Below are 288,358 nucleotides of genomic sequence, written 5' to 3' on the forward strand. Positions count from 1 at the left end.
AAATGCTCTCATCAGTACAGCAAAATCCATAGTGGAGCCAGAATGCTGTTTCACCAATGAGCACAAACAGTGACCTAGATTATCTAACCTTACACCCGGACTCGTCCAACGCTTTTATCTGTGATCTTGCAGTAATGTGGGAACATGACCTACTTCTGCTTAATAAGATGAAACATTGAAGCATCTTGTTGTTCACTGCTCCCTTTCATGTAAATTTTATGGGATCTCACTCCACTTCTCATCTCACTGCAAATTCCTCTAAAGAACAGAGCAGAGGGCTGAGATACAGGGTGCTGCCTGGTACAGGGGTCTCAGTAGATCACCTTCAATTAGTGCATTGTATTAGTGTATTAGAGCACAAAGGGGCCCTGGCCATTAAACTTTCTGGATATATTGCTGTATGTAAATTTAAAAAAAATATGGATACTCTTTAGGATTAATTTTCTAAATAAAACTATATAAAATAGTACAATGTTGGCTGGTACAGTATGAACATGGACAGAGCATTGTTAGTATGTGACAACTGTCATTTAGTATTTGAAGCCACTGTACAGATGTGTCTGAGATGTGTAAGAAAGTTACTGTGGGTCTACTTACAGTTGGCACCTTCAGAGAATCCTTTCACCTGACAGGAGTCAATTCTTTGCTGGAGGAAGAGAAATGCAGATGCACACTCCTAGCACTAAGAACAGTGATAGTAAAAATAATTTAAATAAACCCTCACAATTAACATTGAGTATAATTGAAGTTCTTAGCACACATTTGCGACATATGCGGGATCATGTACCGCGGCCAGGTGACTTCATCACATGGGTCCCTAACATTCCTAATACAATGATATTCTATAAATTTATCCAGGACTTACCTATAAATAGGGCCTTATCAATGTGTGATCTGAAATACAGGAACCTTGCTAATTAAAACACCTGAGGGTAAATGGGAGGAGTGCCAATACCAGAGGAAGGAAGCCTTGCCTTCCAGTGTACAATATATAAACATATAGAGGAAAAAGTGTGTGTGTGTGTGTGTGTGTGTGTGTGTGTGTGTGTGGGGGGGGGGGGGGGGGGGGGTCTATCTCAACTGTTGTGTGTACTTTTTATTAAAGAAACATATTAGCTATATAGGCGTCTATTGATAAAGAAAATGAAAAACTAATTGTTACTTATCACTACACATCGCATTGGTTCAATGCAATGTATAGCTGGGATGAGTAGCAGTTCACATATACTCACCTCTCCGCAAAGTGATGCGGTGTCCAGGGCTCCAGCGATGCTGTCTCCTCCAGCAGTCCCCTTCTGCGATGTCCGGAGCCAGCTGGTGGGTCCCTCTGCGCATGTACCGCCTGTTGACCTCCCGGAAGGCCACAGGGGCTGCTGGGAGGTCAGGGGGTGGAGCTAGCACCTGGTGACAGGCAGACAGCAGGGAAGCATTGAACTTCCCTGCAGTTATAGCACCGCAGTTTAGGTTGCACCATCCTGAGATGGGGAACCTGAACTCCTTGGAGAAGCTTTCCGCTACTCCATGAATCGCACTCACCATACTAGAGTATGGTGATGCAATTCAGGCACAGAGCTGGGGGCCGCTGGAGAAGTCAGGGACTTCTCCATGGTAACACGCTCTGTGAATTGCGGTAAGCAGAGAAAAGCCCTGTTTAACGCAAAACAGGGCTTTTCTTTGCTTTAGGAATAGACCCCATAGAGTTTTAAAGGCGTGATGCAATGACGCTGCCAGTGCATATCAGTAGAGACTGGTGGAATTGACTTGAAAGGCTACACATCACCATTTAGGGTAAGTTAGCCCACTATATGATATTGCGTGGCAGTGAAGGGTCGATTTGTGAGAAGGTTTTAAAAAATAGAGGGTTCAATTGTATTGGTAGGGGCCCCCGCAAATGAAATGGACTTGGCCCCTAAAGACATTAATCTGGCCCTGCATGCCGATGCTGTAGGAGCACTTGTGACTGACTCTATAGCATTGTACACTAGGCACATTGGGCAATAAAGTTCAATTCATGGTCAGTATGTGCTGTATCATAATTTTGATGTAGTTCTTAAAGGTTTTACTTCACATTCTATAATTTGTTTTCATACTGAAGTTTCACTTTAACAATATGAAACTATGGAGATGTATATACATTTAGGCTGTGCATATGATACTGTATTTTAAAGATATAATTAAAATTTTGTTAGTTGTTTATGTTACTACTATTGCCATTATATTCAGTGATATTGTATATGGGAATTACTGATTATGAGTAACATTAGTACAAACCACATTACTAAGGATTCTGTATGGTCTGATACAGGAGGAGATCCGTGGTGGGGTTACACCATGAGTTACCGCGCTGGGTGACACCAACCCTAGTAACGCCACTGCAAATGTTTGCCCACTGTACTGTACATGGTATAAGTTAATTGAGGAGAAGATTCATTTAAAAAAATGGAATAAGATAAAGTGGAAAGATATAAACTACCAAGTTCCTGTCATTTTTCAAACACAGCCTGTAAAATGACAGGAGCGGATTGGTTGTTACTTTATCTCTCTCAACTTTATCACTTTCCAAGCTTTCATGAATCTCCCATTTAGTGTTAATTTGAGGCAGCTGCTCACATGAGGTTCTTGAGCAGAAGTTTTTAAATCTTGGAAATACAGTTCAAACTAATAGCTAAATGTTGCAAATCTTTACACACATGTAAGATCGTAACATCTGTGTGTAATAGTTGTGTGTAGCTAAGCCGCTGTATTAGGTCAACATTTAAATAAGCTAATAAGAGTAATCACACCTGAGGCTGCATCTTATGGTATTCGCTGTGGTCCAATTATTGATGTTTCATACAATCAGTCATCATTAGTATAATGATCTGAGCAGTGCCGGCGCTAGCCGCTCAGCAAAGGGATGCAGTGCAGGGAGGCGCCAAACTGAAGAGGCGCTCAGCCTCTACCTGCTCTGCATCCCTGCTGCTGCCAGCTGCCGCTGCGCCTGTCACACTGCATGACAGGTAGCGGCGCAGAGAGTGTATACATTGGGGGTCATTCCGAGTTGTTCGCTCTGTAAATTTCTTCGCATCGCAGCGATTTTCCGCTTAGTGCGCATGCGCAATGTTCGCACTGCGACTGCGCCAAGTAAATTTGCTATACAGTTAGGTATTTTACTCACGGCTTTTTCTTCGTTCAGGCGATCGGAGTGTGATTGACAGGAAGTGGGTGTTTCTGGGCGGAAACTGGCCGTTTTATGGGAGTGTGTGAAAAAACGCTACCGTTTCTGGGAAAAACGCGGGAGTGGCTGGAGAAACGGAGGAGTGTCTGGGCGAACGCTGGGTGTGTTTGTGACGTCAAACCAGGAACGACAAGCACTGAACTGATCGCACTGGCAGAGTAAGTCTCGAGCTACTCAGAAACTGCACAGAGATGTCTTTTCGCAATATTGCGAATCTTTCGTTCGCAATTTTAAGAAGCTAAGATACACTCCCAGTAGGCGGCGGCTTAGCGTGTGCAATGCTGCTAAAATCGCCTTGCGAACGAACAACTCGGAATGACCCCCAGTGTGCGGCCTCAGTCCTCACACAGCGCCGCTAACATTCCCGACCTGCTTAGAAAGTTGTGGGCGTGGCCTAATCGCGGGAGCCGTGACCACGCCCCTTTTGGGGTTTTTTTTATGTCTTTGTTTGCAGCACAGAGCAGGGTGGGTGCAGTGCCTGATCCCTGAGCCCCCAGCCCTCATCACCTCAGCCAGGGTCAATTCAAGGGGGGAGTGTGATCACAGTCCCCCCACCCACCCATACAGGAACACACAGTGGATTAGCAGTAGCAGCAGCCTCTGCCCCACTGCAGCACAGCACACTGCAGCATGTGCTGTGCTGCCAAGATGAGAGCTGCTGCTGCCCAGTAAGGTGGTAGTGTAGCAGAGCAGGGCCACCTCCGGGCCCTCCATCAGTCACAGGCCCTAGTAATTAGTACCGCTCCCTCCCCCTCATCACTGACATCATAAAGAGCCACTGGAGTAACAGAGCCTGCGAGAAACCGGAGAAGAAGGGAGAGGAGGAGCAGCGCCCGAGCCGAGACCTCCTGCAGGTAACGGGGCCACACTGTGGAGGGAATGAAGGCTGTACCTGGCATAGGGGGTCATTCAGAGATGAACGCAGATCGCTGTATACGCAGCCGGATCTGCGTTCATCTCTGCACATGCTCAGGGCCGCCCAGCACAAAGCAAGGCTGCCCAGCATGTGTAGCGCCGCCTCCCGATGCATCCGCAATTACATTGCCGACGCATCTGATGTAAGGTTGACCCCTGGATGCGCTGTCAGCAGCCTTTTTTTTTTCCAGACACTACTGTACAGTGTAATGTGACTGACGGACACTACTGTGCGGTGTAATGTGACTGACGGACACTACTGTGCGGTGTAATGTGACTGACGGACAAATGTGACTGACGGACACTACTGTGCAGTGTAATGTGACTAACGGACAAATGTGACTGATGGACACTACTGTGCAGTGTAATGTGACAAACGGATACTAATGTGCAGTGTAATGTGACTAATGGACACTATTGTACAGTGTAATGTGACTGACGGACACTACTGTGCAGTGTAATGTGACTAACGAACAAATGTGACTGACGGACACTACTGTGCGGTGTAATGTGACTAGTGAACACTACTGTGCAGTGTAATGTGTCTAAAGGACATACTATGTGGCGTAATGTGACTAGCGAACACTACTGTGCGGTGTAATGTGACTAGCGAACACTACTGTGCGGTGTAATGTGACTAGCGAACACTACTGTGCGGTGTAATGTGATTAGCGAACACTACTGTGCACTGTAATGTGACTAATGGACACTACTATGAGGTGTAATGTGACTAGCGGACACCGCTGTGAGGTGTAATGTGACTAATGGACACTACTATGAGGTGTAATGTGACTAATGGAAACTACTATGAGGTGTAATGTGACTAGCGGACACCGCTGTGAGATGTAATGTGACTAATGGACACTACTATGAGGTGTAATGTGACTAGCGAACACTACAGTGCGGTGTAATGTGACTAGCGAACACTACTGTGCGGTGTAATGTGACTAGCGAACACTACTGTGCAGTGTAATGTGAACTGGTACTATTCTGTGGCCCCTATATTTTTGGCGCTTCCCCCTGCTGGGGGAAGTGGCATGTGCAAAAGGGTGCTCTACCTTGCGCAAAGTGTATAAGGGTGCTCTACCTGGAATAATGTGTGACTGGATCTACCTGGTGCAATATGTAAAAGGGGGCTGTATCTGGCGTAATGTATATAAGGGGCACTACCTGGCGTAATGTATATAAGTGGTGGTACTGGGTGGCATAATTTTTAATAATGTTGACTACTGTGCGTAATAATTATTTCTCTGACGTCCTAGTGGATGCTGGGGACTCCGTAAGGACCATGGGGAATAGCGGGCTCCGCAGGAGACTGGGCACAACTAAGAAAGAAATAGGACTACCTGGTGTGCACTGGCTCCTCTCTCTATGCCCCTCCTCCAGACCTCAGTTAGAATTTTGTGCCCGGCCGAGCTGGATGCACACTAGGGGCTCTCCTGAGCTCCTAGAAAAGAAAGTATATTTTAGGTTTTTCATTTTCAGTGAGATCTGCTGGCAACAGACTCACTGCTACGTGGGACTAAGGGGAGAGAAGCGAACCTACCTGCTTGCAGCTAGCTTGGGCTTCTAGGCTACTGGACACCATTAGCTCCAGAGGGATCGAACACAGGCCCAGCCTCGGTCGTCCGGTCCCGGAGCCGCGCCGCCGTCCCCCTTACATAGCCAGAAGCAAGAAGACGTTCCTGGAAATCGGCGGCAGAAGACTTCGGTCTTCATCAAGGTAGCGCACAGCACTGCAGCTGTGCGCCATTGCTCCCCATGCACACCACATACTCCGGTCACTGATGGGTGCAGGGCGCTGGGGGGGGGGGGGGCGCCCTGGGCTGCAATAAGAGTACCTTGCTGGCAAATACCACATAATATAGTCATAAAGACTATATATGTGTGTAAAATACCCCTGCCAAATATACATTTAAAAAGCGGGAGAAGTCCGCCGGAAAAGGGGCGGGGCTATCTCCCTCAGCACACTGGCGCCATTTTCCCTCACAGCTCCGCTGGAAGGACGCTCCCAAGGCTCTCCCCTGCAGTTTCCAGACTACATAGGGTAAAAAAGAGAGGGGGGGCACTAAATTTAGGCGCATATAATATATATATATAGCTGCTATAGGGAAAAATCACTTGTGTAGTGTGTATCCCTGCATTATATAGCGCTCTGGTGTGTGCTGGCATACTCTCTCTCTGTCTCCCCAAAGGACTTTGTGGGGTCCTGTCCTCGTTCAGAGCATTCCCTGTGTGTGTGCGGTGTGTCGGTACGGCTGTGTCAACATGTTTAATGAGGAGGCTTATGTGGAGGCGGAGCAGGTGCCGATAAATGTGATGTCACCCCCTGCAGGGTCGACACCTGAATGGATGGACATGTGGAAGGAATTACGCGACAGTGTCAAATCCTTACATGAAAAATGTGTTGCACATTTCTGATATTACCCCAGGTACCACAAAAAAGGGTATTATGTTTGGGGAGAAAAAGCTACCAGTGGTTTTTCCCCCATCTGATGAATTAAACGAAGTGTGTGAAGAAGCGTGGGCTTCCCCCGATAAGAAACTGGTAATTTCTAAAAAGTTACTAATGGCGTACCCTTTCCCGCCAGAGGACAAGTCACGTTGGGAGACATCCCCTAGGGTGGATAAAGCACTCACACGTCTGTCAAAAAAGGTGGCACTACCGTCTCCGGACACGGCCGCCCTAAAGGAGCCTGCGGATAGAAAGCAGGAGGCTATCCTGAAGTCTGTATATACACACTCAGGAATTATACTGAGACCGGCTATTGCTTCAGCATGGATGTGCAGTGCTGCAGCTGCGTGGTCAGATTCCCTGTCGGAAAACATTGATACCCTAGACAGGGACACTATATTGCTAACCGTAGAGCATATTAAAGACGCAGTCTTATACATGAGAGATGCACAGAGGGATATTTGCCGGCTGGCATCTAAAATAAACGCAATGTCCATTTCTGCCTGGAGAGGGTTGTGAACTCGGCAGTGGACAGGAGATATAGATTCTAAAAGGCACATGGAAGTTTTGCCTTACAAGGGTGAGGAGTTGTTTGGGGATGGTCTCTCGGACCTCGTTTCCACAGCGACAGCTGGGAAGTCAGCATTTTTACCCCATGTTCCCTCACAGCCAAAGAAAGCACCGTATTATCAGGTACAGTCCTTTCGGCCCCAGAAAGGCAAGCGGGTTAAAGGCACGTCCTTTCTGCCCAGAGGCAGAGGTAGAGGGAAAAAGCTGCAGCATACAGCCAGTTCCCAGGAACAAAAGTCCTCTCCCGCTTCCTCTAAGTCCACCGCATGACGCTGGGGCTCCACAGGCGGAGCCAGGTACGGTGGGGACCGTCTCAAGAACTTCAGCGACCAGTGGGTTCGCTCACGGATGGATCCCTGGATTCTACAAGTAGTGTCTCAGGGGTACAAGCTGGAATTCGAGACGTCTTCCCCTCGCCGTTTCCTCAAATCTGCCTTGCCGACAGCTCCCCCGGACAGGGAGGCAGTGCTGGAGGCAATTCACAAGCTGTATTCGCAGCAGGTGATAGTCAAGGTACCCCTCCTTCAACAGGGACGGGGTTACTATTCCACAATGTTTGTGGTACCGAAACCGGACGGTTCGGTGAGACCCATTTTAAATTTAAAATCCTTGAACACTTATATAAGAAGGTTCAAGTTCAAGATGGAATCGCTCAGGGCGGTGATTGCAAGCCTGGACGAGGGGGATTACATGGTATCACTGGACATCAAGGATGCTTACCTGCATGTCCCCATTTACCCTCCTTACCAGGAGTACCTCAGATTTGTGGTACAGGACTGTCATTACCAATTCCAGATGTTGCCGTTTGGTCTGTCCACGGCACCGAGGGTATTTACCAAGGTAATGGCCGAAATGATGATACTCCTTCGGAAAAAGGGAGTTTTAAATATCCCGTACTTGGACGATCTCCTTATAAAGGCTAGGTCCAGGGAACAGTTGTTGATCGGAGTAGCACTAGCTCGGGAAGTGCTACAACAGCACGGCTGGATCCTGAATATTCCAAAGTCGCAGCTGGTTCCTACAAAGCGTCTACTGTTCCTGGGGATGGATCTGGACACAAAACAGAAAAAAGTGTTCCTCCCGAAGGAGAAGGCCAAGGAGTTGTCATCTCTAGTCAGAGACCTCCTAAAACCACTGCACGCGAGTCCTGGGAAAGATGGTGGCTTCTTACGAAGCAATTCCATTCGGAAGGTTCCATGCAAGGATCTTTCAATGGGATCTGTTGGACAAGTGGTCCGGATCGCATCTTCAGATGCATCGGCTGATAACCCTGTCTCCAAGGGCCAGGGTGTCGCTGTTGTGGTGGCTGCAGAGTGCTCATCTTCTAGAGGGCCGCAGATTCAGCATACAGGACTGGATCCTGGTGACCACGGATGCCAGCCTTCGAGGCTGGGGGGCAGTCACACAGGGAAGAAACTTCCAAGGACTATGGTCAAGCCAGGAGACTTCCCTACACATAAATATTCTGGAACTAAGGGCCATTTACAATGCCCTAAGTCAGGCAAGACCCCTGCTTCAAAACCAGCCGGTACTGATCCAGTCAGACAACATCACGGCGGTCGCCCATGTAAACCGACAGGGCGGCACAAGAAGCAGGATGGCGATGGCAGAAGCCACAAGGATTCTCCGATGGGCGGAGAATCACGTGTTAGCACTGTCAGCAGTGTTCATTCCGGGAGTGGACAACTGGGAAGCAGACTTCCTCAGCAGGCACGACCTCCACCCGGGAGAGTGGGGACTTCATCCAGAAGTCTTCAAAATGATTGTAAACCGTTGGGAAAGGCCACAGATGGACATGATGGCGTCCCGCCTCAACAAAAAGCTAAAAAGATATTGCGCCAGGTCAAGGGACTCTCAGGCGATAGCTGTGGAAGCCCTAGTGACACCGTGGGTGTACCAGTCGGTTTATGTGTTCCCTCCTCTTCCTCTCATACCCAAGGTACTGAGGATAATAAGAAGGAGAAGAGTAAGAACTATACTCGTTGTTCCGGATTGGCCAAGAAGAGCTTGGTACCCAGAACTTCAAGAAATGATCTCAGAGGACCCATGGCCTCTGCCGCTCAGACAGGACCTGCTGCAGCAGGGGCCCTGTCTGTTCCAAGACTTACCGCGGCTGCGTTTGACGGCATGGCGGTTGAACGCCGGATCCTAAAGGAAAAGGGCATTCCGGAGGAAGTCATCCCTACGCTGATTAAAGCTAGGAAGGAGGTGACCGCAAACCATTATCACCGCATATGGCGAAAATATGTTGCGTGGTGTGAGGCCGGGAAGGCCCCAACAGAGGAATTTCAACTGGGTCGATTTCTGCACTTCCTACAGTCAGGGGTGACTATGGGCCTCAAATTGGGTTCCATTAAGGTCCAGATTTCGGCTCTGTCGATTTTCTTCCAAAAAGAACTGGCTTCACTGCCTGAAGTTCAGACATTTGTTAAAGGAGTGCTGCATATTCAGCCCCCTTTTGTGCCTCCAGTGGCACCTTGGGATCTCAACGTGGTGTTGGATTTCCTAAAGTCGCATTGGTTTGAGCCACTTAAAACCGTGGAACTTAAATATCTCACGTGGAAAGTGGTCATGCTGTTGGCCTTGGCTTCGGCCAGGCGCGTGTCAGAATTGGCGGCTTTGTCATGTAAAAGCCCTTATCTGATTTTCCATATGGATAGGGCGGAATTGAGGACTCGTCCCCAATTTCTTCCTAAGGTGGTTTCAGCTTTTCATGTGAACCAACCTATTGTGGTGCCTGCGGCTACTCGGGACTTGGAGGATTCCAAGTTACTGGACGTAGTCAGGGCCCTGAAAATATATGTTTCCAGGGCGGCTGGAGTCAGGAAAACTGACTCGCTATTTATCCTGTATGCACCCAACAAGCTGGGTGCTCCTGCTTCTAAGCAGACTATTGCTCGCTGGATCTGTAGCACGATTCAACTTGCACATTCTGCGGCTGGACTGCCGCATCCTAAATCTGTAAAAGCCCATTCCACGAGGAAAGTGGGCTCTTCTTGGGCGGCTGCCCGAGGGGTCTCGGCTTTACAACTTTGCCGAGCGGCTACTTGGTCGGGTTCAAACACATTTGCAAAATTCTACAAGTTTGATACCCTGGCTGAGGAGGACCTTGAGTTTGCTCATTCGGTGCTGCAGAGTCATCCGCACTCTCCCGCCCGTTTGGGAGCTTTGGTATAATCCCCATGGTCCTTACGGAGTCCTCAGCATCCACTAGGACGTCAGAGAAAATAAGAATTTACTCACCGGTAATTCTATTTCTCGTAGTCCGTAGTGGATGCTGGGCGCCCATCCCAAGTGCGGATTGTCTGCAAAACTTGTTATTGCGTAACTAAAAGGGTTATTGTTATGAGCCATCTGTTCGTGAGGCTCAGTTGTTATTCATACTGTTAACTAGATATTGTATCACGAGTTGTACGGTGTGATTGGTGTGGCTGGTATGAGTCTTACCCGGGATTTCAAATCCTTCCTTATTGTGTCAGCTCTTCCGGGCACAGTTTCCTAACTGAGGTCTGGAGGAGGGGCATAGAGGGAGGAGCCAGTGCACACCAGGCAGTCCTATTTCTTTCTTAGTTGTGCCCAGTCTCCTGCGGAGCCCGCTATTCCCCATGGTCCTTACGGAGTCCCCAGCATCCACTACGGACTACGAGAAATAGAATTACCGGTGAGTAAATTCTTATTTTTACGCCCCTATATTTTATGTAATTTTTTTATGACCCTATATTTATGGATCTTGAGCGGGGGCACCAAAATGGCTAGTTACAGCTCTGAGGATGAGATCGGTCACATTTGTATTTGTAGAAAGGCGCAAAATTGACAGTTTGCAGGAGGGCGCCGAACACCCTAGCACCGGCCCTGGATCTGAGCTAGCCCTGAGCTACTCACGTGAAGTGTCTCAGATGGCCACAAGTAAGAATGTATGCACTGTATGTTAATGCAGAATTCCCATATACACACACAGATGATTCGTCCAAATTTTCAGATCTTGCGTCCACCACCAGGGCTCACGCCCATCACATGCCCACATTTGTCAAGCTTATGTTCAGTTCTGTGCAACGGTTTGAGTGAACGCAATGATATCCATAATGCATTGCACTCTGTTTATCGCGAGCGCAGCAAGGATTTCTTCTCAGCTGCACATGTGCAGTTTACTGATTATCACTCGTAACTATTCTCTCAGCTGCGCCCAACTCCGAATCAGGCTCTCTGTTTTATCATTGCAGTGATAATTTAAGTCAAACCCTGAATAAGAGGGTGTCACTGAACAACAATGCCATGGCTAGTGAAGTTAAGTGTCTTGCTGGCATGTCCTATGCTTGCCAACTATAAAAATACCCCCCCCCCCCCCCGAGTACAGATAGCCATCATAGGGGGTCATTCTGAGTTGATCGCTCTCGCTAGCTAGTTTTAGCAGCCGTGCAAGCGCTATGCCGCCGCCCGCTGGGGAGTGTATTTTAGCTTAGCAGAAGTGCGAATGCATGTGCAGCCAAGCTCTGCATAAACAGTTTGTGCAGTTTCTGAGTAGCTCTAAACCTACTCAGTGCTTGCGATCACTTCAGCCCATTCGTGTCCGGATTTGACGTCATACACCCGCCCAGCGACTTCAGCCTATTCGTGTCCGGATTTGACGTCATACACCCGCCCAGCGAACTCCCAGCCACTGCGTTTTTTCAGACACACCTGTGTTTTTGCAAACACTCCCTGAAAACGGTCAACTGACACCCAGAAACGCCCCCTTCCTGTCAAACCTTCTTGCAGCCGCCAGTGCGACTGAAAACTTTGCTACAACCTGTGCATAACCACAATGGGCTTTGTACCCGTACGTTGCGCGTGCACATTGCGGAGAATATGCATGCACAGAAATGCCGATTATTAGCCTGATCGCTGCGCTGCGAACAACGGCAGCTAACGATCAACTCGGAATGACCCCCATAATGCATACACTTTTCCACCTATGCCACTAGTTTTTCAATTCAATTACCTGATAGCAAAGGTTAGCACCATCACTCGCTCCCATTCCGATGGGTTTAACCAATGTTTTGACTGTCTTGTAATGTTATTTATTGACAGTGCCTATTTCAGCATGTGCAAACTATTATTTCTCCTTCACCCATGTGCTTAAGTGAACCATTGATGGCTAAACCACTTAATTATTTACAATGATGGTCATGTGCCATCTCAAGGCATGTATAATACAATGGTAACAATTTGTTGCTCCCTTCAAATGGCTCATCTTTATGGAAGAGGGGAGATTCTTGCCCCATGTTCTGATTGTCCCATGGGCAAGTCAGTGAAAAAACAGGGATGACCATCGGTCATAGAAACCATTGATGCTCATCCACTGCACAGTTGGCAGCCATCAATAGTTACTTGTCATATCATCATCAATGGTAACCATTGATGGCAATCACACCGATGGCCAACCCTAGGAAAGATGCAGCTGATCACTGGGAGTCGGGTGCTGTAAGGAGTGATACAAAAATATAAGTTTCACTATTATCAATCTCATCAAGTTCATGCTCTCATGTGTTTTTAGCACCAAATACAAAGAACAGAATGAGTAAACATTCTGAAGATAGTACTTGTTACCCATTACATGCCAGGTTGCATACTGGCTATATACAAATCATGTTCTAAACTTCATTGGATTATTATAGGAGTGCTTTATGTTATATCTTTAGAATGGTGGTTGGTGTTTGTTATGAATATAATACGGTGTTTTTAATAGTACAAGAAGGGGGAAATATATATATATATTTAATACAAGGGAAATATAGATATATATATTTATTACAAACTATGTTCTGTGTGTGTCAGTATTCCTGACACAGGTATATTTTACAAGCAAGGGCAATGTCCATTGTCTGGTTATATGAGACAGACAAAAACAAGACAAGTGTTTGGAGTTGGACATATGTCAACCTTGTAATGTTTGCGTCTTCATATTAAGACAATGGTGTTTTCACCTTGTGTGTTAATCTATATAATCCATGTTACACATTGATATTTTTATGTTATTTCTAACACTCAAAATTGAGGCGTCTGTGCCCCCTACTGTTTCTTAGCATTTATGTATATGTCATCATATGAACTTTGGACACATGAAATACCCTTACTCATGAGTTCTTCAGCCTATATAAGATAGAAATTTGCAATGTTAAAGTAGCCTAGATAGCCTGGATGAACCAGGATGATCTGAAAATAACTCAGCCTCTAGACGAAGAGGGCGAGGCTCCTGAGTATGATGATGTGATTGCTGTATCGAACTGGATCTACTGAATTCATCAATAACTTTAGCTAAGTATACAATAAATTCATATTTATATATTCAAGTTATTTTGTTGAAGTACTTTTCTGGGAATCCACCCATCTGGGTCTCCTCGAACTTAACCCACCTGTAACAGGTGCTTTATGCCATTAGACCCCACCCTCTTGAGGCATAAAGTTGCAATTTGTGGGTCTGTGAAGAGGTGGAAGAACAAAAGTAATTCTCTGAGAATTGCACCATGTCCCCACTCTGACAATGCTACTAGGAAGTGGGTAGATTGTGGGAGGGTGACTTACTCTCCTGGGAGTCGTGGACGTGGAGAACAGTAAACAAGTGCTGTATGGCATGGTTGCATTTCTGTGGTGAAAGTGCCAGCAGGTTAATTCAACTTTGATAGCTGGGCTTGTGAAGGGGACTGAACATACTCTGAGATAAAGTGCTGCTACTCTGAGATACTGAGTGCTGGTACTCTGAGATAAAGTACTAACAGAAGGCAAAATAAAGTCTGGCACTCTAAAAGAAATAGTAACTATGTATAAGCATGTACATCTGTAGGAAATTTTGTGCACAAGATAGCCGGACTGGGTAAGCTGGTCAGCCAAAGTCGTGACAGCTGCTTTAGGTTTGTTACTAGCTTCTGTAACAAAATGTGTTGGCAGGATGACTTAGTACAGACCTTCCTGAGTCTCCATGTATAAAGTGTACAGTAACCATGAAGAGAGACAGCTGACTCCCAAAACAATTTGCTGGGTATCAGTAATCCCATCTGAAGATGGTTTACCTAGCAGGGAGAAGATAGGCTCTTCACCGCTTCATAAACTGAGTTAAATTGCGGTATCCTTAGTGGGCTAAGGTAAAGTAAAGTAGGGCAAACCCGGGGAAATCTCTAATTTCCCTCTGTTAGATATGGAGAAGCAGTCATAAAGCATTTTGACTGCGTTTAACCTAGAAATATGGCTCTTCGCCGCCTGATAAGTGGATCCTTAGGAGAGACAGTAATGAGAGATGAAAGCGGCTGTATCTCTTCCATATCTTTCACTACCTCAGGCTCCATGAAGCCCCAGGAACTGCATGCTGAATCAGCTTTTTCCAAGGCTTCTGCGCCGCCATAATGCAGATGCCAGCAAAATACGATGCTGTGCTTGTAAACTAGAGTGGTCTGACTGCAAAGCCATTTTAAAGTGGTGAGCAAAAAAAATTAAAAATTGTCGATGTTGATATGTTTTCAGTACAGAAACAGAGGAACCCTGGGAAAAAACTATTTCATTTCAGTATGTGATTCCACTAAGGGGAAGCAGCAGGCATCAAAAAATGGGATTCTTGCATCAATGAGCAAACATTATTGTACTTGTTTTGTACCTCTTTTTAGTCATTCTCATATGACAGTTCAGTTTGATTTGGTATACCTCTTAACCGTCTTGACTTAGGGATAACAGTGCTAACTTTAGAGCCCCGTCCTGCTGCACAGAAAGCTGTACACAGGGCCAGTGCTAGGGTGTTCGGCGCCCTCCGGCAAACAATAAATTTGTGCCCTCCCATACTTTACAAAGGGACAGCGCAGATAACACCACCTGTAGCAGGGACACATATACACATAATGCTCCCTGTGGTAGTGCCGCTTACACACGTAACACCCCCTGTATCAGTGACGCTTACACACGTAGCACCCCCTGTACCAGTGATGCTTACATATGTAACGCCCCTGTACCAGTGACTCTTACACACATAATGCCCCCCTGTATCAGTGACTCTTACACACATAACGCCCCCCTGTACCAGTGACTCTTACACACATAATGCCCCCCCTGTATCAGTGATGCTTACACATGTAACGCCCACTTTACCAATGACGTAACGCCTACACACATAACGCCACCCTGTACCAGTGACGCTTACACATGTAAAGCCCCCCTGTACCAGTGATGCTTACACACGTAACGCCCCAGTACCAGTACTGCTTACACACGTAAAGCCCCCTGTAGTAGTGACGCTTACACATGCAAAGCCCCCCGTATTAGTGACGCTTACACATGTAATGCAGCGTACACACGTAACTCCCCTTGTACCAGTGACGCTTACACGCGTAATGACCCCTGTACCAGTGACACTTACACACGTAATGCCCCCTGTACCAGTAATGCTTACACATGTAACGCCCCCTGTACCAGTGACGCTTACACACGCAACACCCCCTGTAGCAGTGACGCTGACAAACGCGCAACGCCCCCTTTACCAGTGACGCTTACATACAATATGCCGCACAGTCACACACACACAGATACACACACACACATACTGTACATACATTACACACATACACAGTCAAACATATATTACACATACATACACATACACACACACACACACACACACACACACACTTTCACTCACTCACTCTCTTTCAATCCTCTTACCTAAGGAAGTCTGGCAGGCCGGAGCTGGAGCAGATCATCCTGCTGTTCAGCCTGGTCCCATGTAGCTCCGCCCCCTTTTAGGTCAGCACACTGCACTGACACAGGGGAGGGGAGAGGAGGCTTCATGCTGCTGGCGCTGGCCCTGCTGCCTGTCATAGAGTGTGACAGGCGCAGTAGCAACCTGCGGCAGCAACAGTAGCAGCAAGGGGACATCAGCTCAGTACAGGAATGCAGAGCAGGGAGAGCGCCTCTCCATTCCTGGCGCCTTCCTGCACTGCATCCCTTTGCTGAGCGGCTTGCGCCGGCTCTGGCTGTGCATTATCTCCCATTCACTGCTATTCTAGTGCATGCAGCAATTATTGAATGTTTACAGGGGAGTACAGGACAGCCACAACCTGATTCATGGACCTGAAATATTAGGAGGTATGGCTTTAGGACATTGCCCAGCAAGAGTATGTTATACCCAGGGCCAGCCCAAGCATTATGCCTGGTATGTGACTGTGAAGAGCGCCACACCATGAAGGGGGCCTTCAAAATGCAGTCGAACAGCAGCGGCTCTTTCCCTGCATGACCCTTCTTTGTGAGACCTCACCACTTTTTGCGGTCTCTTTATAAAGTATGGGAGGGGTATCTAAATCTATATTCGCTTACCAAAATAATTAAGATTGAGTCAGCCCTGGTTATTCCATTGCGGTGGCGCATGCCGGGAAGGGGGGGGGGGGGGGGGGCTGAGTTTCTGAGTACCCAGAAAATCCCCATGTCTTCTGAATCTTTTCTTTTTTTCAGAGATGGAGACAACCGTGTCTCCACCTTATATACAAAACGTGACCGCTACCACGATTGCGAACGTAGCTACTGCTGCAGGGAGTTCTGGCCTGCAGAGCAGTAATTAGAGTTACTGGTGCCCTGTGCGAGAAAGAGATTTGGTTCCCCCCGACCCTATTTTTCACATGGGGACATGAGGCGCATTTCCTTGTGGGGAAGGGGCATGACAAAACTGATGCCAGAGAAAACCCATACTATGCTCCCATACTATGCTATGATGTTCCTTCCCACCTTACATATACAGTTGAACCTGGTTAAGTGGGATCTCAAGGACGCCACGTTTACTCTCACTGGGGACCAGATTTATCAAACCTTGGAAAATGATAAATTGCATGGTGATAAAGTACCAACACACTAGCTCCTAACTGCCATGTTAAGACAGTGTTTGAAAAATGAAAGTTAGGAGCTGATTGGTTGGTACTTTATCACTCTCCAATGTTTGATAAATCTGGGCCTCAGAGGGACATTTACTATGCAGTGATAAAAGTGGAGAAGTGAGTCAGTGGAGAAGTTGCCAATGTCAACCAATCATCTGCTCTGTATACGGTTATAGTATGCAAATTATAAATGTTATGTCAGTGATGATTGACTACCATGGGAAAATTCTCCACTGGCTCACTTCTCTACTTTTATCACTGCTTAGTAAATGTCTACCAAAAAGAGGTCTCTCACTTATCCGTTTTCTCACTTATCCAGGTTCACAAATTGTTTGTCTCACTTATAGAGGTTCTCACAGGTTCAAACAGGTAACCATGTAAGTCCAGGTACAGGGTACTTTAATGGGGAATCACACAGAAACTTGTCAACATCTGCACTAATCCCAGCTACAGAGGATCTAAAGGTGGTCATCTCATTTATAAAGGTTATTAACCTGCACTGATCTAATTTAAAGAAGTCCTAAAAGCAATCAACTCAGTTATAGAGGTGATTATTCCTAAGAATCGAGAAAAACCTGTCTCAGTTAAAGAGGTTTGAGAGTCTCACAGGTTTTTGGTGCAAAAACTGCAGAGACCTCACAGTTAGTCCCAGTAATAGAGGTTTCCCACTTATCCAGGTTCAAATATATATACGGTTAGTCGAGATCCGAATCCCCCCGAACTTCACGTGGTTTATACGGGTCCCAGGCAGCCTCGGTTCTACCCGCCTAACACGCAAAACCCGAACGAGGGAAAACGTCATCATCCCGCTGTCGGATTCTCGCGAGATTCGGATTCCATATAAAGAGCCGCGCGTCGCCACCATTTTCACTCGTGCATTGTCGATTGAGCGGAGAGGACGTGGCTATGTTCTCTGCCTGAAAAGCTCAATATCTGTGCTCAGTGTGCTGCATTGTGGTGACCACCAGTACTATATAGTAGTACAGTACAGTAGGCCATTGCTGTATCTTGCAGCTCCGTGTCAGACTCAGTTCTAGTATCCTGATCAGTGCTCAATATCTGTGCTGCATTGTGGTGACCAGTATATAGTAGTACAGTACAGTAGGCCATTGCTGTATCTTGCTGCTCTGTGTCACTTCTATTCTCCTGATCAGTGCTAAATACCTGTGCTGCATTGTGGTGACCAGTATATAGTAGTACAGTGTTGCATTGTGGTGACCACCAGTATATAGTAGTACAGTACAGTAGTCTATTGCTGTATCTTGCAGCTCTGTGTCAGACTCAGTTCTACTATCCTGATCAGTGCTCAATATCTGTGTTGCATTGTGGTGACCAGTATATAGTAGTACAGTGCTGCATTGTGATGACCACCAGTATATAGTAGTACAGTACAGTAGGCCATTGCTGTATCTTGCTGCTCTGTGTCACTTCTATTCTCCTGATCAGTGCTCAATATCTGTGCTGCATTGTGGTGACCAGTATATAGTAGTACAGTGCTGCATTGTGGTAACCACCAGTATATACTAGTACAGTACAGTAGTCCATTGCTGTATCTTGCAGCTCTGTGTCACTTCTAGTATCCTGAACAGTGTATAATATCTGTGCTCAGTGTCAGTGCTGCATTGTGGTGACTAAAAGTCCAGTGTCTTGTGCTGCATCTTGCTGCTGTAGGGTGCTGTGGTAGTGTCCTGTCACTGTGCATAGGTCATCATCATTCCAGTCACAGTGGTATCTGGTATCTATCTAGTGGTATCTAATTCCAGACATTACTGCCGTCTAATTCCAGATATATTACTGGCATATAATTCCACACATTTAAAAATGGAGAACAAAAATGTGGAGGGTAAAATAGGGAAAGATCAAGATCCACTTCCACCTAGTGCTGAAGCTGCTGCCACTAGTCATGGCAGAGACGATGAAATGCCATCAACGTCGTCTGCCAAGGCCGATGCCCAATGTCATAGTAGAGAGCATGTAAAATCCCAAAAAACAAAAGTTCAGTAAAATGACCCAAAAATCTAAATTAAAAGCGTCTGAGGAGAAGCGTAATCTTGCCAATATGCCATTTACGACACGGAGTGGCAAGGAACGGCTAAGGCCCTCTCCTATGTTCCTCATGACTAGTGGATCAGCTTCACATGAGGATGGAAGCACTCATCCTCCCGCTAGAAAAATGAAAAAAGTTAAACTGGCAAAAGCACAGCAAAAAACTGTGCGTTCTTCTAAATCACAAATCCCCAAGGAGAGTCCAATTGTGTCGGTTGCGATGCCTGACCTTCCCAACACTGGATGGGAAGAGGTGGCTGCTTCATTTTCTCCCGCCACTGGAGCTGCCAGGAAAAGGATAACATTTCCAAAACCACCCACTGGCGGTGATGCAGGGCAGTCAGGAGCGATAGCTGACATCTGGTCCGGACTGTAGGACCTGCCAACGATTACTGACATGTCATCTACTGTCACTGCATATGATTCTGTCACCATTGAAAGAATGGTGGAGGATTATATGAGTGACAGCATCACTGTAAGCATGTCAGACAGTCCGTACGTATACTGGCAGGAAAAAGAGGCAATTTGGAGGCCCTTGCACAAACTGGCTTTATTTTACCTAAATTGCCCCCCCAGTGTGTACTCCGAAAGAGTGTTTAGTGCAGCTGGTAACCTTGTCAGCGATCGGTGTAGGAGGTTACTTCCAGAAAATGAGGAGAAGATGATGTTCATCAAAATGAATTATAATCAATTCCTCCGTGGAGACACTTACGAGCAATTGCCTCCAGAAAGTACACAGGGACCTGTGATGGTGGATCCCAGTGGGGACGAATTAATAATCTGTGAGGAGGGGGATGTACACAGTGAAAGGGGTGAGGAATCGGACGATGAGGAGGAGGTGGACATCTTGCCTCTGTAAAGCCAGTTTGTGCAAGGAGAGATTGATTGCTTCTTTTTTGGTGGGGGCCCAAACCAACCAGTCATTTCAGCCACAGTCGTGTGGCAGACCCTGTCGCTGAAATTATGGGTTTGTTAAAGTGTGCATGTCCTGTTTATACAACATAAGGGTGGGTGGGAGGGCCCAAGGAGAATTCCATCTTGCACCTCGTCTTTTTTTTTATTTATTTATCTTTGCATCATGTGATGTTTGGGGCCAATTTTTTTAAGTGCCATCCTGTCTGACACTGCAGTGCCACTCCTAGATGGGCCAGGTGTTTGTGCCGGCCACTTGGGTCGCTTAGCTTAGTCATCCAGCGACCTCGGTGCAAATTTTAGGACTAAAAATAATATTGTGAGGCGCGAGGTGTTCAGAATAAACTGGAAATTAGTGGAAATTATGGTTATTGAGGTTAATGGGATCAAAATTACCCCCAAATTCCTTGATTTAAGATGTTTTTGAGGGTTTTTTTTTTTTAAAAACCCTGAATCCAAAACACACCCGAATCCGACAAAAAATTTTAAGGGAGGTTTTGCCAAAAGGCGTCCGAATCCAAAACGCGGCCGCGGAACCGAATCCAAAACACAAAACCCGAAAAATGTCCGGTGCACATCACTTATATATATTATGCACACACATTTCTAGAACAGCAAAAGAAATTGGATTTGGACACAATTCCTCTTTATGCCACATTCATGCTCTTGAGAGTTCTTTGTCATTTAGTTGCAATACCATTTATTGAATAACAGATTTCAATATACATGTGTCTTCCTACATTCCGTGACTCAGTATTGCCATTTCAGCCATTTGCAGTGTCCACGCGCCCCTTTTGCGTCATGCATGCCCCCTTTCACGTGGGAGAACGTGCCTTTGGCGCACGCGTACACATAGATGCCAGACCCGAAAAGAGATCCCAGTCCGTCCCTGCTTACATCAGTAGTAGGGAAAGTAATGGAAACAAGATTAAAAGAAAGTGCTGTGGAATATCTTAAATCAAACAATTTACAGGATTCCAAACAGCATGGATTTAGTGTGGGGAGATCATGACAAACAAATCATATTGAATTTTTGACTTGATTACTAAAAATAAGAATTTACTTACCGATAATTCTATTTCTCATAGTCCGTAGTGGATGCTGGGGACTCCGAAAGGACCATGGGGAATAGCGGCTCCGCAGGAGACTGAGCACAAAAGTAAAAGCTTTAAGACTACCTGGTGTGCACTGGCTCCTCCCCCTATGACCCTCCTCCAAGCCTCAGTTAGGATACTGTGCCCGGACGAGCGTACACAATAAGGAAGGATTTTGAATCCCGGGTAAGACTCATACCAGCCACACCAATCACACCGTACAACTTGTGATCTGAACCCAGTTAACAGCATGATAACAGAGGAGCCTCTGAAAAGATGGCTCACAACAATAATAACCCGATTTTTTGTAACAATAACTATGTACAAGTATTGCAGACAATCCGCACTTGGGATGGGCGCCCAGCATCCACTACGGACTATGAGAAATAGAATTATCGGTAAGTAAATTCTTATTTTCTCTGACGTCCTAGTGGATGCTGGGGACTCCGAAAGGACCATGGGGATTATACCAAAGCTCCCAAACGGGCGGGAGAGTGCGGATGACTCTGCAGCACCGAATGAGAGAACTCCAGGTCCTCCTCAGCCAGGGTATCAAATTTGTAGAATTTAGCAAACGTGTTTGCCCCTGACCAAGTAGCTGCTCGGCAAAGTTGTAAAGCCGAGACCCCTCGGGCAGCCGCCCAAGATGAGCCCACTTTCCGTGTGGAATGGGCTTTTACAGATTTTGGCTGTGGCAGGCCTGCCACAGAATGTGCAAGCTGAATTGTACTACAAATCCAACGAGCAATAGTCTGCTTAGAAGCAGGAGCACCCAGCTTGTTGGGTGCATACAGGATAAACAGCGAGTCAGATTTTCTGACTCCAGCCGTCCTGGAAACATATATTTTCAGGGCCCTGACTACGTCCAGCAACTTGGAATCCTCCAAGTCCCTAGTAGCCGCAGGCACCACAATAGGCTGGTTTAAGTGAAATGCTGAAACCACCTTAGGGAGAAATTGAGGACGAGTCCTCAATTCTGCCCTGTCCGTATGAAAAATTAGGTAAGGGCTTTTATAGGATAAAGCCGCCAATTCTGAGACACGCCTGGCTGAGGCCAGGGCTAACAGCATTACCACTTTCCATGTGAGATATTTTAAGTCCACAGTGGTGAGTGGTTCAAACCAATGTGATTTTAGGAACCCCAAAACTACATTGAGATCCCAAGGTGCCACTGGAGGCACAAAAGGAGGCTGTATATGCAGTACCCCCTTGACAAACGTCTGAACTTCAGGAACTGAAGCTAGTTCTTTTTGGAAGAATATTGACAGGGCCGAAATTTGAACCTTAATGGACCCTAATTTTAGGCCCATAGACAGTCCTGTTTGCAGGAAATGCAGGAAACGACCCAGTTGAAATTCCTCTGTAGGGGCCTTCCTGGCCTCACACCACGCAACATATTTACACCAAATACGGTGATAATGTTGCACAGTTACATCCTTCCTGGCTTTGATCAGGGTAGGGATGACTTCATCCGGAATGCCTTTTTCCTTCAGGATCCGGCGTTCAACCGCCATGCCGTCAAACGCAGCCGCGGTAAGTCTTGGAACAGACATGGTCCCTGCTGGAGCAGGTCCTTTCTTAGAGGTAGAGGCCACGGGTCTTCCGTGAGCATCTCTTGAAGTTCCGGGTACCAAGTCCTTTTTGGCCAATCCGGAGCCACGAGTATAGTCCTTACTCCTCTCCTTCTTATGATTCTCAGTACCTTGGGTATGAGAGGCAGAGGAGGGAACACATACACTGACTGGTACACCCACGGTGTTACCAGAGCGTCCACAGCTATTGCCTGAGGGTCCCTTGACCTGGCGCAATATCTGTCCAGTTTTTTGTTGAGGCGGGACGCCATCATGTCCACCTTTGGTTTTTCCCAACGGTTCACAATCATGTGGAAGACTTCTGGGTGAAGTCCCCACTCCCCCGGGTGGAGATCGTGTCTGCTGAGGAAGTCTGCTTCCCAGTTGTCCACTCCCGGAATGAACACTGCTGACAGTGCTATCACATGATTTTCCGCCCAGCGAAGAATCCTTGCAACTTCCGTCATTGCCCTCCTGCTTCTTGTGCCGCCCTGTCTGTTTACGTGGGCGACTGCCGTGATGTTGTCCGACTGGATCAGCACCGGCTGACCCTGAAGCAGAGGCCTTGCCTGACTTAGGGCATTGTAAATGGCCCTTAGTTCCAGGATATTTATGTGAAGTGACGTTTCCATGCTTGACCACAAGCCCTGGAAATTTCTTCCCTGTGTGACTGCTCCCCAGCCTCTCAGGCTGGCATCCGTGGTCACCAGGACCCAGTCCTGAATGCCGAATCTGCGGCCCTCTAGAAGATGAGCACTCTGCAACCACCACCACCACAGGAGAGACACCCTTGTCCTTGGAGACAGGGTTATCCGCTGATGCATTTGAAGATGCGATCCAGACCATTTGTCCAGCAGATCCCACTGAAAAGTTCTTGCGTGGAATCTGCCGAATGGAATCGCTTCGTAAGAAGCCACCATTTTTCCCAGGACCCTTGTGCATTGATGCACTGACACTTGGCCTGGTTTTAGGAGGTTCCTGACTAGGTCGGATAACTCCCTGGCTTTCTCCTCCGGGAGAAACACCTTTTTCTGTACTGTGTCCAGAATCATCCCTAGGAACAGCAGACGTGTCGTCGGAATCAGCTGCGATTTTGGAATATTTAGAATCCATCCGTGCTGTCGTAGTACTACTTGAGATAGTGCTACTCCGACCTCTAACTGTTCTCTGGACCTTGCCCTTATCAGGAGATCGTCCAAGTAAGGGATAATGAAGACGCCTTTTCTTCGAAGAAGAATCATCATTTCGGCCATTACCTTGGTAAAGACCCGGGGTGCCGTGGACAATCCAAACGGCAGCGTCTGAAACTGATAGTGACAGTTCTGTACCACAAACCTGAGGTACCCTTGGTGAGAAGGGTAAATTGGGACATGGAGGTAAGCATCCTTGATGTCCAGAGACACCATATAGTCCCCTTCTTCCAGGTTCGCTATCACTGCTCTGAGTGATTCCATCTTGAATTTGAACCTTTGTATGTAAGTGTTCAAGGATTTCAGATTTAAAATAGGTCTCACCGAGCCGTCCGGCTTCGGTACCACAAACAGCGTGGAATAATACCCCTTTCCCTGTTGTAGGAGGGGTACCTTGATTATCACCTGCTGGGAATACAGCTTGTGAATGGCTTCCAATACCGCCTCCCTGTCGGGGGGAGACGTTGGTAAAGCAGACTTCAGGAACCGGCGAGGGGGAGACGTCTCGAATTCCAATTTGTACCCCTGAGATACTACCTGCAGGATCCAGGGGTCCACTTGCGAGTGAGCCCACTGCGCGCTGAAATTCTTGAGACGGGCCCCCACCGTGCCTGAGTCCGCTTGTAAGGCCCCAGCGTCATGCTGAGGACTTGGCAGAAGCGGGGGAGGGCTTCTGTTCCTGGGAAGAGGCTGTCTGCTGCAGTCTTTTTCCCCTTCCTCTGCCCCGGGGCAGATACGAGTGGCCTTTTGCCCGCTTGCCCTTATGGGGACGAAAGGACTGAGCCTGAAAAGACGGTGTCTTTTTCTGCTGAGAGGTGACCTGGGGTAAAAAGGTGGATTTCCCAGCCGTTGCCGTGGCCACCAGGTCCGATAGACCGACCCCAAATAACTCCTCCCCTTTATACGGCAATACTTCCATATGCCGTTTGGAATCCGCATCACCTGACCACTGTCGCGTCCATAACCCTCTTCTGGCAGAAATGGACAGCGCACTTACTCTTGATGCCAGAGTGCAAATATCCCTCTGTGCATCTCTCATATATAGAAATGCATCCTTTAAATGCTCTATAGTCAATAATATATTGTCCCTGTCCAGGGTATCAATATTTTCAGTCAGGGAATCCGACCAAGCCACCCCAGCACTGCACATCCAGGCTGAGGCGATTGCTGGTCGCAGTATAATACCAGTATGTGTGTATATACTTTTTAGGATATTTTCCAGCTTCCTATCAGCTGGTTCCTTGAGGGCGGCCGTATCAGGAGACGGTAACGCCACTTGTTTTGATAAGCGTGTGAGTGCCTTATCTACCCTAGGGGGTGTTTCCCAACGCGCCCTAACCTCTGGCGGGAAAGGGTATAATGCCAATAATTTTTTAGAAATTAGCAGTTTTTTATCGGGGGAAACCCACGCTTCATCACACACCTCATTTAATTCATCTGATTCAGGAATAACTACGGGTAGTTTTTTCACACCCCACATAATACCCTTTTTTGTGGTACTTGTAGTATCAGAAATGTTCAAAACCTCCTTCATTGCCGTGATCATGTAACGTGTGGCCCTACTGGAAAATACGTTTGTTTCCTCACCGTCGACACTGGAGTCAGTGTCCGTGTCTGGGTCTGTGTCGACCACCTGAGGTAACGGGCGCTTTAGAGCCCCTGACGGTGTTTGAGACGCCTGTACAGGTATTAACTGATTTGCCGGCTGTCTCATGTCGTCAACAGTCTTTTGTAAAGTGCTGACACTATCACGTAATTCCTTCCATAAGACCATCCAGTCAGGTGTCGACTCCCTAGGGGGTGACATCACTAATACAGGCAATTGCTCCGCCTCCATACCATTTTCCTCCTCATACATGTCGACACAACGTACCGACACACAGCACACACACAGGGAATGCTCTGATAGAGGACAGGACCCCACTAGCCCTTTGGGGAGACAGAGGGAGAGTTTGCCAGCACACACCAGAGCGCTATATATATATATACAGGGATAACCTTATATAAGTGTTTTTCCCTTATATAGCTGCTGTATAGATTTATCTGCCAAATTAGTGCCCCCCCTCTCTTGTTTTACCCTGTTTCTGTAGTGCAGGACTGCAGGGGAGAGTCAGGGAGCTTCCCTCCAACGGAGCTGTGAGGAAAAATGACGCCAGTGTGCTGAGGAGATAGGCTCCGCCCCCTTCTCGGCGCCGTTCTCCCGCTTTTTTATGGAAAAACAGGCATGAGTTAAATGCATCCATATAGCCCAGGAGCTATATGTGATGCATTTTTTGCCCCCTAAGGTGTTTATATTGCGTCTCAGGGCGCCCCCACCCAGCGCCCTGCACCCTCAGTGACCGGAGTGTGAAGTGTGCTGAGAGCAATGGCGCACAGCTGCGGTGCTGTGCGCTACCTTATTGAAGACAGGACGTCTTCTGCCGCCGATTTTTCCGGACCTCTTCTGCTCTTCTGGCTCTGTAAGGGGGACGGCGGCGCGGCTCTGGGACCCATCCATGGCTGGGCCTATGATCGTCCCCCTGGAGCTAATGTCCAGTAGCCTAAGAAGCCCAATCCACTCTGCACGCAGGTGAGTTCGCTTCTTCTCCCCTTAGTCCCTCGATGCAGTGAGCCTGTTGCCAGCAGGTCTCACTGAAAATAAAAAACCTAAAACTAAACTTTTTTCTAAGCAGCTCAGGAGAGCCACCTAGACTGCACCCTTCTCGTTCGGGCACAAAAATCTAACTGAGGCTTGGAGGAGGGTCATAGGGGGAGGAGCCAGTGCACACCAGGTAGTCTTAAAGCTTTTACTTTTGTGCCCAGTCTCCTGCGGAGCCGCTATTCCCCATGGTCCTTTCGGAGTCCCCAGCATCCACTAGGACGTCAGAGAAATAATAGATCAAGGTGGGGATGAGGGGGAGGGCCACAGATGTAGCATATCTAGTCTTTAGTAAGGCATTTGACACTGTCCCACATTGCAGACTACTAAATAAACTCAAAAGTGTGGGATTGGATTATAAACAGGGCCTGATCAACCAATAGGCTGATCAGGCTGCAGCCTGGCGCGCTCTGTCCTAGGGGGGATGCAACGACGGCACAATAGATTAATTAGGTTTCTTCTTTCTTCTTTTTTTACTGTGTGATCCTGCATCAGTGCGGCTGCACCTAACGCTGGCACCGTAATTGTCTGTGCCACTCATTCATTCTCTGCTGCAGACAGTCTGCAGTGCAGCGATGACTGATTCAGTCATCATCGCTGATGAGCACTGTCTGACACTTCCGCATCTGGCCCCTCCTCACTCCGTCCTGCTTATGCTGCTGCGTGATGACAGCGAATCTGACATGTGCAGGAGGCATTCCACTCCATGACGCTTAAAGGGCCATCAGGGTGCCATGTTCAGCAGCAGAGCACGGTGGCTCACAGGGCCTGATCAACCAATAGGCTGACTGCCTGTCGGACCTGGTGTGTCTGTCCCGAGATGTGTGAGTCAAACGTGTACAACAAAGATGTGAGAAGGAAAAAGAAAAAAACAGCTAAAAGTTCCATTTGAAGAAAGTATTGATGAGAACACAGAATTTGATGGAAGGCAGTCGTTTATTGTATAGACATATTATGTTGCAATACATGTACTTCAATCAATTTAGAGAAAAGAAGAGAAATTTATACAAACCTACTTAGTCTGTTTGAATTTTTGTGGCAATTAAGTGATAAGCAGAATGCGAGACAAAGCAGACCAACTTTTACAAAACTACAAATCGGATTTGGACAACGTATTTTCTGAAGAGTGTGTCCATTTAGCCTCTTTTGTGAAAGGTCATAAAAGCGACAAGGAAGAAACTATTGAAAATAAATCAGAAGCCTCAAGACTCTTGACATTGTTCAAAAACTGTAATGTAGAATCAATGTTCCCAAATGTTGAAATAGCACTGTGCCTCTTTTTAAGTATAGCAGTCTCTAACTGTAGTGGCGAAAAATCTTTTTTCTGCTTTAAAGACGGTAAAAAAACTACTTGCGGTCAACTTTACAGCAAGAAAAACTCACAGCTCTTGCACTGTTATTCATTGAAAGTGACTTCCTGCAGAACTTGAAGTTTGATGATATAACCAAAAAGTTTGCAGCTTCTAAAGCAAGAAAAAAAGAGCTTGATGTACTGTAAATGGTGAGTTTGACGACTATATTTTATGTATCATTTCATAGTATTGTCATTAGTCTATGTTGAAAAAATTGGTGGGGGGGGGGGGGGCGCGCCCATTTCTGTATTAGCCTAGGGCGGCTGGAACCCTTAATCAGGCCCTGATTATAAAACAGTTAAATGGATGAGAAGCTGGTTCCAGGATAGGAAACAGATAGTTGTAGTAAATGGAGTGCATTCTATGGAGGGAAATGTTACCAGTGGAGTACCCCAGGCAGCTGTACTTGGACCAGTGCTCTTTAATATCTTTGTTGGTGACTTTGCAAATGGTATTGAAGGGAAATCATGCCTTTTTGCAGATGATATAAATATTTGTAACAGGGTAGTCACAGCGGGAGGGGTGAAACAAATCATTGATGATCTAGGTAAACTTGAGGACTGGTCAAGCACGTTACAGTGTAATGCCAAAATAATGCAAAATTATGCACTTGGGTCTCAAAACCCCAAAGGCTAAATATAGTATCAAGGGTACTATAATGGAAACTACTGAGAAGTAAAGGGATTTAGGAGTCACTATTTCAAGTTACTTAAAGGCAGGGAAACAATGCAACAAAGCAATGAGAAAGGCAAGTCAGATGCTTGGTTGCATAGGGAGAGGAATCAGTAGCAGGACAAATGAAGTAATGATGCCACTGTATAGGTCATTGGTACGGCCTCATGTGGAATAGTGTCAAGTTCTGGAGGCCATATCTCCAGAAGGATATAAATACATTAGAGAGTGTACAAAGAAGGGCAACTTGGTGTTTACCTCCTTTGATCATTTGGCCATTGTGGTCAGGGTACTATATCTTTACATTTACTGAGGTGTAGTCGTGGTGTACAGGGCAGAGTGTGATTCCTGATTAGTAAAAAAAAACAAAACAAAAAAACACTGAGCAACATCCCCAAACAGGTAATTTCAACTTTAAACTTGTCATTTATTTTGTACTGTCTGGACATGGCTACTAATAACAAATGCACAGACAAAATTCTTAAAGCTATGTGTGCAAATGCTAGGAGCTTAGGAGACAAAATTCCAGAGCTAATTGCAATAATGACAAGGGATAACCTGGATTTTATGGCAACTACAGAGTCATGGTGAAATGAGAATCATGACTGGGACATAGCTATACCAGGATACAATTTATTTAGGAAGGATAGATTAGGAAGAATAGGAGGAGGGGTAGCAATGTATGTGAAAAAAGCATAAATGCTACTTTAATACAAAATATTGAAGACAAAACTGAGGCCCTTTGGGTCACCATAGAAACCGCAGAGAAGAACATTATTCGCATTGGGGTGATCTATAGACCACCATGCCAGGGGCAGGATTTGGACAGGAACCTATTGTTGGACATCACTAAAATGGTTTTAAAGGGAGAAGTCATAATCATGGGAGACTTTAATTTACCTGATGTAAATTGGGAGGGGTCTTTTGCAAGTTCAGCTACAAGTGGCAAATTTCTACATTCCTTACAGGGAGCATCTCTCAAGCAATTGGTGAGGGAGCCCACTCGCAAAGACTCAATATTAGATTTAATTCTTACAAATGGTGATAGGATATCCGACACATATGTGGGTGAGCACCTGGGATCCAGTGATCATCAAGCAGTATGGTTTAGTATAAAGACAGGATCCAACTTCTGTCACACAAAAACAAAGGTGTTGGATTTTAGAAATGCTGACTTTGCAAAAATGGGGAGATGTTTAAGTGATTCACTGGCGGACTGGAGGAACTTGGAAGGAGTGCAGGAGAGGTGGGAAAAACTGAAAAGTGCAATACTAAGTGCAACAGACCTTTGTATCAAAAGGGTTAGGAAAAGGAAACCAGTGTGGTTCACAAAAGAAGTATAAACTAGTGTGAAAGCAAAAAAGATGGCTTTTAGGAAATACAGACTCAAAATAATAACGACAAAGAGGTGTATCTGGACAGACGGAAGGATGCTATGAAAGTGAAAAGACATGGAAAGGCAGAAGCTGAGGAGAAAATGGCCCAGTCAGTTGATAAAGGGGGCAAAACTTTTTTTAAGTATATAAGTGAAAGGAGAAAATCAAATGGAGGAATAATAAGACTTAAGACAGACAGCGAGCATTTGGTGGAGGGAGACAAGGCAATAGCAGATCGCCTAAATAATTATTTTTGCTCAGTATTTACTACAGAAGAAGGGATGGGGCCACAGTTAAGTTGCAAGGACATTCATAAAAATTTGGTAGATGAAAGTACATTTACAGAGGAGAAGGTTCTAGCAGAACTTTCAAAACTAAAAGTGGATAAATCAATGGGACCAGATGGGATACACCCAAGGATACTCGAAGAGCTAATAGATGTGCTGGTTACACCTTTAACAGAATAATTTAACCAGTCTCTAAGTACAGGTGCCATTCCAGAGGGCTGGAAAAGAGCAAATGTAGTTCCACTGCACAAGAGTGGAAGCAGGGAAGAAGGTGCCATTCCAGAGGGCTGGAAAAGAGCAAATGTAGTTCCACTGCACAAGAGTGGAAGCAGGGAAGAAGCAGGTAACTACAGACCATTAAGCTTTACATCAGTAGTGGGAAAAGTAATGGAAAAACTATTAAAAGAAAGAGTTGTGGAATATCTTAAATCAAACAACTTACAGGATCCAAAACAGCATGGATTTACTGGTGGGAGATCATGCCAAACAAATCTTATTGACTTTTTTGACTCTGTGACGAAAATAATAGATCAAGGGGGAGCTATAGCTGTAGCATATCTAGACTTTAGTAAGGCATTTGACACTGTCCCACATCGCAGACTGCTAAATAAACTTGAAAGCGTGGGGGTGGATTATAAAACAGTTAAATGGATAAGAAACTGGTTGCAGCATAGGAAACAGACAGTTGTAGTTAATGGAGTGCAATCTATGGAGGGAAATGTTACCAGTGGAGTACCCCAGGGATCTGTACTTGGTCCAGTTCTCTTTAATATCTTTGTCGGTGACATTGCATATGGTATTGAAGGGAAGGTATGCCTTTTTGCAGATGATACAAAGATATGCAACAGGGTAGACACACCAGGAGGGGTAAAACAAATGATTGATGACCTAGGTAGGCTTGAGAAATGGTCAAGAACGTGGCAACTACAGTTTAATGCTAAAAAATGCAAAATCATGCACTTGGGTCTCAAAAACCCAAAGGCTACATATAGTATCAAGGGTACTATAATGGAAACTACTGAGGAAGAAAGGGATTTAGGAGTCACTATTTCAAGTGACTTGAAGGCAGGAAAGCAACGCAACAAAGCAATAAGAAAGGCAAGTCAGATGCTTGGTTGCATAGGGAGAGGAATCAGTAGCAGGAAAAAAGAAGTGATAATGCCACTGTATAGATCATTGGTACGGCCCCATCTGGAATACTGTGTCCAGTTCTGGAGACCATATCTCCAGAAGGATATAAATACATTAGAGAGTGTACAAAGAAGGGCAACTAAAATGGTGCATGGCCTACATCACAAAACTTACCCGGAAAGGCTAAAAGATCTTAACATGTATAGTTTGGAGGAGAGAGGGAAAGGAGGGACATGATAGAAACTTTCAAATATATCAAGGGTCTTAACAAAGTTCAGGAGGGAAACATTCTTCAAAGGAAGAGAAGTATTAGAACTCGAGGACATACATTGAGACTGGAGGGGGGGAGGTTCAGGGGACATTTAAGGAAAAATTACTTCACAGAAAGGGTAGTGGATAAGTGGAATAGCCTCCCATCAGAGGTGGTAGAGGCTAAGACTGTAGAGCAATTTAAACATGCTTGGGATAGGCATATGAATATGCTTACAAAGAATTAGGTTCAAAAAGGGTTGAGATTGCCTAAAGGATAAAAAAAAAAGGGCAGACTAGATGGGCCAAGTGGTTCTTATCTGCCGTCAAATTCTATGTTTCTATGTAAAATGGTGCATGGCCTACATCACAAAACTTATCCAGAAAGACTAAAAGATTTTAACATGTATAGTTTGGAGCAGAGAAGGGAAAGGGGGAACATGATAGAAAGTTTTAAATATGCCTAGGGATTTAACAAAGTACAGGAGGGAAACATTCTTCAAAGGAAAATAAGTATTAGAACTCAAGGATATACACTGAAACGGGAGGGAGGTTCAGGGAAAAATATGAAGAAAGATTACTTCACAGAAGGGGTAGTGGATAAGTAGAATAGCCTCCCGTCATAGGTGGTAGAGGCTAATACAGTAGAGCAATTAAAACTTGCTTAGGATAGGCATATGAATATCCTTTCAAAGAACTATGGATCAAAAATGGTTGAGATTACCTAAACTTTAGGTCCTAAAGGATAAAAAAAGGGGCAAACTAGATGGCCAAGTGGTTCTTATCTGCCATCAATTCTATGTTCCTATTTACTGATAGATTTCCTCACTACACTAAATGACTTAAGTCTGGTGTGCATGTCCAAGCTTGTTTCAAATTTGTCATGTAATTGGCCTTTTATCAATAAACAAATGTGTATACAGAAAAAGCATATACAAATGAACTAAAATGATGTCTTTCATTTTACAGCTCATTCAAAGGAGAATAAACCTCATTGGAGTAGGATAAAAATATAGGATTAGTTTTAACATATTTCTTAGATAATACCTAAACATCAGCCTTCTTTCTGCTGCCTGAATCTGTCACAGAAAATCAAATTAAGAGTGTCAATTCTGCGAGAATTCTAGACATGTGCATGTTTAATTTCCCTGAGGATTTACATAATGAGGATTTGTCTCTATTTTCTTAACAAACATGAGAAGTTTATGGCTTACACCTCTGCGCAAGAATTCATCTGCATGATATTCACAGCCATTGTAACATTCAAAGCAGTTTCCCAACTCACTGATGTGTGAAGGATTGCAGATAGAACCGTGACACCATGTTCTCCTGAATTGTCTCTAGAGATCAATTCTAACATACCATTAAAGGAGTTTTCATTTTTCCTGTTTTAGTTATGGTTGGCTTTGGCTCTGCAGGTATGTAGTACAGTCTATAGAAATGACTTGAGACTACCATTGCCATTTCCTCATTTTAACTGCAGCAGAATTTTTTCTGTGAATCCTAGTTTACAAAATAATACCCACTTGCCCTGACAATAATGGCCCAAAGCAGTAATGGTTAACGTACCACTTCCCCAGCCCAGTGTCTGCAGATTTGCGTAAGCCGGTTGACTTACATAGCAATGATATTACAAGCAGATAGTCTTAGTTAGGTGTATTCTAGCTACTGTATAAGGTGTAGTTTTGTACTTTGTTAAAACCATGTATTGAGGGGTAGAGGAGATTTAAAATGTGTAAGTGTATAACACATGCAAAAGCAGGCACTATATTCCCTACATACAAAAAATAGCATTGGACCCCATAAAGCACAAAAAATGGTTTGCCTAAGTGCAAAATTGACTTTAAAAAGTTCTCATCTGCTGTATCTGTGCTCCTACAGAGAATATGGGTTGTTTAGGAAACTGAGCGCATTACCAGTATTTTGCGTAGTACCTCCCAGGTCTTTTTCCAGATATTGTAACCCTTATATAGTTGCACAAACTTGCCTGTTCCTGATATGAAACATGTATTGTAATAGTGTCCTTAGGGTTTTGCTTCCATTGGCAGAGGAGGATAATGTGGAGCAGCATTAGCACAAAGAAAACCAAAATCATGAAACATCTGCTCCTTAAACATAAATGATTTAATACATATGTATGTATACGCCTTCCCTTCCTATTCCATGCTATTCTGTCGTCCTGTTATTAGCATTCAGGATCTGTATCTATCAATAAAAAGAAAGATTACAAAACTGCTATATCTGTGCCTACCATACCAATTAATGTCCCATAACTGTACATTCTGTGCTATAATAAGAAAATGTTTATGTATTTTTTCCTGTAACATATGCTGTAGGCATTACTGGTAAAAATAAAGACAGTCTGTTAATGTCCGAATTGAAAAGCTTAATCAGATTTATTTGCATTCTGCCTCCTGATATATATGTAGCCACCATATGTTCTGGTGATGTATATTTATAGTGCAAGAAAACATTCTATATAATCTCCTTTGATCTTTCATCAGTTCTGCTACAGTTGACGTCTTTCTGCTGTAAATATTTAGCTTGAAGATTACAGACTTTGTTCATTTTGTAATTTTCCTATGATTCCCACAGGGGGACCATTACTCTGCATTGCTGAAACACTCATTCTCCTCTGTAAAAGCTTTTTGGTGACTACTGGTTGATACATTTTCTTTACGTTTTGAGGTTTAATATATATTTCTTTTAAGTCCTATAAATGCAAAGAGCTAAATGAAACATGGATAATGGTAATTTAATAATAACCTTCTGACTCTTCTAAAAACAATATTTATCACTATAGTTTGACGAATGTGGTAAGGCCAATTTTCCCTCTAACATGAGCCATCCAGGAAAGCGTTAAATAGTTTCCATTTTAAATGGTGATTACAACATTCAGGATTTCCTAGCACCTTCCATTTCCCATCTGCTAATCTTAGAATGAACAAGGGGTGAGGTTGGGACCCGTTGTCCCACCAATTTTGATTAATTGTACATTTCATCCTGTACAGGTTATTTTTTTCACCTTTTAAATGTGTCGCATTATTACACATAATTCTAAAATTGTTGCAAATGAACACATATGATTGTTGCAAATGTGTCATCTAATTAACTGAAATGGGCAAGACCACATTTCTCTGCACTCCAGAGGGCTCCCCTAATCAGCTGACCACGCCCAACACCGTTAGTTACTCTTTTTGTGGCAACAGAACTGTCCAGTGGCAAATAATCAGATGTCAACGAAAAGGAGAAAGAAACTCTCAAAAACTTTACAAACATCCCAACTAACCAATGAAGTGCTTTACCTGTGTTTATCATATTTGTAATTATCTGTAAACAAAGTGATGGTGAAGACCCACAAAATATAATTTAATTTGCACAAATCTTTGCTGAAATACAGGAGACCCTCAGGGCTGGAACACACGCTCCGGTTTTCCCCGGATGGCAAAAAGCCGGATAAACTTTGTCCGGCTTTTTGCCATTTGGGAGGGTATTTCACACACAACGGCTTTGAGCCATGTGTAATGCTGTGCGCAAGCACAGCAGCAGCATCGGCGGCTAAAAAAAAAAACGTGTGTGAAAGCTTCACTTCACACACACGGTTCACTGTCTCCCAAGACGGCATGGTCCCGACCCAGCAGCCGGACCTTCCAGTGGATAGTTCCGGCTGCAACACGGCAGCCGTGCTGGGGCCGTGCCGTGTGAATGGACACATTGCGCTGCATGTGTCTCTGCAGCACGGCAGCGTTAAAAAGCCATCCGGGATTTAGCCGGCCGGCGGGAGCCGGCGTGTGTGTTACAGCCCTCTGGGATCAGTACTTTATAAATACATATATTTCAATAATAGGGACCATAGCAGCCATATTGCACTTTGGGCCTAATTCAGAGTTGATCGCAGCAGCAAATTTGTTAGCAGTTGGGCAAAACCATGTGCACTGCAGGTGGAGAGTTGATCGCAGCAGCAAATGTGTTAGCAGTTGGGCAAAACCATGTGCACTGCAGGTGGAGCAGATATACATTTGCAGGAAGAGTTAGATTTGGGTGGGTTATATTGTTTCTGTGCAGGCAGGGCTGGTGCTAGGGTGTTCGGCGCCCTCCCATATTCAACAAAGGGTCAGCGCGCACCTTTTGTGCACGCCGGGAAAAGGGATATGATCTCACAAGTAAGGGGCATGGCCACACAATAGTACCCCCATTTAAAATTACGCCACACAGTAGCACAATCTTATTCATCTTATACGTAATGTCCCACCCGTAGTAGTAGCGTCCTTATATGTAATGCACCCCAGTAGTAGTAGCATCCTTATACATAATGCACCCACAGTAGTAGTAGCCTCCTTATATGTAGTGCGACCCCAGTAGTAGAAGCGTCCTTATACGTAATGCCCCCACCAGTAGTAGTAGCAGCAGCAGCGTCCTAATACGTAGTGCACCCCCAGTAGCAGAAGCGTCCTTATAAGTAATTCCCCCCTAGTAGTAGTAGCATCCTTATACGTAATGCCCCCCCAGTAGTAGTAGCGTCCTTATACGTAATGCCCCCACGTAGTAGTAGCTTCCTTATACGTAATGCCCCCCCCCCAGTAATAGTAGCGTCCTTATACGTAATGCCCCCCCAGTAGTAGTAGCATCCTTATACGTAATGCCCACCAGTAGTAGCGTCCTTATACGTAGTGCACCCCAGTAGCAGAAGCGTCCTTATAAGTAATTCCCCCCTAGTATAGTAGCGTAATTATATGTAATGCCTCCCCAGTAGTAGTAGCGTCCTTATACGTAATGCCCCCAAGTAGTAGTAGCTTCCTTATACGTAATGCCCCCAAGTAGTAGTAGCTTCCTTATACGTAATGCCTCCCCAGTAGTAGTAGTGTCCTTATACGTAATGCCCACAAGTAGTAGTAGCTTCCTTATACGTAATGCCCCCAAGTAGTAGTAGCTTCCTTATACGTAATGCCTCCCCAGTAGTAGTAGTGTCCTTATACGTAATGCCCACAAGTAGTAGTAGCTTCCTTATACGTAATGCCCCCGAGTAGTAGTAGCTTCTTTATACGTAATGCCCCCTCCCAGTAGTAGTAGCATCGTTATACGTAATGCCCCCCCCCCAGCAGTAGTAGCGTCCTTACATGTAATGGCCCCCTCAGTAGTAGCGTCCTTATACGTAATGCCCCCCCAGTAGTAGTAGCGTCCTTATACGTAATGCCCCCAGTAGTAGCGACCTTATACATAATGCCCCCTCCCACAGTAGTAGCGTCCTTATACGTAATGCCCCCCCAGTAGTAGTAGCGTACTTACATGTAATGCCCCCCCAGTAGTAGCGTCGTTATACATAATCCCCCCCCCCTGTAGTAGTAGCATCCGTACATGTAATGGCCCCCCTGTAGTAGCGTCCATAATGCGTGCGCACACAGACATACCTCACACACACACAATTCACACATATATACATACACCCCCACCATATACACACACACACACACACACACACACACACACACCATACATTTCTCTCTCACCCTCCACTTACCTAAGTCTGGCTGTCCCTCTCTCTACAGCAGCCTGGTCAGTTTATCTCCGCCCCCTTCCATCCTGTGTAGCTCCGCCCCCTCCTCTGATCCTACACAGCCGCTGTCACAGGTGATTGGGGGGGGGGGGGAGGAGGAGGCTTTTCATGCTGCCAGCCCTGCTACTTGTCATACAGTGACAGGCACAGCAGCTGCCAGCAGCAGCAGGGGGACAGGACGGCGCAGCAGGGAAGGGATGCAGAGCAGGGGGAGCGTCTCTCCATCCCAGCGCCTCCCTGCACTGCATCCCTTCGCTGAGCGGGTAGCGCCGGGCCGGTGTGCAGGGTAAATACTGGCTGCTTTATTTTTACACTGCAATTTAGATTTCAGATTGAACACACCCCACCCAAATCTAACTCTCTTTGCACATGTTATATCTGCCACATCTGCAGTGCACATAGGGGGTCATTCAGAGTTGTTCACTCGCTAGCAGATTTTAGCAGCATTGCACACGCTAGGCCGCCGCCCTCCGGGAGTGTATCTTAGTTTAGCAGAATTGCGAACGAAAGATTAGCAGAATTGCGAATAGAAAATTCTTAGCAGTTTCTGAGTAGCTCGAGACTTACTCCTACACTGCGATCAGCTCAGCCCGTTTCGTTCCTGGTTTGACGTCACAAACTCCCTGCGTCCGGCCAGCCACTCCCCCGTTTCTCCAGACACTCCCGCATTTTATCCTGGCACGCCTGCGTTTTTCCGCACACTCCCAGAAAACGGGTAGTTTCCGCCCAGAAACACCCACTTCCTGTCAATCACACTCTGCTCACTTCAACGATGGAAATTCTTCGGTCAGACGTGAGTAAATCTACTAAGTTTTCAGCTAAAATACTTAGCGCATGCACACTGAGTACCATGCACATGTGCATTTTCGCCTTAATCGCTCCATTGCGAAAATTAGCAACGAGCGAACAACTCGGAATGACCCCATGATTTTGCCCAACTGCTAACAAATTTGCTGCTGCGATCAACTCTTAATACCCCCTTTGTGTGCTCCGGTGCCACCCATCACAAATTACCCAAATATACTCACACATCCCTGCTTAAGAAAATTTGTCTTTTAAAAAAAAAAAACCCATTAAAAAATGAATACAATGTTTTTTAAATGTTGGCTGTTATTTTTCTCTAAGAAGAGAGAAAATAATTACATTACGGAAGATATCTAATTTAGCATTTTCTCTACTAGAAAAAATGTAGTAAAAAGACCTTGGTGGTCATTCCGAGTTGTTCGCTCGGTAATTTTTTTCGCATCGCAGCGATTTTCCGCTTATTGTGCATGCGCAATGTTCGCACTGCGACTGCGCCAAGTAAATTTGCTATGAAGATTGGTATTTTACTCACGGCATTACGAGGTTTTTTTCTTCGTTCTGGTGATCGTAATGTGATTGACAGGAAGTGGGTGTTTCTGGGCGGAAACTGGCCGTTTTATGGGAGTGTGTGAAAAAACGCTACCGTTTCTGGGAAAAACGCGGGAGTGGCTGGAGAAACGGAGGAGTGTCTGGGCGAATGCTGGGTGTGTTTGTGACGTCAAACTAGGAACAAGTTGGGAAAAAAGTTTTCAAAATACAGTGCGCAATAAAAACAGAAGTGCAGCTACACAATATACACAAGTGTGCATCCAAAAACACACTATAGGATAAACAGAAGAAAAAGAAATGTATATTGATAGTGGCACTCTCCAGTAACCATGTTAGATGTCACCCATGTATGAGTCATAACATGAAAGTTGATTCACCGTGTAATGAAGAAACAGGGAATCCTTTTGCCTTCTTGTCACATAAAACCAAGTGGTCACAATGAAATCATTCCTTTTTCAGGGAACTCAGTGGTCAGTCCAGCTTAGAATCTACGGAACAAAAAATATAAGTACCTCCTAATCCTTTGGCAAGGATAATTAATGGAGGTACTTATAATACAAAATATAGTGTAGCAAGCCTTTTTAAAAGGGGGTCACATTTATTGGGTACAAAATGCACGTACAAGAAAACAATTTAAAATGGCATATCAATCTCCATAAAGCACATCACCATCGTTGGAATCTATCCAGGGGATTCAAATGGCGTCAGATGTCCAGTGAAAAAGTGAATGAGCTCCGGATGCCCACCACCACAACCATGCAGAATTCACCCTGTAGCAGATCGATGAGAGCAGGAGTCCAAGTAAAATACAGCCACGCTTAACGCGTTTCGGACGGGATCCGTCCTTCGTCAGAAGCATGGCTGTAAGGTGTAAGCTTCACTATTTAAACCCTCTTAACGAGGGACATCAGCTGTGGACAATTACAGCACAGAACAAACCACTCCCGCATCGGGGAACAGTCTCGCCGGAAATGGAAGTTCGTAATGCTTGTCACCGCTGTCTGCAACTTCCGGTGTTTGCGTTCCAGATGCGGTTCACAGTCTTTCGGAAGTTCCTGTATTTGCGTTCCATAGCCGCGAACTTGAAACAGGAGGCATAATTCCGGACACTTAACATCATAAGATGTCTTCATAATTCCAATATAGGCATGTCCCAAAGGTTATAGTCCACATGGTATTCCTCCCAATAACCATATAAAATAAAACAAATAAAAACAGATATTACCATATGAAATAAATAAGCTAAATTCCCATATTGGTAGACATAGTAGGGGGAGGCGATTTAGATCAGGAAACATTTTAATTCGAATTCACCGTTTAAGCCCCTTGGTGTCAGGGTATTCAAACGGTGAATCCATCTATTCTCTGCTTGTGAGAGCCTCTTCTGCACATCTCTAGTTCTCCATTTTGGGAGGATCATTTGAATACCACAAAATGATTTTAAACAACATTCTTTTGACTCATGAATTTTTTTAAAGTGGAATGAGACTGTGTGGGTATCAAGACCCTTACGGATGTTGTAGATGTGCTCGGCCCATCTGACCTTAACACACCTCCCCGTTTTGCCAACATAAAAGAGTCCACATGTACACTTCATAATGTAAATCACATTTTTGGAGTGACATGTTATGAACTCTTTTATTGGGTATGTTTGACCATGTACTGTAAATTCAGTTACCTTTCGTAGAGGTGTTTTCACTGTCCTACCTATTAAACATTCGCCGCAGCGGTGGAAACCCTTAGTCCTAATAATTTGTCTGGGATTATTTTCCATACCGCTTTTTACCAGCTGATCTTTAAGTGTGGGTGCCCTCCTATAGATAAAGAGTGGTTTCTCAGGTAACATCGGACCCAAAACTGCATCTTGTTTTAATATGTTCCAGTTCCCCCTAAAAACTCGTTCTATATTTTTAAAGGATCTATTATACTGGCTGATAAATGCCCACTAAAAACGTTCATCCTTAGGTTTGGGACTGGTACTACCTTTAAATACCCTCCCACATCAAAATGTAGAGACTTTAGAACCAATCCCTGTAGAGGATAATAGTCTTACAGAGGGAAGAATTTTCAACCTGTCTAAAAAAACTCTAAATGCTCATGAAATAAGTGTTTTACGTAAGGGTTTAAAGTTTTCCCACTCAAGTATGGCCAATTCTTTTGACATTTTTCTAGATGTCCAAAAGTTCATCCGTAAATTGACGATCAAACGTTTCTTTCAGATTAAAGAGGATAAGGGGAATGAATGTCACCAAGAAATTGGTGAATGTGAGGCCACAACTTCACATTTCAAACCCCCTTCCACTTTTTATCCTACACAGGCAAGGGGAAACTGTTTAGAGGTATTTAATAAAGTGGTATGCGATGAAATAGAAAGGACTGTGTTCAAAGATAGGAATAAAAATAAGAATGTAAAACTAAATTTAACCCAAAAGGAATATGAGGCTGTTCGATCTTTGAAAAGTGATACAGAATTGGTCATTAAACCTGCGGATAAGGGTGGAGGGGTAGTCCTTATGAGTAAGGAGATGTACATGCAGGAAATATATAGACAACTTAATGATGGGAAAACGTATTTAAAATTAAAGTCCGATCCCACTAATAGAATAGCCAAAGCGCTACGAGATTTAAGTATGAAAGCTTTGGAAGGTAATGTCATAACCAAGAAAGAGTTCGATTATTTAAATATATCTGAGCCATCCATTCCTACCATGTACATTCTCCCGAAGATTCATAAGGATCCCCTCCACCCTCCAGGGAGGCCGATAGTTTCAGGCTGTAATAGCCTAACGAGTAATTTATCTGCCATGGTTGATTACCATTTACAACCTCTTGTGCAAAAAACAAGGGCATTCCTGAAAGATACAGGAGATACACTTAGAAGGATTAATCAATATAAGTGGGAGGAGGGTGATTTTTTGTGCACAGCGGACGTGTGTACGCTGTACACAATTATCGATTTGGAAAAGGGATTATTGTCAGTTTCCTATTTTTTGAACACTAGTACCCTCAGTACTCCACTAAAGGCGTTCATTCTAGACAGTATAAAATTTATCCTGTTGAACAATTATTTTGTCTTCGATGGTACCTTCTATTTACAGAGGGTGGGCACTGCCATGGGCACCAGGTTCGCCCCCAGCTACGCTAATCTGTTCATGGCCTACTGGGAAGAACATCAGGTATGGCGTGATGGCGGGCTGGTGGCGGGCCTGGTGTCCTGGCAGCGCTACATCGATGATATTTTGTTTATATGGCATGGTGGTGAAGAGTCACTGAACATCTTTTGTGAAAACCTGAATCACAATGATATGGCTATACAATTAGTATTTAACAGAAGTCAGAAGGAAGTTGCCTTCTTAGACTTGAGTATTTATATCTCTGAGGGCCAGGTCAACACCAAAACCTTTAGAAAGACCACGGACTCCAACAGTTTTATTGAGAGAACAAGTCAGCACCATGCCAATTGGCTGGATGGGATTCCATTCAGCCAATTTGCCCGTATAAAAAGAAACTGCACAGATGAACGCATGTGCGATCAACAACTTAATGAAATGTCTGTGCTGTTTGCAAAGAAGGGTTATTCTGCTGAACTTTTGGACACGGCAAGATCTAAAGTGGCCACAATAGAAAGGGAGAAACTCTTAAAAGGTAGTACCAGTCCCAAACCTAAGGATGAACGTTTTCAGTGGGCATTTATCAGCCAGTATAATAGATCCTTTAAAAATATAGAACGAGTTTTTAGGGGGAACTGGAACATATTAAAACAAGATGCAGTTTTGGGTCCGATGTTACCTGAGAAACCACTCTTTATCTATAGGAGGGCACCCACACTTAAAGATCAGCTGGTAAAAAGCGGTATGGAAAATAATCCCAGACAAAGTATTAGGACTAAGGGTTTCCACCGCTGCGGCGAATGTTTAATGTGTAGGACAGTGAAAACACCTCTACGAAAGGTAACTGAATTTACAGTACATGGTCAAACATACCCAATAAAAGAGTTCATAACATGTCACTCCAAAAATGTGATTTACATTATGAAGTGTACATGTGGACTCTTTTGTTGGCAAAACGGGGAGGTGTGTTAAGGTCAGATGGGCCGAGCACATCTACAACATCCGTAAGGGTCTTGATACCCACACAGTCTCATTCCACTTTAAAAAAAATTCATGAGTCAAAAGAATGTTGTTTAAAATCATTTTGTGGTATTCAAATGATCCTCCCAAAATGGAGAACTAGAGATGTGCAGAAGAGGCTCTCACAAGCAGAGAATAGATGGATTCACCGTTTGAATACCCTGACACCAAGGGGCTTAAACGGTGAATTCGAATTAAAATGTTTCCTGATCTAAATCGCCTCCCCCTACTATGTCTACCAATATGGGAATTTAGCTTATTTATTTCATATGGTAATATCTGTTTTTATTTGTTTTATTTTATATGGTTATTGGGAGGAATACCACGTGGACTATAACCTTTGGGACATGCCTATATTGGAATTATGAAGACATCTTATGATGTTAAGAGTCCGGAATTATGCCTCCTGTTTCAAGTTCGCGGCTATGGAACGCAAATACAGGAACTTCCGGAAGACTGTGAACCACATCTGGAACGCAAACACCGGAAGTTGCAGACAGCGGTGACAAGCATTACGAACTTCCATTTCCGGCGAGACTGTTCCCCGATGCGGGAGTGGTTTGTTCTGTGCTGTAATTGTCCACAGCTGATGTCCCTCGTTAAGAGGGTTTAAATAGTGAAGCTTACACCTTACAGCCATGCTTCTGACGAAGGACGGATCCCGTCCGAAACGCGTCAAGCGTGGCTGTATTTTACTTGGACTCCTGCTCTCATCGATCTGCTACAGGGTGAATTCTGCATGGTTGTGGTGGTGGGCATCCGGAGCTCATTCACTTTTTCACTGGACATCTGACGCCATTTGAATCCCCTGGATAGATTCCAACGATGGTGATGTGCTTTATGGAGATTGATATGCCATTTTAAATTGTTTTCTTGTACGTGCATTTTGTACCCAATAAATGTGACCCCCTTTTAAAAAGGCTTGCTACACTATATTTTGTATTATAAGTACCTCCATTAATTATCCTTGCCAAAGGATTAGGAGGTGCTTATATTTTTTGTTCCGTAGATTCTAAGCTGGACTGACCACTGAGTTCCCTGAAAAAGGAATGATTTCATTGTGACCACTTGGTTTTATGTGACAAGCAGGCAAAAGGATTCCCTGTTTCTTCATTACACGGTGAATCAACTTTCATGTTATGACTCTTATACATGGGTGACATCTAACATGGTTACTTGAGAGCGCCACTATCAATATACATTTCTTTTTCTTACGTCAAACCAGGAACGACAAGCACTGAACTGATCGCACTGGAAGAGTAAGTCTCGAGCTACTCAGAAACCTCAAAGAAATTTCTATTCGCAATTTTGAGAACCTTTCGTTCGCAATTTTGATAAGCTAAGATTCACTCCCAGTAGGCGGCGGCTTAGCGTGTGCAATGCTGCTAAAAGCAGCTTGCAAGCGAACAACTGGGAATGAGGGCCCTTATCTCAGCTGATGTAGCTCAGTGCAGTATATCTCAGCATATGTAGCCCAGTACAGTGCATCTCAGTTGATGCAACCCAGTACAGTGCATCTCAGCTGCTGTAGCCCAGTACAGTGCATCTCAGTTGATGCAACCCAGTACAGTGCATCTCAGCTGCTGTAGCCCAGTACAGTGCATCTCAGTTGATGCAACCCAGTACAGTGCATCTCAGCTGATGTAGCCCAGTGCGGTGCACCTCAGCTTATGTAGCCCAGTGCCGTGCCTCTCAGGTGATGTAACCCAGTGCCGTGCATCTTGGCTGATGTAGCCCCGCCGGTACAGTGCATCTCAGCTGATGTAGCCCAGTGCGGTGCACCTCAGCTGATGTAGCCCAGTGCCGTGCCTCTCAGGTGATGTAGCCCAGTGCCGTGCATCTTGGTAGATGTAGCCCGGTACAGTGCATCTCAGCTGATGTAGCCCAGTGCGGTGCACCTCAGCTGATGTAGCCCAGTGCCGTGCATCTCAGCAGATATAGCACAACACAGTGAATCTCAGGCTGGTGTAGCCCAGTACCTTGCATCTCACGTGATGTAGCCCAGTGTGGTGCATCCTAGGTAATATAGTCCAGTGCTGTGCATCTCAGCTGATGTAGCCCAGTGCGGTGCACCTCAGCTGATGTAGCCCAGTGCCGTGCATCTCAGCAGATATAGCCCAGCACAGTGAATCTCAGGCTGATGTAGCCCAGTGTGGTGCATCCTAGGTGATGTAGTCCAGTGCTGTGCATCTCAGCTGATGTAGCCCAGTGCGGTGCACCTCAGCTGATGTAGCCCAGTGCCGTGCATCTCAGCAGATATAGCCCAGCACAGTGAATCTCAGGCTGATGTAGCCCAGTGTGGTGCATCCTAGGTGATGTAGTCCAGTGCTGTGCATCACAGCTGATGTAGTCCAGTGCGGTGCACCTCAGCTGATGTAGCCCAGTGCAGTGCATCTCAGCTGATGTAGCCCAGCACAGTGAATCTTAGGCTGATGTAGCCCAGTACCTTGCATCTCACGTGATGTAGCCCAGTGTGGTGCATCCTAGGTGATGTAGTCCAGTGCTGTGCATCTCAGCTGATGTAGCCCAGTGCAGAGCTGAATGCTGTATCTTACATGCCACAATTTTCAGAAATACATCTTTAGTTTTCACAGCTTTCATCTTAAATCTTTGAACAGATGATTTCTGCTTCCCGACACTTGGCACAATGTCATGCAAATGTTTCTGCTGACAGCATCTGATTTTACTAAGTAATCATATTTATGGAAGTTACATTAATTAACAGAGTCATTTTAGAAAGCTAAAATTAAGTATGTCTGTTAACCCGCTTTTTTAATCATTGTTATTATTATTATTATTATTATTATTATTATTTAAGTGAAGTAGAACAAGACCCAAACTACAGGGCCTTAGATTGGGTCCAATTAGCTAGTGTTTGAAACTCTATTATGTACAGCAAACAAATTAAATGTCAGTTTTATATAATATCATTTATTTTTCAGCATCAAGTTTTCTGAGCTTTTATTTATTAAAATACAATACTTAATTTGTACACAGTCAAATAAAACATTATTAAAAGGCAATACATTTATTTAATAATGACCCATGATCACCAAACTGTTTAACAGACCTAGTTGGTGATTTACTAAAGACTTAACCTGTTCATAAAAACAGCAGAACAAAAACTTTTAAGTGCACTGGCAAACAGTTATATGTTTAGTAAACCCCTACCCTTAATCTGGGCGCTAGCACAAACTGAATTAGAATTTACATTATTTCAGTGCTACTGTTCCTATATTCCACATACCTACAAAACTACCCTAAATCTCAGTCCTGGCTACTAATTCCACCCACCTGCAGGGAATTAAATTCAATGTGTGAAGATTAAAGTTCCGCTCATTTCAGATCTGACTATAGAATGTACTTTTATGTAAAATATGTTCAGACAGCATTGATTATATATGTTTTTCAGTAGATTTTAGTAAAAATTCCAAAGCATCCTACCATCTTCTGCTTGCATATACTATTTCTGTGGCTGTACGCATTAAGAACAGGAAGTGTGTGTGTTTTCTCCTTGCCACTCCTCTCACACTATTGTAGCATCTCACACTTTCCTCTCACCAATATGGTGGCAAACTTGGCAGAGTGGGGGGATAGGCTGCATGAAGGTTTTTCTATTTGTGCACTATCCAATGCAATTACACCTACTGCAGGTTTAAGGTTCAGGTGTAGCCAGGGTAACATTAAAGATCTCAAGGTAAAGTAAGAACTCTATTGACCCAGTTATATTCAGATAGTTGTATAAAGACTACAGTATCTTTGCAGTATTTATGTGTGCACACACCGATTTTATAGAACCGTATGAACAATTTGCTAAATTAGCATTGAAACACTAACCTGAATGCTTCAGTTATCAGAGCAATCTCAAATTTTAATTTACACTTTTGGGTTAACGACTCATCTATATCAGCAAGTGTTTTGAGAGACTATTCTACAATTACAACTGTTCCTCCAGGCTTCTCTATATAGAGGCACTGGGGATTACACGCCACAAGGGATTAACATTACCACTCACGGTACAATAACTAGAACACTGGATCTTCTGACATTGTGCACAAGAAATTCAGCTTCCCTTATGTCCCTGAATTCTAGATACATTGATATTTACTCTTCTAACAGATATATAATAACATAACTACATAGTGTTGGCCACATAGCCTACCACTTTATTCAATGTTGTCCACCAAAACTAGCCAGACACTACTCAGCTGAAGTCATAAATATGGCACAAGGGCAAAGCAAACTTCAGGCTGTAACCATGTTTTGACGCGACTATGAGAATGTGTCCAACCTCCCTAGAGACCATGTGATATAAGCAGCACATTTCTCATTATACCTTTATGCAATATGTTGTTTTGAAGAAAATATGGATTCATACTGTAATCAGCGGAGTTGTACTGTACATTGAATGTTATGTCATGTCAGGTCTTCTGGTTACGTTATAGACCATACACTGTACAAAACTGGTTCGTCTAACCTATTGTGGAACACATGAACTGCCAAGACCCTCACCGCACATTATATGAGAGTAAATCTCTGCTAGGTGTTTGTTGAGATCAGGCATTAGCGATAAGGAGCACGATGAGTGGGCTATAGAACATATTTTGAATGTTGGCATGTCCTGCAGAACACTGATACAGTTTTAAACGGTTGCCAATGTCATTTTTCAACATGGTGACGAGGACATTTGGTCATAGTCAGGGCATTTGAGGAGGGCCGGGTAGTTGGAGTTCATCTGCAAAGAGGCCTCACTAGAGATGTCTGAAGGACTGCGTCCTCTCACCCAGGCTTCGGGGTGCAGGAATTGGCCAGAATAGTCAGAACAGTTGCTAAGACGTGGTCGGTAGAATCCTGGGTGTGGCCTATATGCATCTTCTGCCGTGTATCTCTTCATGAAAAGATAAACGGACATTACACCGGCGCTCTATAGAAGACAAAGGAGTATTTAACAATCTGAACTCAAGAGATCACTTTAGTGGATTTGTAATATCTGTTATACTCTAATAGCAGTTATAATTAGAAATTAGCGGGTTCGGTTTTACTCGGATTTACTCGGTTCTCAAAACGGCATCTTATTGTCTCACGGATGTCACGTGTTTTGTATAGCCAATAAAAATTTTGGATAGAACCGAACTGGCTCATTTCTAGTTATAATATGTGTTTGTTAGAATTCTAGAACAGTCTATAATATTTCACTTCTGTGTATTTAATGTCTACATGTTGGCAAAATAAAAGACTATTATATCTTCACTACTGTAAACTGTGAAAAAACTGACCAAATAACCAACTTTAGAACGCTTTCTAACTATTTACCAACTATCGGTTATTTTACATAAACATTAATCCAAATCGCAGATGTACAAAGCATCGGTTTGCAGACTGACCAAAAAGGGCCAAAGAAAGGTCGACAGCCAAAAGGTCGGCAGGGTCAAAATGTTGACACACCAAAAAATTGTGTTTTTACTCAAATTTTGTTGAAATGCGTCCCCTTGCAGACTTGCTTAGCTCGCCACGCTTCGGGCTCGGTTACTACAGGTAATAGTTTGTGACATGGATAGTAGATGAGGCAAAAGTTGTAAAAGCATGAAAAAAACATAAAAACGTGTCAACCCTGTAGAACGTTTGACTGTCGACCTTTTGACCCTGTCGACCATATAGTGTCGACCTAATGACTGTCTACCTTTTAACCATCTATACATTGGAACCCGTTGTAATCCCAGTTTAGGCTCAAAGGCTCAGACTGGTTTTTGATTTGGGGGTGGGGTGAACCACGCATTTTTTTTTTTTTCATTTTAACTCGTAATACACTTTTTATTCTAAAGAAGGCAAGGCAAGAGCTTTGTTGACCCAGTTAAGTTTGAACAGCATGGTTGGTGTAGTAGTTAGTATTATTGCTACCTCGCAGTCCTGAGGTCATGAGTTCAATTCCTGACCATTTAACTAATTGTATGGAGTTTGTATGTTCTCTTCATACTTGTGTGGGTTACTCCGGTTGGTTAATTGGTTTCTGACAAGAAATTAGTATGTACAGATGTAGCCACTGTCACCTGGGTGTGATTCGTATGCATGGGCATACGCTTTGCGGCATGCGGCTATATGCAGCACGGGATGTATAGTCGCAGCATTCATTTCTTATGGCCATGTGCATGCATACGCACACATGCAGCCGTTCATGGGCACAGTAGTTGTGATCGCTTTGCCGTGATGCGCAAAGATGAGAGTGGCTACATCTGCCCTGTATACTACATAGGTTCTCAACGCCGTTGGACTCTCAGCCCTGGCATGTGTGTGCGTGCCGAGGGGCCGCGTGCGCCGCGAAAGGGGTGCGCGAACACTAGCTACAGGGGCATGCCACGAGTCAAGGGGGCGTGGCAACACAGCACCCCCTATTTCCTTTGGGTTATTTAGGAGGGCCATCTCAGGTCCGCAGCCGAGGTTATTAAATGACACTGACCTCAGCACTGACACAAAACAGAAGTGACACACCTCCATTTTGTGGAACGGGTCTGGTCACCGCCTCTTTCCCGCCCCCAAATGCACTTAGCCTGTCAATCATGCTGGAGCCCAGGGGGCACTGCCTGCAAGGACACAGGACCATGCGCAACATACCCACCATCGGACTTGTACATTAACCATCAGGTTAGCGTACAAGGCTGAATTAGGCCCTATATCCATGTGATAGGGAATATGGATTGTAAGCTCCACTGGGGCAGGGTATTTTTAAAATACTGTATAATATGTGTGCGCTATATAAATGGCTGTTAATAAATACATATGATAAAGAAAAGGCAAATCCTATAGACCAAATTACCTCTGTGAGTAGAAATGATATGGCTGCAAAAGCGAAGGACCACCCATACTTGTAGCTGAAATAGGTTTCCGAGTCTTTAGTTCTGTTCAGAATCTCATCATTAATGCTAGATATGTACAGGACTAGACCCACCACTAAGGACAGACCTGTGGAGTGATAAAAACAAGCAAAATCAATGATATACTATATTCAAATTGTAAACATCAACTGACCAGTACTATCGGGGAGATGTATGAAATCTTCTAAAGAAGACAGGTAGGAGAAGTTGCCCACAGCAACCAATTAGATGTTACTGTACCTATCATTTTATTAAATGTACTAGATCAAGGATAGCTAGACGATGACAGGTTGTTATTGGCAACTTCTCCATTTGTGCTTTTTAGAGGATTTTATACATCTCTCCTCTCTGCGCCTAAAATTAATAGTAAAACATTGCTTTGCAATAACCATGTTATTACTGTTCCTTATGTCACACTGTAAAATAATATAGCAATGTATCACAAATGCAATAGTCCCTATAGCCCTATAGTGATAGATAGATAGATAGATAGATAGATAGATAGATAGATAGATAGAAAGAAATTAACAGAATATTGGGCATAGGACCCAGAAGAAAACAGAACCCTTGTGGCGCCATATAAATAAAGGATAATAATAATAATAATAATAATAATAATAATAATAATAATAATAATAATATTTCACTAAGGATCTCCTGCAGTCTAGCTGCATATTAATTTATTCAGGCATTAGTTTGGCAGTTAATGAGTATAGGAGGAATCGGTAGCAGGTGCAGAGGTGGGTCTGTAGCACAGTGCAAAAGTAAAATCGGGGATCCACGCTAACTGCCACTCCGTCTAAATGCTGCCAAACATCGCTGGCCGGAACTCACTGGCAGTTGGTGTGGCTTCCCTGTTTGAATTTTGGACTGTGCTGCAGCCCCACCTCTGGAGCTACCACTGGAAGGAAGGTTTATATAAGGCCTGATTCTGCTATGGTTGGTATTGAACAGACGCAGGGAATCGTCTGTGCATTACTGTACAATAAATATTCTAATGCTGCAGGGGGCGTCTGTAGGCTCCTGGCAGGATCTGCTACCTGAGTGCTGCGTCCGAAAACGCAGCAGCGGATCACCACAGACTGGGTCGCAGCCCTCAGCTAGTCTGCGTAAGCCAAAACGTACTCAGACTAGCCTTCAGAACGCCTCTGCCAGGTCAAGGAAGACTGCATCCGATGACACATACCTTGGGCTTGGCATGCCTACAAAAGTGGGGCAATACCCCCCAGTTTTGTAGAACGGTCCAGGTTGCTGCCCCCCAAATGCTGTAGCATGTCAGTTATGTTGCAGCAAAGGGGTGACTGTAAGCGACCATGCAGGATCCAATCCGCACACGCACAGATTCAAAACCGCTGAATTTGTACATAAACAATCGGGTTTACATACAAATACAAATCAGCCCATAATCTAGACAGCTGCATCAGATTGGTATTTTTGTGTCCTCACGTTCTGCCCACCGCAGTGTGATGGTCAGAAAATAATCACATCTTGGTGGCTGCAGTAAGACAAAGTGAATCGTGATAATCACCAGTTTTCTCGCATCAATGAGATTTCCAGAGCGTTTTGGGAGACTGAGGGGTACATTTACTAAAATGGGAGTACTATTTAAAATGGGATGTTGCCCATAGCAACCAATCAGATTCCAGGTATTATCTTCCAGAAGGTGCTAGATAAATGAGAAGTAAAATCTGATTGGACATATTGTGGAGTAAAAGACAATGTATATAGTTCATCAGTGTCCGATTGTTAAGGGTGTAATTAGTGAGTAGCATTACTGTAGGTTTTACTTGGGATTAACTTGCATGGTCTATATTTTCTCTTTTCTGTGTGGGGGGGGAGGGGGGCAGATGTGGATAGTGAGGATAAAAATATATTACTACAGTTCACCCTCCTCTGTCAGTCTGGTAAATATTTAGGGGGGTGTTTACTAAGCCCTGGAAAGAGATAAAGTGGGGGGAGATAAAGTACCAGTCAATCAGCCCCAAACTGCCATGTTACTGGCTGTGTTTCACATATGACAGTTAGGAGCTGGTTGGTTGGTACTTGATCTCTCTCCACTTTATCTTTCTCCAAGGCTTAGCAAATATACCCCATATGTGGCATTACTACTGCTACGCAGCTGGTACCATATACAATATGAGTAAACCGAGCATGGCCTGATGTATTTTATATATTAGGGAGATGTTGGATATGTTTCAATAATGTCCAGTAATCGTAAAATATGGAAATCACAAATATTTTTTGGGCAAATTCATTCTGCACAATGTGATCAGGAGCGGTTTAAGACAGGAGGAAGCCAGTCTCCATGCAGACCCCCTCTTCTCTCGCGGAAGTAAACACTGGCACTGTGGGGTCTATTTACTAAGCCTTGGATGAAGATAAAGTCAACGAGATAAAGTACCAGACAATTGGCTTCTAACTGCCATGCCACAGGCTGGTACTTTATATCCATCCACTTTATCTCCATCCAATGCTTCGTAAATAGACCCCTGTGTCTACTTGGCATGCACAGGTCTCCAGGAAAATGGCCACCGTACAATATGCCTGGTGATTTGTGCAGCACTGGCACAGGACTCCACAGAGGTGAGTGTAATATACGAGAGAGCAGGGTGTGTGATATGGGCCACCCTTAAACCTGGAGACCATGGGGGTCATTCCGACCCGTTCGCTCGCTGTGTTTTAACGTAGCAGAACTAATGGGTCCCTGCTGCGCATGCGCCGGCGCCATAGTGCGCCTGCGCATGCTGGATGGCCGAAGGCCGTAGCAGGACAGCGATCCCCTCTGCCTGATTGACAGGCAGAGGCGATCGATGGGCAGAAGGGGGTGAAACAGCGGCGTTTGGCCGCCGCTTCGTAGGCGCGGTCCAGCCAACGCAGGCGTGGCCGGACAGAACAGGGGGCGGGCCGCAGCGGCTGCGTGACGTCATACGCAGCCGCTGCAGGCCGGGGAGCGAGGGGTAGTTCCTGGCCAGCACGCTACAGCTGCGCTGGCCGGGGGCTACTCCTGAAGTGCAAAGGCATCGCCGCCGTGCGATGCCTTTGCACTTCTGCGGAGGGGGGGGGGATGGGTTGGCGGCACTGACATGCGGGGCGGGCTAGCCCTGTGCTGGGCGTCCCCCCGCATGTCAGGGAACATGATCGTAGCTGTGCTAAATTTAGCACAGCTACGATCAACTCAGAATGACCCCCTATGTGCATCCATAGATACTGTATGCCAGTGCGTGTGCTGCCATGACATTTGGCTACACACATGAGATTACATTAGTATATCTTATCATTGCTAATTTTCCTGCTCACCTTTATGGAGTGCGAGGGGACATGAACGGTGTTATTGGCGAAAAAGTGTCTTTGTTGATTGTTCCTGACACACTTTGCAGCCAATGTGTTGAATTGAATTCCCCAATTCAGGTGGTAGATACTGTACTTACTAGTAATTTTTCCTCAAGGTACAATGATTCAGTGTACTGTATATAGATTTGTTTGTCTTTAAATGTTCCCAGCATGCGTGAAGTATAATTTGTATGATGTTTATGAAAATCACAATTGTGCTAATCCTAGCTTTACTGTGGGGATTGAGAGATTTGCAGAAAGATAAGAAAAAAGGGCCAGTGTGACAGGAAGTATTGGATTACAAAAAGATTGTTCATGGAAAATACGTGGAAATTGGAAGGGATAGACCAGTCACGACAGATAAAAGATTAAGTTACATAAGGAAACATTGTATGAAACAGTGATAAACATGGGGTTCAGGGAACGGAGGGTGACAGGAAAACAACATGCACTACAGCATCACTGAAGAAGGGACAGGGAAGTTGATGGAGAAGAGAAACATTCCACAAAGAGACAGTGCAGTTACATTTTCAGTTTGATGAGGATAAATTATGGAAAACACTCATTGCAGTTACAATGAACAGAAGAGGACAAAAACAATGTTACAATGTGCATCCCACCTCCTGTATACAGGCTTTTCTTAAACTGGTCACCAAGTCATACTTGAGTAATATAGAGTGATAAATGGGGATTGTATTCTGCTTAATAACAGTTCTACAAATACAGCTTGGAAGGTCATGCAGTTTCGCAGACTCTATATACTGCTTCTGGCTGGCATTATTTATTTCTCCTATTTAATGTGGAATACTGTATTCCCATTGCATAGTCTGAGTTATCAATAATGTAGGTAACGGCAGAGAAACAATCTAAATAATTGGGGTATGTTTCTAAGATGGGAGCAAAGCAAAAAATAACAAGTAATTGCACCTCGGCAATTACATACTCATAATGGACTGCAGGTGGGGCAGATGTATACAACTCATGATGCTAAAAGACTCACCCCCCAGACAGAGGATATTTCACAGGACTGGTACATTTTGTCTAGATACAGTATTACAGATTATTCGGACACTGTATACAAATAAGAGGGAGGATTCAGACACACAGGTAACAACAAGAAAGTGGCTACTGACAAAGTAGCATAGAAAACTAACTATAAGGTGATTACAGTTTTTATACAGTATACAAAGTTCTGATGTCCTATGAAACATAAACTTACCAGAGAGAATGAAGAAAATCCCAGAAACAAAAGCCAGGATGGTCCGATGAGGGCGGATGTGCCCGACGTTATTCAGTATAAACCCAATGAACATGAAGAAGAGGCTGACCAGGGGGAATGGAGTAGCTGACCGAATCATTTCTAGATGCAGAAGAGATTGTGTCAGATATGATTATATTTGTAGTGTATGGAACTGTTTTTTATTTATTTCAAAATGTAGGTATTCGGCTGAGAGGAACAGTATACAGGTTGAGTCTCCCTTATCCAGAACGCTTGGGACCAGTAGTAATCTGGATATCGGATTTTTCCATATATTGGAATAATTGCATACCATAATGAGATATCATGGCGATGGGACCCAAGTCTAAGCACAGGATACATTTATGCTTCATATACACCTTATACACACAGCCTGAAGGGCATTTTATACAATATTTTGAATCATTTTGTGCATGGAACAAAGTTTGTCTATATAAACAAAATTCATTTATGTTTCATATAAACCACAGTCTGAAGGTCATTTTATACAATATTTTTAATTAATGTGTGTATTAAACAAAGTTTGTGTGCATTGAACCATTAGAAATCAAAGGTGTCAGAATCTCAATCACGCTCACAAAAATCTGTATATCTGAATTCAGGTTATGGGAGACTCAACCTGTGTATATGATAATATTTAAATATAAATATAAAACAGGAGTGGTGTGAATATAAACCACTACATAAGATGTACTTTTCTTTGGTGTCCAGTGGTGTCAGAGGGTAACAAAAATAACCACATATTTCACTAGTGTCCATTTTAAAACTTCATCCATACTATATTGACAAAAGTAACAATATATTTCACACATGCAGTGGTGCAGGTATGGTGGTACGGCCCGGCTATCTTGCATCCACTATTAATTTCTACTTCACCGCCGAGCACTGTACTTGGTGGCACAGAAGCTTCTAGCATTACCCAGGGGCCCGGGCTGGTGGGAGCACAATGTCACATCATGGGTCGGCCCCTCCCTGTACTGCGGCTGCCGTGAAGAGGAGCCTGCTTCCTGCAGCGGCGCCTGCAGCTTCAACGTCTGCCTCATATACAGAAAGCAGAGGTCAGAATGGCTGAGTGAAGGGAGAACAGGCCTGAAAGACACAATGAATGGGGCAGCAGGCTGAGAGATACAGTGAGGGGGGGGGGAAGAGGGGGGGGGGGGAGGCAGAATAAATGGTGTGGCAGGCTGAGAGACACAGAGTGAAGGGGGCAGGCTAAGGGACAGAATGAATGGTGGGGCAGACTGAGAGACACAGAGTGAAAGGGGGCAGGCTGAGGGACAGCATGAATAGTGGGGCAGGCTGAAACACACAGAGTGAATGGGGCAGGCTAAGAGACAGAATGAATAGTGGGGCAGGCTGAGAGACACAGAGTGAAGGGGGCAGGCTGAGAGACAGAATGAATGGTGGGGCAGGCTGAGAGACACAGAGTGAAGGGGGCAGGCTGAGAGACAGAATGAATGGTGGGGCAGGCTGAGAGACACAGAGTGAAGGGGGGAAGGCTGAGGGACAGCATGAATAGTGGGGCGGGCTGAGAGACACAGAGTGAAAGGGGGCAGGCTGAGGGACAGCATGAATAGTGGGGCAGGCTGAAACACACAAAGTGAATGGGGCAGGCTAAGAGACAGAATAAATAGTGGGGCAGGCTGAGACACAGAGTGAAGGGGGCAGGCTGAGAGACAGAATGAATGGTGGGGCAGACTGAGAGACACTGAGTGAAGGGGGCAGGCTGAGAGACAGAATGAATGGTGGGGCAGGCTGAGAGACACAGAGTGAAGGGGGCAGGCTGAGGGACAGAATGAATGGTGGGGCAGACTGAGAGACACTGAGTGAAGGGGGCAGGCTGAGAGACAGAATGAATGGTGGGGCAGGTTGAGAGACACAGGGTGAAAGGGGGCAGGCTGAGGGACAGCATGAATAGTGGGGCAGGCTGAGAGACACAAAGTGAAAGGGGGCAGGCTGAGGGACAGCATGAATAGTGGGGCAGGCTGAGAGACACAGAGTGAAAGGGGGCAGGCTGAGGGACAGCATGAATAGTGGGGCAGGCTGAAACACACAGAGTGAAGGGGGCAGGCTGAGAGACAGAATGAATAGTGGGGCAGGCTGAGAGACACAGAGTGAAGGGGGCAGGCTGAGAGACAGAATGAATGGTGGGGCAGGCTGAGAGACACAGAGTGAAAGGGGGCAGGCTGAGGGACAGCATGAATAGTGGGCAGGCTGAGAGACACAGAGTGAAAGGGGGCAGGCTGAGGGACAGCATGAATAGTGGGGCAGGCTGAGAGACACAGGGGTATATTCAATTAAGGTCGAAACTGCCGTCTTTTTGAAAATACTGCAGTTTTCGACTTTTTCAGGTCAGAAGGGGTTCCGATCTATTTAGTCCCCAGTATTTTTATTCGACAAGTCGGGGAATTCGTCTTGTCGAATAGTACGTGAATTGGCAGTATAGCTGCCGATTCACGTGCTTCTTAGGTAAACGGGGCCAAATTCGACAGGTTTTGGCCCCGTTTCCGACAATCTCAGTTCGACTTGAAAAAAAGTCGAACTGAGATGAGGGACCTGAGAGGAGGAGAGGGGGGAGAGCCACGGGCATACGGGGGACAGCAGCGCTACAGCACAACGCTGTAGGAGGATGTGTCATAGCCACCGCTCAGGGCAGCATCTACCCGGCTCCAGCAAGTGAGGTCCCGCTTGCTGGAGCCGGGTGGACGCTGCCGTGAGGTCTGGCGGCTGAGCCACATCCTCCTGCAGCGCTGCTGTCCCCCTTCTGCCCGCGGCTCTCCCCCTCTCCGGTCCCTCATCTCAATTCAACTTTTTTAAAGTCAAATTGAGATGGGCATTGAATAGCCCTTGTCGGATCCATTCCGACAAATGCATGTCTGAATGCATCCGACCTCAATTGAATATATCCCACAGAGTGAATGGGGGCAGGCACAAGGGGGGTACTCACGGAGCGATAATCTAAGCAATCTGACTAGATTGCTTAGATTTTAAGTATGATCCCTCCGTGTGTACCCCCTACAGCGATAGTGATGCGCAGCCCCGTGCATCGCTGGTGCTAGATTGGCCTGCATGCAGGCTCAATCTAGCAGGTCGCTCATTTCACCCGCTGGGTGAAATGACCACCCGCTCCCCCCGCACGCTCAACACACATAGCGCTGTGCTGAGCGGGGGGAGAGATGTGTGCTGAGCGGTTCGCTCAGCACACATCTCTCCCTAGATCTGCCTGTGAATACGGGCCTTAAGAGACAAAATGAATGGGGGCAGGCTGAGAGACAGCATGAATAGTGGGGCAGGCTGAGAGACACAGAGTAAATGGGGGGCAGGCTAAGAGACAAAATAAATGGTTGGGCAGGCTGAGAGACACAGAGTGATGGGGAACAGGCTAAAAGACAAAATGAATAGTGGGACAGGCTGAGAGACACAGAGTGAAGGGGGGCAGGCTGAGAGACAGAATGAATGGTGAGGCAGGCTGAGAGACACAGAGTGATGGGGAACAGGCTAAAAGACAAAATGAATAGTGGGACAGGCTGAGAGACACAGAGTGAAGGGGGGCAGGCTGAGAGACAGAATGAATGGTGAGGCAGGCTGAGAGACACAGAGTGATTGGGAACAGGCTAAAAGACAAAATGAATGGTGGGACAGGCTGAGAGACACAGAGTGAAGGGGGGCAGGCTGAGAGACAGAATGAATGGTGGGGCAGGCTGAGAGACACAGAGTGATGGGGGACAGGCTAAAAGATAAAATGAATGGTGGGACAGGCTGAGAGGCACAGAGTGAAGGGGGGCAGGCTGAGAGACAGAATGAATGGTGGGGCAGGCTGAGAGACACAGAGTGATGGGGGACAGGCTAAAAGATAAAATGAATGGTGGGACAGGCTGAGAGACACAGAGTGAAGGGGGGCAGGCTGAGAGACAGAATGAATGGTGGGGCAGGCTGAGAGACATAGCGTGTGCTGGAAGGGGATGGGGGGGGGGGGGGGAGTGGTGGCGGACTCGGCCCCCACTGGCCACCTCCAGTAGGATGCAGATGGGGAGCTTTAGCACACAGAGCATGTGCTAATTTACGCTTTTTTGTGTCCTTCCTATTCTGAGTGGCATGGAACATGGGCGGATCAAGGGCTGGACTGGCTATCTGGCAATTGCCAGAAGGGCTGATGGGCTGGTCCGCACTAGAATTCCTGGGCCGTTTCAGGCCCTATGTCCATTCCTGGCAGGATCTGTCTTTCAGTGAAATTGGCTGTTTTGGGGCAGCAATCTGGTGGCAACAACACAGATATGTCCTCATACATCTAGCCTCAATACACCATGCAACACGAGATGCCTGGTGTGAGTCAGACGGGCAATTCTGCTAACGGGTGTAGTTTTTTGTTGAAAAAGCAACATATTCGTGACTAGGATGCACAAGCAACTTATGCTAATTAAAATGATGGGGGTAATTCCAAGTAGATCGCAGCAGGAAAATTTTTTAGCAGTTGGGTAAAACCATGTGCACTGCAGGGGTGGCAGATATAACATGTGCAGAGAGAGTTAGATTTGGGTGGGGTGAGTTCAATCTGCAATCTAAATTGCAGTGTAAAAATAAAGCAGCCAGTATTTACCCTGCACAGAAACAAAATAACCCACCCAAATCTAACTCTCTCTGTAAATGTTATATCTGCCCCCCTGCAGTGCACATGGTTTTGCCCAACGGCTAAAAAATATCCTGCTGCGATCAACTTGGAATTACCCCCAATATGCGGCATGCCTATATTCTGTGTGAGTCTGTGGCTGTATCTGCATACAAAATGCTACATTACACTGATTTCCTGGAAAACACTGGAACGTAGCATTTCATATGCAGATACAGCCACATTCACACACAGAATATAGGCATGCTGCATATAATTTTAATCAGCATAAGCTGCTCGTGTGTCCTATTTGCATAGCAATGCGACTTAGACACATTTAAACAGAAAACTCGCACAAAAAGATGCTCGGTGCTACTGAGTCACGACATGACATGGTGGGACTAGAAGTTTTGTTTAACGTGACTGCAGCAAGGATGTAGAAGGACACATCTGTACAATAGTATGGAACCGCCCTGTCTTGTGAGAGTGCCATGGGAGTGTTGTGGGCATGTATGTAAAGCTCTGTGCAATTCTGAGTTGTGCTTATGGGGAAGGAATGCCTGTTTCTTGATGCACCTAATGATGCATGGCATGAGGAATCACAAGGATCACTCATATCGATCCTCAGATTTTTGCCTTTTTACCCAGATTGTGTACTTTTTCTTGAAATTTGCATCTTAATTCACTTATAGTGTATTAAGGAGGGTTATTCAGAGTTGATTGTAGATTTTGCTAATGCTTCAAAATCTGCGAACACTGAAATCACATGCTGGGGGCCGCCCAGCACATGGCAAGGATGTGTGGTGCTGCCCCGCCATCACAAATTCAATTGCGATCACATCAAATAGAGGTTGACCCCTGCCTATGCAGAATGGCTGCGTATGCAGGCAGTCCGGCGCCTTGTTTCCTATAGAGGGAAACACAGGAAACGTTATCGGCTTGTCCTATAAACATCCATGACATGCCTGCATTTTCTGCTCTCCTCCCTCCCAACTCCGCGCTGCCGCCCATGGACGCCCGTCGCCCTGTCAATCACTCTGCGATCGCATCCTTCTGTGCATGTGCACTGTAGCTTCTGCACGTGTGTAGACCCTTTGGATGCGGCCATGCGTGCAAACGCAGCAGCTGCGTCCAACTCTGAATAAGGCTCTAAGTACTATACTTAGGATTAGTATTTATGTAGCAAAGGAATTGGTAGAACGTTGCAAAATAAGACACATTGCATGTGTTTTCTAGTTATACAGAGACTTTCTACAGCATTTTGATATGAATGACTGCAATTAATTAGTTAATAATTATGCCCACGATCTATATACAGAGAGCTAGATTTCATTTAATGGTGACATTTGATAGATGAATGATAGCAGATAATGGCTGACACATGCTCCCTCATGTAACACCACTGTTGGACGCAACAGCTTTTACGTTCAGTAGCTGGTGTTGCTAAGCAATCGATTAGTGTCATTGAGGGGATCTCCATAGCAAAGTAAGAAAAAGCACAGGGCCAAGACTTGCATCATGCATTTTCCATTACTTATCTCCTCGCTCCTGTAGCCCCCTTTCTCTGATACTGCTCAAAGAAATCATGTACATTCAGCTATGGACTTAAACCTTAGGAAAGTTAGGGATACGCCTGATGATGTCATCTGGCTGTGGTAGGTCGGCATATATTTATTGCCCAAAATTATGTTAAGAACCTCAATTTTACTCCATGTTAAATTGTAGAGTTTATTATAATTGTTCTGATTACCAGCATTTTGAATCCTTAGAGTGTGCACCTGCATTTCTTCTTTTTTTTGTGTGTGTTATATTGTTACAAGGCAAATAAACCAATCTTTCTCTTCTGTATACTGGCAAATAAACTGTAAAGCTGCACTACTTAGAGGCTACATCATCAGGCAATCATGCTGTTCTGTGTGATCCTGTATGAGTGACTACCACATGACACCCACAGGCGATATAAGGAGAAAAGGAAGTGTGACATCCCCATACAGCGCAAACTAATTAAATAAGAAATCTGTGGGCTTGGATTACGAGCTTTATCATGATTGTATCTTCTATAAATACTAAAGGTCCGTACAGACTGGGAGATGTGGAGGGAGATGTGTACTGAGCGGTCTAGCACCGGCGATAGCGATGTGTGGGACTGCGCATCGCTGTCACCTGCACCCCTACACACGGAGCGATCTAGTCAGATTGCTTAGAAAATAGGTGAACATCACTCCGTGTGTACCCCCCATACAGTAAGTCAATTCCATATCCAACAACAAACTAAAAAGGGAACATTAGTACAAAAGAATATTTCTCTACCAAAAAAACAATTGAACTATCCAATTTATATCATTAACATTAGGTTTGTTTTTTTTCCTCCTACAAGCCCCTGTGGCATCCTGAAAGTCATGCATTGCCTTTACTGTCTGGTAACAAGCCTGTGTATGTGGGATGATGTAAGGCCAGGTCTAGAGGGCAAAACGCATTCATTGTTTTTTTCTCCTATGTATGCCTGCCAGCATAAACATAAATAGAATTGTGATTACTGGTGCAACACATTTTTATCTGACATTGGTGAGGGTACAGTATAGAACCACTTATTTTTCATATTGCAAACATGACATCTGATGAAAAGGTAACCAATCCAACCTGGAGATCTTATAGTGTCAGGGTCATGCCACTTTTTATAGGAACATTTGACCTTATACCCAAGTTGCTATTGGGACAGACAAACCACAGCTGGGTGAACTTTATCAAGAAGAGGACAAGTCTGAAAATCTCTGAATTTCCATAACTCTTTTACTAACAGATTTACGAAAACTCCTTGGAATATACTGTGAGTATGACTGATATTTATGCTATTCAGTGTGACCCTTAATACTGGATATGATAAGCACTAGCACCCCTATGTTACCTACACTGGAAACGTGCATGTGACAGAGGGTGACTGTAAACATCAAGAGTAATTGTGAATGAACAGACAATATGATACACACTTTTATGTTGCTGTCATTGCTTGCTAACAGCTACATTTCTGTCTATCTATCTATCTATCTATATATATATATATATATATACTAGGTGCTTCATCGCGCCCTACGGGCGCTCTTCACACCGTCGTGGGGGGCTACGCCCCCTTGACCCCTGCACGCCTTTGTGTGGTTGAATATATGTATATGGAGTATTACCTGCATTCCTACTGTTGTTAGTGGTAAAAAATTGCGCAATGTAAGGGCAGCCGATGGTGAAGGGAGCGTTGCCTCTCGCGACGGCGTGAACAGCGCCTGCAGGGCACAATGTAGAGAATGTAGCGGGTGTGGGGGGGACCGTGGATGGGGGAGGATGTCTGTAGATGCTGCAGGTGGAGGGGTGTATGGGCGAGGGGGTTGAGAGGTGCTGCGGGTGGGGATGGGCGCGGAAGTGGGGCCTGGAGGTGCTATGGGTGGGGGTAGGGCGGGGGTGGTGCGGGTGGGGGAAGGGCAGTTGTGGTTTTCTGGGGAGCTGCGGGTGGGGGAGGGGCCGGTGTGGGAGGGGGGGAGGGTGTGTGTAGATGCTGCGGGTGGAGGGGGGGCGGATGGGGGAGGTGCGGGGGTTGCTGCGGATGGGGGAGGGTGTCTGTAGATGCTATGGGTGGAGGGGGTGGATGGGGGGCACGGATGGGTGAGGAGGGTCAGGAGGTGCTGCGGGCGGGGGAGGGGGCGTGGGGGCAGTGGATGGGGTCCATTGTAACATAGTAACATAGTATCTAAGGTTGAAAAAAGACAATTGTCCATCGAGTTCAACCTATTTGTGGTCTCCTATGCACGATTACAGTGTGTGACTATGCCCCGTGCGTGACTATGCCCCGTAACCCTGGATATCCTTATCCATTAGGAATTTATCTAACCCATTCTTAAAGGTGTTGACTGAGTCGGCCATTACAACTCCATCAGGCAGGGAATTCCAAACACGTATCGTCCTTACCGTAAAAAAGCCTTTACGCCGTATTGTGTGGAATCTCCTCTCCTCTAACCTGAGCGAGTGTCCATGAGTTCTCTGTGTTCATCTAACCAAAAACAGGTCCTGCGCAAGATCTGTATATTGTCCCCTTATATATTTGTAAATGTTGATCATGTCCCCTCTTAATCTCCTCTTTTCCAGTGTAAACATGCCTAGTCTTGCAAGCCTTTCTTCGTATTCCAGCATCTCCATACCCTTAATTAGTTTGGTCGCCCGCCTCTGAATCTTTTCTAGCTCCAGGATATCCTTTTTGTAGTATGGTGCCCAGAATTGTACACAGTATTCAAGGTGTGGCCTCACAAGTGATTTATATAACGGGAGTATAATACTCTCGTCCCTAGCATCAATTCCCCGTTTTATGCATGCTAATATCTTATTAGCCTTCTTTGCTGCAGTCCTACTTTGGGTACTACTGCTTAGTTTGCTATAAGGACACCTAAGTCCTTTTCCAGTACAGAATCCCCTAATGTTACCCCATTTAGTAGGTAGGTGTTATTTTTGTTCTTGTTACCACAGTGCATTACCTTACACTTGTCTGTATTGAAGCGCATTCTCCATTTCGCTGCCCAAGCTTCTAATTTAACTAAGTCATTCTGAAGCGACTCAGCATCCCCCTCCGGATTTATAACTTTACACAATTTGGTGTCATCTGCAAAAATTTACACCATGCTCTCTAGAACTTCTGTTAGGTCGTTAATGAAAATATTGAACAATAGCGATCCTAATACTGAGCCTTGCGGCACACCACTTAGCACTTCAGTCCAATTTGAAAAAGATCCATTAACCACAACGCGCTGCTCCCTATTGTCTAACTAGTTTTTGACCCAAGTGCATATTGTGCTTCCAAGCGGTTTCTTGTAGCATGTAGAAGTCTCATGTGTTGTACAGTGTCGAATGCTTTGGCAAATCTAAAAAGATTACATCCACCTCTTTACCCTGATCTAGGTTTGCACTTACTGTTTCATAACAGCCAAGTAAGTTGGTTTGACAGGATCTGTCCTTCATAAACCCATGTTGATTCCTTTTAATGACCTTATTGACTTCAAGGAACTTCTGAATACTATCTCTTAGAATACCTTCCAATACTGTCCCCACTATAGATGTAAGACTAACTGGTCTATAATTACCTGGTTCAGCTTTACTTCCCTTTTTGAATATAGGCACTACTTCCGCTATACGCCAGTCTTTGGGAACCATACCTGATATTACTGAATCCTTGCGGTTTTGCAAGTTCAGAGTGAAGCTCCATTAGAACCCTTGGGTGAATACCATCGGGACCTGGTGACCTATTAATCTTTAAATGTTTTAATCGGTCACAGACTACTTCCTCGCTTAAATAAGTACCTATCAGTGGGATATTCTCATTATTGAGATTATGTGTTAGTCCCTGAATTGGGTCCTCTCTAGTAAATACTGTTGAAAAAAACTCATTTAGTGTGTCCGCTATGTCATTATCATTTTTGCTTAAGACTCCCAACTTGTCTTTTAAATGGCCTATACTCTCCTTCTTTAATCTCTTGCTATTAATGTATTTAAAGATTTTTTTGGGATTCGCTTTGCTTTCCTTTGCTACTAGTTTTTCAGTTTCTACTTTAGCCGCTCTTATTTCCTTTTTGCATATTTTGTTACATTCCTTATAGTGCTGAAATGACTCTGCTTCCCCGTCAGATTTGGTGCGTGTGGGGGAGGGACAGGAGTGGGTCTGTTGGGGATGGGGGTAGGGGTTCCGAAGGCGCTGCGGGTAGAGAAGGGGCTGGTTGTGGGGGTTGGGTGGATGGGTGAGGGGGCCCAGAGGTGCTGTGGATGGTGGAGGGGGGGTGCATGGATGTCATGGGTGGGGGAGGCGTGGTGCTGCGGGTGGGGGAGGGGTGGGTGGTGCCAGTGGGGAAGGGACGGTTGTGGGGTTTGCTGCGGTGTGGGGGAGGGTGTCTGTAGATGGTACGGGTGGAGGGGGGTTGATACGGGGAGGGTGTGTGTGGATGGGTGAAGGGGTTGAGAGGTGCTGGGGGGGAGGGGGGGCCCCGGGTGGTGGCGGGGCAGGTGCAGGGGTGTTGGGGATATGGGAGGGGTTCGGAAGGAGCTGCGGGTGGAGAATGGGCGGGTTGCGGTGGATGGGGAGGGGATGCGGAGGTGCTGCGGGTGGATGGAGGGGCAGGTGCGAGGGTACGTGGATACTATGGGTGGGGGAGGGGGGTGCTGCAGGCGGGGTAGGGGTTTGGGAGGTGCCGTGTGGGGGAGAGGAGCATGGGTGCCGCAGGTGGGAGAGGGGCAGGTGCGAAGGTGTTGCGGATGGGGTCCGGAGGCACCGCGGGTGGTGGAAGGGGGCAGAAGGGTGGTTGCGGGAGTTGCCGCGGGTGGGGGATGGGGTACAAGGGCAGTAGGGGAGGGGAGGGGGTGGGGGAGGGGTGGGTGGTGCGGGTGGGGGACGGGGGAGGGGGTTGCAGCGGTGTGGGGAAAGGTGTCTGTAGATGCTAAGGGTGGAAGGGGGTTGATATGGGGGGATGGGGTGCGCGGATGGGTGAGGGGGTCGGGAGGTGGGGGGGCACGAATTGGGGAAAGGGTCCGGAGGCGGTGCGAATAGTGGAGGAGAGGGGGTGTGGCAGGTGGGGGAGGGGCAGGTCTGTTGTGGATGGGGTTCCAAAGGCGCCGCGAGTGGAGAAGGGGCTGGTTGCAGGGTGCGGTGTATGGGGGAGGGGGTCCGGAGGTGCTGCGGGTGGTGGAAGGGCAGGTGTGGGGGTGCGTGGATGCTGCAGATGGGGTAGGGGGTTGGGAGGTGCCGTGTGGGGTGGAGAAGCATGGGTGGTGCGGATGAGAGAGGGGCAGGTGCGGTGGTATGGGGGAGGGGTCAGGAGGTGTCGCGGGTGGTGGAGGGGCAGTTGCGGGGTTTGGGGTGGGTGGGGGATGGGGTCCGAGGGCGGTAGAGGAGGGGCGGTTGTGGGGGTGCCGAGGGTGGGGGAGGGGTGGGTGGCGATGGGTGGGGAAGGGACGAGTGTGGGGGAGGGTGTCTGTAGATGCTACGGGTGATGGGGGGTGATAGGGGGAGTGCGCGGATGGGTGAGGGGTGGGGGGGGTGCTGGGGGGGCACGAATCTGGGAGGGTTCCGGAGGCGGTGCGAATAGTGGAGGGGAGGGGGTGTGGTGGGTGGGGGAGGGGCAGGGCGGTTGGGTGAGGGGTTTTGAAGGCACTGCGAGTGGAGAAGGGGCAGGGTGTGGGGGTGCCATGGGTGGGGGAGGGGGTCCGGAGGTGCTGCGGGTGGTGGAGAGGCAGGTGCGGGGGTGCGTGGATGCTGCAGGTGGGGTAGGGGGTTGGGTGCCATGTGGGGGGAGAAGCATGGGTGGTGCGGGTTGTTAGACGGGCAGCTGCAGTGGTGTGGGGGATGGGGGAGGGGGTCAGGAGGTGCCGCGGGTGGTGGAGGGGCAGTTGCGGGGGTTGTCGTGGGTGGGGGATGAGGTCCAAGGGTGGTAGGGGAGGGGCAGTTGTGGGGGTGTCGAGGGTGGGGGAGGGATGGGTGGCGTGGGTGGAGAAGGGACGGGTGCGGGGGTTGCTGCGGTGTGGGGGAGGGTGTCTGTAGATGCTATGGGTGGAGGGGGGTTGATAGTGGAGGGGGGGTGCAGATGGGTGAGGGGGTCGGGAGGTGCTGTGGGGGGGGGGGGCGCGAATGGGGGAGAGGGCCCGGAAACGGTGCGAATAGTGGAGGGGAGGGGAGGGGGTGTGGTGGGTGGGGGAGGGGCAGGTGCAGGGCTGTTGGGGATGGGGGAGCGGTTCCGAAGGAGCTGTGCGTGGTGGAGGTGCGGGGGGGCGTGGATGCTGCAGGCGGGGTAGGGAGATGGGAGGTGCCGTGTGGGGTGGGGGAGAAGCATGGGTGGTGCGGGAGGGAGAGGTGTAGGTAGCGGTGGTGTGGCGGATGGGGGAGGGGGTCAGGAGGTGGAGGGGCAGTTGCGGGGGTTGCCGCGGGTGTGGGACGGGGTCCTATACACACAGCATGCTTTGCACATATGCACACACATACTGGTCTGTACAGTCTGTACAGACTCAGCGACTGCACTCCTGTCTGCACTCACCACTTGTGGTTGTGCTGGGCCCCGGCACTTCCCCACACAGCTGCAGTATGCTCGACACCGCCGCCACCTCATCTTACGCTCCTCGGTGTCTCTATCCACAGAAGGCCCTGAGAGAGGCACCTCCTCACACAGCAGCAGCAGCACGTTCAGCTCCGCCGCCACTGCCTCCTCTGCTCCCCGGCATCTCCGTCAGGAGAAACAGTGGCCCGGCATCCCCCGAGCCCGTGACTTCCCCACACAGCTGCAGCGTACTCTGCTCCACCACCACCGCCGGCCCTGATCCCTGGGTCACACAGCTGAGCAGTCCCCCATGCAGCATGGTGCAGAGAGGGGCTGCGCCTGGAGAGCTGTGCCCCCGGGGCAGACCGCCGGACAGGGAGAGCGGTGTGCCTCAGTGTCCCGTGGCTGCAGCCATGCTGGGACACCAGAGAAAGTGAATCCTGGGCTGGGTGTTTCTTATCCCTCTCCTATATAATTGGCCAGATCTGTGACTCCGCCCATCGCTGTGACTCCGCCCAGCATTAGAGGGCCAGGCACAGAGTCACATTGGGCTATTATATAGGATATATATATATATATATATATATATAAAAGGGGATTTATGGTAAACTTACCATAGTTAAATTTCTTTGTGCGAGGTACACTGGATTCCACTGGGAAAAACATTGGGGCGTAGAGTTGGATCTTTATCCGAGGCACCAACAGGCTAAAGCTTTGCCTGTTCCCAGGATGCATTGCACCGCCTCCTCTATAGCCCTATAGCCCCGTCTGCAGGCACTGGAGCTCAGTTTTGTTAACCAGTCCAATGCAGTAGCAGGTAAAAGACGGCAGATGTTAGTCCCATAGAACCACATTCTCACGACAGGAGAAGGAACCAGCGGCTAATGCCATACAAACCCAAAGAAGCTAAGTGCGTCAGGGTGGGCGCCCTGTGGAATCCAGTATACTTTGCAGAAAGAGATTTAACTATGATAAGTCTACCATAAATCTCCTTTTCTGCATCGGGGTACACTGGTATTCCACAGGGAATAACATTGGGGATGTCCTAAAGCAGTTCCTCATGAGAGTAGCGGGTATAAGAACCTGGCGTCCAAAGGTAGCATCCTGGGAGGCGGAAGTATCGAAGGCATAGAACCTGATGAATATGTTCAGAGGACCACGTAGCCACCTTGCACAATTGTTCAGCGGACGTGCCTCGGCGGGCCGCCCAAGTAGGTCCAACAGACCGAGTAGAATGGGCTTAGATACAAACAGGAGCTGGGAGACCAGCCTGCGCATAGGCTTGTGCAATCACCATTCTAATCCATCTGGCCAAGAATCCGCAGGCCAGCCACGTTTGTGAAAACCAAATAGTACAAAAAGAGTATCTGACCTTCTGAGGGAGGCAGTCCTCTCTACGTAAATACGGAGGGCCCGTACCACATCCAAAAACCGCTCTTTGGAGGACAAACCAGAAGAGATAAAGGCCGGAACCACAATCTCTTGGTTAAGATGAAAAGATGATACCACCTTAGGTAGATAACCAGGGCGAGTTCGAAGAACTGCCCCGTCACTGTGAAAAATCAGAAAGGGTGGATGACAGGAAAAAGCGCCTAAATCCGGCACCCTCCCAGCAGAGGCAATAGCCAATAAAAACACGACCTTAAGTGTAAGACATTTAAGATCCACAGACTCAAGAGGTTCGAATGGAGACTCTTGCAGGGCATTTAACACAACAGACAGATGCCATGGAGCCACAGGAGGGACATAGAGAGTCTGAATCCTTAAAACACCCTGAGTGAAAGTATGAACGTCAGGAATATACAAAATTTTCCTCTGAAACCACACCAACAAAGCAGATATATGAACCTTGAGGGAGGCCAGACGAAGGCCTAAATCTAGGCCTTGTTGCAGAAAAGCCAAAAGCCTAGAAGTTCTGAATGAATAGGCACCATAATTCTTAGCAGCACATCATGTGAAATAAGAATTCCAGACCCTGTAATAAATCCGTGCAGAAGCCGGTTTGCGGGCCTTCAACATAGTTTGAATAACTGCCTCAGAGAATCCCTTGGTGCTCAGGAGTGAAGCTTCAAGAGCCACGCTGTCAAAGCCAGTCTGGCCAGGTCTGGATAGACACAAGGGCCCTGAAAAGTTCCATGGAATTGCCAATGCATCCACGAACGCTGCTTGAGGATACCTTTTCCTTGATCTGAAGTCCGGAACCTTGTGATTGTGTCGAGACGCCATCAGGTCTACGTCTGGTAGGCCCCACTTGTCCACTAGGAGTTTAAAGACTTCTGGATGAAGACTCCACTCTCCAGCATGAACGTCCTGACGACTGAGGAAATCTGTTTCGCAGTTGAGGACTCCAGGGATAAACACTGACAATATTATTGGCAGATGGCGTTCCGCCCAACGGAGGATTTTTGATACTTCCATCATTGCTATGCGGCTTCGAGTGCCGCCTTGATGATTTATGTATGCCACTGTGGTGGCTTTGTCTGATTGTACCTGAACAGGCCTGTTCTGTTTTAGAGGCAGGGTCAGTGTCAACGCATTGAACACCACCCGCAATTCCAGAATGTTTATCGAGAGAAAAGACTCCTCCCTGGTCCACCGACCTTGGAGAGAGTGTTGCTCCAACACGGTGCCCCAACCCCGCAGATTGGCATCCGTTGTCAGGAGGACCCAGTTGGAGATCCAGAAGGAACGACCCCTGCTCAACTGTTGGCCCTGTAGCCCCAGCTCAGTGATACACGAACCTCCGGAGTCAAGGAGATCCTTTGAGACCTGATCCGATGAGGCAGGCCGTCCCACTTTGAAAGAATTAACCTCTGCAGAGGGCGGGAATGAAATTGAGCGTACTCTACCATGTAGAAAGCAGACACCATGAGGCCTAGTACTTGCATCGCCGAGTGTATCAACACTCTTGGGCGAGAGAGGAAATATCTGATCCTGTCCTGAAGTTTCAGGATTTTCTCTGGAGACAGAAACAATCATTGGTTGTGTGTGTCCAGTAGTGCCCCCAGGTGCACAATGCTCCGAGCAGGGACCAGTGAGGACTTTTTCCAGTTGATGAGCCACCCGTGGGCTTGTAGGAATTGGACCGTCAGTTCCAGATGACTGAGGAGAACCTCTTGGGAGTTTGCCAGGATCAGCAAGTCGTCCAGATACGGCAGGATCCTGATACCCTGACGGCGGAGAAGAGTCGTCATCACGGCCATGACCTTGGTGAAGATCCGAGGGGCCGTGACCAATCCAAAAGGCAGTACCTGGAATTTATAATGTAGGTCGCAGATATTGCTAATGCGACATGGCAATAGGTATGTGCAGGTAAGCATCTCCTGTATGACTAGGGATACCATATAGTCTTTGTGTTCCATGGCCAGCACTATAGAGCGCAGAGTTTCCATACAGAATTTGGATACTCTCACAAAATTGTTCAATGATCTGAGGTTGATTATAGGCCAGAAGGACCCATTTGGCTTTGGAACTAGAAACAGGGTCGAATAGTAACCCCCCCCCCCCCCTGCCTCTCTGAGACAGAGGTACCGGCACTACCACTCCTGTATCCAGGAGGGATTGTACAACCAAATGTAGAGCTTGCGCCTTTAACGGATCCGCAAGGATAACCAATGTGTAAAACTGGCGAGGGGGACGTCTCTTGAAAGAGATTGCGTACCCGTGAGAGACAACTTCCCACACCCAGGCATCCTAAGTAGTCTTTAACCAGGCCTGGGCAAACTGTAGAAGTCGGCCTCCCACCCTGGGGTCCCTCAGGGGGAGGCCCGCCCCGTCATGCAGCAGGCTTGTCTTGTTTGGAAATAGGCTGACGGGCGGCAAAGGATTGTTTAGATTTAGGCTTAGTGATTTGGAAATACGAGCCTGTCGCGGATATGCCTGACCCTTTGCTTTTCCTGGAGGTCGAAAGGAACAAAAGGTGGTACTCTTAGCCTTCAGAACAGAAGGATTAGTATTTGGGAGACATGCAGTCTTGGCAGTAGCAAAGTCAGTCACAATCTTGTTCAGATCCTCCCCAAATAGGATGTCTCCCTTAAAAGGGAGCACCTCCAAGGTCTTTTTGGAGTCCAGGTCCACCTTCCAGGACCTCAACCACATTATTCGGCGAGCGAGGATAGATGTAGTAGATGCCCTGGCCGCCATTACACCTGCATCAGAGGCTGCCTCCTGAATATAGTGGGAGGCTGTGGTAATATAAGACAGATATTGTCTGGCAGTGTCAGAAAAATCCTGCGGCAACTCATCCACAATTGCCTGAACCCATGCTTCAATACCTTTCTCAGCCCAGGAGGCTGCCATAGTGGGTCTATGTACAGTGCCAATAAGGGAGTAAATAGACTTGAGGCCTATGAGTTCCTTCAGAGAGGTGACAGGCAGAGTAGACATGAGAGACCACCGGCAGTGGAGGGTTTTCCACTTGTTACTCAACTCCGCATGTATAGGATAACGAGCTAGCATCTTTTTAGACAGGGAAAATTTATTTCCTGGAGACGACCAGAATTCCTGAAGTATGTCAATTAGATGGTCAGAATGTGGTAAGACTACTTTAGCAACCTTCTGACGTTTGAACTTATCTGGTTTCTTAGATGCAGTAGGAGGCTCAATGTAATCTATTTGACGAATTAGCTTAATAGCCTCCACTAGGTCAGGAACATCGTTGTAGATTCCTCATCAGAAGCAACTGTATCAGTGTCTGACGGATCAGTAGATACCCCATCCTCATCAGAAGAATTATCCAAAATATTAATGGTTTGTGAGGAAGAAATGGCCCGTTTAGATGACCCCTTGGTCCCAGAGGAGCGTGGGGTAGACTTTTGAAGATTGATTTAATTGTTGTAATTGGGTAGACAGAGTATCCGCCCAGGGCAAATTAACTACAGGGACAATATGTGGCTGCAATAGCACAGGAGGTCCCACAGGGGGCGTAAGACGTGTTACAAGTGTAGTCAGCAGACTTGAAAACGCTGCTCAGGGTGGGTCCTGATTGGCCACAGGTGCTGCAGGCTGACTGGGTGTATGGCACTCAGCGCCTGAACCAGCAGCTAAAACTCCCCCCTCAGGTAAAACCGTGGTGCCAGTACTGCAGGATGCAGAAGCGTCCGTGGATTTCCCGCTCTGTGTAGCAGACATTTTAAGGAATGTAGCCTTAGGGCGTAACAGTACAATATAGCCAGACAAGCACAATACCTGCAAATAACCCCCATGTTATGTGACAGGAAACACAGTACACAAAACAGAGGATTTAAGCGGTATGATGTGACTAAAACACACAGTAAAAATACCCAATCGCATATACAGGTTGAGTATCCCTTATCCAAAATGCTTGGGACCAGAGGTATTTTGGATATCGGATTTTTCCGTATTTTGGAATAATTGCATACCATAATGAGATATCATGGCAATGGGACCTAAATCTAAGCACATAATGCATTTATGTTTTATATGCACCTTATACACACAGCCTGAAGGTCATTTTAGCCAATATTTTTTATAACTTTGTGCATTAAACAAAGTGTGTCTACATTCACACAATTCATTTATGTTTCATATACACCTTATATACACAGTCTGAAGGTCATTTAATACAATATTTTTAATAACTGTGTGTATTAAACAAAGTTTGTGTACATTGAGCCATCAGAAAACAAAAGTTTCACTATCTCACTCTCGCTCAAAAAAGTCCGTATTTCGGAATATTCCGTATTTCGGATATTTGGATATGGGATACTCAACCTGTATATATATATATATATATATATATATAGGAAATTGACACACTTAGCCCCTGAGCAGTGGCGTCACAAGGCGGGTGCGGGGGGTGCGGCCCGCACCCGGGTGTGACACCTGGAGGGGGTGACACCAAATGTCAGCTCCTCCGTAGTGACAGGAGCCAGGTGCTGCAGTGTGAAATTCCGCTACAGCACCCGGCTCCTGTCATAGCAGAGGAGCCGACAGCACACTGAGACCGTCTCTGGGGGAAGCCCAGCATCTCCGGAGATGCTGGGCACGCCCCCAGAGTGACGATACCAGTATTCCCGCGAAGCCACGCCCCCTAGCTGTAAGGCCACGCCCTTTTTTGCCGCGATCGCGGCAGTACATCAGGGGTGCGCACCGGGTGTCACCACACCTGGTGACGCCTCTGCCCCTGAGGGTACAGAATATAGTGATAGCAATATGTGACATAGGAGAATGGAATCCCACACAACAGCTACAGGCACACTCAGTCACATGTACAATGCAGAAGTTATTACATATAAACAATAAAACTGCACTGGACTACTAAAACTACATCTAAATATGTATGAGTATAGATAGAACCATGCACAGTAGATACTGGATGTATATCACAGAATACTTGTACTAAATATTCAGATAGCAGCACACTTGTTCTTTACTAACACTGTCTAAAATGACATGTAGAATACTTAAGTCAGTGGTTCCCAGACTGTGTACCCAGGCACCCTGGAGTGCCTCAGGACAATAGCAGGGGTGCCTTGGATTGGTGGTCCAGGACCAATTAAAACTATTTTTGGTCAAAGTAATACAGAAAACCAGTGCTTGTGGCTGCCAATTATAAAATATGTGGACAAACAGAGGCAAATATTTTCCCGCAACACACTAAATAAACTAAGGATGACACATAAACATAAATTACTTATTGTTTTCTAAAATTCTCAAAGAAACTTTTGGCCTAGGGGTGCCGTGAAAAAATTCTGATACTCTATGGCGCCATGATTAAAAAAGTTTGGGAACCACTGACTTAAGTGCCTGTAAATGCACAGCGCTGATGAGACAGGTGGCTTTACAGAGGAGACAGAGCCCTGCAGTCCCGGAGATCAACCCAGCTAGTAGTGAAGATGGTGCCAAAATCTGTCAGGAAGTGAGGAAGAGTGAAATGCAGCTCCAGGGTGGGAACACCAGCAGGGAACCAGGCCGAGGAAATATGCTGCGCTGCTGGGGGAGGTGATGGAGCCGCAGCACAGCATGTCAGAATGACATACTGTAGACAGTGCTGCAGCCCTTGAAGTCTTCTTAAAAGCTCTTTTCAGGGCTGCCTAGCGCAGCCCCCCCTGTTAGTGACCTGCTATGCAGGCACCAACTTACAAACTGCATACCTCCCAACTGTCCCGATTTTCGCGGGACAGTCCCGTTTTTGGGGACTGTCCCACCCGCGGGCCGCAGTGTCCCGCGGTGGGGGTGGGGGGCAGTTGGGAGGCTCTGTCTCTCGCTGCCCTGCTTAGCAGAGCAGCGGTGAGTAGACGCTGTGTATATTCACTGGAGTCAGAGGGAGAGGGGGCATACCAGCGGCTCACAGAGCGCTGGGCATGCCCCCTCAGAGACGAAAATGGAGCGTGGCTCGCGACCGCGGGTCCTCTGCAAAGTCACGCCCCTTTTCCTAGGCCACTCCCCTTTTTGGAGAACGCACGCGAATAACACCCCGATGTTATTCCCTGTGGAATACCAGTGTACCCCGCTGCAGAAATATATATATATATATATATATATATATATATATATATATATATATATATATATCAAAGCATAGAGCACGGCACTCACTAAGTCCTCAGCTGTGGTTTAAAACACAGTGAAAAAGCCGGTGCCTTCCGATGGTTACAGCTGACGCTGTGTCCAATAATACATCCAGAATCACGGCGGCACTCACGGCATTCAATAAAGAAGCAGACGCAGGTCTGATATCAGACCTGCGTCTGCTTCTTTATTGAATGCCGTGAGTGCCGCCGTGATTCTGGATGTATATATATATATATATACACACAGAGTAAAAACCACAGCACTCACCGCACCAGAAGCGGGGCACAGCTATGCACTTACCACTCACAGGGTGGGGTGCATGTAACACTGCACTCTCCACCACAGAAGCGGGGTACACAGCTGTACTTACCACTCACAGGGCGGGGTGCATGTAGCCCATGACCACATCGCTCTAATAAATACAAACAGAGAACCCAGCACTCACCAAAGTAAACTCACTTATCCTCAACAATTCAATAAATAAATGATGGGGGTTTAGTTGGTGGATTGGCCAATGCACGGAAGCCTGTATACCGATTCAAGGTACCCCACCTTCATACAGGTCCTACACTATCACAGAGTCTTAAAACCTGACTACCACACTGCTGCATCATCTGCCTGCTAGATGTAATGTGTACCTTCCACAGACTTTATGGCTTTTAAAGGCACACTAGTCACCTATTGCACTGGTTCAAAGATGATTGCTAAAAAACAGCTGAGACAGGTTCAGGATAATGAAGTCCACACAGGGGTGCATGAGAAAGCTAGTGGCCACGGTTAATAAGAGCTAACCATAGATTAACCCCTTCATATACACACAGAGTAAAAACCACAGCACTCACCGCACCAGAAGCGGGGCACAGCTATGCACTTACCACTCACAGGGTGGGGTGCATGTAACACTGCACTCTCCACCACAGAAGCGGGGTACACAGCTGTACTTACCACTCACAGGGCGGGGTGCATGTAGCCCATGACCACATCGCTCTAATAAATACAAACAGAGAACCCAGCACTCACCAAAGTAAACTCACTTATCCTCAACAATTCAATAAATAAATGATGGGGGTTTAGTTGGTGGATTGGCCAATGCACGGAAGCCTGTATACCGATTCAAGGTACCCCACCTTCATACAGGTCCTACACTATCACAGAGTCTTAAAACCTGACTACCACACTGCTGCATCATCTGCCTGCTAGATGTAATGTGTACCTGCCACAGACTTTATGGCTTTTAAAGGCACACTAGTCACCTATTGCACTGGTTCAAAGATGATTGCTAAAAAACAGCTGAGACAGGTTCAGGATAATGAAGTCCACACAGGGGTGCATGAGAAAGCTAGTGGCCACGGTTAATAAGAGCTAACCATAGATTAACCCCTTCATATACACACAGAGTAAAAACCACAGCACTCACCGCACCAGAAGCAGGGCACAGCTATGCACTTACCACTCACAGGGTGGGGTGCATGTAACACTGCACTCTCCACCACAGAAGCGGGGTACACAGCTGTACTTACCACTCACAGGGCGGGGTGCATGTAGCCCATGACCACATCGCTCTAATAAATACAAACAGAGAACCCAGCACTCACCAAAGTAGCAGATGATGCAGCAGTGTGGTAGTCAGGTTTTAAGACTCTGTGATAGTGTAGGACCTGTATGAAGGTGGGGTACCTTGAATCGGTATACAGGCTTCCGTGCATTGGCCAATCCACCAACTAAACCCCCATCATTTATTTATTGAATTGTTGAGGATAAGTGAGTTTACTTTGGTGAGTGCTGGGTTCTCTGTTTGTATTTATTAGAGCGATGTGGTCATGGGCTACATGCACCCCGCCCTGTGAGTGGTAAGTACAGCTGTGTACCCCGCTTCTGTGGTGGAGAGTGCAGTGTTACATGCACCCCACCCTGTGAGTGGTAAGTGCATAGCTGTGCCCCGCTTCTGGTGCGGTGAGTGCTGTGGTTTTTACTCTGTGTGTATATGAAGGGGTTAATCTATGGTTAGCTCTTATTAACCGTGGCCACTAGCTTTCTCATGCACCCCTGTGTGGACTTCATTATCCTGAACCTGTCTCAGCTGTTTTTTAGCAATCATCTTTGAACCAGTGCAATAGGTGACTAGTGTGCCTTTAAAAGCCATAAAGTCTGTGGCAGGTACACATTACATCTAGCAGGCAGATGATGCAGCAGTGTGGTAGTCAGGTTTTAAGACTCTGTGATAGTGTAGGACCTGTATGAAGGTGGGGTACCTTGAATCGGTATACAGGCTTCCGTGCATTGGCCAATCCACCAACTAAACCCCCATCATTTATTTATTGAATTGTTGAGGATAAGTGAGTTTACTTTGGTGAGTGCTGGGTTCTCTGTTTGTATATATATATATATATATATATATATTTATGGCCTTGGTTACGATATCCTGGAGGTCACCATTCCGACGGTCACAATGCCAGCAGCAGTATCCCAACGAAGTGAGCATTCTGACCCTAATATTAACACACCCCTCCCGCAGCCTAACCCTAACTGTCTCCCCCCGAAGCCTAACCCTAACTGTAAACCTAATACTCACCGTTGGGATTTTGTTTTACAAAATTGCCTGATATTTAAACCACCTCAGAAAAAGCAATAATAAGATGCCATTACTTTCGCAAAGGCAGGCAGTGCCAGTGAGGGATTTGCACCCTGGTCCACTGTTACGGCCATGCATTCCCCTGAGCTGCCTTTTCGGTATTCTGGAAATCCACACACTGCAGCCCTAGCAGCATTACTGTTCAGCTTTCTCAATTTCTTTGGTACAGTCCCAATTTCAGCTGGATGGGGATGTGTGGGGAAAGAGGTATTCTCCTTCATGTGGGGTGAGTATGGTGCTGTCACTGTATACAAAATATGAGATGAACATGCCCCACTTATTCAACAGTCACATCCCTCACCCCAATTCTGAACTCCCAATGTCGGGAGGTCTGGGCAACCGCAGCAGATTTAAGAATTAAGTTGCAGTTGTGGGTAGCAATACTAAGATGCATAAACAGCCCCTGCAAATGGCATTTTCTAACTAATACCCCTTTCACAACGCCACCTCTGAACATGGGTTTTTGGCACATGAACACGCATAACCCGTGTTCGTGTGCGGTGTGAAAGGTTCCAGGGTTGAAAGACCAGGTCGAGTGACACGTTCAACCCAGCTCACTGTGCGGTGTGAACGGGAACTGGGTTGATGCGACCCGTTTCCCGTTCACTCTCTATGTACGGGCGGCGCTTGGAGATCATGTGATCTCCATGCACTGCCCCCGCCGCGTCACCGATGACATAAAAAACCCGTCAATATGCCGGGCTGCTGACTGCAGTGTGAACGGTACCTGAGGCGGGTCGCACCCTGGGAGCTCCCGTGTCAGTCTCCCAGGTGCGACCCGCCTCAGGCGGTGTGAAAGGGGTATAAGGCTATTCATAAGCACAGCTCAGTCAAACAGGCAGGAATAAATGCATGGTATCCCACAATAGTCTGACTACTTCTCCATTGTCCAGATGCATTGGGAATTATGGGAAACTGTGAGAGATGGTGGAAGATAGATAGATAGATAGATAGATAGATAGATAGATAGATAGATAGATAGATAGATAGATAGATAGAAGCTGGTCAATACAATATAGGTTGGTGGCAGTACAGGGATCATGCCCAGGGACGACACAACCTTTTTGGTTGGGGGAGAGCAAGATGGAATTACCTGCTACACCGCCTACCTGATGACAGAGATATCTACCTCTATATCACAAACATTTATGTAAAATTAGAAGAAAAATACAACATTACGGGGCCCATTTGCGGTTTATTGAGGTTTAGACTCAATAAATAGAATTTCTTATTGCCGCTATTTGTGCAATAAGAGATTAATCTTTCACCCAGATGTGCTGAAAATCACCTCCAGGGTCAGACGCTCCGATAAGAGCCCAAAATTTGAATTTAAAATCCAAATTCCGGACAGTGGGAAGATTCGAGCAAGGACTCCAATCAGTTCTGATCTTCTCCGAAGATATAGGCCGGATTTTGGTTTGGTTCAGATCCACAAAGTTTGATGGGTTCAGTTTTCTGGAGAACCAAACTGCACATCTTTAGTTTCAATTAAGGCTACAACTTTGTTCTCATATTCTTTGTGCTTTACAGGCAGACAATCTTTCTCTAATTCAGGCTGCACAAGTCACTTGTAAGGATTCATTTAGAGTCTCTTCCTTTTAACATCAGATTTTGATGGACCACTTTCTCAAGTGCATATTTCTTTCTCATGTCCCTTTACATAATCTTCCGGTTTGTATTGCTGAGTAGTTTTAAAGTTTTGATACAAAAACAAAACTTCTTGCTCTTTCTCAATGATAAGACTCTGTTTTCAGAGCAATGTCTTAAAATATATTGCGCTCTTTAATAAGTTTAGCCATCAGTGACAATTTCATTCCTGTCTTACAATGTGTTTGTCAAGCTATTCATTTTCTGTTTGTCCATGTGTTATTTTTGAGAAGGACCAGTTCTACTGTAAGTTTTCAATATTTTGTTCTTGACTTTTTGCTTTAAACATTTATTTTTCAAGCAATTGTTTTTCATCTCATAAGGCTGCCAGTCTGGCCAGGGCCGGATAAAGCCTTGGGGGTGCCCAGGGCACTTAAGACAGGGGGAAGGGGCCTGGTGGAAGGAGCGGTGTATATTAGATTGTGCATACCTTCCAACTTGACCCATTCCAGGAGGGATAGAATGCTCTCTACCTGGACTTCCCTCTTAATATATGATTGCTGTGACCTGTGTTGAACTATTTAATTGATAAGAAAGGTTATTTCATCACAGGTGATTACAATCATAAATGAAGATGGAAGTCCAGCTAGAGAGCATTTATCCCTCCTGGAATGGGTCATATTGGGAGGTATAGACTGTGTACTGTATATTAAATTTAAACCAACGGTGTATATTAGATTTAAACTAATAGTTTAATAATGCCTGGGCACTGTTTATAACTCCACCTAATTGAGAGACAACTATTTTATCAAATTTATTGCAGTGGAACAAAGACAACTTAACCTTAAAATACACATAGATAAATAAAATCTATAATTTATCTTATCACATGCAGGAATAGCAGCAGGCTCTGTACTACTTCCACACTGGGACAGGACTCAGGAGTGCTCACTGTGGGCCTAATTCAGACCTGATCGCAGCAGCAAAACTGTTCTATAATGGACAAAACCATGTGCACTGCAGGGGGGGGGGGGGGGGGCAGATATTACAATTGCAGAGAAATTTAGATTTGGGTGCATTATTTTGTTTCTGTGCAGGGACTGCTTTATTTTTACACTGCAATTTAGATTTCAGTTTAAACACACCACACCCAAGTCTAACCCTTTCTGCACATGTTATATTTGCCCCACCTGCAGTGCACATGGTTTTGCCTATTAGAGAACAATTTTGCTGCTGCAATTATGTCTGAATTAGGCACAGTGTGTCTCTCACTCTAGACCCTCAATAAATAACAGGTTACACAAGACCCAGACACCCAGGCGGGGAGAAGGAGAAGCTGGGATCCCTGTGTCACTAACAGCTCTCTCCACCCTCCTAACTCTCCTCTGTCGGAAAGCTGCATAGGTAGTTCATGAAACCTGATACGCCTGTGTCTCTGCCTACACTGCATACTGTCCTGCTCACATTCTGGCTGCTGGTTCTGCTGCTGCATAAGAGAGAAAGCTAGTGGTCAGTGTGCTCTGGCCGGGGGGGCCCACTGACAAAGGGGGGCCCAGGGGGTACAGTATGCCCTGCGACCTCCCCACACACACACACACACACACACACACACACACACACCTTAATCTGGCTATGAGTTTGGCAGACAAGTACACCAGTACCAGGGGTTCCATGGCAAAGAAGAGCTGGGGGAAACAAGGGCAGACATGGAGCGAGATACAACCCGGAGGATCACCCTGTGTTCCAAACAACTAAATCAGCTGTTGCTGCACCCTTTAGGGACAGGGAGAAATCCTGTTTTGGCAACAGGCCGTATGTGTTTTAATTGTGACGAAGTGGAGCAAATCATTGTCAATTGGCCAAAAAAGAAGAAGTCATCTTTCCTGTGGGGAACCGGGCAGAGAAACCTGCGCCTGCCATCCTGTGTGTGGAAGGGCACCAGGAACACCCCTGAGACAATCTGCAAGTGGTTTAAGTAGGGCACCAAGTTGCGGTTGGGTTATTGGGTTCGGCTGCAGATCTGACTCTACATCCAGCAGTAGTGGGCCCAAAGATTATTATTCCAGGGAGGACAATAGCTGTATGGGGAGTACCCAGAGGTGCCTATGGCTCGAGTGTGTCTCAAATGGGGAGTTTGGAGGGGCATATGGGACATTGGGGTACTGGACAATTTACCTGCCCATTACTGTTGCGGATTGATCTAGGAAGTATGCACGCTGCATATATAAAGGAGAGTGATGTCATTAATGATGCAACAGTGGAGGATAACCCAGGTTTTTTCCCAGGTAACCGCTCTAACCAGCACAACATGGGTGCAAATGTATGTGATGGTAATAATGATGTTAAGATATCTGTCACAGAATATAACCCTTTGCTGTTCCACAGGGCAGATCCTGGTCAGACAGAAATGTGCCAAAATGTATATCATAATGAAAAGCTGTGATTTCAAGTTAGCAAATAATATTGCAAATCTATTATTATCAAGGGTTGGGGTGAATAATATATGCAACAATGTGTCCAATGCAAGCCCTGTTTTGGCAGTAATGACAGGCAGCTGGCTGTACAGCAGACCTATAGGGAAGGTTGCTGAAGGTAGCCCTTAAAATTATTTTAGCAGGACATTTGGGTATCAACAGCGCCAAAACTCATTTGATACACATTTAATACACAGTTTTTACTGGCCTGGCATGCTGACTGACATAGCAAAGTACTATTGCTCATGCCATGTGTGCCAGTTGGTTGGGAAGTCTCGTGGTCCCCTCTTATTCCTTTAACACTCGTATGAGAACCATTTGAATGGGTTGCTGTAGCCATTTCCAGTAGCTCCGGGAAATAGTATATTCTGACTGTGGTGATTATGCCACCAGGTACCCAGAAGCAGCAGCCCTTTGCTGTATCCGTGAAGACAAAGTAGCTGATCCCTATGCAGCAGAACAAGTTACAGGCTGCCTGGGAGGGTCCTTACATTATAGTACAGCGCATCAATTATGTCAATTATGTAGTGGAAAAGGAGGATGGACACAAGAGGCAGAAGGTGTACCACATCAACATGCTCAAAGCTTATCATGACAGGAGAGCTAGTGTGTTAGCTGTGTGATTCAAAAGCCTTGCAGTTCTTAGGTTGTTCCAGTGGTACTGGTGCCAAAGCAATGTGGAGGCACCCAGTTCTGTGTTGACTATAGTAGGTCAAATGACACCACTGCACTTGATACCTATCCCATGGCCAGGACGGGTGTACTACGATATCCCGGCTGTCAGGACCCCGGGGCCCCACATACCAGCACAGAGATCCCAGCAGTGGGGGGAGTGCCCCTTGCAGGCTTGCTGTGCTCACCACGCTGTCGGCACGGTAACGCTCTACGCGCGGCACGCTATTTATTCTCTCTCCAGGAGGGTCGTGGATACCCCAAGAGGGAGAATAGTTGTCGGGATCCTGGTGCCGGTATGCTGAGCGGCAGGATCTCGACAGCCGGGATATCGAATGCTTCCCACTCAGGACAGATGAACTGCTTGCCCAAGCACGCTACATCCCTATATCATCATGGATCCCAGTAGGGGGTACTGGCAGATCCCATTATCACCCAAGGCCCATAAGCGGTCCACATGTATGACCCCAGTTGGGCTGTTCAAGATTCTGGTCATGTCCTTTGGGAAGAAAAATACCCCTGCATCTTTTCAGCACCTGGTTAGTGACCTGGTAAGTCTGACTATCAAACCAAAGAATTGCCAACTTGACATGAGAGAGGTGCAATATCTAGGGCACGGTGTAGTAGGAGGTACCCCCCACCCAGAGTAAAACAAGGTAGAAGCTACCCCTAAGACTAAAAAAATAGACCATGTCTATTTTAGGTACTGCTGGGTACAACTGAAAGTTTGTACTCCAGTACAGCACACTAGCCAAGCCCCTGACAGGTTTAACAAAAAAAGTGCACAGGTAAGACTGTGACATGGGTAACAGGACCTGTGCCCCATTTTTGAAGGGGAGGTGAGACATATGGACCATGAAATTATATTTTCCTAATTATAACCTGCCAATTGCTATTCTGTATGAAAAATTTTATTTACAAACTATATGTTGATTGCAAACCTGTAATTAGCAATTAGCAACTCAGGTTATTGAACTGAGCCAAAATACATTTAATTGGTCTCTAAACCTCCCAGGTTGTAAAAGAATGTGTATTTACTATACACAGCTTGAAATCATGTATAGAAGGCACTGCCTTCCTTACAATGGGGGTAATTCCAAGTTGATCGCAGCAGGATTTTTGATAGCAATTGGGCAAAACCATGTGCACTGCAGGGGAGGCAGATATAACATGTGCAGAGAGAGTTAGATTTGGGTGGGTTATTTTATTTCTGTGCAGGGTAAATACTGGCTGCTTTATTTTTACACTGCAAATTAGATTGCAGATTGAACACACCCCACCCAAATCTAACTCTCTCTGCACATGTTATATCTACCTCCCCTGCAGTGCACATGGTTTTGCCCAATTGCTAACAAAAATCCTGCTGCGATCAACTTGGAATTACCCCCAATCTCCATTCAAGAGACACTAATTCTGAAGGAAGGTGTACATCAATGAATCCCAAACGTTTCTTGACGTATGGGGATCTAGTCATATATCACCATGCTAGGGGTTATGTGGACATGTCTAACAGATATTTTGTAACTTCTCTGTAGACCCTGCTAGTTTGACATGGCGACCCTGTATTGGAAGAGCCAGGGGTCCCGTAACTGACAGCCCAGCTGTCCTACAATAGGTTGCAGTATCTGAGGGCAGTCTGGAGTTGTGACAATACTGCACACGGAGATTGCTACTGAATGACTGTACTTCTGTTAGATAGCATTTGTGCAAGGTAAATGTATGTTTCATTGTTAATATGATGATATTATTGCTGAATAGTAATTGTTTATTTACCTGGACATACAGTACTGTCTAAATTAACAATAAAAATGTTGGTATTTTGTGTCAAAATGTCAGATAAAGATAATACACCAGAAGTCCTGACAACTGCCATATAGCTATGGGGCCTGATTCATAGTACAAGGATAATGCTGCCGCAAGTGCGATTTTTGGCTCATAGGATGCGCAAAAACGTGCTGATTAAACAGCTGCAGAGATTTGTATAGAGACGCTCACTGGAACCCTCGCAGCTGCCAATAACTGCATACACATTCACAGTATCGACCCAGATCTAGGAAAACACTGAATCCTCGAGTAAGTCTATGGTCATTCAGATTGGTTGCTTCACCTGAGATGCTGGAGATGTGATTCATGCATGTAGGATCCTAATCAGTGGCTGATACATGCCCCGAAAATGCTTCCGACATACCCACGTTTTTGCCACCATTCCCCATTAACTCTCACAAAACGGCATCTCCCTGTCAATCACTTGCAAATTAATCTTCACTGCATTATCACAAATCAATTAGTCGTACGCATTGCGGCAGGATGCATCCTATAATCGCTCAATTGCAAAAATATTGGTATATAGCGCACAAGTCTGAATCAGACCCCGTGTGTGCCTTCCATTACTTTCCATAACAGAATCCTTCAGATGCTGTCTGGAAACCTGTAACACTTTTGCATTTTGTGCTGTTCATAAACTACCCCATATGTATGAAAATGTCATACTCCATAACTCTGGGGCCCATTTATCATTGAGTTTTAACTACAGATGTCAGTATGCTCATCTTTGCTGCAACATGGCTAGCTGTCTGGCTTGCAAACAGTCGCAGCCTGGCGTGTCCAGGGCCGGTTCTATGCCTTTTTGCAACCCAGGCGAGAAATAGGGGCGTGGCTTCATACAGGGGGCATGGTCAGTTACGCCTCCTGTACAGTAGTAGCGCCGCTGAAATGCTGTGCGGTGCGCGATGACGTCATCGCGCACCGCACAGTAAAGGTCCTCTCCACGAAGGGAAACTAGACGGTACGTGTCTAGTTCCCTTCACAGCGGGCAGCGGGGGGCACATCAGTAGCGGATCTTGCCATGGTGCAGCGCCTTCCGGATGGCGCCGGCGCCCTCCGGAAGGCGGCGCCCCGGGCAAAGGTCCTGCTTGCCCGTGGCAAGATCCGCTACTGGGCGCGTCATCCAGCATGCCGTGATACAACATGTCGCATTGCAGTAAGATGAGTAAGGCTACATCTGTATTTAACACTCACTGCGTTTGATAAATGGTGCTCCAGCCAATCAGCTCCTGTCATTTGTTTGGAAATGACAGTTGGGAGCTGATTAGCTGGCGCGCCATTTATCATATGCAACAAGTTTTAAATAGCTAAAACTCATTAATAAATGGGTCCTTTTATATTTTAAAAATAAAAGCAGTTTAGGACTGCCACTGCCATTCACTTACTCAGTACGCTGATAGTAGATTCTGATGTCATCTGGACGTTCATTGGCATGACGTACTCTATAGTGAAGCAGCGTCCCTGTTCCTCACCTGTAAGGAAACACAGCACATGGAAAGTCTGTTACTCCTGAGTGCTTTGTACTTTCATTGGATACAGCCTCTTACACAGATGAGCCATTAGATTATTATATGAAACAGACACTTAAACCTGAGTTATTGCTGGGTCTTCCCGGGTCTCAGATCAGTGGAAAGAGGTCCTTGAAAAATAACCTGTGTTCAGTTACCCGGGCTTCTGACCCGTGTAGCTGGAAGGGTCAGACCAGGGAAGGACCTGGTAACAGTGCAGTGCAATCGGGTGACCCGGGTCCCGTTAAAAGCCTATAGAGAGCCGGCTCACCGGCGCTTGGAGATAATGTCATCTCCAAGCACCAGCAGAGGGAAGACCCACCACTAACCCAGGTCCAGACTGCGGTGTGAACAGGGTTTCAAGATACTTTAACATGGTTTGAAACTGTGCTTAGCTACCAAGGTCAGACCCAGTTTTTACATGGAAAAGGGGTATTAGTGCACTTTCTCAGATCACTACAGAGAAATGTGACATGACCAGCAGTGGAAGTTATACAGCTATTATAGTTGTTTCATCTATTTTTTACTCAACATAAAAAAATACATAATTGCATTATTAAATTTCAATTTTTCTTAAAATTACTTGCCTCAAAATTACTATCATTTATCAAATGTTCTAGGACTAATTTGTTACAATATTCTTTATGTACAAGAAAATTAACACATTTTATTTTCTTCAACTGTTTTAGCATTTCTGTCTAAATTCTGAATAACAAAAAACACTGTTAATCATTTTAATATTATTCTAACACAAAGATTATAAGAAAGGTGGCACACACAGAAGTTGTAGTAACCTGGTAGTACCATAAAAGTAACTGTAAAATAGCTCTACAAGTACTGTATAGTGAGATACCTTCTGTGCTTAATTCACATAAACCAGACCTCCAGATCAGTTGCAATATGGATCGTGCACCACATGAAACCTGGCTGCATTTGAAAAACACTCAGATCCCTTTGGCTCCCAGCAACTAGTTCTGTGAACCAAAGATGTCACTCTATAAATTATAACAGTGCTCAAAGCAGGAGCTAAAAATACCCCAGTAACAGGGTCATGCTAAAAAGCGCTGGCACACAGCCATTCCCTCAAACACTGGGGGCTCCACTGCTAGGAAGGCTTCCCGGGGTGCTACTCTCACAATGCTCCTCCACAATAATACTACTGTCTTGCCAGATAAAGGTTCTGGCATTTTGTGTTTCCTCTAAAATAATCTTGGCTGTGTGAAAATAGATGAGAAGAGTTACCATGGGAACATCCAAATCAATGATTGGGCAGGAGTATCAAATCTCTGAGAGAGATAAAGGGGGACATTTACTAATCAGTGATAACACCGGAGAAGTGGAGAAGTTGCCCATGGCAACCAATCAGCACCGAAGTAACATCTATAATTTGCATACTATGAAATCATACAGAGCTGCTGATTGGTTGATGGGGCAACTTCTCCACTGGCTCACTTCTCCGCTCTTATCACTGCTTAGTAAATGTCCCCCAAAGTACCATCCAAACAGATTAAAACTTCACACTCCTAAAAAATTACACACTGACCGTGGGTCCTTATCGGAGACCCGTATTGGAGTTTTTAAAAAAAAAAATTATTTGGTCTTAAAGTGTGGCAACAGCATGCATTTGGAGGATTAATTCAGTGGGGGGAATTCAAATGTTATCATCCCTGATCTCCCATCTAAAGTGACGGGAGATCGGAGGGGGCGATGTACAATTGATGTCCTCTATCGCACTGATCGTGCCCATTAGTATCGGGTTTAGCTGCATAAAGCGACTAAACTAATGGGCGTGATCGGGAAAAATACAGTTTGGGCGCCCAGATGTATCACTTTTCACACATTTGAATTGTAGACGTCTGCAGCCGATAGTGGCCGAATGGAGCTACATTTGAATAGCTAAGTTCGATGCCATCTAGTGGCGCCCAGTGTGTTTCCCCTGTAGCCTAACACAGCTAAAGGCATGTGACTGATCAAAGCAGAACAGCTGTAAGGCACTTCCTTATGAAGGCAAGGTATCACTTGCCTGTCAGTCTGGGAGGAAGAGAAGGACTCTAATGGCTGTCTGGGCCATTTGTCTGTATGACTGATGCCGGGAAAGCTGGACGGTGACTACAGAGTAGATCTCTGTTAGCTAGTGACAGGGCCATGAACATTTACTACTGTATGTATTGGTTATTGGTCTGCAGTCATCTTTACAAAATAAAATGTAATGGATAAGTACAGAGTCACTGAGTGCTTCCACTACATAGCTTCTTTGTCACAGAAGAGATTACTACAACTTCAATTCCACTCATGACATGTTTACTGAAATTAATTAGAAACGTTTGTCTTCAGTAAATAATCATTTATAAATCTGAGGGAAACGGGTGAGGATTGCATTTAGCATTCAGGAAATGGTGCATTTTTAACCCCTAAACGGGATACATTTTTACTCTCGGTGTTAGGGGAACATTCCTTTTAACAATTTCTTACAGGTCCAGGAATCCTAAATGTATAGAGCTTATATTCAAAAGAAAATGGAGAGAAAAAAAATACTCTACCCTATGAAAAGCATCATGGGAGCTGAAGTGTAGGTGGTGGGGGTTGGCAGTTTCAAGTCTTTGGAACTTCTGCTATCCACAGGAGGGACAATACTGTACCTTTGCTGGGAGCTTATTTGTAAGCCGTGGTCTGCCTGAACTGTAGATACATGTTTACACCCCCACAGGCCACTTGTCTGTGTCACCCCACGACCCACACACCTTCTACCTGCCATAAAATTGCATGACTCCAATGCCCTCTCATACCACCCTTGTCAGATGAAATGAAAATAATGCAGCATTAAACATACCTCCCAACATGACCCATTCCAGGAGAGACAAAATGCTCTGTTCCTGCACTTATAAGAATGTGTTTCACCACAAGTGATGGTAATCATAAATTAAAAGGGAAGTCCATGAGCAGAGTAGCCTGTCCCTCCTGGAGAGGGTCATGTTGGGAGGTATGCATTAAATGAGCTCATACTTGTATGTCTACAAAACCATTTTCCCTGTTAGTCTGTGTCACTGTACAATGTACCTGCCAGGAAGCAGACTCTCCACAGCCCAGAGTGTAAGGACATCTTTATCTCTGTGGTCTGATTCTGGAGCAGAATGATCCCTTCTTCTAAGTAGAGCCAGTAATCAGTGCTGACTGCGATTCCCAGAAGCCCCAGGCCGCATACAGCGAATACACTGCTGAGCAAAGTCAGGGCCTTCCTGCTGCATGCACCCATCCCACAGAGCATCCAGTAAAACAGGGAACAGAGAGGAAGCTGTGGAGACAAGGGATCACAAGTTAACCAGCTGTCCTACACAAAAAAAAACCTAAAACATAATGCATACATTTTACATTAAAGGGAACTTCAAAAAAAAAACCAACATTATTGTCGTTTAGATTTATTCATTTTTGCTACCTTTGATGACAACATATTTGTTTTTTTCCGTGTATGGGACGGGTTGGGGCTGAAATGCCGGCGGTCGGGATGCCTGCAGTCAGAATACCAACACCGGCATCCCGATGTTTAGAACACCTAACCCTCCCTTACTGCAGCCTAGACCTAACAATCCATACCTCCCAACTTTATGTTTTTGCAAAGAGGGACACACGCGCGGCGAAGACGCGCGCGCTCCCGAAAAAGGGGTGTGACCTAAGAAAAGGGGCGTGACTTCGCAGAAGAACCGCTATCGCGAGCCACGCCCCCGTTTTCGTCACTGAGGGGGCATGCACAGCGCACTGTGAGCCGCTGGCATACCCCCTCTCCCTCTGACTCCCCTGATTAGACGCTGTGCGCATGCGCACAGCGTCTATTCAACGCTGCTCTGCTAAGCAGGGCAGCGACAGACAGAGACTCCCAACTGCCCCCCCACCGCGGGACACTGCGGCCCGCGGGTGGGACAGCGGGACAGTCCCCAAAAAACGGGACTGTGCCTCGAAAATTGGGACAGTTGGGAGGTATGAACAATCCTCGGTGGTGCCTGAACCTAACCTGCACCCCTTTCTGCAGTCTAAGCCCACCCCCCTCCCCCACCCCACAGACTAATCCTAAACATCCATGGCAGTGCCTAAACCTAACCCTCCCCTTCCCACAGGCTAAAGCTAACACCCCCCCCCCCCCAACCGGCAGTCTAATCCTAGCCCTCCTAGGGGGTGCCTAAACCTAACCCTCCTCCCCACAGTCTAAACCTTCCCTCACCCTAAAACTATCCCCCCCCCCCCCCGGCGGCCAGCAGCCAGTCGATCTAAGTCCCAGCTGTCGGGGTGCCAGCACAGGCATCGTTATCTCTTTCGATATGCCGATGCCAGCATTCCGAGCAGTGATGGGATTTCGACAGCCGGGATCCCAACTATGGGGATCCTCAATGGAACCTGACATTAACTCTCAATCTTTTAGGTACCTATTCATTAATGTATTATTTGTGAGGATCTGAAATTCATACTAATGTAATACAAATACACATAAAAAGAGGCTGGTTACTGGTTACTGTGAGTAGATCCAGATAGGGATTCCCTCTGTTGGGGCAGATGGGCACCTCCAGACACACAGCAGCCAGGAAAACTGCACACCAGTCCAGGGTTTTCGTGCAGTCTAGTCGTCGCTAGTATTTTTGTGCAGTACAAAAACAAAACATAAAAATAAAGTCTTAGCCTGTCTGGACACTAACTAAACATAATAGATTCCCTCTCTCAGAGTGGTAGGACCTAATACCTCCTACCACAAACACAGATATATGTATAGTACTTACAGTCAGTAAATTACAGTGTCTCATAACCAGTGGTGCAAGAAGAAATATTTTCTTAGTGGTACTGAGTGTGCAATAAAAAATTGGGCGTGGTCATGTGTCATGAGGGGGCATGACCATATGACACTAGGGGGAGTGGTTACATTACACTAGGGGTGTGGCCATACATCAAAGTTCCTTTTCTTTGCTCTCTGGAGGCAAGGCTAGAAGTATATAGTACTGCCTCCAGTACAATAGAAATATATAGTAATAACCAGAGTATAATAAAAATATATTGTAATGTCCCCAGTATAATAGAAATATTGTAATGCCCCCAATTTAATAAAAATTAGAGTTGTGCGGCGGGCACTTTTTGTGGTTTGGTTTTGGTTCTATTTTGGTTCTAATTCCCCGCTCGTGTTTTGCTTTTGGATTGGTTTTGCCAAAACCACCCTTTCGGGTTTTGGTTTTGGATCTGGAGGATTTTTTGAAAAAAACATAAAAACGGTTAAAATCACAGAATTTGGGGGTAATTTTGATCCTACGGTATTATTAACAGCAATAACATTAATTTCCACTCATTTCCAGCATATTCTGAACACCTCACACACCTCACAATATTGGCCCTCATTCCGAGTTGATCGCTCGCTAGCTACTTTTTGCAGCCGTGAAAACGCATAGTCGCCGCCCACGGGGGAGTGTATTTTCGCTTTGCAAGTGTGCAATCGCATGTGCAGCCGAGTGGGACAAAAAAGTTTTTCGCAGTTTCAGAGTAGGTCTGAACTTACTCAGCCCTTGCGATCACTTCAGCCTGTCCGGTCCCGGAATTGACGTCAGACGCCTGCCCTGCAAACGCCTGGACACGCGTGCGTTTTCCCTACCACTCCCAGAAAATGGTCAGTTGACACCCATAAATGCCCTCTTTCTGTCAATCTCCTTGCGATCACCCGTGCGAATGGATTCGTCGCTAAAAGCACTGCCCAGCAACGATGCTGTTTGTACCCGTACGATCAACTCAGAATAACCCCCATTGTTTTTAGGCCAAAAGGTTGCACCGAGGTGGCTCTGTATGACTAAGCTAAGCGACACAAACACCTGGCCCATCTAGTAGTGTCATGCAGTGGCTGAATATTGAAAGTGGCCCGCAATTTTTCAGTCCACTGACAGCATCTCCTGCACGTCCCTGTCATTTTAAAAAAATTCTGCAATTAGTGGACTTATACAGCAGTACCCCTGGACTAATACAGCAGTACCCCTGGACTTATACGGCAGTGTCAAACATTATGGCACTTTAAAAAACCAAGCCCCAAACAGCACATGATGCAAAGATGAAAAAGAGGTGCACCAAGGTTGCTGTATGACTAAGCTAAGCGACATAACCACCTGGCCCATCTAGTAGAGGCACGCAGTGGCTGAATGTCGAAAGTGGCACGCAATTTTTCAGTCCACTGACAGCATCTCCTGCACGCCCCTGTCATTTTTCAAAAATTCTGCAATTGGTGGACTTATACAGCAGTACCCCTGGACTTATACAGCAGTGTCAGACATTATGGCACTTTAAAAAACCAAGCCCCAAACAGCACATGATGCAAAGATGAAAAAGAGGTGCACAAAGGTTGCTGTATGACTAAGCTAAGCGACACGTGTGTGCGCACAAACACCTGGCTCATCTAGGAGTGGCACTGCAGTGTCAGACAGGAGGGTAGATATAAAAAAAAAAAAAAAGAGGCCCCAAACAGCACATCATGCAAAGATGAAAAAGAGGTGCAATGAGGTAGCTGTATGACTAAGCTAAGTGACACAAACAATTGGCCGATCTAGGAGTGGCATTGCAGTGTCAGGCAGGATGGTACTTAAAAAAAACAGTACCCAAACAGCACATCATGCCAAGAAGTAAAAGAGGGCAGTGAGGTAGCTGTGTGACTAAGCTAAGCGACAAAAGTGTGCGGCACAAACACCTGGCCCATCTAGGGTTGGCACTGCAGTCCCACTGCACTAATGGCGGATACCGGACGCACTTCTAACACCAGCATAGTTGTTATGGCCTCAGTAATCCGCTTTGCAACAGGGTATATATATACGCCAGTATCACTGGAATTATATGCCAGTACCACCGGACATATATGGTAGTATCACTGGAATTATACGCCAGTACCACTGGAATTATACGGCAGGATCACTGGAATTATACGGCAGGATCACCTAGAATTATACGGCAGGATCACTGGAATTATAGCATCATCTTTTTTTTATTCACGGCACCCCCTATGTCAGAAGTTTCTTCTTGAGAAATTCAGAATAAAATATAAAATGAAGTAAATTGTGTGTGTATATTCAGTTATGTGGTGAGGGACAGGATTCACTTCTTTTTGTCCACGTATTTTATAAATGTAAGCCACCAGCACTAGTTTTGTCTATTACATTGACCGTAAATAATTAGGCACACAGTTTGAGAACCACTGGAGTAGGATATAAAGTACAGGTTGAACTCGATGGATATCTTGTATTTTTTCAACCTCATTAACTTTGTTACTATGTTGCCATATTCCTATTATCATGCTTCTCCCCACTCACACGCTACCATTTCCTTGATCTAATGCTTTCCTAAATTCTGATACTATAATGTGAATTCCCTATTTCCAACCATATGTACTGTATTTCAGGCTTTCAGTATGGAACTTCAAAGATAATGTGGTACTGGCTTAATGGTACAAACAAACATATTACATTTCCAGCTCACCCATGGGTAAAATCTGATACAGTACTTGATAACGAAAGGTTCAACAAGCCACAAAAGGTGGTGGGTTACAGCTGCCATGGAAGGGAGTGTAGGTTTGTTAGTTTGCTGTAGATCATATATATATATATATATATATATATATATAAAAAACAAATGTGGTTGTGATTAACATTTATTAAATCTCACTTGCTTTTGTGTTTTCTCTATATTAACCTTTTTGCTGTAGATTATGTCCTCTATATATATATATATATATATATATATATATATATATACATATATATATATTAAAAAATGAAGTATAAAAAGCGCCTAGTAGTGTTGGTGACTCACTCCTCGTGAAAAAATTGTGATAATAAAACAGATATAGTATAGTAAACTTAGCTGCGGGTATTTCTGGTAGATGACTCTTATAGACAGCACATGTAAAGGAGAGATAAAATAAACATAGTGTGTACTGTTTTTAAATTTCCACAGGTGTTTTTCTGTATATATAAAAAACAATTTATAGGAACTATGCAGGTTCCAATTTTAAAGGAGAAACTATGTTTAGTTAAAAACAATAGTTTAATAGACACACTCCTGCCCAAACATGCAGGTTACATATATAAATAAAACAGTACACAAAATCAAAGGACATATATAGCAGCTGGTTCAATTGTAAAAATGCAGGTATTAATCGTACAATGTTAAAAAATATAGCAGGCTTATCTGTCCACAAATATGGGTATTGGATTAGATTTCATCCATGAATGCAAGTATCAAACGTACAAGATATAAGGTAAAAACATGGCTTATCTGTCCACGGATAGGAAGTCAGAAAGGGGTGGGCATCCAGTCCCTGTCCCAACGCGTTTCGTCCTAAAATGAGGACTTCTTCTTCCCCTTGAAGAAGTCCTCATTTTAGGACGAAACGCGTTGGGACAGGGACTGGATGCCCACCCCTTTCTGACTTCCTATCCGTGGACAGATAAGCCATGTTTTTACCTTATATCTTGTACGTTTGATACTTGCATTCATGGATGAAATCTAATCCAATACCCATATTTGTGGACAGATAAGCCTGCTATATTTTTTAACATTGTACGATTAATACCTGCATTTTTACAATTGAACCAGCTGCTATATATGTCCTTTGATTTTGTGTACTGTTTTATTTATATATGTAACCTGCATGTTTGGGCAGGAGTGTGTCTATTAAACTATTGTTTTTAACTAAACATAGTTTCTCCTTTAAAATTGGAACCTGCATAGTTCCTATAAATTGTTTTTTATATATACAGAAAAACACCTGTGGAAATTTAAAAACAGTACACACTATGTTTATTTTATCTCTCCTTTACATGTGCTGTCTATAAGAGTCATCTACCAGAAATACCCGCAGCTAAGTTTACTATACTATATCTGTTTTATTATCACAATTTTTTCACGAGGAGTGAGTCACCAACACTACTAGGCGCTTTTTATACTTCATTTTTTAATATTTATCTCTATACTGTTTAAAAGCTGCCACTTACGTATATGTAAGGAGTGTTAGGTGTGACCATATAGTCATTTTATCCCTTTGTATTTAGGGGGTCTTACTGAATTTACCTAGGCGCTATTCTCTACTTTTTCACATATATATATATATATATATATATATATAAAACAAATGTGGCTGTGATTAACATATATTAAATCTCATTTGCTTTTGTGTTTTCTCTATATTAACCTTTTGCTATAAATTAAAACAATCTGCTACATTTTAATTAGATAACTAATAAGATGACATTTACAAGTCACCCACAGTGAAATAATAAACAAGGGAAACAAACCCACAAAGCAGGGCCGAAACTAGGAATTTCATCACCCGGGGCAGAGCAGTAATTTGGCGCCCCCAACCACCCACCCACAAAAAAACCGTGTCAGACTAAAATAATTAGATTATCAAACATTTTGGGGAAAAAAGGGGATACTATTGAACAATATTCTCCTATGTGCCTCAAATGCCCTAAGCGTCACATGCTTCTCCAGCAGCGTGATCAAATACATGCTTCTCTCTGTGGGCCGGATGTACTAAAGGAAAAATGCGGTAAAACCCCCAAAAACGGGGGTTTTACTGCATTTTAAAATTTACTAAGACCCTACCGCCGCGTTTTCGCCGTCCAGGGTATCGCCATCTTTGGATGGCGATACCCAATAGAATCCTATGGGATTCTTATCGCCGACCGCCGCAACCCGCCACAGACGCCGACCCCCCTCCCCCCTGGCATACCTTCCTCAAGGCTGTCCTGGACCCGGAAGGTAAGGTAGGTAGGTCCTTCCGGCTGCAGGGGGGAGGAGGAGGCGCCGGGGGCAGCCTGCTGCTGCTTCACAGCGTCTAGGCAGTGTGAAGATCCCGGGGAGGTGACGGAGACCCCCCGCAGACCACCTCACAGGTATCGCGGGGGGCCTCCGTCACCGCATTGTGATATTGATCGCATATGTTAGTACATATGCGATCAACATTGCTGCGATAAGCGGCGAGGGGCGGAAATGTATCTTAATACATCCCGCCCAATGTCCCTATACATTGCACAATATCACTGCACTATATTATAACACTTCATCAATGCACTACATTCCCCTATCAACTGCACTACTATAATATATATGCTATACTACATCACTGCACTACATCCCCTTATATGCTACACCACATCAGTGCACTACATGCCCCTATATACTGCAATACATTACTACACTACATACATCACTACACTACATCTCCCTATAAGCTACACCAAATCCCCCCACCTGGGAGGCAAAGCGGGGGTTGATACTGCTAACTGGGAGCACAGTGCCGATAATAAAGTCTGTCTTTAAACTCACCACAAATCTGCTATAGTGATACTCGGTGAGATTTGGAGGTTATACAGGCTCTAAGTTTCCACTGTTAAGTAGATAACTAGGAAAGTGAACCTTTGATTTCTGTAACATCGGTGACTGCACCTGTTAACAAGTATAAGTCTGGGGCAGTGTGTCCTCTCAATGGTGTGTAGCCGGCAGCTTGTTATCAGTTGGTGCTGGGCAGGCAGCCGGGATCATAGCCTGCTGAAAAACACAGCACCAACAGCTTTAATAGCGTGTATGGTGCACCTGCACGCTAGTTGCAGCACTGCATGGCAAAGAAGAGAGTTTAAGACAGTAGCCGGCATAGGAGAGATCCCAGGTACTGGAGCTCACCCGCACAGCATCGGAGCCAGCTCCGGGCAGACAGGTGGGTCAGAGACACTGCCCCGGGAGCCGTCTGCTGTCTCACTGGAGCAGCACAGCACTGTCGGTTAAAAAAAACCCTGCTTCTCTCCAACTCCTCAGCGCCCCCTCAAATCCTGCACCCGGGGCACATGCCCCCTTAGCCCCCCCTAGTTACGGCCCTGCACAAAGTACTCTACAGTATAGGGTATTGACATTGAGCATATTAGAAGAAATCTGGCACTGACTGGGAGATTGGGGTATGACACTTGCTATTGCTTGGTAATGAAGACTCTCCTTAGCTAGGCTGACCATATTATCCCTTTAACCTGGGACACTCATGAATTACACATGTTCTGTGACTGCTTAAAACCAGGTGAAATGCAAGCTTGTAGTCAGCCAGCCACAGAACCTGTGTAATTCATGAGTGTTCCAGGTTAAAGGGATAATATGGTCAGCCTACATTAGCTGTTTTCACACATGAGTCATTGATTAAGAATGCTACCAAAAAACAAAACAAAAAACCAAATGGATAAGTGTATTAACATATTTTATGTCGTGTCCCCTCCCTCCCCCCCGTACTCTTGAAGTGGTTCTCAGGAGACGAGTCCCGAAATGTCCTATATGATTGTCACTTGTTACACTGTGTTAGCAGTATATCGTATTTTCTGAATTTCAATAGAAACCACTTTTTAAATTTTAAATAATCTATAAATAATAGCTTAAAATTCAGAAGGAACCTGGGAAGAATGACATCAAACATGGAGAAAATGGTGCATTTTACTGTATGGGGTAGATGTTTCAGTGCTGTAACGAGGGGTGTTCATCTGGTGTGGCTGCCCAGAGTGCAAAGCTGGTTGGACAGCATGTTGCTGCTCTGGCAACATCCTAAAGAGGCAGCCTATCACCCTTTTCTCCTTGCAGGGCACCTGGAGAGACTAGACAGAATGGTGCAGGGCACCCATCTTCCTGCTCTCAGTACTCCCCACCGCTTGTTGTGAGAGGCCATGTTGTTTCATGCACCAGAGCACATAGGCTCCCTATTACAGAGCTGAATTGGTTAATAACACAAAAATTGGAACATTTTGTAGTCATAAACCTATAAAAGGTGTGAGTGCTTGGCAATTACACACAGATGGCAGCTATGCTACAGGAAAATGAGAAGATATTGTTAGTGAAGCAGCTGCAGGATTTACTACCCCAATATATGTAACAATGTGACGTAATTTATACTTTCACAGACCAAGTCTTAGATATAACACAATATATCATGATTAAAGAATCCCAGTCCTTTACACATACTGTAATGGAGACATCCATTTTACAGGATGAACCAGTATTTATGAGAGTGCAGACTATTAGCTGGTTAGCAATCAGCGCCTATTAACATCTTAACTGGCAAATATTTTTACAAAACTGTAATAAATTGTCACATTTTTATGAACTAATTAGGTTAACAATATCTATTAAAAACTTATATAACAATGTTAGTAAAAAAAAATATGTATAGGGCACGTAAAGCGCCCTCCTTTGGTAAGCCCAGCAGACCCCTGTTGCATTTCATACACCCATGCCAGTTAAAGGGTTAATATTTGTCAATGACTCAAAGTGAATCAGAAGGCTATATTGTCATTATTGCAAATGGTTGCCTGCACCATGAGTATTGTTTGTGCCATATACATTTTAAAATTTAAGGTGCCCATACACTTGTACGATTTGGGCCAATTTCATCCGATTTTGAAGGATCAGGCCGAGAAATCGGATAAAAAGTGGCAAATCGCAGGTGTTTTACATCTGATTCCGATCTGATGTGCGGTCCCGTGCTCATCGGATCGGAGTCGGAGATGGTAAGGGCTGCGCTATAAATGTGTCGGATCCTGGAGCCTTGGCTGGGATCGCATATGATACATCACATGCAAAAGGACCACATACGATGTATCGTATGTGATCCTGCCGCCTGGGAAGCTGCCGGGGAGCTCAAGGGAATCCTATGCGACTTCTCCCCTCGGAGAAGTCGCATAAGTGTATGGGGACCTTTAGATACAGGTGGATTCAGGTTTACAATTTACATAAAAGGCAGAAGTACATAAGAGATTTTTAAAAACCAGCCCCCCAACTCAAAAGTGCAGCAACAGAAGCTATGGGGGTCCCCACCACCAAAAATAAACTCAAGACAAAACAACAATGTAAGCAACTGTGCGCACCCTCTTGGGTATAATCAGGGAATATTCCGTGTGTAAGTGTAAGGAATTTTATACGTCACAAAGTTCAGAAGACACTAGTTCCTTTATACAAAGAACTACAGTGTTATAGTCCAAATTCAGTCCAATCCCCAGTAGGCTCAATATCCGTTGTTTGTCCTACTCATTCAAATCCTCTCTCCTTTCTCCTGGTGGAATATTAACTCCATATAGACTCAAAAATAGGAAGAGAAAAAGGGGATATATAGTGTAGTACAGTTTATTAATTTTTCCACAAAAATTGATAAAAATGCAACAAAATTGCATACAATGAATCCACCAATGACTAGGCAGAAAGGCGTACCGGATAAATAGGGGTGTCATGCAATGCCCACCCAAACAAGCATAGTGGTATCCCATGGGTACCTTCCAATTTTCTTAGGTGAGCTGCTCGGGGAGACTGTCACAGACCGTAACGTCTATCTTTTGGATACTGCAGATCCAGATAAGGTGAGCTGATTGGGGAGACTGTAGCAGACCGGAACGTCTATCTTTTGGATACTGCAGATCCAGATAAAGGTGAGCTGATTGGGGAGACTGTAGCAGACTGGAACGTCTATCTTTTGGATACTGCAGATCCAGATAAGGGTGAGCTGATTGGGGAGACTGTAGCAGACCGGAACGTCTATCTTTTGGATACTGCAGATCCAAATAAGGTGAGCTGATTGGGGAGACTGTAGCAGACTGGAACGTCTATCTTTTGGATACTGCAGATCCAGATAAGGGTGAGCTGATTGGGGAGACTGTAGCAGACCGGAACGTCTATCTTTTGGATACTGCAGATCCAGATAAGGACACGGCACCTGAGAAAATCGGGAGGTACCCGTGGGATACCACTATGCTTGTTTGGGTGGGCATTGCATGACACCCCTATTTATCAGGTACACCTTTCTGCCTAGTCATTGGTGGATTCATTGTATGCAATTTTGTTGCCTTTTTAACAATTTTTGTGGAAAAATTAATAAACTGTACTACACTACATATCCTCTTTTTCTCTTCCTATTTTTTGGGTCTATATGGAGTTAATATTCCACCAGGAGACAGGAGAGAGGATTTGAATGAGTAGGACAAAAAACGGATATTGAGCCTACTGGGGATTAGACTGAATTTGGACTATAACACTGTAGTTCTTTGTATAAAGGAACTAGTGTCTTCTGAACTTTGTGACATATAAAATTCCTTACACTTACACACGGAATATTCCCTGATTATACCCAAGAGGGTGCGCACAGTTGCTTACATTGTTGTTTTGTCTTGAGAAGTATATAAGAGCCAGAATACTATAAAGGCAATCAATGCCGGCTACAGGCACATTTGACCCATGCAGCCGCGCAGGGTGCCGGGTATTTGAGGCTGGCCATTTCTAATATGGTGCCAGCACTCAGCCAATCAGAGCTCGCGGACCGGAAGTGACGACTCCTAAATGGCTGCCGGACCACAAGCTTTGATTGGCTCATGAACCGGTGCCATATTTGAGATGGCTGCTGCCAGATATGGTAGACCACACTGAAGGGCAGAAGAGGCACATGCTGCAGTCTCCTCCCCATGGACACAATGGCAGCAGCAGAGTCCAGCATCAGTGGCGGTGAGCAGCACTACTGGAGGCATATCTGTATCTGGCACTACTGGGGGCATATGTGTATATGGTACTATTTGGGGCATATGTGAATCTGGCACTACTGGGGGCATATGTGTATCTGGCACTATTGAGTGCAGTATGTGTATCTGGCGCTAAACTGGGGGCAGTATGTGTATCTGGCGCTATACTGGGGCCATTATGTGTATCTGGCACTCTACTGGGGGCAATGGGGGTCATTCCAAGTTGATCACTAACTACCATTGTTTGTAGCGCAGCGATCAGGCTAAAAATCGGCACACGCATGATGTATGGGTACAAAGCCCGTTGTGGTTAGATAAGATAATAATAATTTATTGTCACTGTAGATGAACATGTATAGCGAAATTACATACAGTTCTCATGTCATACACACCAGATAAAATACATCAAATAAGGTTAGCAAAGTTGAGAATTCAAACCAACAATCACAGAAGGGAAGAAACTATTCCTTAACCTAGTGATACGACATCTTAAGCACCTATAACGTCTCCCCGATGGCAAAAGGGAAGAAAACATGTTACAGGGGTGACCCCTATCTTCAATCATCTTGATTGCCTTCGACAGACTCCTCGCGGTGAGTACATCCGCCAACCTAGGCAAGGGTTGGCCAATGATCCTCTCCGCAGATTTAATCACTCTTTCCAAGGCAACGAGATCCGAACACTTGGCATTACCATACCATACCGTGATCGCGTAGGTCAGCAAGCTCTCAATCACGCAGCGAGAGAAGTTAAGAGTAGATTGCTGCAGACCTGCTACTCGGAGCTTCCGTAAGAAAAAAAGATGCTGCTGAGCCTTCCCGACCACTGACGTGATATGCAAGGACCATGATAAATCCTCCGTAAATTTGATCCCCCAAAATTTCACATCGGTGACCCTTTCCACCTCCTCATCATTCAAAATCAATGGGCAGATGCTAGTTTTTTTAGATTTCCTAAAATCTATCACAACCTCCGTAGTTGTGCACAGGTTCTAGCGACGTTTTCATTCGCACTGGCGTCCGCAAGAAGATTGACAGGAAGGGGGCGTTTCTAGGTGTCAACTGACCGTTTTCAGGGAGTGTTTGCAAAACCGCAGGCGTGTCTGAAAAAACGCAGGCGTGGCTGGCCGTTCGCTGGGTGGGTGTATGATGTCAAATCCGGACAAAAATAGGCTGAAGTGATCGCAAGCGCTGAGTAAGTTCAGAGCTACTCAGAAACTGCACAAACTGTTTTTGCAGAGCTCAGCTGCACATGCTTTCGCACTTCTGCTAAGCTAAAATACACTCCCTAGTGGGCGGCGGCTTAGCGTTTGCACGGCTGCTAAAACTAGCGGGCGAGCGATCAACTCGGAATGACCCCCAATATGTGTATCTGAGTCTATACTGGGGCATTATGTGTATCTGGCACTCTACTGGGGGCATTATTTGTATCTGGCACTAAACTCGGGGACATTATGTGTGTCTGGCACTCTACTGGGGGCATTATGTGTATCTGGCAGTATACTGGAACGATATGTGTATCTGACACTATACTAGGACATTTTGTGTAAGGAGCACTACTGTGGGCATTATATGTAAGGCTGTTAATTGAGTGTGTGCGTGTGCGTGTGCGTGTGCGTGTGTGTGTAGGGAGAGGTGAAAAAAAATATAGTTTGAAATCATAATATAAAGTTGCAATGCTACGCCCACTTTCCCTGGGGCGCACGGACATTACGGGGGCGGGGGTGTTGGGGCTGCAAAAGTTTTTGCTTAGGGTGCTAGTAGACCTGGAGCAGATGATAAGTAGTCTGACTGAAGAAAAATAAATGTCTAAGAAAAATGGAAGACGGTTGACTATTCTTTTGTTAAATCTTAACCCCAATGTATGCATCTAGTCTTTTGCTGTCCAGCCATTTGCTAACATAACAATAGATCGACCATCACCCCCACTGGAGGTTTCCCAATTATAGATGTGTCCTCAAACATCTTTGCTGCAGTCGCACCAAACAGCCACTCTTGGCATGCCAGGTTCCGCGAAAGTCTGCTAGTGTCCAAAGTCTTTTTTGCAATTTTCTTTGCAAAAATGTACCTGAAGCGCAATGCAATGTGACTAGGACGCACCAGGAGACTTTTTCTGTGTCAAGTTCTGCTTAATATACAGACTGAGTCACACACAGAAAATACAAGTGTCGCATATGAAATTAATCAGCACAGTCTTCCTGTGTGTCCTAATTGCATCGCATTAAGGTGGTCATTCCGAGTTGTTCGCTCGTTGACGATTTTCGCTATGCTGCAATTTGTTGCTAAATGCGTAGTACTTCACAATAATAAATAAAATTACACACTTTAAAGAAACCTTGATGTACTTCATATTTCTCTTTTCCCTGTGAGTTTTCGGGTACGCTCTATATTTGACGAATTACCCTCCCTTCATATCTATTTCTATTGCGCACTCCAAGGGTGTATGGATACTAGTGATGTGCACCGGAAATTTTTCGGGTTTTGTGTTTTGGTTTTGGATTCGGTTCCGAGGCCGTGTTTTGGATTCGGACGCGTTTTGGCAAAACCTCCCTGAAATTTTTTTGTCGGATTCGGGTGTGTTTTGGATTTGGGTGTTTTTTTTACAAAAAAACCTCAAAAACAGCTTAAATCATAGAATTTGGGGGTCATTTTGATCCCATAGTAGTATTAACCTCAATAACCATAATTTCCACTCATTTTCAGTCTATTCTGAACACCTCACACCTCACAATATTATTTTTAGTCCTAAAATTTGCACCGAGGTCGCTGGATGACTATGCTAAGCGACCCAAGTGGCCGACACAAACACCTGGCCCATCTAGGAGTGGCACTGCAGTGTCAGACAGGATGGCACTTCAAAAAAATAGTCCCCAAACAGCACATGATGCAAAGAAAAAAAGAGGCGCAATGAGGTAGCTGTGTGACTAAGCTAAGCGACCCAAGTGGCCGACACAAACACCTGGCCCATCTAGGAGTGGCACTGCAGTGTCAGACAGGATGTCAGATTTAAAAAATAGTCCCCAAACAGCACATGATGCAAAGAAAAATGAAAGAAAAAAGAGGTGCAAGATGGAATTGTCCTTGGGCCCTCCCACCCACCCTTATGTTGTATAAACAGGACATGCACACTTTAATGAGCCCATCATTTCAGCGACAGGGTCTGCCACACGACTGTGACTGAAATGACTGGTTGGTTTGGGCCCCCACCAAAAAAGAAGCAATCAATCTCTCCTTGCACAAACTGGCTCTACAGAGGCAAGATGTCCACCTCCTCCTCATCGTCCGATTCCTCACCCCTTTCACTGTGTACATCCCCCTCCTCACAGATTATTAATTCGTCCCCACTGGAATCCACCATCTCAGGTCCCTGTGTACTTTCTGGAGGCAATTGCTGGTGAATGTCTCCACGCAGGAATTGATTATAATTCATTTTGATGAACATCATCTTCTCCACATTTTCTGGAAGTAACCTCGTACGCCGATTGCTGACAAGGTGAGCGGCTGCACAAAACACTCTTTCGGAGTACACACTGGAGGGGGGGCAACTTAGGTAAAATAAAGCCAGTTTGTGCAAGGGCCTCCAAATTGCCTCTTTTTCCTGCCAGTATACGTACGGACTGTCTGACGTGCCTACTTGGATGCGGTCACTCGTATAATCCTTCACCATTCTTTCAATGGTGACAGAATCATATGCAGTGACAGTAGACGACATGTCAGTAATCGTTGGCAGGTCCTTCAGTCCGGACCAGATGTCAGCACTCGCTCCAGACTGCCCTGCATCACCGCCAGCGGGTGGGCTCGGAATTCTTAGCCTTTTCCTCGCACCCCCAGTTGCGGGAGAATGTGAAGGAGGAGCTGTTGACGGGTCACGTTCCGCTTGACTTGACATTTTTCTCACCAGCAGGTCTTTGAACCTCTGCAGACTTGTGTCTGCCAGAAAGAGAGATACAACGTAGGTTTTAAATCTAGGATCGAGCACGGTGGCCAAAATGTAGTGCTCTGATTTCAACAGATTGACCACCCGTGAATCCTGGTTAAGCGAATTAAGGGCTCCATCCACAAGTCCCACATGCCTAGCGGAATCGCTCTGTTTTAGCTCCTCCTTCAATGTCTCCAGCTTCTTCTGCAAAAGCCTGATGAGGGGAATGACCTGACTCAGGCTGGCAGTGTCTGAACTGACTTCACGTGTGGCAAGTTCAAAGGGTTGCAGAACCTTGCACAACGTTGAAATCATTCTCCACTGCGCTTGAGTCAGGTGCATTCCCCCTCCTTTGCCTATATCGTGGGCAGATGTATAGGCTTGAATGGCCTTTTGCTGCTCCTCCATCCTCTGAAGCATATAGAGGGTTGAATTCCACCTCGTTACCACCTCTTGCTTCAGATGATGGCAGGGCAGGTTCAGGACTGTTTGCTGGTGCTCCAGTCTTCGGCACACGGTGGCTGAATGCCGAAAGTGGCCTGCAATTCTTCGGGCCACCGACAGCATCTCTTGCACGCCCCTGTCGTTTTTTAAATAATTCTGCACCACCAAATTTAATGTATGTGCAAAACATGGGACGTGCTGGAATTTGCCCAGATGTAATGCACGCACAATATTGGTTGCGTTGTCCGATGTCACAAATCCCCAGGAGAGTCCAATTGGGGTAAGCCATTCTGCGATGATGTTCCTCAGTTTCCGTAAGAGGTTGTCAGCTGTGTGCCTCTTATGGAAAGCGGTGATACAAAGCGTAGCCTGCCTAGGAACGAGTTGGCTTTTGCGAGATGCTGCTACTGGTGCCGCCGCTGCTGTTCTTGCTGCGGGAGGCAATACATCTACCCAGTGGGCTGTCACAGTCATATAGTCCTGAGTCTGCCCTGCTCCACTTGTCCGTGGTTTGGTGGACATAGGGTACAACTGCATTTTTTAGGACACTGGTGACTCTTTTTCTGACGTCTGTGTACATTTTCGGTATCGCCTGCCTAGAGAAATGGAACCTAGATGGTATTTGGTACCGGGGACACAGTACCTCAATCAAGTCTCTAGTTCCCTGTGAATAAACGGTGGATACCGGAAACACGTTTCTCACCACCCAGGCTGCCAAGGCCTGAGTTATCCGCTTTGCAGCAGGATGACTGCTGTGATATTTCATCTTCCTCGCAAAGGACTGTTGGACAGTCAATTGCTTACTGGAAGTAGTACAAGTGGTCTTCCGACTTCCCCTCTGGGATAATGATCGACTCCCAGCAGCAACAACAGCAGCGCCAGCAGCAGTAGGCGTTATACTCAAGGATGCATCGGAGGAATCCCAGGCAGGAGAGGACTCGTCAGACTTGACAGTAACATGGCCTGCAGGACTATTGGCTTTCCTGTCTAAGGAGGAAATTGACACTGAGGGAGTTGGTGGTGTGGTATGTAGGAGCTTGGTTACAAGAGGAAGGGATTTAGTGGTCAGTGGACTGCTTCCGCTGTCATCCAAAGTTTTTGAACTTGTCACTGACTTCTGATGAATGCGGTCCAGGTGACGTATAAGGGAGGATGTTCCTAGGTGGTTAACGTCCTTACCCCTACTTATTACAGCTTGACAAAGGCAACACACGGCTTGACAACAGTTGTCCGCATTTGTGTTGAAATAATTTCACCCTGAAGAGGTGATTTTTTTTTTGTATTTTGACCAGGCATGTCAATGGCCATATTCGTCCCACGGACAACAGGTGTCTCCGCGGGTGCCTGACTTAAACAAACCACCTCACCATCAGAATCCTCCTTGTCAATTTCCTCCCCAGCGCCAGCAACACCCATATCCTCATACTGGTGTACTTCAACAGTGACATCTTCAATTTGACTATCAGGAACTGGACTGCGGGTGCTCCTTCCAGCACTTGCAGGGGGCGTGCAAATGGTGGAAGGCGCAACCTCTTCCCGTCCAGTGTTGGGAAGGTCAGGCATCGCAACCGACACAATTGGACTCTCCTTGGGGATTTGTGATTTAGAAGAACGCACAGTTCTTTGCTGTGCTTTTGCCATCTTAACTCTTTTAAGTTTTCTAGCAGGAGGATGAGTGCTTCCATCCTCAGGTGAAGCTGAACCACTAGCCTTGAACATAGGCCAGGGCCTCAGCCGTTCCTTGCCACTCCGTGTCGTAAATGGCACATTGGCAAGTTTACGCTTCTCCTCAGACAATTTTGATTTAGATTTTTGGGTCATTTTACTGAGCTTTATTTTTTTGGATTTTACATGCTCTCTACTATAACATTGGGCATCGGCCTTGGCAGACGACGTTGATGGCATTTCATCGTCTCGGCCATGAGTAGTGGCAGCAGCTACAGCACGAGGTGGAAGTGGATCTTGATCTTTCCCTATTTTACCCTCCACATTTTTGTTCTCCATTTTTTAATGTGTGGAATTATATGACAGTAATATATCAATAGCAATGGCCTACTACTATATATACTGCGCACAACTGAAATGCACCACAGGTATGGATGGATAGTATACTTGACGACACAGAGGTAGGTAGAGCAGTGGCCTACTGTACCGTACTGCTATATAGTATATACTGGTGGTCAGCAAACTGTGCAAAACTGAAATGCACCACAGGTATGGATGGATAGTATACTTGACGACACAGAGGTAGGTAGAGCAGTGGACTACTGTACCGTACTGCTATATATATAGTTATACTGGTGGTCAGCAAAATTCTGCACTGTCCTCCTACTATATACTACAATGAAGCACAGATATGGAGCGTTTTTCAGGCAGAGAACGTATAATACTGGTGGTCACTAGTCACTGGTCAGCAAAACTCTGCACTGTCCTCCTACTATATAATACTGCTGGTCCCCAGTCCCCACAATAAAGCAATTAGCACACTGAGCACAGATATTTGCAGCACAGTCAGATATGGAGCATTTTTCAGGCAAAGAACGTAGATATTTGCACTTGCAGCACACTGAGCACAGATATTTGCAGCACACTGAGCACAGATTTTTGCAGCACAATTTGCAGCCCACTGAACATAGAAACTGAGAGGACGCCAGCCACGTCCTCTCACGATCATCTCCAATGCACGAGTGAAAAATGGCGGCGACGCGCAGCTCCTTATATCGAATACGAATCTCATGGGAATCTGACCGCGGGATGATGACATTCGGGCGCGCTCGGGTTAACCGAGCAAGGCGGGAGGATCCGAGTTGCTCGGACCCGTGAAAAAAAGGTGAAGTTCGGTCGGGTTCGGATCCCGAGGATCCGAACCCGCTCATCACTAATGGATACGGTAATTTATTGCAAAAAGATACCTTGATATACATATATCCACCTATCACCGAGTGAGTGTGGTACGCTGGATCTGGATATCTGCTTTCCCTTTCTTAAAGACGTTTTTGATTTATTATTATGAAGTACTACACATTGGTTTTTCTCTCGCTATTTTCTGTTTCATATTGGGACTATACGAACTGGATTCTACTTACCTGGAAGGTTGAGATAGAGACATCTGACTCCACATATTCAATCAGGAACGTATTCCTTTCTTTTTTGCGCTGTGTGTACTAGGAAGGTTTATATTTGTTATATTTTATCTTAGTTCTTAAATGTGGTGACATTTATTTTTAAACCATCAAGTACTATAGCTGCATTGCGCCACTTGATACACTTTCCTACCTTTTCTATCATATGTTGGTAAATGCGCATGGTACGCAGCGCGCATGCGCTAGCAGTTTTGCTGTTGTCTGTGCGGCGCTTTGCAGTCGCACTGCTGATCGGTGAGTGATTGACAGGAAAGGGGCGTTTCTGGGTGGTAACTGAGCGTTTTCCGGGAGTGTGCTAAAAAACGCAGGCGTGCCAGGTAAAAACGGGGGAGTGTCTGGAGAAACGGGAGAGTGGCTGGCCAAATGCAGGGCATGTTTGTGACGTCAAACCAGGAACTAAACGGACCGAGCTGATCGCAATCTGTGAGTAGGTCTGGAGCTACTCAGAAACTGCAAGAAAATATTTAGTAGCAGTTCTGCTAATCTTTCGTTCGCTATTCTGCTAAGCTAAGATACACTCCCAGAGGGCGGCGGCCTAGCGTGTGCAATGCTGCTAAAAGCAGCTAGCGAGCGAACAACTCGGAATGACCACCTATGCCTAAGACACATTTTATCAATAAAAGATGCCCAGATGCTAACAGAGTTGCACAGGACCTGTCAGCTCATTCACGCCAGGCATCTCTCGCTGGAAAGCTAATCGCTTATGATGGCCAAGTAATCAAGACCACGGACGTGGCAATGCTGCAATCCACAAATTTCCCACTGCGGTTTCATATAGTGGGCAATAATGTGAACCGCTCCTAGGTTTGCCTGACAGCATATAACTTTAACTTTATAACTTTAAGTATGATGTGCATGTCATTCAACAGGATGCTCTACAGTTACAAGACTTTCCTGAACTTTTTAATTGAAACCCCATTTGGAAACTGCCAGTCACCTATCACATGTGTTTAGATGAGACTGTTTCTCCTACAGTATGTGCTCCCAGACGTGTGCCTCTGGCCATGAAGGATACAGTGACAGTGGATATCGTATGACATCATTGGGAGTCATTGCCCCAGTGGCAGAAGCAGCCCTGTGGGTGTCGGCTATGGTAGCAGCAGGAAAAAAAAGACGGTTGACCCTGTGCATCTGAAAAAAGGTCTGATGAGACTGTATCAGCCCCCCCCCCCCCCCCCCACACACACACACACTTCCCCAGAACACTGGAGCAAGCCATAACCAGTGTCGGACTGGGTCATGAAGGGTCCACCTGGGGAATGCAGTGGTATGGGCCCATACGTAGGGGTGTGGTTAGCCTACAAAGGGGGTGTGACCAACCCCCACAGAGGCTTGAAATACACAATAGACTTGTGCAGTGTAATGCAACATATCTACCATGTATAATACAAGTGCACAGTCTGGAACCTGATCCCTAGAGGAAGGAGTGGGGCCTCAGGCAGTGGGGCCCACCGGTGGTTTCCCCTGTACCCTGGCCATAGCTGATCTGCCAATGCGAAAAATAGAACAAATGTGGATTCTAGCAGATCACATTGGATAAGGAGTCATCCATGCTCACAGCGTTCATGACACCTGCGATTGCCCTATGGCATATGCACTGGCAATGTAGTATTCTAACATACTAGCAGAATGGGCAGCATGCTCTGAAGCACCTATTAGACAAACGTTATAGATGTTGTACTAACTTCTGAATTTGAGAAAAATTCTGAGATCGACTTCCCTCTCCCGCTCGGTGCCTTCTGTCCGGGCTCACCGGCACATTTATTCCCACCACCAAGATCTAGTTTAGACCACAAGTTGAGAACAATGTGCAAGATCCTCTGCAGAACTCCAGGTTACAGTTCAAAGCCACTTAAGATAAAACATCTCACCATTTAAGTCCACTGGTACCTAGGCAGACAGTATGCATCCAGATCCCTGTCAGGTTTGACAGAGTCAGGACTGTGCAATGACCTCCCAACAGGCCCAACAGCTTTGTGGTGCAATATGATGGTGTACTGTACGAGCGCAACAGGTGCCACCTCCTAGTGGTGTTTGAGCCAACACCTCCACCTCATCTGACATGATGTCAGAACATCAATCCTCATGCCCAACAAAGCACCTATACAGACACTGAACACACCCCTAGCCCCTATCTTTGTCACCAGGTCTGGGAGGTGGCAGCCATTTCGGCACAGCTGTGGGGCGTGTCACTGAAAAATGGGCGGACCTGACAATTCCATGATCATGCCCTTGCAACACAATGCCGTGATTACTGGTATTGTGAAGTGGAGGGCCACTGTGGTGCTATTCAGAGCAAATCATGGCACTGGCCACACAGACTACCCACTTTCACAACCTGATTTTGGGAGCTTCCCGGGCATTCAGTAACAGTAGGCAAGTATGGTTTAATGTTAGTATTACAGTATATATACCTTGTTGATGAGTGTTTGGCATCTCCAAAACTCCCACATGCTTAGCAAATGTAGCTCATATACCAATTTTTAATAGTACCCTCTGGGATGGGGGTATCCATGTGGCAAGAATGATGGATCGGTGTAGTGCACCGGTTCTCAAACTCCGTCCTCAGGACCCCACACAGTGCATGTTTTGCAGGTCTCCTTGCAGAATCACAAGTGAAACAATTAGCTCCACCTGTGCACCTTTTAAATTGTGTCAGAGAGTAATTAGTACACCTGTGCACCTGCTGGGTTACCTGCAAAACATGCTCTGTGTGGGGTCCTGAGGACAGAGTTTGAGAACCTGTGGTGTAGTGAGTTCCATCTTCACAGACCCGCCCTCCATGATGTAATGTCCCAATTGTGGCATTGTGCTGTAGGGGGCTGGGCCATGATGAAGTGTTTCACCATAAATAGCATCATTATGACCCCAGACCACCCACTTCACAGGAAAGTGGGTGAAATCCAGCGGGGTTGTCTACTTTCCTCAGCCTCCTGGGAGACCAAGAAACCTGGACATTCTGAGAGGAATGATGGAAATAATGTATCCATCTTACTTGTTAATGTATGGAAAGTTTTTAATATATTTCAGTTTACAGGTCTTTTAAACAACAAGAATTTGCATAATCTCCGTTGGAAACTAAAATTTCTAGTGAGAGAAAGGATGTGAACGCTGTTCTGCGAAGCAGATTAATAAAATGTTCCAGATAACTGTGCAATATTCACAGAGATAGTGATTTTCTGTCACCACAGCAAGGGTCCAATTTCAAAGTGTCACACTTTGTATTATCAGGCAGCTGCTGCCAGGAGATCATGAGATCTGAGGTTATGTCTCATGTGTTGTTGTCACATACTAGTCACCATCATGTGTCACTTTTCTAGAAATATTCTCTTATATGACATGATAAATGAAAAGAAAAACAACCTGTTATTTTTTTTCCCATTTTCTCACTTTGTTAAAAAAAATTGTTATTGTAAGATGTACTGAGAATTTCCACTGCTATCCATTACAGGCAATTCTGACGTCAATGAACCATGTTAAAACGTCTACCGGAGCCCCTCAAGACCATCAAATACTTACAATATAATGCATCTAACTTCATCTGGTCAAGAAAGCCGGTGATAATTAAGATTAACACAATGCATCAATGCTCTCAAGGCGGCGGTCTGTTAGAACCCATCTTCAAAAAATACTATTATTATTCCTTCCGCACAAAGAGCCTGAGTCAGAGTTGCATGTAGTTATGTCTGTGTATGGATCTCGCCATTTTTAGCCGACTGCACATGAATCAGGGTCTATCTACACAACTTTAATACCCCTTTCACACCGCACAAATAACCCAGTATCGACATGGGTTGCTGTGCAGTGTGAAAGGCTCACGTCAGAAATCCTGGGTCGCCTGACCCGGTAAATCAACCCAGGTTATAAGAAGTGTTATTCCCAGGTAATTACCAGGTCAGGCGCAGTGTGAATGGGTTACCCGGGTCAATGCAACCCAGTACCTGTTCACTGCATAGGAAGAGGCGCCGCAGAGATTATGTCATCTCGCAGCTCCGCCTCCGCACCGCCCCCGATGCCGACTCCGTCCCCAGGTGGCAACCCAACCTGGCATGTTGCCAGGTCGGGATGGCGATGTGTAAGGTCCAATGCCGAGTCCCACCCGGGAAGGACCCATTTCCAATTCCCGAGTGGGACCCGGCATTGCGATCTGAAAGCGGTATTAGCAACTGTAGGCAATTCAGAGTCATACGCATCCCAGTCAGATTTCCACTTGCGACAGAGTTGGTGAAGTGTTCTGTGGTTGTGTCGTGGGCATGTCGCCGGAATTGTGCTCTATTCAGGGGCGGCTGATGCAAATGCATGCTATTGATGATGACGACTGCTTTCTTCTGCAGATGGATGTGGTTGGTGCAGTCACATAGATGCATCCGACTCTGAACAGAGGCAGAGATCCGCATTTAGGGCCTAATTCAGACCTGATCGCTGTGCTGCAAATTTGCAGAGGTTTACGATCAGATAGTCGCCGCCCAGGGAGAGCGAAAACCCGTCTGGTGCAAGTGTGTGAATGCATGTGTACGCTGCGCAAAAATTCTGACAGACAGCGGACATCTGCAAATCCGTTCACAGCTCACTCACCATTGAATGATTTTTCCAGTCTGTGCAGTCTGTGCGTAGCCCAGGACTTACTCCTACAGTGTGATAGCAACAGGCTGTTCGGGGCCGGAGCTGACATCACACACCCTCCCTGAAAATGCTTGGGAACGCCTGCGTTTTTCCTGACACTCCCTGAAAACGCCCAGTTACCACCCACAAACGTCCTCTTCCTGTCAATCACCTTATGAATGCATTGCAATCGAAATTTTTGCACCATCCTGATACTGTTTGGCGACGCGCCTGAGCATTGCATACACATGCGCAGTCATTTGATAATTGGCCGCTTTGCAAATTAGTACAACAGCGATCAGGTCTCAATCGGGCCCTTTATTCAAAATGCATAAAGCAAATTGCAATTCTAAAAGGCAGTTGGTTCGCCGAAGGGCTGGAGAGTGGTACAATAGTGAGTGTCTGCAGGCAACAGTGAAGCATGGTGGAGGTTTCTTGCAAGTTTGGGGCTGCATTTCAGCAAATGGCATTCCGGCGGCGTGCTTCTTACGTGGCCGCAGCAGTCACAACGGTTGGGGCTGGGTCGTCTGTGTGCAATGCTTCTGCTGGCCCGGCAGCATGGACATAAACATCTTGCTTAGTGTCAGCTGACCAGTCTCAGAATTTATCACATCTATGAAATTTAGCACATCTACGATCATTTACTCTGACATGCGGGGGGACGTCCAGCACAGGGCTAGTCCACCCCGCATGTCAGGTCCTGCCCCCCCTCCCGCACAGGTGCAAAAGCATCACACAGCGGCAATGCTTTTGTACCCGGCGAGTAGCTCCCTACCTGCGCAGCTCCTGCGCGCTTGCAGGAAGCTACCCACCGCGTTCCGGGTCGCAGTGTCTGCGTGTGACATCACGCAGCCGCCGCGGCCCGCCCCCCCAATGGTCCGGACACGCCTCCATTGTCCGGACTGCACCCCGCCAACAGCGTTCTAACGCCGTTGGTGCGCCCACTACCGCCCGCGACCGCCTCTGCCTGTCAATCAAGCAGAGGCAATCGCAGCCAGTGAGATGGTGATAGCATCTCACTGGGCTCCCGGGGTGCGCAAGCACAGTGCGGCCGCTGCGCGTGCGCACTCCACAGAGTAATTTAGACAGCGATTGCTGCCATAGTCACCATCAGTTCCAGTCCGAAAATACAGATACCATCGGTTGCAGATACCATTGTTTACAGTCCGATAATACAGATACCATCCGTTACAGATACCATTGTTTACCGTCCAATAATACAGATACCATTGGTTACAGATACCATCGGTTACAGTCCGTTAATACAGATACCATCCCTGGAGAACACCACCAGTAGGGTAAGACTCCGTACCTCTGATCTGGGTCTAGTCAACTACCTGGTGTTAGCTTTTGTACCCTTTTGACTTTCCACAGGATCAAGACTACTCATACTGTAACTCTTATGAGACGAAAGTACATTAAACCTTCCAGCTCCGGTCACCACAGATTGCTGCTTCCAGGGAGGGAACCTTTTTGAACAAATTCTTATCAAATGTTAGATGGCTAATACATTATACCATCTATATAGCATACTCAAGCAAACCCAGCATATTACCTTTGCCTCTCCCAGAAGTGGACCATCACTTTGGCAAACCAATACATCTAACTCTTATTAAAGTTAATGCAAGACTGTGGCCTCCTTGAAAAACCCAGACCTTTTCCCAGATTATAGACAGTAAATAAGACATACTGTACATATTCAGAAGTATTTGGAACATAAGCTGCATCCTGAAACACACTTCTGCCTTTGGTTAAATCATAGCCAGATTAAGGGGGGGGGGGGGGGGAGTGCAGGGCATACTGTACCCCAGGCCCCCCTTTGTCAGGGGGCCCCCCCAGCCAGAGCACACTGACATCACTAGCTTTCTCTTTTATACAGCAGCAGCCAAAATGCTATCAGGACAGTATGCAGTGCAGGCAGAGACCCAGGAGTATCATGTTTCATGAGCTATCGACAGAACATTCCGACTAGAGGACGAATAGGAGGGTGAACAGAGTTGTAAGTGACACAGGGATCCCAGCTTCTCCTCCTCCCCATCTGGGTGTCTGAGTCCTGTGTTATCTAATGAGGGTCTAGCGACACACACAAACACACACACAGTCTTCCCGAGTCCTATCCCAGTGTGGAAGTAGTAAAGAGGCTGCTGCTATTCTTGTATGTGACAAGATAAATTATAGATTTTATTTTTCTACGTGTAGTTTAAGGTTAATAAATAAATAAAAAATTATAAGATAGTTGTCTTTCAATTAGGTGGCGCTATAAACCGTACCCAGGCATAATTAAACTATTAGTTTAAAACTAATATACACCATTGGTTTAAATTTGATATACTGTATACACAATCCATACTTCCCAACATGACCTGTTTCAGGAGAGATAAAATGCTCTCTTCCTGGACTTCCCTCTTAATTTATGATTGCAATCACTTGTGTTGAAATACCTTTCTTATCAATTAAATAGTTCAACACAGGTGACACCAATCATAAATATTATTTAGTGGGAAGTCCATGTAGAGAGGATTTGACCCTCCTGGAATGGGTCATGTTGGGAGGTATGCACAATCTAATATACACCCCCCTTCCACCGCCCCCCCCCCCCCCCCCCCCCCCTGTCTTAAGTGCCCCGGGCACCCCCAATTCTTACTCCACCCCTGGGTTAAATATGGGGACTATAAGATAGCTGTCATAAAGTTCATCTGCCATTCAGGTAAATCACTGGACAAAAGGCTGGACAAAAAGGATCCGCTATCCATAATACAGTAAATACACATTTCTTTGTTCCCCGACATGAAAACTATGCCTTCACACTGACGTAATGGACCAGTTTCCTGTACTTTGCTATTCCTATAGTGCATTTCTGGGTTACCATCCCTCCTTACTTTCCCTCAATATCTCACCCATTTTTTCTTTCCCCAATAACTGATTCAAGATATTTTCTGATACTGCAGAGGATTTTGAGTTTTTTTTGAGGATGACCTGTACTGACCACAATAGCAGGCCCCAGAGATGGTGGGAGAGATTTGCCTGCTTGACCCTTGCCCTTATGGTGATTCTCTTCAAATTTTGCAACCTACATGTATGGTAAAATTGGGTATGGATGCCAAGCTGCAGGAGCAGTTGGCGTGTAGCCTGTATTACACAAACAAAAAAGATAATGAATACAATCTTTACATGCCCAAATGAACTACTTTCCACACTGGATAGAAGTGACCTATATATGTCTACCCTTACTAATGCCGATGGTACTCTACATAAATAAGAGAAGTTATACTGAGTAGAATTCTTGTAATGTAAATGGAAATATGGTCACTATAACAGAATGTAATTGAGAGGGAGGAGACAGATTCAACAGACACTAGTCAACCATTACGCAAAATCAAGTTAAAAAAAAACAAAAAACCTCAAGCCCACCACTCACCTCTTTTCTATGCGGAAAAAAAAAATCATGACAGAGGGAAATTCAATTGTTTTAAAAGTCAGTTGGGTGTCTGTTTTTTCCTGTCTATCAGATAGGAAAAAAACAGACACCCAACTGACTTAAAACAATTGAATACCCCTCTTAGATGGGTTATTCCTCAACAACCTGACCACTCAGTGGAGTAGCTACCGTGGGTGCAGCTGCTATGTAGCCCAAGCTGCTTTCAGTGCCCGCTGCTCCCCCTGCACCCAGTCATGGGCTCCATGCTCCCAGTCATGGACTGCCTTCAAGGCCCGCTGCTCCCCCTTCAGTACCGCCCACAGTGAGAACAGCCGCCGCCACCATTAGCATCCCCCCCTCTCCCATGCAGGCTGCAGTCACACAGAGGATGTAGAGGGCCCTCTCTGACACTGTCTCTCTCTCTCTCTCTTATACTGTCCCCACTCTCTCTCTCTCTCTCCCTGACACTGTCTCTCTCTCTCTCTCTCTCTCTCTCTCTCTATTATACTGCCCCCCCTCTTTCTCTCCCTGACACTACTCTCTCCCTGTTTCTCCCTGACATTCTCCCTTCCTACCTGACACTCTCTCTCTCTCTCTCTGGTAGAGAAAGCTGAGCGGGGACCCGGCAGAGTGATCAGCTGTGTGTGTCCGATGGAGCTGATCACAGTGTAAAAATAAAATAAAAAAAGTTAAAAAAAAACAACAAAAAAAACATACTCACTTGTCCAGCGAGCAGGTGTCTGCTGCTCCGGTGAGCGCTGCCGGGCGCCGGGTCCCACATATGCTGCAATGTGACCCTGGTGCAGTAAAGTGACGCTGCAAAACGGCAGCACACTTTACAGCACCGGGGGTCACAGCGCAGGAGAAGGGCCCGGCGCCCGGCAGCCTCCTGAAGCAGCGCGGACCGGCTCCCTGGACAGGTAAGTATATTATCCTGCTGGGGGGGGTGTCCGCGGCGCGTGAGAGTAGTCGCGACGGGGGTCGACAGGGCGGTGGTGGCGATGTCGGCGGGGGCAGCGCATGCGCAGCAGGACATCGGGGTATTTTATACGAAAAAATACCCCGATGATGCTGCAAAGAGGCATCGCAGGGACAAAGCCTGACCGCAAGCTCTGTTCCTGCATGCGATAATTGATACATTCCTGCGATGTAATCAATTATCTCAGTGCGAGTTTGGACTAGCACTGTTAAAGAGAGAAGATAGCGAAAATAAACATGAATTGTATGTAAATAAAAGATTATATTAAGCAGATATTGCAGTATAATAAAAATAGGCTCCTGACAATATACTGTTGGAAGAGTAATGATCATTACTAAACGTTTTTTTTTCTGATTCTCACACAGTAATAATAATACATTGCCTTCAGATAGTTTAATGACAGAAGCAGGGATTTGTGTGTTCCTGAATGCTTGACAGTCATTAAAGAGATACAGGCTGTGTGTTCTGGTAATCGGCCAGAGATAACTGGTATTTTGAAGCAAATGAGGACAATTACGTTTTTTGGCTCATAGACAGAAGCTTTTCAGAATATGCTGGAGCGACATTGATTCTGCTGCTTTGTCATTGCTAGAGAGGCTAAGATGTACTCTAAGTGCTGTGAGTCAAACATTGGATATGCCCATCTTCCTGCAGGGTACAAACGTCAGGTTACCATAAAAAGCCAAGCTTTATTGAACATGTGCCTAGTGTACACTTTGTGAGGCAATATTAAAGTTACGTGAAACAATAGGAAGCTCAAAAAGAGACCCCTGCAGTCATTACAGGAATATGACACTTAATATTTCCAGATAATTAAGATATACTATGAAAGAGACTATAGAAAAGGTGAAGCACATTGCAAATTATTAAATAGACACTCTTATTTTTATACAGATCTCAAATTGTGTGGGAAGTTTATCAAAGCTTAGAGAGAGATAAGATGGAGAGCGATAAAGTACCAACCAATCAGCTTATGTCATTTTGAGGGCTGTGTAAATGATAGAAGCTGATTGGTTGCCCTTTATCTCTCTCTAAGCTTTGATAAATCTCCTTTTTTTTTTCTCCTACCACTTGTTCAGCTGTCATTTCATTGTTTAATGTCTCCCATTTTTCTGTGTGAGCACCTCCAATAAGAAAAGCCCTCATGTGCACATAGCCTGGGGGCAACTAAGTACTATTGAACACTTTTCAGGTCTAGAGGAAACGGAGCAGCTACAGCAAGCAATAAAAACTTAGGAATCAGTGCCCACAGTAAAAAAAACAAAAGTATTATTTGCATGATCCATGTCACAAGGACATTTTTTAAACACTGATCTTGACACATAAGGGAATATATACTAAGCTTTGAGAGTGTAAGGTGCCGCGGTCCGCGGCGCCGCTCGGTCTGCTTCCAAGCGACGCTCACGGCCGCCGCACCTCCCTTCCTGCCCGCCGCCTAGCAACGCCAGGACGCCGTGCGCGCTCAGCCGCCGGGTCCCTGGCAACGCCAGGATGCCGTGCGCGCTGAGCCGCCGGGTCCCTGGCAACGCTGGGATGCCGTGCGCGCGTAGCCGCCGGACCCTTAGCAACGGGGACGCCACAGACGAACCGCGTTCCCCGTTGCTTCCTATCAATCAATACACCTGTTAGCTCTGGTCGTGCAGCAGGGCAGCTGCACAACATTACTAATTAAGCTTCGCTGCAGCTACTGGAGGGCTCCCTGTTATATTCTCCCTCACTACCTGGCACAGACGCCGGTGATAGCTTCCTGTATGCTGTTCCTGCCTTGTAACGTCTGTTCCTGGTCAGCTGTATCTGGTCGATCCTGCTCCCTGTGCTCCTGAGTCCTGGAGTTCTGAAGCCGGTCCTGGGAATCCTTCCTGTTCAAGTGAACCTGTTGCAGTCATCTGGGGGTTCTCGTTTGTTGGGGTTCTCTCCCGGTTTCGTGAGTAGCGGTTTCTGCCGCGTGTTGCGGCCTAGGCCGCTTAGTCCTTTTGGTACTTTTTGTATTGGTGGTTTTTGCGGAGGTTTCAGCTTTTCACTGTCCTCCCCGGAACTCGGCGGTGCCGTGTGTGGGAGTGGATAGTGATATCTTTTGTTGTTCTTTTCCTTTGGCGGCGTGCCGCACATATATTTAGTTTTAGGGTAGTTAGTAGCCTCTAGCTTCTGTTTGCTTTAGTTAGAGGTCCCCTTGTTATTATCCTGTCTCGGTTCACGCTTTGTCTCACTCTAAGACCTGGGGGCATCGGAGTTGGGCAGACCTAATCCGCCCTTCAAACGCGGCTGCCGTGGGCCCAAGAAACCATAGTCACTCAGGCGTGAACTGACCACACGGGTAAAACAACGGAGGTAGGATGCTAGGGGCTATTCCCGTTCCCTCCCTATTTCAGCGTCACGTCCTGGTGCTCTGGACTCACTTCGCAACATCTTTCTAGTTCTGAGCATCAGGAACGTAACATTATCACCGGCCCAAAAACACACAAAAAAAAAAAGTTATTTGTATTTGGTGGGCTTTGAAATTCGGCCTCATGAATCCGGCAATGTTAGGACCGAATCCCAGCCAGCTTTTGGCCAACCAGATTCAGGAACTAACTCAGATGGTTCAGGATCTTACTCTTCGGGTGAGATCGCAGGAAGATCTTTTGCGAGCCTCCCCGAGTATGATTCCAGAACCAAAGATGCATCTACCTGACCGTTTTTTCGGGTAACCGAAAGGATTTTTTTAATTTCAAGGAAGCTTGTAAGCTTTATTTTCGTTTAAGGCCCCGATCCTCTGGTACGGAGTCTCAACGGGTCGGGATTGTGATGTCATTACTACAAGGCGATCCACAAACTTTGGCTTTTGGGCTAAAAGCCGATGATGTTGCCTTGCTATCTGTAGATGCCTTTTTTAAGTCCTTAGGCCTTTTGTATGATGACCCTGATAGAGAAGCGTCGGCTGAGAGCCACCTGCGTGCACTTAAGAAAGGGAAAAATCCATCAGAGGCGTATTGTACCGAGTTTCGCCGTTGGTCGAACGACTGTGGCTGGAATGACCCGGCCCTGCGCAGTCAGTTTCGCCTCGGTTTGTCTGAAGTTATTAAAGACAGTCTCCTTCAGTACCCCGCTCCAGAGACTCTAGACAAACTCATGGAGCTTGCTATTAAAATTGATCGTCGTCTCCGGGAGCGGAGGGCTGAAAGAGGAGCTAGTTTCAGGCCTAGTCCATGTGTGTATACTTTCCCTGAGGACGTCGAGGAGCCCATGCAAATGGGTCTCTCCCGGCTGTCCCCAGAGGAAAGAGCCAGAAGGCTAAATTCTGGTCTTTGCTTGTATTGTGGTGGCAAGGGACATATCGCACGTAATTGCCCGAATAAGCAGGGAAACGCTCTGACCAAGTGAATAGTGAGGGGGTTCACTTGGGTCTGCAGTTAATCTCCTCTAATGATTCCTAATTAGTTCCTGTAAAAATTTCCTTTGGTGGCCTCAGTTCGTTGGTGTCGGCCTTCGTCGACAGTGGAGCTGCGGGAAATTTCATGGATCTTGGTTGGGCTCAGGCTTTGGGCGTTCCACAGATACCTATGGATAAACGTATCACCATGCACGGCTTGGATGGTGGTCCGCTTTCTAACAGGGTAATCACTCACCGCACACCTCCAGTACAACTGACAGTGGGGGCCCTACATTCAGAGAAAATCGAATTTTACCTTACCCATTGTCCGGCTGTCCCCATAGTTCTGGGTCACCCCTGGCTTGCCTTTCATAATCCCACCATAGATTGGCAGTCTGGGGAGATTTCCCGATGGGGTCCCTTTTGTGTTAAGGAATGTATTTCCCGTCCAGTCCGGGTTGCGGCAGTCACCCCAGAACTTATTTCTTTGGAATATCAGGACTTTGCCGACGTTTTCTCCAAGAGTAATGCGGATATTCTGCCTCCTCATCGGTCCTATGACTGCGCTATTGACTTAGTTCCCGGTGCCTCTTTACCTAAGGGGAGACTATATGCCCTGTCTGGGCCGGAAACTACGGCAATGAATGATTATGTACAGGAGAGCCTAAAAAAAGGCTTCATTAGGCCCTCGAAATCTCCATTGAGTGCAGGGTTCTTTTTTGTTGAGAAAAAAGATGGGTCGCTCAGACCATGTATTGATTTTCGGGCTTTGAATAAAATTTCTGTTAAAAACACCTACCCCTTGCCACTGATTTCAGTACTATTTGATCAGCTCCGGACTGCCGTTATCTTTTCCAAGATTGATCTTAGAGGGGCTTAGAATCTCATCCGAATTAAATCTGGGGATGAGTGGAAGACGGCTTTCAGCACACAGTCGGGACATTATGAATACCTGGTGATGCCGTTTGGGCTGTCAAATGCTCCTGCTGTATTTCAAGATCTCATTAACGACGTCCTTCGCGACTTTCTAGGAAAGTTCGTGGTCGTTTATTTAGACGACATTTTGATTTACTCCGAGTCTTTAGAACAACATATTACCCATGTGCGACTGGTCCTTCAGAAGTTACGGGAAAATCATTTATACGCCAAACTGGAGAAATGTGATTTCCACATCACAGAAGTGTCCTTCCTGGGGTATGTTATTTCTCCTAAGGGGTTTTTCATGGAACCAAACAAACTCCAGGCCATCCTAAATTGGGCACAACCCACGAACTTAAAAGCAATTCAGCGCTTTTTAGGGTTTGCAAATTACTATAGGCGTTTTATTCATACCTTCTCTGATTTGGTTGCTCCTATAGTAGCATTGACTAAAAAAGGAGCAGACCCTTCCAATTGGTCGCCTGAAGCCAACTCTGCCTTTCTGGCCTTAAAGCAGACCTTTGTCTCAGCTCCAGTGCTCAGACACCCTAACCCGGAGCTCCCCTTTATTGTCGAGGTAGATGCCTCAGAGGTTGGAGTGGGGGCTATCCTTTCTCAGGAAGACCCGGAGTCTCAGGAATTACACCCATGTGCCTTCATGTCCAGGAAATTCTCCTCCGCAGAATCCAACTATGATGTTGGTAATCGAGAATTGTTGGCAGTTAAATGGGCTTTCGAGGAGTGGAGGCATTGGCTGGAAGGAGCTAGGCATACCATTACGGTGTTTACTGACCACAAGAACCTGCAGTATATTGAGTCAGCTAAACGGCTTAATGCTCGACAGGCACGTTGGCCGTTGTTTTTTACTTGTTTCAGGTTTATTATCACCTTCAGGCCCGGTTCCAAGAATACAAAAGTCGATGCCCTGTCACGTTGTTTTCTTCCGGTTCACAACAACCACCCGGCTACTACCCCCATAGTTCCATCGTCTGTCATCCGGGCTGGCCTCACACAGGATTTATTTACACAGCTAGTCCAGCTTCAGCAGCAGGCTCCCAAAGTCACTCCTGCAGATCGTCTCTTCGTCCCTGAATTTCTGAGAGGCACTGTTCTAGCTGAGTTTCATGATAATAAGGTTTCTGGTCATCCGGGTATCACTAAGACCTTGGAGTTAATCTCTCGCTCAGTGTGGTGGCCTAATCTTTCTAAAGATGTAAGGGAATTTGTCCATTCCTGTCAGGTTTGTGCTCAGTACAAGGTATCTCGATCGTTGCCGGTCGGGCAACTCATACCTTTAGCCATTCCTCTCAGGCCATGGTCACATATATCCATGGATTTCGTGGTGGACCTTCCTCTTTCAGCTGGATTTCGAGTCATTTGGGTGGTAGTAGACCGTTTTAGTAAGATGGCCCACTTCATTGCTCTCCCCCGATTACCCTCTGCTCAAGGGTTGGCAGTTTTATTTCTCCGCCATGTGTTCAGGCTCCATGGTTTACCCAGGGATATTGTCTCTGATCAGGGACCGCAATTCATCGCCCGTTTCTGGAAACGTTTTTGTGCCTCATTAAATATGAAACTCTCTTTAACATCTGGGTACCATTCACAGTCTAACGGACAAACTGAACGTGTTAATCAGTCGTTAAAACAGTATTTACGGCTATATTCGGCCAAACTTCAGAATGATTGGTCTGAATTTCTTCCTTTGGCCGAGTTTGCCTATAATAACTCTTGTCATTCTTCCACCAAGGAGTCCCCATTCTTTTCGGTCTTGGGCTTTCATCCTAGAGCCAATTCTTTTTGACCCTCATTTTCAAGTATCCTCGTTGACCTTAACTTCCCGTCTCAGAATGATTTGGAAAAAGGTGCACCTTGCCCTTAAGAAGGCTGCCTTCCGAGAAAAAACATTTTCTGATAGGTTCCGACGCCCATGCACTTTTAAGGTGGGAGATGAGGTGTGGTTGTCTACCCGCAACATCAAGCTCCGACAACCCTCGGCTAGATTGGGACCCAAATTTATTGGACCGTTCCTTATCATTAAGAAAGTCAACCCAGTTGCTTTTCGTCTACGCTTGCCTAAATCACTCAAAATTGGCAATACTTTTCACTGTTCCCTTCTGAAACAGTATTTTTCTTCCAGGAGATTCCCTCGGAAGACTTCCTAGGGTAGACCTCCGGTGGATGTTCAGGGGCAACAAGAGTTCTTGGTGGAGAAGGTTTTAGATTCCAAAGTTTCTCGGGGCCGGCTTTATTTTTTGGTTCACTGGAAAGGCTATGGCCCGGAAGACAGGTCTTGGGTCCTGGATAAGGATCTACATGCCCCTAAACTTAAGAGATTATTCTTTCAGGAATTTCCTCAGGAACCCGGCTTTAGGGGTACTTTAACCCCTCCTCAAGGGGGGGGGGTACTGTTAGGTGCCGCGGTCCGCGGCCCCACTCGGTCTGCTTCCAAGCGACGCTCACGGCCGCCGCACCTCCCTTCCTGCCCGCCCGGCGCCTAGCAACGCCAGGCGCGCTGAGCCGCCGGGTCCCTGGCAACGCCAGGACGCTGTGCGCGCTGAGCCGCCGGACCCTTAGCAACGGGGGGACGCCACAGACGAACCGCGTTCCCCGTTGCTTCCTATCAATCAATACACCTGTTAGTTCTGGTCGTGCAGCAGGGCAGCTGCACGACATTACTAATTAAGCTTCGCTGCAGCTATTGGAGGGCTCCTTGTTATATTCTCCCTCACTACCTGGCACAGACGCCGGTGATAGCTTCCTGTATGCTGTTCCTGCCTTGTAACGTCTGTTCCTGGTCAGCTGTATCTGGTCGATCCTGCTCCCTGTGCTCCTGAGTCCTGGAGTTCTGGGAATCCTTCCTGTTCAAGTGAACCTGTTGCAGTCATCTGGGGGTTCTCGTTTGTTGAGGTTCTCTCCCGGTTTCGTGAGTAGCGGCTTCTGCCGGGTTTGTTGCGGCCTAGGCCACTTAGTCCGTTTGGTACTTTTTGTATTGGTGGTTTTTGCGGAGGTTTCCGCTTTTCACTGTCCTCCCCGGAACTCGGCGGTGCCGTGTGGGGGAGTGGACAGTGATATCTTTTGTTGTTCTTTTCCTTTGGCGGCGTGCCGCACATATATTTAATTTTAGGGTAGTTAGTAGCCCCTAGCTTCTGTTTGCTTTAGTTAGAGGTCCCCTTCTTATTATCCTGTCTCGGTTCACGCTTTGTCTCACTCTAAGACCTGGGGGCATCGGAGTTGGGCAGACCTAATCCGCCCTTCAAACGCGGCTGCCGTGGGCCCAAGAAACCATAGTCACTCAGGCGTGAACTGACCACACGGGTAAAACAACGGAGGTAGGGTGCTAGGGGCTATTCCCGTTCCCTCACTATTTCAGCGTCACGTCCTGGTGCTCTGGACTCACTTCGCAACATCTTTCTAGTTCTGAGCATCAGGAACGGATCAGAGAGAGGCTTGTGAGGGATAAAGTGGACAGAGGTAAAATACCAACCATCCAGGGCTGGATTTATCCTGGGTGGGGTGTGTGTGTGTGTGTGTGTGGGGGGGGGGGGGTAGGGGGGGGGGGGGAAGGTGAGATTCCGGGGCACCTAAGTCCCTGGGGGAAGGGGGGTGTATATTAAATTGTGCATACCTCCCAATATGACCCATTCCGTGAGGGACAAAAATGCTCTCTACTTGGACTTCCCTCATAATATATGATTGGCGTCACCTGTGTTGAAGTATTTAGTCTACTAGCTGCTGGAGAGGAGGGGGCCCGCAACGGAGGCTGCACAGGGGTCCCTTCCTCTCTTAAAATGCCCCTGATTCGCTTCCCAGTCAGTGTGTGTGAGACACACTACAAATCAATACTGTAAAGATCACTAAGCAACACTGGCAATTTGCACCATCCAGTAGTTGGGGTTGTTGGAGTATGCGTGTACAGTACTATTGGCGATGGTATGGCAAAGTAATGGTACAAACCAGCCCTGAGTCAGTAAACAGCCCAATACTTAAACAGTGGGGAGGTTTATTCAGCAGTATTGTGATTTGTTCAGCCATAATCTCAATTATGCATAAACAGACTGGCAGCGTGGAGCGGAGCATACAGGTAATCAGCTAGTGACTGTAAGAGGGTAGCAGTGCAAGATGCAAGCATACCTCCCAACATGACCCTCTCCAGGAGGGACACAATGCTCTGCTTCTGGGGTTTTCCCTTTCTCTATGATTGCCGGCACCTGTGTTGAACAGGTTAATGGATAAGAAAGGTGTTTTAGCACAGGTGATGGCAATCATAAATTAAGAGGGAAGTCCAGGAGCAGAGCATTCTGTCCCTCCTGAAGAGGGTCATGTTGGGAGGTATGAGCAAGTGGTACCAGTAGTAACAGCATACTTGCCTACCTGACCCTCTCCATGAGGGAGAAAATGCTCTGTTCCTGGACTTTCCTGGTAATGTATGATTGCCATCACCTGTGGTGAGCTAGTTAATTGATAAGAAAGGTGTTTCACCACAGGTGATGGCAATCATACATTACCAGGAAAGTCCAGGAACAGAGCATTTTCTCCCTCATGGAGAGGATCAGGTAGGCAAGTATGAGTAACAGGGTAGTGGAACAAGCCTGCGCAGTAGCCCTCTCTGGCATCAACAGGGGTAAGCGTATATTTACTACCTACACAGCAATCATTGTGGTTGGCAGAGCTTGATTACGCAATTTGCAGTCCATCTTGCGGAAAGGTATGCACCTGTGCAATAGAACACAGGCATTCAAGGCAGAGTAATCAGCTGCGGTTTATACCATATAATCCTCCCTGACAGACAGAAACGTTGACTATAGAACGTGTTCCTATGTATTTACTATTGTTATTACTACTATTGATTTACAAGGCACCACAGGGCTCTGCAGTGCTACACAGTAGGAAAAACAGGACATACTTAAAATGGACATATAAGATGCAGAAATAAATGCAGACATGAAACCAAAGGAAAGGGAGGGTCCTACACATGAGAGTTTACAGTCTAGTGGGATTTAGTAAATCCGTGCTATAGAGAGTCATTATCGGTAATCTGCCATGAATGAACTGGTGATGGCTTTCCTGCTGGGATACATAAAGGACACTTTAGAGGCCTCTCTGTGTGAAAGTCAAGTGTATAGCGGGCCCGAGACAAGAGGCAGAATAATGAACGTTATGATTAGAGTGTCTGATTGCAGTTCTTGGCTGGGAATTGCTTTCGGCATACAGAGCCACTGTCACACATTGTCACAATTCAGGAGATAAAACATTTCAATTACAGCTGCAGTCCCTATGACCAGGGGCTGTGGGCGGACAGCAGGGGCGGTTCCAGAACAAAATGACAGGGGGGGGCACCATGATAGGGGAAGGCGGGCGTGGGGGGGGGGGGGGGTTGGCTTTTGCGCACGCTCCTGGGAAGGTGAGTGTGGTCTCATAACAAGGGTTGTGGCGTCACAGTGCCATACCAACAAGCCACAACCTCATTTTTATCACGCTGTGGGCATGGAGTACAGGTCTGGTGGGTGACAGGGTGAGTATACAAGGACAGGTCTGGTAGGGGACAGACTGAGTGTACAGGACAGGACTGATAGGGGACAGGGTGATTGTGTGGGGACAGGTCTGGTAGGGGACAGGGTGAGTGTGCAGGGACAGGTCTGGTAGCGGACAGGGTGAGTGCGCGGGGACAGGTCTGGTAGGGGACAGGGTGAGTGTGAGGGGACAGGTCTGGTAGGGGACAGGGTAAGTGTGAGGGGACAGGTCTGGTACGGGACAGGGTGAGTGTGCAGGGACAGGTCTGGTAGGGGACAGGGTGAGTGTGCAGGGACAGGTCTGGTAGGGGACAGGGTGAGTGTGCTGGGACAGGTCTGGTAGGGGACAGGGTGTGTGTGCAGAGACAGGTCTGGTAGGGGACAGGGTGAGTTGCGGGGACAGGTCTGGTAGGGGATGGAGTGAGTGTGTACATAGGGGGCATCACCTCATACAGGGCACACGATATATAGGAATAGTATGGACAGGTATACAGGGGGAGTGACCTCAGTACACATGGCACAGTTTATAGGATATAGGGGGTATGACATACAGCACATATGGGCAATGACACTATAGGTATATAAGGGGGGTCTTACCCTGGCATTGGAGTTGGTCATATCATCCTCTTGGTCGTCGTGACCCGTTGCGGTGGACACTGGCGCCTTGGATGCCAGAGTGGGGCTGGTGTGGAGCTTCTGTACACGGGGAGAGAGTAGGAGCCGGGCGGCCCCAGAGAGGCGCAGCACCCGCAGACACAAAGGCATCGCCATGATCAGGCTGCCCTGACTGACAGCGACCACAGCGGGTACAAGCAGCGTCGGGACCCAGCCACAGTAGTCCGGGCTGAGGGGAAGTAGAAGCAATGCCCCCAAATCACGCCCGCTGCCACGCTACTCTGCTCCGGCCAGCCCTGCTTCATGGTGACACGTATAGTGAAATAAATTATATTATACCCACACAAAAGCTTAAAAGCATGAAGTGAAATATAAATAAAACTAAACTGGTACATGCTTTATTAAAGAGGGCACCATATTGTATAATATTAATGTTAAACGTATCTCCACTGGCTGGCTTATAATACAGTGGGCACAGTATTAAATAATATTAATTTTAAATGTATCCCTGCTGGCTGGCTTAAAAATCCAAGAAATGACTGCAGACAGTGACTCCTGAGTCCCGACTGTCTGCCAGGCCCAGCAACAGAAATAAATACCTAAATAAAAAAAAACTCATTAATAACTAAATGAGAAGAACGTACTCTTCTGGGAGCTTGAGTGTGGCAGCTGAAAGGCGGGCTGAGGGTCACCCGCTCAAACATTTCTCCCCCGCTTGAGGCTCCACGCGAAAGTAGCGGTCATCCTGCCCCAGCCCAGTTTGTGCATATGTAATGAGCGGCGTGACATCATGCCGCTCCGCCGCTCATTACATATGCATGACGAGGCACTACACGGAGGGGGAAAGCAGCGTCTGCAGCAGCTCATTGAATATGTGAGACAGGCTGCCAGCTCTCTTTAGCAGTTCAGGGCCGTGTAGTTTGCAGCCGGCACTGCAGTCAGGGCAGCCTGATCATGACGACAGGGGGGGCACGTGCCTGTGTGCCCCCCCCCCCCCCCTTCCCTCCCTGAATCCGCCACTGGCGGACAGTGTCTGAAATGGGGGAATGTTTGTAAAAATATAAACATTTTCCTGCACAGCACATTACCAATACAATGTGCATGTACGTCAGCATGGACATACTGTTATAATGCATTTCTCATTTTATCTAAAGGGCCACGATTACAAAACAAGCAAGGTTATATGTTTCCCTAGTTACTTTGCTCTACATAGCAAATGTGCTTATTTTGTTCATTTTGTCAGGCAAGATTATATTAATTATTGTTATTGAGATAGTTTACACACAGACCGCAAGTGGTGATTTTGTCAGGATGACATCAACTGGAATTTGTATCCTCACGTTATGTTCCATCTGCCTGCGTACATTTAAAATAGTTCCAGTCACCTGATTGAGACCGTGATCTATGAGAATTTTAGCAGTCTTTCTCGTCACTTGGATGCATTGTGCCACATTTATAAAATCGCCGTCATTTTCTGTGTGAACTTCATTTTTACAGATGGCAGAATATAAAGGGGGTGTCCACCTTCAGAAAACAGAACTGTTCTACGGAACAAGTGCATCCAATCCACATATACAAGGGCAGAGCAACAGCTTTTTCTAGATACAGTAGGGCCAAACTGAAATCTCCATATAACTTCAATAGCTCTTTATGCCCATCTGAAAGCTTCTTTAAATACATTATGTTTAGCTTCCTTCAGCACACGTCTTTATGTTACCTATACTTGCCTACTGTCCCGGAAGTTGCAGGAGACTTATGATTTTTCGGGCAGACCCCGCACCACCAGAAGAGTAGGCTGATCTCCCGCATCCCTCCCACGTCCTAGTATAATGGATAGGATGGGGAGATAATCACCGGAATTGCGGTGTCATTTTAGCCCCACCCCTCGCCACGGCATTCTGTGGCTTAATGATGGGAGAGCCCCACCCCCCCAAAGTGTCCAGCAGCATCCGCTCACCAGGCTTCCCATGGAGAGGCGACACAAGAAGTAGATAAGCATGATGTTACTAGGCACAGATGCACACCTCCCAACTGTCTCGTATTTGGCAGGACAGTCCTGTTTTTCTGGGACAGTCCAACCCGCGGGTCGCAGTGTCCCACGGCGGGGGGGGGGGGGGGGGGGAGGGCAGTTGGGAGACCCTCTCTCTCACTGCTCTGCTTAGCATGCACACGCCGTCTTTTCACTGAGAGAAAGGGAGAGAGGGCATGCCAGCAGCTCAAGGAGCGCCAGACATGCCCTCACAGCTGTGAAAATGGGGATATGGCCCGCGATTGCGCAACCCTCCACAAGACCACGCCCCCTAATTTTGAGCGCGCTTCTCTGTCTCTCCTCCCGACTTCCTAAAGTTGGGAGGTATGCCGATGTTTATTTCTGCTGCTCTGGGATACAGCACTAAACTTCTCTCTGTTTACATCTGTATCCAATACAGATTATACTGCAGAGCTGTGTCATATCCAAGAACACCAAAGTCCAACATTCTGTCTGATGGTATAAATAAATTGCTAAAAAGTACACAATTGAAACAGGGAAACAGAACAACTTTAATACAAATGTAACATTTGCAGAAAAACATGCACAGGCTTAAACCTGTTTAGGAACAGATAGGAATGCATAAACCAGGGATGGGGAACCTTCGGCCCTCCTGCTGTTGTTGAACTACACATACCAGCATGCCTTGCTACAGCTTTGCTATTTGGCCATGCTAAAACTGTTGCAGGGCATGCTGGGATGTGTAGTGCAATAACAGCTGGAGGGCCGAAGGTTCCCCATCCCTGGCCATAAACCGTGAGAATTCAACATGCGCCCCTCCAGCTGCTCTGTATCTACACATCCCAGCTGCCAGCATCCCCTGCCACAGTTGTAGCATGTCCAAATAGCCAAACTATGGCAGGGCATGCTGGGATGTGTAGTTCCACAGCAGCTGGAGGCAGGAGCGTAAGTTCATCCCAGTCACCCGGAGGCAAGTTGGAGTTTGGTGCATATTTATATATATCGCTTGCTGCAACAAGGCTGAGCGGTACCAGGCGGGAGCCGCCCTGTCCCTATTGCAGGTGTAAGCAGGGCTCCTGGGACAGAACCAATTAACTATGCAGCTGTAGCGGGTGCACCGCAGAGCTCCGTTGAAAGAGCAGCGGTCACACTTGGATCCTGCTGTGAAACACACAGGTGCTGGTGTACAGGCAGGTGCCCCTTTACAGCTTGGAGCCCATAGGCAGGTGTCCCCATTGTCTCTGTGAGTTAAGCCCATGGCTGGAGAGTGGTATGTTTAGTAATCTTGGTATTACTATTAACCAATAGATCATTTCGCAAATGAATAGCCTATTCAGGGCAGGATCATCCACAAAGGCTAGAGGCCCATCTTCACTCCACTGTGTGTATGTGTAGAACTCACTAAGGTGGTAGTAGCTGACAGGCAAGGGCCCAGAGAAGAGGGGCAGGGGACGTGCAGACAGGCGCTGCATGAGGACACAGCAGCAACACATACAGGGATCACGGCAGGGGAGGTTCTTGATTCCTAAGATTAGTCCCACTTGTGTCCTGCTTCCCAATGGCCGCTCCTTAGCCCAGGTCCAGCCAGAAATGTACTACATTCATTATCTTTCCCCTCCCTTCATCACTGCACCTTCCTATTCCTAACCTCATTTCACTGGTGCAACATGTAGCAGACAGAGGGGGAGCTTCGCTTAATAATTAGAACGCACTGCAGTACTGCAGTTTATAAACCATCAATGGTCACCAATGATGGCCAATTGTTTTACCATTGATGGTGGAGATTTGGATGGTTTCTGGGCCCAATGGTTTTCTTTTCATAGTTGCAGACAAAGTGCTGCGGCTGCACAGAGCTACTAGACTGTCGGCAAGCGGCCCCAAGTGCCCAGTTTCCAATTAGCTTAATTAGTCCCCCTTCTGAAGCACTGTCCTCTTCCTCCTGTGGCTAGCCGGTCCATGGAAGTTGCCTGCGGTGCTGGAGAATGATAGAGGAGGAGGACAGTGCCCTAAATCTGCACCCACTACCCCTAACCCTGCACACACAAACAAAAATAGACTATGCAAAACCCTGCACCTGTTCCTCGCACACACTACACTACAGCTCACCCAGCACACACTACAATATACTACACATACTACACTACACTACACCTGCTCCCCACACACAGCATCAGCAGCTGTCTGCTCCCTGCACACATCATCGGCAGGCGTCTGCAGGCCATCCGCTCCCTGCACACAGCATCGGCAGGCGTCCACAGGCCATCCGCTCCCTGCACACAGCATCGGCAGGCGTACACAGGTCATCCGCTCCCTGCACACAGCATCGGCAGGCGTCCACAGGCCATCCGCTCCCTGCACACAGCATCGGCAGGCGTACACAGGTCATCCGCTCCCTGCACACAGCATCGGCAGGCGTACACAGGTCATCCGCTCCCTGCACACAGCATCGGCAGGCGTCCGCAGGCCATCCACTCCCTGCACACAGCATCGGCAGGCGTCCGCAGGCCATCCACTCCCTGCACACAGCATCGGCAGGCGTCCGCAGGCCATCCGCTCACTGCACACAGCATCGGCAGGCGCCTGCAGGCCATCCGCTCTCTGCACACATCATCGGCAGGCGTCCACAGGCCATCCGCTCCCTGCACACAGCATCGGCATGCGTCCGCAGGCCATCCGCTCACTGCACACAGCATCGGCAGGCGTCCGCAGGCCATCCGCTCACTGCACACAGCATCGGCAGGCGCCTGCAGGCCATCCGCTCCCTGCACACATCATCGGCAGGCGTTCACAGGCCATCCGCTCCCTGCACACATCATCGGCAGGCGTCTGCAGGCCATCCGCTCCCTGCACACAGCATCGACAGGCGTCTGGAGGGTGTCCGCTCCCTGCACACATCATCGGCAGGCGTCTGCAGGCCATCCGCTCCCTGCACACAGCATCGACAGGCGTCTGGAGGGTGTCCGCTCCCTGCACACAGCATCGGCAGGCATCCGCAGGCCATCCACTCCCTGCACACAGCATCAGCAGGTGTCTACAGGCCATCCGCTCCCTGCACACAGCATAGGCAGGCGTCTGCAGGCCATCCGCTCCCTGTACAAAGCATCAGCAGGCATCTACAGGCCATCCACTCCCTGCACACAGCATCGGCAGGCGTCCACAGGCCATCCGCTCCCTGCACACAGCATCAGCAGGCGTCTACAGGCCATCCGCTCCCTGCACACAGCATCGGCAGGCGTCCACAGGCCATCCGCTCCCTGCACACAGCATCAGCAGGCGTCTACAGGCCATCCGCTCCCTGCACACAGCATCGGCAGGCCATCCGCTCCCCACACCAATGTGTCACAGGCTGTGTTTGAAAAATGACAGTTAGGAGCCGATTGGCTGGTGCTTTATCACAGTGATATTTATCACTTTTCAAGCTTAGTACATCTGGCCCACAGTATCAAAAGTTGTCCGCAGGCCATCCGCTCCCTGTACACTGCATTGGCAGCCGTCCTGTTATAATAAAAAATTCCCTTCCAACGGGATTTTGCTGGCAAAATGCCCCACAACCAATATATATTTTTATTGGATACCACAGGCAACAGGAGTGCGCAGATGTCTGTTATACAGATTGAAATTGAATGATTACACAGTACTGAGACAGGAGACATAATTGGCTGTTGCTTTGAACATTCAGTAATTCACACGTATTTCCATTCTAATGTAAATTCCTCCGGTTGCCCAGAGCTCCAGCAATTACCAGCTGGAGATTGATAAGAGCTCGGAGTCTTTCACTGGAAGAGCTCGGAGTCTTTCACTGGAAAGTTTCAGAAAGGTGCAAAAGGATGAACATGTTTAGATCATCGTGAATGGATCTTCGCTTGGGCTCTTAGGTTCTGACCTGAGCCATGGATTGCAGTAATTACTCTCCGCACAACCATGCATTACTTACCATTACACTGACACACATCTCAAAGATGGAGATGAAGCTACAAAGACAGCAGCAACTTGGGTCACATGAATACATCAGATAGATCTCAATTCATTTTACTTCCATAATTACAAAACTAGTCATGTTAATGTCACAGAGGAGAATCAAAAGTTATCACCAAGTCCACTCCCCATGTGTTTGGATAATAGTTCCTATACCTTTACGTCTATCTCAGGTTATTTGTTCTAAAATTATTTCTTAGTAAACCAATACATCAACTTTAATCTACCACTCATTCTATTCCATTGGAGCCTATGTAGCTGATTCAACAGAATGCCACAAGTGGAATCTATCTATCTATCTATCTATCTATCTATCTATCTATCTATCTATCTATCTATCTATCAGTCTATCGACAAAGTGTATTGGGTGGCACCTGCAGGAAAAAAACAGAGAAACGAGCACCAAGTGTGATCCGCACTGGGGGCCAGATGTAATTACGTCTGAGTTCGGTAAGCCATGCGGGATGCCGGCCGAACTCAGACATTTTTTTAAAGGAGCAATCATCTAGAATTGCCCCTTTAAAAAACGGCCGAGTTCGGCCGGTATCCCGCATGGCCGCCGAACTTGGACGTCATTACCTCCGTGAGTGCCGCCCAATACACTTTGTCTACGTATTATTCTATCACTAATTATTTCTTAGTAAACGTAGGCACCTATTTTATTATAGCAATCATTTTAAAGCTATTTTCCTTTACAATCCATCAGCTACAGATATTCTCTACATAGAAACAATATTTTCAACAAGCTACCTGTCGGCATTATCACAGTACAATTTACATAACAATCAAAATCAGATTATTGAGGTAGATTTATCAAACCTTAAGAGGACAAGTGGAGGTGTTGCCAGTTGCAATAAGAAATATGTATCGCTGGGATTTAACAATTATCACATCCAGGAATAGGCGCTGTGATAGGAAGCTCGCCCCTGATATGTGTAAAAGTAAAGTGATTCAGTTTCCAGGGCCGGCCACACTTCTGCACATGCACAGTCTGTTTACTACTTTAACAATATATCATAGGCTACATAAGAGAGTGCGGGTGGTGCAGGCCGCACACAGGTGTCATCCTTCCAGGGGCTGACACAAAAGTGCTGGCTCATCCCCAGTGACAGGAGTTGGGTGCTGCGGTGTGACATTATCCTGCAGCAAGCATTGCAGGCACTAGTCTCTGGGGGCATCCGGTTGATAGGTCAACCTTAATTAGGTCGATAGTCAAATCTAACTCTCTCTGCACGTTATATCTGCCCCACCTGCACTGCACATGGTTTTGCTCATTAGAGAACAATTTTGCTGCTTCTATCAGGTCTCAATTACGCCCAAAATCAACAACAGCGACAGCCAATGGGCTGCTTAGTATTTCCTTCTCAAATTCGTCTAAACATGGGCTCTTTGTGGATTGGCATTTGGGAACACAGTTGCTTACATTAACATGTCCCTGACACTCCCATAACTGGCCCGTTTTTTTGACAATACTTCAGGTCACCTCCATGTGACTGCCTAGGAACTAGTGATGTGCACCGGACATTTTTCGGGTTTTGTGTTTTGGTTTTGGATTCGGACGCGTTTTGGCAAAACCTCACCGAAATTTTTTTGTCGGATTCGGGTGTGTTTTGGATTCGGGTGTTTTTTACAAAAAACCCTAAAAAACAGCTTAAATCATAGAATTTGGGGGTCATTTTGATCCCATAGTATTATTAACCTCAATTACCATAATTTCCACTCATTTCCAGTCTATTCTGAACACCTCACACCTCACAATATTATTTTTAGTCCTACAATTTGCATTGAGGTCGCTGGATGGCTAAGCTAAGCGACACAAGTGGCCGACACAAACACCTGGCCCATCTAGAAGTGGCACTGCAGTGTTAGGCAGGATGGCACTTCCAAAAAATTGTCCCCAAACAGCACATGATGCAAAGAAAAATGAAAGAAAAAAGAGGTGCAAGATGGAATTGTCCTTGGGCCCTCCCACCCACCCTTATGTTGTATAAACAGGACATGCACACTTTAACGAACCCATAATTTCAGCGACAGGGTCTGCCACACGACTGTGACTGAAATGACTGGTTGGTTTTGGCCCCCACCAAAAAAAGAAGCAATCAATCTCTCCTTGCACAAACTGGCTCTACAGAGGCAAGATGTCCACCTCATCATCATCCTCCGATTCCTCACCCCTTTCACTGTGTACATCCCCCTCCTCACAGATTATTAATTCGTCCCCACTGGAATCCACCATCTCAGGTCCCCGTGTACTTTCTGGAGGCAATTGCTGCTGGTGAATGTCTCCATGGAGGAATTGATTATAATTCATTTTGATGAACATCATCTTCTCCACATTTTCTGGAAGTAACCTTGTACGCCGATTGCTGACAAGGTCAGCGGCTGCACTAAACACTCTTTCGGAGTACACACTGGAGGGAGGGCAACTTAGATAGAATAAAGCCAGTTTGTGCAAGGGCCTTCAAATTGCCTCTTTTTCCTGCCAGAATACGTACGGACTGTCTGACGTGCCTACTTGGATGCGGTCACTCATATAATCCTCCACCATTCTTTCAATGGTAAGAGAATCATATGCAGTGACAGTAGATGACATGTCAGTAATCATTGGCAGGTCCTTCAGTCCGGACCAGATGTCAGCACTCGCTCCAGACTGCCCTGCATCACCGCCAGCAGGTGGGCTCGGAATTCTTAGCCTTTTCCTCGCACCCCCAGTTGCGGGAGAATGTGAAGGAGGAGATGTTGACGGGTCACGTTCCGCTTGACTTGACAATTTTCTCACCAGCAGGTCTTTGAACCTCTGCAGACTTGTGTCTGCCGGAAAGAGAGATACAACGTAGGTTTTAAATCTAGGATCGAGCACGGTGGCCAAAATGTAGTGCTCTGATTTCAACAGATTGACCACCCGTGAATCCTGGTTAAGCGAATTAAGGGCGCCATCCACAAGTCCCACATGCCTAGCGGAATCGCTCTGTTTTAGCGCCTCCTTCAATGTCTCCAGCTTCTTCTGCAAAAGCCTGATGAGGGGAATGACCTGACTCAGGCTGGCAGTGTCTGAACTGACTTCACGTGTGGCAAGTTCAAAGGGTTGCAGAACCTTGCACAACGTTGAAATCATTCTCCACTGCGCTTGAGTCAGGTGCATTCCCCCTCCTTTGCCTATATCGTGGGCAGATGTATAGGCTTGAATGGTCTTTTGCTGCTCCTCCATCCTCTGAAGCATAAAGAGGGTTGAATTCCACCTCGTTACCACCTCTTGCTTCAGATGATGGCAGGGCAGGTTCAGGAATGTTTGGTGGTGCTCCAGTCTTCTGTACGCGGTGCCTGAATGCCGAAAGTGGCCCGCAATTCTTCGGGCCACCGACAGCATCTCTTGCACGCCCCTGTCGTTTTTTAAATAATTCTGCACCACCAAATTCAATGTATGTGCAAAACATTGGACGTGCTGGAATTTGCCCAGATGTAATGCACGCACAATATTGCTGGCGTTGTCCGATGTCACAAATCCCCAGGAGAGTCCAATTGGGGTAAGCCATTCTGCGATGATCTTCCTCAGTTTCCGTAAGAGGTTGTCAGCTGTGTGCCTATTCTGGAAAGCGGTGATACAAAGCGTAGCCTGCCTAGGAACGAGTTGGCGTTTGCGAGATGCTGCTACTGGTGCCGCCGCTGCTGTTCTTGCTGCGGGAGGCAATACATCTACCCAGTGGGCTGTCACAGTCATATAGTCCTGAGTCTGCCCTGCTCCACTTGTCCACATGTCCGTGGTTAAGTGGACATTGGGTACAACTGCATTTTTTAGGACACTGGTGAGTCTTTTTCTGAGGTCTGTGTACATTTTCGGTATCGCCTGCCTAGAGAAATGGAACCTAGATGGTATTTGGTACCGGGGACACAGTACCTCAATCAAGTCTATAGTTGCCTCTGAATTAACGATGGATACCGGAACCACGTTTCTCACCGCCCAGGCTGCCAAGGCCTGAGTTATCTGCTTTGCAGCAGGATGACTGCTGTGATATTTCATCTTCCTCGCAAAGGACTGTTGGACAGTCAATTGCTTACTGGAAGTAGTACAAGTGGTCTTCCGACTTCCCCTCTGGGATGACGATCGACTCCCAGCAGCAACAACAGCAGCGCCAGCAGCAGTAGGCGTTTGTTAGGGTCTCCTGCCCTGTGCTGCCACGTCGTCATGGCAACCGGGAGACAAGTGCTAGTGGAGTAACCTGAGCGCAGCTGATACTCCGGTTCGGGTCTTTTGCTGTGCAGTGGTTATAGGCTCTGTGCACGGCAGGGGATCCGGTGCTGGTTTTTGTGCTCACAGTCTGTGAGGTCTGAGTGGGGCGTGGACAGCACCTGCTTTATAAGGCCTCTTTTCAGGGTAAGCAGATGCTGCTGAATCTCTGTTGGTTAGTCAGTTCATGAAAGTTAGCCAGTACTGTGTAGCTTTGTATTTGTTTGTTGCTTACTGCAAATAGGCCTGGGGATTTGGTATTACACTCTGCCAATCCAGACCTAGCAGTAAGACTGGAGTCAGTCGTTTAGCTTGCTGGGGTTCTGTTATTACTCTGTGAACTTAGCAAGTTTGCGGCTGTATTCTAACACTTGCCTGTCTAATCCTGTCTCACTGTGCTAGGTGTCAGGGGTCAGTTTAGTGGCAGTAAGCTTAAACCTGTGCACTGCAAGTGAGAATCAGGATTGTGGAGGCTCTCCTTGTGTCTATCATTCCATCTCTGACCAAGGAGTTTACTGCCACACCCGTTGGTAACCCTTTAGGGTTTTGCTGTTGCCCTTAGCAACAGCATTTCGGGTTCTCTACGTATTAAAACACAACATCTTGCTTTTTACATCTGAGCAGTTCTAATACAAGGGAGATACCCAGTTCCTTAGCCTCTGGGCTTCTCTGTTCACTGTGTGTGTATTTTGTTACCCTATCACCTTCTGTGTACGTTATGTCATATTCCCCAGTTTGTCTGTGAGTCCATTTGTTTTGCATAACAGTTCAAACACCAGTACATTCCTGCAGACACTGGAGTGCATAACAGTTCTGACACTAGTACTTTCCTGCAGGCACTGGTGTGCATAACAGCGTTACACTCAAGGATGCATCGGAGGAATCACAGGCAGGAGAGGACTCGTCAGACTTGACAGTGACATGGCCTGCAGGACTATTGGCTTTTCTGGGTAAGGAGGAAATTGACACTGAGGGAGTTGGTGGTGTGGTTTGCAGGAGCTTGGTTACAAGAGGAAGGGATTTAGTGGTCAGTGGACTGCTTCCGCTGTCACCCAAAGTTTTTGAACTTGTCACTGACTTATGATGAATGTGCTGCAGGTGACGTATAAGGGAGGATGTTCCGAGGTGGTTAACGTCCTTACCCCTACTTATTACAGCTTGACAAAGGCAACACACGGCTTGACACCTGTTGTCCGCATTTGTGTTGAAATAATTCCACACCGAAGAGCTGATTTTTTTTGTATTTTGACTAGGCATGTCAATGGCCATATTCGTCCCACGGACAACAGGTGTCTCCCCGGGTGCCTGACTTAAACAAACCACCTCACCATCAGAATCCTCCTTGTCAATTTCCTCCCCAGCGCCAGCAACACCCATATCCTCATCCTGGTGTACTTCAACAGTGACATCTTCAATTTGACTATCAGGAACTGGACTGCGGGTGCTCCTTCCAGCACTTGCAGGGGGGCGTGCAAATGGTGGAAGGCGCAAGCTCTTTCCGTCCAGTGTTGGGAAGGTCAGGCATCGCAACCGACACAATTGGACTCTCCTTGGGGATTTGTGATTTAGAAGAACGCACAGTTCTTTGCTGTGCTTTTGCCAGCTTAAGTCTTTTCATTTTTCTAGCGAGAGGATGAGTGCTTCCATCCTCATGTGAAGCTGAACCACTAGCCATGAACATAGGCCAGGGCCTCAGCCGTTCCCTGCCACTCCGTGTCGTAAATGGCATATTGGCAAGTTTACGCTTCTCCTCAGACGATTTCAATTTTGATTTTTGGGTCATTTTACTGAACTTTTGTTTTTTGGATTTTACATGCTCTCTACTATGACATTGGGCATCGGCCTTGGCAGACGACGTTGATGGCATTTCATCGTCTCGGCCATGACTAGTGGCAGCAGCTTCAGCACGAGGTGGAAGTGGATCTTGATCTTTCCCTATTTTAACCTCCACATTTTTGTTCTCCATTTTTTAATGTGTGGAATTATATGCCAGTATCAATAGCAATGGCCTACTACTATATTTACTGCGCACAACTGAAATGCACCACAGGTATGGATGGATAGTATACTTGACGACACAGAGGTAGGTACAGCAGTGGCCTACCGTACTGCTATATATAGTATACTGGTGGTCACTGTGTCAGCAAACTGCAAAACTAAAATGCACCACAGGTATAGAATGTAGATGGATAGTATACTTAATGGATGACGACACAGAGGTAGCTACAGCAGTGGCCTACCGTACTGCTATATATAGTATACTGGTGGTCACTGTGTCAGCAAACTGCAAAACTAAATTGCACCACAGGTATAGAATGTAGATGGATAGTATACTTAATGGATGACGACACAGAGGTAGGTACAGCAGTGGCCTACCGTACTGCTATATATAGTATACTGGTGGTCACTGTGTCAGCAAAACTCTGCACTGTACTCCTCCTATATAATATTAATTATACTGGTGGTCCCCAGTCCCCCCAATAAAGCAGCACACTGAGCACAGATATGGAGTCTTTTTCAGGCAGACAACGTATACTGGTGGTCACTGTCAGCAAAACTCTGCACTGTACTCCTGCTATATAATACAGCTGCTCCCCAGTCCCCACAATTAAGCAGTGTGAGCACAGATATATTATGCAGCACACTGAGCACAGATATGGTATGGAGCATTTTTTTCAGGCAGAGAACGGATAAAAACTGGTGGTCACTTATCAGCAAAACTCTACACTGTACTCCTCCTAACAGCTGCTCCCCAGTCCTCCCCACAATTAAGCAATAAAGCAATCAACTTCAACAATAAACGGAGAGGACGCCAGCCACGTCCTCTCCCTATCATCTCCAATGCACGAGTGAAAATGGCGGAGACGCGCGGCTGCTTATATAGAATCCGAATCTCGCGAGAATCCGACAGCGGGATGATGACGTTCGGGCGCGCTCGGGTTAGCCGAGCAAGGCGGGAAGGTTCGAACCTGCCTCGGACCCGTGTAAAAAGGGTGAAGTTCGGGGGGGTTCGGTTTCCGAGAAACCGAACCCACTCATCACTACTAGGAACACCAATGGTTGGGAGCCACAAGCACTACTACAGGAGATTACGTGCTCAATGACTGCAGGGGAAAGCATGCACCGCAGCGTGCACACAGGGGGAATTTCTAAGTACCTGGAACCCCGTCACCCGGGCAAATGTTTTATTGTGGAGACGGAAACAGCTGTGTCTCCATAACAGTAAAACTATGACCATGATCGCAATTGCAGAGCTGCAGCAACAGAGAGCTCCGTAGCTGTCTGCATACAGAATGTGCTGGCTGCACATGCTGAACCACAACAGCTCCCTCCATCCTCACAGTGCCGCCAGTGTGCTCTAAACCCCTGGTACAGTATGTAAATATAGTATGTAAGTGTGACGGTCGTGTGTGTATGTTTGTTTGTGTGTGCATGCTTAAGTATGTACGCATGTGTGTTTGTGTTCTTGTGCATGTATGTGTGTGTTTGTGTATGTATGTATGTATGTATGAATATGTGTGTGATAGATATATATGTGTATGTATGTATGTATGTATGTATGTATGTATGTATGTATATATATATATATATATATATATATATAGATATATAGATATATATATATATATATATTCAGGAAGAGAGGAAAGGGAGGAGTAGAAAACTCCCCCCCAAAAAGGAGGGCATGATTATTCCATAACCAAGGGAACCCCAAACAGGGATGATTAACAATGCTCAGACGGAATTATCCGTCCAACAGAGGTCAGTTTTGAATAAAGGCCTTAAGTTCGCCCCAGACAATCGGGTGAACAAATTCGATCTGTTTATAGACCTTAACAATAACATCAGGAATCTGATGGTTCAGCGCCACTTTCTAAAAAAAACCCAGTCCCTAGTCCTCCATCTGTACAGAAAATAAGACCTTTGGTATCAGCACCCTCAAAGTTTTACGCAGTAGAATCTAAGGGAAGCCATTTGGATATTTTTTTCAATTTAGTTAGGGATGATTTCAGAAAGATAAAAATTTGTCCAAAATTTCCCAATGCCAATCTTAATATTTCAGAAAAGCAGCTCTCTCACATCTTAAGAAAAATGACAATCTAATTATAAAATCAGCAGTTACGAGAGGTGCGGTAGTGCTACAGGCAGTGGTGCAAGTACCCACCCGGGTGGGTACGGCGTACCCGTAAGAATTTAGCCGTGGGTACGCCGTACCCACACCGACGGGCCGCCGCTCCTCTTCTCTCCCTCCCTCCCTCTGCTGGCTCCACGCCGCACCCGCCGTCCCCGCCGCATCGCAGCACCGCCGCTGATGTGAGGGGAGGAGAGCGCAGCCTGCGCCTCTCCTTCCCCTCAGTCTCCGGCGGGTGTCATAGTTTAATTCAGCGCCGATCCGTGAGCCAATCAGAGCTCGCAGCGCGAGCTCTGATTGGCTCACGGATCGGCGCTGAATTAAACTGTGAGACACCCGCAGGAGACTGAGGGGAAGGAGAGGCGCAGGCTGCGCTCTGCTTCTCTCACATGACAGACAGGACAGCAGCAGCCAGCGGCAGCGGTGAGCAGGGAAGGGGGGGGCATGTTATACCTGGCACTGGGGGATATCTGGCACTGGGGGGGGGGGGGCATTTCTATCTGGCACTGGGGGGGCATTTCTATCTGGCACTAAGGGATATCTGGCACTGGGGGGCATATATACCTGGCACTGGGGGATATCAGGCACTGGGGGGGCATGTATACCTGGCACTGGGGGATATCTGGCACTGGGGGCATATCTGGCACTGTAGGGGCATTTCTGTATCTGGCACGGGGGGCAATGTATATCTGACACAGTGGGTGCATTTGTGTATTTGGCACTGTGGGGCAATGTGTATCTGACACTGTGAGGCAATGTATATCTGGCACTCTGGGGGCATTTCTGTATCTGGCACTGTGGGGCAATGTGTATCTGGCACTGTGAGGCAATGTGTATCTGGCACTGTGGGGCAATGTATATCTGGCACTGTTGGGCAACGTGTATCTGGCACTATTGGGGTCATACGTGTATCTGCCCCTCCCCCCATATGTGTATCACGCCCCCATTTTCATTGGCCACGCCCCATGTGGCATTTGGCCACACCCATTTTTTTGCACGCGCGCCTTCGGCGCGCGCACACAGTACCCGTAAGACATTTTTTCTACTTGCACCACTGGCTACAGGACAGAGAAACTTACCTTGCTGAAGCCTCTAGGATTCTAAATGGTAAGGATACATATATAAGACTCCCAATTGACCCTACCGGCCCATATTTGGAAGAACTATATAGCTTATATAGCAAAAAGAGATAATCTAATTTGCCAAGATGACTTTAATTACCTATTTATAACACATCCACAGATTGCTGTGTTTTATCATCTTCCTAAAGTACACAAAGATAAATATTGTCCACCAGGAAGACCAATAATTTCTGGAACCAAATCCCTGACTTTTAATTTATCCCATTTTACCGACCTTAAATTGCAACCATATGTGAAAAACTTAATGTCTTATCTTAAAGACTCAACTGTGTTACTTTCAGCGCTTAAATATTTGTATGGTCATCAGAATATTTACCAGCTCTGTGCTGGGTGTCCCCCCACATGTCAGTGTGAATGATCGTAGCTGTGCTAAATTTAGCACAGCTACGATCATCTCAGAATGACCCCCAATGTGCTGTACTCCCAATTCTTGAGATTATATGAGAACTGTAGCAACATAGAAGACTTTTTTAAACAGTCTTACCATGTTGAAAAACCGAGAGAGAGAGGATATGACTCTTCACTTATTGATAGAGCAATCAAAAAAGCTTCTGTTCAATTAAGAGAGGAGTTAATCGATAAAAAAATCTGATATTGTGGAAAACAAGAAATGGAACAATAAACCATTTGTTACACAATTTAGTAGGGACAGCAATACCATTAAAAAAAGTGTTAAACAAACATTGGTACATCCTCTTGAAGGACCCGATATTGGGTCCCAACCTTCCTGAAAAACCTCATCTGGTTTTTAAAAGGGCTCCTAATCTGAAACAGATACTGGCTCCAAGTAGACTAAAACCCACTACTAGCAACAGCGATTGTGTCCCTTTTCTTACTAAGATAGCAGGTTGCTTCCCATATAGGAAATGCATCTGCTGCAAACATATGGAGAAGAAAACATTTCAATGGCAGCTTGACACAGGTTTCAAATACACTTTAAAAGAAGCAGTTTCATGTAACACCACTTTTTTAGAGTATAGAATGCAGTGTAATTGTGGTCTAGCATACGTGGGGAAAACAAAAAGACCACTAAAATTTTGAATACAGGAACATCTATGAAAAATTAAAAATAACGTAAAGATACAATGGGGTGTATTCAATTGAAGTCGGATCCATTCCGACATTCATTTGTCGGAATGGATCCGACCTGGGCTATTCAATGTCATCTCAATTTGACTTTTCAAAAAGTCGTATTAAAAAGCGGGAGCTGAGACATATAGCCACTGCTGTAGCGCTGCTCTCCCCCGTCTGCCCGCGTCTCTCCCCCCCCCCCATCTCTCCTTATCCCTCCTCTCCCCATCCCAGCATCACAGCCGCCGCTCACGGCAGCGTCTCGCTTGCTGGAGCCGGGTGGACGCTGCTGTGAGCGGCAGCTGTGACATCCTCCGTCGCTGCTCTCCGTCTGCCCGCGGCTCTTCTGGTCTCTGCTCCCACATCTCACTTCGACTTTTTTGTCACAGAAAAGGAGCCAGCACTGCTCGCTGCCTAGTCTCCGGGGGCAGCCAGCAGTTCCGAGGAAGCTGGATACACCCCCGGAGTGAAGAAGAGGAGACCCGCGAGGCCACGCCCATTTAATATAGGCCATGTCCCCTTTTCGGCCGTCCGCTGCTTCGGCGGGGTGTAATAATGCAGAGTGTGCAACGGGTATACTCACACCTGGTGACGCCTCTGCCCCACCTGTTTATCCACACATATACAGGAAGCGTCAGTTGATGGTGGAATGCAGTTATGCGTTCCACCAATCTAACTCTTTCGGAAGTCCAGTAACAGCGGGTACCCCGCTTTAAGCTTAAAGGTCCCACTGGAATTAAAACCATGTAAATAATATCTTCCATCAGGTCTCCATAAGAAAACCCTTAGGAGGCTACCTCTTATACTATAAGTCAGGGGTGTCAAACTCAAATTCATCGGGGGCCGCATCAGCAGTTTGGTCCCCATCAAAGGGCCGGTTGTATCTGTAGGTCTATCCAAAATTTACCGCTCCACCTGCCTTATATGTGCCCAGCCATGTGCCCCCTTTTATAGTGCCCAGCCATGTGCCCCCTTTTATAGTGCACAGGTCCCCATTTTACACATTGCGGCAGGCACAGGTCCCCATTTTACACATTGCGGCAGGCACAGGTCCCCATTTTACACATAGCGGCAGGTACAGGTCCCCATTTTACACATTGTGGCAGGCACAGGTCCCCATTTTACACATTGTGGCAGGCACAGGTCCCCATTTTACACATTGTGGCAGGCACAGGTCCCCATTTTACACATTGTGGCAGGCACAGGTCCCCATTTTACACATTGTGGCAGGCACAGGTCCCCATTTTACACATTGTGGCAGGCACAGGTCCCCATTTTACACATTGTGGCAGGCACAGGTCCCCATTTTACACATTGTGGCAGGCACAGGTCCCCATTTTACACATTGTGGCAGGCACAGGTCCCCATTTTACACATTGTGGCAGGCACAGGTCCCCATTTTACACATAGCGGCAGGTACAGGTCCCCATTTTACACATTGTGGCAGGCACAGGTCCCCATTTTACACACAGCGGCAGGTACAGGTCCCCATTTTACACATTGTGGCAGGCACAGGTCCCCATTTTACACATAGCGGCAGGTACAGGTCCCCATTTTACACATTGTGGCAGGCACAGGTCCCCATTTTACACATTGTGGCAGGCACAGGTCCCCATTTTACACATAGCGGCAGGTACAGGTCCCCATTTTACACATTGTGGCAGGCACAGGTCCCCATTTTACACATTGTGGCAGGCACAGGTCCCCATTTTACACATAGCGGCAGGTACAGGTCCCCATTTTACACATTGTGGCAGGCACAGGTCCCCATTTTACACATTGCGGCAGGTGGTGGAAGGAGGGAGAGAGAGAGAGAAAGAGAGGAAGGGAGAGGGGCTGACTTACATTTGAAGCGGTTCTCGCCGCTCTTCAGCCGCCTCTCCCTCCTCGTCTGCGCGGCTCCCTTCTCCCTCCTCCGACGGGGTTTCGTTGAATGACGCGTTTGCGCCGTGACGTCACGACGCAATCGCGTCATTCCGCGAAACCCCGCCCCCCTTGAGCTGGGCACTCGGGAGAAGGGGGTTTCATGGCGGCGGCACCGCGGGCCATCAGACGAGGTCTGGCGGGCCGGATTTGGCCCGCGGGCCTTGTCTTTGACACCCCTGCTATAAGTAATATAAACTAACAAAAAATAGTAACTTTGTGGAATCACCCACACTTTTCACAAGAAATTATGTCATAGTCCATTCACTATAAATATCCAACAAGGGCAGCACACTATCACTTTCACTGCAGACACTAAAGAGATAGGATCACTATTGTTACACACACTTCTATGTAAGTATGTTTGTGTTTATAGGCTTATACGTACAGTATTTGGAAATTCCTGAACTAAGTCCCTATTGTCCTAAATTTCCTGTTGAACTCTGTGAATTAATTATTCCTGTAACAATCCCATAAATCTGAATATGATTGCCTATTTATATATATATATATATATATATATATATATATATATATATAATTATGGGCGATATAGCTATAATTTTGACGGAAGTAATTATTTTACACTAGGTGATTCAACGCGTCCTACGGGCGCTCTTCACACCATCGCAAGGGGCTACGCCCCCTTAACCCCTGCACGCCTTTCTGGCGTTCAATATTTGTATTATATGGAGTATTACCATTGCACGATGAAAGGGCGTGCGATGGTGAAGTCCTTTGAGACGGGGAGAGGGCGGGGGAGTGGTATTTGTTTTTCAGTTTGGCCTCGCGCCTGCGCATTGCAATCCGTGCGCATTCACAGTCGTTCCATAATCGTACGCTTTGCAATTTCACACAAGAGTAATCAGGTCTGAATTATGCCCAATAACCGGTAGTGTCAGCACGGTGCCGATGCAGAGATTTGCGGTAATGCACATCATGTGCTACACCGTAGGTAACATCGTGGAGCAGTGCACTGACACAATGATACCAATCTCAGTGGGGACATAAGTACAAAAAGGAAGGGTGGCATCTGGCACTAAGTAAACGGCACCATGGTAGTCGGTGCATGTGCAGCAAAAGCCGTGACAACGCAAGTACGCTCAAGGTGTGTCCCGCAGCAGAAACACCACCCCTGTGCTAGATGTCAGTTTGATAAGAACTGTGTAAGACAGGTGGGACATAATGTAATAAGTATAGCAAGAGCCTGGGCGGTTGTATACACGAAAGGATGGAATACACCCATATAGAACCCCTTGTCAGGAGAAAAATGGAAATATTGAAAAATATATATATATTTTTTTTAATAAACATAAAAAAATTGTAAATAAGAAAAAAATTGAAAAAATGAGAAACATTTAGAAAAATTGATATAAGGAGTGGTCTTATACAGTAGCTCCACATAATAAATAAATAAAAGAAAAAAAATAGAAAAATATAGTGTTATGCAAAAACATAGATGTATGTCAATGGGGCTGTGTTATCAGTGGGTGAATTAAATAAAGCTGCGAAACAGGTAGTTTGGTCGCCCAAGGATCGGCCAGTGGTAAGGAGTCTTAAACAAATGTTCCCTTGATCTGATATTATTGGTTGTGGAGGAGGTTGATACAGAATTAAAAAGATCAAAGTGCAGATAGATGATTTCAATGTTACCCATCTCATCATCTCACCACCATCAGGAATGACAAAACCTGTAATCTTACTGACAAACTGAGAGGCCAGGTTGATTCCTATAAAAAGGAAATTATAGCCTTCAAGTGCAACTAATGATCCACAGTCACCTTTGACTACCAAAACCATACTGTCTACAGATGGCTACTAGGTGATTCAGGTCACCTTAGACCCTTAAGACCATATAGACAGTGCAGACAAGCGCGGAGACCATTTTTCACTGGCGACACGCGCTCTTCAGCCTACACCTCTGATGCTGATTATTCTGACTTACATCCACCCCAGAGCACCAGTTTTTTAGGGCAACCCCCCACAGCAGACATACCCCAAGCTGCATGTCAAGCAGACCACACCCCAGGAAGAGGAGATACATGGCAAAGGGGCCACAAGAAGGGCCAGATCTAGTATTTAATCTATCCAGCATGCAGCTCAACAAGGCATCCAAAAAAACAATTGTCCAGGGGGTCTCTCCTTTGTACCCACGTGTCCACAAGGACCCTTTGATACCGCAGTTTACCTGTACAAATTTGGTTGCAAACTACGTCTACGGATACATTTTCCTGCCGACTCAGAGGCACCCTCATGTTCCTTTAGGAAACCATCTACTTAAGATCTCACCTCCTCCAATCCAAGTATTAAGAGATTTATTCGCCTAGTTGAACATGATACTACATCAACCAAACCCCACAAGCGCTTTGATAATCTTTGTAAAGTTAAAAGGGAGCCCTGACTGCCCTCAAACAGGACACCTCAATAGTTATCAGGGGCACAATAGTGGTGCAAGACTCAGCAGACTATAACAGTGAGATTCTCAGACAGCTGGCAGATGATACGACTTATGCTTATCAGAGTACCAACCCCATCCCCAGTTAAAAACTACAAGTTGACCGTATTCTACACAATGGCCTCAAATCTGGCTGGATTGACAAACACACTTTTGACTACTTGACAGTTGACCACCCGGTCTGTCCTATCATATACACCCTACCCAAGATCCACAAAACCCTCTCACCCACCTAGCAGGCCAATCATTTCGGCCAGGAACTCATTGTTACAACCATTGGCAGAATACAGTACGTAGATTCCTTTTTGCAACCCATAGTACACAAGAGGGATAATTATGTACGAGACACCTCAGATTTTTTGCACAAACTCTCCAGTCTTGACTACCCCCCTTGAAAATGTGTTGCTTGCCACTATGGATGATGGCTCACTCTACACAATCATACCTCATGACCAAGGCTTACAAGTATTTTAAAATGCATTGAGAAAGCAATCACCAGTTGGCCCATCCATTGGCTTTGTGCTTCAGTTATTCAAACTTGTCCTTAGATACAACCATTTTGCATAACAGCACACATACTATGCGCAACGATCTGGCATGGTGATGAGCTCCAATTTAGCCCCCTTGTATGCCAATATCTACATGACCTCTTATGAACAGACATACATCCTCCCTGTTTAAGGTTGACAAATTGTATTTTATAGACGCTTTATTGACATTCTCTTGCTGTAGAGAGGTACCATTGACTCCTTCAACCTCATGATCCAAGAACTCATCACCTTAGAACATCCCATCAAGTTTACACATCAGATTGATAGGCACTGTATCAATTTTCTTGATATTACTCTCATGCTTCAAGGAAATACCAAGTAGCCCACACCCACCGGCAGTATCCCAATTCCTGAGAGTAATGTAGAATAATTCCAACAATAAAATAACGGAGGTCCAGCTGCAAGAGATGACACTCAGGTTCTGTGATCGTGGCTACCCTATGAAAACAGTTTCGGCGGTGCCTCAAGAAGGCTCATATGAAATTTAGTCTGTCTACACACTAAAGCCAGAGTCAGCCCGCATGGTGTTCACGAACACATACAATGATATGTCCAACTCCATTTGCAGCTCATTGCGCAAAAAACTGGCCGATAATTGCAACAGATCCTCACCTCAAAGTAAAGAATTCCCTTCCACCGATGATGGAATACACCAAATCTGAAACTTCTACTTAGACCCACTACCAAACCAAACAGGACCAAGACCACCACTTGGCTTCATGAGAGAAGACCTGGCTATTTCAAATGTATGGGTTGTGTCACATATACTGTAGGAGTCTACTGACTGGTCCCACATTCTCACATCCCCACTCTGGACTACCCATCAATATCAACTTCAAACTCCACTGTATGGTGGACCACATTATCTATATCCTGACATGCCTTTGTGGTCTCTACTATGTGGGGAAGACCACTAGAAGATTCAGAGACAGGATGGCGAATCATCGCACCCCAATAAATCAAGCTTTTGAGACCGGAATAGCAGAACAACCGGTCCTTTAACACTTTCTGGCCCAACACCATCAAGTCTCTAGCCTACGATTTAAGCTCATTGATTGGATACCTCCACCTCCCCACAGCAGTGACCTACACTACTGTTGCTGAAAAATGAGAGCTATGGATACACAGACTGGATACCATCGCCTCATGAGGACTGAATAAAAACAATCCTCTGTCCATTTTTCTCAAATAATGGGACTGCCAACACTTTGATTTGGTCTCTTTTTGCATTTCTTTTTTTGGGGGGGATAATTTTTTTCCTGTTTTCCTTTTTTTTTTCATTTTTCATTTCTGCATATCTTTTATTTTTTCAGAAATTTTTAAATCTTAACAAATTTTTCTTATATAAACATCTTTTTTCACAGTTTTTATTCTTTATTCTCTATTTTCAACTTTCTAAACATTAGACCCATTATCGTCCTTTCACATGGTATTTTACAAAATAAGGTCACATTAGCTTTGTTTTTTAGTGACACCTGGTCAAGGTCACGCATATACGTGACTTTACATTTCTCCATTTTTTGCTCTATTTTCCTAATTTTTGCTAAGCTAACCTAACTTGAAACAGGAACAGCAACAGCTGAACCAACCATACTTAACCAAGTGACAGTGCAGGAAGATTGAAGCACCGGGCGGGCGCCCAGTATCCTCTACGGACTATGAGAAAAGAATTTACCGGTAGGTAATTAAAATCCTATTTTCTCTTACGTCCTAGAGGATACTGGGGTTCCATTTAGTACCATGGGGAAGTACCAAAGCTTCCAAACCGGGTGGGAGAGTGCGGAGGTTCCTGCAGAACTGATTGACCAACTGAAGGTCCTCAGAGGCCAAAGTATCGAACGTGTAGAACTTAGCAAAAGTGTTCGAACCCGACCAAGTAGTTGCTCAGCAGAGCTGTAAAACCGAGACACAGCGGGCAGCTGCCCAAGAAGAACCCACCAACCTAGTAGAGTGGGCCTGTACAGATATTGGAACCGGCAAGCCTGCCGTGGAAAAAGCATGCTGGATAGCAAGCCTGATCCAGCGTGCAATTGACTGCTTAGAAGCAGGACACCCAATTTTATTGGGATTATAAAGAACAAACAGTGCATCCGATTTTCTGTGACAAGCTGTTCTCTTTACAGACACCTTCAAAGCCCTTCCAAAGACTTTGAAGTAGCAGAGGTGTCGGTAACCACCGGAAACACAATAGGTTGGTTGTTTTGAAATGCCGACACCACTTTAGGAAATTGCTGACGAGTTCTGAGTTCAGCTCTATCCTCATGGAAAACTGAATAGGGACTCTTGTGAGATAACACCCCCAGCTCGGACACACTCCTCACCAAATCCAAGGCCAACAGTGTGACATTCTTCCACGTAAGATATTTTATGTCTACCTTTAGTAATGGTTTAAACCAGTCGAATTGGAGGAATTGCAGCACCAAATTGAGATCCCAAGGTGCCGTGGGAGGCACCAAGGGAGGTTGGATGTGCAGAACACCTTTCAAGAACGTCTGGACCTCAGGGAGAGAAGCCAATTGTTTCTGAAAGAAAACAGATAAGGCCAAAATCTGGACTTTTATGGAGCCCAGCCGGAGGCCCACATCCACACCTGCCTGCAGAAAAGCAGGAAACATCCCAGATGAAATTCCACCGCATAATAATTTCTGCTCTCACACCAAGAGACGTATTTCTTACAAATACGGTGGTAATGTTTAGACGTTACCCCCTTCCTGGCTTGGATCATAATCGGAATAACCTTGTCAGGGATCCCTCTCCTGGCTAGAATCAGCCGTTCAACTTCCACGCCGTCAAACGTAACCGCAGTAAATCTTGATAGACAAATGGGCCATGTTGCAGAAGATCCTCGTGAAGAGGTAGAGGCCACGGATCTTCAAGAAGCATCTCCAGAAGGTTCGTATACCAGGCCCTTCTTGGCCAGTCTGGAGCAATGAGTATTGCTTGAACCTTTGTATTCTTTTGAGAATTCTTGGGATCACATGAAGTGGAGGAAACACATACACCATCTGACAGACCCATGGAGTCATCAGAGCGTCCACTGCCTGTGGGTTTCTCGACCTGGAACAATACCACTTGAGCTTCTTGTTGAGACGAGAGGCCATCATGTCGATTTGGGGATATCCCCATCAACGTGTAAAGCACCTGAACACTTCCGAGTGAAATCCCCACTGCACCGGGTGCAGGTCGTGTATGCTGAGGAAGTCTGCTTCCCAGTTGTCTACTCCTGAAATGAAGACCACTGACAATGCCACAGCGTATTTTTCTGCCCATAGGAGAATTTTTGACACCTCTTACATTGCTGCTCTGCTTTTCCTTCCGCCCTGTGGGTTTATGTACGTTACTGCCGTCACATTGTCCGACTGGACCTGAATGGCCTGATCTTGGAGAACATACGAGGCCAGCAGAATGGTGTTGTATATGGCCCCGAGTTCCAAAATGTTGATTGGAAGGACAACTTCATGACTTGACCATCTACCTTGAAACTGCACCCCCTGGGTGACTGCTCCCCAACCTCTGAGGCTTGCGTCTGTGGTTAACAGAATCCAATTCTGAATACCGAACCTCCAACCCTCAACGAGGTGAGAAGTCTGTAGCCACCACAGAAGGGAGATCCTAGCTTTTGTCGACAGACGGATCCTCTGGTGCATGCAAAGATGCGATCCGGACCAATTGTCCAACAGATCGAGCTGGAAGGGTCTTGCGTGAAACCTTCCATATTAAAGCGCCTCATAAGAGGCCACCATTTTCCCCAGCAGGGGAATGCATAGATGCACCGATATCCAGGTGGGCATCAGGACATCCCGAACATTTGACTGGATTACTAATGCCTTTTCCAACGTAAGGAACACCTTCTGCAACTCCGTCTCCAGTATCATTCCCAGGAATGGAAGCCACCGTGTCGGCTCTACGTGAAATTTTGAAAGGTTCAGAATCCACCCGTGATCCTGGTCAGAAGACCGTCCAGGTACGGAATTATGTTCACTCTATGTTTGCGGAGTAGAAACATCATCAATGCGATCACCTTAGTAAACACCCTTGTTGCCGTGGAGAGACCAAATGGCAGGGCCTGGAACTGGTAGCGACAGTCTTGCAGTGCAAACCGTAGATAAGCCTGATGAGGCGGCCAGTTAGGATTGTGAAGGTACGCATCCTTGATATCCAGAGACACTAGGAATTCCCTCTACTCCAGACCTGAGATCACCACTCTCAGAGACTCCATCTTGAATTTGAACACTCTTAAGTACGGGTTCAATGACTTGAGGTTCAGAATCGGCCTTACCAAACCATCCAGTTTTGGTACTACAAACAAGTTGGAATAGTACCCTTGTTTTGCTGATGAGGTGGAACTGGGACAATGACGTGAGCCTGTACCAGTTTTTGGATGACATGTTGTAAAGTTATACTTTCCTCTTGTGAAACTAGTAAGCCTGATTTGAAGAATCTGTGAGGTGGGAGCTCTTGGAACTCCAGTCTGTAGCACTGGGACAGCACACACACACAGGAAAGGTTAAAAACACAATTAACACACAAAGAGCCCTTCCAGGGAGACACTGAGGTATTTGGAGCCAGCACACCACGCCCTTAATGCTAATGCCAAGCTTAGCTGGGTCGTAGACTAAGTACCCAGATTGGGGACTTAGTACACTAATAATCGCTCCCCCTCTGCTATGACCCCCTGGTACCGCTGAGGTAATCCGGAGTCACACCGGAGGAGCTGCGCGTCCCTGTCAGTTCACTGCAGAGGGAAAATGGCACTGGTGAGCTCTCCCTCTTTGACCTCCTACCAACTAAGTTAAGATCTCCTAAATACTTTTTTAACATAACACCTGTGTTTTTAGTGGTTATAAATACCTGTATATATAATTTTTATGTATATATATATATTTTTTATATTCCTCTCTCCCCTCCTTTTTTATGTTTTTTATATGTAATTTTAAATTAACCTGCTATTTTTTAGAGATGATGTTAGAATAAAATATTATTATTAATTATTTATACGTATATGGCTTATATATATATATATATATATATATACATACACACACACACAGTATAGATTTACCGAACACCTTTTGTCGCTTGAACCCTTATACCACATCGCTATACACATTATTTTAGTAACTCACCATTACTGTATATTTAAGGGACTGCTGACACTCATGATAATTGGGAGTGTTTTGTGAAATATTTTGGAGTACCAATCCCACAAGTGGAGCTGCATCATTTTCTTTCTCTTTATTCATATTATATATATATATATATATATTGTAAGCTTTATATATATATATATATATATATATATATAGAGTAAGCTTTATATATATATATATATAGATATATATAGATATAGATATATATAGATATAGATATATATAGACAAAGATAAATACTCTTAATATTGTGCTATAAATGAGCAGCAACGGAGATGGAACCCCTGTTAGTGGGAAACAGAAATATTTATACAAACATAGACAATATCTCTGTGTGCTAACTGCTAATACATATGTGACTGTAAATTCAGATCAGAAAGAAGCTATTCGCTCCAGTGGATCATTCCAATGTTCAATGTATCAAGGTTTTTTTTAAGGATTCGGATAGTCAGAGCAAGGTTCACTAAAAATAAACCCTCTCACCAAAAATAACCCAAAGAAAGAAAAATCAGACATATATAGTACAAGATTTTCTTTTACTTCTTTAAAAGATATTAAAATGACATACAATTTATCATAAAACCAATTAATCCATACACATATCGGAGTACAAGAAGTTGGATTAGATTCCACCCTCACCTTTAACAAAAGGTGTGAGCGCTGGGTGGAATTCACAAACACCAAGACATGGCGGATGATTGATGAACCCTACGCGTTTCATCTCATCAGTGGTATACAATAATTAGATTTCGAGTTTACTGCATGGTCACGCTCATTCCTTGAGCTGGATTTAGAAGACCAAAAAGCTATATAAATATAGCACTTCCAAACTGATAACAAAAAAAGGAGTTCACTGGTGTACTGTAATAAATTCACACGGATATGTTTTGGTGGAATCTCAGTAGTATAGAATCAGGCTGCAAATCAAAACATATATACAGGTCACCAGTCTAAATGGACACTGAACATTGGATTGATCCAATGGAGCAAACAGCTTCTTTCTGAATTTACAGTCATAGATTTTATATATATATATATATATATATATATATATATTTATTTATAAGCGCACAAAGATATTGTCTATTTTTGTATATACTGTATATATATATATATATATATATATATATAAAATTATATATATATATATATATATATATATATATATATATATAAGAACTCATGGTATATAAAGATAGAACAAAAGACAAGGAACTTAATGACAAGCTTGGAGTACCCTTTGTGACCCGATTTAATAAAGGCGGGGGGGAGATTAAGAAAATCTTAAATAAACATTGGGGCATATTATGTCTTGACCCTTTACTTAAGGATGTGATCACACAACAACCTAGGATCATATACAAGAAGTCATGTTCTTTGAAGGATCGTTTAGCTCCCAGCAATATGAAAAAAATTAAAGATGGTGAGAGTGGAAACAGATTAGAAGGTTTCTTTGCCTGTAACAAATGTAAAATGTGCCAATGTGTAAGTAGAGATAATAAACAATTCTCTAACTCATGTAATGATAAGTCTTGGAAAATTAAAGGCAAACTAAGCTGCTTGAGCACTCATGTGGTTTATATGCTGGAGTGTAAATGTGGGAAACATTATATTGGAAAGACCAAGCGCACATTAAAATTACGCATATTAGAACACACACGCAATATATTGCACAAGGTAGAGAATCATAGTGTTTCCCGTCATTTTGCGGAATGTACAAAATCCAGTCTAAATGGATTCTCCTTTAAGGCAATAGAGAAAGTTTGTATGGACGAGAGAGGGGGGGGGATTTGTTGAAAAAACTAAGTCAAAGAGAAACATATTGGATCTACACATTAAATACATTTGTACCCTTTGGTCTCAATAAGGGTTGTGATATAGTACCCTTTCTGCACTGCTAATGTGGAGGTCAGGACCCCTTTGATGATCTAGACGCGGCAGTGGAGTAGTCCACGCGAGTATATCTATGAGAGGGTTCACGGCTAACATATTGTGTGTTTTTTACAGCACTAAAATCTCCTTCTCAGTGAGATGTTTATGATATAAGTTGACCCATATTCTAAAACCCTTGATAATTTGTTATTTTGGGAAAAGATAAATATAGATAGAAATTAGCCTTGTGATTAATTAGAATATAGCCCGTTGTAATATTAGATGTATAAGCCTCCATAATCAATATGAGAAAAATGGTTCTATATTTAGGTCATGTCCTTCGTTTATATGATATTAGTGTTTTAAAGTACATATATTATTAAAATGAATTGCTACTGGTAAAGGTAGATTCTAACTTTGTGAAGTGAGAGGTGTCAATCCCATTCTCTGCTTTTGGATGAACAGCTGGGATCAATTGTTGTTACTAGCAGATAGCTAGACTGTGGGAGACCCTTTTTTTACTATTTAACATATCTGGATACTCGTAACATAATAAAATATGAATCAAAGTATGTGGAGTAAATGGGATAAACACCTTTTGCTGAAAAGCCTGCATGGATATTCTGTTTCTGGTGAGAATTTTTTCCTCTGTTATAATTGTATTTTATTACCAAATGTGAATGCATTACTAATTAGCATAAGCAACGAGCAACAGCTGTTTTAAATCGGAACGGGTATATAACATCTTGCCTATGCACAACAACCACATCCCCTGACGAAGACTGTGATTGGTCGAAACGCGTTGGGCGTGGCTACTTGCTGAGGACGTTGTGACGTCACCCGCCGGGTCCGGAGCCGACGAGACAGTTCCAGCTCGATTGAGCACAACACTGATGGTCTTGTGAACTTCACGGAGCTTGGAAGTTTTAACTGCAATGTATGTGGATATTGCTTTTTTCTATATAAAGTGAGTGATTTTACATTTACCAGTGCGCTCTCCTGATTTGTTTTTAGCATATATATATATATATATATATATATATATACATACACACATACATACATACATACATACATACATACTCACACACATACACACACAAACCCCCATAAGTAAATTCTGCACTTGCCCCTGCACCCTGCATCACTTTCTGCATAACATTTACTCTAATGGCAGAACACCTGAGATACAAAGCTTTACCTGTTTCTGAAGTATTTTAAGTGCTTGTTTTATAACCAATTATTTAGAAATACTCACAAAGCACACAAGAAATGGCTCTAAATTGTATAGTGGCATTTAACAGTGTTCTCTGCTTATGTCTCCCAGTATATCCATTTCTAAGAGACTCAGAAATAAACCAACATACATACTGTACAGTACACAAAGAAAATACACACGTACAGAAAACATACACACACATAGAGGAACATAGGCATAAACACAAAAAGAAACCACATGAAAAAAGATGTATAAACACATATAGAAACCAAAATCATACACAAAATGTACGCAAAAACACAGAAAAACATATGTACTGCACAAAATGATTTACTGTATTTGTTGGCGACTTTCCATTTGTTTAAGATGGGGTATGTGAAAGGGGTTTTTCCAGCAAAACTGTAGGTTGTGTGTACCAGCATCGGCTTATACTTATATTAGGTTTATTCTGAACTAATCTATGCATGTACAGCACATGTACCTACCCATGTGATATACATACAAATACTATATTTGCCAATATTGGGGGAAAAATTCCAGTAACTTTCTGTGGCGCAAAAGCAGTAGAACATAGTTTCTTTTATGGAGAACACAGAACAGTATACCACCACTTTACAGCATGATACTACTAATAAACTGCCTTTCATAATTAATTCTTAATAAATCAAAATTTCAACAGCATAGGATACAATATGGTGCATTACACCCAGCATGCAGTCAAGTGATACTGAGCACTTGGTTCAACAGTAGCAGCATAAAAATAAAGTAATAGATGTCGTTTAAAATGTGACTGTCACTAGAAAAACAACTGGTATCTATAACACAGACAAAAGTTTCTACATGGGCACATATATACACAGATTCACAATATATACTATTGCTAGCAAGCAGACCCAACAAACAGTTCATTTATACTGTATGGTGGTATACAGACATGCAAACACAACCAAAGACACATATAAAATGTAGGTACAGAAACACACAGGATTGTCAGATTATTATGGAAGGTGTGTGCTGTCAGTGAAGTGGGTTTTATTTCTGCTGTAGAGAGGACTTCACACTGACTATAAATTAGCTGTCTCCTGCCAGAAACAAGTGCCAAATAACTTTTTCTCACCAGTCTTTAGTGACTGCAGAATGTAAATTGTGGAATGAGTCAAGTCTGTGAAACATAGAAATGTAAGCTGCAACAATGAGAGGAGACATTTCACAGTAGTACACCACCTAAAGCAAAGTTGGAGTATAAAAATTAGCAACTGTACAACACACGTGTGTGTGTGTGTGTGTGTGTGTGTGTGTGTGTGTGTGTGTGTGTGTGTGTGTGTGTGTGTGTGTGTTAGATATATATATATATATATATCTATCTCAAAACAAATATTCTTATCATGTGCTACAAATCTGCAAATATAATAAATATGAAGCCACTTTCAGATACAGAATTACAACTATCTTCCGTTGTCTCTTGGCTGCTCCCTTTGACGGATCCCTATCAGCCGGGGATACACAAAAACACATGTAGAAGAAAAGAGAAACAAGAGGGTGCTCAGATATAATTGAACCTATATTTTTTTAAATTGACTACAAATAAGTTGATGGAAACCAAATGTACTTAGTAGTCCCGAAAACCATATATCATCAAATGGTAAACAGAGTAAATTTCAGGAGTGCAGAGATGGTATACTGTAAGTCCAATAAGGTGAAATGTTTCTTGAGAGAAGATCAATATGTGTATAGAACTGGTCTTCAGAGTCAAAAACTCTGTGTGGGAAGATTTTAAATGGGATCCTGTAAGTAGACCCTCTTACCAGAAAGGACACCCAAGAATAGCAAAAAGTCCACTGTTAGATATATAAAGTGTCACTGACCTAGGTTGGGGGTGTTGTGAACTCGGGGGTTCTCCTGATGGTAGGGGAGAGGAATCACAGTTGGGTCGGAACAGGGATGGCTTGATATAGGTTTCCTCATACAGGACTCTGACAGTAAAGCTTGGTGAAAATATTAAAGGTCTTTATTGCAGGAGGAGAGCAACACAATGTCACATAACAGAGAAGGAGCATATGGAGAAATGTCCAGGAAGTACTTGTGAGTGATGGTAATAGATACTGGTGACTAAAGAACTTGAGAGCGGTGGTTTAAAGACACTGATGATTTGAAGAACTTGAGAGCGGTGGTTAAAGACACTGATGATTTGAAGAACTTGAGAGCGGTGGTTAAAGACACTGATGATTTGAAGAACTTGAGAGCGGTGGTTAGAGACACTGATGATTTGTATAACTGGAGAGCGAGGGTTAAAGACACTGAGGACTTGTATAACTTGAGAGCGAGGGTTAAAGACACTGAGAACTTGTATAACTTGAGAGCGAGGGTTAAAGACACTGAGGACTTGTATAACTTGAGAGCGACGTTTAACCTGCAGCCCACGCTGACTCCAAGAGGCACTGGTGACTAAAGCGCAGTGGAACCCAGCAGCGGCTGAGAACGCTGGAAGCTGTGCAACAACTGACACCTGGAAATGCCGGAGACACTGGGGTATGCTGCAGAGAAATCCGCCGAGGACAGAAGCACTGGCATCCACTTCAGGGGAAAAGACGATACTCAGGCGCCGAGGCGCTGCCCGGCGTCTGCCTTTGAATCTCCCGCCTCCGCTGGATTGGCGGAATAGTCTGATGATGTCACCAGCTCCCCGCCCACGTGATACCGGGTGTCATGGCGGTGCCCCTGCCCCGGGGAACCGCCGGGAGCCGCGCCAGCCAGGCGCCGGAGCCCGTGGACCACCAAAGGCGGAGGCCGCAACACAGATCAGCAGGCACGCAGGGGTAAGCGCGGTGAACGCTGCCTATGGCGTGTGACAGTACCCCCTCCTCCAGGAGTGGCCCCCGGACACTTTTCAGGTTTTGTTGGATGTCTGGAATGGAAAATCCGCACCAGTCGGGGAGCCATAACTTCAGTAGCCTTGACCCAGCTCCTCTCCTCGGGGCCAAAACCTTTCCACTCCACCAAATACTGTAGATTCTTGTGAAGATAACGAGAGTCAAGAATAGCTTTGATTTCAAAGTCTGTTCCAGCTTCAGACTCTGCAGAGGTTGGCCTCGGGGACTTTAAATGGAACCGGTTTAAAATAAGGGGGCGAAGGAGAGAGACATGAAAGGAGTTTAGTATCCGAAGGTGGGAAGGCAATCCCAATTTGCAGACAACCGGGTTCAGGACTTGTAACACGGGGTAAGGACCAATAAACTTTGGGGCACTCTTCATAGTGGGCACCCTTAACCGGAGGTTGCGGGTGGAAAGCCATACCCTGTCACCAACCTTGTATTGGGGAGCTGCTCGTCGCTTCCTATCCGCAAAGAATTTATAGCGACCGGAAACTCTCTTGAGATTAGCATGAACTTGACACCAAATTTGGCTGAAGTGCCGAAGAGTAGAGGCTGCAGCAGGAACATCCTCCGGAGGACAAATGGGTAATTTAGGAACTTGAGGATGGAACCCATAATTAATGAAAAATGGGTACTCACGAGTCGAAGAGTGGTACAGATTTGGTTGTTGAAGTACTGGAGCGGACATAAAGGCTGCCTTTAACTGAGCGAACGCTGCTACAGCTTCGGAGGACCAATGACTTGGGTCAGAACCCTTCTTGGTTAGGGCAGTAATAGGTGCCACGATGGTAGAGAATCCCTTTATGAATTTCCGGTAGTAATTTGCAAAGCCCAGAATCGTTGTACCGCTTTCAAGGAAAAAGGCTGAGTCCAGTCCCATTTGGCAGTGAGTTTCTCTGGATCCATACAAAGCTCCGTGCCCGAAATTATGCAACCAAGAAATGGAATAGAAGGAACCTCAAAAGTACATTTGGAAATCTTGCCATAAAGATGATTCTCTCGCAATTGAAGAAGTACCTCTTTGACTTGTATTCTGTGCTCTGTGAGATTTTTAGAAAATATCAGAATGTCATCCAAATATACCACTACACTTAGGTATAGCATATCCCGAAAGACTTCGTTAATGAATCCCTGGAAGACGGCAGGGGCGTTGCTGAGGCCAAACGGCATTACCAGATACTCGTAATGCACGTCCCTGGTATTGAAGGCCGTCTTCCATTCGTCCCCCTGTCGGATACGTATCAAATTATAAGCTCCCCTTAAATCAAGCTTGGTGAAAACTCGGGCTCCGCGAGCTCTATCAAAAAGCTCCGTAATGAGCGGCAAAGGATACTTATTCTTAATGGTAACATCATTTAGACCACGATAGTCAATACATGGTCTCAGCCCTCCGTCCTTCTTCTTCACAAAAAAGAAACCCGCCCCCGCCGGGGAAGTAGAGGGGCAGATGAATCCTTTCTGTAGATTAGACTTCCTATAGTCCGACATAGCTTGGGTCTCGGGCAATGATAAGGGATAAGTGTGACCCCGAGGTGGCATTTTCGCCGGAATGAGCTCAATGGGGCAGTCCCAGGGTCTATGCAGTGGTAGCTGATCGGCCGCTTGCTCCAAAAACACGTCAGAAAACTCCCGATAGGCCTCCGGAATGAGCCCTTCATCTGACTTGGAAGATACACGGAGCGGATAGACTGGGGTGAGACAATTTGAATGACAAAAAGAACTCCAAGATGTTATTTGTGTCGAACTCCAGTCGACGTGAGGGTTGTGAAGTTTAAGCCAAGGAAGGCCAAGAACCAGATCGTGGGGCATCTCCCGAATCACTAGGAACTGTAGGTGTTCTTGATGCAGAGCTCCCACTTGCATTTTGATTGGTACTGTACAACTTGAAATCAGACCGTTAGAAATTTGGGTACCATTGATAGCAGTCAACGTAATAGGTCGTTCGACTGACCATAGCTGACAACCCAGATCCTGGGCACAGGAAAGGGAAATAAAATTCCCTGCAGCCCCTGAGTCCAGCAGAGCCTTAACGGGTTTGGCTATTGACTCGGAGAACAGAGACACGGAGAGTAAACAGTCCACTGGCGGAGAAGGTTTAGAAGAAACTCCTAGCTCGACTCCTCCGGAAAAAGCTAGGACTGCCCGTTTCCCGGGCGAGACTTGCAAAACTTGAGAAAGTGATCCGTGACTCCACAGTAGAGGCAGAGTCTACCCTCACGACGATGCTGACGTTCTTCTGGGGACAGCCGGGATCGATTAATCTGCATGGGTTCATCAGGACTTGGAATAATCGTTTGCTTAGACGGAAGAGATCGGACCCTTGACCGATCTGACCGACTACGTTCGCCACCTCGTTCCTGCATGCGAAGATCCACCTTTACACAGAGCGAGATCAACTAAAGAGTCCGGCAAATCTCTAGTGACCAACTCGTCCTTTAGACGATCGGAGAGCCCGTTCCAAAAGGCAGCCCGAAGGGCATCATTATTCCAGCGCAGTTCTGAGGCTATGGTCTGAAAATTAATCACATACTGTCCCACTGAACGAGAGCCTTGTCGAACACGAAGCAAGTCTGCAGAGGCAGCGGTCGTCCTGCCGGGCTCATCAAAGATCCTCCGGAATGACGTAATGAAATTGGTGTAACTAGAAACCAATGGATCAGATTGCTCCCATAACGGAGACACCCAATCCAACGCTGAACCCTCGAGCAAAGAAATAATGTATGCCACCTTGGACCAATCAGTAGGGAAGTTATGTGAAAGCAGTTCAAAATGTACCTCGCACTAATTGAGAAAACCACGGCAATTCTTTGGATTCCGATTATAGCGAGAAGGAGTAGGGAGCTTAAGGCGTGACCTGGTTCCAGAGGAGGATGGAATATTACTAGAGACAACCACTGGAGTGGGTACTGGAGCTGGGGCCGGTACTACTGAAGCCAGAGAAGTCTGAATTTGATCCAGCCGGCCAGATAATTCCTGGAGATAATGCATCACCTGGCCCTGTGCTGCTTCCTGACTTTGTACTCGAGAAATCAAGTCCTGGATGGTACTTGCCTCTGGGCTCCAATCCCCCGGGTCCATGAGGCCTGAGTATACTGTCACTGACCTAGGTTGGGGGTGTTGTGAACTCGGGGGTTCTCCCGATGGTAGGGGAGAGGAACCACAGTTGGGTCGGAACAGGGATGGCTTGATATAGGTCTTCCTCATACAGGACTCTGACAGTAAAGCTTGGTGAAAATATTAAAGGACTTTATTGCAGGAGGAGAGCAACACAATGTCACATAACAGAGAAGGAGCATATGGAGAAATGTCCAGGAAGTACTTGTGAGTGATGGTAATAGATACTGGTGACTAAAGAACTTGAGAGCGGTGGTTAAAAGACACTGAGGATTTGAAGAACTTGAGAGCAGTGGTTAAGACTCTGATAATTTGAAGAACTTGAGAGCGGTGGTTAAAGACACTGATGACCTGAAGAACTTGAGAGCGGTGATTAAAGACACTGATGATTTGAAGAACTTGAGAGCGGTGGTTAAAGACACTGATGATTTGAAGAACTTGAGAGCGGTGGTTAGAGACACTGATGATTTGTATAACTGGAGAGCGAGGGTTAAAGACACTGAGAACTTGTATAACTTGAGAGCGAGGGTTAAAGACACTGAGGACTTGTATAACTTGAGAGCGACGTTTAACCTGCAGCCCACGCTGACTCCAAGAGGCACTGGTGACTAAAGCGCAGTGGAACCCAGCAGCGGCTGAGAACACTGGAAGCTGTGCAACAACTGACACCTGGAAATGCCGGAGACACTGGGGTATGCTGCAGAGAGATCCGCCGAGGACAGAAGCACTGGCATCCACTTCAGGGGAAAAGACGATACTCAGGCGCCGAGGCGCTGCCCGGCGTCTGCCTTTGAATCTCCCGCCTCCACTGGATTGGCGGAACAGTCTGATGACGTCACCTGCTCCCCGCCCACGTGATGCCGGGTGTCATGGCGGCGCCCCTGCCCCGGGGAACCGCCGGGAGCCGTGCCAGCCAGGCGCCCGTGGACCACCAAAGGCGGAGGCCGCAACACAGACCAGCAGGCACGCAGGGGTAAGTGCGGTGAACGCCGCCTATGGCGTGTGACATAAAGATTCTTACCTTTATTTTAAAAAAAAGTCTTATAAGAATATGGTTTAACCTCACTGGGGCTATGAAGCATCACCACTTGCCCCACCCTTAATAGGGTGTGAGCTCCCGACAGTGGCTACTGTCCCACAGTAACGGAAAAATTTGTCCTTTCAACCAACGCATTTCGTCTTCCAAAGACTTCAGAGTGGATAAATGTCAAAATGTATAAACACATCAATCATTCAAAAGAATGGAGGATCCACATCAAGTCTTAATGTAGTGATGGTCCTTCCCGAGGGTAAGACTTTTCCAACAGGAAGTTGTAGTCACCCAATCTGCTCACACATACAACACACGTTGGGATGGATTGTCGTGACATAGGCAGAAGTAACATTGACGGCACTAAGAATGAGACGTTTACCGCATCCATTTTCTGAATGAGCTGAGGAACAACATCGCAAGTCACACTACAAGCCAGTTACATATGCAGACAAGGTTTTATAGTTTTTTTAATTACTGTAGAGCTTTTACCACTGTGGTCCTCCTGTGTTCTTGTGCTCTACATCATAGATACAGACCCTTGGGGTAAAGGAGGAGTGCTGTACACTAAGGGGGAAGTTACTAAGGGTCGATTTTGATCAATTTAAAATCAATGAAAATTGACCAAAATCTATGTTGTATTTTCGGGATCAAAACACACATTTATTACATTTTAAAAGTTAATATAAAAATCACTTGTTAGCAAATGTGTGTTCCGGCTACTGAAACCCAACACCGATTGAGATTGATTTTAATCAGGTTTAAATCAATCAAAACCGTCCTTTTCTAACCAGTGAACAAGTGCTAGACACCTTATTCATTTTCTGGAATGATACATTCAAACTGATTTGTGCAAAAGCACTTTTTTTTATATGCGTGGTTTTTGGGTATTTTTTGGGAATAAAGATAGAGATTATACAATGAAAAGCTTCATATTTTAAACAATATAACTACACATACATCCGTTACAGCATGTCTTCAGCTAAAGGCAAGATATAAAAAGTAAGGGGAGGCATAATAAAAGGAGCAAAGAAGATCCTTAGTTGTAAAATGCAGCACATAGACAATTCTCCTGTAAGAACGTATGTGATTCAACCAGTATTAAACACATAAATTAAAAATAAGGATAACTGGGTAAACAAATTACACACCAAAAGTAGAAGTGCCAACATAGGGCCAAAGGTCGTCAATCCATCCACAGAGAGGTCCATCCTTGTAGTAAAGGGGGTTTTTGGAAGAGGAAAGGAGATAAAGGGGAGGACCAGGGCAGTAAGAAAGAGAGAAATCATAGGGGGTCATTCCGAGTTGATTGTAGCTGTGGTAAATTTAGCACAGTTCCGATCATCTTCCCTGACATGTGGGGGGACGCCCAGCACAGGGCTAGTGCGCCCCGCATGTCAGTCCGGGGCCCCCCCTTCCCCCCTTGCAAAAGTGCAGAGGCATAGAATATAGGTTGATAGGGTTGGGAGGAAGATTGATACCCAGGTATGTAATATAGGAATTAGCCCAACGGAAGGGGAAAGGAGTCACCCAATCCGTACGCTCATGTCCGAATACAGCCAATGTTTCGAATTTATCGAAGTTAATTAAAAAAAAACATTGAAGGAGGAAAATTTGGTAATGGCATCTATAACCGCCGGTAGAGAACGTCGAGGATCAGATACAAAGAGTAGAATGTCGTCTGTAAACGCGATTACCTTCAGTGTCCTGCGCCCTATCGAGATTCCTTTAAATTCAGGATATATGTGTTTTTTATATCTTATATAATAAAAGGCTCTGTGAGGGGAATTCAAGTGTTGAGATGGCGCCCAGCAGAGTAATTCAAGTGTTGCTCTATTTGGGCATGCGTTGCTGGCGGTCCTGATATTACTGTTATTACTGTTGTGTTGTCCTGTGTTCCAGGCTGGGAACTAGTATAATATAAGGCAGCACACCAATAATTCTGTTGTCACATTACCCGGTGCCCTCCTAGGTGACCTTTGTCCAGGACCCAAAATACAGTAAAGCAAAGGCAGCACTCAGGATAGAAGACGCAGACACCAGCATTAGGCATCAACGTTTCGAGATTTTACTATCTCGTCATCAGGATATGATCTGTATCCTGATGATGAGTTAGTAAAACCTCAAAATGTTGATAACTTCTGCTGGTGTCTGTCTCCTATCCCGAGTGCCACCTTTGCTTCAATGTATATATATATATATATATATATATAACGGTGGATAAGGTATTTCGAAGCGACCAATGATGTCACATAAAATTTGGGAGACCGTAAATATAAAAATATTTTGACAATTACTAAGTACACCAGTAAAAAACAGTAACGCTACTAAAATCACAGATAAAAGATGTTTTAAAATCTTTAGAGCAGGCTAAAAATACAGAAAATTCATCCCTAAAATGATGTTAAAAAATGGGCGACATAAACTGCATAAAATGATGGTAAAGACAAGATAAAAAAGAGAACCGTAAAACTGCTTAACTTGAGAAGATAGGTTAAGTCTGGTAACACCCAACGCGTTTCGTCCTATCTGGACTTCATCAAGGGGTGATCTATGAGTGGGACAGCTCAGATATATATACCTTTACTAATGAGGAAGTAATTGTTACATCACTTCCTGTCAATTAGTGATTAAGAAATGAAGGGTACATTTTACATTGCAAAATAAAGTGCCAATGCTTCCTCTACATTGGTAACACAATGCTGGGGAAAAACGCTGTGTTAAAAACAGTAATTCAGTGTTTAGAAGTTGTTTTTAAAGGTTTTGTAGTCTTTTTCGGGGACTTCCGGTCCGGGCTGCGGGTGACGTCACATCCGCCCCTCTTCTGGTGTCGGAAGTCCCCCTCTGCGCATGCGCTGGCCCCGAATGCCGGTAGTCGGATCCCTGTGCGCTACTGCGCATGCGCCCGTCCACTGCAGCCTGGTCAGGTGACGCTTGATGTCCCTGCTCCGGATTTCAACAGACGGCGGCCATTTTCTTGCGCTACTGCGCATGCGCCCGTCTAGTGCAGCTTGATCAGATGACGTTTGATGTCCCTGCTCCGCATTTCAACAAACGGCGGCCATTTTCTTGTAGCATGACCTGCTATCAGACATTTCTATTGTAAAAGGTCCAATCCCGGCGGCCATTTTTGATGGGGAAATTTCAGATTCACAATAGTGCTCATAAGCCGGGAATGTATTTAAAAAAGAAGAAAGGAAAAAGAGAGTAGTTTTAGTGCTTCAATTACATTGGTACAGTTATTAATTTTACCTAGTCCATATTTATAAATGTTAAATATGGGTACAATTAATTATGTGCATATAAACAGATTATGCTGATGAGCTAAAACAGAGGGGAGTGGCCGCAAGATGTAATGACAATCGTTATCCGCATTATACAGTTATATCGGGACCGTAATAACCCCCTTTAGATGCAAAAGTGTGTATATTATACATCAGTATATATGCGCATATATGCATGTGAACACATGTACATTTCAGTGCATGGTTTGATCCTTATCATGTTCAATCAACAGATATATACAGGTTCCCCTGTGTATTTGGCTCGTTCAAATATACCACGGAGGCTGCACCAGAGCTCCCCAAAAGAATGATTGATTTCAGAAGAGAGGTTTGAAAATAGAGGCATAGACAGCCTCATATTCCTCTTTTAGAAATACAGCACCCAGTCTTCCATGATGGTCTCCCATCTATGTACTGGCTGGGCCCAACAGTGCTTGGCTTCCAAGATCAGGCGGAGTTGGGCATCTCCAGTGTGGTATGGCTGTAATGGTGATATGAACAGAGGTGGAAGGAAAGTACATGAAAAAGGAGAAATAAGGAAGGTTGCTCTGGTGATCAAGAGGAGATGCAAAAACTGGCTTACGTCATAGAAATGGGGCTATTTCATAGCCCTCGTTAAAGCCGTCTGGATGCAGAGTGTTCAGTTCGAAAATCCAGTACATCTCCCTTCTAGATAGAAGGTTGGAAAGATCTCCACCTCTCTCTCCAAGCGAAACCAACTCGATGCCTTTAAACGTTAGTTCCTCGGGGTCAGAATTGTGGCATAAATGGAAATGTTTCGACACTGCATGTGTCAGGACCTTGTTTTTGATGTTCCTCACATGTTCCTGGATACGGAGCTTCAAGGGTCTCTTGGTTTTCCCAATATACTTCATTCTGCATGAACACTCCAGCATGTAGATAACCGAGACGGTGTTGCAATTAATAAACTGTTTAATTGTAAAGTCTTAGGAAAACTTTCAAAAATAACAGCGATACCAATTAGGATGCACATACCGACACACATTGCAGCGACCACATTTGTAGCACCCCACACATTTTGGCATTCTAGAGAGTGCTTCTGGGTTTCTCAACATGCTTGGTGCCACAAGGTCCTTAAGATTTTGTGATTTCCTGAATACCACAGATGGTTCTTTTGGGAGATAGTCTTTTAAAATGGGATCCATCAGGAGGACATTTCAATGTTTTTTCAAAGTTCTTTTTATAAGGTGCTCATGCCTATTGTATGTGGTGATGAACCTCACAGCGTCCTCCTTCTTCTCCCTCGTTTTATAGTGCAGGAGGTGTTTTCTCTCAAGTTCCTTTGCTTTAGCGTTGGCTTCTTCCAGTAGATGGTTCGGATATCCTTTCTCCTTAAATCTTCCAGTGTAGACTTGCAGCTGTTGGTCTCGGTCATCATTATTCTTACAGTTCCTGGTTATTCTGGTGAATTGCGAGAGTGGTATATTATCCTTCTATTGTCGACTGTGGTTGCTCTTATAGTGCACATAGCTATTCATATCGACCTTTTTGATGTAGTTCTTGGTAACCACTTCTTTCCACGAGTGTGTCAGTATCAGGTCCAGAAATTCAATCTTATCCGTACTATCATTAGCAGTAAAACTAAGGTTCATAGAATTGTTAGATATATATATTATAAATTCATTAAAACTCAGATCGTCGCCATCCCATACGATTAAAATATCGTCTATATATCGTTTATAAAAAACGATATTCTGCTGAAATGGATGATCCTTAAAAATGTAGTCATTTTCCCATTGTCCCATAAAAAGGTTAGCAAAACTTGGTGCAAAGATCGTCCCCATGGCGGTTCCACAGATTTGAAGGAAGAAATCATTTAAAAACTTAAAATAATTACGTTTTAAAATGAAATTCATCAGTTCGCATATAAAAACTCTGTGTTCATCTGTGATCTGGGCATCCTTGCTGAGAAAAATGTTGCAGGCTTCAATTCCCTTGTCGTGTTCTATACAGGTGTAAAGTGACTGTACATCAATGGTGACCCATCTATATGTATCTTGCCATTCGAATGATTCCATTAGATTAAGAACTGAGGTAGTGTCTTTGAGATATGCTGGTAGATTTATCACGTTTCCTCAGAAATACGTCCACATATTCCGATAGATGGGATGTTAGGGAATCAATCCCAGCAACAATGGGTCTTCCTGGGGGTTTAGTCATAGATTTGTGCACTTTGGGTAAAAAGTAAAATATGGGGGTAGTGGGGTTGGAATTGAAAAGGTATTGGTATTCATCTTTGGTGAGAATCTCACTCTTGAAACCTTTCAGGAGGATGGCTCTAAGTTCTTCCACATACACTTCTTTCAGATCTGTTGGGAGTAGCGTGTAAGAATTTCTGTCCCCCAAAAGTCTTTTGGCCTCTTCAACATAGGCCTCCCGATCCATTATAACCAACCCCCCCCCCCCCCTTTGTCAGCAGATTTTATGACAATATTTGTGTTGTCCTGGAGTTCCTTGATGGCCCTTGCTTCTCTATTCGTTAGGTTTTTCTCCTTGATGGGTTCGATTTCAGTGTCACATAGATCTTTCTTCACCAAATCATAGAAGATACCCACATTATGGCCCTTGGATTCCAGGGGGTAAAATTTCGAAGTAGGTTTTAATCCTGACTTTGACTGTTCGTAATTCCGAATGACGGCGTCTTCTTTTTTAAGGTAATGCCTTTTTAGGGTTAATTTTCTTACGAATTTATTTAGATCAATAAAAACATCAAATTTGTTCATTCCCTTAGTGGGTGCGTAAGAAAGTCCCTTATTTAATAATGATGTTTCGTGTTCTGATAGTACATGACTGGATAAGTTGAAAATTCCTTTAGGTGCAGCCTGTTCTATTATAGGTGTCTTTTTGTTGTTGTTGTACTGGCTTGTTCCTTCTGCCCCCACGACATCCTCTTCTTCTATGAACCTCCTTTTTAAAGGTGTTGTGTGTGTGACTCTTTCCTTTGGGACGTCCCTTGTTTTGTCTCGGAATCGGTTGTTTGGGCCTGGTGATAAAAAATCCCCTCCATCGTTTGAATTCAATCTCTGTAATGCAGAGAACCTGTTGTTAGTCCGTATGTTCTGATTTTTCTGTGGATGATAAGTGTTCATCCTGTTATCCATTCTTTTTCTCGGCACCGATTGCCAATACTCTCTTTTCCCCTTTGGATCCTGTTTGTCTTCTCCATTGAATCTATTCCAATTCTTAATTCTGTTATTCTCATAATCTTGCTTGTCCCTTAAGAACTTTTTCCCTTTATTTCTTATAACCTCATCTTCAATGTGTTCTAGTTTCTTGTTGAGTACCTTTTCATTTATCTTGAAGTCCTCCTTGTCTTTAAATACTTCCAATTTTACCTCAGTCTCCTTAATCTCTGATTCTAGAACGGAGATGATGCGTTTCTTCTCCGTAATAAGTAATCGCATAAGTTTGACTGAACAGCTGTGGAGTGTATTATCCCACTCTTTCATGAACTCTGGATTGTCTGTTCCAAATGTGGGTTGCTTCATGATTCTGAGTGCCCTGGGTACTCTGTCCACGCTAATGTAGTGTTCTAGCCCCTTCACGTCCCACCATGCTTTCACTTCTTTAATTAGGAGTCTTTCCATACTCCAAAACATTTCGTCAAGCGTGTCGATACTGGGTACATTTCCGGGGGTGTTGTTTTCATTCATACATACATACATACATACATACATAAATAATGTAGTGCATTGAGGCAGCACTCCTGGCGTCTAAATGAACAGGTCTTAAGGCACAATTTTCAAAGGCAACGTTTCAGTGCCGTTTATTAAAGTGGCACTTTCGTCAGGTATCTGTTCATTCAGACGCCAGGAGTGCTGCCTCAATGCGCTACATTATCAATTTTGGATGCGGGCACCCGGCACAGTAAGCTGAGTGGTGAGAGAGCCGGACACCTGTGCTTTTATTTATATATATATATATATATATATATATATATATATATGAGATCGCAGAGACCTAGGCGCTTCATACAGATGTGCAATGATATGTGATAACTAAATAATAAAAGGAATTTTTAGGTGGGTGTTTTTATGGCACAAAGCACTTATCTGGTTAAAAAAACTTCCAACGAGTATCCATCATTTGAGATATCACATGTAAGAGAAAAAAACACAGCAAACATAGTGTGTACCGTTCTCAGACTTACAGCATGTCATTTGTAATAGAGGGCGAAATTAGGGAACAAGCTTATTCCCAATAATGTATATTTAGTAGCCCAGACATTAAAAGGTTACAAATACATAGGTTTAATATACAAAGACATACAATGGCTAAAAAACATGCGTACAAGATTTAAAACATCAAAAGCTTATCTGTCCATCAAAGGAGATCAGCAGCAAACTGTCCCATATATATATGTGTGTGTGTGTGTGTGTGTGTGTGTGTGTGTGTGTGTGTGTGTGTGTGTGACCGGAACGTACTTCACACACCCACGTAATGGCAGTGGCTCTCCTGGAGACTCGCTCAGCAGCCAGTCACTATTGTTAGCGCTGATGTCCCAACGCGCTGCATTACACGGAAGAAGATGCACTCAATAAACTACAGCTCCCAGCAGGCATAAGCGTCGGAATGCATCGGCGCTAAAGGCTACTGCGAGCTGTAGTTTATTGAGTGCATCTACTTCCCTGTAATGCAGCGCGTTGGGACATCAGCGCTAACAATAGTGACTGGCTGGCAGAACTGACTGACTCGCTGAATCAATGTAAAAGGTGAGAGTGCTGTGCAGTGTCAGTGACACTGCACACCCACTGCACTGCACAGCACTGGCACCTTTTGCATTGATTCAGCGTCCAGACATTACCCTCCGCGATATGACCCACTCTATCCATTACATTAGCCATCTTGGGGCTTCCAGGTATGGCAGCCCAGGTGCTGTGTTTATTTATTAATTTTTTTAGATTTTGCAACCCCCGGACAGACTTTTCTTATACACAGGGCACATTAGCATCACAGTGCAGTTACTATGAAATCCATCATCTGATCATTAGTAAACATAGGTGACTCTCAAGCAGCGCCGGCCCTAGGCATAGGTAAACTAGGCAAATGCCTAGAGCATTTGGTATGTCAAACAACTTCTGCTGATTAAAATTAAATGCAGCATGCCTATATTCTGTGTGTGATTGCGGCTGTATCTGCATATGAAATGCTACGTTACAGTGTATTCCTTGAAATCACTGTAATGTAGCATTTTGTATGCAGATACAGTCACAGTCGCACACAGACTATAGGCATCACGTATATAATTTTAATAATAAGAAGCTGCTTGTGCATCCTGGCCACATAGTAATGCAAACAAGACACATTTTTATAGAAAAAAAAGGCACTAGACGTTAGCAGAGCTGCAAGCTGACTCACGCCAGGCATCTCCTGCCGCATGGAGTATTGAGGCAAGATGTATGAGGTCACATACGTATACAAGCAGAGGCAGAGGTTACAGTGTTAGCTTCCCCCATGTGAGTGCTGTGTGCAGGTGGGTTGGTTGTGCAATAGTGTTCGGCATATGTGTAAGGGGAATTATTTGTGTCATGTGTATAAATGCATTAATAGTGTGCGGCAAGTGTGTAAGGGGCACTATTGTGTCATTAGGTGTATAATTGCAGTAATAATGTGCGGCATGTGTGAAAGGGACATTGTGTGTGTCATTATGTGTATAAGGGCATTAATAATGTGCAGCATATGTGTAAGGGACATTATGTGTATAAGGGCATTAAAAAAGGTTGGCATAATGCGTAAGGGGCATTACTATGTGGTATTATGTGTATAAATGCATTACTATTGTGTGGCATTATGTGTATATGGAGCTCTACTGTGTCGCGTAACATATAGAAAGGGCACTACTGTGTGGATAGAGAGCAATATGTTGTTATGTAATGTGAATAAGGGGCACTACTGTGAGGAGTAACGTGTATAAGGTAAAATGGTACTACTGTGTGATGTAACATGAATTTGGGACACTATCGCATGATAAAATGTGAATAAAGTTGCACTACTGTGTGGCCATGTCCCTTTCCAGAAAGAACACTCCCCTTTTCAGGCTGTGGGACGAATGTGCGCACTGTTCCTATTTAAAATATAGGGGGTAGGAACAACAAAATGAGGACTGCTATGGGTGAGGGGTATTGGTGCTGGAAAAGGGGTGCAGGGTCAGAGGCGGAACTAGCGGCGGTGCTAGGAGGCACCAGCCAAAATCTTGCCTAGGGCATCATATTGGTTATGGCCGACTCTGCTCTCAAGGTTGGGACTACAGAGCATCCACATTTATTAGGGAAATCTATTAGAAGGATGAGCAGTGGTGGTGGAACATCGGGCCCCTTTGCAAAATTTGTGTAAGGGCACAGTGATGTTGCTCTGCACCAACCCAAAAAGTAAAGCAGGGTCTTTGGGGGCCCCCCTCAAATTCAGGGCCGCTTTCCATGCACACCCTGTAATTCTGTCCATGGAGAGTAGGCAAAAATCTCTGGTCTGTAAATAACATACATTGTAATAAATGAGCCTTAAAGCATAAAGTACTCATATCCCTACAATTAAAAACAAAACACAATTTCCTCACAAAACCAAAATGTGAGGTACAGTATTTAGTCCACAAATTCTCATTTATATAGCACCACCCCCATGTAGCAAATAGGTAAGGTACCCTATATCCTCTGTTACCTGCCCGGAGCAAAATCACACTGCAGCATGCACATTCAAAGTGTGCATTACAAGCCACCATGGGGGTCATTCGACCCGTTCGCGCTGCGGTGCAAACGGGTTGGAAATGCGCACGCACGACGTCGCCAGGCAACGGAGCGCCCAGCGGAAAAAAAACGCAGCGATGGACGGAAGAAGATTGACAGCGAAGAGGCGTTCTGGGGCGGATACTCACCGTGGGAGGCCGTTTTCGTGGAATAGTAAGAAGAACGCAGGCGTGTCCAGGCAAACGGGGGGCGGATGTCGGACGTCAGGACCAGGACCTTCATCGCTGGATCCATCGCACAGGGTAAGTAGCTGCAGAGCTGGTCTTGTTTTGCAGTAAACTTTTTAAGCATAGCAGGGCTGCACAATCGATCGCAGCCCTGCTATGCTAAAATACACTCCCCTGTAGGCGGGGATTAGTTGATCGCAGCAGCAGCAAAAAGTTGCTGGCTGCGATCAACTCGGAATGACCCCCCATAGCTCTTCAATTGAAGATCTATGGATGTATTAAGTCCTCCAGTGCCAGGAGGTTTGTCTCAAGCAGGCTTTAGACACTGTGGAATGTACTTCGCCTTTACCCCTTATTTATGGACAGAAATATGCAAATCCCTTCATGTTTTCCTAAATCAGTCAGCTATGTTCCCTGAAGTATTGGTATTGGAGCACAGATTCAGGCTGCTTTGCTAAACTGTTTATGCAAATCACAGGGGAATATGTTTGTATCATTACTGGGTCCTAGATCTGATAATTCTAATTACTTATTGCAGCTATTCACGTCAATAAGAAAATAATGATCACCCAAAAGTATTGAAAATATCTGCACGGATAGGTAGCCCACCCCTTTGGTGTTGTAAAAGTGAAATGATCGCAGTGACCTTGCTTCTCCTTCAGTGATACTGCACATGCATGGTCTGCTGACAACACATGCGTGGGTGGAGAGTGCTGGTAACTCTGGTGAAGTGTTGCACATAGGCTATAGTGGCTAGTTACCGGGGCCAGGCTCCACAATGCATTGTATTCCAGAGCTTGGGAAATTCGGGTGTGGTATGGAAGGTAGATAGTAACTAGGTCGACAGGGTCTCTAGGTTGACAGGGTCTTTAGGTCGACATGGTCTAGGTCAAAAGGTCGACATGAGTTTTTATGGGGGGGTTTGTGTCATTTTTTTCGTAGAGTGAAAAAAATGAGTGCACCGTTTCCCCTCGCATAGCTCGCTACGCTCACCATGTATCGGGAAAGGTGCCTGACTGCGCTCGGCACATGTTACCATTCCCAATTGTAGTACACGTGGATCGTTAAGTATGAAAAGGTTCAAAAAAAGAAAAAAATCGTGAAAAACTCATGTCGATTTTTTGACCTGTTGACCTAGAGACCTTGTTGACCAATAGTGGTTGACCTAGTTACTGTCGACCTAGGGACCGGGTCCCGGGAAATTCAGCTACAAAAGCAGCCCCCATACAAACCTATGGGGGCTGCTTTAGCAAGTGAAAACTGGGGACTACAGCAGATACAGTATCTCCGATATTTGCTGCCCTTCCGACAGATACATTCAGTAAACTTATGGTTATCCCACGAAAATGGGAGATTTTGGGAATATCTTACAAATTTACTTTGGTAAATAGACCCCACAGAGACCTATTTACTAACTTTGCATTTAGGTAAAAACCAATCAGCAATCAGATTTGACCTACAGTACAGTAGCTAGCGCATGCTACACAAAGAAAACAAATGAAAGCTTCATAAAACAATTAGGAAAACCTGTATCTTTAACGTTTATCTCAACCAAATACTGTTTGCCCGCTGTGTTTAATGAGTTAATAATGAGTTTAATGTAAACGTACAAGCTTTAAGCATGGGTGAGGCACTAGGTGGGTGGCCAATACCATGCTAACAAAGGAGAATGTTGTGCTCATTTCATTCAACAAGACTGTACTGTAATTTCCTGTAGTAAGAAGTGTGAAAATGAGTATGAGATAGGTGTCATGTCAGTATAGCGTAGTTCTGACAGGACAGATGCTATTTGTGTATTAGGTTATGATATAGGACAAGCTAATTCACAAGCAGATTAACAGACTTCTGAGATACAGGATACTGAGCCTTCATGATCTCCCCCACGTCACTGGGGGTGCTATATACATAAAATAAGTGTGTTAACGAATCTGTTCCGACATATTTACTGCACCTTTAAAGAACTGGGGTTTATTCACTTTAAGGTCAGTTTGTTGTACAATATTAGACTAAATCAAAGTTGGTTTCCTCACAAGAGCAGCACTTCCCATGAGACACAATAGTGCTTTGTAATTTACATATCAACTTGCTTTCTATACATCTGTTCAGTGAAGTGGGGTTTATGCCAGGCAGAGCATTTCATACATTAAGGAACATATGGGTCTCTTGCTGGTTCACAGAGCAAAGCGGCTGAATGATTCTTACTAGGAACTGCTTGACTACACATAGTCTTTTCACATCCACTAACAGTCTGCAGTGCAAAACACCCATATGCCTCGTCGCTTACTATATCAGTCAACTCTCACACAGCAATGCACTCATATAATAACTGGGCGTGGCCAGTATAGACCCAACTGCACTTTCATCTTGGTTTAGGACCTTAAGGGGACTACACACAGTGTGATATGCATCCGCGATTTAAACCAAATGGTTCAAATTGCATTGGGTATGGTGCATATCGCACAGAGTGTACAGGGCTTGCGATGCCAAGGCGCGGTACCGCCATGTTGGTATCGCAAGCCCACATCTCATCTGCATGCATGCCAGATGTGATCAGATCGCAAGCAAATACGGTGCATATCGCACCGTGTGTACAGAAAAGCCTTGCAATCCCGATTTACATCACCCAAGCCACTCCCCGGCCACTCCCTGAGCCCTCCTCTTTTCACACTATGCGGGGGAAGGAAAGGAAGCCATCAAGCAGCAGCCGGAGCCTTGAGTTTTGGTAAATATTAAAAACCACTGACCACCAATGGTTTAACTTATAATGGCCACCACTATTTATCCCCTGTGAAAAGGTGACACCCACACCCCTGTAATACCAACCCACTATTTAAATAAGTTTTTCTTGTTTGTTACCATGGTACAAATCGTACATGGTTCAAATCGCACATGGTTCAAATCGCACTGTGTATATGCAATATCGACTCCCAGGACTTAAAGGGAAATCGCATAGTACAAATCTCACCGTGTGTAGGCTCCTTTAGAACAGACATGCCTATTGCTGAAAGGTCACAGTTACAAATTAAATACCTTCATTAATTGTCTCAATGTTGCAACTGTTATTATGTAGCAGGCAAAACCGTGATGTAGCCTGAGAGGCCCAGAAGAAGAAGCCATGATTCCCAACATTCCTTATTCAAGAATTAGTATTTTTTTTTATCCAGAATAATTACAAAGCAAAGTTGTAATTCTGTTGCTAAATTGTCATGAATAGTTATAATATCCTAGTGCTACAAGCTCCTGGGGACTTGGTGGGTAATTCAGAGTTGATCGCAGCAGCAAATTTGTTAGCAGTTGAGGCAAAACCATGCGCACTGCAGGTGGGGCAGATATAACATGTGCAGAGAGAGTTAAAACATAGTACTGGAAGAATCACATTTGAAAAGGGTAGAGGCTTGATTTTCTTTATTTCCACACTATACTGTACGGGTATGGGTCATTAGGTTGACCACACTTAGGTCGACAGTCATTAGTTCGACCACTATTGGTCGACATGCATTAGGTCGACATGGAAAAAGGTCAACATGAGTTTTTCCTTTCTTTTTTTGGTGTTGTTTTCTTCGTAAAGTGATGGGGAACCCCGATTAGTGTACCGTGTCCCCTCCCATACTTTGGGCGAGGTGCCTCGCTCTGCTACCGCTGCGCTCGGCACAGGTTACTATTCCCAATCGTAATCCACGTTGATCGTAAAGTATGAAAAAGTTCAAAAAAATATTATTTTTTTTCAAAACCCATGTCAACCTTTTTCCAAGTCGTCCTAATGCATGTTGACCAATAGTGGTCAGCCTAAAGACTGCCGACCTAAGTGTTGTCGACATAATGACCGAATCCCATACTGTACATGGTAACCGCGGCTCTTACAATGACTAGGTTTGGTCAGCCTGTTCCATTTCGTTCTACTGACAAAGAAGCTGAAGGTATGCCTACTTGGTGTAATTGGGCTGTGACAGGGCGTTCTCACACAGGCATAATTCATCGGGGGTGTATTCATGTTTGGAAGGGAATCTCTTGCATCTAGACTAGAGCCTGATTCCTGTTTGTAAAGCAAAAATAGAAAGCAACTGGGCAAAACCATGTTGCACTGCAGGTGGGGCAGATGTAACATATGCAGAGAGATTGACTAGGTTATATTTTTTCTGTGCAGGGTAAATACTGGCTGCTTTTGTATGTAGCATACAAATACTGGATAGCTTTATTTTTACACTGCAATTTAGATTTCAGTTTGAACTCACCCCACCCAAATCTAACTGGGCGATATTACTGAAAGATATGAACGATCTCGTTCATTAATGAACGAGATACCGTTCATATCTTTCCGTGTGTAGGCAGCAACGATGAGCAGCCCCACACTCGTTCATCGTTGGTGCCCCGTCGCTTGTGCATGCAGGCCAATATGGACGATCTAGTCCATATTTGCATGCACTGCTATGGAGCCGGGTGACGGGGGAGTGAAGAAACTTCACTCCCCCCGTCACTGCCTCCCCGCCGCTGGGTCGCCCGTCGGCCGTATCCACCGACGAGCAGCCCGGCGGCGGATCGTATAGTGTGTAGGGCCCTTAACTCTCTCTGCACGTTACATCTGCCCAAACTGAAGTACAACATGGTTCTGTCCCATAACTTGCTTTTTTGCTCAGTTACAAATATAAATAAGGCCCCTAGCAGAGTCAGACTGGCCCACAGGGGAACAGGGGAAACCACTGGTAGGCCTCACTACCTGTGAGCCCACCTCCTCCTTTAGGGATCAGGTTCCAGTCTCTAAACTAGAGCACATGAATTATGCATTATACTGTACATATGTTACATTATACTTCATAAGAACATGGTTTATTATATATTTACCAAGGGGCACAGAACGTGTACTCTGTAATGGTTAGCCAAACCTCTGTGGTGGCTGTCCACACCCTTAAGCATGGGCCCCTACAACAGCATTCCCCCGGTGGGCCCTTCATTCCCCAGTCCGACACTGGCCCCTAGTATAGTGCATGCACATACTGACAGGCCCATATACCACATACACAGAAGGGGGCACATCTCGAGATTCTTACAGCTCTGCATATGGGCGACTCTACAAGTAATTTATTTCCAACTCTATATAAGCCCCAGTGTTTGGTGTAGTAAAAATCGCAAACTCCCATATTTTATAGGGAGATGGGATCTCTGAAAGACCAGTCAGTTTTAGCAAGATTCTGACAGCTCAGTTGTCCACACTTCCCTCGCTGTTCTGTGCCTGGTGACAAGTGCTCTTCTCAGGTCAGATTAGAGGTTACTATAATCAGTGTGGAGAATGTCGTACAATACTAGATGGATGTATAAATTACACACATCTCATTACTTCTCATACAGAGCACCAGTAATTTGCCTCCACTCTGCATAACATCCACAGACCTTGTACTGCCACAGCATCGTATTAATCTCAAAAGCACTATGTAAGAAATCTATTGCTACCACCCACTGACCTTTCTCTGTTCTAGAGCATCTGTGTTACAATATGTGACATTTCGGGAAAACAAAATAACAAATCTACATAATTTCATAGTTTAAGAGATCAAGGATTCCAAACCAAGATCTATCTGACCTTTGATTATGTCTTGCATATTAGACCAATACCTCAAAAACTGTCAACAATGACGGAAGGAACAATTCCTATATAAATGTACTTGTTGAATTGTTGCCTCCTCTTCTCAGGGGCCATGCCGTGTATCCAAGACTGTTATGTAGGTTATTCCTTCTGCCTGTACTTTTCTCCTGGAATTTCATTATTAGTGTTTATGGCCTCTATGACTGGCTGCAGGTGTGACAATTCCAACATGTACCCCCTGGTAAAGCCATGTCACCCTATACAACTGTGTTCTTATATCACACTGATTTGTTAGAAATTGTTATTTAGCTTTATTTTATTCCATATTGATCTGATCACTGGATCTCTTTCTCCGAACTACTGTAGAGTCCCATGTGCACGGTCACTGTACTATGGGCCTGATTCAGCCTTGGAATGGAACCAGTCCCAATTCAGTCGCAAATGACTGTTGGTTTCAAGTCTGTGCATGCACTGGGTGACCCCTGTGAGGTCAATCTACTAAGCTTTGGAGAGAGATAAAGTAGACGGAGATAAAGTACCAGCCAATTAGCTCCTAACTGTCATTTTTCAAACACAGCCTGTAACACGTAATTTATGAGCTGATAGGCTGGTACTTTATCTCCATCCACTTTATTGCTCTCCAGGCTTAGTAAATAGACCCCAAAATGTGTATGTGCCCTGATGTCACCACGACCACGCTCTATACCACAGCTTTACTGACAAGCTGCAAGCATTCGGGGGAAAAGAAAGAGACTTTAGATCAGAACGGAGCATTGCGCACTGGATAAAAGTGCCAAATACAGTACTAACTAGATGGGAAAAATCCAGACTGCTTTTAGATCTCATTATTCTACATACTACCTGATGCTGATTATATTGTGCAGAGAAGTTCACCTCCAAATTGGGATCAACACTGAAGTCCAGTCTTTGCTCACACAGTAAACACTGCCATTGTTCTCAAGCTCTAGACAGACTAGAGCACAGGTTCTCAAACTCGGTCCTCGGGGGCACACACAGTGCATGTTTTGCAGGTCTCCTCACAGAATCGCAAGTGAAATAATTAGCTCCACCTGTGGACCCTTTAAAATGTGTCTGTGAGTAATTAATACACCTGTGCACTTGCTGGGTTACCTGCAAAACATGCACTGTGTGGGGTCCTGAGGACCGAGTTTGAGAACTCCTGGACTAGAGCAATACAGTATGTGACATTTTAGTTGTTGTGGAACTACAAGTTCCTGTATGCCCTGCCAAAACATTCTAAAATACTGTATTTTGATTGCCCTAAACGGCTATGAAACTTGAGTTCCACAAAATGGAGGACTGCTATGACTTGCCTGCCTCTACATACACAATATTAGGTTCAGTACTTGGGAACACAGAGGAACAGGGCCAGGAGCATACAGGTGGCAGTGCAACGGATACCATCTCTTCACAGAACACTGATACCAGTTTCCAAAAATCAGTCAGGTTGCAGACAATTATTTCTGATATCACCTCATACTTTCCCATATCAGATATATCTCCCTTAGGCCAAACTTCACGGTTTGTACAATGTGCAAAGGAAAGTACTGAGCTATTTGTTTACTACTGTACCTGCCTCACGACACAAACTGAATAATGTCATGCTTAGAAAGCAAGGCAGGGAAAGAGTTACCAGCTGTGTCTAGATGATGATGGATCAAACCTCCTGCAATGTGCAGATCAATGACTGGAAACGTATGGTGCCTGCCCGCAAGCATCTTCAGTACCTACCTACCTACCTACAGTATCACGCTGTCCCCCTTGTTTCTAGGAAACTTCTACCCATGCACAGTGATATTAGAGCCCTCACGCTAGGCTTACATATGTAGAGTGACAGTACACTAGATAAGCATGTGAATACTGTCATACAGGCTGCCCAGATGTATACATGTATTTATGGGGCAGCTCATGCAGACACTAATCCACTTGTCTGGTAATCCTGATAAACACGGAGAGATATAGGGTTAGTCTCTAACCTTTATATGTTTTCTTCTGAACACATCATACTCACTTTTATTATTCATTTCATAAGGATAGAAGCCCCCACCCCACAATACTGGCACTGTGAGAATAAAACAGACTAGAGCCCCTACCATACTAGATCATGTATACAGAGCCATCCCAGGTAGCACCCCGCACACCTCTCACCTGTGTATACAGGAGGCGCAGGACAAACTTCCTCGGTCTTCTTCCGCCTCTAACCAGCAGTCTGCACAAGCGCATGGGAGGGAGGGACGACTGCCGGGAGCACACCAGAGTAGGGGGCTCAGTTGGAGCAGGACCTTGGGGTTCTCTAGTTGCTTCCTTGAATGGGGCAGCCTCTTCTTTCTCCCCTGTGTGCGGATGAGCAGCTACAGGCGTCTCTGCGGCATGGGATCTGGGTGGTCTGCTCTCAGCGAGCTCGGAGCACACAATGCAGAGGGGGAGAGAGGCTGCTTTCTGCTACTAAGCGGAGAAATGTAATTTCTCTGTCACTCTCTGTATGGCTTCCCATCCCAGCCCCCTAAAGCACATTACACCAGCCTCGCCCCTCCCTCTAATAATGGGGGGAGACTGAGGAGATGAGAAGGGAGAAGTCTGCTAGCAGGTGCGCTAGACAATGGGGTATTCCAGATCTGCCTTCTTTATTATAATTATAATAGATATTACATATAGTGCGATGCCTTTCATTTTGCTTGAAGAGCTGTATAGAATGTGCAAAGATATAATACAGGATAGTCTGTGTTTCCGAAATCACTTTGCAGTTATTCAAGGAAGACCTCTTGTCTGGAGAGAGAGAGAGAGAGAGAGAGAGAGAGAGAGAGAGAGAGAGAGAGAGAGAGAGAGAGAGAGAGAGAGAGAGAGAGAGAGAGAGAGAGAGTGTGTGTGTGTGTGTGTGTTGCTCACTAGATGAGACTGACTCATTGCAAGTTTTAGTTGTTTTACAGAACTGGTTGCGTTTGCTAATATTGTAATTCTTGTACTGTAGCTGCTGGGAATTCAGCACTGGGACAGCTCCCTTCAGAAGTGCTGGAAGTGGGGGGTTTTTACATACGGTACACGTAGTTGAGCAAAATGTTCATGTCGACAGTCATTAGGTCGACCACTATTGGTTGACAGTGTCTAGGTCGACACCTGAAATAGGTCGACACAGTCATAAGGTCGACATGAAAAAAGGTTGACGCGTTTTTTTACTTTTTTTAGGTGTCGTTTTCTTCATAAAGTGACTGGGAAACCCAATTAGTGCACCGTGTCCCCTCGCATGGCTCACCACAGGTTACCGTTCCCAATCGTAGTCCACGTGGATCATAAAGTATGAAAAAGTTTAAAAAATTAAATAAAATGTGAAGAACGCATGTTGACCTTTTTCCATGTTGACCTAGTATTTGTCGACCTAGTGACCATGCCGACCTAATGCATGTCAACCAATAGTGATCGACCTAATGACTGTCGACCTAAGTGTGGTAGACCTAATGTGCGTATCCTATTTCAAGCGCTGTTGCGATGGAGACAAAGTGGATCAGTAATAGGGCGGAAAGGTAATGGCCGCTCCTGGGTAGTGACTAGAAAGAAGAACACAAAACATGCTTGTCTAAGTTTGAAAAAGCGTTTCAGGGAGATTGTGAAAGTAACACCTACTGTATAAGCATGGTCATGTACTGCCACATCCAGGGCTGTTTCTAGACAATTTGGCTACCAGTGTGAGATTTAAAAATGCGCCCCCACCCCCTAAAGATATAAAAAACACAAATTTGCGTGCGTCAAAGGCATGCGCTCCTGATGAGGGGGCGTGGCCATACTAAAATGAGTTTGGGCTCGCTAAAATGGGCGTAGCCTCACAGGAAAAGACTACCTTACACCCCAGTTTTTGACCCTGCACCAACAGACCTCTGCCATCACAGGGAAAAAATAATAATTCCACCATATTAAGCCCCACACAGTAATGCCCCTTGCACCATATTATGCCACATACTGCAATGCCCATGATACGTTATGCCCTACAGTAAAGCTTCTAATTACTTTTAAATTACCTGCTCATTGCTAAGGGTTTCACATGCTGGGTGTCATGCTCGTTGCCAGGGATTTCATGCTCTGGAATCCATGCTAGTTGCCAGGGGTTTCATGCTCTGGAATCCATGCTCGTTGCCAGGGGTTTCATGCTCTGGAACGGGTGTCATGCTCGATGCCAGGGGTGTGCAATGCTTGTTGCTAGGGGTAATGCCAGTTGCAGGGGTGTGTAATGCTAGTTGCCAGGGGTGTGTAATGCTCATTGTCAGGGGTGTGTACAGACAGCCACAGCCCGCCAGCTTCCCTGCTATCCCTCCTCCATCATAGTACTCCGTCATTCCGTGAAACTCCACCACCCCAAGCAAAGTACTATGCCAATGAGGAGGGGAGCAGTCTAGGGACATTGAAAAGTGCCACTGCGGGTACCCCGTGCAATCACATGGTGCTTCCGTCACTAGAAACAGCACTGGCTACATTTGAGAGGCATTTCATACAAATGATGTACATCCAAATGTAAATGAGCCCCAAAGCAGTTAGTCAGACCTACTTGTTAATGCAAAGATGGTGATATTTTTAAGGGCTTGTTTGTGTACTGTGTTTTCAAGAGGTTCCATATAAATTGTCACGAGAAACTTTATTTAAAAATGTATGTAACCGTAAGGTTCATTGTGTGAGATCGGTATGCATGACTGGCAGACTGACGCTGGCATCCTGATGGTCACTATCCTGACAGGGGTGAGGTAAGTATTTCCCCCCCAATCCCTCCCTTTCCTCAGTCTAACCCTAACCATCTCGCCTTAATGCCTAAGCCTAACCCCCCTCCGAGCAGCTTAACCCTAAGCTCCCCACCCCCCCAGAGCCTAACCTTAACCCCCCCCCTTGGCTCTTGGGTGGCACCTAAACATGTGTCCCCCCCCCACCCGCTGCCAAATCTTAACCCTCCTGGCTATACTTACCTTCAGGATCCCGGTTATCCAGATTCCAGCATCAGGTTGCTGACCTGGATGGGATTCCTGCATCAGTGTTCGGATGGGTGTCGGGATTCCGGCGTCAGTACTTTGATTGATGACATATTTTGACAGCCGGGATCATGATTTCCCCTCGTCTTTGGGGCATATGTGTCTAGCACTTTTTTATTTTAGGTATCAGGGCTATGTAGGGCTATGTAGAAATAACCATTTTGCAGATTTCCCAGAAAGGCCTAACTAGTTCTTCAGACCACAGTTCTGTTCTCGGAGGAACTAGGTTCTTTGGGTGCACACAGTTAAAGAGTTCACTTAGCTTCTAGTATGTTTCCTACAGCAGCCATAAGTTCAATCAACAGTGGATCCCAGGAGCTCCATTCTTAAACAATGAGCTGGAATCAATCAATCAATCAATCAATCAGGATACTGACTTTCCTGCAGTACAGACCAAGTATGAGGTTGAAGCTATAGCACAGTACAGTATATATATATATATATATATATGTGTGTATTGTAACACATAAGGCATAAGTATTGCTACAAAAACGATATGCTGGAAACATGTTATTAATTATCGAATGCTGGCAGTTCTTTTGGAACTCCCTGTGAATTTAAATCCCTGTTGCTGTTATGTAAAGGAGAGAGGAGGGCCATATATACCTATTAAGTCCACAATCCAGCATATAGTAAACCAGACTTTATGCACATAAAGCCCCCCTATTTATGCCTTGTGAAGGGCGGTAGAAAGGTGGGTGTTGTTACAGCCTGACTTTGTCTGAATGATACATGTATTATGTGTGGTATGACGAACACTATGAGAAAATGACTACATTTTCAAAACAGCATAAAGATATACTAACATTGCCTGTACAATGGATTGAGTGATTACTAACCAATACTAAATATTTTTTTAAATTGATATTGGTTGCGATGCTTTTAATGAAATTGTCTTTTTTAAGATATGTACAGTGTATCCGGAAAATATTCACAGAGCTTCACTTTTTCCACATTTTGTTATGTTATAGCCTTATTCCAAAATGGAATACATTTATTTTTTCCCTCAAAATTCTACACACAATACCCCAAAATAACAACGTGAAAAAAGTTTTTTTTGTGATTTTTGCAAATTTATTAAAAATTAAAAAACCACAAGTCCATAAATATTCACAGCCTTTGCCACGAAGCTCAAAATTGAGCTCAGGTGCATCCTGTTTCCACTGATCATCCTTGAGATGTTCTTACAGCTTAATTGGAGTCCACCTGTGGTAAATTAAGTTGATTGGACATGATTTGGAAAGGCACACACCTGTCTATATAAGGTCCCACACTTAACAGTGCATGTCTGAGCACAAACCAAGCATGAAGTCAAAGGAATTGTCTGTAGACCTCTGAGACAGGATTGTCTCAAGGCACAAATCTGGGGAAGGGTACAGAAAAATATCTGCTGCTTTGAAGCTCCCAATGAGCACAGTGGACTCTATAAATGGAAAAAGTTCGGAACCACCAGGACTCTTCCTAGAGCTGGCCAGCCATCTAAACTGTGATATCGGGGGAGAAGGGCCCTAGTCAGGGAGGTGACCAAGAACCCGATGGTCACTCTGTCAGAGCTACAGCATTCCTCTGTGAAGAGAGTAGAACTTTCCAGAAGGATAACCATCTCTGCAGCAATCCACCAACCAAGCCTGTATGGTAGAGTAGCCAGATGGAAGCCACTCCTTAGTAAAAAGCACATGGCAGCCCACCTGGAATTTGCCAAAATGCACCTGAAGGACTCTTAAACCATGAGAAACAAAATTCTCTGGTCTGTTGAGACAAACATTGAACTCTTTGGCATGGATGCCAGGCGTTATGTTTGGAGAAAACCAGGCACCGCTCATCACCAGGCCAATACTATCCCTACAGTGAAGCATGGTGGTGGCAGCATCATGCTGTGGGGATGTTTTTTACAGTGGCAGGAACTGGGAGACTAATCAGAATAGAGGGAAAGATGAATGCAGCAATGTACAGAGACATCCTGGATGAAAACCTGCTCCAGAGGGCTCTTGACCTCAGACTGGGGCGATGGTTCATCTTTCAGCAGGACAACGACCCTAAGCACATAGCCAAGATATCAAAGGAGTGGCTTCAGGACAACTCCATGAATGTCCTTCAGTGGCACAGCCAGAGCCCAGACTTGAATCCAATTGAACATCTCTGGAGACATCTGAAAATGGCTGTGCACCGATGCTTCCCATCCAACCTGATGGATCTTGGGAGGTGCTGCAAAGAGGAATCGGCGAAACTTACCAAAGATAGGTGTGCCAAGCTTGTGGCATCATATTCAAAAAGACTTGAGGCTGTAATTGCTGCCAAAGGTGCATCAACAAAGTATTGAGCAAAGGCTGTGAATACTTACAGTATGTACATGTGATTTCTTAGTTTTGTTTTTTTCAATAAATTTGTTTGTTGAAATATGAGGGGAAAAATAATTTATTAAAATTAATAAGGCTGTAACACAACAAAATGTGAAGTGAAGCGCTGTGAATACTTTCCTAATGCACTGTATGTCTAAACTGATTATATTGTTTCTATATGGCAATATATGTATGTAGATGCATAATATACTTATTGGTGCTTGATTAGAAACCAACATATGCTTCTCTGGACACACAAATAGGACATTTATTTAAGCAAATGAACATGTGGTAAAAACATTAAAACATAAAAAATGGTGCAAATGATGCAAATTATAGTGAGGTAGATAGGAGTAGAGTGCCTTGGTAAAGGTGACTTTGTGCTATATTCCCCTTATGTGGAGACAGTCTCTCACCATAGTCTGTGGGTGCGGTGGGCTAGCTCAAAGAAGATAGTGTTATGAGCCACGGTGAGTGACAGCTTTTGAAAGTCCCTCTTTTAAGCACAATGTGCAAGCTTTTTCATGCAGGTAGGGATTTATTTCTCAATCTCACCATTTCAAAAGCTGTCACTCACCAAACATCTACACTGTGGACCATAATTTGGAGAGAATCCTAGCCTGGGGTACTATTTAAATTCTCCTAGGGGATAAGTGATTGTCCTTGACCCATGAACTGAACGTTTTAAGCTGATGACTTATGAATTGAGTCTATTTTAGTCAAATACAGATGCCACAAATTCTATGTTTTTAAATAAATATTTTAATAAATTGTTATATTAATTCAATATAAAACCTACCGTCCTTTTGATTTGTATCTAATTATGTTATCTTGATTTTATGAGAGATTAGAGGGAATAACCCATTGGTACAACATAGCGCAGGTGTTTTTTCTTTTCTGTTCCTGCCCTGATGTCCAGTGGCTTTGCCTATCCCTGGTCAAGTTCCTGGTTTCCTGGTGTCCACCGGTCTGTCGTTTGGGATTCTGCCTGTCCTCCAGTTCTGAGAGTGTGTGTCGGCATCATTGAGGGTTCCTGTTCGTTTGCCAGTATTCGTACCGGTTCCGTGAGTAGCGGCTCTGCCGCGTCCGTTGGCCTAGGCCGCTGTATTCCATTATTGTTTCTGTCCCTGGTGTTTTGCAGAGGGTTCTGCTTATGCTGTCACTGCCGGTACACAAAGGTATTGTGTCGGCGTGTGATCAGCATTTCCTTTGTTGTTCTTTTCCTTTGGCGGTTTCTCTGCATATACTTTAGGTTTTTAGTTAGCTTGTAGCCCCTGGCCTGTTTGCTTAGTTAGAGGGCCTCTTGTTATCATCCTGTCTCGGATTTCCCTTTGTCTCTCACTAAGACCGGGGGGCATCGGAGTTGGGCAGACATAATCCGCCCTTCAAACGCGGCTGCCAAGGGCTCAAGAAACCATAGTCTCGCAAGGGATTTCTGACAGCACGGGTGAGACAACAGAGTTAGGGCGCCAGGGGCTATTCCCTTTCCATTCCCCTTTCCCAGCGTTACGTCCTGGTGCTCTGGACTCACTTCATGAACATCTCCCTTGTTCTGAGCACCAGGAACCTAACATTATCACCAGCCATACCACAAAAAAGAAATAAAACTTTTTTTTCTTTTTTGGCCCAGTCCAGTGTCTAGTCTAGAATCCAGTCCTGTCTAGAATTCAGTGTGCAGAATCCAATCCGGTGTTTAGAATCCAGTCTTGTCTAGAATTCAGTGTGCAGAATCCAATCCGGTGTTTAGAATCCAGTCTTGTCTAGAATTCAGTGTGCAGAATCCAATCCGGTGTTTAGAATCCAGTCCTGTCTAGAATTCGGTGTTTAGAATCCTGTCCGGTGTTTAGAATCCAGTCCGGTGTTTAGAATCCAGTCCGGTGTTTAAAAAAAAAAAAAAAGTCTTGTTTTGTTTAGCACAAATTTAGTCCTGCCTTGTCTAGTCCTGCCTTGTCTAGTCCTGCCTTGTCTTGTCTAGTTTTAAATCCTCCTATGTCTACTATGCAAGCCCTGCAGGCATCTCTCGCAGCCCTGAACTCTGTTTTCAGTGCTTTGAGACCAGAGCGACTAGAAGTTTTGCAGCAATCCCTAAAGCAACTGCAAAACCTTCTGACTAAAATCTTGCTCATCTTGCCAGAAGTCGTTGAGAGTACATCTATCTCTAAAGAGACTCTTGTTCACAGTATGGTGACAAGAGAATCCTCTGGTTTAATTGAAGAGAAAAGGTTTAAAAGTTTTCTGCGGCCCAGGCTCTCAGAAGAGGAGCGTCTGCGTCGCAGAAACTTAAACTTATGCCTATATTGTGGGGGTTTAGGCCACTATCTGCAGACCTGTGAGTTGCGCAAGCCAAAGTGTGGTGACGAGTCTTGCCCTCTGGCCAAGTTGAGTCAGGATACAAGACCTACTCCTGTCTCTACTGTGGCAGAGGTACTTGTCACACAACCCACACTAAAAAGCTCTCTGTCCTATAATTGGGGTCCTTGGGCAAGGGAGCCCCATTATAGATTTAGGAATCAAAAGGGAATGTTTCTCTCCTCTCGAGGTTCCTGTTGAAGCAGAGTTGCAAGCCCCTGGAGTGGTGCCCGTTGCCCAGGTTCCTGGAGTGGTGCCCGTTGCCCAGGTTCCTGGAGTGGAGCCCGATGCCCAGGGTCCTGGAGTGGTGCCCGTAGCCCAGGGTCCTGGAGTGGTGCCCGTAGCCCAGGGTCCTGGAGTGGTGCCCGTAGCCCAGGGTCCTGGAGTGGTGCCCGTAGCCCAGGGTCCTGGAGTGGTGCCCGTAGCCCAGGGTCCTGGAGTGGTGCCCGTAGCTCAGGATCTTGGTGCGGTACCCGATGCCCAGAGTGCTGGTGCGGTACCCGTAGCCCAGGGTCCTGGAGTGGTGCCCGTAGCCCAGGGTCCTGGAGTGGTGCCCGTAGCTCAGGATCTTGGTGCGGTACCCGATGCCCAGAGTGCTGGTGCGGTACCCGATGCCCAGAGTGCTGGTGCGGTACCCGATGCCCAGAGTGCTGGTGCAGTACCCGATGCCCAAGCTTATAGAGGGACATCAAATATTGTAGTTCAGGTGTCCATACCAGAAGGGGTCTCAGAAGCTGTTACCCCAGGTAGGGACTTGAAGAGCGCAACCCTAGAAAGGGTCTCTAAAACCATAGTTCTTGAAGGGAACTCGAGAAGCAAAACCCCAGAAGGGATCTTTGAAGTAATATCCCCAAGTGGGGTCTCGAGAGACGCAGCCCCAAAGAAGGGTTTGGAAGTCGCTTCCCCAGGAAAGAACTTAAGAAGCATAGCATTAGTGGAGGATCTGAACGTTATTGCTTAAGCAAAAGTCCCGGAAGTCATAGTCCCGGGAGAACTTTCGATAATTATCGACTCAGAGAGGGAGGCCGATGGCCCGATCCCAGTCAGGGAGGCCAACGGCCTGGTCCCAGTAAAATAATCCGAGGTGCTGACCCCAGCGGGGTTCCCGGAGGCCACTGCCCCAGCGGGGTTCCCGGAGGCCACTGCCCCAGCGGGGTTCCCGGAAGTCACTGCCCCGGGTGGGGTTCAGAAAGTCACTGCCCCGGGTGGGGTTCAGAAAGTCACTGCCCCGGGTGGGGTTCAGAAAGTCACTGCCCCGGGTGGGGTTCAGAAAGTCTCAGCCCCAGGTGGGGTTCAGAAAGCAACTGCCCCGGGTGGGGTTCAGAGAGTCTCAGCCTCGAGTAAGGTCAATAGTGACCAGGTCCTAGCAAAGCACTCCAGTCAGTCAGATGAGAAGGAAACAGATCCTGACTCTGATATCTCAACATCCATAACCTTTGATGGGGACTTAGCCCAATTTCTGGCGCTTTTCAAACACTATTACACTATTATGTTGTCTAGACCATTTCTGGGCATCACTTCAGAAAACCTTGGGCTCTATCTGATTTATTCTTTTAGAGGAGAGCCTTTTGAGTGGGCGACCAGCCTAATGAAAGCTGAAGATCCCATTCTTTAGGATCCCCTAGCATTCTGTGATGCAATTATTAAAAGATATGGTTCCAAAGAAATTGGTTCAGGTTCCTCTAAGTCACCCGTCTTGTCTGCTGAGAGTCCACCAAATACTGTAAACTCGGCACAAGAGTCCCAGCCCGTTGTTTTGACTGCAGGATGTGCTTTTTTGACTTCTTCTAATAATAGTACTTTACCAGAAAGTTCAGCTCCCAAGGGTAAGAGACCTGTCTCTGATTTGAATGCAGCCTTGCTGGGTGGTACCATCAGTTCAGACAATGTTTGGGGAATTACCTTGGTCAGACCTAAACAGCTTTGTAAAAAGAAGAAGAAGAAAAAGAAATAATTTTTGACTCTTGCCTTGATAAAAAAAAAAAAAAAAATTCCCCTTGTCTTGTGTCCAGTGGCCACCATCAAGGGGAGGGCACTGTTACAAGTTGTTGCTACAGCTTGTTTTTTGTTTTCTTGTCTGTTAGACCAGTGTGTCAGGTTTTTTTTTTTTGTATCCCTTGTTCTGGATAGTCTGAATTTTGGGGTCTTTTGACCCCTCCTCAAGGGGGGGTAATGTTATGAGCCACGGCTGTGGCTCATTCCTGTTTTGCATTTTTGTTCTGTATTTTATGTTATACTTCTGTTTATGTTCCCCGTGGGTGTCATGGGGTGCTCGGAGCTCACCCTTAAGGAGAGGATACTGTTATGAACCACAGGTAGTGGTTCATTCCTATTTTATGTTTATAAAGTTGTCTTGCATGCCAGGATTTCCCGTTGCTCTGTTTTAGAATACTCTTGTCTGCTGCCGCTGGTGAGTCTGTGTAATTGCAGCTTGTTCCCATGTGTTCAGCCTCACCTGGCTGCTAATTGCATCTTGTCAGTTTAGAGTCATGCAACTGAGCAGCTGCATGGGATTATTAATTAGGCCTCTCTGTTATATGCTGGCTGTTTGCAATTCACAGATGCTGGTGATATTTCTTGGTTTTCAGTCTGCTTGAAGTCTGTGCTGGTTCCTGCCAGTCCCTGAGCTCCTGTATAGCAGTATCTGACTAGCTGCTTCCTGTGTTGATTCCTGTGTCAGTCCCTGTCTCGATTCCTGTGTCTGAGCCCGTGTCCTGCTGTGAGGCGTTCCTGCCCTGATGTCCAGTGGCTTTGCCTATCCCTGGTCAAGTTCCTGGTTTCCTGGTGTCCACCGGTCTGTCGTTTGGGATTCTGCCTGTCCTCCAGTTCTGAGAGTGTGTGTCGGCATCATTGAGGGTTCCTGTTCGTTTGCCAGTATTCGTACCGGTTCCGTGAGTAGCGGCTCTGCCGCGTCCGTTGGCCTAGGCCGCTGTATTCCATTATTGTTTCTGTCCCTGGTGTTTTGCAGAGGGTTCCGCTTATGCTGTCACCGCCGGTACACAAAGGTATTGTGTCGGCGTGTGATCAGCATTTCCTTTGTTGTTCTTTTCCTTTGGCGGTTTCTCCGCACATACTTTAGGTTTTTAGTTAGCTTGTAGCCCCTGGCCTGTTTGCTTAGTTAGAGGGCCTCTTGTTATCATCCTGTCTCGGATTTCCCTTTGTCTCTCACTAAGACCGGGGGGCATCGGAGTTGGGCAGACATAATCCGCCCTTCAAACGCGGCTGCCAAGGGCTCAAGAAACCATAGTCTCGCAAGGGATTTCTGACAGCACGGGTGAGACAACAGAGTTAGGGCGCCAGGGGCTATTCCCTTTCCATTCCCCTTTCCCAGCGTTACGTCCTGGTGCTCTGGACTCACTTCATGAACATCTCCCTTGTTCTGAGCACCAGGAACCTAACAGATAGCTGTGGAGTCCTAGGCTGAATAGCCTGGCACCACCACACTGTGTGTATCAGCAGGACACCTCCGGCTCCAAAAACGAACCCCTCACTTTTCCTCCTCCAAATGACGCGTTTCAGTCTTTTAATGACCTTTCTCAAAGTTGGATGAGGAGTCTCCAAATGAACATCTTTATATACCATCCATCCATAAACATGCAATAATTAACAATAATTGGCTGATTAGGCACAGCCGATACTTCCGGATTTCATTACCGGAAGTGACGTGCTTGCGTTCCACAGACTGTTTCCTGTTTAGTGGTTTCTTCATTCCTGCCGCGACTTTCATCCGTAAGTCACGCGTTTGCGGTTCAGTGACCACTTCCTCTTGTCAGCTCTCGGAATTGTGCGTTCCAAATACATTCAAATGCAAAACGATACGTCCCATATACATCCAAATGCAAAGCGATGATTATTCCTTTTTCTTCTATCCAATACCACATATTTTCTTTATATTGCACACTGATCTATTTCATCTTTGTAAATTTAGAGACTAAAAAGTTCCACATATCTCTCTGACCCAGCGATTCCTTCCAATGTATTAGTGACAATCGTAAAACACCCCCTCCTGACCAAACTCGGTGGTACTTTATGTTCCCAACCTGTCCTTCCCTATTACCCGGGTGGGGTGTTCAATTGGATCATTTCATGGATACATAGAAAAGATATAAAATGGGGACATGATTAAACATAAAATATAACTAAACCAAATGCTTTAAAAACACTATAAAAACCATTTCAACTCAAAATCTGCGTTTAATCCATTTGGTTTCAGAGTATCTAACATGTAGATCCACCTAATTTCACTTTGTGCCAGGCGGGTTTCTACATTGTTACTCCTCCAATTGGATTTCATTTGCTGAATGCCCAAATACCGTTTAATATGAGCTTCACATATTCCGTGTACAGTTCTAAAATGTTCTGATAAAGGGTGGGTTTCTAGTCCCTTACGAATGTTGTACACATGTTCAGCTACTCTTGTCTTAAGGGATCTAGAAGTCTTCCCAATATATATATATATATATATATACATATATAACCACACCCACACTCGAGCAAATAAATGACATTTTTAGAATGACATGTGATGAAGTCTTTAAATTTGTAAATTTTGCTCTTTATTTCAAATTCAGTAGTTTTTCTTACTACATCTTTCTTTGTTGTGGTGTGGCACATGAGACAAGACCCGCACCGATGGAACCCCTTATTACAAGTTCTGACCATATTATTGTCCTGAAGGCTACTCTGGACTAAATGGTCCTTGATGGACTTGGCTTTCTTGTATATGAACACCGGTTTGGGAGGTAGGTGGTTACTCAAAATAGGATCATCTAACAATATCCGCCAATTGTCTTTAAAGATTTTTTCTATCTTTCTGTGATTACCACCATACTGAGTAATAAAAGCCCATTGGTACGGATTGTCCACTTGATTTTGTACATCTTTTATTTTCAATAGGTCTTTTCTCTCTATTTTATCCACTTTCTTTTTTGCTATTTCCAAACACGATGGATTATACCCCTTTTCCAGAAACCTGTTGGACATTTCTTCTACCTGTAAGCTTAAAACAGCAGGATCAGTACAGTTTCTCTTGAGGCGTTTATATTGGCCCGCAGGGATATTTTCCAACCATCTCTGATGGTGTTCGCTATTAATATAAAGGTTTGCATTTGAGTCCGTGGGCTTACGGTGAGTTTGAGTGAAAATGGCCATATTTTCAATATATATTTTTAAATCCAAAAAACAAATCCTTTTTACTTTGGGTAAAAGTTAAAACAATATTAAATTGATTGGAATTTAAAACCTCCTTAAAATGCTCCAAAGATTCGTCACTGCCATTCCAAATACAGAAAATATCATCTATGAACCACCACCAGCATACCAGGCCCGCTCCCCACTCTCTTTCTTGGTCAATGGTGAGACTTTCCCAATAGGCCATGTAGAGATTAGCGTAGCTGGGGGCGAACCTGGTGCCCATGATGGTTCCCCTGGTCTGCAGATAATAAGAACCGTTAAAATAAAAGTAATTGTTCCATAAAATTAAATCTATTGATTCCAACAAGAAATATTTAGTCTCATCTTTAAAATTACTTTTATTCAAAAAATACTCAACTACAGTTTTTCCTTTTTCCCAATCAATGATTGTGTATAGGGTACTTACATCAACGCTAATTAAAGTGCTGTTTTCATTCCAAGGTACCTCTTCTAATTTTCTTAGACTATCCCCTGTGTCTTTTAGATAAGCACAGGTGGTGACTACCAAAGTTTGCAAAAAGGAGTCTACCATAGCGGAAAGATTAGAAGTAATGCTATTGGTTCCTATGATTATTGGTCATCCAGGGGGGTTATTTACATCCTTGTGCATCTTTGGTAGCACATAAATCGTGGGTGTGGATTGATCACTTATATTAATAAATTCCTGTTCGGTCTCCATGATTGCACCACTGACCACTGCCCTTTTAGTTAATTACTCCAATTTTTGGGTGATAGTTTTTAAAGGGTCAGATTTAAATTATTTTATAGGTGGTCTGATCATTAAGCTGTCTATTGACCTCCCTGAGGTAATTCTCTTTGGACATCACCATGACCCTACCCCCCTTGTCAGCGGGTTTAATTATGATTTCTTAATTCGCTTGCAATGATTCCATAGCCTGGAATTCTTTTTTGGTTACATTATTTTTCTGTGGCCGGAGTATCCTTCTAAGTTCTTTAGATACAATGGAGTTGAAGCAGTTAATGCTCCCACCTTTGACATGCTGTGGGTAGAAGGTTGACTTCTTGAATTTTGATCTTTCAGTGGATTCCTCCCCATCGACTGATTCTTTACCCAGAAAGAACTTTTTTAATGTAATCTTTCTGATATACTTCTGAAGGTCTATAAAAAGTTCAAATGGGTTGGGATCACTGGAAGGAGCAAATTTCAGCCCTTTTGAAAGCACACTGTGTTCACATGGGGTTAAAACGTGTCCACTCAGATTAAATATCTTACTTTCAGTGCCGACAATGTGTGAAGTTTTCCCTATTTTCACATTTCCTTCTTCTATTTGAATATCTTTGTGTTTGAACCTTTTTGTATGTTTTTTTGTGCCCCCTCTTTTACCTCTTTTTGTTGGTTTTGAATGTGTAGTGGTTACTCCCTTCTTGGGGACCTCCAGCCCCGCCTTAAAAAAGGACGGTCAATCGTGGGTGTGAATTGATTTCCTTGTCTAACGTCCTCCCTAATATATTTCCCCTCTACATCAGGATTTTTTCTTTCCTTATACCTATCTCTTTTAAGGTCCTGTTTTATATTTCATTCACGCATAGGGATGTCCCTTCTTTTATTAGGGTATCCATACCTGTCCCTCTTTTCGAACCTAGGAAGGGATCTATCACTAGGTTATCTCCCATCCCAATTTTGGTGTTGGTTCCTTTGAATGTTCTTGTTTTTAGGAGAATGATTGGGCTTACAGTCAGCATTATTGCCTCTCCTTCGCCAGTTGCGGGTAGATCCAGATGGTTTAGTAACCTTCTGTTTTTTAGGGTTGGACTTAGTCTGATCTGATACAATAACTTAATTGGATTCATTACAGTCTCTCTGAAATTTCCGTTTTTTCCTATTTTTTAATTCCTTAGTTTCCTTTTCTAGTTTAAGGAGTATTTCCTTTTCCTAGAAAAAAAACTTTCCAGTGCTTCTTGATAAACTACAGTTTATACATTTTTCTGTTACTGTAATGTAACACTCCTGGGTTATGTGTGTGCTTGTTGCCTTAAACATACCTGTTGTGTGTTCTGGACCTCCTAAGTGTACAGCAGAGAGACAGGTTGCCCCAAAATCCAATTCAGTAATTGACACAGTAAATAGAATTACAGATGTGTTCTCTTACATCTTTGTTCCATGCGCTACAAGTCGCGTTACACATAACACGTGAGTGCTGTGTGACTCGGTAGCGCCGAGTGTATTATTTGCTTTTTTTTTCCCAGCGAAAATGCGTCTTAGACGCAAAATAATGTAACAGGACACACAAGCAGGTTCTGTTGATTAAAATGATATGCAGCATATTCTTACGGGTCTGACTGCTAATTTAAGGTGTGCAAATTGTGCTAAGTGAAACTAAATATTTAGGCTCAAGGGTACACACACAGACCCTAAATGTCTTCTTCTGCTGCCAGGATCTTTACTCCATTGAACTGTATAAATGCCAAGATGTCTGACTGTCAAGGAATTGTGGACACTATGGTTACATTTTGATGTATGTATGTATGTAATATGTGTTAATAAGCCGTACTGTATGAGCTGAGCTGTAGTCAGTGGCGGACAACTGTCTGCTCTTCTGGTCCTCCCCAGTTTTTACAATGTTGCCCAGCAATGTCAAAGCTACTGGCTTTAGTAGGAATAGTAGTTGCTGGTATATTTGGAAATATTTGGAATACATGTTGTGTGAATTGAGAAGTTCAGTAAGGGACAGACTATTTTAGATGTCTACATCAATCGAGGGTAAGTTAAGAAATATATGTAACTACTGTAGCTTGTATGTGGAGTGATTGCTTTTTGTTAGGAATAGGCCATCTGTGTGTCTACGTGAATTGAGTATTACAGAGTACAGGTAAAACCCTATAAGGAAAGATGTGAATATATTGTGGGAATGTATAGTATTTGCTAAGCAGAGCCTGATTAGTCTGATTAAACTGCAGCCTAGGGTGCCAGGACTTGGGGGGGCACCACACAGTTGGCAGCCAGAGAATAAAATGAAGACCTACTGTAATTCATACCATGTTGGCAACAGCACACAGCTTAATTAAAGAAACTTGTTAGTTATCCAGCCGTCCCAAGGCCGTGTTGAGGGAAGTTTTTTGAAGAAACTCCCAAATGGCTGTGGTAATGTGACCATGCTACTTACTACTAAAAGCTTTATGTACACTGTACTACAATGCATTCTGGGGGTCATTCCGAGTTGATCGCTCGCTAGCAGTTTTTAGCAGTCGTGCAAACGCTATGCCGCCGCCCACTGGGGAGTGTATTTTAGCTTAGCAGAAGTGCGAACGCTTGTGCAGCCGAGCTCTGCAAAAACAGTTTGTGCAGTTTCAGAGTAGCTCTGAACCTACTCAGCGCTTGTGATCACTTCAGCCTATTCGTGTCCAGATTTGACTTCATACACCCGCCCTGCGAACGCCCAGCAACGCCTGAGTTTTTTTCAGACACACGTTCGTTTTTGCAAACACTTCCTGAAAACGGTCAGTTGACAGCCAGTAACGCCCTCTTCCTGTCAATCTTTTTGCGGCCGTCAGTGCGAAGGAAAACTTCACTAGAACCTGTGCACAACCACAAAGAACTTTGTACCCGTACGTTGCACGTGCGCATTGCGGGCCATACATATACGCATAAATGTAGTTTTTTCACCTGATCGCTGTGCTGCGAAAATCGGCAGCGAGCGATCAACTCGGAATGACCCCCTCTGTCCAGCCAGAAGAGCTCTGTGTGATTATATTTAGTCTTCCTTGCATTCCCCAGATCCCAACGTCTCTTTTACACTCCACAAACATCATTAGATGCAAAGATTAAACATGTCAGTTGTATAACGATCATTACCTGCACTAGCGCTGTATGAATGGTGATTTCTTTTTTTTTTAATGCAAATTGTGTTTTTTATTAATAAAGAGACAATAGTATACAGCTCAAAAGGAATTGCATGTAATACAAGAATTAGCGTAGCAAGCACTTTCATTTTAACCATAGGCTAAGAAAACAACAAACAAAATCAATATATGACATTGGTAGCCCACTTAACCTAAGGCATTAAGCCGTATTATCTTCAAGTATTAATAACACGAAAAATAGAACATACAAGAAGCAGAAAGGAAAGCCAGGAAAAAAAGAAAGAATGTGAGAAGAAACAGAGAAGAGAGGAGAAAAAAAAAAAGAATCGCGGTCACCATCGCCGCTCTAGGATGTCGTAGGGGAGGAGAGTCGCAACAAGGCTGCGTATTCCTGCGTTTCTTTGAATTCCAGCCAATCCAACCAGACGGCTGTGAATCGAGATGCAGACTGGTCTTAAGAAGACGTCAAGTCTTCCATTGCCATATAGCAATCAATTCTTTGGAACCATTTAGCAATGGGAGGCTGTATCTGAGATCTCCAAAAGCACGGAATGGTCGCCCTAGCAGCATTCATTAAATGTCTTAGTAGAGAATTTTTAAATTGGGACAGAGGAAGGTCAATCAAGTTAAGTAACCAAAACTCAGGTGTCTCTGGTATAGGGAGCCCCGTGATACGCCTGGTTAGAGTATGAACCTGCTGCCAGAATGAAGCAAGACCCGGGCATCGCCACCAAATATGGCAAGGAGTGCCGCGAGACCGGCCACACCTCCAGCAGACATCCGGAACACTCGGAAACATGTGGTGGACCCGATCTGGGCATCTATACCATCTCGAGACCACTTTGTATTGTGTCTCGAAAACTTGCAGCGAAGGTGAACTAGCAAATGTGAACCGAAAAATACGAGACCATTGGTCAGGGGTCAACTCCCTACCCAAATCCTCATGCCAAGCCGTAACGAATGCCATAGGTCGAGTGGGAGCACTCGCAAGGCAGTGTCTGTACAATAAAGACACTAGGTGTCGCGGCAGGCTCTCAGAGAGACACAAGGATTCGAAGATCGTCGACCCCCACCCCACCGCACGAGCCGGTGTTGCAGCAACATAATGTTGAATTTGTAGGTACGCCCAAAATTAATTAGGCGGTAAACCATAAGACCGCTGCAAGTCTGCGAAGGGGTGGAATCCCGACGAACCAACCAGGTGGCTCAACCGAGAAATACCTGCTTCAGCCCATGCTGATGTCGAAGACAAGGAGTGGGGATTCGCTGGGAGGTCTGGATTAAATAATAAAGGCATCGGCAAGGAGGGGCTCGGACTAAAAGAGTCCAAATACCTAAATTTCTTCCAAATCTTAAGGGTCGGATCTAGGGTGGGATGTTTTATGCATGGGATTTTTTTAAGCCAGGGGAGAATACGTAAAGGAGTACCTGCGGTCGCTTCAGCTATTGATGGCCACTGCTTAGCATAGGGGGATCTGGTCATATCGATAATTCTGGACAGATGCACAGCATAACAATAGCTAATAAAATTAGGTAATTGTAGATCACCTTCCTTACGAGTACGTGCCAGTGTGAATTGGGAGAGTCGGTGTGTCCCCCCCCGTCCCCAAATAAAACGACCAACACAAGGCTGCAAAGTAGTGAAAAAAGAAGTAGGCACTGTTATGGGCAATGTTTGTAGTAGATATAAAACTTTAGGGAGAATCGTCATCTTTACCGTGTTAATCCTGCCAAGCCAAGTAAGCCGGAGTGCCGACCATTTATTAAGATCTGTAGTAATCTTATGCAGTAGAGGAAGAAAATTTACCCGATATAAATCAGGAAGATCTTTAGTCAATAGAACTCCCAGGTACTTTAGCTGAGCAGGATGCCACTGGAAAGGGAATGAATCTCGAAGTCCTTCGATTACCCTTGTGGGCGTTGAGATATTCAAGGCAACAGACTTAGTGAAATTTACCTTGAAATTAGAAAGCAAGTTAAACTTATTGAATTCCTGCATAAGAGCAGGAAGGGAAGTTACCGGGTCTGTCAAAGTAGCCAAAAGGTCATCCGCATATAGTGCCAGTTTGTGCTCCCGCTTTCCGGCCCACACACCGTGAATGTTCGGGTTAGCCCGAATCGCTCTCGCAAGAGCCTCCATGCAGAGAACAAATATGAGCGGGGACAGGGGGCAACCTTGCCTCGTCCCGTTCTGGATCAAAAAGGGAGCAGAAAGGGCACCATTCACACGGACCCTAGTTGAGGGTAACTAATAAAGAGCTAAGATACGACTAAGACAGGTCGGACCCAAACCCATGTGCTCAAGAAGACCTTCCATGAACTGCCAGTCTATCCTGTCAAAGGCCTTCTCCGCGTCAGTAGACAAGAGGACCATATGGGAGGATCCACTTTGAACAAGATGGATAAGATCTATAACTTTGGAAGTGTTATCTTTAGCCTCCCGACCCAGTACAAATCCCACCTGGTCTCCATGAACCACCGATGGGAGAAGGCGGCCCAGACGACCCGCAAGCAGTTTAGCAAAAAGTTTGATGTCGCAGTTCAGGAGAGAAATAGGTCGGTAGCTCGAACACTGGGTGGGATCCTTACCTTCTTTTGGGATCACAGTTATGTGTGCTTCCAGGGTCTACGAAGAAAAGCCTTTCTTGGCAGAGATGGAATTGCACGCCTTCAGGAAAAGAGGTAATAAAGATTGTTTAAAGGCTTTATAGAATCCGACTGGGAAGCCATCCGGGCCCGGACTCTTCCCAGCCGGTGTAGCCGCCAGGGCTGTCTCCAACTCCTCAGTGGTAAAGGGCTGATCCAAGGCATCCAGATCCGATTCAGGAAGTCTTGGGAAATCAACCTCCGCTAAGTATCCCTGGATCAGAACCTTCAAATCAGAAGTGGCTTGAGGAGTTTGATCCTTTCTAAGATTATAGAGAGACTCATAATAGTTTTGGAAAGAATGAGCAATCTGAGGCAATGTATATGCAACCTGGCTCCCCGGCTCATGGATAGAGTGAACATAAGTCTGTAGTCTCTGGGCTCTCAACGCCCTAGCGAGCATAGCACCCGGTTTGTTGACCCACAAGTAAAATTTATGGCGACATTTAGTCATTCCCAGTTTTGTTTTATCCCATAAAAATTTATTAAGGGCTTGACGGGCCTCAGTGAGTTCCAGAAAGACCCCTGGGTCAAGGGAGGACTGGTGTGAGGCTTCTAAAGTCGCTATTCATTCAATAAGCTGTAACCTCCGTGCCATACGCTCCTTCTTGAGCTGAGAGCCAAGCTGTATACATCTACCTCGAACCACACATTTGTGTGCTTCCCAAATCATGACTGCACTAATATCTGGGGTGTCATTCGTCGCAATATAATCCAAAATGGCAGAGGAGAGCTTGGCCTTTAAACAGGGATCCCGAGTCAATGAGTCGTTAAACCTCCACGACCATGGTGTGGGGGGGATGGATGAAAGCGCAACAGAGATATACACCGGGGCATGGTCCTACCATGTAATATGCCCAATAGTGCTTGAAGGAAATAAGTGTAGAAATCTATGCTCGACTAAGAAGTAGTCAGGGCGTGAATACATAGTATGAGGAGAGGAAAAGAAAGTGTAATCCTTCTCCGTCGGATGCTGAGTTCTCCATAAGTTCATCAATTGAAACTCACGAAGAAGGCGGCTCACCCGACGGTGATCACGTGTCAACCGTCTATTTATGGAGGGAGAACAATCCATCCCAGGATCCAAGGACCAGATAAAGTCGCCCCCCATAATTAGACGCCCTTCCTTAATGGATTCTATTTGTCGCAAAATTCTGGTAAAGAACTGTCTTTGGCGTTGATTAGGAGCGTATATATTAACAAGAGTGTAAACCTGATTATATATTGTGCATTTAACAACCTGGCATCGACCTTCATCCAGAATTTGGTCAGAGACCTCTGTAATCGGGACCCGACGCGCCAATAGGATCGCGACCCCTAAAGATTTATTAATGGAGTTATTGTTACAGAAAACCTGCGGGTAGTAATAATTTCCTAACTTAGGGGAGGCTTGATTTTTAAAATGGGTCTCTTGAAGAAAAGCAATGTCTATGCGCTCTGCCCATAACTCCCGTAGCAAGGTGGACCTCTTTTCGGGGATATTAAGCCCCCTCACGTTGAAGGAACATAACCTAAGGTCAGGAGACATGAAGAAGGCGGGATTCGACCTCTACAGCGAGTAATAAAGGTAATATAGACTTACCAGAGATGTGGGGAGGGCACAGGGTCCAGACGCAGTGGGTACATCGAGCTGCAATGGTGACAAGCGGAGAGACCAAGGGAAGAAAGGAAAGGAAAAAGAGCAAGAGAAAGAAGAACATACAAAGAGAAACCAATACAGAGAACATATGACCATAAAACAATAGCAATACATCCTGTAAAATTGCAATTTCACCGCCATTAAGTCGCGGGGCAGTTATACCCACGACTTAAGAGCCAAAATAGGCAGGCGGCCTGACCCAACTGGGGCACAGTAGTAACGACACAACCCAGGGACAATAACAGAACAGTGCATAACTAGGGAGACTCAAGAAAAGATCATTTGACTCCAGTATTATACCTAAAACAGTCCCCCCATACCGTAGTAAACACAACGGGAACAAGCATCTCTATACGAATAAACGAAAATAAATTTAAAGAAAGTCATGGAATGCAGCAAATCCAAACAGTTATATTATCGGGGGAAGGGAAGGGGTGCAAGCAGGAAAAGGCAATATCACTTAGTGACTAAACTCTAAAGTAGGGTCTCTGGTGCGTAGAAGAAGCAATGACCTAACTTGGAGCTCCAGGCTTAGTTTGACCAGACATCAAAGAACCGGGCAGAGCCGAGCAATGGTAGGATTTATCCGGCAAGTCCATGCCAATGAAAAGGAAATATTAAAAATCAGGTCCCAGCCTCGCCGTGGTTCGGGGATGACCGAGTCGAGCCCCGTTTCCTGTTGCTGACCGGGGTCCAGGATGGCCGTAGGGCTGGAGCCATCGGAGGATCAAAGCGATGATAGGATTGGGTCCAATCCGTTAGGGCTAGCTTAGGTATAGACAGTGTCGAGCAAAAGTTGTCCAAGTCATCCGGCGAGTGCAAGGCAACCTGTCTCCCCTCAAAGGTGGCTTGTATATTAAAGGGGAAGCCCCAACGGAATCGTATACCCTTCTCCTTAAGAGCCTCTGTGAGGGGTTTGAGAGATCTACGTTGCTGGAGCGTAAACCATGACAAATCTGGGAAGATCTGAATTACATTATTGTTGAATTCCAATCGATCTAATTTGCGGGCCTTATTAAGTATCTCCTCCTTTACATGATAATAGTGAAGACGACATATCACATCCCTGGACGCTTCAGAAGAAAGACCTTTCGGCCTCAGCGCTCTGTGGGCCCTATCAAACAGTATGGTGTTATCCGGTTTCGCATCTATGAGTTCACTGAATATCTTAGTGAGGGCATCCACTATACTCGGACCTTGTACATCTTCCGGCAGCCCCCTAATGCGTAAGTTGTTTCTCCGGCCTCTGTTGTCAAGGTCGTCCTGTTGGCGCCAAAGCGCCTTCAGTTCCTGTGCCTGAAGTGCAACAGTGTCACAAAGCTTCCGTTGAAATGAGGAGACTTCATTGACGTGGTCCTCCACATCTGAAACTCAATGGGATATTTGAGAGATATCCGCCTGAAGCACGGAGATTTCGGATTTAACCGTGTCACATATTTTTTGTTCCAAATCCAAAAAGTCTCGTTTAGTAGGCAGATCTTTTTTGGTAGGAAGGGAATGCAAGTAGGTCAAAACGTCAGCCATAGAAGCTTCAGGCCCCTTGTCCAACGGTGAAGAGTCGGCTCCCGCCATCATACCAGTGTCGGTAGGAGAGCCAGAAACAGAGGATGACGAACGAGTATCCTCACTCTCTATGTCTGGTTGAAGATAGCGAAACAAGTTGGATTGTTGGGACTTGTCACCAGATTTCTTAGCCGCAGATGCTTGACCTCCCTTCTTAGTTTTCCCCATCAGCAGGCGTCACATATAATAATATACAGTGGAACAGAGGAAGGTCACATAGGTAGATCAGGAGCATTCCATGTCAGGTTTGCAGAGTCCCCGCTGCATTACGAGTGTCCCGGGCTATGTCATCAGCCACCAAGCCCCATTGTAAGCGGGTGATTCAGGGGGTCATGGCATGAAGAACAAAAATCAAGGCATTAAAGCAGCAGTGAGGAGGGTGGGGGAGACTGCGAGGCAAGCGTGCAGTTGTCAATCAGAGGGTGTATATGAACAGCTGGCACTGCAAGGTGTAGCGAGGAATAAATGTAGCTAAAGTATCACAGCAGCACTGGGTGTGTAGTGGATATGCTGGGACGAGATAGTACAAGCCAGGCTGCAGTGTGAAGCTCAGCCTCCTGTGCATAGAATATGTGTAGCTGAGTACATGGTAAAATGGCTGCCGTTATGAGAGCAGGTAGGGAGACACAGAGGTGTACCTGGGAGTTGCAAGTTCCCCGGAGGAGCCCCCTTTAAAGTAAAATGTACCTGGAGGACCAAGACAGCTCTCCACCGTGCGGGGGAGTGAGAGCGATAAAGGCTCCACTTCTCTGCAGCTCAGTGTTCCACAGTGTGGGCGTGCAGCCCTCAAGCAAGATGGCACCGTCAGTCTCCTTAGCAGGGCCTCGGCGGCTATGATACCGGGAGCCCTTCAAGCGGGTCAGATCGTTGGTAGGAGCGGGGAGACGCACCTCCGCCGATAGCACGTGTCAGGGGGGAGAGGAGAGCCCGCGCCGCTCAGTGGATCTCCGCTCCGGGCAGCGCCACCGAGGGGGAGCTCTTCTTTGCGGCCAGCCAGGCGGAGGGACAAGCGGAGGAACAGCCGAGGGAGGTGGACGATCCCCTCAGCTACCGCAAGGCCCGAGCGCCACATTTCCGGTCCGGGTCAGGATGGGAATCGAGGTCCCGGCGTCAGGTGAGTGGGTAGGCCGCAACTCGCACAGGAGTAGGAGACCCCCACCAGTTTCGCAGACCACTCCACCCACAACAGATGTGGTATGTGAGATCAGGGATGCCCCAGCAATGGCATCAATAACCCTCTATATATAACCTAATCGAGTGCCAGGCAGGAGCTCTAATTCGGCACAGCCTCCCAGATCTGCTGCCAAGCCACGCCCCCGAATGGTGATTTCTTGAGCACTGGGCTTTGTGTTTCACAGAATTACAGGGGATGCTACAAGTATATTAGCCTAAGGTGTCCAAACCCTCCATCAGCCCCTGATGCTAAGTGGTTTGAGGGGGGAAAAAAAAAGGCCACTGGGAATACAGGACGTGCTTGCTAAAGTTTTAAAATAATTGGAATATTATGCTTCTGAAAACAGATCACTGTAATCAGTTTAATCTTTAAAGTACCTACTGTATAAGTCATTAGCAATTAGTCTCTGTGGAGTTAAAATAAGCACTTTAAGCAATTCCATTTATCCCATTGCGTAATTGAATAAATAATTTTTCAATTATTGTCTATAGCTCTGGTTAGCTCTTAGTTTATGGTAGCAATGCAAATCATTTTAATCAAGTGTAGGTATGTCCATAAGCCTATAGAAAAATAGGTATTTCAGCGCAAGGTAGAGGGACTGAAACCAATCAATGGGTTGGTTGGTATCTTCATTATACAAAACTTATAATAGTTCCAAAACAATAAAATAAAATAAAAAACACATAGTGTATCCTATGTGACATGATGGTTAATTGTATGTGCTAAAATGCTGTCACCGTGGATAAACGTAAAACCAGAGGTTGTAAACAGTGCTGTTTTTAGCACCGGGCCAGCCGTGCAATCACACTGGGTGTCGGCCCGCGGTCACTGTGAGCATACTGCTATAGAATACTGTGAAAATGTCCCTCCCAAAATGGCTGCCGCCTGAGAGAGTACAGTTTTTTAGGATGCTAGAGGAGGCAGAAGACATTTTGGGAGGGACATTTAATAGACTAAGCCCGGAGGGAGCAGGAGGCGGAAGAAAACAGCACAGCAGTTCCGGGGATGCGGCGGCGGCATTTGCAGCGGCAGCGGAGGGAGCAGGCTAGCAGGCCAGCAGCATGAAAAAAAAACCTTGACAACTAGCAGGTACAGTGCAATTTTAAGTGAGGCATGGTGCTAGGGGGCATTACTGTGTGGGTAATAATATGGTGCATGAGGCATTACTGTGTGGGGCATAATTTGGTGCAAGCAGCATTACTGTGTGGGGCATAATATGGTGTAAGGTAATGTTTTTTATACCATGGCCCTTTTTTCGGGGGGTGGGCATTTTTGGTGTTCGCACTGGGAGCCGGCCCTGGTTGTAAACATAGCAATGCTGGGAGCGGGTCAGGTATTTTAAATATGATGCTTCCTTATCTCTATGACGTGGTGCAGTGGCGGATTGGGACGCCGGGACTCCAAGACAGTCTGCCGGTCGGCCGTGTCCCTTACTCCTCTGAATGGCTGTTCTCCCCCCATGACGGGCTGATACATAAAACTGCAGCTGCCACAATTGGAGCTTCTGCGCATGCGCATAAGTTCATTCAACCCGGAACCATGGTGATGTGCTGCCTGCACACTGTGCCACAAGGACGTATTGCCGCCTCCCCCAGCTCCCGAACGTTGAATACTTGCAGAGGGGTCTGACTGGTGCACTGTAGTGTGGGAGAGCCCTGGCGGCCCCGGCTGGCATATATGCAGTTGAGCAGAGTGCTTGGTGCGGGAGTGTCCAGGCAACGAGGTGAAGGGAGGTTGGTGGGGGAAGGAAGGAGAAGGTGGGGGGAGGGGCTCACCGTGGGAGCACACACTATCCTGGGCACTTCTGGGTGGTTATCAATATTCCCCGGTTCCCTAATCTACCTGTCTCCTGGCCTCACACCACCAAGTGAAAGACTCCCACTCTCACACTGCAGAGGACATACATCTCTGAGAGTATACAGCGCATCTATACTCTGTGGGCTATTCAATGATGGACGCATCCACTACATTTGCATGCATCGCTCACGTCTATAGGGTCTGCACAAGTGCACCAGCCATATCGTATGTGCGCGACCCTTCACTATGCGATCGCATCCTGGAAGGATGCAATTGCATGGTGATTCACAGCGGCATCTGTCGCAGGTTGTTGACGCGGTGTTTGGTGGGTGTGGTCTGGACAAAGCAGGCATGTCCGGACCGTTTTCGATGTGGCTGTGATTTCACACGCAGCCACTCCGAGATACCTGGAGTAATGTGTAAAATGGGGCTCTGCCTGGAATAATGCATTACTAGGGCTCTACCTGGTGTAATGTTTAAAAGGGGACTCTTCCTGGCGTGATGTATATAAAGAGCTCTACCTGGTGCAATGTGTAAAACGTGCTCTACCTGGTGCAATGTGTATAACGTGCTCTACCTGGTGCAATGTGTAAAACGTGCTCTACCTGGTGCAATGTGTATAACGTGCTCTGCCTGGTGCAATTTGTATAATGTGCTTTACCTGGTGCAATGTGTATAATGTGCTCTGCCTGGCGCAAAGTGTATACCGTGCTCTACCTGGTGCAAAGTGTAGAACGTGCTCTATCTGGCGCAATATGTATAACATGCTCTACCTGGCGCAGTGTGTATAGGAGGTTCTACTTGGTGCAATGTGTATAAGCAGCACTGCTGTGTGGTATAATGTGAATTGGCACTATTACGTGGCCATGCCCATTCCACATGAAGCCACGCCCCTAAAATTTTGCTACGCACCGACTTTCTATACCTGCATATAATCAGGCCTTCTGAACAGTAATCCTGCACACTTGACAGACTCCACCCCCTCAACAGACCTCCACCCCCATTAGGGGTGTGTGTGTGTGTGTGTGTGTGTGTGTGTGTGTGTGTGTGTGTCTGTGTGTCTGTGTGTCTGTGTGTGTGTGTGTGTGTGTGTGTGTGTGTGTGTGTGTGTGTGTGTGTGTGTGTGTATTAGTTTCAAATTACCCCAAGAAGAAATAAATATAGCAAATAGTACACATAGCTTTCTTGGGGATAGTATATCCAATCTGTTAAATTGCATTCTCCTTTTCAATAAGAAGGCTCAGCTTTGTACATTCATATCATTGTTGTATTTTGGTATTGCAAGCTATTGTAAATGTGGGTATACTTAGATTGGAAAATTCACTTGTGGTAAAACTGTACATATAATAAAACTGTAGAAACTGTAGAAGGCCCCCTTACACTTATGCGACTTCTCGGAAGGGAGAAGTCACATCGGATTCCCTTGAGCTTCCCAGCAGCTTTCCGGGTGGCAGGATCACATACAGTACATCGTATGCAGTCCTTTTGCATATGATGTATCGCATGCGATCCCAGCCGAGGCTCCAGACAAATTTATAGTGCAGCCCTTGCGATCTTGGACTCCGATCCGATGAGCTTGGGGCTGCGCATTGGATCGGAATTGGAGGTAAAACACCTGCGATTTGCCACTTTTCATCCGATTTCTCGGCCCAATATGTCAAAATCGCCACAAATCACACAAGTGTATGGACACCTTAAGGGTTGTATCTGTACATAGTAATTTGTTTTGGAAGAAATATACCTCTAGGGACTGTTTACAAACTAAGAACACGCCGGAAAAAAAAAAAGGGGGCATTTTTTGGTCTGTTTCTCTGTCATTCCGGCATCACGCAAAAACTACTGGATTTATTTGGATTGCATTTTCACCATTGTATAGCTTAGTGATCTAGAAAGAAACTGAGGTATGTATGATCGATCAGGGAGATGAGCAATAAGATACTTGACGCACTGAAAGTTGGTGTTACATAGAAACATAGAATTTGACGGCAGATATGAACCACCATGGTGGAAATCAAACCCACGACCTCAGTGCTGTGAGCTAGTAATGATGACTATTACACCATCCATACTGTGTTACGAATATGCTTCTGCAGAACTGGACACTGCCCAAGTATTGCAACGGAACTTAAGTGACTGTTCTGCAGAGGAACCTAAATGGGGCAGACATTCTAACGGGATGTGGTGCAGGTGAGACTGTGTTTACCCCTTATCCGCAATTATTTTCCTTTTCAATTCAAACACCTGCAGTTTCCTGTAACACTTTCTGAGGAAAACTGTTAAAACAGGACAATGGAGAAACGCGTCAAGGACTATGGTTACCGCTCTCACTGACACCGGAGGTCTGCAACTGCTCCGTGCCTTGGACCACACAAGCAGCAAAAACTCTTGCATTGGCTGCGTTCTCCCTCCCCATGCAGCTGAGAACGCCCGTCTGTTGATCAAAATGCCGGTTCCCCGCGGTGAGCAATATCATACACCGCGGCTGTGGATTGTAATACACCAGATCTCGGCTCTGTACATGCTATATACCGGATAATTGTTCTACATTATAATCGGTGAGGCAATTAAAAGGTGAGGTTGAGCATAGCAGAGTGCTCTGTGAGGAATCACACTACAATCTACTGCCTGCATCTTTAATTGTTCATCCAGTGATTGACCAGCTTCACCTAAGCTAAAATCTGTATATGTTCACACTGTCAATGGAATTCAATTCCCAGAGGAATGGACTTTATACTGTACTTGTACTAATATATATGTTTATTCGTAGTTTAATATATTATAGTTTTTTATACTGGTAATTTGCACTCTCATCTGTATAATATATTGTGTTTAGTTTCCTGTAAGCGTCTGCTTTACTATGATGATCAACAAGTCGCAGGGGCAAACGCTCAGGGCTGCGGGCATAGATCTCAGGACCAGCTGTTTTTCTCATGGGCAGCTTTATGTGTTATTTGGGTGTTATTCAGAGATGGACACAGATTGTGCTTCCACAGCAAGATCTGCGTCCATCTACTCACATGCTGGGGGTCACCCAGCACAGGGCAATGCCACCCAGCAGGAGTGTGGCGCCGCTCCGCAATGCAACGCAATGCGAACGCATCTATTTGAGGTCGACCCCTGCCTGCGCAGCCTGGCTGCACTGGCAATTGGTATGACACCATTTTTTGCCTTGGAGTGGCTGCGTGTGATGTCACGCACCTACCCGAAAATGCTCTCGAGAAGCCCCCATTTCACCCCTGAAGGCTGTCGCTGTCAGTCACCTTTCAGCCACATAGTCATGGGTGGCACACACACACTATAGATGCTGCACATGTGCAGACCCCCTGGATGCGGCCGCTGCGTGCGAAAGCACGGCTGCGTCCAGGTCTGAATAGACCACACAATGTGTATTAATCCCTGAAGGAAAAACTGCAAATATTATTTGCAAAGAAATTTTGTTATCCACGTGTACAATATAAAATATACATCACTGTGTAAGATGCCACTACTGTCTTTGTTAAATGAGTTCCGCTGAGCAATAACAGACATCCTGGCGACCAAAGCTGCTGGCAAATGCTAGTTAATACATAAAAATCAATCTTCTATGGAGTTCATAATTTATAAATAATAATTGCAAAACTGCAAATATAAATGCCCATGTCCTGATATCCCAAAATGCAATTCGCAGATAATCGCTGATCGCCTGCTGTGCGAAAACGCTCAGCAGCGATCAGGTCTGAATCAGGCCCAATATCTGTTTGAAACATCTGGATTTCTAATGGGGAGATTTATTATTATCTGGATTTCTAACAGCTATAATTTATTATTCCTAGTTTTGAAGGAGTGCCTTGCCCTGTTATCTTTGTCTAGGAGTCTTGCTGCACCCTCTCCTTGTTATTTTCAGCTTCATTTTAATTTTAGTGCTCTGTTTTCATTGAATATTGCAAGGTAATGGAATTAGAAATATGTCAAGGTTTTCTAGAGGACTGCTTGCACTAAACGTGTGTGAAAAAATGAAAACAAGTGAAAATTCTAAGCAACGTACTATATAGAAAAGTCTGGGTGATTTGGGGCCTAATTCAGACCTGATCACTGTTGTGCGATTTCGCATGACGGACGATTATCAATCGATTGCGCATGCGTATGGATTGCAATGGCATGCGCAAGGCCAAACAGCGAAAGAATCATATGCAAAATTTCGATCGCTAGGCGTACGCAAGTTGATTGACAGGGAGCAGACATTTGGGGGTGGTAACTGGCCGTTACCTGGGAGTGTCAGGAAAAAACGCAGGTGTTCCCAAGCGTTTTCTGGGAGGGTATGTGATCTCAGCTCCGGCCCCGATCAGCCTGATTCAGTCGCACTGTAGGGGTAAGTCCGGGGCTATGCACTGGATGAAAAAACCATTCGATGGTGAGTGAGATACGAACGGATTTGCAGATGTCCACTGTGTGGCAATGTTTTTGCATGGCGTACAAATGCATTCACACACTAGTACGGGGCTGGTTGTCACTCTCTATGGGTGGCAGCTATCTGATCGCAGCCCCCTGCAATATCGCAGAAGAACAATCAGGTCTGAATTAGGCCTGTAGACTCTATGTTGAGCAACGATTGGTGCAATTTAGTAAGTAGCTTTAGTTTCAGGCTACACAGACTAATAAAAGCCATGTGCTAAGTGGGTCTTCTGTAGGTGTATTTTGTTTTTCCGTAAGAGACAGTAGCAAGCCGTGTTTGACTGAGGCATGAGGGGCCCATCAGGGAAATGCAGTGGTAGGGGCCCATGCTTAGTGCTTAGCGCTGTGGCCAGCGTACACCTGCAGAGGCTTGGCTAACTATTAAAGAGTGTATGATCTGGGCCCCGTATAAATAGTGAGACCCTGGTAGTAAATTATTTCAAAAGCTTTTTAGTGGAGTAATTTCACTGATATGGAAAACAGTAAAAAAAACAGTTGCAAAAATTTTCGTTATGGTAAGAACTTACCGTTGATAACGTTCTTCTGGGGGGAGGGGTGTCCTATTAATATGTACTGGGGTGGGGTGGGGTGTCCTATTAGTGTGTGCTGGGGGGGAGGGGTGTCCTATTAATATGTGCTGAGGGGAAGGGGTGTCCTATTAATATGTGCTGAGGGGGAGGGGTGTCCTATTAATATGTGCTGGGGGGGAGGGGTGTCCTATTAATATGTGCTGGGGGAGGGGGGGTCCTATTAATATGTGCTAGGGGGAGGGGAGGTCCTATTAATATGTGCTGGTGGGGAGGGGTGTCCTATTAATATGTGCTGGGGGGAGGAGTGTCCTATTAATATGTGCTAGTGTGAGGCGAGCGGCGGCGCGGCGATCAGGCCGGGGTATGGAGGAACGAGGATCCGAGAGGATCCAAGTTCCTCCAGTCAGCGCCTCCGGATTTGAAATGGGCTTGGCGCCCAATGAGGAGTCGCCGCGGCGGGCCAATCGTTGCTCGTCGCGGCGGACCAATAGGAGTCCGCCGCATCATGGCTCCGCCTCCTCCCAGCGGCTTATATCAGGCGCTGGGCGGCGGCGGGAGTCAGTTGCGCGCCGGAGCCGGAGCAGAGAAGAGCTCCAGAAGACGCCGAGAGAGGAACAGCGGCGGCGGAAGAAGCGGCGCCGGAGAAGACCGACCACGGGACGGAGGAAGAAGATAGAAGACGGAACGGAGCAGGACGAAGAGGCGGAGCCGGCGGCCCAGCAGCAGAGTATCGGCGGAGAGTGCTGCAGAGAGAGGGAAGCAAAAGAGCTGACGAAGCTCCCCTCTGCAGCCTCTCCCAATGATCCGGGTAAGCGGCCTTGGGCCTGTACCACCCTCCTATAGGCCGCATCCTCCCTAGACCACCAGGTGTTCGGGCATTAGGCCCGTGGGCAGAGTAAGGCCCTTCCGGCCTGTGGGCATACAGTCGGGCCCTCCCGGCCCGTGGGCACAAGTGAGTCGGGCTCTCTGGGTCCAAGGCCACGTGCAGTCGGGGTGCCCCCCGGCCCGTGGCCCAAGCACCCAGACCCGACCACATTAATTAGGGGGTTCGGGCGTTAGGCCCAAGCCACCCTCTCCCAGCGCAGTAGGCGGGCACTAGGCCCGGGGGCACATCAGGCAATAGGCCTGTGAGACGTTAGAGGGCATTAGGCCCTAGGGTAATTTGGCCAGTTAGGGAATATAAGGTGACCCTGGGCACCAGGCCCAGGTCACCCCACGAGGGACGAGTTAGGCGGGCATTAGGCCCGTGGGTACAGTCAGACCTCGGGTCCGTGTGCAAATAGGGGGCGCTAGGCCCAGTGAATAATTGCCCCGGGGTGAATAAAGGTGGCACCGGGCACTAGGCCCAGGCCACGCTGAGGTGGTAGGTAGACCAGTCCGTTTGACCTGAGCCTATAAGAAGGAAGTGCACAGGAGGTGGGCAGGCTGTGTGGCACCCACCCCCTTTCCAGCGGTAGGGATTTAAAGGGACAGCACCGTTTTATGTTGTACTCCGATGTGTGTGTTGTTACCGTGCAGGGCAAATTGTTGTTATAGAGTTTGCATAGTTTGTGTTGCACCACTTACACTTGAGCCAGTTTGAGGGCTTTGTTATGCAGTTAGTGTTGCGGACGCACACTAGATTAGAGTTAGGCCCTGCATGGCTGTTTTGTCTCTTTGCCTCCTTACAGGGACCTGTAAGTGGAGAAGATCGGAGTACAAGACGTAGGACGGTGAGTAACATCGGTCTGTGTGTTCCTTCTGTGTGTCCCTATCTGTCTCCCTTCCTTCAGGGTGAACGGTGAGCCTTGCACGCCGGTGCAAGGTAGAATTTCCACCTGGTGCGAGAGTGCCAATAGGTGAAATTCGGGCTCTGAGGCGGACGCCTGGGATGACCCTCACCTAGCCCGAAAGCACTATTTTCCTTGGCTCCGGAGGGCGTTTCGGTCCATGGTTAGGACGACGGTACTCAGCAATCTCCTTCCTCTTAGGTCATCGTGTCCGGGTCCGGCGAAAGATTCTGCAGGTCCGTTGAAGGTTCCGGTACCTGAAGGTGAGAGAGAGCGGCGCCTGGGGAGTACCAAAACTACACCTGTACGGCAGCAGGCATCACCACATGCACCGCAGTCTCTCTTACATTTGGCATAGTCGGCAGGATGTCGAACGCGGAGAACGACGCTCCTCCGGGAACGGAGAGGAAATTAAATTTTGGACCGGCCTTGACACATACCCCTCGGTATGATGGGCAGAATATGCCGTTGGCAGACTGGAAGAAGAGACTGGATGGAATCATCCAGCTGTATGGGGTGCCCTCTGAAATGCAGTTGCATTTGGCCTTGAATACGCTGGATGGGGAAGTCTGGCGGTCGGTGATCCTTGTTCCAGAAGAGGAGCGGAAGACGTTGGAAGAGGTACTCACGATCCTCGAGGGTGCCTATGGTAACACTGCTTCTGCTGGAACCTTGCGTCAGCAATTGTTCAACCGATTCCAGAGAGAGGACGAGTCCATACCCCAATTTTCCAATGCACTGCAGGACATACTGCGCGAAATCACGCGGCGTGACCCAGAAGGTCTGGGGTCCCTGGTTAACCCCAGCATGATGCTGAGGGACCAGTTTGCGCTGGGACTACGGAGTATCCCCATCCGACAGATTCTGTTGGATAAGATTGCCAACGATAAGAACATGACCTTCCGTCAGGTCCAAGTGGAGGCGGTCGCTAGGGATCAAAATGCCAATTTCGGACCTTACGCCATGGCCCCACAATGGTTGGCACCGGTGTCTGCTGTGGCCAGCCAAGAACCCAGCCCCATGGAAGCCTGTGTCCAAGACCTTAAGGCGGCATTCGCCAAAGTCACTCTGGAGATGAAAGCAGAGATCTCCCAGTTGCGAGACGAGGTTCATAGGCAGAGAGGTCCGGGTGGGTCCGAAGATCGGGCGCCGCACCGGCTGCCCAGGGAATCACGGGCCAATGTAGGGGGCGCTCGTCCCAGGGAAGGTAGGGGTCCCCATTGCTACCGCTGCAATAGATTTGGACACATTGCCCGGGAATGTAGTGAGCCTAGGCAAGACCCTTCGTTAAACTAGAGTCCCTCGCGGTAGCGGGACAACCCGCGGGGGGGATGGGCGGAGGAGGAACCACTATAGTGGATTCTGCCGATACAGTGGGTGAGTGTCCCGTTGTGGTTGGGTGTCTCGGGGGAAAGGAGCAGAAATGCCTGTTGGATACTGGCTCGCAGGTCACCACCATGTCTGAGGCTTGTTTCCTGGAACATTATTCTCATTTGAAGGATTCCGTATTGGAAAGCTGGGTTACCCTTACGGCTGCCAACAACCTTCCTATTCCAGTTGTCGGAGTGGTGTGGATGGAGATCTCGATCTGTGGACAGGCGTTGGGGAAGAAAGGAATACTGGTCGTGGGAAGCTTGGGTTTGAGTCACGGGCCCGTGATTGTGGGCATGAACGTCCTCCAAGATCTCAATCAGCTTTTGTTCCAGGAAAGGGGTCCGCAGTACTGGAAGGAAATGGGTGTTCAACGGCCGGTGCAACAAGCATTTAAGCAGGTGGGGAGTCCGTTAGTGGCCATCAATATGCCCTGGTCATGACTGATCACTTTACCAAGTTCACGGTCGTGGTCCCCACCAGGGATCAGACAGCGGAGTCCGCCACCAAAGCCATTGTCGAGCATTTTGTCCGGCAGTTTGGGTGCCCCGAGAGGATTCATTCAGACCAAGGGGCTTGTTTCCAGGGGAGGCTGATGGAACAGCTTTGTCGACTTTATGGGATGCAGAAGTCCCGTACTACTCCGTATCATCCTCAGGGAAATGGCGCCTGCGAACGTTTCAATCGGACTTTGCTCCAGATGCTGCGGATCCTGGAGGACACCAAGAGACGGAGGTGGCCCGAGCATTTGGCCGAGCTGGTGTGGGCCTATAACAACCGGGTTCACAGCACCACTGGGTACTCCCCCTTCTTTTTGATGTTTGGCCGTCCAGGGCGAGAAGCGCAGGACTTGCACTTGGCCGAGCTTCGGGAGGAAGGGGGATCGTTGCCAACAGACTGGGTCGCGGAACATCAGCAGCGGTTAAAAGTGGCTCACGAAGTGACTCGGAAGAGGATAGCCGACCACACTCATGTCTCCCATAGAACTCGAGGAGCAGAGCCTTTTGACGTGGGACAGCGGGTGTTGGTCCGCATGACGCGGCCGGGCGGTAAACTAGCGGAGAAGTGGGAGGTGCGGCCTTATATTGTCCGAAGGCGCCTCACCGAGGAGGGTCCGGTTTACCAGTTGGAAGCAACAGATGGGTCTGGTCGGTTGAGAACCCTTCATCGGGATATGCTGCGTCCTTGTTGGTTCCCAGAAGACGTGGAGGATGAAGGTGCCCCCGGTCTGAATACGGCTCCATCGCCTGGAGATGACACCGTGTTGGCATCTTCGCCCAGGGTGGCTGGCCTGGACGAAGATTGGTGGATCCCAGTGGTTCCGTCTCACGACAATAGGCTCCTGGATGCTGGGGCCCCCAGGCCGGTGGTGTCTCCTTTGCCTCGGCGATCTCAGCGTTCCAACCGCGGTGTGCCTGGTCCTCGGTATGCTGACCCGGATTATATCTGGTCTCAGTCTTCCTTTGTCGGGACTACAAAGGACAAACGGGGGGTAAATGTGAGGCGAGCGGCGGCGCGGCGATCAGGCCGGGGTATGGAGGAACGAGGATCCGAGAGGATCCAAGTTCCTCCAATCAGCACCTCCGGATTTGAAATGGGCGCCAGACGCGAGCCAATCGCTGCTCGCGGCTTGGCGCCCAATGAGGAGTCGCTGCGGTGGGCCAATCGTTGCTCGTCGCGGCGGACCAATAGGAGTCTGCCGCGGCATGGCTCCGCCTCCTCCCTGCGGCTTATATCAGGCGCTGGGCGGCGGCGGGAGTCAGTTGCGCGCCGGAGCAGAGAAGAGCTCCAGAAGACGCCGAGAGAGGAACAGCGGCGGCGGAAGAAGCGGCACCGGAGAAGACCGACCACGGGACGGAGGAAGAAGATAGAAGACGGGACGGAGCAGGACGAAGAGGCGGAGCCGGCGGCCCAGCAGCAGAGTATCGGCGGAGAGTGCTGCAGAGAGAGGGAAGCAAAAGAGCTGACGAAGCTCCCCTCTGCAGCCTCTCCCAACGATCCGGGTAAGCGGCCTTGGGCCTGTACCACCCTCCTATAGGCCGCATCCTCCCTAGACCACCAGGTGTTCGGGCATTAGGCCCGTGGGCAGAGTCAGGCCCTTCCGGCCTGTGGGCATACAGTCGGGCCCTCCCGGCCCGTGGGCACAAGTGAGTCGGGCTCTCTGGTTCCAAGGCCACGCGCAGTCGGGGTGCCCCCCGCCCCGTGGCCCAAGCACCCAGACCCGACCACATTAATTAGGGGGTTCGGGCGTTAGGCCCAAGCCACCCTCTCCCAGCGCAGTAGGCGGGCACTAGGCCCGGGGGCACATCAGGCAATAGGCCTGTGAGACGTTAGAGGGCATTAGGCCCTAGGGTAATTTGGCCAGTTAGGGAATATAAGGTGACCCTGGGCACCAGGCCCAGGTCACCCCACGAGGGACGAGTTAGGCGGGCATTAGGCCCGTGGGTACAGTCAGGCCTCGGGTCCGTGCGCAAATAGGGGACGCTAGGCCCAGTGAATAATTGCCCCGGGGTGAATAAAGGTGGCACCGGGCACTAGGCCCAGGCCACGCTGAGGTGGTAGGTAGACCGGTCCGTTTGACCTGAGCCTATAAGAAGGAAGTGCACAGGAGGTGGGCAGGCTGTGTGGCGCCCACCCCCTTTCCAGCGGTAGGGATTTAAAGGGACAGCACCGTTTTATGTTGTACTCCGATGTGTGTGTTGTTACCGTGCAGGGCAAATTGTTGTTATAGAGTTTGCATAGTTTGTGTTGCACCACTTACACTTGAGCCAGTTTGAGGGCTTTGTTATGCAGTTAGTGTAGCGGACGCACACTAGATTAGAGTTAGGCCCTGCACGGCTGTTTTGTCTCTTTGCCTCCTTACAGGGACCTGTAAGTGGAGAAGATCGGAGTACAAGACGTAGGACGGTGAGTAACATCGGTCTGTGTGTTCCTTCTGTGTGTCCCTATCTGTCTCCCTTCCTTCAGGGCGAACGGTGAGCCTTGCACGCCGGTGCAAGGTAGAATTTCCACCTGGTGCGAGAGTGCCAATAGGTGAAATTCGGGATCTGAGGCGGACGCCTGGGATGACCCTCACCTAGCCCGAAAGCACTATTTTCCTTGGCTCCGGAGGGCGTTTCGGTCCACGGTTAGGAGGACGGTACTCAGCAATCTCCTTCCTCTTAGGTCATCGTGTCCGGGTCCGGCGAAAGATTCTGCAGGTCCGTTGAAGGTTCCGGTACCTGAAGGTGAGAGAGAGCGGCGCCTGGTGAGTACCAAAACTACACCTGTACGGCAGCAGGCACCACCACACGCACCACAGTCTCTCTTACACTGGGGGAGGGGGGGGGGTCCTATTAATATGTGCTGGGGGAGGGGGGGTCCTATTAATATGTGCTGAGGGGAAGGGTGTCCTATTAATATGTGCTGGGGGAGGGGTGTCCAAGTAATGTGTGCTGGGGGGGTGTCCAATTAATGTGTGCTTGGGGGAGGGGTGTCCTATTAATGTGTGCTGGGGGGGAGGGGTGTCCTATTAATGTGTGCTGAGGGGAGGGGTGTCCAATTAATGTGTGCTGGGGGGAGGGGTGTCCTATTAATGTGTGCGGGGGGGAGGGGTGTCCTATTAGTGTGTGCTGGGGGGTCCTATTAATGTGTGCTGGGGGGTCCTATTAATGTGTGCTGGGGAGAGGGTTAAAATTTTTGTGTGAAGGGAGGAGGATGCAGGGTAGCAGTGATGTAGTGTGTGGGGTGCAGGGTAGCAGTGGTAGTGTCGTGTGTGCGTGGAGGGGGATGCAGGGTAGCGGTGATGTAGTGTGTGGGGTGCAGGGTAGCAGTGGTAGTGTCGTGTGTGCAGGGTGGGGGATACAGGGTAGCGGTGATGTAGTGTGTGGGGTGCAGGGTAGCAGTGGTAGTGTTGTGTGTGCGGGTGGGGGATACAGGGTAGCGGGGATGTAGTGTGTGGGGTGCAGGATAGCAGTGGTAGTGTCGTGTGTGCGGGGAGGAGGATGCAGGGTAGCGGTGATGTAGTGTGTGGGGTGCAGGGTAGCAGTGGTAGTGTCGTGTGTGCGGGGTGGGGGATGCAGGGTAGCGGTGATGTAGTGTGTGGGGTGCAGGGTAGCAGTGGTAGTGTCGTGTGTGCGGGTGGAGGATGCAGGGTAGCGGTGATGTAGTGTGTGGGGTGAAGGGTAGCAGTGGTAGTGTTGTGTGTGCGGGGTGGGGGGTGCAGGGTAGCGGTGATGTAGTGTGTGGGGTGCAGGGTAACAGTGGTAGTGTCATGTGTGCGGGGTGGAGGATGCAGGGTAGCGGTGATGTAGTGTGTGGGGTGTAGGGTAGCAGTGGTAGTGTGTATGCGGGGTGGGGGATACAGGGTAGCGGTGATGTAGCGTGTGGGGTGCAGGGTAGTAGTGTCGTGTGTGCGGGGTGGGGGATGCAGGGTAGCGGTGATGTAGTGTGTGGGGTGCAGGATAGCAGTGGTAGTGTTGTGTGTGCGGGGTGGAGGATGCAGGGTAGCGGTGATGTAGTGTGTGGGCTGTAGGGTAGCAGTGGTAGTGGTAGTGTTGTGTGTGCGGGGTGGGGGATGCAGGGTAGCGGTGATGTAGTGTGTGGGGTGCAGGGTAGCAGTGGTAGTGTTGTGTGTGCGGGGTGGGAAGTGCAGGGTAGCGGTGATGTAGTGTGTGGGGTGCAGGGTAGCAGTGGTAGTGTCATGTGTGCGGGGTGGAGGATGCAGGGTAGCGGTGATGTAGTGTGTGGGGTGTAGGGTAGCAGTGGTATTGTTGTGTGTGCGGGGTGGGGGATACAGGGTAGCGGTGATGTAGTGTGTGGGGTGCAGGGTAGCAGTGGTAGTGTCGTGTGTGCGGGGTGGGGGATGCAGGGTAGCGGTGATGTAGTGTGTGGGGTGCAGGGTAGCAGTGGTAGTGTCGTGTGTGCGGGGTGGAGGATGCAGGGTAGCGGTGATGTAGTGTGTGGGGTGTAGGGTAGCAGTGGTAGTGTTGTGTGTACGGGGTGGGGGATGCAGGGTAGCGGGGATGTAGTGTGTGGGGTGCAGGATAGCAGTGGTAGTGTCGTGTGTGCGGGGAGGAGGATGCAGGGTAGCGGTGATGTAGTGTGTGGGGTGCAGGGTAGCAGTGGTAGTGTCGTGTGTGCGGGGTGGAGGATGCAGGGTAGCGGTGATGTAGTGTGTGGGGTGCAGGGTAACAGTGGTAGTGTCATGTGTGCGGGGTGGAGGATGCAGGGTAGCGGTGATGTAGTGTGTGGGGTGTAGGGTAGCAGTGGTAATGTTGTGTGTGCGGGGTGGGGGATGCAGGGTAGCGGTGATGTAGTGTGTGGGGTGCAGGGTAGCAGTGGTAGTGTTGTGTGTGCGGGGTGGGGGATACAGGGTAGCGGTGATGTAGTGTGTGGGGTGTAGGGTAGCAGTGGTAGTGTCGTATGTGCGGGGTGGGGGATACAGGGTAGCGGTGATGTAGTGTGTGGGGTGCAGGGTAGCAGTGGTAGTGTCGTGTGTGCAGGTGGGGGATGCAGGGTAGCGGTGATGTAGTGTGTGGGGTGCAGGGTAGCAGTGGTAGTGTTGTGTGTGCGGGATGCAGGGTAGCGGTGATGTAGTGTGTGGGGTGTAGGGTAGCAGTGGTAGTGTTGTGTGTGCGGGGTGGGGGATACAGGGTAGCGGTGATGTAGTGTGTGGGGTGCAGGGTAGCAGTGGCAGTGTCGTGTGTGCGGGTGGGGGATGCAGGGTAGCGGTGATGTAGTGTGTGGGGTGCAGGGTAACAGTGGTAGTGTCGTGTGTGCGGGGTGGGGGATGCAGGGTAGCGGTGATGTAGTGTGTGGGGTGCAGGGTAGCAGTGGTAGTGTCGTGTGTGCGGGGTGGGGGATGCAGGGTAGCGGTGATGTAGTGTGTGGGGTGCAGGGTAGCAGTGGTAGTGTCGTGTGTGCGGGGTGGGGGATGCAGGGTAGCGGTGATGTAGTGTGTGGGGTGCAGGGTAGCAGTGGTAGTGTCGTGTGTGCGGGGTGGGGGATGCAGGGTAGCGGTGATGTAGTGTGTGGGGAGTGTAGTTCAGGGTAGAAGCTGCAGTGTAGTATGCGTGGAAGAGGGGCGGGGGTAGTATGTACCTGTCCTGTGTCTGGATGTCCCTGGAAGATCTCTCTGTGACACTGGAGGAGAAAAAGAGAACCGGAGGAGATGCAGCGTTGCAGAAGATGAGTAATTAAAGGCTAATTAAGCTAATTGGAAAATTCCAATTGCTTAATTAGTCATTGGGGGAAGGGGAGGGGGGGGGGGGGTGCCACAGCAGTATAGAGCAATTCTGACCAATCTTCCTAAAGATATGGATTTTAGGAAAATCTGGTCGTGATCTGGGGCTGCGAGGAAAAAATATCTCCTGACGCTCAAAAATGGAAAAAACTCACACCTTAATTGAATAGCAAAAATCTCACAACTGTGAGGAAAACACTATAGCGGCATGATTTATGCTAGTCCTGCATCTATACGAATATGCCCCTAAGTTTTAAACAGATTGTAAACAATGATGTATTTAAACAGGAGCTGAAGATGGCCTCTGGTAACTGTGTGGGGTCATTTGCTAATCAGAGGCACAGTACAAGACTCCTGTGAGCACCGACATGACAGTGGTATAGTTGTTGACTGTAGTATGGGAGTGATTCAGACCTGATCGCTGCTGTGCGTTTTCATACGGCAGGCGATCTGCAATAGACTGCGTATACACCGCAATGCGCGTCGGCCACAACAACAGGAATCGCCAGTCAGCGACAAGCTGGTGAGAAAATTTCATTCACACGGACGTTCGCAAGGTGATTGACAGGAAGCGGACGCTTGTGGGTGGTACACGACCGTTTACTGGGAGTGTCAGGGAAAACGCAGGCGTTCCCAAGCGTTTTCAGGGCATGTACAGTATGTGACGTCAGCTCCGGCCCCGATCAGCCTGTTCTGATTGCACTGTAGGAGTAAGTCCTGGGCTGCGCACAAACTGCACACACTGTGGTAAAATCATTTGATGGTGAGTGAGCTGTGAACGGATTTGCAGTTGTCTGCTGACAGGTTTTTTTGGCAGCTCGGCGTTCATATGCGACTGCACACTTGCACGGCGAATATACCCTTGCCTTGGGTGGCGACTATCTGTTCGAAGGGCTACAATTTTAGCAGTCCAGTGATCAGGTTTGAATCACCCCCTATGTACATTAATTTGCACTGATAAATCTACGTGATGTATTTATGTAACTCTCTTGTCACCCACTGACTCTCCTGTCATCCACTGACTCTAATCTTCTCCCCATCACCCTTTCTCTCCTGCCATCCTCTCACTCTCCACTGACTCTCAAACTACCACTCTTTTAACTTTTCAAACTATGAAACACTAAAGAAACTTGTCAAGAGGACAAACAGTCCCTTCTCAACTTAATGGCTAACTGCTGTAAACGGGACTGTTTGCTGTGTTAAGCTTGCCCGTGGGTATACGTGGATATGCAAGCACCTGCGATCCATATGATCGCATGGTATGTACGCTCCTGCGAACCGGACCAGACTTGTAGCAGCTAGTCGCACGTGTGAAGCAGATGCTTGCGGGTAGAATGAGAACGGCCATATGTATATTTGTAGGAGGGCGCCAAAATTTATAGTTTGCAGGAGGACGCCAAACACCCTTGCACTGGCTCTGCAGAGACCCTTGTCATAATAGACATCCATTGCTCTGCATCTTCCAGCCCTCCTGCCACCTCCTCTGGGAGAAGATGACTGCTATTACCCATATCATTTCCTCAGGGCTGTTACTGATTGTCCAAGGGTTTAGTGACTGGACACTAGTGGTAATTATCTTCAAGTGCACTGAGGCTGCTAGGAAACATCCAGCTCCTGATTTACATAAGCATGATAGGTTGATTTTTTTTCATCAGCTTGGTCTTGAAAACTGTTGGATGAGCTAGAGACTTCTGCCATCCAAATTAGTCCTCTTGTAACAAGGCTCTGCAATTCATACAAACTAACTCTTTAGGGCACATGCCAAGGTGGTCACTCTGAGGTGGATGCATACATACTGTATATAGATGTCAACCAGCACCCTGGAGCCCCCCACTGTATATACATACACACTGCTCAAAAAAATAAAGGGAACACTAAAATAACACATCCTAGATCTGAATGAATGAAATATTCTTATGAAATACTTTGTTCTTTACATAGTTGAATGTGCTGACAACAAAATCACACAAAAATTATCAATGGAAATCAAATTTATTAACCCATGGAGGTCTGGATTTGGAGTCACACTCAAAATTTAAGTGGAAAAACACACTACAGGCTGATCCTACTTTGATGTAATGTCCTTAAAAAAAGTCAAAATGAGGCTCAGTAGTGTGTGCGGCCTCCACGTGCCTGTATGACCTCCCTACAACCCACACAAGTGGCTCAGGTAGTGCAACTCATCCAGGATGGCACATCAATGTGAGCTGTGGCAAGAAGGTTTGCTGTGTCTGTCAGCGTAGTGTCTAGAGCATGGAGGCGCTACCAGGAGACAGGCCAGTACATCAGGAGACGTGGAGGAGGCCGTAGGAGGGCAACAACCCAGCAGCAGGACTGCTACATCCTCCTTTGTGCAAGGAGGAACAGGAGGAGCACTGCCAGAGCCCTGCAAAATGACCTCCAGCAAGCCACAAATGTGCATGTGTCTACTCAAACGATCAGAAACAGACTCCATGAGGGTGGTATGAGGGCCCGACGTTCACAGGTGGGGGTTGTGCTTACAGCCCAACACCGTGCAGGCGTTTGGCATTTGCCAGAGAACACCAAGATTGGCAAATTCGCCACTGACGCCCTGTGCTCTTCACAGATGAAAGCAGGTTCTCACTGAGCACATGTGACAGACGTGACAGAGTCTGGAGACGCCAAGGAGAACATTCTGCTGCCTGCAACATCCTCCAGCATGACCGGTTTGGCAGTGGGTCAGTAATGGTGTTGGGTGGCATTTCTTTGGGGGGCCGCCATTAGCTACCGAGATGAGATCCTCAGACCCCTTGTGAGACCATATGCTGGTGCGGTTGGCCCTGGGTTCCTCCTAATCCAAGACAATGCTAGACCTCATGTGGCAGGAGTGTGTCAGCAGTTCCTGCAAGACGAAGGCATTGATGCTATGGACTGGCCCTCCTGTTCCCCAGACCTGAATCCAATTGAGCACATCTGGGACATCATGTCTCGCTCCATCCACCAACGCCACGTTGCACCACAGACTGTCCAGGAGTTGGGGGATGCTTTAGTCCAGGTCTGGGAAGAGATCCCTCAGGAGACCATCCGCCACCTCATCAGGAGCATGCCCAGGCATTGTAGGGAGGTCATACAGGCACGTGGAGGCCACATACACTACTGAGCCTCATTTTGACTTGTTTTAAGGACATTACATCAAAGTTGAATCAGCCTGTAGTGTGTTTTCCACTTTAATTTTGAGTGTGACTCCAAATCCAGACCTCCATGGGTTAATAAATTTGATTTCCATTGATAATTTTGTGTGATTTTGTTGTCAGCACATTCAACTATGTAAAGAACAAAGTATTTAATAAAAATATTTCATTCATTCAGATCTAGAATGTGTTATTTTAGTGTTCCCTTTATTTTTTTGAGAAGTATATATATATATATATATATATATATATATATATTTTTTTTTTTTATGAACACTATTTATGGGGGGGCACCAATATTTATCTTGCCTCCAGGCAACTGGGACGAACTTATGCCACTGAGGAGAGGTAATAGTAAACCAACTTAGAGACATATATGCAGGGGCAGATTGGCCATAGGGTTCACCATGAAGAATCCTGGTAGGCCGATGTGTCTGTGGGGCCTGTTTTGTGTTTTGTCATGTGGCCCCATCCCCCAGATGACAGGCAGCCCACCGCACTCAATACACAGCATTGTCCCCATTCATTCTGTTACTCTGCCACCCAGTGATGTATGGTATGTTATACTGTACCTCTTGTGCTGCCCATGTTGGGCCACTTCTACACAATAGTACAGGGACACTTTTAGTTCCCAATCCGCTCCTGCATATATGCAATTGCCTGGAAAGACTCCTGTGTGACAGAAGACTTCAAAGATGCCATAATAATTCCCATTCACAAAAAAGGTGACCCTACAAACTGTAAAAACTACAGTGGCATAAATTTACTAACAACACCCAGCAAAATAGTAAGAACAATTATACACTCAAGGCTAATTAAAACACGAGAAAACAACTGCAGAGAACTATAAGCTGGATTTAGTCCCAGTAGAGGACCATATCTTCATCATTAGGCAAATACTCAAATCATGCCTACAATTAAAAAAAATGTTTTTTTCTAGTTTTTGTTGACTGTAAATGTGCCTTTGCCAACGTGGACCGAGAATCTGTTTGGTGTGCCCTCAAGGCGGAGAACATCCCGCATAACACCCTCAAGGTTCTTCAAGCTCTCCACAACAATGAGTCAAACAAAGTTAAATATGCATGCCAAATGTACCAACGTTCACAATCTCAACTGGCGTCAGGCAAGGCTCTTCAACATAGCTATGGACTAGATTCTCAGAAAAACTTTTCTAAATGATATGGGTTCCATTACTGGCAAACAGGCAGCCCTCACAAATCTAGTCTATGCCAATTATATAGTCTTCCTAGCCAAAAACATGCAGGGAACCCAAAACATCCTAAATAATATCCGCACAAATGCAGCAAAGCTTGGCTTACAAATAACAGCAGAAAAAAACAAGAACATTTTTTCTGGAACAATGCCTGTGCAGCGAACCATAGATGGAAATATCATTGAACAAATAGAAACCTTTAAATACCTAGTTTCAGCTATCAGTGGTCAACAGATAGCCGCTACAATTGGCATCACAAGTTGTATAGGCTGTGCTACAGCTGCCTTTGTATCTCTCAAAAAAAGACCTCTGGAACCATCAGGACATTACCATTGCTACAAAAATTAAGGTATTCAACGCATCGGTTAGAACAATAGTACTATATGGTTCAGAATCATGGACAAGCCTTAAAAACAACCTAACAAGGCTGAAAGGTTTACAAATTAAGTGCTTACTAAAACATACTACAAGTAAAACTAACAGACTGCTGGAGAAATAAAACATCCAAAAACGATGCGAAGACCAACCCACAATTGAATCATATCAAAAAACAGCATTTAAAGTGGTTTGGACATGTCTGTATAATGGAGCCCAAAAAATTACCATACCAGTGCCTAAATAACACATGCCCAGATGGATGGAAATAGCAATTGATACGCCAAAGAAAACATGGATAAAGCAGATTGCCTAATGGCCTGAATATAAAAGGAGGCATAACCAATAGGCTGCCAGTCACAGCCAAGCTTCCCTAAATTAAAAACTGTGTGCAGCTGCCCCACTCCACGTTCACAGGAAAGACACGGACATGACATGATTGGTCTGACTATTCTATGTGTGCAAAGAATAGGGCACAAACAAGATACTCTTTCTAAAATCTTACATAGTGATTCGTATAGTTAGCTGATTTGCCTGTTATGATTTACAATAGAGATTTGGTCCGATAAGGAGGCTCAAATCATGTATATTATTCAGCAAGACCTGCACACTATTCTTCACATGACCAGCCAAAGTATTGACCTCCAGGTATTCATGTTTAAAGCACTCTTTTATTCAGTTTGAACAAAACTGTCTATCCTTCATGTAACCACAAAATTTCATATATTTAAGGGAATAAGATTAATACCCAAGATATATATGCATCTGAAGACGATCAACGTGTGTCTCTAAAATAGTGTGAGAGAGGCAGTCAGGCATGCCTTGCTGGGGATTAAATGATTGCATTTTGTTTTTCTCCTCTTTCCTAATAATTTTGATATATAGCATGATAATACTTATGTTATGATTGCTAAGTAAGTCTCTAATTCAGTGGTTCTTAACGCCAGACCTCAAGCACCTCCAACAGCTCAGGTTTTCATGATTTATTTGATCATACATACAGTTGTGCTCATAAGTTTACATACCCTAGCAGAATTTGTGATTTTCTGGCCATTTGTCAGAGAATATGAATGATAACTCACAAAATTTTCTTTCACTCATGGTTAGTGGTTGGGTGAAGCCATTTATTGTCAAACAACTGTGTTTACTCTTTTTAAATCATAATGACTACAGAAACTACCCAAATGACCCTGATCAAAAGTTTACATACACCAGTTCTTAATACCGTGTATTTCCCCCTTTAACATTAATGACAGCTTGAAGTCTTTTGTGGTAGTTGTGGATGAGGCTCATTATTTTCTCAGATGGTAAAGCAGCCCATTCTTCTTGGCAAAAAGCCTCCAGTTCCTGTAAATTCTTGGGCTGTCTTGCATGAACTGCACGTTTGAGATCTCCCCAGAGTGGCTCAATGATATTGAGGTCAGGAGACTGAGATGGCCACTCCAGAACCTTCACTTTATTCTGCTGTAGCCAATGACAGGTCAACTTGGCCTTGTGTTTTGGATCATTGTCATGTTGGAACGTCCAAGTACGTCCCATGCACAGCTTCCGGGCTGATGAGTGCAAATTTTCCTCCAGTATTTTCTGCTTTCATGCCGCATTTATCTTGTCATCAATTTTGACCAAGTTTCCAGTGCGTTTGTAGCTCACACATCCCCAAAACATCAGCGATCCACCTCCGTGTTTGGAATGGTGTACCTTTCATCATAGGCCTTGTTGACTCCTCTCCAAATGTAACGTTTATGGCTGTGGCCAAAAAGTTAAATTTTGGTCTCATCACTCCAAATGACTTTGTTCCAGAAGTTTTGAGGCTTGTCTCTATGCTGTTTGGAGTATTGTAAGTGGGATGCTTTGTGGCATTTGAGTAGTAATGGCTTTCTTCTGGCGACTCGACCATGCAGCCCATTTTTCTTCAAATGCCTCCTTATTGTGCATCTTGAAACAACCACACCACTTTTTTTTCAGAGAGTCCTGTATTTCAGCTGAAGTTATTTGTGGATTTTTTTTTGCATCCTGAACAATTTTCCTGGCAGTTGTGGCTGAAATTTTTGTTGGTCTACCTGACCGTGATTTGGTTTCCACAGAATCCCTCATTTTCCACTTCTTAATTAGAGTTTGAACACTGCTGATTGGCATTCTAAATTGCTTGGATATCTTTTTATATCCCTTTCCTGTTTTATACAGTTCAATTACCTTTTCCCGCAGATCCTTTGATAATTCTTTTGCTTTCCCCATGACTCAGAATCCAGACACGTCAGTGCAGCACTGGATGAAAGATGCAAGGGTCTTTCAGGAGTCCAGAAACTCACTGACATTTTATACACACACACTGATTACAAGCAAACAGATCACAGGTGAGGATGGTTACCTTTAGTAGCCATTCAAACCCGTTTGTGTCAACTTGTGTGTATGTTATCAGGCCAAAATCTCCAGGGTATGTAAACTTTTGATCAGGGTCATTTGGGTAGTTTCTGTTGTCATTATGATTTAAAAAGCGTAAATACAGTTGTTTGACAATAAATGGCTTCACCCAACCACTAACCTTGAGTGAAAGAAAAGTTTGTGAGTTATCATTCATATTCTCTGACAAATGGCCAGAAAATCACAAATTCTGCTAGGGTATGTAAACTTATGAGCACAACTGTAGATAATTTAGGATAATTACAGGTCTAAGCTGTCAGGAAGTCTGATCCTACCCATAACATTATTCAGCTCATTTGCCATCCATTCTGTTATTTCTGTTGCAACTAGGAAAGCCAATCCAAGGCCATTTTTTCAATCCCGGGTATCGGGATTGAAAAATAGCCAATCCCGGGATTCCTGGGATTGGCTTTTAAGTGTGCGGCCGTCCCACACACATTACTAACCGTATACTGAGGGTGGGCGGGTTGGGATCTCTTCCTGCACTCCCTCAGTGCACGGATGATGGTGCAGCGTGACCTCATGCTGCACCGGGGGAGCCGGGAAGAAGGAAGCCAGGCAGCATCTGAGCGTCCTGTGGATGCTCAACACTGATCCCTCAATCCCCAGGATTGGACCTTCCAATCCCGGGATTGAATCCTGGCCGTTTTTGGCACTAAATCCCGGGATCCTGCCGATCCCGGTCCCGGGATTGGCCACCATAGTTGCAACCATACAATGTATTATCTGCAGGTGAGAATAGACTGGTTTACACTGGCACATGAGCACAGGTAAACACTGTGTGATACCATGAAGCTGGACTGAGCAATAATCTAGCAAAGGTTTGCTATGACCAGACATCCGGTTATATCCCACAATGAGTGCTTATATTGACTCACCTTAGACATGGAAAACAACTTGATAGTTTTGTAAGGCCAATGACATAATGACAAGTGAGAAAATAGATAATTAATTAAGTCTTCCCTGAAACAGCTGGTCTTCAATTACTTTTGTCATTGGTTTAATTTCCTAAAATAGCAATTATCATGCTTAGTAGGAAATATGCACTGTAGTATACTGTATCTGCAAGAACTAATTTAATGTTACACTTTGCAACAGAGCTATACACATACTGTACAAAACTTTTAATTAATTATTTTTGCCTATGATGTAGTCCTAGGACTGGTTAACTGCAGATTGGCGAGAAGGCGGATATTGGCATACATCCTATCGGGTGGTCTTCAGTATGCCGAATGTCGGGATCCCGGCGCACAGTATACCGGCGCCGGAATCCCGACACCTAGCATACCGACAGCTATTCTCCCTCGTGGGGGTCCACGATTCCCCTGGAGGGAGAATAAAATAGTGTGGCTCCTTTGCGCTCGCCCCGCTGTCGGTATGCCGGTGGTCGGGCTCCCGGCGCCGGTATGCTGGTCGCCGGGAGCCCGAGCGCCGGCATACCGTACCACACCCATCCAATCTGCCATCAGAAACAGTGGGGCATATGTTGGATCTCAGTTGGTCGGAGATGCGGGATTTTGGATCTTGGATTTTTTTAAAGCAGATATAATTTACAAGGTAAAGCCATGCCTTGTAAATTATTCCCACTTTAAAAGTAGTCCGAGATCGGCCTGTAAAACCCGCACCTTCGGCAAACTCTGTCCCTATTGCATATGCCCCAGTATGTCTGTTCTCCCTCGCAATAAGGTGTACCTTTGAAAAAGCTGCAAGTTGCATGCAGCGAAACGCGTTAGTGCAGTCATTACCAAGTCAGGAACACTGGAGTAAAAGACCCGGACCATCTCCTGGATACAAAGTAACCCTTTACCTTGAGAGGAATCCACCATTTGCCTTCAATTAAGAGAATATTCACACCGTAATGCATGAGGAGCTCATCACAGAAGGACCATTGGAGCCAATCTTCCTCTAACGGTGAATTGCTGCTATCTCATTATTGGACTCTCATGTGTGTATGGGACAAAATTCATTGGAACAGTGCTTCTGACACAGTGGTACACTAGGAACGCACTACTCCAGCTCAAAACTCCACCTTGTTCCTGATGCTTACCAGGGGTAATCCTACCTTAATTCAGTGTATGAATTCATACTTTTTAGCTTAAATGTGACACGTATGTTTATATGATTTATTAAAAAATTTTTATTAAATTGTTTGAATATAGAAATCCAAATTGCTCTTTGACATTGTTCATTTTATCAATGTCTCATAGCGCAGCCTCCTCTTTGTTGTTAATATATATGTATATCGTGGGAGTGACTCTCCATGTTTTTTGAGGCAGCCGCTAAGTGAAGCATCTCACGTCATCAGAGGCGGGCTGGCCCGGGGGTCAGGGTGCCATGTGCCCCCCGGGCCACGCTACTGCCAAGGGTCACGGGCCGGCCGCCACCTTCCACTACACCAGTGGTGGCCAATTCGCGGCTCTTTCTATCTCTGCATGTGGCTCATAAGCTCCTGCGGCGCCTCCCGCTGCCCTAGTCTGCAGTGCCCGGCGCTGGCCCGTGAGCCAATCAGAGCTTGCAGACCGGCAGCCAATCAGGAGTCTTAGCTGCCGGTCCGCGAACTCTGATTGGCTCATGTACCGGCGCCTAATTAGAGAGAATCAACGCCGCCGGAGAGTGGAGACTGAGGGGCAGGAGAGGCGCACGCTGCTCTCTCCTCCCCTTACAAGCAGCAGACTGAGCAGAGCAGCAGCGCTGCGGTGAGCAGCACTTGGGGGGGTGCAGTGTGGGGACATGTGTATCTTACACTGGGGGCATACCTGGCACTGGGGGGATGTGTATCTGGCACTGGGGGGATATGTGTTTCTGGCACTGCGGGCATATCTGGCACTAAGGGGACATGTGTTTCTGGCAATGCGGACATATCTGGCACTGGGGGAACGTGTTTCTGGAACTGGGGTCATATCTGGCACTGGGGAGACGTGTAGCTGATAGTGGGGGCATATCTGGCACTGTGGGCATATCTGGCACTGGGGGGACATGTGTATCTGGCAGTGGGGGCATATCTGGCACTGGGGAGATGTGTATCTGGCAGTGGGGACATATCTGGCACTGGGGAGATGTGTATCTGGCAGTGGGGGCATATCTGGCACTATGGGGACATATATGTATCTGGCACTGTGGGAGCATATATGTATCTGGCACTGTGGAGAAATATATGTACCTGGCACTGTGGGGACATATATGTATCTGGCACTGTGGGGGCACCTTTTTTTTGGTGTTTTTATATGTATGTGGCACTGTACAGGGTCTTTATTTGTATGTGGCACTGTACAACATGACTAAAAATGGGGTTATGACACAAGGTCATACTCCTACAAACGTCAAACCGAAAGGGGTGCGCATAAAAATGGGGTGTGGCTTTGTGACAACTATGCCATGCCCCTATTTTTGCATGTGCATGATATGCCTCTTACCCTTGACTACAGATCTTTTCTGGCTCTTTTCCACTGACTGGTTGGCCATCCCTGCACTACACAGCTCTGCTGAACCCGCGGCCGCACTGACAAATTTGTAATAAAGTATCTTTGGGATAATTTACACCAGGCCTAATTTTTTTTTATTAATAAATATTTTTTAAACAAAAAAAACCTTCATTTAAGATGGCGCCATTACTTATGGGCCAGTGCTCTGGACTTGATGAGGCTGCAATGTCTTGGACAAATGAGGAGGTGAGGCTTGCTTTTAAGCATTAGAGGGGAAGAGGAGATCCGTCGCCAGATCACAAGCACTGTAAAGGATGCCCAGATATACCACAAAATAGCAAAGATCCTGGCCTTGTGGGGCATCATCCATAGCCAACAAGTGGTGAATAAGCTGAAAGGGCTCAAAAAACAGTTTAACTGCATCCATGACCAGAACCGGAACAAAAGTGGCGCAACTGGATGTTTTATGAGCAATGTGCATCAGTTTTTGGCAACACTGCGCTCAGTGACCCCATCAGCCGGTCATCCTCCAGCTCTGCCACTCCCTCACCCTTTGTGGTTGCTGATGAGAGTGACTCCAGCATGGAAAGTACCCAATGTGGGCCATCAGCATCATCCCCCATACTATTCGCAGATGACCCTATCCACCCCGATCTGGACTCATCCGCCAACCCGATTGATGACAGTATACCCGGCAACAGTGCGGACGCTGGGACTGTCCAGGAAACAGATGTGGGTGCGGGACTCCAGCCAAATCCCCCTGTGATGCACACCAATAGTAAGTATTTGTCTTTGCTTAGCATAATTTCTGTTCAAAACACCCGCATTCCAATAAACATGAATTCTGCACTATACGCCACCATAACCGCCGGCAATTAATTTTACTGTCGCAGAGTGTATCTAGTGCAGGTGGGAGGATGCCACAAACGCATACGATCACAACACTGCTTTTTCTTATATGCCCTTTTTCTGTCTTACTCCCCTTGCAGTATATACAGTTCCCAAGAGGAAACGCAAAGTCACCAAAGTGGAACTTGCTGCACGGGCAATGACCAAGGTGCTGGTTGAAGAACTGCGCGACATGGACAAGAACATGCAGCAACAGGAGGATTCCCGCCAACTCCATTTTATAGAGGCGGAAAGAGAGCTGCAGCAATCCTTCATAACTTAGATAATGGGACACCAAGAACGCATCTTGTGCGACTACCAAGACTGGCAATTTCAGTTCCTGGAACGCATCTTGCCTCACATTCAGGGTACCCATATGTACCCAGCTATCCAGGCCCCTCCTGTCCCCGAGCACAGTTATCCCTCGTATTCTAGAGGTCCCTAATATGACCCCCCTAACCCTAACCCATCATCTCCAGATTACAAAGTATATAGGCAATTACCATAGGCAGTCTTTGCCTTGGACTGTGTATTTAACTTTGATCGTTTTGGCCTGTTATAAGGTCACAATTTTCATGTTTGTGTGTGTGTGTGGGGGGGGGGGGGGGAGGTTGTGTTTGAGGCTTTTTGAGTTTTAATGTGTTTTCTATGTGTTCCCCACATGTTATCATTTTATGCCAAGTTTTACTCTATATATACCTGTGCATTTAGCAGGTTAGTTTTGTACAAGTAAAACAAAGGATAAAACGGTGCAAACTTTTTGTTTATGTAAAATTGTTAACATTATTAATCATTTAACATCTCGTTAAGGTGGGTACTAATGGTTTTCCTAATGAGTTCGGCACTAGATGAAGGTTGCCCAACAAACTCCTCCGAATCTACACTAGAGGGTGTCACTTCTGGGTCCTTCACAGTCCACTCCTCTGGAAACTGTTCCTTCTGCAGCTCACATATGTTGTGAAGGACACAGCGGCCGCTACTACATGGGGCATAAACTTGAGGTCAACATCATTCCTCTTCATGAGGCAGCACCAATGATCTTTCAGGCGGCCAAAGGCATACTCCACCACCACCCTTGCCGAACTCAGAGTGTGGGTGTATGCCACTTGGATGGGAGACAGCTGCAAATGCTGGGTGTACTCTTTCATTAGCCAGTGCCGCAAAGGGTAGGCTGCATTCCCGATGATGTGGGCTGGGATGTCCACCCCATCCACAGTCTTAGATTTCTGAAAAGAAATACAAGAGTATGAGTATCACTTGATTGCTGAAACAGGTATGGGGGTGAAGCAGGTGACAGCAATCTACAGTGACTCCTATTTCAATAAACCTTTTAAAAAGAGGAACACTATAGGCCACACATATTCCATCACAATTGACAACCAAAAGTGAAATCTGGCAAACCCTTTAAAGAAACATTGGGGGGAGAGAATAAAAGACAAAACAGGATTTTGATACCTATCGGTAAATCCTTTTCTCCTAGTCCGTAGAGGATGCTGGGGATGACATCAAGGCCATGGGGTATAGACGGGATCCGCAGGAGACATGGGCACTCTTAAGACTTTTCATTGGGTGTGAACTGGCTCCTCCCTCTATGCCACTCCTCCAGACCTCAGTTATAGGAACTGTTCCCAGGGAGACGGACATTTCGAGGAAAAGACTTACTTTAATACTAGTGGTGAGATACATACCAACTCACACCCCAACCATGCCGCACACATGGCATTCAACATAACACATGCCAACAGGCATGAACCAATTGCAGCAGCATGCTGAAACTAAGATAACACAACTTGTGTAATTCTAATAACAATACTGCAGGTAAAGTACACACTGGGACGGGCGCCCATCATCCTCTACGGACTAGGAGAAAAGGATTTACCGGTAGGTATCAAAATCCTGTTTTCTCATACGTCCTAGAGGATGCTGAGGACGACATCAAGACCATGGGGTTTATACCAAAGCTCCAGTACGGGCGGGAGAGTGCGGATGACCCTGCAGCACCGATTGACCGAACTTGAGGTCCTCATCGGCCAAGGCGTCAAACTTGTAGAACTTAGCAAATGTGTTTGACCCTGACCAAGTAGCTGCTCGGCAAAGTTGTAATGCCGAGACCCCCCCGGGCAGCTGCCCAGGATGAGCCCACTTTCCTAGTGGAGTGGGCTTGTACCGATGTCGGTAACGGCAATCCAGCCGTAGTATGAGCTTGCTGAATCGTATTTCTGATCCAACATGCAATCGTCTGCTTGGAAGCAGGACACCCAATCTTGTTGTGAGCATACAGGACAAACAGGGCCTCTGTTTTCCGTATTCGCGCTGTTCTAGCGATATAGATTTTCAAAGCCCTAACCACATCTAGAGACTTTGACTCAGTGAATGTGTCAGTAATTACTGGCACAACAATAGGTTGGTTTATGTGGAAAGATGAAACCACCTTTGGAAGAAAATGTTGGCGAGTTCTCAACTCTGCCCTATCTTCATGGAAGATCAGGTAAGGGCTCTTGTGAGACAGGGTCCCCAATTCAGACACACACCGTGCGGATGCCAATGCCAAAAGCATCACCACTTTCCAAGTGAGAAACTTCAACTCTATCTCTTGTAGAGGCTCAAACCATTCCGATTTAAGGAACCGCAGCACCACATTAAGGTCCCATGGTGCCACCGGAGGCACAAGTGGAGGCTGGATGTGCAGAACCCCTTTCACGAAGGTCTGAACCTCTGGAAGAGAGGCCAATTGTTTCTGGAAAAACACTGACAAGGCCGAAATCTGGACCTTGATTGATCCCAATCGGAGGCCCGCTTCCACACCAGCTTGTAGAAAATGGAGAAAACGTCCCAAGTGAAACTCCTCTGTAGGAGCTTTCTTGGATTCACAGCAAGACATATATTTTCTCCAAATACGGTGGTAATGTTTTGATGTTACTCCCTTCCTGGCCTGGATAAGTGTGGGGATGACTTCCTTGGGAATACCCTTCTGGGCTAGGATCCGGCGCTCAACAGCCATGCCGTCAAACGTAGCCGCGGTAAGTCTTGATACACGCACGGCCCCTGCTGCAGCAGGTCCTTACGAGGAAGAAGAAGAAGAGGATCTTCTATTAGCAACTCCTGAAGATCTGGGTACCAAGTCCTCCTTGGCCAGTCTGGGGCAATAAAGATTGCTCGAACCCTTTTTTTCTTATGATCCTGAGCACTTTTGGGATCAGCGGAAGTGGAGGGAAGACATACACTGACGGGAAAACCCACTGGGTCACTAGCGCATCCACCGCTATTGCTTGAGGGTCTCTTGACCTGGAACAGTATCTCTGAAGCTTCTTGTTGAGATGAGATGCCATCATGTCTACTTGAGGAACTCCCCAAAGACTTGTTACCTCTGCGAAGACTTCTTGGTGGAGGCCCCACTCTCTTGGATGGAGATCGTGTTTGCTGAAGAAGTCTGCTTCCCAGTTGTCTACTCCTGGAATGAATAATGCCGACAGAGCTTTTAGATGTTTTTCTGCCCAGAGGAGGATCCTGGTCACCTCTGCCATTGCCGCTCTGCTTTTTGTTCCGCCCTGCCTGTTTATGTACGCAACTGCTGTTACATTGTTCGCCTGGATCTGCACGGGACGGTCTTGAAGAAGATGTACCGCTTGATGAAGGCCATTGTAAATGGCTCTCAGCTCCAGAATGTTTATGTGAAGGCAGGCTTCCTGATGTGACCAACGTCCTTGGAAGTTTTTTCCCTGAGTGACCGCTCCCCAGCCTCGGAGACTTGCATCCGTGGTTACCAGGACACAGTCCCGAATCCCAAACCTGCATCCCTCTAGTAGGTGAGAGCTGCGTAGCCACCACAGGAGCGAAATCCTGGTTTTTGACGACAGGATTATCTTTCGGTGCATGTGCAGGTGTGACCCTGACCACTTGTCCAACAGGTCCCACTGGAATACTCTGGCATGGAACCTGCCAAACTGTATGGCCTCGTAGGCTGCCATCTTCCCCAACAACCAAATGCAGTGATGGATCGACACACAGGATGGTTTCATTATCTGTTTTACCATTTTCTGTATTTCCAAAGCCTTTTCCACCGGAAGAAATACTCTCTGAACCTCTGTGTCCAGAATCATCCCGAGGAAAGACAACCTTGTCGTCGGTTCCAACTGTGACTTTGGATAATTTATGTTCCAACCGTGTTGTTGGAGTATCGAAAGGGAGAGTGTGATGTTTTGTAACAACTGCTCCCTGGATCTCGCCTTTATCAGGAGATCGTCCAGATAAGGAATTATATTGACTCCTTTTTGACAAAGGAGGACCATCATATCCGCCATCACCTTGGTGAATACCCTCGGCGCTGTGGAGGGGCCAAAAGGTAACGTCTGGAATTGGTAATGGCAATCCTGAACCGTTAATCTCAGATAAGCCTGGTGAGGAGGGTAAAAGGGAAAATGCAGGTAAGCATCCTTTATGTCTACCGACACCATGTAGTCCCCCTCCTCCTGTGATACCCTACTGGTATCTGGTATGCAAATCTGCAGTCACTGTGTATAGTACATCAAACTTACTCTGCCCTGGCTGGTCATGGGTTCAGGCACAGTTACCAGAGGGTCCCCTGAAGAATCAGGTCTTTAACTACAAGTACATTGTGGGTGTGGACTACCGGTGTCGGTGCAGCGCATAAAGAATTGGGCGCCAGGCCATCTCAGAAAAACAGCATAAAGTTTATTTCAACATCAAACGGATATTTCAGGGATAACTTGTGAACACTCCTCCAGCACAAAGCATATCAGTTACAGTGGATCCCATATCAGGGCACCTCCTCCAGCGCATCGCTTAGTCGCAGCGGCATATTTATAGCGAACATCAGTACATACCAGGGCATTCTGTGACCAGTAGTGCTACACATCAGGTTACCGTCTCTCTCTCTCTTACTGAGCGAGGATTCTTTTCCTTGGGGGGCTTCTAATCACGCCACGTGGCTTTCCGACCACTTCACCCAGATACCTCTCGAGATACTTTTCCATGGGGGCACTTACTCACGCCGCGTGGCTTCCAACCACTTCACCCAGATACCTCTTGAGACTCACACCTTGAGCACACTTTTCTCCTGGCATCACCCTTTCACTGGATTCTGCATACTGCTGCTCTCACACTGCGATGTCTCCCTCTGTCAAATGCTTTGCTGTGGCTGGCATCACTCCCCACCTAAACATGTGGGGAGCCCTCACTGGGGCTACATCTTTCTGGTTAATCCACCACACACTTCAGCTAGCTAAAACATGTGCTTCTCCTCACTGTCTGTCTGCTCTCTACTCTGCTGCTGCTGCTCTCATTCTGTTGTAGCTGTGTTGTGTCTCACTGCAGGACAACCTTTATATAACCCTGCATTCCCAGGGTCACATTCTAAATCTGGGATTTCCCGCTCTGTCTTTCCCGCTCTCAGTTTCCCGCTCTGAGTCTGCAAATGAGTGAGTCATGCCCTTTGCATTTTGCAGACTGATCTGTATTGCTATGAGCTGTGCTGTTAACTCCTTCTGTGCTGCAAGCTGTAGGCTGCTGGCACAGTGCTTATGCAACTCCAGCAAACATTTTACTTTGATTAAAGTCATGCTGGCACCTGTAGTGCCACAGTTGATTTGGGCTGCAGTTTCAGGGTATCACATGCACCCCAGCTAAAATCTTGCGTGTCCTCACGCAACAGCAGTTTTCAACATAACATATAATGACAGTACATGTGACAAAAAAAACAACAATCACATATTCAGGAAAACATGGCATGTCAAACATCACATTACATACAAATCACATATTCTGTTGCGGTTTTCAAACGAGTTACAGTTCAGAGTCACATGTGATAGTAAAATGTTCTAGACATCTTGTGGCAATTGCGCCAAACACAGAGAACCTGCCCTCGCCTGCCCTTGTCTCCCCCCACGTCTGGGTCAAAAGAGACAGGTGGCTCTCGTGGGCCCCTCCCATTAAACAAGTTTCTCCAACTTTAGGAAAATATATATAGGGGACTACATTCCCCTTGCGATCCTTGGCTCTTTCGGACACTCAGAAATGGCCAAACACAGTGCCCCCAAGGGTGTTGCTCCGACCGGGTGCACTGCATAGTCCCGATGTCCTGTGACAAGAGTTCCACCTCCACAAATATTGTCCTTAGAGCCCCACGTTGGTAACCATGGTTGCTCGTATCCTGTTTGCGGACGCCAAGTGTGATACCCTACTGGTATCTGGTATGCAAATCTGCAGTCACTGTGTATAGTACATCAAACTTACTCTGCCCCGGCTGGTCATGGGTTCAGGCACAGTTACCAGAGGGTCCCCTGAAGAATCAGGTCTTTAACTACAAGTACATTGTGGGTGTGGACTACCGGTGTCGGTGCAGCGCATAAAGAATTGGGCGCCAGGCCATCTCAGAAAAACAGCATAAAGTTTATTTCAACATCAAACGGATATTTCAGGGATAACTTGTGAACACTCCTCCAGCACAAAGCATATCAGTTACAGTGGATCCCATATCAGGGCACCTCCTCCAGCGCATCGCTTAGTCGCAGCGGCATATTTATAGCGAACATCAGTACATACCAGGGCATTCTGTGACCAGTAGTGCTACACATCAGGTTACCGTCTCTCTCTCTCTTACTGAGCGAGGATTCTTTTCCTTGGGGGGCTTCTAATCACGCCACGTGGCTTTCCGACCACTTCACCCAGATACCTCTCGAGATACTTTTCCATGGGGGCACTTACTCACGCCGCGTGGCTTCCAACCACTTCACCCAGATACCTCTTGAGACTCACACCTTGAGCACACTTTTCTCCTGGCATCACCCTTTCACTGGATTCTGCATACTGCTGCTCTCACACTGCGATGTCTCCCTCTGTCAAATGCTTTGCTGTGGCTGGCATCACTCCCCACCTAAACATGTGGGGAGCCCTCACTGGGGCTACATCTTTCTGGTAAATCCACCACACACTTCAGCTAGCTAAAACATGTGCTTCTCCTCACTGTCTGTCTGCTCTCTGCTCTGCTGCTGCTGCTCTCATTCTGTTGTAGCTGTGTTGTGTCTCACTGCAGGACAACCTTTATATAACCCTGCATTCCCAGGGTCACATTCTAAATCTGGGATTTCCCGCTCTGTCTTTCCCGCTCTGAGTCTGCAAATGAGTGAGTCATGCCCTTTGCATTTTGCAGACTGATCTGTATTGCTATGAGCTGTGCTGTTAACTCCTTCTGTGCTGCAAGCTGTAGGCTGCTGGCACAGTGCTTATGCAACTCCAGCAAACATTTTACTTTGATTAAAGTCATGCTGGCACCTGTAGTGCCACAGTTGATTTGGGCTGCAGTTTCAGGGTATCACACTCCAGACTGGCAATCACCGCCCGAAGTGATTCCATCTTGAACTTGAACTGTTTCAAATAGAAATTCAGATCTTTTAGGTTTAGGATCGGTCTGACCGAGCCGTCCGGCTTCGGAACTATAAAGAGGCTTGAATAAAAGCCCTCCCCTTGTTGTGAAAACGGTACCAGGGCTATGACCTGGTCCTGACATAATTTTTGAACTGCCGCTGTTACTGCTTCTCTCTCTGGTGGAGAAACTGGCAAGGTCGATTTGAAAAATCGGCATGGGGGAACGTCTTGAAACTCCAGCTTGTATCCTTGGGATACTATCTGCAATACCCAGGGATCCAGGCCAGACAGAATCCAACCCTGGCTGAACAGTTTGAGACGTGCCCCCACCCGAGCGGCCTCCCGCAATGGAGCCCCAGCTTCATGCTGAAGATTTGGCAGAAGTAGGGGTAGACTTCTGCTCTTGGGAACCGGAAGCCGCTGCAGACTTCTTTCCCTTTCCCCTTCCCCTACCTGCAAAGAAGGGGGAACCTCTCACCTTTTTGTATTTATTGGGCCGAAAGGACTGCATGTGTGGGTGATAGGTCTTTTTTGCCGATGCAGGCGCAGAAGGCAAAAACGTTGACTTACCTGCGGTAGCCGCCGAGACTAACGCATCCAGGCCATCGCCAAATAAGGCCTCACCTTTATACGGGAGAGCCTCCATTTTTTTTTGCAATCTGCATCCGCGTTCCACAGGCGAATCCACAACGCCCGCCTAGCCGATACTGCCATGGTAGCGGCTTGTGAACTCAAGAGTCCAATATCCTTCATTGCTTCCAGCATGTAGGCGGCAGCGTCCTTGATATTCCCTAACTTAAGGAGTATCTCATCTTTATCAATCGTGTCAATTTCTGATGACACGCTTTCTGACCATTTTTCAATATCGTGACTCACCCACGCGCAGGCAATAGTTGGCCTGAGCAGTGTACCATTGGCTAACATAAATGGATTTTAATGTTGTTTCCATTTTTCGGTCTGCCGGCTCCTTAAGTGAAGCCGTGCCAGGTGCAGGGAGAATTACCTTCTTTGTCAACCTGGAAAGTGCACTGTCTAACACCGGTTGTGATTCCCATTTTTTTCTGTCCTCAGCCGGGAAAGGATAAGCTATCTGAATCCTATTGGGAATACGAAATTTCTTATCAGGATTCACCCACATCCCTTCAAAGAGAGCATTTAGTTTGTGTGAAGGAGGGAACGTGATTTTGGATTTCTTTTCCTTATAAAAATAAGCCTTCTCCTGAGGTACAGTAGTGGTTTCTGTAACCTCCAACACGTCCCTTATAGCCACAATCATATATTGTATACTTTTCGCCAATTTATGATCTATCTCTCTGGAGTCACTATCGTCGATACAAGAATCAGAGTCCGTGTCGGTATCAGTGTTTACAACATTTGCAAATGGTCTCTTATGTGACCCAGAGGGGCCGCCTGCACGAGGAATAACAGAATCCTGAAAAATCACATCTTCCACAGATTTTCTCCAGCATGCAGCCTTAGATTCAGACTTATCTAATCTTTGGTTAATCAGATGCATACTGTCACGTATCTCTTTCACCCATGCAGGCTCTTGGTGTGCCGGCAGCGCCACCACATGTGTCCCTAAAATGGCTTCCTCTGGGGAGGAACTCCCTGCCTCAGACATGCCTTACATGTGTACAGCACACTCACAGACACACTGGGACTTATGAGGGGACAGACCCACAGTAAAATCTGTCAGAGGGACACAGTATAGGAGCAGCCAGTTCACAATCCCAGCGCCAGTATGCCATGCCAGGGAACACAGAATGCCCACAGCCAAATAGCACTTTTAAACAGTAATTCACACTATTAAATGCACCACAATCGCTTTGTGCCCCCTCTTAATAGCACCCTGTACTTGTCAGAAGTGGAGGAGAGGACCAGCGTGTTCTCTGCAGCCTGAGGAGAGAGAGAAAATGGCGCTGAGCAGTGTGCTGGCTGCCTGAGGAAGAAGCTCCGCCCCCGCAATGGTGCATCCTTACACTCAGTACACATTATGATATTTATACTGGCGGGGGTAGGGCTGTGCCAGCGGCATCTTATGCCTCCTTAGCCAGTTTGAGGTATATTTTTGCTGCCCAGGGCGCCCCCCCCCCCATGCCCTGCACCCTGCAGTGCCTGTGTGTGTGGGCAGCAATGACGCGCTGCGCTCCCGCCAGCCACGCCGTACCTCAGCCGTCACTTACTTGATAGAAGATCCTTCTTCTTATACTCACCTTAAGAAATAAGAATAACCGCGCTGTTGCCGGGATTTAAGTGTTTTAGCTGCCCTGAATAAAAATAAACAAGTCAAACAGATACTAAAACAAGGCGCTTGTGACAATGTGTGTGCTGTTTTGCAACAATTTAAATGTTGCAACACTGTAGTGCAATACCTGTAAAAAGAAAAGGATTAGTAATGTTTACAGCTCCTTTAGTGATTATTTCCAGTCCTGCCGGATTATTTTATATGAAACCGGCTCCTTATCCCATAAAGATATTTGTACGGGGTGACGGTGACCCTATCTTTCCCTATACTACCCACCTTGTATATAGCAGCGGTGGGGACGAGGTCCTTATTCCAAGCGGTAAGATGAGTGTTTCTTCGTGACCGCTATATGTCTTTGATCCGTCTTCAATGTCCCGTGCTTTGCTGCGACGGCTGCCCTGAATTCCGGCTTGTGAAACGGAGAGGAGAGGAGACTGATGATTTCCTCTGTGTGCTCCGTCTCCAGTACACCGTGTCTTGCTGTTACCGGCGCTCGGAATCCCGTATAATCCTTTTCTTATACTCACCTGTCTTCTAACTTCTGGCTCTGCGAGGGGGGTGATGGCGTGCTATGGGAGTGAGCATCTAGACACGGCTAGCGTTCAGTACCCTTCAGGAGCTAATGGTGTCCTGTCAGCCAGAAGCAGAGCCATGAAACTCTTTAGGAAGTTGGTTCTGCTTCTGCCCCCTCAGTCCCACGAAGCAGGGAGTCTGTTGCCAGCAGTTCTCCCTGAAAATAAAAAAACTAACATAAGTCTTTTCAGAGAAACTCAGTAGAGCTCCTCAGAGTGCATCCAGTCTGCCTGGGCACATTTCTAAAACTGAGGTCTGGAGGAGGGGCATAGAGGGAGGAGCCAGTTCACACCCAATGAAAAGTCTTAAGAGTGCCCATGTCTCCTGCGGATCCAGTCTATACCCCATGGTCTTGATGTCATCCCCAGCATCCTCTAGGACGTATGAGAAAAATAAATAAATTATATATATATACACATACATACATATATCTCGCTATCTATTTTTACCTCTCTGAGAAAAAGCCATCTACCCTGCTTGTCCTCCGCAATCTTGTACAAATCGGAGTTGGCAAGAACACGAGCATCATGTGCTCGCCCAGGCCAGCCAATATATACATCAGTGAAGCTAACAGAAAGTTTTAAACAATTTTTAGAACAATGAAAGGTCGACTGCATTTAAAAAAAAAAAAAAAAAAAAACATTGACAAATTTACTTACCAGTATTTTTGGTCGACCACAACCTGTAAAACAATGGAATGCCATCCCTTGCGGTTATAATAATCCACCGGGTTGTCACGGGGGGGCAATGATGGGGATATGGGTCCCATTGATGGCACCGGCACACTGAGGTTACCCACGGTGCACAAAGCCTTGGCTGGTGTCATCTAGGCGCTGCCCTTGCGGTAAGCAGATAAACCTTTTGTATAGTGTATCCAGTATAGCCTTCGTCACCTGGTGTATAACACTGCAGACAGTGGAGATCTCAATACCGAACAAACAGGAGATTAAGCGGTACTCTCCTGGCATAGCATACCACCACAGCTCAATCACCAGTCTCCTCCTTTGCTGGATGGGTGTCCGGTAATGGGTGGTCTGCATAGTAAGTGCAGTGGTGAGTAGGTCCAGCAGGTATTGGAACGTTGGACGTGATATGCGAAAGTGGGTCATCCACTCCTCATCTTGATAAGCCTCCACAGTCTCCATGAAAACATCACTATGAGGGCGGTCTCTGGTCCACATTCTTCGCTCGGACGCTGTACTAATTCGCAAAACAGAAGCCAGGGTCTGCGAAATCAGGGTTCTTCTCCTGCGCAAATACTGGCGCCGAGTCCTGGCCCTCTCTACCAAAAATAAAGCTCTCCTCCTTCAGGTATAACTCTGCACTATAGGGCACAGAGTCAGAAGCTGCATCAGACTCTCACTTGCTGGGTCAAACAGCAGTAATGCCCAAACAATCAGGAACACAGGCATACACAGTGGTACTCTGTCGGTCATGATTGCTGCAATGAGGTGAGCAGGCCTGCCCTCCCTTCCTCTCTGTAATGACCTCATCTTTGTGGGCCTAAAAAAGGCAATTTCTAATGACAGTCTTATAAAATGCAGGGCCATCCCGGGTTCAGTATGAAAGGTGCCGACCCGGGACGTCTCGGCTCCAAATGCTGGTGTAAACGGGGCCCAACCCAGGAATGTCCCTGCATGATCCCGGGACCAAATTCCCGGGTTAGTCCCTGCATTTTTGGTATGAAAGGGGTATAATTAAACTCGAGAAGATGTTAATGCAAGGTTAACAAGGTGGTATCTAGTCCTCTAGACTTTTTTATTATTATTATTTATTAAGCTCATTGATCAGGGCCCACCACTTGAATACTGATCATTAGTCTAGCTCAGAGTGCGATAGACAGGCTTCTGCTGTGAATATTTGGGATCTTCTATCAGGGGGAATATAAGAAAATTCATAGGGATTAACATAGACATGAATGAGTTAGCGGAAGCAATAAGATTCTGTGAGAGGCTCCTTGCATTACTTGCTCTTTTCATTAGACCAGGAAAAGTCTAACAATTTTATGAATTTATCTTTATTATAATATTATTATTATTATTATTATTATTATTATTTGCTGTAAAGCACAGAGGTTTAGCTCTAGGCCCTTGATCTAATATCTAGCAAGTGAAAATCTGCACACCATGGGGGTTACTCTGCAATAACCCCATCCTCGGCGACAGTGTACCTATGCAGCTGCTGAATACGTTCAGGTCGCAGCGGGTGCAAACCCCACTGCCTGATTGACAGGCAGATGCATTTGTAGGGCGGGCAGGAGACAGCGACGAAGCATTGCGGGGAATACGGGGGCAGGGTGGCAGCGTTTTCGGGGCAGCTGCCTGACATCACACACAGACACTTTGATGGGAAAATTGTGGGTGACCACATGCATACACAGCCTGGCCGCGATGTAAATTGCGGTCACAGCTGGTGGCCGCCATTTAGCATACTGGGTGGCCATGCCCTGTGATGGGCGGCCTCTAGCATGCGAAAGAACGGATTGCAAATTCTGCTTTTTAGCAGCATCTGTAATCCGTACTGAATAATCCCCCATATTTCATATGCGGAGACATGCTGTGTCAGACTATACCAAAGCAATAACAACCACGGATACAGGTGCATTCTTTCCCTTTAAATACCAGTCGATTTTAAGATTTTAGATATCCATACATCTGACCTACTACAATGCTCAGCTAAGCTAGGCACATACTGGGCGATATATTGGCCAGCCAAGCGAATGGCTGATATACAGTTAGTTTTCCAGCAGGTGTGTACCACTGATATGTCTGTGAACAACGTTGCGCACACACATATCATGTGGCTGTGTGTATTGGCAGTACTTGCTGCAGGGAGCTCCAGTGACAGACATCTCAACTGGGCAGGCACATTTAAATGCTCGCACCATTGTGATGTCAGGCGGACGATTGGACAGTGTATATGCACTTACCAATTGTTAGGTAGGTCACCGGATCGACTTAACGGCAAGGGTGAATTTAGGGGTGATGGTTATAAAAGTAATTGCTGCCCCTCCTTGCCTAATTTTATTATTTTCATTGGTTATAAGCCCTCACTTGATGGTAGCCAGTTTAACAGAATAATAAATAATGTCACTATGTCATTGACTATTTTTTATTTATGCATAGATACAGTATTTAAGTAGGACTGCTTACAGCCCGCAGTATATGTATGTCATACCTATTTACACTCCATTCAAGATTCCATATGGCACAGTAGTAGAGTGGTACATTTCAGGATAACAGTATCAATATAAGCATCCAAGTGCCTACCCTAGGCATGTGACTCATGTGCCTGATGGGAAATTCACCACTGCTTAACGGCTGACCCGTCGGCAAGGTGTGTACCCAGCTTAATTGTATTAAAGGACATTGGATTAAAAAGGTAACCGAATGGGATCCGGTCTTTAGGTCGACAGGGTTTCTAGGTCAACAGGGTCTCTAGGTCGAGATGTTCCAGGTTGACAGGTCAAAAGGTTGACGTGAGTTTTTCATGATTTTTTTCTTTTTTTGGACCTTTTCATACTTAACGATCCACGTGGAGTACGATTGGAATGGGGATCTGTGCCGAGCGAAGTGGTAATGGAGCGTGGCACCTTGCCCGAAGCATGGCGAGCTAAGCGAGCCATGCGAGGGGACACGGAGGACTAATTGGGGTTCCCGGTCACTCTATGAAGAAAACAACTGCACACCCTATTACTAAGGATATCAAGAGGCACTATCTTGCTGAGGCTTCTAATGCTATGCTGGAGGGATATCTTGATGGTTTAAGCCCATTTATTGAAAACCATCGATGGTGTAGTGCTGTGCATGCAAAAACCTTAGCCATCAGACTTGCGCTGCTATTTCTTACCACACACATCAATGGCGCGCCATAATTCCTGTGCCATCGATGGCAAACCACTTGCCATTGGTCATAGGCCATCAATGGTTGATGACATCCCCTACCTCAAAATTAGTCATGAAGTTTTTATCTTTGTTTAAATGAGAAAATGTAATATTGAGGCTTATAAAGATTGGTATTTCTTGATGTACAGTGTTATTAATCGTGGGTCGGGGCACAATGGGGGCAGAGACTCTGGTATGTATATGTGCCCAGCGGCTGCTCCCCTTTGCAGACACTGGGATAGGAGCTGTATATGCAGAGAAGCCTGGAGGTCCTCTATGACTGGAGGTTGCTGGAAGATTATCTTCCATTAGCACCCAGTTGGTGTTTCTGACTGTTCACATTAGATGCGACCATACCACACAAGTGGTTACTAAATAAAAGACTAAAGCGATCTATTTATCTAATTGCTCATATTTTGCAAGAAAATGATTGGGAGTTTTAACTGTTTTTCACATTTGTATTTAGCTGTATTTGTCAGTTCATCCTGCTGGGACAGTTCTTGCGAAAACAAAAACACTTTTGTGGCCAGTGATGCAGTATTTAACCAGCCTTTTGTATATACAAAAGACTTTTCCATTGCCGTTAGTAACGTGCTTATGTGCCAAGCTACAGATGGGTCCTCCATTATCTTGGCTGGCTGAGGAGTTAGTCACTACGGCGTGCCTAGTCGTAGGGAGGCGCTCCTAGTCGTCGGGAGGCGCACAGAGCGTTTGGCGTTACCTTTAAGTGTAATACCTGCGATCATCCACCAGATGTCACTTTTTAAAATCACCACTGCACATGCATTTTTGTCTCCAGTAAGATACAATACCGAAATACATAGTAAGAACTACTTTACTAGTGCGTCTCATTACGCTACAATATGCTACAGTATGTCATACAGTATATTACAGAGTACAGACGTACTGTAAATACAGTAGTACAGTATATACAGAAGCAAACGAATGTGATAAAGCCACAGTATAGTCCATTTACAGTATGCTAGGAATATGTGAGCGTCCAAGTCCTGCGGACAAAATTAACAAATAAAACCAGTAGTGTACACAGACGCAAACGGACGTGTTGCAAGTACATTGTGGTCTATTGATATTAGGGATATTGTATGTTAGCGTCCTAATCCCGTAGCCATTACGGCATAATCAAAACCAATGGGCTTATCTGTCGGCAGCAGTGTGTCTGAGTGGTGAAATGTTCCGCTTCCCATGATTAGAGTCCCGGGTTCGATTCCTAAAGTACTGTACGAATGCATGTTAGTTTCTTCCAGACACTTTATTTTTTTTATTTTTGTAACTATCGTACTGTACTATACTTTCACATTCAATAGAAGTGTGCACACAAGTTTTACATAAAGCAGGGCAAAGCTGCAGGAGCTTTTCTACTGTAAAATACACAGCGGCTACAAGGATAAGGTTCTATGTACCGTACAGTACACATACAATTCTGTAGCAGGGCAGACTCGATTGAAATAGCATTCACCTGTGATTCCTTGCCTCATGGCAGCCTTCAGCTATGGAGCGAGCGACAGCATAGGTTTTGCAAGTTACAGGGAAATGCTGAAGGAGTGTCACAATCCCCTAGCTAAAATACACAGGGGCGATAAGGCTAGGCGAGCTCTATGCACATTACGATACGCCGGACTCGAACACATACTGTAGCAAGTTGTCAAAATGGCTGACACCAGTTATCCCTTGCTCCGTGGAGGCCCTCGGCTACAGAGCGAGTGACGGCATAGGTTTTGTAAGTTACAGGGCAATGCTGAAGGAGCGTCACAATCCCCTAGCTAAAATACACAGGGGCGACAGGGCTAGGCAAGCTCTATGCACATTACGGATACACCGGACTCGATCGCCTAGTAAGTTGACAAAAAGGCCGCAGCCTGACTCCCCCCTGCCTCATGGCAGCACTCTGCTATGGATTGAGCGACGGCATAAGTTTTGCAGGCTACGGGGCAATGCTGAGGGAGCATCACAATCCCCTAGCTAAAATCAGATACTCATGCAGATGTACTCTGATTTATGTGAAACCTGTGTGCACCCTTCCATTGAATGTATTACTATGGATTACAAAGGGGGGAAAAATAACAAAGTGAATGTCAGGGGAAAAAAATAGATTGCCACTTTGGGAAACGAACCCGGGACTCTCAGTGTGGGAGGCGGGAGCCTTCATCGCTTGCCCACATTGCTGCATGGAAGATACACAAGTTCATGTGTAAAAGTAATGCAAGCAGCGATTCCTTCCCATTGGCATTCGTTTATGCAGTTAGGGGACTCGGACACTCATATTCAAAACACTGTATTTATCACCGCCTCCCCCTACCCCCATCGCCCTTCCCCCCTGGCAGCCTACACAGTTCATGCAGTAGACAGAGAGGGAGGTCAGGTCAGGTTACAGTAAATGTGCAACACAATACTACAGTATACTGTATATGAAAATCAGAGAATTGCAGTCGCGTTGATACTGTAGATGTGTAAATGGTACAGTAGCAGTGATCCCTTCTCATAAAATACAACACAGATTCTCTATCGCCGATGATCTACAGTACTGTGTTGCTCAAACAGTTAATTGCATCAGGATACATTCATTTATATTTATTGGTATGCCTACGGATGCTCATTACCGCTGTGTGTTTTAGATAGCGGAATAAGATGCTCATGCAGATATACCCCTATTTATGTGAAACCTGTGGGCACCCTTCCATTGAATGTATTACAATGGATTATAAAGAAAAAAATTAATAAAGTGAATGTCAGAGGAAAAAAAATATATAGATTGGCACTTTGGGAATTGAACCCGGAACTCTCAGCATGGGAGGCGGAGCCTTCATCGCTTGCCAATGTCGCTGCATGGAAGATACACAAGTTCATGTGTAAAAGTAATGCAAGCAGCGATTCCTTCCCATTGGTGTTCGTTTATGCCGTTAGGGGACTTGGACGCTCATATCCTAAACACGGTATTTAGTGCACTGTACATACTTTAAAGTCAATGAGCTACATTATTCCTTTCACACATTAGTTGCGTCTGCATACACAAGTGTTTTAAAACGTTTGTTTGCATCTGTATAATTTTTTTTTTTTAACTCTCTGCCTAACCATTGGTCACCATCTGTGTGTACAGTATGCAGTACAGGACTGTATACAGGTTGAGTCTCCCTTATCCAAAATGCTTGGGACCAGAGGTATTTTGGATATGGGATTTTTCCGTATTTTGGAATAATTGCATACCATAATGAGATATCATGGTGATGGGACCTAAATCTAAGCACAGAATGCATTTATGTTTCATATACACCTTATACACACAGCCTGAAGGTCATTTTAGCCAATATTTTTTTATAACTTTGTACATTAAACAAAGTGTGTCTACATTCACACAATTCATTTATGTTTCATATACACCTTATAAACACAGCCTGAAGGTCATTTTAATACAATATTTTTAATAACTTTGTGTATTAAACAAAGTTTGTGTACATTGAGCCATCAAAAAACAAAGGTTTCACTATCTCACTCAAAAAAGTCCGTATTTCGGAATATTCCGTATTTCGGAATATTTGGATTTGGGATACTCAACCTGTATTAACATTACAGTCGTCACTGACCATTTGCCAGAGCTTGTACTGTAGATCAATCCACCGCTATTCGATCTAAAGTACTGGATTAGTGGAGCATTAGACACGCAGTGGTGGAGATGTGTATTGCATGCTGAGTATCTAGTTGTGCCACAACACTCCTGTCATTGATTAAACTCAGCAACGTAAGCTATCACCTAGGTATGAATAAACCTCCATCTAGGCGCAGAAACAGCCAAGATAACGGAGGACCCATCTGTATGTACGTAGGCTAACACAAAACTATACTGGAAATTATATTGCTGTAGTGCAGGGTTAGGAGCAGTGCAGGGTTAGCAGCGATTGTGTTGCTGTAGTGGGGAGCTAGAGAAATTGCTATACAGTGGGGCAGTGTGTGTGTCTTTTGTTAGTGTGTGTGTGTGTGTGTGTGTGTGTGTGTGTGTGTGTGTGTGTGTGTGTGTGTGTGTGTGTCTGTAGGAAACGATAGATGTCTGTCTAGAGCAGGGGTTCTCAAACTCGGTCCTCAGGACCCCACACAGTGCATGTTTTGCAGGTAACCCAGCAGGTGCACAGGTGTATTAATTACTCACTGACACATTTTAAAAGGTCCACAGGTGGAGCTAATTGTTTCACTTGTGATTCTGTGAGGAGACCTGCAAAACATGCACTGTGTGGGGTCTTGAGGACCGAGTTTGAGAACCTATGGTCTAGAGCAAGTGCACTGAGAGCCAGTGAGTGAGGCTTCGCCTCAGTTTATTGTGCAGTTACAGTACATGCATTAATACAGTATCCATGCCTTGAAACTACATTAGATGTGCACAAATGTGAACTAGGGTCCATGGGTATCAACCATTTAGACTCCTGTACATAATCTTTGCATGGGAGAAAGAAGTAAACTTTCCCTATAATTGCAGCTTTATTAGAAAAAAGCTCAATAGAAGGGGAGGCCCGTGTGCAGCCTTCATGCAGACCCCTCTACTCTCGCTGGTGCATGTCCTCAGTAAACTCTGGCACTGTGCCAGACTATCTTCAGTTATTTCCATAATGCACATGCACAAGTCTCAGAAAACATGGTGCCCATGCCATGTTCCTAATGATATCTGTGCCTCCGAAGAAGAGATAGGTATTGTAAATGGACCCAGGGCCCTATGTGCACTGCACATTCTGCACCAATTATAGATATGCCCATGGCAGACAGAGAGGGGTGGGGGTCGAGGGTGTTTCCCCTGGTATCCCCCCGGCACACTGACTATTACTTGTAACAATACTTGAACCTATCTGGTAACTGAATTTCATAGGTATATGTTACGTGAATTTGCAAATACATGGAAAAACTGCTGAGCCGCGTCAAGGCTTCTCTGATGTCAGCAGTAAGCTAGACCTCAATCTGGATGCAATTTTGTATGAGCCTTTATCATGAGGCCTTACTATAGACAAACTACATGGCCCTATGTGGGCAATGCTATTATGTAGTGTTAGGATTGCTGACAACAGAGAAGCCTTGATGCGGCTCAGCAGCTTTTCCATGTATTTGCAAATTCATGTAACAAATATCTCTGAAATTCTATTACCAGATACAAGGCATCCGGAAAGTATTCACAGCGCTTCACTTTTTACGCATTTTGTCATGTTACAGCTTTATTCCAAAATGGAATAAAAAAATGTTTCCCTCAAAATGCTACACACAATACCCCATAATGGCAACATGAAAAAAGTTTTATATTTTATTATTAACAATAAAAAACCACAATGTACATAAGTATTCACAGCCTTTGCTCAATACTTTGTTGATGCACCTTTGGCAGCAATTACAGCCTCAAGTCTTTTGGAATATGATTCCACAAGCTTGGCACACCTATCTTTGGGCAGTTTTGCCCATTCCTTATTGCGGCACCTCTCAAACTCCATCAGGTTGGATGGGAAGCGTCGGTGCACAGCCACTTTCAGATCTCTCCAGAGACGTTCAATTGGATTCAAGTCTGGGCCCTGGCTGGGCCACTCAAGGACATTCACAGAGTTGTTCTGAAGCCACCCTTTTGATATCTTTGCTGTGTGCTTAGGGTCGTTGTCCTGCTGAAAGAACCTTCGCCCCAGTCTGAGGTCAAGAGCGCTCTGGAGCAGGTTTTCATCCAGGATGTCTCTGTACATTGCCGCATTCATCTTTCCCTCTATTCTGACTAACCTCCCAGCTCCTGCCACTGAAAAACATCCCACAGCATGATACTGCCACCACCATGCTTCACTGTAGGGATGGTATTGGCCTGGTGATTCCTCTAAACATGACGCCTGGCATTCACACCAATAAGTTCAATCTTTGTCTCATTAGACCAGAGAATTTTGTTTCTCATGGTCTGAGAGTCCTTCAGGTGCATTTTGGCAAACTCCAGGTGGGCTGCCATGTGCTTTTTACTAAAGAGTGGCTTCCATCTGGTCACTCTACCATACAGGCCTGATTGGTGGATTGCTGCAGAGACGGTTGTCCTTCTGGAAAGTTCTCCTCTCTCCACAGAGGAATGCTGTACCTCTGACAGAGTGACCATCGGTTTTTTGGGCCCTAGCCAGGGAGGTGACCATCTCCCCCAATTGCTCAGTTTAGATGGCTGGCTAGCTCTAGGAAGAGTCCTGGTGGTTCTGAACTTCCTCCATTTACGGATGATGGAGTGTTCATTGGGACCTTCAAAGCAGCAGATATTTTTCTGTACCCTTCCCCAGATTTGTGCCTTGAGACAATCCTGTTTTGGATGTCTACAGACAATTCCTTTGACTTCATGCTTGATGTGTGCTCAGACATGCACTGTCAAGTGTGGGACATTATATAGGCAGGTGTGTGCCTTTCCAAATCATGTCCAATCAACTGAATTTACCACAGGTGGACTCCAATTAAACTGTAGGAACATCTCAATGATGATCAGTGAAAACAGGATGCACCTGAGCTCAATTTTGAGCTTCATGGCAAAGGCTGTGAAAACTTATGTACATGTGATTTCTTAGTTTATTTTTAATAAATTTGCAAAAATCTAAAACAAAAACTTTTTTCACATAGTCATTATGGGGTATTGTGTGTAGAATTTTGAGAGAAAAAAATAATTTATTCCATTCTGAAATAAGGCTGTAACATAATAAATTGTGGAAAAAGTGAAGCGCTGTGAATACTTTCCGGATGCACTGTAGGTTCAAGTATTGTTACAGGTAATAGTCAGTGTGCTGGGTGTATACCTGGGGGGGAAGCACCCCTTTTCTCTGTCTGCTGTTTGCTGTGACCCATCCCCTTTTCTAGCACCTGATATAATTATCTCAAGAATGATTGAGCTGTTACCACTGTTTGTTTGCATGTGTGAGAAGGCATTGAATGGGAGCAATTGGAGGGAGATCTTAGGGGGGATTCACTACGATCTGCCGGCGACCAGCATACCGGCGCCGGGAGGCCGGCCGCCGGCTTACCGACAGTGTGGCGAGCGCAAATGAGCCCCTTGCGGGCTCGCTGCGCTCGCCATGCTACGGGCACGGTGGCACGCTACGCGCGCCACACTATTTTATTCTCCCTCCAGGGGGGTCGTGGACCCCCCACGAGGGAGAATAAGTGTCGTTATGCCGGCTGTCGGGCTCCCGACGCCGGTATGCTGGTCGCCGGGAGCCCGACCGCCGGCATACTGAAGACCACCCCTTAGGGGTGGCTCTCAGGTAAGCTAGCCCTCAATCTGGATGCAGTTTTGTATGAGCCTTTATCATGGGCCTTACTGTAGACAAATTTCATGGCCCTATGTGAGCACTGCTATTATGTAGTGTTAGGACTGCTGACATCAGAGAAGCCTTTTCATGTATTTTCATATTCATGTAACAAATATCTCTGAAATTCTATTACCAGATAGGTTCAAGTATTGTTACAGCTAATTAGAAATGTGCTGAGGGGATACCTGGAGGGGGGTAGGGGGGGGGGAGGGGGAAACAGCCCCTCTCTGTCTGCTATTTGCTATGACCCCTCCCCTTTTATAACACCTGATAAAATTATCTTCAGAATGAGCTGCTACCACTGTTTGTTTGCAGCTATGTCCATGGGTAAGGCTGAAGCTTCAGTTGTAACTTAAAAAATGAAAGTACTAATGTATCCATGGTGACAGGGTTAAACTGGGAAGCTTTGTCCCCTGAAAATTCTCTGCGCCATAGACATATTGAAAATTAAATGATTGCAAAATATGGGACCGAATGAGATTGAGAGATTCATTTTAAAATTCATGGTTCATCATCACCAATCAGCCCAGGAGTGTATGAAATCAGCAAGAAAAGCTTCCGACTGGCAGGAGTGCTCTGTAAATACAAATTGCTTGCTCGGCGCAATGCCTTGGAATAGAGATACGGTCTGTTAATTACCGGAGAAGCCAGAACTGTTATTACTTGATAAAATGAGTCATTTCATTTGAAATACAAAAGAATTCCACTTGCTGGACACCTTTGTGATCGGACTGTAAAAAAATTCCTCGTATAACACTGATAGTGTACTGTAATTATAATATTTCACAACATCAAGGTACAGCACTGTTTTCTATCATCATATATGTTCTATATTATAATCCTGGATACTACAGTAACAAGTAGCCCAAGGTAATTAAAACAAATATGATGCTGTCTGTAAGCTTTGCTCTAAAAACAAAGCGAAGCATCAGAATGGTGGCAGAACCATTTACCAGCTATGGCTTGTCCCCCTATTCCAAATTTCCACTGACACCATTCCAAGAACAATAGCCACATTCCCAGTGTGAGGACTGATCCATATTAGTGCAAGAAAACTGCCCTTAGTGGGACTGTAAGGCCAAAATGTAAAATCTCAAGGAATCACAAAGAACCAATAGATCTACAGTATAACAGTTATAACCAAGCAGCCTGGCCCTCCATCTGCAACTGTCCTTATATTAACCCATTGTCCACTCCACTTTATATCACCAGATCTGTCTTACTAAGTGCAGATGGAAGCCTAGCAATAAAATGGAATAAGCAGACTAAAGTGAAGTTCTTACTTCATATCTGCGAGATGGTGCACCCAACAAGCTCAAGGACCAAAATACATATACTCTCCACAATAAAAGCACTCTCTCAGCTGAAGGAGCTGGCTAGAGGGATTTATAAGGTAGCAATACAACAGGCAGAAGGCAACTGGAAAATGAAAACCCTTGACCTTGCAAATTATCAACAACCCTGCCTATTACCAACTGTGCGTCACAGCAATGAAGGTTTAAGTTCATTCAAGGACCACCAGAGCAAGGAGAGAGGGCAATCTGGCTTTCAAAACACATTTTCAGCAACTACAGTTATCTACCCCACACAGTGGTGTATTGCTTGGGTCACACATGCTTTGGGCAGCACAACAGGCTGATGCCCGCACCCCCCCCCCCCCCCCCCAACCCGCACACATTCCGGCTGTATATCATGCTCTGGCCCCACACAAGGCATCCATAGAGAGAAAGCGATCAGATGCCCTAAGACAACATAAGCACCAATATAACCACTTACCACATAGACTACAAGAGGATCAATACTATTACACAACAGGGAAATTCAGGTTCCACTGCTGCAGGCATATCCATTACCTACACCCCTGCTTATACAGCAAGCCCTCACAAAACATTTCTCTCCTAGGCATAGCTACCAGTAAAGCAAAGATTACCTTATATGACCAGGCAACACACACCACTCTTCTACAGGCCACAATAACATCTCATTCAACACCACTGTCACAAAGTCAGTAGGCACTGCTGTGCTATAGGCAACACTACCAGCCACTTGGAGCAGGCATTTATGGAAAAGACTCAAATCTAAAAGTAACACCATAACCTTCCAAATGGGTGGCATCTCCAGCATGGCAGGGCGAGCACTAACTATCCATGATGGTACGGGAACTGGGACGTGGTTGACAGACAGTTAAAAGGTTGACAGTTAATATGTCAACAGTCAAAGGGTCAACAGGTTCAAAATGTTGACATATAAACAACACTTTTTTACAACCTATCCTGCATTTACTATCCATGTCACAAACTATTACTTTAGTAAGCCCAACATGGCTTGCGAAGCGAGCCCGGCAAGGGATGCATTTCAACATAAACTCTTGCGAACTTCTGCTTCCCGGCCGCTAGCTCCATGGCAACCTAGACGCTGAGTAGATGCAGTGGTCGTGGTGTGCTAGGCAAGCTGAATTTAAGTCTTTATCTCTTGGTCTGGTCTTTCTCTTTCCTGTCATTGATTCAGGTCACTCTGGGTGGAGCTCGTACTACTGCCAGTGGCGTAAGTCCTGGTGGCATCCCAGTACCGGTAGGCACATCTTGCCTTATGGGAAAAGCGGCTATTATAGGCAAGAAAACCCGCTGTTGAGTTCTACGAGTCTCAACCCTAGGCGTAGAAGGGTCATTGTCCAGAAGATCTGACAACCTCAGCCTTCTTGGAAAGAAGATTCTACCATCGTAACAGAATGTCTACCTGAGATCTGATCTCTAGAGGAGGAGGTGGGGGCCCCAGGCAGAGGATCCCACTGGGGGTTTCCCTTGTGCCCCTGTGGGCCAGTCCGGCCCTGAACATTTCTATCCCATGGCTCATTATAACCTCATTCCAAACATCTACTAAACTACTCAAACATTTGACCACAGAACAGTATCTGACACAATCCAATTTCCCCAATCTAAATATGTAATTCAACCAATATATCAGAAGGACTAAAGTTGGGAACACAACCAGCTTTATTTTCTGTGCACATAGAACAGTTTGACTATTTATATACTGTATAACAACTACTGTGGAGATGAGTCTCTCCAGAGGCACTGGGACAGGGGACCCTTCGAAATGTTGCTATGGGGCCCACAAAGTACTGGCTACACCCCTGGGTGTGGCTACACTTTCATACAACCCAAATAGGAAATCACGCCTACAGTATAGGCATTGTTCGTTGTCAAGCTTCTTACTGGCTCTGATGGATGGCGGAAATTGGGCCCTGCTTCCGCTCCTGAAGCTGGCTTTATTTACTAATGGAATTTACAGCTATTCTGGTTTCTTAAAGGGACAATCACAAGATCACTGATGTCATCGAAATCACCAGGATTTGAATTTTTCTAAGACACCTTACAAACTTTCCTATACAAAGCAATATAAAATACAAATGACCTATGCTTAGCTACAGACATCACAAGATATATCACAATATATCGATATCCAATATAAGAACATATTTAGGTATCAGGATGATTTACCCCATACCAAATCCTCATTCCCCAAAATTGTATTGTGCCTCTGCAAATCTATTAAGGCTAACAGAATGTGGACTCAGAAATCAGGCCTGTTCTATTTGAATAGAGACTTTGGTGGAACTGACTGCATGGCTATATAAAGATTAAAAACATCAGAACCCAAACAGTGATAATTTAGGAGAAGGGATAACTGAGGTTCCTGAACCCCTTTAGTTAGTGTTAGGGACTTACCCAATGAGAGGCTACCTTGATGCGGTGGGTAAGCTCATAGCCCTGGCCAGGAATATGCTAAACGCCTCTGGTTATTACAGGTTGAGCTAATGTGAGATAGTGCACCTGCTACTTTTTCCCTCTGTCATCTGGGTAAGCCATACTGTGCTGGACACATTTATTGCACTCAACCAGATTACTGACTTCACACCTCAGCAATGGGCTAGCTAATAATAATTATTCAACACATGACTGGAATGGGTACATTCTAAATAGAGACCACCACTATCTATCTTTAGAACATGAACCTGTATGGATTCTCTGTCTCATTCTGATGTGTTCTGATGATCTGATGGATTGAACTGTGTAAATGAATCTTTCTAGGTCCAAGGGAAACTAGTGACAGTACTGCCCTACAACCAAACTAAAGGAGGGGACAGGTTTTTAAACAAAGACCACATTTAGCAAAGTTACACTGTTTAACACACTTTGCTGTCCCTGTCAAAACTATTTTCTAATGTAAACTACAGGGATAATTCATATATAAAGCATATTTATGGCAGATGAAGATCAATTGGCCAAATATTTTGGACATTACATAATTCTCAAGACATATCCCTATTTATCCAGTGTATATAATGTCTTTCACATTTGTCACTTAAGTGTAAGAGGTGCGGCGGTGCGTGTGGTGGTGCCTGCTGCCGTGCAGGTGTAGCTTCGGTACTCACCAGGCGCCGCGCTCTCTCACCTTCAGGTACCGGAACCTTCAACGGACCTGGCAATCTTCAGTCGGATCCGGACACGGCGATTCCCTCTCGTAGCTGACCGACGAACGAGCTGAGGAGAAAATGGACTACCTTAAGGGAGGTATCCACCCTTCTTCCACCGGAAGAGGGGATACCCCAGGGGTGACAGTGACCTTCACCGGTTGGGTGAAAGGTCATCACTGGCACAAAGCCTCAGCCACCCAGATTTCACACACTCGCACTCTCGCACGTAGTGTGATGAAGGGGATTCTCACGTCCGTGAGCAATCCCTATTCCGGCGCTCGGGGACAGACAAGGGACAAACGCACACAGATGCCACTCACCGTCAGTTCCGCACTGCGAACGTCTTCTTCTCTTACAGGTCCCTGTAAGGAGGCAAACAAACAAGCAAACAGCCCGTGCAGGGCCTAACTCTAACCTAGTGTCACACCCCTATACTAACTACAACGGCAGAGCCCTCAAACTAGCTCTGTGGGTGTGGTGCAACAAAACTAAACACACTTAACAAGCTCACACTTTGCCCCGCACGGTAACAACATATCCAATCACAATTCACAGCGCAAGCAACTACCACGGTGTTGTCCCTTAAAGTATCTGAATCAGAACACCAGGTAGTGGGGGCCGCACAGCTCACCCACCTCCCATCCTCTCTTTCCAGGGGCTCAGGCCGAGTGGGCCTGCCTGCCTAAACACCTTGGGGTGGACTGGGCCTAGTGCCCAGCGCCACCTCTATTCACTTCGGGGGAACCGCTTATTTATTGGGCCTAGCGCCCCCTATTAGCACACGGACCCGAGGCCCGACATTACCCACGGGCCTATCGCCCGCCTAACTCATCGCCCGTTGGATGACCTGGGCCTAGTGCCCAGTGTCACCCTATAGAGTGGGGCTCAGGCTTACAAGCCTGCCTACTCTGTGCACGTAGGGATGGCCTGGGCCTAGCGCCCAGTACCACCCTTATTCATCTGGGGGGCGCACCTATTAATCTGGGCCTAATGCCCACTATATGCCCTCGGGCTTAATGCCCGCCTACACAGCCAATTACAGTGGCCTGGGCCTAATGCCCAAACCACCAAATCAGGGGGGGTGACGAACTCCTAACTGCGCAACAGGCCTAGTGCCTGAACTGTGCCCCCGGGCCTAATGCCCGTCCCTGGTGGTCTAGGGAGGAAAAGGGAGGGGGTGAAAGTTGCCTCACTGAGGCCTCACCTGATCCAGGGATCTCCGGCGCCCTCTTCTGCCGCTGACCCGTCCTGGCTAGCGGCGTCGCCTCCGCTCCTCCGCGTCCAGCCGCCGCTGGACATCTTCTTGCAGGAGCCCGATGTCTTCCGGCCTCTTCAGCGGCCACCGGAGCTCTTCTTCAAACGGCCGTCGTCTTCTCCTCCGCGCCGGACTCTCTTCTCCGCTCCGGCGCGCCGACTCCTCCCTCCAGGTCCCGGCCACTTTCCGCGCGCTCTTCCGCGCGCCTCCCCTCTTCGGCTCCCGCCCGGCGTCTGACGTCAGACGCCGGGGGCGGGGCCTATGACGCGGCGAGCGCCGATTGGCTCGCCGCGCCCCTCTCTGATTGGCCGCCGCTCCGGGAGCCGCGATTGGCTCCCAGAGGGCGCCAACATTTAAACTACTCCGCAGCCTCCAGTCCGGTGCAGGGAAAAGGGTAATCCCTGCACCGGACACCCGCCGCTCCTGCACACTGACAGGCGCTAGGGACAGACAAGCTGTCCCAGCGCTGTCAGAGACGCCCTCCCGCAGGTGGCATGTGTCCTGTAAAACAGGACACATCTCCACATTAGTATTGTGATCCTTGAGTCCTTTCGGAGAAAAGTGCTACATAAATAAAATTATAATCTCTCTGTCTGTGTTAGCTGCAATTCCTTCTTTCAGTTGCGATTAAACTAAAATTATCCATTTAGTATTGTGGTGATTATAAGAAACATGGAAATAGCCTCACTGGAAGAGTATTAAGTCTCATATCCAAATGCAGTATCATTAATCCATATCCATGTTATTTATTGTATGAGAGGTCCACTTCTGAAGGCATATCACATGTGATAGAAAAAGAGCAAGGGTATTCCTGTTCGGAATCATTGTAATTTTACATTAATAACAGATAAATATAAAGGGAAGAAAAGTAAGAAAGTATCTTAAAGGTTATTAAAGGAGACGGAGGGTATGTTTCCTGGCAAGTTTAATTTATTGAGAAGAATGTATGATATCTACGGAGTATTTTCATTTACAAATTACAATTACTGGGGAGCAACATGCTTCATTGGTCTTTCTTCTCTCAACAAGTGGGCTGTAAAAAAGTCTAGAAGAGACATAGGGGGACATGTACTAAGCAGTGATAAAAGTTGAGGTGTGAGCCAGTGGAGAAGTTGCCCATGGCAACCAATCAGCTGCTCTGTATATGTTTATAGTATGCAAATTATAAATGTTACGTCAATGCTGATTGGTTGCCATGGGCAACTTCTCCACTGGCTCACTTCTTCACTTTTATCACTGGTTAGTATATGTCCCCCTAAGAAAGCTGTGAGTAAAAATAGGATTTTAATTACCTACCGGTAAATCCTTTTCTCGTAGTCCGTAGGGGATACTGGGAATCCATTTAGTACCATGGGGTATAGACGAGTCCACTAGGAGCCATGGGCACTATAGAAGTCTGATTGTGTGTGCTGGCTCCTCCTTCTATGCCCCTCCTACCAGACTCAGTCTAGGAAACTGTGCCCGAGGAGACGGACATACTTTGAGAGAAGGATATAGAAAAGGAAAGTGGTGAGAATATGAACCAGCACAACCAGAACAAGAGGAAAGCCATGCTAACCAAACTTGCAAACAGGGACAGCAACAGCTGAACCAAACAACATTACTGAACCAAGTAACAACGCAGGAAAAACGAAGCACCGGGCGGGCACCCAGTATCCCCTACAGACTACGAGAAAAGGATTTATCGGTAGGTACTTAAAATCCTATTTTCTCTTACGTCTTAGGGGATACTGGGAATCCATTTAGTACCATGGGGAAGTACCAAAGCTCCTAAACCGGGTGGGAGAGTGCCGAGGTTCCTGCAGAACTGATTGACCAAACTGAAGGTCCTCAGAGGCCAAAGTATCGAACTTGTAGAACTTCGCAAACATGTTCGAACCCGTACTATAGTGCTTGATAATTATGACTCCTAAAATTATCAAATCAGGCGCTCTGATATAAGGCACAAAATAAAGCTGTTGGTCACCCAATTTACATAATAGAATTGATATACTGTTAACTATATACTTATAGCTGCTCCCACATGAGTATTCTGCGATACTCAAATAGATACAAAGTAATTGTGAAACATGCAATATCACAAGAGAGCACTAGATACCGATCATTACTATATAAACATTTTATTCAATCACATAAAATAAAAGCATAAAAAATGCAATGCATATTTTCATAAAATAATTATTCTCACTGCTGATATTATTTACCCGCTGCCATATACTGTATCCCAATTGTATATTGCACAGATGTCCACATCCAAAAGACCAGTGTGGCTGGTTCGCTCCAAAGCAAATTATAAAGTCCCAATTTGTTTTAGGGAATGTGGATAGTGTTCACTAGATGGTAAGTGTTCAGCTGTATAAACGATGGGGGCTATGCTACTACCTCCCCCGACCGCCAAACAATTTTGTGCTCACCACTTATTCCTTAGAGTCTCATGTGAGGCTGGCTGTCAGCATGCGGAATCCGTTGTGGTTGGTGGGAGCGGCGGTGTTCTATTCAGTTCACCGGGGAGGGAGGGCGCCATTCGTAGCTGCAGAATTCAGGCAGTTTGATGTGTGCTGGAGTCCGGACTGTGGTGCTGTGCTTGTGTAGATCTCAGGGAAAAACAGCAGCGTGAGATGTCCTGAACATGTTTCTCCGTGAAAATCAAACCACGGTTTCATCAGAAGGTAAAACAGTGCAGAGGAGAGCTCTATTTAAGCTCCAGGGTAACCAATCATAGAAGCATTGTGATTGCAGGTTCTCAGGTGCTCGTTCACAGGTGTCTTGATTAGTTAATCAGCAGGTGTTTTATGCTGTTAATGGACCAGGTTTCAATCACCATACTTAACATTTTATATATTCACCAATGCACAGATAAACTATATATATATATATATATATATATATATATAGCTGTAGGCAACACAACTTATCACATTTCATATATAATAAATATATACATATATAATCATTTGTAAAATCATTTATAAGAATGATATGGAGAAACATAGGAGTGTTGATGTTGTCATTGTTAATTATGATCTTTTAGCTATAAGGGTCAGAAAAATCTTGCCAATTTCTGAGGTCCTGGTGGCCTAGTGGGCTAATCCCCTGCATCTATCAGCAGCTCAACCAGTGTTTGAATCCCACTCAGGGATAATTAGTGTTAATTTTTAATATTAGTATCTATAATCACTATTTCCATATTTAGGAGAATCATTTTAGTTATGAATAGCTTTAGAATAATTTTAATATTTATGTTTTTTAATTTTTAGTTATTTTGAAAACGTCTGTGTATGAGGCAATTGAAGACCAAGAAATACAATACACCTAAGATAGAATGAGAAGAAGCGGAACTGGATAATCTTCTATTAACCCTGTTCCAAATAAATAAAATATATTCTGGGAAGAAAGTATCAATTGCTTATTAAACAAAATATAAGACAATATAGCTCTTCGGAAGGAAACCAGAAAAAACAATGCTGTCCCATCCAGTGATTGGTCTCACTTGGGGCACCTCACTGGATGACAGAAAAATGAATATTTCGTAAGAAATATAAAACCTTATTATTGACAGTAGTTCTTACACATAGGATTTATTTAATATATATGTTGTAAACTAACCATAAATATTGCGTTGGTTGATACAAATTATGATTAGAAAAATGTATATGAGATTGAAAGTGATACAAAAAAAAAATAAAGTCTGTTCTTCACAGTAAGGTTATCTCGTTATGGCAGATGTATCTACCTTCTTAGAGCTATAAAATTCAGAATTAGGCTGTTCATGCTACTAACTCATATCACAGTATGGACTACAAAGGAAAAAAGGAAAAAGGGAAGAAAAGAGAATAAATCTATATATTATTCATCTCAATGCAATCATTGAGACCATTTGGGGACAGAGTACCTAAAGAGAATATCCAAAAGGCTTCACGTTTACATAGGAGATTATAACGATCTCCTCCTCTTGTGGTCTCTCTAATATGCTCTACACCCTGTATACTAAGACAATTGATATTGTTTTGATTTTTCCAGTTGACATGTCGAGCTAAACTATGTTTACTCTTGCCCCTCAAAATAGTGCTTTTATGTTCTAGAAATCGGGTGTGAAGCATCCTCGTTGTCCGCCCTACATACTGCACCCCACAAATGCAGTTAATTACATAGACCACATAAGAGGTACGGCAATTTATGTATTCCATTATATCAAAGGAAATGCCCAACGAATGAGATCTAATTTGACTAGTTTTATCCATCGTGTACTTACACGTAGTACATCTAGGTTTATAACATTTATAATTCCCTTTTTTTCTTTGAGTTTCATGGAGCCAGGTAATCTTCCTAGGTTGTGACTTGGTATCAGATGTATAATGGCTAGGGGCAAGGAAGTTCTGCAAATTTGATGCTTTCCTAAATGTAATACATGGAGTTTCCGCTAATTCCCCTGAGAGGATATTATCTGTTTTAAGGATAGGATAATTCTTTTGAATTATGTTTTTAAGTTCCCTAGAAAAGGAATTATATTTGGTGATAAATCTAGGTTGACTATCCGTATTGTTCTCTATTGTATCTTTTTTCGATTTGGATGTTAGTAGTGCTTCTCTCTCGCATCTCAGTGCCTCAGAGAAAGCTTGACTTATTAGATCTGCCGAATAATTTTGTTCATGGAAAGCTTCTGGCAATTCGTGAGCTTGGGCTTTATACTGTTCCGTATTGGAACAATTGCGTCTAAGTCTAAGGTATTGGCTTTTTGGTATGTTATTCAGCCAGGGGCGGTGGTGACAACTATAATAATTGAGAAAATTGTTAGTATCTACCTCTTTGCGAAAGGTGGATGTAATGATGGATCCCTTGTTTATATCGAGGGCAATATCCAAGTGATATGAGATTTATTGATAGTGCTAGTGAAAGATAATCCAAATGTATTGTCATTTAAGTGGATCAAAAATTGAGAAGCTGAGTGCATATCCCCATCCCAAATAATGAACATATCATCGATGTAGCGTCCATAGAGCACCAGGTTCGCCCTAAATGGACCATCCCACACATAGCATTCTTCAAGGTGGCCCATGTATAAATTTGCTAAGCTGGGGGCGAACCTGGTGCCCATGGCCACACCGAGAACCTGCAGATAATACTGTGCATCAAAAGTAAAATAGTTGTGGGTCATAATAAAATTAACTGCATCTAAAATAAACTTACATTTGTTGTGTCCTAATGATGTGTCCGTAGATAGAGTTGTATTAAGTGCTTCCAACCCTAATCTGTGCGGAATATTGGTATACAGGGATTCCACGTCACAAGTCATCAATAGATAACTATCTTTCCATTGTATATCTTTGATCAAATTGATGAAGTGCGTGGAATCCCTAATATAGGATTTGAGTGTCAAAACATGTGGCTGCAAATAATAATCAACAAAAGCCGATAGGTCGGATGTGAGGGAACCCAAACCCGAAATTATAGGTCGCCCAGGTGGTGCAGATAGAGATTTGTGAATTTTGGGGAGGTGATAATATGTGGGTGTTCGAACCCGACCAAGTAGTTGCTCAGCAGAGCTGTAAAGCCGAGACACCCCGGGCAGCTGCCCAAGAGGAACCCACCGACCTAGTAGAGTGGGCTTGAACAGATTTTGGAATCAGCAAACCTGCTGTGGAATAAGCATGCTGGATAGTGAACCTGATCCAGCGCACAATGGACTGCTTCGAATCAGGACACTCAATTTTATTGGGATCATAAAGAACGAACAGCGAGTCCAATTTTCTGTGATGAGCTGTTCTCTTCACATAGACCTTCAAAGCCCTTACGACATCCAAAGACTTTGAAGTAGCCGTGGCGTCCGTAACAGCCGGAACCACAATAGGTTGGTTGATGTGAAATGCAGACACCACCTTAGGAAGAAATTGCTGACGAGTACTGAGTTAAGCTCTGTCCTCATGGAAAATTAAGTAGGGGCTCTTGTGAGACAACGCCCCCAGCTCTGACACACATCTTGCTGAAGCCAAGGCCAACAGTGTGACGGTATTCCATGTAAGGTACTTTACGTCAACCTCCTGTAATGGTTCAAACCAGTCCGATTGGAGGAACTGCAGCACCAAAATTGAGATCCCAAGGTGCCGTGAGCGGCACAAAGGAAGGTTGGATGTGTAGAACACCTTTCAAGAACGTCTGGCCCTCAGTGAGAGAAGCCAATTGTTTCTGAATTAAAATAGACAAGGCCGAAATCTGAACTTTTATGGAGCCTAGGCGTAGGCCCACATCCATTCCCGACTGAAGAAAAAGCAGGAAACGTCCCAGCTGAAATTCCACCGTAGAATATTGTCTGCTCTCACACCAAGAGACATATTTCTTTCAGATACTATGGTAATGTTTAGATGTTACCCCCTGGCTTGGATCATAGTCGGGATGACCTTGTCAGGAATCCCTTTACTGGCTACAATCAGCCATTCAACTTCCATGCCGTTAAACATAGCCGTAAGTCTTGATAGATGAACGGGCCCTGTTGCAGAAGATCCTCTTAAAGAGGCAGAGGCCATGTATCTTTGATCAGCACCTTGAGATGATCCACATACCAGGCCCTTCGTGCCCAGGACGGAGCAATGAGGATTGCTTGAACCTTTTCCCTTTTTATTCTTTTTAGAATTCTCGGGATCAGAGGAATGGGAGGAAACAAGTACACCAGCCGGTAGACACACAGAGTTGTCAGGGTGTCTACCGCCACTGCCTGTGGGTCCCTCAACCTTGAACAATACCGCTTGAGCTTCTTGTTGAGTTGAGAGGCCATCATGTCGATTTGCGGATACTCCCACCGACGTGTCAACCACCAGCACAGCTCTGAGTGAAGGCTCCATTCCCCCAGGTGCAGATTGTGTCTGCTTCCCAGTTGTCTACTCCCGGAATGAAGATCGCCAACAATGCCACGGCGCATTTTTCCACCCAGAGTTGAATTCTTGACACCTCTGACATTGCGGCTCTGCTTTTTGTTCCGCCCTGTTGGTTTATGTACGTTACCGCCATCCCATTGTCTGACTGGACCTGAATGGCCTGATTGTGAAGAAGAGATGAAGCTTGCAGAAGGGTGTTGTAGATAGCCCTGAGTTCCAGGATGTTTATTGGAAGGACGACTTCCTGACTTGACCATCTTTCCTGAAACTGCACCCCCTGGGTGGACTGCTCCCCAACCTCTGAGGCTTGCGTCTGTGGTTAGCAGAATCCAATTCTAAATCCCAAACCTCTGACCCTCGACTAGGTGAGAAGTCTATAACCACCACAGGAGGCAGATTGTGGCTTTTGGTGACAGACGAATCCTCTGGTGCATGTGAAGAAGAAATCCAGACCATTTGTCCAACAGATCCAGCTGGAAGGGCCTCACATGAAACCTTCCGTACTGAATTGCTCATAAGAAGCCACTATTTTCCCCAGAAGGCGTATGCAGAGATGCACTGAGATTCGGCTCGGCTTCAAGATGGGCCGAACCATCGACTAGATTACCATTGCCTTTTCCAAGGGAAGGAATACTTTCTGAGACCCTGTGTGTCCAGTATCATTCCCAGGAACCGAAGCCTCTGTGTTGGTTCTAGGTGAGATTTTGGCAGGTTCAGAATCCACCCATGATCCAGGAGTATTATGGTTGAGAGGGCAATGTTCTCCAACAGCTGTTCCCTGGATGGTGCCTTTATCAGAAGATCATGCAAGTACGGAACCATGTTCACTCCATGTCTGCGGAGCAACATCATCATCTCCGCCATCACTTTGGTGAACACCCTCGGTGCCATGGAGAGACCAAATGGCAGAGCCTGAAACTGGTAGTGGCAGTACTGCAGTGCAAACCGTAGATAAGCCTGATAAGGCGGCCAGATCGGAATGTGAAGGTTCGCATTCTTGACATCCAGAGATGCTAGGAATGCCCCCTCCTTCAGACCTGATATTACCACACTCAACAGCTCCATCTTGAATTTGAACACACCGTCCGGTTTCGGAACCACAAACAAGCTGGAGTAGTAACCCTTGTTGTGTAGATGAGGTGGAAATGGAATAATGAGCTGAGTCCGTAACAGTTTTTGAATGGCGTTGTGTAAGTTTACTCTCACCTCTTGTGAAACTGGTAAGCCTGATTTGTAGAATGTTAGGTGGGAGCTCCTGGAACTCCAGTCTGTAGCCCTGGGATATAAGGTAATGACCCAGTTATCCTGGCATGAACCTGTACAGATATGACTGAAGAATTTTAGGCGGGCTCCCAACCCTTATGTCTTCCAGGCATCGCAGTCCACTGTCATGCTGAAGGTTTTGAGGAAGCAGAGCCTGAGCCCTGTTCCTGTGACCCAGCAATCGCTGGTTTGCATGGTTTACCTCTAGCACCTCTGGCGGCGGTAGAAGAACCTCTGGCCTTGCCCCAAAATTTGGCAGTCCAAAAGGACTGTAGATTAGGTCGTAAGTAGGCCTTCCGTGCTGGTGGAGCTGCAGAAGGTAGGTATGTGGACTTACCCGCAGTAGCGGAGATGCATTTGTCAAGTTCATCTCCAAATAAGGTCTCTCCTGTGAAAGGTAGGCCTTCCACTCCTTTCCTGGAGTCCGCATCAGCAGTCCACTGACGTAGCCATAATCCTCTGCGTGCCAACACTGCCACAGCTGTAATGCGTGCATTAAGCAAACATATTTCTTTTATGGCTTCCACCATAAAATTCGTAGAGTCTTGTATATATTGCAGGAGCAAAATAATTTCCTCTTGAGGTAAGGTATCTAACCCCTCAAGTAAATTACCTGACCATTTAGCAATGGCTCTTGTAATCCACCCACATGTTATAGTAGGTCTCTGGGTCGCCCCGGCAGCAGTATACAAAGATTTGAGTGTAGTCTCAATCCTTCCATCAGCCACATCTTTTAGGAAGGCTGCACCAAGCACAGGTAGTACAATTTTACGTGAGAGCCTGGAAACTGATGCACCCACTATCGGTGGATTTTCCCATTTTTTCCTATCCTCAGGAGGAAAAGGAAAAAGATGATAACAAGTGCCTGGGAATTTTAAATTTCTTATCTGGATTAAGCCATGGTTCTTCAAACAGGGTATTTAGTTCCTTTGACACAGGAAAAGTGGCTGAGGATTTTTTTCTTAATATTAAAGTAAGATTCCTCACTCTCCTCTGTCACCTTAACAGGGATATTTAGAACTTCTCTGATGCCATCTATGAGAGCCTCTACACCCTGGCAAGAGAGTACCCTCCCTCACCTCTGTGTCCACCTCACCTTCCTCCATTTCTGCCCCTTCATCATCAGAGTCAGAATGCAGTATATGGGTCAAGGTACGTTTTTGCGGACAAATGGTAGAGGACTGAGACGCTGGTCTGGGTACGGAGTTCTTTTTTATAAACTCATCCATAGACTGCCTTAAATATCTCTTTCTCAGTACGGGATAATTTTGTAGAAATGGTGGAAATCATTCCCCTAATGGAGTCCAGCCATGCTGGTTCTGCCCAACTAGCCTGGGAAGGGATACTACACTGAGTACACACTAGTGAACCTCCTGGAGAAGAGGAATACTGTGCCTTACATGAAACACACTCTTTGCCTGACATACTGCAGTAATGACAGCACACACACAGGAAATGGTTAAAAGCACAATTAATCCACAAAGAGCCCTTCCAGAGAGAAACACAGAGAGTATGGAACCAGCACACGGTGCCTTTATCGCTAATGCCAAGCTTAGCTGGGGCGCAGACTAAGTACCTAGATTAGGGACAGTACACTAGTAATCACTCCCCCCCCCCCTGCTATGACCCTTTGGTACTGCTGAGGTAAACTGGAGGCTTTCTGGAGGAGCTGCGCGTCACTGTCAGTCAGCATCTGTGTCAGCTGCAGTAGGGAAAATGGTGCTTATGAGCTGCTGGGTCCGCCCATAGTGAGGCCCCTCCCTTTCAATGGCGCGTGGTCTTCCCGCTCTTCTTTATAGTGGCTTAGGTGTCTGGGAGCATAAAATGGAGACAGACTACTTTTATGGCTGTGTTGCCAGTGTGTGTACTGTGTACACAACAGTATACTTAGGAGACTCAGTCCACCCCGCGTAGAAGCCGTGCATCTCCGTACGCCATAATGGCTGGCGACCCGCTAACCGGGACGCCGGCTTAGTACTCACCACTCTTCTTTCTTCTGGCTCTGTTAGGCGTGGCGGCATGCTGCGGGAATGTACACTCGCCAAGGTGGGGATTGCGAATAGTTCCCTCAGGAGCTAGTGTCCTGTCAGCGGGGAATGGGACCATTAACTCTTAGTGGGGTTGGGACATTCCCCCCATAAGTCCCACGAAGCAGGCAGGCTGGTGCCATCCAGTCCTGCCTGAAATAACAAACTTAGAAAATAAATACAGAAAACTCTTCAGGAGCTTCCAGAGACGTGACCGGCTCCTCTGGGCACATTTTCTAAACTGAGTCTGGTAGGAGGGGCATAGAGGGAGGAGCCAGCACAATCAAACTTCTATAGTGCCCATGGCTCCTAGTTGACCCATTTATACCCCATGGTACTAAATGGATTCCCAGTATCCCCTAGGACATAAGAGAAATAAAACGTTTTATTATTATTATAGAGAAGCCTCTTGAATGCCCACTAATTTCATGAATATATCTATAAAATATGAAAACAGCCATTACCACAGTATTATGGCACAATTAAGGGTCTAACTTTTTATTACTGCAAGCTTTCACACAATAACAACATAGTCCTCTTGATCGCTCCCAGGTAGGTTGGATGTCCCCCCTCCCTCTTAACACTGTAGGGTACCTAGAAATGAACATGGAATAGTATGAAAACTTGTAGTCTTCACAGCCCATCTGATACGGTGGTCATTGTATTGTGTTACTTAACAAGTGGTATGTTAAGCACAAGCGATACTTCATGCAGATTCAATGGGCACTTTCCAAATCAACAGTTTAATGCACTAGAAATAATAAAGTTTATGATAGCATCAAAGTCACTGATTACTTGGCTGAACCATGCAAGCAGAAAAGTCAATCATCATTATAGGCACATAATTGCTAAGAAGAGGATTAAAAAAAAATTATATATATATATATATTTATATATACTGTATGTTAAAAAAACATTGGTAGAAATTCAGTGTTTGTCCATTGTTGGGAGTCCTAAGTGTGCCTCTAAGTGAGATTCGGGCATTCTACTGCTATTTTTTATTTTTAAACACGTCCAGTCACATCTGCTGTGCTAAATCCTCACCTCTGCACTACAAATAAGAGCTGGTAATAAAGGGGAGCGGTGAGTAGATACTGTTTGTAAGAAGATTTTGTTACCCTTAGCAACCAAGAGAAAAGATCCCCCGTCACTTACATCCTCATCTTCACTTGTTAAAATACTGCCTGTTTCATTCACAGCCCCTGCAGGGTGCAGCAATGAAAGCTGTCAGTCCTGAAGCTGGGAGAGAACACCGCTCAATACAGAACATCTGTCTGCAAACTACCTCACCCAATGCCAGAAATGCTCCCATCAACGCTTATTAAACAGGACTAGTTTATACTGTAAGATTACACAGTGGAAAAAACATACTACACACCTGCGGCTAAATGTAATAGCCTCCAAGTTCCGGAGGTGCAGGACTTTTGGGCGAGTCTGGACAGTTTTTTAAAGCAGCAATCATTTAGATGGCATTTAACCGCCGCAGCAGCAGCTAGCTGGACCCACCTGTGGAAAGCCCTTAAATAATTCAAAACAACATTTTCATGTTTTTAATACTACTGTACAGTATGTATTTTGTGCTTAATCTTTTTATCACACATCACTAGAGGTCATTATTTATTTGATCAGTTATACCACAAACTGAGCATCTTAACATTACATAGTGCTGATCGCTCAACCACTTTATACACTCTGTTCCACCTACAGAACTCGAAAGGGGTGGTGATTACTTCAGTTACCATTTTTTAACCACATTATTTGTAACATAGTAACATAGTTGGTGAGGTTGAAAAAATAGGATTTTAATTACCTACTGGTAAATCCTTTTCTCGTAGTCCGTAGAGGATGCTGGGGTCCATTTTAGTACCATGGGGTATAGACGGTTCCGCAGGAGCCTTCGGCACTTTAAGACTTTTCAACAGTGTTTACTGGCTCCTCCCTCTATGCCCCTCCTCCAGATCTCAGTATAGGAACTGTGCCCGAGGAGACGGACAACTTTGAGAGAAGAATTTACATTAAACTAGTGGCGAGATTCATACCAGCTCACACCATACAAAACATGCCGCCTAACATGGCCTTTAACATAACTCATGCTAACGTGCTTGCATAACGCAACAGCAACAGCTGTGAACATCTTAACACATGAGAACCTGTGTAAAAATATAAAACATAATTCTGCAGGAAAAAATAGCACTGGGCGGGCACCCAGCATCCTCTACGGACTACGAGAAAAGGACTTACCGGTAGGTAATTAAAATCCTATTTTCTCTATTATGTCCTAGAGGATGCTGGGGTCCATTTTAGTACCATGGGGATGTACCAAAGTTCCCAGTACGGGTGGGAAAGTGCTAATGTTCCTGTAGAAATGACTGACCAAACTGAAGGTCGTCAGCAGCCAAGGTGTCAAACCTGTAAAACTTAGCAAACGCGTTTGCCCCTGACCAAGTAGCTGCTCGGCAAATTTGCAACGCCGAGACAACCCGGGCAGCTGCCCAGGAAGAACCCACTTTCCTTGTAGAGTGGGCCTTTACCGATACTCGGTAACGGCAATCCTGCCGTGGAATAAGCGTGCTGAATGGTACCTCTGATCCAGCGCGCAATAGCCTGCTTAGAAGCAGGACCCCCAATCTTGTTGGGGTCATAGAGGACAAACAAAGATTCTGTTTTCCTTATCCGAGCCGTTCTTGCAACATAAGTCCTCAACGCTCTGACAACATCCAAAGACTTTTGAAACGGCTGAGGTGTCAGAAGCCACTGGCACCACCACAGGTTGGTTGATATGGAAGTAAGACACAACCTTTGGAAGAAAATGCTGACGTTTCCGCAGTTCAGCTCTATCTTCATGAAAAATCAAATAAGGACTCTTGTGTGACAGAGCCCCTAATTCAGACACTCGTCTGCCTGAGGCCAAGGCCAACTGTATGACCACTTTCCAAGTGAGAAACTTCAACACTACCTTGTAGAGGCTCAAACCAGTCCGATTTAAGGAACTGCAACACCACATTAAGATCCCATGGCGCCGCAGGAGGCACAAAGGGAGGTTGGATGAGCAGAACCCCCTTCACAAATGTCTGGACCTCAGGAAGGGAAGACAACTGTTTCGGAAAGAAAATGGACAAGGCCGAAATCTGGACCTTGATAGACCCTAATCTCAAGACAGCATCCACACCCGCCTGTAGAAATAGGAGAAGACGTCCTAATTTAAACTTCACCGCAGGAGACTTCTTGGATTCACACCAAGATACATATTTTCTCCAAATACGATGGTAATGCTTGGACATTACCCCTTTCCTGGCCAGAATAAGTGTGGGAATGACTTCATTGGGAAAACTCTTATGGGCTAGGATCTAGCGCTCAACAGCCATGCCGTCAAACGCAGCCGCGGTAAGTCTTGATGAACAAACGGCCCCTTCTGAAGCAGGTCCTCGTGAAGAGGAAGAGGCTGAAGATCTTCCAGTAATAACTCCTGAAGATCTGGATACCAAGCCCTCCTTGGCCAGTCTGGAGCAATGAGAATTGCTTGAACCCTTGTTCTTCTGATGATCTTGAGAACTTTTGGTATTAGTGGAAGTGGAGGGAACAGATACACCGACTGAAAAACCCACTGGGTCACCAGTGCATCCACTGCTATTGCTTGTGGGTCTCTTGACCTGGAACAATATTTCTGAGGCTTCTTGTTGAGACGTGATGCCATCATATCTACTTGAGGAATGCCCCAACAATCTGCTACCTCTGCAAAGACTTCTGGGCGGAGGCCCCATTCTCCTGGATGGAGATCGTGTCTGTTGAGGAAGTCTGCTTCTCAGTTGTCCACTCCCGGAATGAAAATTTCTGACAGAGCTTTTGCATGTCTTTCTGCCCAGAGGAGTATCTTTGTCACCTCTGCCATTGCCGCTCTGCTTTTTGTTCCGCCCTGGCGGTTTATGTAAGCTACTGCCGTTACATTGTCTGACTGGATCTGTATGGGACGACCTTGAAGAAGGTGTGCCGCTTGATGAAGGCTGTTGTACACAGCTCTCAATTCCAGAATGTTTATGTGAAGGAGTACTTCTTGACTTGACCATCGTCCTTGGAAGCTTTCCCCTTGCGTGACTGCTCCCCAACCTCGGAGGCTTGCATCTGTGGTCACCAGGATCCAAGTCTGAATCCCGAACCTGCGTCCCTCCAGGAGGTGAGAACTTTGAAGCCACCACAAGAGTGAAATTCTGGCTTTTGTTGACAGGATTATCCTCCAGTGCATGTGTAGGTGCGATCCGGACCACTTGTCCAGTAGGTCCCATTGGAACACCCTGGCGTGTAAACGGCCAAATTGTGGAGCCTCGTAGGCCGCTACCATCTTCCCCAGCAGGCGGATGCACTGATGAATCGATACGCGTGCTGGTTTTAAAACTTGTTTGACCATCCTCTGGATCTCCAGAGCCTTTTCCACCGGTAGGAATACTTTCTGTGCTTCCGTGTCCAATATCATTCCCAGAAATGGTAACCTCCTTGTGGGTTCGAATTGTGATTTTGGAAGGTTAGTGGGGTATATGCAATTGCGGTCGAATTGCCGCAAATGTCGAAAAACGGGGCATTTTCGACACAAAAAAAAATATTCGACAATGCAATACAGTACTTTTCGACAAAAAAAACTGACTTTTCAGATTCGACTTTTTGAAATTCGACAGTTGACAAATTCGACATGTCTGCAATGGTAAAAATGCGGCTTTTCGACAAAAGTATATTCCATTGAAGAATGTTGATTCGACAACAGTGCTTTTCGACAGTAATTTCGTCAATTTCATTCTGCCTCACTTTGCTGGCGGAATCCAATAAAAAAAAATTAAATACATGTTTTTTGTGTGTTTTTTTTATTGCTAATAGCATATCTATTTATATTAGAAGGGATTAGGTACTTGGTTTATCTATTAGGAGACACAACTAATATTTATATATTTTTTAAAATAATATTTTTTTTAACTGACTAAAATAGAGAGAGCATGGTTTTCAGTAGGAAGGTGTGGGAATGGGTTAAAATAATTTTTGTGCCGTCCAAAAAGTCGAATCCAGGACGCACACTTCCGTCAATTGGTCTGTTTTTCGACAGCGGGACTGTCAAATCCGTTCGACGGTCGAATTGTGTCGAATTTAAAAACGGGCGAAAAAAAGCCGCAATTCGCCCGGAATTGCATATACCCCTATGATCCAACCATGCTGTTGAAGCACCGTCAGGGAAAGTGCAATGTTCTGCACTAGTTTCTCCCTGGATCTCGCTTTTATGAGGAGATCGTCCAAGTATGGGATGACTTTGACTCATTTCTTGCAAAGAAGAACCATCATCTCCGCCATCACCTTGGTGAATATTCTCGGAGCCGTGGAGAGCCCGAAAGGCAATGTTTGGAACTGGTAGTGGCAGTCCTGCACAGCAAACCTCAGGTATGCCTGATGCGGCGTGTAGATGGGAACATGTAAAGAAGCATCTTTGATGTCCATCGATACCAGAAATTCCTTTTCCTCCAAGCTGGAGATCACCGTTCTCAGGGATTCCATCTTGAATTTGAACCTTTTCAAATAAAGGTTCAGAGTCTTTAGGTTTAAAATCGGTCTGACCGAGCCATCCGGTTTCGGCACTACAAACTGGCTTGAATAAAACCCTTTTTCCTGTTGTGACACAGGAACTAAGGAAATGACATTGTCTTGACATAATTTCTGTATTGCGTTCAGCACTTTTGCTCTGTCCTGAACAGAAGCTGGTACGGCTGATTTGAAAAATCGGCATGGGGGAAGGTCCTGAAATTCCAATTTGTACCCTTGGGATACTATAAGCAATACCCAAGGATCCAGATCTGAGTGAACCCAGACCTGGCTGAAAGACAGTAGACATGCCCCCACCCGATCGTACTCCCACAGGGGAGCCCCAGCGTCATGCTGAGGTTTTAGCAGAAGTAGCTGTTGACTTCTGCTCCTGCGAGCCTAATGGTGTTGTAGATTTTTTACCCCTTCTTTGCCCTCTTCCTGCTAAGAAGGGGGTACCCTTTGCCTTTTTGGACTTGTTGGGCCAAAAGGATTGCATCGTATGAGAATGAAATCCTTTCCTAGGTGGAGCAGCTGCGGAAGGCAGAAATGCTGACTTGCCTGATGTAGTTGTTGAAATCATGGCATCCAGCTGGTCTCCAAAGAGGGCGTCTCCATTGTAAGGAAGATCCTCAATGTTCTTTTTTTTTTTTTTTAAATTCCTCATCAGCATTCCATTGGCGGATCCACAGTGCCCTGCAGGCTGAAATCGCCATAGCGGAGGATCTTGAACTCAGCAACCCAATATCCTTCATAGCTTCAACTAAGTAACCTGCAGCATCTTTGATATGGGCGAGAGTTAGGACTATTTCATTTCTGTTAACTGTGTCTATGTTAACAAGCAAGTTGTCAGACCATTTTTCCACGGCGTTACCCACCCACGCACAAGCAATGGTGGGCCTGAGCACCGTTCCTTTAGCCGTATATATGGATTTCAGGGTTGTTTCTAATTTACGGTCAGCTGGATCTTTTAAAGAGACTGAACCAGGGGCAGGCAAAACAATTTTCTTAGACAGACAAGAAACTGAGGTGTCTATCATTGGGGGAGTCTCCCATTTGTGCATGTATTCCTCAGGGTAAGGGTACGCTACACGTATCCTTCTGGGAAGGGTAAATTTCTTCTCTGGGTTAGCCCAGGATTCTTCAAAGAACGCATTCAAATCCTTTGATGGAGGAAAAGTCACAACCTGCTCTTTATTTAATTTAAAATAATCCTTTTCCTCTGGGACCAGTGTTGTTTCAGGAAACTCCAACACTTCCTTTATAGCAACTATCATACATTGTATGCTTTTGGCTAATTTGGGGTCTACCACTCTCAAATCCCCAGTGTCGACGTCAGAGTCGGAATCTGTGTCTGTGTCCCCTTGCATTATCTGGGCCAGAGACCTTTTCTGGGAACTGGATGGGACCCGAGTGGATGATATGGACGGGTCAGTAAATAGTGCATCCTCCACAGACTGCCTCCAATATTTAGTCTGTTGTTCAGACTCAGATAATTTCTTTTCAAGTATTGACATATTCTTTTGCAACATTCTCACCCACTCCTTCTGAGAGGGAAGGGCCACCATATTACCCTCTTGTGTATCTAAAATGGGTTCTTCCTGGAAAGAACCCTCCCCAATGTCTGACATGTTACACACTTGTACACACCCACACACCTTTATCACACAGGGGAGCTATTGGGGACAGACCCACACTAAAGTCTGTCAGAGAGACACAGAGGGATTTGCCAGTCCACACACTGCGCCTTATTGTGAATTATGGAAATATTACCCACTTACAGTGCACATACCAATAATAGGCACACAGACCTAATTATAATGAACACTCTCTGCCCCTTCTATAACACCCTGTACTTGTATCAGCGTTGTCATGAGGAGAAACAGCGTTCAGGAGCTTCAGACTGGAGTTTCTGCAGGAGAAAATGGCACCCAGTGAGTGTTCTGGCAAGTCTGAGGAGAAGCCCCGCCCTTCAGCCTCAGCAATGTAATATTTATACTGGCTGGGGATGGCACATCAGTGGCTGTACATGTATGTACCCTTTTTGCCAGTGAGAGTATGGTTTTTAAACATGCCCTCAGAGCGCCCCACCCCCCACCCCCTTGTGCTGAAAGACATGGCGCGCAGTGTCCCTCCGCTGCGCATGTACCTGTATACTGCCAACGATGACCAGAGGATCCCCTCTCTGCAGGACTCCGGTAATATACTCACCAGCCTTTTGACTTCTGGCTCTGTTAGGTGGTGGCGGCAGTGCTGTGGGAGTGAACGCTGGCCAGGCTTGGGCTGTGTTCAGTACCCTTCAGGAGCTAATGGTGTCCTGTCAGCGGAAGCAGAACCATTAAGTAATTGAGAAGTTGGTTCCTGCTTCCCCCCCTAAGTCCCACGAAGCAGGAAAGCTGTTGCCAGCAGCTTCCCTGTAAAATAAAAAACCTAAGAAAGTCCTGTTCCAGCAAAGCTCTGTAGAGCTCCACTAGTGTGCATCCAGTCTCCTGGGCACATTTTCTAAACTGAGGTCTGAAGGAGGGGCATAGAGGGAGGAGCCAGTTCCCACTGTTGAAAAGTCTTAAAGTACTGAAGGCTCCTGCGGAACCGTCTGTACCCCATGGTACTAAAATGGACCCCAGCATCCTCTAGGACGTAAGAGAAAAGACCAGTAGTCTATCGCGTTCAACCTGAAATATATTATATTCCCTTATTCTATTCTGGTTAAAGGCTGTATCCTCGGATATTTTTTCTGCTAGAAATTTATCTAACCCATTTTTAAACGCATTGACAGAGTCCGCCATTACAACCTTCACTGGCAGTGAATTCCATATGCGTATTGCCCTTACAGTGAAGAATCCCTTCCTGCGCTGAGTACGAAATTTCCTCTCCTCAAGCCTTAGTGGGTGTCCACGCGTTGTGTGTAGATGTCTCTTAACAAACAAATTACCTGATAGCTCCTCATATTGCCCCTTTATATATTTGTAAATATTAATCAAATCTCCAAATAGTAGTCTCATTTCTGGTGTAAACATATCTAACTTAAGGCCCATACACACTTGACGATAAAATGAACGATGTCGTTCATTTCAGCCCTCATGAACGACGTCGTTCATTATATCGTCAAGTGTGTATGCATCCAACGACCAACGATGCGCGGCCCCGCGGGACGTTAACGTCCATCGTTCATCTGTGGAGCATGTATGCTCAATTTCCACTATGGTCGTTACCGACCAGAGACGACGTTGAATGTGTATGGTGTGAAAGACCAACGACCAAGCCACTGTTCACCAGCTCATTATTTTAATAAACTGTTCAGCTTGGATGCTTTAACGATGAATGGTCTATGGTCTTTGGTCTTTCGTCTTTGGTCTTTCATCTTTCGTCTTTGGTCTTTCATCTTTCGTCTTTGGTCGTTGGTAGTGTGTATGCTCATGTGGTTTGCTCAGCTGTTCAAGGGAAGTTCAAGGGAAGTCGTTAACGACGGTCGTTAACGATGTGTGCATCGTCAAGTGTGTATGGGCCTTTAGAAAGCCTCTCCTCACAGTCCAGTGTCTCCAACCCCTTAATAAATTTGGTAGCTCGCCTCTGAACCCTTTCAAGTTCTAATATGTCTCTTTAAAGTGTGGTGCCCAGAACTGTACACAATACTAAATTCAGTTGCACCAATGATTTATACAGTGGCAGGATTACACTCTCATCCGTTGTCTCAATTCCCCTTTTAATGCATGCTAACACCTTATTTGCCTTTGTTGCTGCACTTTGACATTGTGTACTGCTGCTAAATCTACTATCAATGAACACCCCCAAATCCTTTTCCAATACTGTTTGCCCTATATTTGCCCCATTTAATTGGTCATTTGTATGTTTATTCTCAGTGCCAAAGTGCATAACTTAAAATTTTTCCAAATTAAACCTCATACTCTATTTTATTGCCCAAACTTCCAGATTATATAAATCGCTCTGAAGAGACTCCACATCGACATCTGACTTAATTACCCTACATATTTTAGTATCAGCTGCAAGACTTTACACTGTGCTTTCTAGTCCTTCTCCTAGATCATTTATAAATATGTTAAACAATAAAGGCCCCAGAACAGAACCCTGTGGAATTCCACTGATTACTTTAGCCCAGGTGGAAAACATTCCATTAACCACCACTCGTTGTTCGCTGGTATCAAGCCAATTACTCACCCATGTACAAATAGTGTTTCCTATACCAAGCTCCCTTAATTTGAAAATCAGCCTCCTGTGAGGCACTGTGCCGAAAGCTTTTGCAAAATCCATACAGACCACATCTACTGCGATACCCTGGTCAAGATTGTTGCTTACTTTTTCATAGAAGCTAATAAAATTAGTTTGGCACGACCTATTTCTCACAAAACTGTGCTGGTTCTTACTAATAGCATGGGAGTTCACCAAGTATTCCTGTATGCTATCCCTTATTATACTTTCCAAAAGTTTCTCCACTATTGATGTCAGACTAACTGGTCTATTGTTACCAGGATGGAGTTTAATGCCCTTTTTAAATATTGGGACTACCTCTGCTATACTCCAGTGTCACAGGTACTAGGCTTCCCTGTGTCAGCGTGCACAGGAGCTAATGAAATGAGGTTATGCGGAGGCAAAAGGAATGTATAAAGATTTATAAATGCAAAATAACAGGATTCATAGGTATAAACTGTATTATCAACAGATAAGAGACCAGGGGGTATATTTACTAACAATTCAATTTTGTCCGATTGTGGTCGATTTGTGTTTTTTTTTTTCAAAGTGTCTAAATCGGTAATTCATTAAAGTAAAATCTCGGCAGTGATGATGGAATTCGTATTTTTTGTAAAGACAGAGTACAAAATTACGATTGAATACACCATCGGTCAAATTCGTCTGTTTAGCTATAGAACACGGTCAATTACTAAAAAAAAAATTTGTGAAACCCTGCCGTGAAAAATTTACAAATCACAAAAAATCACGCCAAAAAAATGCTTTTGAAAAGCGTATTTTGTTAGTCATGCAGGGATCCGTGAGATCCGTACATGCATATCTGTGGGAATGGGTCTGTTAACATTAAAAGTGTTTTGAAAAATTTGCGTGGGGTCCCCCCTCCTATGGATAACCAGCCTCGGGCTCTTAGAGCCGATGGTGGTTGTTAAAATATGGGGTAAAAAATGAATAGTGTCCCCCCCATATTTCAACAACCAGCATTGGGCTCTGCGCCTGCTCCTGGTGCCAAAAATACGGGGAACAAAAAACTTAGGGGTCCCCTGTATTTTTAACATCAGCACCGGGCTCCACTAGTCAGAGAAATAATGCCACAGCTGGGCGACACTTTTATATTGGTCCCTGCGGCCCTGGCATTAAATCATCAACTAGTCACCCCTGGCCGGGGTACCCTGGAAGAGTGGGAACCCTTTAAATAAAGGGTTCCCCCCCTCCAGCCACCCAAGGGCCAGGGGTGAAGACCGAGGCTGTCCCCTCCATCCGTGGGCGGTGGATGGGAGGCTGATAGCCTTTTGTGTAAAAGTAGGATATTGTTTTTTGTAGCAGAACTACAAGTCCCAGCAAGCTTGTACTTGGAGAACCACAAGTACCAGCATGCATGTTAAAAACGGGCCCGCTGGTACCTGTAGTTCTACTACAAAAAAACTCAAAAAAATACAATACACACACACACCATGAAAGTATAAGTTTATTAAACATACATGCACACTTAAATACACACATACTTACCTGTGTTGACACGAAGCACTCTGTCCTCTTGTCCAGTAGAATCCAGGGGTACCTGTAAATAAAATTATACTTACAAAGAATCCGGGGTAGATCGGTCCTCTTCTTAAAAGTTATAATCCAGGGACTTGGCAGGAGAAAAAAAACGCTTACCTGAATCCACGCACTGAAAGGGCCGAATGTCGGGACCCCTCGTGACTACTTTGCTAGTGAAACAAAACCCTTTATTGAAGGTTAGAACAGTAACCACAAATCCTAATGTAAAACATACATGTTTGAAGTTATCAACAATATGTGTTGATAAATGAATGTATAAATTTCTAAAATTACATAAATGTAAACTTGATTAATAAACCCGATTGATTAATTTTATTAACAAACATTTTTAGCGGAAACTTCAGGTGTCATTTTGGTTGCTGCTTTTTGGAAGAGGATGATCCCTGTCCAGCAACATTACTTCGGGTTCTCTGGGATCTCCGTACTGGGGAGGTAACTGGGGTGATGCTGGGTGTGGTGGTTGCGGAGCTTGCTGTTTGGGTTTGTTGTTGAATCGGTAAAATGTTCTGGCTAAGATTGTTTATACTGGCGGACAGTTGAGTATTGGCCTCCGAATTTTGCTCAATTGTTCTTGCTAAACTTTGCATTAGAAGCAGATTGTTTTGCATGATGTTGATGAACTGCTGTTGGTGTCTAAGCTGATCATGCATTACTCTGATAATGGCATGGTTGTTTTGCACATTGTCTGCACGTATTTGCTCAAGTGTATTAGCAATTCGGGTCATTTGGAGGTTCAGTCTGCTGCTATTTCTTGATATGCGTGGGAAGTGATGTGGCAGACTTGCCTGAAATTGGGTTTGGCATTTGATATAGTCACCAACGATGGTTTGCTGCTGTGACCACCTGTCCCAGAACTCGGTTTCTGGCTGTGGTGTTTATGTTGTCAGTTGAGCAGTTGGTGGTGTATGTGCGGGTGATGTCCTCATTGTGGGAGAGCTTGTTCTGGTTGGTGAAGGAGGCTGCTGTTGCTGCACAGAATTGTCGTCACTAAATGTCTCCTGGTGTGTTTCCTGGGGCATGTCGGATTCTGTATGGGTTGAAATAAAGGTTTGATTAATTTTAGATTACATTTTTGTAGTGTCGGACTTCAAAAAAAAACATTTAGCAAACCATGCCTGATCTAGGTCATATTGGCTGGGTAAATGATCCATAAAAATCGGAAAAAAAAATGAGACACACAACACTATACAGGTTGAGTATCCCATATCCAAATATTCCGAAATACGGAATTTTTTGAGTGAGTGTGAGATAGTGAAACCTTTGTTTTTTGATGGCTCAATGTACACAAACTTTGTTTAATACACAAAGTTATTAAAAATATTGTATTAAATAACCTTCAGGCTGTGTGTATAAGGTGTATATGAAATATAAATGAATTGTGTGAATGTAGACACACTTTGTTTAACGCACAAAGTTATAAAAAATATTGGCTAAAATTACCTTCAGGCTGTGTGTATAAGGTGTATATGTAACATAAATGCATTCTGTGCTTAGATTTAGGTCCCATCACCATGATATCTCATTATGGTATGCAATTATTCCAAAATACGGAAAAATCCCATATCCAAAATACCTCTGGTCCCAAGCATTTTGGATAAGGGATACTCAACCTGTATATATTTTTCTATTTTTGTATTTCACTTTGTCAATAACATGATAACACACTCCTGCAAAAAAATATTTAAAAGATCATTCCCCAAAAATTACTACATTTTACATCCATAATAAACCAAAATTAAACACCAAAATAAAGTAAAAATTCAGTGGAAACACATAACCTGAATGTATGCCTTTCATTTGATACTATGGAAGCAACATTTAAGATGGCATGCTTAGCAACACAACACATCAAGATAACAAATTAATTCATCTAGCAACTTCTACAACATTGATGGGTAACCTTGACACTACAGCTGTTGTTGACATACACATCCCAGCATAGCCTGCATAAGTTTACAATAGTCAAAATGTACAAAATGACGCAACACATGCTGGGATGATAAGTTCAACAACAGCTTGAGTGTAAAGGTTAGCCATCAATGTTACAGAATCTACTACTTGCAATATGCTTGGTTGCTATGGGCAACATCCAAGCTACAAAAAGTAACACAGCTATTGACATTGGCACCGATGCTGCCATGGAACTATTTTGTAATGCCACAATTCCGGTGAACCTTGCTATGCGGACAGTTCCGCTTGCACTTTCTTTAAAAATGTAAAATATGCACAAGTGACTACACATATCTGTTTAACCTACCCAATTTTATGTGATAAACAATATTCTTTACTTGCCACATTTCTGTGTGACATATTGACAGGGACGGATTGACACACAGGGTTAGCATGCAAACCACCGGTACACACCACTGCATGAGGGGCCACTACTTCCTCTAGTGAGTGGGATCAAGACTGTGCACTTGTCTTATACATGGAATTTCGGTATCATTACACTGTAGCACATTATTGTATTCTTCACGCCTCTGTGTAGACTACCAACAACACCTTTGTTGGCTTTGATCAGCCCAAAGTATGGGTCCCTAACAAGAGTTGTCCCCGGTGTGGCCTTCATGTCCCAGTACGACACTGCATGCTGACAATGTGTCTTAAAAGAAATTTAGACACAACAAATATGAATGTGAATCACTCTGTAAGTCTGGTTAATGTAATTCTGTGTGTACTTACCAGAAAGATGATGAGAGTGTGGCTCATGTCTTGGAGGAGTCGCCAAAAGCTCTTCTGGAGGCTGTGGGACAAGAGAAAGGCGCCGTTGTTGGTGAGACGCGGGAACTGTTTGCGTCGGTTCACTCTGTGGCCTCTTGTGTGGCATACTTTTGACTTGGCGAGACCCGTGTCTATGTTGACTTTGTTGAGTTGCGTGCAATGCAGCTGGGCCTATGTGGAAATTTTAATATTATTTTGTGTATTTTTTTTTTTTTTTTTTTAAAAGGTGAAGTCTACTTTTAAAAATAATGTACCTGATTTTCTTTGAGGAACTATACACAAATTACGTACAACAGATTAGGCATTTTAAACAATTATAGCATCATCTGTATAAAAATCATAGAGTAATAATTTCTAATGCATAAATTATAATGTGTGTGGCTAAGCCATGTTAGGAAATAACTAAGACAAAATATTACAAGGACATTAGGATACAAAGACATTATGATGAAGCATGATATTACTGTTTGTAGTTAAATAATAAGAAACCTACGTCATTCTGGATAAAAACACATTTAAAACATCTTGCAGGACAAACATGAATCAGGAAAAAAAGAGACCGCAGGAGTTGTCCAACAATCATATAATAATTTAAATTATTTAAAGACAAATTTTTAAATCATTAAAGTTTCAAAATGGAAAAACATATACAAAACCACACAAACACGCTGGGATAAGTATTATGCAAAATTACAACAGGTTACACTTCATCTGCTAATGTTAAAAAGAAAACACTCACCAGCCTGTTTTGGGCGATCAGAATCACGTACGTAAGCGGCCCCGACAACCTCAGCAGGAATCAAACTACGTACAGGCACCTCCCACTCCCTATAAGTTGCACGAAAGGCAGGTCCGCCACCAGTTTTCCGTGCTGATTTTGCCTCCTTGGCCTTCACATGGCGTTTAATATCGTAGAAGTGTTTTCTACATGTGTCCTCCGTACGCTTCAACACGCCATCGCAGCTCACTGTCGCAAACACTTTGGACCACAATTGAGACTTGCGACAAGATGGTACCTTGGAGGCGTGTTGGCCAAACAGCTGATGGTGATATTGCATGAGCACATGCTCCAACGCCATATTTTCAGCATAGCTGAACTTCACATTCCTGCCGGATTTGGTGGTAGTGCGTGGCTGCGGAGCAGCAGCAACATCACTCTCTGAATCACTGGAGAACGAAGCAGCAACCTCACCCTCCACCGCACTAACCTCCTCAACCTCACTCACCTCCTCCACCTCACTCGCCTGAGACATGGACATATTACAGACGTAAAAAAAATATACTGAGAAATAAAAACACAAAATACAAACCTCCACTTCCACTACACACCGCACAACACACACACAAACACAAGAGACTTCACACAAAAATGACTTACAATAAAAAAGGCACAAACTGTAAAAATACACAATAAACACAAGACTACTTACACACAATACAGCACTCACCAATCGATCACAAAACTCCAAAATCACTCTCCAAATCACCAACACACACATCTACCTCTCCACTAGCTAAACCCACGAGGTTCAGACGGTTTGGGGCGGTTTTATACTCCTGGGCACACACACATCTCCTTCAGGAACACAACCAATCACGTTCGAGTAGAAAAAAACGGAAGTTCATATAAAATACGTACGTGATTAACTAAAAGCCCGCCGCGTAAAAAAAATACATACGAATTCGTAAACAAAGCCCACAAAAATACGAACGTAAATCAACATCCGCCGATATCCTACCCCAAAAATTACGAACTACATTGACATCGGAAAACACGAAAATGAATACGGCTGAATAGTAAATAACAGATTTTCGAATCAAAAAGTTGCACAAATACACTTTCGATGTCAGCCGTGAATTTTTACACTCCAAATCGCATGAAATACGAATTATTAGTAAATATACCCCCAGGTATGTAAATAAGTAGCTGTGAACATGCAGGAAACCAGAGTGCTGGAAGAATGCAGGCCAGCTACTCTGTTACTTGGCGTTACCTTGAGTAAATCATTAGCAAAGAGCTGGGACTATGCAGGCCAGCTATGCAGGATAGCAGAGTACTGGGAGAATGCAGGTCAGCTATGCAGGATACCTGAGTACTGGGAGAATGCAGGCCAGCTACTCAGTAATCCATTAGCAAAGAGCTGGGAGAATGCAGGCCAGCTATGCAGGATAGCAGAGTACTGGGAGAATGCAGGTCAGCTACTCAGTAGTCCATTAGCGATGAGCTAGGAAAATGCAGGCTAGCTATGCAGGATACCAGAGTACTGGGAGAATGCAGGCCTGCTGCTCAGTAGTCCAGCAGCGATGAGCTGGGAGAATGCAGGCCAGCTATGCAGGATACCAGAGTACTGGGAGGATGCAGGTCAGTTGTGCAGGATACCGGAGTACTGGGAGAAGGGTGGTATTCATGTGACCGCCGGTCAGCTGACCGACAGTCACATGACCTCCTCCACCAGCCCGACGGGTCACTGTCCCGATGGTCGGCATGCCGACCAACAGGGACTATTTCCACTCGTGGGTGTCCACGACACCCATAGAGTGGGAATAGAACCCGTGGCGACCGCAGGTCGCCACCGAGCCCGCAGCGTGGCGAGTCCGCAAGGGGCTTGCTGCACTCGCCCCTCCCCGCCGGGATCCCGGTGTCGGTATGCTGCCAGGATCCCGGCGTCGGTAAGCTGACCGCCGGTCAGCCGTACTACACCCCTGGGAGAATGCAGGTTAGTTATCCGGGATACCCGAGTACTGGGAGAATGCAGGTTAGTTATGCGGGATACCCGAGTACTGGGAGAATGCAGGTCAGTTATGTGGGATACCCGAGTACTGGGAGAATGCAGTCAGTTATGCAATATACCTGAGTACTGGGAGGATGCAGGTCAATTATGCAGGATACCTGAGTACTGGGAGGATGCAGGTCAGTTATGCAGGATACCCGAGTACTGGGAGAATGCAGGCTAGCTACTCAGTAGTCCAGTAGCGATGAGCTGGGAGAATGCAGGCCAGCTATGCAGGATAGCAGAGTACTGGGAGAAAGCAGGCCAGCTACTCAGTAGACCATTAGCGATAAGATGGGAGACCACAGCGTTGCAGTCTCAAAGGTAGACTTGATGAACTGGCATAGGAGTGCTTGTGAGCAGAGGATAAATAGCAGCTTCCCAGGTGCAAATCACAGCTGCACCTAGTCAGGTAATCAATCCTGCAATGTCACAGAGTGGAAACTGCTAGACAGACCAAGAGGCAGAGAGTGACACCTAGAGGCAGAAAGGAGATATGGCACGGATTATAACAGTACCCCCCCCCCCTCCTCAAGGGCGGATTCCAGACGCTCCACAAATTATTTCTTCTTCTTTCTCCTCTTCTTAGAACCTTGAGACCTCTTAGATGTTGTCCGTAATTTTTCAGAGGGGAAGACATTGCTTGAAAATATAGGACCCCCAATTGCGAACCCTGAATCGTCCAGAAATTCACTTTCAGAGTCCAATTACTTTCTCGGATGGCGTTAGGAGCAGGCGGTGTATTTGCAGGAACCACACTTAGCGAGTGGTTAGTGGAAAACCCTAGTGAGGTATAGCCAATTCTCAGAGGAAGCTGTGAATGATGTTCAGACTTTGAAGGCTTAGAACTGTGGAAGCTAGATGAAGTGGTAGAAGTAGGCAGAAGCATGGAACACTGCAGCTGGCAGAAATTTACATGTCTGGACATCAGATGGGCACCCAGAGGAGTGAGCAACTGATGAATTCTTGGAAGAATGAGTATAATGCTTAGATATCCCTTCATGGGCTGACTTTGGACCAAACCTTTTAAATACAGCTTCACTAAAAGTCAGTAAATTCTGGATTCATGGATCGTTGGATTCAAAGAGTGGATAAAACCACACTAAGGCTTCTCCTTTGAAAGTCAGGTAGAGATACTTAACATTGACAGGAGCAATACCACATGAAGGATCGGTTTCCATCATAGTCAGGTGCTGGTCAACCAGTCTCTGATATTGAGCTAGATCTCCAGTGAAGTAAATGAAAGATCGGTCACCAGTTAGAGACTCAGAAGATGGTCTTGAAGACTCCTGCAGAACAGCAGGCTCAGACAACCCTTAATTGAACGACGACCTTCGATGGCCCCGGCTGGGCAGAAACCTCAGACAGCCCCGGCTGGGCTGGAACCTCAGACCCGAAGGCAAGGGCAGGTGAAACCTCATGCTCGAATGCAAGGGCAGGCGAAACCTCACGCCCGAAGGCAAGGGCAGGCGAAACCTCATGCCCGAAGGCAAGGGCAGAAACATTCTCAGGCCCAGAGGCCAGGGCAGTAACACAAGATGGCAGGTTGCAGCATTCACAGGAATTAAGGGAGTACCAGAAATGCCCTCCTGGAATAAGATGCTTCCCAGGTCCCTCCAAGTACCCTCCTGAGGTATACTACATGGAGACTCCGGCAGAACTGAAGCACTAGCAACTTTTCCTGGGTCTGTGTCCATAGTGACCTGTCCTGGGCTTACGATTGTTCCGTCTGGCGATGACTCTGGCCCTGGGGCAGCTCTGTGAAGAGACTCTGGCCCTGGGGCAGCTCTGTGAAGAGACTCTGGCCCTGGGGCAGCTCTGTGAAGAGACTCTGGCCCTGGGGCAGCTCTGTGAAGAGACTCTGACCCTGGGGCAGCTCTGTGAAGAGACTCTGACCCTGGGGCAGCTCTGTGAAGAGACTCTGGCCCTGGGGCAGCTCTGTGAAGAGACTCTGGCCCTGGGGCAGCTCTGTGAAGAGACTCTGGCCCTGGGGCAGCTCTGTGAAGAGACTCTGGCCCTGGGACAGCTCTGTGAAGAGACTCTG

General features: G+C 45.9%; 1 protein-coding gene across 2 annotated transcripts; it reads right to left on the bottom strand.

The window, feature by feature from the left end:
• Positions 1-45,542: 45,542 nt before the first annotated feature.
• On the bottom strand, positions 45,543-181,424 carry CACNG5 (calcium voltage-gated channel auxiliary subunit gamma 5). Of its 2 annotated transcripts, none has more exons than XM_063960831.1 (6): positions 181,052-181,424; positions 87,998-88,232; positions 84,818-84,904; positions 54,012-54,152; positions 49,405-49,550; positions 45,543-47,517 (listed from the first exon to the last, which is right to left on the bottom strand). In XM_063960831.1, exons 1-6 carry the CDS (start codon positions 181,124-181,126, stop codon positions 47,260-47,262), a joined length of 942 nt encoding a protein of 313 aa, XP_063816901.1. In that variant the 5' UTR covers positions 181,127-181,424; the 3' UTR covers positions 45,543-47,259. The 2 variants fall into 2 exon arrangements, with proteins under 2 accessions (XP_063816901.1, XP_063816902.1); XM_063960832.1 differs by lacking the exon at positions 181,052-181,424 and adding an exon at positions 89,436-89,524.
• Positions 181,425-288,358: the final 106,934 nt, after the last annotated feature.

The sequence above is a fragment of the Pseudophryne corroboree genome, chromosome 3, assembly GCF_028390025.1.
Source record: "Pseudophryne corroboree isolate aPseCor3 chromosome 3, aPseCor3.hap2, whole genome shotgun sequence".
Taxonomy (NCBI): Eukaryota; Metazoa; Chordata; class Amphibia; order Anura; family Myobatrachidae; genus Pseudophryne; species Pseudophryne corroboree.

Bases quoted from the DNA above. Each gene is read 5' to 3' on its own strand.
- CACNG5 (XM_063960831.1), bottom strand. From the start codon at position 181,126: ATGCGCTTGTGCAGACTGCTGGTTAGAGGCGGAAGAAGACCGAGGAAG. The intron at 88,233-181,051 runs GTGAGAGGTGTG...TTGTCTCCACAG, and splicing joins TGCGCCTCCTGTATACACAG to CTTCCTCTCTGTTCCCTGTT. The intron at 84,905-87,997 runs GTACATTGTACA...GTTTCCTTACAG, and splicing joins GAGAGTCTGCTTCCTGGCAG to GTGAGGAACAGGGACGCTGC.